We start from the raw sequence: 248,689 nt of genomic DNA, 5'->3' as shown, positions 1-248,689 counted from the left end.
TGATCCGCCCGTCTCGGCCTCCCAAAGTGCTGGGATTACAGGCTTGAGCCACCGAGCCCGGCCAACCCCTGGTAATTCTTTATATATCACCTTGAAATGTCTCTCTTCTCATCTCCTATCTCTACCTGGTGCAATCCTTCTGTGCCTCATGGCCCTCCCTGGTAGTTTTTTATTTTGTTGTTGTTGTTGTTTTATTTAATTGAGGCAGGGGCTTGCCCTGTAGCCCAGGAGAATGCAGTGGCATGATCACAGCTCACTGCTATCTCGACCTCCCTCAACCTTCCTGGTTCAAGCGATCCTCTCACCTCAGCCTCCTGAGTAACTGGGACTACAGGTGCCCCTCACTATGCCCAGCTAATTTTTGTATTTTCTGTATACACGGGGTTTCATCATGTTGTCCAGGCTGATCTTGAATTCCTGGGCTCAAGCAATCAGCCCACCTGTGCCTCCCAAAGCATTGAGATTATAAGCGTGAGCCACCATTCCTGGACGCTGGTAGTTTCTCTGGAGCCTCGTGATTTGATATGATCTTCCTACCCCTGATTCTTCACAGTATTGTCTTGTCACACCTCCAGAGGCACTGATCACATTCTACCTGGCATCATTTTATCTGAGTCCCTGTCTAGCCCTTCTGCCCATTAGACTGTAACCTTGTTTAGGGAAAGACCTGTGTCTTACTCATCTGGGTTTTGTTGTTGTTGTTGTTGTTGTTGTTGAGACAGGGTCTTGCCCTGTTGCCCAGGCTGGAGAGCAGTGGTGCAATCTCTGCTCACTGCAGCCTGGACCTATCGGGCTTAAGCCATCCTCCCACCTCAGCCTTCCAAGTAGCTGAGACTACAGGCGTGTGCCACCACACCCAGCTAGTTTTTTGTATTTTTAGTGGAGACGGGGTTTTGCCATGTTGCCCAGGCTTCTCTTGAATTCCTAAGCTCAAGGGATCTGCCTGCCTCGGCCTCGCAGAGTGCTGGGATTACAGGCATGAGCCACTGTGCATGACCCACTCACCCGTTATTGTAGTACTTAAGATACCTTGTTCATTTATTGTGCCTGTGCAAAATACACCTTGATTTGAGTTTACAAAGATTCTCAGCAGTTGGTGGTCATCCTCATCTCCTGGGCAGTGGCCTCCTGGCATGGCCAGTATCTGAATTAGTCTCATAATTCATGTTCACTTTTTAAAATCAGAGCTTCCCAGACCTCAGTTTTGTTTTGTTTTTTTCCATTATCTGCAGCTGTCTCCTTTCCCCTCTCTCACCTATACTCTACTGATCAGTGACTGCTGGCTCCTTTGTTACCATCCTTCTCTTTCTCCACATTTTTTCTCTTCTCATTCCTTTCAGTTTCCAACCCTTTCCTTCTTCCTCCCTGTCTTCCATTTAGTCATTCATTGAATGTACTTACTCAGCACCTATAGCACAATCAGGCTGTGTTGGATAAGCATCCCAAGATCTATGAGATAAGGAAAGAATGGAATATGATTACTAATTTTAAAAAGCATCTAAAACAACCTGTTATGTTTTAGCAAATTGCCCCCAAAGGACCCATTAGGAGGAAAATGTTCGTGTCTTTTTTGCATATTATCTCAAGCAGTACCCATGATGGCTGGGGGGGATTATGGGGATCCCAGAACCCACCTTTGAGAATGCTGCCATATTTGCGTGTGGTTGACAAGGTTGGACCAGACACTCAGGAAATGGGGTTGTAGCCCTACCTCCCCCACTAACTTCCTGTAAGAACTTCAGTCCCTCTCAGGACCTTTTTCTTTACCAATAAAATTCAGAAATTGGGCTCAATCACTAATTCCCAAAGTATTTTCCAAAGAACACAAATTTTGTGGAACTTTGATATCATGCAAAAAAAAAAAAAAATGTGGGAGGGATTGTTCCATGGTCAAATGCTCTTGGAAATAACTCGTTTAAACAAAGATAAAACTGTTTCTTTACCCACAACTCTTCTCAGTGTTTTGTTTGTTTGTTTTTTGAGATGGAATTTTGCTCTTGTCGCCCAGGCTGGAGTGCAATGGCACTATCTCGGCTCACTACAACCTCTGCCTCCCGGGTTCAAGTGATTCTCCTGCCTCAGCCTCCCCAGTAGCTGGGATTCTAGGCACCTGCCACCACGCCCGGCTAAGTTTTACATTTTTAGTAGAGATGGGGTTTCACCGTGTTGGCCAGGCTGGTCTCGAACTCCTGATCTCAAGTGATCTGCCTGCCTCGGCCTCCCAAAGTACTGGGATTACAGGCATGAGCCACCGTGCCCGGCCTTCTCAGTGTTTTTAATAAACTATGTGCCTTTAGCATCTTGGGACAGCAAGGTAGGAAGATTAGTAATGCTTCCTACCTTGTTTGAACACAGAACATTTTTTTCTCAAGATACCCCAGAAGCAGTGTTACTTAGAAACCAACTTGGGAAATATGGATGATAGCCACTATCACCAACATTCCTTCCAACTATGTTGAACACTAGTCACCTGTGCCTTTGCAGCTAAACATTTAAAAAAAAATGTTTTTAAGAATAAGCTGAAAATGGAAAAGTATCCAAGTGCCAAGAATTTTTGCCTACCAAATCAATCCAGAAATATTTTAGTGTGTGCCTGTTCTGTGAAAAGCACAGTTGATTCAGCTATGTTCTTGGTAAAAGGCATTGTACTACTTTAGGGTAGGTAATATCTGAAGCCTAGAGCTGCCCAGGCTTCTGGGCCACAATGTACATTTTCATTTCACGTTGTAATTGTCACAAACTAGGTTTCTGTTACCTGAATCCCTGTGCCTATGGGCTTATGTTAATTTAGCTATTTATGACAGAAAAGGAGAGAGTCCTTCCGCTGAACTCACTCTATACAGAATAATGGAATTGCAACTTCCATTTCCCTTGAGAATGATTCATTCCAAGAGTTTAGGAGAGGAAGGGAGATCACAGTTGCCCAGAACAAGACAGCTGTTCAGAGATGGCAACAGAAGCTCTGTGCTGTGTGAGCAGATAAACGTTATATACCTCATCTTCCCCGTACAACTCAGGCTTAAGCAATATTGAGATACTTGGAGGGGTGCAAGTGTTTGGTTTTATTAGGGGAGAGGGTGGGAGATAGTTTCTATTTTTTGCCTCTTAAGACAAGGTAGCGACCCTGTCCCTAACTAGCTGTGTTGCTTTGGGTGTTTCGCTTCCTCTCCCTGGGTGAATTGAATGCTTCGATTTTCTGTGCTGTAAAAGAAGGAGGTGCCCGCCACAGGGAGTTCATAAGCAGTCATTCAGTTCTAATACCGTGGGATGCTGAGCAAGGTACTGAGTTGGTACCATGGGAGTCCTGGGAATGGAGAACAAGAGATAAGAGTTTGCTGACTGGGTGCGGTGGCTCATGCCTATAATCCCAGCACTTCAGGAGGCTAAGGTGGGAGGGTCGTTTGAGGCCAGGAGTTCAAGACCAGCCTGACCAACACGATGAAACCCCATCTCTACTAAAAATACAAAAAAAAAAAATAGCTGGGCATGGTGGTGCATGCCTGTAGTCCCAGCTATTCGGGAGGCTGAGGCAGGAGAATCTCTTGAACCCAGGAGGCAAAGGTTGCAGTGAGCTGAGAGCACCATTGCACTCCAGCCTGGGCGACAGAGAGAGACTCCGCCTCAAAACAAACAAAGAAAGGAGTTTGCCACTGTTGGCAGGAGAGGATTCCACTGGGTGTGGACAGAGGGACTGTCAACCCAGGGGCTTTCTCCTAATGCACAGCTCAGATAATATCACCTCCCTCCATCCCAAAGGCAAAGTGATGACTGGTGTGGGTTTAGGAGCACTAATGAATTAATTTGGGTAAAGTACTTGAAAATGCACAGTTGAAGGCAAAAGATAAGCACCTAGATTTACTATTACTGCCTTTGGAACTCTCCGAGGCTTTTTCATTCTTTGGGTAAAGCCTTATTTGAGAGTTCTGTTTCTTAATAAGCAACATTCATGCCCCTAAGTGAAATTGAGAAGAATTTGTCTTTCTGGGGACTAAGAGTAGGTCTTAGCCCACTTGCTTCCTAAGAAATTTTAGATGCTGCTGCCATTTGCAGCAACTTCATCTACCTGAACTGACGTCTCGTTTCCTTTTGTCAAACCAAAGCCTGAATTTTGAGAATTCCTGTAAGGCGGAAATTGCACTTTAGCACAAATGGTAAAAGACATAAAACATGTTTTGAAGAGAGAGCTGCATAAAGAATACTTATAATACTGATGATAGCTGACACTTGTGTTGCCTTAAGGTTTACTGAGCACATTTGCATAGACTTTTACTACCTCCCTATGAAGTGGACAAGATTCTGTGCTTTAAACAGGAGGGAAATAATGAAACTTGAGCAGGTCACTGGTAATCATGGGACTTTTATCCTGAAAGGAAATTTGGGGATTCCATAGTCCAAATCTTTTATTTTACAAATGGAGAAACAGACCCAGAGAAGTTAAGTGAGTCACCTACAGCCACACAGCTAAGTTAGTAACTGAGCCAGAAGTGCATATGAGATCTCAGTGCCCAGTGTTGTAGGGAATGTGCAGACCGGGAATCCAGACCTTCTGGCACCTAGGCTGCGATGGACTTTCTCTCACATGCCTCTTGATTGAAAGCTAAATTTCTAAGCCCTAGAGGCTCCTGGTATCAGATGAATCCATCTGAGGGGCCTGAAAGTGGGGAGAGGGAAAGGGTAGTAAGGGTTGTACGATGTTTAGAAACCCTTCAGGGGCATTTCTAGCATGTCTTTCCTGGGGTAAAAAGCAAGCATAGAGTAATGTGAAGCATAGTTCAAAAAACAGATGCAATATTTTACTGTAGTATGTACCAAGAAAAACTGAAAGACTACTAAGATTTTATTTCCTCAATTCAGGTTTCGAAAGATTTTCTTAGTACATTTGTCTTTTGTAGGGTTTTCCCCCGCTCAAATCACTCCTACCACCTGAGATTTAGAAAAAAGCTCAATTAACGTTGAGGAACTCTAGCAAGAAATCTTTCCCCCACCATAACCCCCGTCAAAACACAAATTTTACCACATCTCCTATACTTGGCCTAAGGTCTAAGCCGTTGAAAACTCCAGCTCATTAGACTTTTGCAATCACAGACCATTCCACCCGATGCTTTTCAGCGTTTTTATAACTGCCACGCCCTGCATTTAATAGTGTTGAGTCAGGGTAGAGAAGTGCTCCTCCAGTTGTATCTCTGGGGGCTTTATTTGCATTCTTCTGGAACACTGGGTCCTGGGCTAGGCTTCACATGTCTCAGAATTAATCCTCTTTTCTCCAGCTGCCCTGAGTGCACATAGCTGCCATCGTGCCCTCCTCCCCTCTATGTCTGCAGTGTCGGCTTGCTTCCCAGACAAGGAGATAGAGCCCAGAGAGCCTGGTATAAAAATGAGGAACTTTTCATTCTGGAAAATAAATGAAATGAATGATCTGGGGTTGTGATTAAGACAGCCAGATCTACAAGGAAGTACAAACAGAGAAGGCTAGAGAAGGGCAGGGATAATGCAGGGTTGAGGGAGGGGGGTGGCTCAAGAGACAAATGCTGGGTAGAAGTTAATTAATGGAACTAATCGAACCTCTATTTATTTTGAGCAAAAATAAATAAATAAAAGTACTGGCAAGAGGAAAACAAGGGAAACCCAAGAAAGATGTTGCTTTTTGTTATTACATGTGTATAATAAAAATGAAGCTTAGCCCCGTGGAAGGTCAGAGAAAAGAAGAAAGTCCCAGGAGATGACCCGGTGAGGACAATTTGCTCGGTTAACAAATGAGCAAACCAAGGCCCAGACAGAAGTGGTGCGGCTCCCAGCAAGTCACAGACAGAACCATAGGCCCTCATTCCACTGCCAACAGCTGCCTTCCTTTTCCATATGGTTCTCTGCATCTATCTTGTCCTTCTGCCCTGTTTTTTTTTTTTTTTCTTTCCAAAAAGCTAGGAGGACAGCATCCAGAAAGAAAAACTAGGACTGGCATTTGTAAACAACAGCTCCAGGAAGTCCCCAAGTTCTGCAGTTGAAGTAACATGATTGACAGTCATTCAGCAGCACAATTGACAAAGCCAACATCGAAACAGGAACTAGCAAACAACAGGCCACCCTCCAAGAACCAAGAGTTCAAAAGAAAGAAAAAAAATAACTGCTCAGCGGACAACTGAGAGTCTAACTACCGTTTCTTGTGTTACACAGGTCTATGATACGTTTTGTTTTCAGAGAGCCCTCTTTGAGGACAGTAAATCTAGCCCAATGCTTTATTGGTTGGCTTCAGAGGGTGCAAGAACACCCTAAAATGTTATGCGAGTTTTATTATGAATATGCATTTGACGCCACAATGGGTCGATAACTTTTTCCCATAAGACCCCCAAAAGAATCATGTCCCAGAAAAGACCAAGAACATCTGGAGTATGTTACTACATTTATGTTATTACATCTTATTACGTTTGGGCCCATTTTCAGATTGGGTGTTTGTATGGTAAATGCATCTGATAGTAATAACTAAAGCATACCCTGAGAATGAACCTGTATGACAAATGCACCTGAATGTGTGTTCCGAGCTAGGGAATCTGGAAGTGGCCAACCAGGAGATTCGTTCCTTGTCTATTAGGAACATCTGAGCCCCCAGACCATCCTCTGAAACATGGGCTGTACAGCGGCTTGAGGTCCTGAGTTTTGGGTTGAGTGAAGGTTGCCAGGCGGAGGTTATTAGGGAAAGGATGCTAAGTGAAAATGATATATAAACTGCATGCCTTTTGCAAGCAGTTGTGGTTCTCCTGTCCAGCCAGCCATCACTGCACCATGCAGTTATCCTGTCCAGCCCACCACCACTAGACTCTGTCTCCTGTATGTAAGCCCCCAGCCAAACCCCATATCTCATTTGCTGGCTCTAGGTCTCTTCTTCCTCCTCTTGACCCTGGTGCCATCCCCATTGGAGTAGATAGGGGTTTGATACAACAGTGTTTCATCAAGAGAGACCACCAGACTTACCTTTCCTCTGTATGTCAAACAGGTGCAGTGTCAAAGTACTTCAAAGTAACAGTAGGAAAACAAAACAAAATTGGTTTTTAAGACAGCAGTGGTCCTGAAAAGAGATGGATTGTCATCTTGGAACACCCAATAGTAATTCTAGTCAGGCCTGGCACCTACCTCCCATTATGATGACTTCAGTGGGCCAAAAATATAAGCCGAACCTCCCAACATTTCCTAAACAAAAGTCAGCCCTGTTATCCATGAGTGTATCTTTAAAAAACTCTTGAACTTATTTAAGAGAGGAAGTATTACATGATGTCTCTCAAAATATGCTCCACAGATGTTCTACCACAAAAGGGTTTTAGGATGAAGTAAATTTAGGAAAACTGCTAATCATCTCTCCTCTTAGAAAATCACAATAAATAATGGTGTTTTAAAGGCTCTGAGAAGTTCTGTCATTAGTAACCCATTCAATTTTCTTTAACCCCATGTTTGCTGTTCTTATCTGACCATAACACTTTTTTGTACATGGTGTCTATTAACATCTTATGGAATACATATTGGAAAACACATTCAATGGACTGAGATCTGGACTAGAAGGCAAGAGGTTTGGATTCCGATCCTAGTTGTGCTACTAATCGGATGTATAACCTTGGGTAATTTGACTGCTCCAAGGGTGTAGAACTTAAAACGTTTCCCAGATTCTTTCTGGGGCTGTAATCTATCCAATATGATCTGTGAGTTGGCTGAGATCTGGTCTAAGATTCTGCTTATAGCCATTTTCCACGATTATGCATATTTTCTTCCAGGAGACTGCGTGGTGCAATGATTTCGCTTATAAGCAACCTTCTCTTAAGAACTCTTTGGAGAGATAAGGCAAATGTCAAGGCACCAGAACAGAATGTAACCAGTGCTGTAAAGCTGGGTCAGCTTTATTCACTGTGATGAATATCTGTGGTAGGTCCATAGCCATAGACCTCAGCAAACACAAAGGCAGCTGACTGGTGGCCATGTGCATTTGATGGGGCTGGTTTTTTGGAAACTACGCAACCTCTTTGAAGCCAGCAAGGTTTTAGCAACTGTGATCACATAACCTTAAAGAGAAAACTCCTCTTTTCAAAGAACCAAAGTTATTACCGCAGGTATTGTTACTCTGTGGGAGAACCCCCTATCTCAGAGAAAAGGAGTGCTGACTCCAGCTTACCTTCAAAGGCATTTGAGTCAGTAACAGCCCTGACAGCAAGCTTTCCCAGGGAATACTAGAGGCCTGGGAATACTTTAAGTACCACCTGTGAAGCGTCTTGTGCTCTTGCACAATTATTATATGTCGTCTTAATGCGTCACCCAGAGAGGTAGCCCGGGGTGACACATTAAGACTACACGTGCTTTCTGCATCCTAGGCACAGGAAGCTCTATAAAATTTCCACAGGCAGATCATGGGGAAGACATCTTAAAAAGCAGAGGCCGTGGGGCTGCAGGCAACAGGGCCAGAGATAAGTCGGAACTTGTTCCATGGAAGGGCTTTTCTCCAGCCACCACTGCGGCAGTACATCATGTCTTTGTATTGAGGTAGGGCTACATGTTTAGGCAGGCTGTGCTGCGTGCAGCTTCCTACCTAACATAAGGAATCTTCTAAAAATAAATCCGTATCATTACCCCTTTGCTCCTTGGTGCCTCATGAAATCTAGACAGTTTAGCAAAGCATGCCTGTATCTTTCCAGCTGAACTTTACCTTGTGTTTGAAAGCCTGGGCTCAGCAAACGGAGTTCTATACAACTGTATAAAAGAATAAGGAAGATTGCTCTATACTCCAATAAAAATCTCTCCAAGACTACATTAAGTACAAATCAGTGTTAATACATGCCACTTTTGGATAAGAAAGAGGGGTAAATAAGAATATTCAGACTCATTTATACTGACATAAACACTGAATAACATTTAAAAAATGAATGTAACTGTTTACATCTATAAGGGCAGTAGGCAGTTGGTGTATATGGGATGTACAGAGACCAGTAGGAGATGCCAGGAGGGGAACAAGACATATATCTGTTTATATTATTGTATTTTTTGAACATATTAAAAAGCATAAAAGCCTGGGCTGTGGAATCAGCAGAACTTGGTTTGACTACTTGCTCTTCTATTTCCTAGTTTTGAGTGAGTTATTTCACATTTTCTGATCCTGTTTCCTCACCTGTAAAATGGGGATACATACAGTATCTGTTGAATTAGGGATGTTATTCAAATTAAATGAAATTATGTTTGTAAAGTACTTAGTAGGATGCTTGATATATTGCAAGTATCTAATAAATAATAATAATACTTTAATTGCTATTGCTATTATTTTTACTTATTGAAATCTAACTGAACCTTCAGCCTTAGGTAAAGTAATGCTTCCCATGAGAAATTTTCCCCAGGCCAGGGCAGAGTGAATAGCCTCTTCCTCCGTTCCTGCCATGATATGCCTATGTGTTATCATGCTGCTCCCCAAGCTCAGCTGCTTGTTTTGACATCAATTCCCCACTGGACTGTGGCCCTCTCAAAGGCAAAAACCTTGCCGCTGCATGAGGCTTATTGTAGGTAGGTGGTTGTCAATACATGTTTGGTGAAAGACTAAAGGAACTAATAAGATTTCTGTTTTCTGTACAAAAGCCTGTCTGAGGCTGTCCATGGAGTTTTACTTCCTGGTTTAGCCTGGCAGATGCCTGCCTGTCATTTTCTAGGTGTGCGTGGAGCTGCTCAAGAGAATGAACTGCAATAAGCAGCCCTCAGCACTTGCAGCTCACACTTGAGTTTGCTGTGAATTTGCCAGGAGGTGAACTGTGGCCATCTGTAGAGGCCTCCCAGGAATGGCAGGAAGCTGAAGCTCTCCAGGGACTGCAGCCATGCTGGATCCCAGGCAGAACTTGCAGGCTGACACTCCAGCTGTCCCAGCCTGGGGCAGAACTGATGCTTCTACATCAGCCCCGGGGCTAGGCCCAATAGCCCCAGAGCTGTTCCTGCCCTCCCTGAGTCTGCTCCTCTGGGGTGAGGCCTGGTTCAGAGGAAGAGCTGACAAAAATAAAACCAGAGTGACAAGGTGCTGTGCAGGAAGTTGCAAGTCTGAGAGCCAGAACAGAACACAGGTACCTGGGTGACATACCACAATAAAAGTTGACTGAAGAGCAGACCATAGAACAAAACCCCGACTGTATTTGCGTTTGTGGCTTTCTTCTTTTAGAAGTCAAGCCAACAATGCCTACTGTTGCCAAGCAGATCTAAGCCCAGGATGGACCTCTGCCACTAACCAGCAGGTTGAGTTTAAACAAGAAGCCTCTCTGAGCCTCACTTTCCTTGTCTGAGAGCCATGGGAGAATTATAGAAAAAACTATATACTAAAGGATCAAGCATTTATAAAATAAATATGTGTCTGTCCTTCCTGTACTATTGAGCTCTGTTGAAGGTGAGAAAGACAAGGCTTCCACAATCTTACCATAGAGAAGCATGTACCCCACACATATATACACATAATACACATACACCACACACACAGATACACACATGCCGTACACCACACACATACACCCCCATACACACCACATAGATACACACACACCCCCATACATATGCTAAGTTTAGAACATTTATGAAGCAACAACTCTAGCAACAACTGAAGAATTTCACAGTTCTTCCATTGGCTGCTTCCTAACTAGAAACAGATTGCCTTACCCTCAGCTGTTTCTGGGCCAAAGTTCCTCTAAATGTGGGTCTACTCCTAGTAATTTCGTTTCCTTTTCTCAGTTAACAGTCATGCGACACCATTGCCTGGGTGTCCTCTGCAGCCCTGGCCTTTTATCAGTTCATAAATCCAGAAACAGAAGGAATGCTTACAAAAATGTATGTGGACTCCACCATTTATTGAGTGACTGCTGTGTGCCTGTATACTCCTTGGTCTCTGATCCTCATCACATCCAGTAAGATACTGCTATTATCCTCCTCACACAACAGATGAGGAAATTAAAGTTCAGAAAGGTCAAAAAAATTGCCCAAGGCCTCACAAGCAGTAAAGGGCAGGCTTGAGACTAAGTGATCTATTAGCCTGAGCCGTTTCAACACAAAACTCAATTCGAGCTCCTGAGGAGTTCTCAATCTACTGCCCTAAATACTGCCCAGGCCATTTCTCTCTCAAGTTTCCACGTGGATCCTTCTTGGCCCAAGCTCCCTCTCCTCCCCTTTTCCCTCTTGGAGCAGATTCCTGCTGGCAAAAGGCTGGTGGCCTCCACTTCCCTTGCCCCCTGCCAGTGTAGGCAATGCAAACTTCTCACTGGAAAACACCATGCCCTCTGGACAAAGGCTCTGTGTGATGTTCTAGGACCTGCCCAACAGGCCTTCTCTGAAAAGACCCAGCTGGAGTAGCTGTGCTGCCAGGCCTTGGATGGGCAGAGTCCATAAACAGCTTCTCCAGTCATGGAGCTCCAAATGCACCCAAGCCAGGTGCTGCCTACCTCAGTGCCCAACCGGCCCCAGGCCATGGCCAGCCAGAGCCCTGTTCTGGGAAACCAGCAGGGCAGCTGGATGTTCAGGGGCTGAGGCTGTGGGTGGGCTCCTTCACAACAGAAAATAAACTTCTGAGTCAGGCAGACCCTGCTTTAAATCCCAGCTCTACCACCTTCTACCTGCCTGACATTAGGAAAGTGGCTTCTACCAGGCATGGTGCCTCACGCCTGTAATCCCAGCACTTTGGGAGGCCGAGGTGGGTGGATCAGGAGTTCAAGACCAGTCTGGCCAACATGGTGAAACCTTGTCTCTACTAAAAATACAAAAATTAGCTGGGCATGGTGGCACACACCTGTAATCCCAGCTACTCAGGAGGCTGAGGAGGTAGGAGAATTGCTTGAACCTGGGAGGCGGAGGTTACAGGGAGCCGAGGTTACATTTCACTGTACTCCAGCTTGGGCAACAGAGCAAGAGTCCATCTCAAAAAAAAAAAAAAAGAAAGAAAGAAAGTGACTTCTGCTGCCAGAGCCTCAGCTCCCTCAGCTATAAATGAAACTTATAACATCTACTGTTCCTAGCCCAACACTTGGATCTCAGTTTCTGCATCTCCTGAAATAGAAGAGTTAGACCACATGACCTTGAGGTTACTATCTGAAACACTCCCTATGCAGGCTGGAGTGAAGGTGTCCTTCCTGCTCCTGGGTATAGTGAGGAATTTAGATGTCTTTCACAAGGTAAGTTCATCCCTGTGGGAGAGTCCCTGTTTTAATTCAATAAATTTTATTGGGCACCCGATAATGCATGCCATACTAAAGCTTCAACGTACAAAGATAAACAAACATAGGCCTTGCCCTTAAAAAACTGATAGACTAGGCCAGCAGGAATGATAAGACTCATAAAAACAAGTATTGTACATAGTGGAAAGTGATAAGCGCACTAGGAGGGGTACAGATAAAAGACTAGGAATGTTGAGAGCAGGCAGAGGGTGATTCTGGGCTGGGAGGGAACTAAAGATGTGGCCAGTCCATAAAGAATCTTGAATGAGTTTAGACTTTATAGGGCCAACTGTTGAAAGCTCTTAAAGGTTTCTGACCAGGCAGTGGGCTGATCAGAGCCATGGGGGCTGGAGCCTTTTGTTAGTCTTCTACCATCTGGAGTAGTCAGACCGTAGAATTTCTAAAAGGGAAAGGGCCCTTTTCCACCATTTTCAAAAGGGTTTTGTTCCCTGGATGAAATAGTTCAAGATTTGCATAAAATGTGCAGCTGTCAATGGCTGCCCTTTGTTCTGGCCCTGAATCTTCTGCAGCATGATGCCTTCTGTCTTTCTTCTCTGTGCCCTCTCATCCAGCTGTCTCCCTGCATGAAAGACAGGAGAATGAGGCACATGGGGCAGGAGGCAGGGACCCAGCTCAGGGAAACAGTCCTGCCTCAACAGAGTCCCCTGGGACCTTTGCTGCCCTACCGCCTTGCCTTGGCCCAGGTCCCAGCATTATGGGAGGGAGTTGGCCTGTTGAGGAAAGAATGTGTCAGTGAGTTGCAGTGGCTTGAGTCTCCTGAGAAGCGTGCGTGTGTGTGTGTTCAGGGCTAGGTGTTTTGCAGCTGATTTCAATCTGGGTCAGAATTGTGCAACCCTCAGCACGTTGCTATCTAGAGAAGATAAGCTTCAACAATCCCTTCCAGGACCCGCAGCGATAAACTAGGGCTCTGAATGTAAACACAGCTGTTTAGCAAGCTCTAATTTCTGGAAATGAAGGGGCCTGCTGCATTAGCAGAAGGGATCCAGGTGTATGATGGAGTTGTTTAAACCTCCCAGAGAGGTTACAGCTGACCCACTCTTCTGAAGAAAAATCCAGGAGAGGTGCTAGTGAGCTCTGCCCCAGCCACGCTTCCACCGCTTGACTCATCCAAGCCAAAACTGACAGGGCCATGGATGGAGAAAGACACCCACTCACTTGCCGTGTGGCCTTGACTGAGTCATCTTGTCTCATTGGCATCCATGTCCCCATCCGTAAAATAGGGCTAGTGCAGTAAAACCTCATCAGTGTGAAAACAAAGAAGAAAATCTCAAAAGACCTGTGAATGAGCAGAAGAAATGACTCTGTTTGTCAGTCTCTCCCTTTTACTCAGAGAAAAGTCCCTTAGAGTTCCTCCTGGAGCCTGTGTGTCCTTGGTTTACGTGTTGAGAATATGATTGGTTTTCTGGCTTCTAAGCCTATCGTACATGACAAACAATTCAAGAGCAGGAAGTTCAGTTGCTAGAGATAGGCACACTGATTGCTGACAGAAACATAAAAAACAGAGAGAGAGCAAGGAAATGGAAAGAAAAACTGTAGGGCAGAAGCAAGATTTTCCAAAGCAATGGGAACGGTTTAGTACTGGGGCAAACGCATTTACACGTGGCAGTATCTACAAAGCCATTTGCCTAGGAGACTAGTATGACGGTTGATACTTACAAAGGCTTTCCAAGGACATTTCAAATGATTGTACTCTGTAACTACTGTTTAACAAGGCAGGGCTTTTACCGAATGTTATTTTAGGAAAATTTTCTTACAAATGTTTCTAGTAAATAAAGTTTTGGTGCTTAAGTGAGAAACTTTTCAATATCTTGAAACTTCAGATATTGGAAAAGATGTAAATCTTTCACGAGTGCTCTGGAGGGCACAGTTATAGCTGTTCTCTGCATGCCAGAGTTTGATCCAGGATCAAATCAAATAATAGAGATGCTATTGTACTGAAAATGTATAAAACACTACCCAAATTAACCACTAGGACAGTGAGGAGCAATCACTTTGGTCTTGAATTCTTCTTCTTCTTTTTGTGTGTGTGTGGTTTTTTTTTTTTTTTTTTTTTTTGGAGACAAGAGTTTTGCTCTTGTCATCCAGCTAGAGTGCAGTGGTGCAATCTTGGCTCACTGCAACCTCTGCCTCCCGGGTTCAAGCTATTCTCCTCACTCAGCCTCCCAAATAGCTGGAATTACAGGCATGCACCAACATACCCGAAGAATGTTGTACTTTTAGTAGAGACAGGGTTTCACCATGTTGGCCATGGTTGGTCTCGAACTCCTGACCTCAGGTTATCCACTGGCCTTGGCCTCCCAAAGTGCTGGGATTACAGGTGTGAGCCACCATGCCCGGCTGGTCTTGAATTATTCTTGAAGACTTAGAAATGATACTAACAAACATATTTGTTGGTGAGTTGGCCTGGAATGTAAATTCATTTTGCCTTCACTTGAATTTAGAGTGTGAACTTTTCCCAACACAGATGCCACACCCACTGTGGGAGGCAATAAAAGGGGGAATCAGGAAATAAAATTTGCGACCAGAAGAAATATCTTTGTTCAGTGAGTAGAGCTGTTATCTTCACGTCAGGGTAGACACTGCGGGCTTGTAGAGAAATGCAACCCATTGAGTTACACACCTCTTTCTGGGACTCACTGTGCCCTAGGATAAGGAAAGGCACCCAAGAAGCATGGGGCTGCCCTCAAGAAGCTACGGTCTAGTGCTTTTCAGGGCCACCAAGGTGGCTGCCCAATATGAGATATTGACTGAATAACAGCCCTCCTGACACTTTTTTCTTTAAATACATTTGACTACACAGATCATAATTGTTTATGTAGAAAAAGAAAATATAGATGATAAGATGAAAAAATTGACATCTGCAACCCATCACATGGAAATAACCAGTATTAACATTCTAGTTAATAATCAATATTAACAAATTGTAGAATTGTTTATATAAGTGAGTACAATAATGGGATCATATTTGACATTGACCTCTTTCACTCAAAAATGAGCCCCCCCAGTGCATTTAGAGTGATGAGAGAAGACAACCTCAGAAACACATCCTGTATGCTGAGAATATAAATTCTTCATCTATTCCAAATATAAATTTCTGAAATATTAAAGATGCAATTATAAATATATGGAGCCACAAAAGTATTATAAGAAAACAGACGAAAATAATTACATAACATTAGAATGGGGAGACTGCTTATGCAAGACAGGAAACCCAGAAGCCGTGAAGAATATTACAGATTTGAATATTGAAACATCTTAAACTCCTACATGATAAAAGACAGCACAAAGTTAAAAAAAAATGATAGACCTAAGTAAAATATTTACAACACTTAAAACGTGAAAGTTTAACATTCCTAATATCAAACACAGAGCTCTGGCACCTCAGTACCTGCTTTAGATGCTGATACTCACCCCTGGGAGCTTCAAAACACAGTGTCTTCTCTCTCTGCCAACAGATGTCCGTGCTTAATGTACAAAAAGTGCCTGTAAGTAAGAACAACTCAAACATCCAAAGAGATTAATAGGAAAGAAATATAAACACAGAATTGACAGAAGAAAGGCAAACGGCCCATAAACATAAAAAGATGTTCTCTGTTGTCAGGGAAATGCAATAATTAAAAACTTGATAGTACAAAGTGCTTGCAAGGATATCTGAAGTTCTCTCAAGCACTGCTAATGCAAGTGTAGATTGGCACAACTTTGGGAGGAAGGTGATTTCATAGAATCTACTAAAATGTTAAATGTGTGTCCTTTTTGACCCAGCAATTCCATGTTCAGTACTCTGTCTTACAGAAATAATAACACAGATTCATAAACCTGCACATCCGTTGCAGCAAGATTTGTAATAGAAAAACATTTAAACCAACAAAAACATCCATCAGTAGGTTATGTTAATTATCACTTATCCATATTAGGGAATATTATACAGTCACTGAATAGTATGATATTTTATCTGTGTGGACTTGAAATGATATACACATATTGTTGAATAGAAACAAAGTGAGTGTCAGATCAATATGTACACTAATATTTAGTTAGTGAAAATATGCATGTGTATCTATATCTATATATATTTGTGGTGTCAGTATAAGCCTAGGGAAAATCTGGAGGCATTTGAAGCAAAGTATTATTGATACATGCCCGGGAAGGGTATTTGATTGGTGAGGAAGGAGACTCTTCTCTTTACACGTATTTTTTTTATAGGTGAAAGTATTCTCTCTGCTTTGTATGTAAGTTTACTGAGGCTTATAGAAGTTGTCATTGCCAAGGTCAAATAATGGAGCTACTGCGTAGCAGAACCAGGCTCTGGGTGAGGTTCATTTGGCCCCGAAGCCCATGTTCATTTCACATTGGTAGGCTGCTCCCGAGGTATGGGGTTAGGAAGAATAGCTTACAGGAATCTACCTGGGATCTTAAGGACCCAGGCAGACAAGATTAAGTCTATGACTAGCCCTGGAGGCATTGCTTGGATGTTTCTGGAAGCAGAGGAGAAAGGGTGAATTGCAGGGATATCCTGGGGACACACCCTGCTTCCAACCTTTGCCTCTGTTCCTGGAGGTGCTAGGCGGTGGTCACTGAGTGGCCTGGATTGCCTTTCTGGGATGCTTTTTTTCTTCCTCTCTGTACCGTTTCCTCAGTGGTGAACTGTGAGAAAGATGATGTGCCTGTTGTCTTATCCACAGATTTTCTGAGAGGACAAAAGGAGATTACTGTGGACTCCTCTAAAGGCTGCAGCCATAAGGAAAGAGAAATTTCTAATCTGAAGAAATGAAACAAAGTTACAAATGAAACAAAGTTAGAAAGAAGTACTTAGCCTACTGAGAGGGCCATCCCTGCACCCTTGCTGTGTTCAGGAGTTCTTAGAGGCTAAGGAGCTCTTAGAGTGAAAATGTGAAAAAGGCCTTAGCGGGCAGCTTTGCCCTGGGATGCCGCTTTCCACCTTGTTTTTCATGTGCTGGTGCTGCTTTTGGCTAACTCTCTGACCAACTGCCTGAATCAATATGACAGAGCAACCCTATCCTGGTTGACATTCCTGGGCTTGGCTTCTCCCCTGCCGTTCTCATGGTGCTCACCTGATCCTTCCTCCTGGACCGTTTCACACAGAGCACTTCTAGGTAGCCATGCCCTGGGCAATGTGACTCACTGACCAGCTGACACACTTCAAATTCCAAAGCTGTCAGGGTTCACTTTGACTCATCATCCTATTGACATGTACATGCAGGCTGATCAATTTCCAGTGACCTGCCCCTGAATAGTAAAGTCCCTGAGGACAGTGACCATGTCCATGTGTCCGCTTTGTTCACCAATTGCACACTCAAGACCATAGAAGACTCCTAGAAGAACCTGGTGACTAAATGAATATAGGAAGAATCCACTTAGACTCCCTTTTCCCCTGCCATATATAACAGCTTAAGTCATTGCAGATAATCCACTTGAGCAGGGATTGGCAGACATTTTCTGTAAGCAATCAGGTAGTAAGTCTGGGCAACATAGTGAGACCTCACCTCTACAAAATAAATTAAAAATCAGCTGGGCATGGTGGCAAGTACCTATAGCCCAGCTGTTTGGGAGGCAGAGGTGGGAGGATTGCTTGAGCCTGGTGGGATAAAGGCTGCAATAAGCCTGATGGCACCACTGCACTCCAACCGTGGCAACACAGTGAGACTCTGTCTCAAAAAAAATCTAGGATTCACAGGCAAGAGGCAAAATCAAGGCTATGATATAGGTACTTAAAAAGCAGAAGAGAAAACAAATTCCTATGATATTTTTATTAGTGAAATTCAAAATATAATAATGAGTACAGTTTTTAGATAGAACAGGTCTCCTAATAAGAAGATTAAAATTCTTTTTTCAGAAATAGCATTTTCCTTAGTTGGGGTTCAAAGTATTCTATCATTAAAATCAATTGCAAATGTTCATCTGTTAATACTGATGGGTAAAGAGATTTTATGTATTTCATATTTGAAAATGAAAGTTGATTTTCACATAATTCGCATATGTCATAAAATATTCTTTTAATTTTTTATTGATTCTTAGCTTGAGGGCAGCACAAAAATAGACAGTGGACTGGATTTGGCTTCAGGCTGTAGTTTGTCAACCCCTGCAATTGAGGATACTAAAGAGTAAAATATTCTCATTCTCTCTCTCTCTCTTTCTGGCCTCAACCTCCCAAGTCCTGCACTTTCTAAAACCTTGGGGTTTCCAAGACATTTTCACTCCTGTTCTTGGTGCCTCTTCCTTCTCAAAGAAGGAAACACAAGTCTGAGCCTGACAACTCCAGAGAAGAGGTCCCGGGGGCTTCGTTATTTCTCAACTGAGCAGAGTCAGAACTGCTGCAGGCCTTCCTTTTCCAAGGCTGGCATTAGCTCTTTGTCAACCACACAGAAACCGCTGGGAAGGGCTTGCCTGTGCTGCTTCTCCAGCTCAAACCACAGAAGAAGGGCGGCCTCAGAGAGGCTGGGTAATGGGAAACAGTTGTGCTTGCCCAGCTCTGCTCACAGGGGGAACATATTCAAATGCATAAAATCTCATTGCATCCTGAAAAACATATCATTTTGGGAAGACAGTTGACCACAGCACAGAGTTCAGTGTTGGCAAAATGACATAAATAATGCACTACGAGGACCTCACCTTTTGTAAATATAGAGAAGACTAAGGAGATCAGATACTTGTGAAAGCATCAATCATTCATGGACTCATTAATTTATTCAACAAATTTTTCAAGGGTCTCTCATGTGCCAGGCACCATATCAGGCCATGACCATACTGCATACTGCAGAAAAGAAGGCAGTCTCCGCTGTCATGAAGTTTGTAATAGTGTTCAAGAGCATTTGCTAAAGCCCAGTGTTCCGTGGTACATTATAAATATTCCTTGAATTAAAATGATTGCATGGTGAAATAGTCGGGGAAAACAGGTTACTTGGTTGTGAAACCTTTCTGTGCAGATTTCCATTGAGAGTCTCAAGAGAGAAGTATATAGAATGCAGCCTTCCCAAGCTTATTTAACTATGGCATTCTTTTGTGAGTTGCATTTTGTGGCACCAGAGTCACAGGCAACATAGTTTGGAGAGTAGAACTCTCAGGACCACTGGGCACACCCAGTGTGGGTTGTGCACTGAACAACTCTGGTGGGACCACTCTCATAGACTACCATATTCATGGTGCCCTGGAGATGTATGAGAGTGGTCATGATCTCTGTAACTACAGGGCAGAGCATGGGCAGCACAGGGTTCATAGGACTACTGCTCAGCTCCTAGCCTCTTGCTTTTTCCCACAGAACAGCAAAGGTGCTAGTAATTTTACCCAGCACTGTTTTTGCCCCATCAGTGTGAATGTCAACACAGTGAGAAAGGTAAATACAATCTCAATGTTGTTATAAAAATAGGTTTGACCTCATGCAGGGATCTGCAGACCACACTTCGAGAACCATTGACTTACAACTAGCAACCCCAGAATTAGACTGTGTCTTTTTGATGGTACTCACAAAATCACAGGGAAGATTTTGATTGGCCCATTTGGATCATGTTCCTCATCCTGAATCAGTTGCTGTGATGGGAGGATGAGGTTCTCTGATTAATCACACCTCTCTGAGAAGGACAGGACAGATGGGCCCATGCATATCACAGGCAATGGGTTCCTGCAAGAAGCAGTGGTTTTCTTGCAGGAACAAGAGGGAAGGGATATTGCACAGGCAAAAATAACTTATGTACAACATCAATTCAATAGGGTAAAAGAAGTTGGTGCCTAGACTAGTGGCTGGGCCTATTCCTGGGAGAGCCCGGGGCCGGCACCAGGCAGGAGAGTGAATTATAGGTGATGAGAAGATTCTTAGGCAGGAGCCTTGCCCCTGAGGGCACCAGGTCCTGCAGCCAGTTTAGCTCAGTCCAGCAGGCAGGATGAGGCAACCAGACCCAGGTTTGTTCAGGTTGTGTGTGTGGCTGCAGTGGTGGGTACTATGTGTGTTTGCAAGGGCAGATGCTTCTCTCTGTGGCTCCTATCAACAATGTTGGGGTATGACTGTTTGCATGTTTCCTATCTTAGCCAGACTTGATTCAGGAATTGGAATCCAGTGGGTCTTCAGGAGTGGCTGATAGAGCAAGGCAAAAGGGGTTCAGATATTAGAAGCTGGGGACGGAGAATGATTCTCTGGGCCATTCATAAGTTGATAGAAATTCGTTATGTCACACCAGCCATTGCAGTTTAAAAATGGCATTCATTCAAATACAATTTGACCTGTCTGAGCTTTTTCACTTTTGCTGTTTAACACTCTGAATCTTCTACTTACTTACTCTCAGAATTACTGGTGCACTGAACTAATACAACCGATCAGGAGCATTCAACTCTAGCAAACAAAACTCTTCGCTCCTGAAATATTCTCATTCTCACATGTCCTCAATGCCATACTTTCCCAGATTTCCTCCTAATTCTCTGGCTGCTGCTTCTCAGACTCTTTGCACATCCCTTAGATGAGGGAAGTCTTTAAGGGCTCTGCCATAAAACCTCCTTTCTTCCCTCCAGGCAATCTGATCTGTCCCCAGGCTCTCAATTACTAAAGACATTTCTTTCTTAGACCACTGCAAACCACACTGCCTTCTGCATGCACAAATACGTCCTTTGTGTACTAAGTCTCCATCAATACTCTCCTCAAGAGCCTGGAATAATCAGAGCAATCGGTACGCTATTGGCACCAACGCTATCATAAACCCAAACATACATGGGTGGGTGTGGGGGGTGGAGGGGTCAAGTCATTTGACCATCCAGATGTCCAGACTATGGTATGGGTATGGGGGATGTGTGGATGTGGTTCTGTGCATGTGCCTATTTTTCTTTTTCCTTTTTTGAGATGGAGGCTTGCTCTGTCACCGAGGCTGGAGTGCAGTGGTACAATCTCAGCTCAACGCAACCTCTGCCTCCCGGAATCAAGCTATTCCTCTGCCCCCCAGGTTCAAGCGATTCCCCTGCCTCAGCCTCCCAAGTAGCTGGGATTACAGGCACACACCACCATGCCCAGCTGTTTTGTATTTTAGTAGAGACAGGGTTTCACCATGTTGGCCAGTCTGGTCTTGAACTCCTGACATCAAGTGATCCACCTGCCTCGGCCTCCCAAAGTGCTGGGATTACAGGTGTGAGCCACTGTGCCTGCCCACATGTACCTATTTTTCTATCCATCTTTCAAGTTGTCATTAAAATGAAACAAAATCTATGAAGACTAGGAGAGGACTTGACTATAGCCCCTTGAGAATATGTGATTGCTCAACATTTAACTGTTTAAACGAGTTCGTCTTATGTGCAGGCACATGGAGGAGGTGCTATGAGGGCTACAGGGTGAAAACAGGGTGAGGAGGAGAGAACTGACCCAGATGCACGACTGTCAACAGAAGAAATTTAAGAGCCCCAAGCAGTCCAGTCCCAGCACGTTGTTGTGTACTAAAGAATCTAAAAGAACTTCCCCAACCCAGATGATTGAGCTGCTCTACTTAATAAGAAAAAGAGAGAGAGGAATAAATGCTTGGCAGTTAAAATTTTCTTTAGCAAGAAAAGGGAAAGAGATAGAGGCTTTGCATAGTCCCACAGGAATACTTGTTGAACCAGGAGCCAAGAGAAACAGGCAGATAGAGGGGTTGTAGCCCAGGGCCAGGATGGATGTGAGTGTTACCTATGACAGGGCATCCTAGGAAGGCTCAGATTTGAAACTGCCAACCGTGACTGCTCTCAGGAGCTTCATATGCACGCATGCACACTTGCACACATGCACGTGTGGACAGACACATGCACTTGCACACATGTGCTTAAATAATAGGTTGATGTCTTTCTCTGCTACTTCACACCAGGAGGGAAGGAGGCCACCAGGATAATGGTCTCATTTCCAGGGAGGAAAAGGCCTGGGAGTGAGGAGGGGAGGTAGGGGGAAAAGGAAGTGACCCAATGAAGTCACCCTGCCATTCAGTGGAAGAAGCAGGATGGGCAGCACAGGGTTCATATGGCTTTCCTGGGCTGGCTGGGCTGGCTCAGATGGGAAATCTGGGCTGTAGAGAGCTTGGGAGATTTGTCTTATCCCAAAGCAGAAGGGTTGCATTAGCCTAACTGGCTTGAGACCAATGCATCAGAGGGGCTGAAGTCATACTCCTACCCCCACACCTGAAGTAAAAACCAGCCACAAAAACTGGACAACATGCTGATGAGTGGCCTCCCCCAGATGAAGAGGCCCCATAGCTGGGGAAATGTGGAGCTGGAAGGAGGAAGGGGTGGCAGGAAGGCAGCCTACGGGGAGAAGATCATGCTTCCCCAGGACCTTAGAAAAAACAAGGGAAAAGCTGGGAGGATGAGTCTACAGAGAGAGGGAGGAAGGGAGCCCCACTTTGGCCACCCAGCTGCAACCTAGTATTTGGGTCCTCAGCCTCTATGGTGTCCAGCAACCAGCTGTGGAGTCTCAGTGTTCTCTTGGTTGGGGAAGACCCCTGGGAGAGCTTAGGAGACTCCTACTGATATGAGGGGGCTGCGCCCTGACTGGCCAGTTCCCACCTCTCTGAGCTGAATACTATTGCTGTGACAGGATCATGCAAGAAGCCAGTCCTGGGTATGCTGAGTGTGCCATGCCCTTTGCCCAGTGCTGAGCAGTGGGAGTATAAATAAGAAAAGGGAGAGGCTGTGCTCAGGAGGGGCTCAGGAGGAAATCATGTGTCAACACAGGTGCAGCTGAAGTCCAATCTGCTCTGCAAATCCCACCCTGGAGCAGAGCTGCCAAGGCTGCCTGCACCCTAGGAATTGCCAAAGGCCTGCTCTGAGCTCAGAGCCTGTGGAAAAAGTCAGTAAGGTTTTATTAGGAGGTGGATTTGTAGACCTGGGATAGGTAGGCAGGAACCCCAGAGACTAAGAGGCCTAGTTCCCTAGGGGCTTTCAGAGCTGGTCCCATGCCAAGCTTCAAAGCCTCCTTCTCAGGCCCTGCTCTCTGGTAATTCCTCACTGCAGGGTATATGTGTGGCTGGGAACAGGTCAAGTTTAATTATTAATCATCTGGCTGGCCTAATCAATCTAGACCAAGATCTCTGTCTTCCAGGGCTGTGAAATTCCCACTCACTGACCCAAGTCTCCCAGTGCTTTTTAGACATGAAGAGAGGAAGGTGCCAGGAGCCTCCCTGCAGCCCTTGGGTCTTTGGAGGCATTGATTAGGTGTGGGCATCAGGCATGCAGGCAGGCGTGGTTTGCAAAGTGCAGGGTGAACCAAGGCCATCCACCCAGTGTTGACAGAACTGTCATAAACCCTGCTTTGTTCTCAGCTTTGCCTGGGAAGGTCCTGGAGAACTGGGTGGGCCTGGCTAGGTGGAGGTGTAGCGTGAGGACAGACAGGTTTGGGGAGGAGATGCCCCTGGGGACAGAGAGAGATGCGGTCTACATAGGAGGCCTGGCTCTGTGGCTATAGAAGAAGCCAGCTGTTAAAAGGCCAAGCTTTGGGCAACGTAAGCAGGGCTCTGTTATCCACTGTCAGAGCCAACTGCCAGCCCTAGGAGAGGGGGACCAGGGAAGAGAAGGATGGCAGGGGAAGGGAAGGTGGTGGATGGGTAGGGTGCTCCCTGGCACTGCTCCAAGAACCCACCCTTCTCCTATGAGCCAGCCAGTTGTGCCAGTCCTCATGGTACCTGGGCAGAGTGTGACTGGGCAGAGACTCAGGACTCAGGTCTCTGTTGCTCCAGCAAGTCCCAGAGGTGAGCAAGGGATAACTTAGTCCTTCAACTAACATTCACTGGTTCTGTGGTGGGGATACCAGTGTGCACAGGGGAAGCAGGATACACTTCTTACCCTTGGAGACTCAATGACTACTGCAGAGGCAAATCTAGAAACAGATAACAAGGCAACATGATAAGGGCTATAAAAGAGGGGCCTCTTGGGAGGCCCAGATGGGTGGATCATGAGGTCAGGAGATTGAGACCATCCTGGCTAACATGGTGAAACCCCATCTCTACTAAAACTACAAAAAATTAGCCGGGCGTGGTGGCGGGTGCCTGTAGTCCCAGCTACTCGGGAGGCTGGGGCAGGAGAATGGCATGAACCCGGGAGGCGGAACTTGCAGTGAGCCGAGATCGCACCACCACACTCCAGCCTGGGCGACAGAGCGAGACTCCGTCTCAAAAAAAAAAAAAAAAAAAAAAAAAAAAGAGGGGCCTCTGTATGTATCTGGGCCAGGGGTACAAAGTGTTCTGGGACACAGTGGGGTCCAGTAATACCTGCAGGGATGTCAGAGAAGCCAAGGAAGGCTTCATAAAGAAGATAACGCCTAAGTAGAATGTTAAAAAAAAAAAAAAAAGTCATAGTTTCCAGGTAGACAGAAAGGGCCAAAAGGTATTCCCAGCAGTGGGAAAACCATGTGCAAAATCAAGGAGCTGGAAGGAGGCTATTTGGGAACCCCTGAGGCACTAAGCATGGCTGAACCACAAATGGAGGCTGTGGGGGTGAGGTGGGTGGAGGGGAGGCGGAGTTAAGTAGTGTCAGTAGAGGCCAAGCTAAGGCACATGAGGAGCACAGGAGGCAAAAACCACAGAGACCAGGCTGGCCGACCCCAAGCAAGCCTGCCTCATGGGTAGACTCCTCTGCTGGGGGTGGGAGGATGGTAACAAGGACCGTAGCTCCCCACAGGCCCATGTGGGACAGTTCGGGTAGAGAAGCAAGTCTCCACTCCTATCTTATTGTGATTGACAGCAAGTCTCCGCTCCTATCTTATTTTCTCCTTCAAAACCTGTGGCACGCACAAGGCACACATCAAATGCACAGACGGGAAAACTGAAGCAACAGAAGGTAAACATTTGTCTACATCTCAGAATCAATTCATTGAAGATTTGACCCAGGAACTCAAGGTCCTGATTCCCAGCATGGAAATCTGTCCCTGAGCCAACAAGCTCTCTTCTTCCTAGGCTTGTATACAGTGATGGTGAGAGATCTCATAGGCAAACGGGGCACACCTTTTGCACCCCTCCTCCCTAGGCCGCTCCTTATCAGACAGATATGAAGGGCAGTTCCCAAACTCTGCCAGAGGGAGTCAGCACTTCCCAGTCAGGCTGGGTTCCCTCCTGGCTGTGGTCATCCCTTTGGGGTAACCCTGAAGAATAAATGCTGGAGAGGTTTATTTCCCCCCAACAATCCAGACAGCAGGGGCCCCACCCTAGAGCTCTCTAATGTTGGGTGGGTGTGGCAGGGCAGTCAGGTAGTAGAGATGATGGTGACCTCCTCCTTGGCCTGTGAACACTGGTTCCTGGAAGTTCAGCCACTTAACAGAGATATTTGAAAAACAGAGCTTGAAAATAAGCCCAAACAAAAATTCATGAACTCCAGCCAGCATACTCACTCTCAGGTGGATTGGGCAGGTGTGAGCAAGGATCAGGCCTTCGGACACTGGGAGGTGTTGCCCTGACATGAGGAACTACTTCACACAGACCAGGAGCCATCCCAATGTCCCCTCCAAAGGGACTCCCACTATGCTCTTCTCTAATGTTGGGCTGTGAGCTCCCTAAGGATTTTTCCAACACCTCTCAGTACCTCTGTACTGTCCCTCAGGAGAATTATTCCAGAATATAGAGTCAGGTAGAACAATCTCCCCAAATAACCTGGAATGCTCTCTCCAGCCTAAGGACAGAGCATGTTTTGTTTTTGTGTTTTTTGTTTTCTTTCTGCCTTGGCTTCCAGGAGGCTTCCAGTCACATCTCTTGCTGTATGAGCCCTTACAGACCATATATTTGTTGCCTCCAACTTTCTTCAATCCTTGTTTATAATTTTTTTGTTGTCTTAATGAGTGCATCATCTCAACTCCATGTTGGAAACAGGTGTCAGGCAAATCAACAATTAAGTTTCACTCAGGAAGGAGAGGTCACAAGTGCGATGTGGCTAGCATTTTGGGGCTGTGGGAAATCCCCTTTTGATCACTCCTCTTTGTCCCCAAGTCCCCTGAGAGCAGAAAGCATGCTGTTTCTCTTTCTTCTCCTCCCTGAAACAGGAGGAACTTGAAGAGCTCCTGGGGCCCTCCTTCCTCTCTTGCCCTCAGACTCAGCTCCCCTGGCAAATTCTCCCAAGTGAGAAGAAGGAAGAAACAGTATTTATTTGGGTACAGTGCTGTGGGTGGAGGCCTTTCTTTATCTACTTTCTAGGGAGGAAAGGTACTGGAGAAATCAGTTTCTGGAATTTAACAATCAGGAATTCAGTCATAGGCAACTGAAGTATTGCTAAATTAGACTTTCTAATTCATCCAAGCAACTCTGTGCAGACCCAGAGTCTAGAGGCTTTAGGCAGATGCAGGAACAGGAGGTAGGCAGTGGAGAATAGTGGCTAAGAGTGTGGTTTGACAGTCATGTGGACCTGGGTTTGAATCCCAACTCTGCCACTTACTGGTCGTCTGACCCTTGACAAACCACTTTGTCTCTCAGAGCCTCATTTTCCATCTATGAAATGGGGAGAATAACAGCACCTGCTTCTCTAGTTGTGAAGAAGTCAAGAGACAGTGCCCCTATGGAGTACACTGAGTGTGCTATGCACGGGGACTCAGGAATCAGCAGGGCTGAGCTCACAGTAGTAGTGGCTCATGGAAGAGGGAGAGAAAGTGTGTGTGACCCCAGAGTTCCTCGCTGACAGTGACATGGCTCTGGGCAGTGGCCCTGTTCCTTGTCTCTCCTCTGAGAAAGGATTGCTGACTCCACACAGCTCTCTGTCCTCAGCCGCAGGAATTCCATCAGATCTCGAGGAGCCGTTTAATAACCACAACACTTCTAGCCATTAACAAAGATAAAGACAGCACTGGAAAATTGACTTGTGCCTAAGCACAGTAAGTACGAACCCAACTAAAAATCATAACACATGCTCCCAAACCCAGTTTGATGACTGTGACACGCTCCCACCCCCATCCTTCGCCGGCTCCCCCACCCACCAGCTGCCACCAGCCCCTTCTGCCATGGCCATGCTGGTCTCCTTTTCTCTGCCTCCTACTGTCAAGCCTTTTTCACACTAGAGCGTCCCTACCTTGAACCGTCTCCATTCATCTCTCTCCTGACCTACCACCCAGTAAAATAAATGCCGCTTCTATTCTAGGAGCTGCTGGGTGCTTCTATTCTAGGAGCTACTGGGGAAGTCCCTGGTTGACATCTAGGGCAGTGTTACTCTAAGTGTGATCAGTGATCTGCACCTGCATTGAATTACCCCCCAGGCTTGCTGATGCAAATGCCTGGGCCCTCCCCACGACCTGGTGAGTCAGAATCTCCATGGGAGGGGCCAGGAATCTGCATTTTTAGCAAGCTCACCAGGTGTGGCTGATGCACCCGAAGCATGAGAATCCATGATTTCTCTTGAGTCCCTTGCAGAATGCCAGAGTCCAGCTAGGACTAGACCTGGAAAATTCACAAGATGATGTAATTGAAATATTGTAATCTCTCCAAGTAGCCCCAGCAAAACTACTCAGGGGATCTGGATTCTAGTCTTGGCCCTATACCAATAAGCTGCGTTGCCTCAAACAAGTCATGTCTCTTCTCTGGGCCTGTTTTCTCACTTATAAAAGCAGAGACTTGGAGGTCTCTTGGGCCATCCTTCTCTAACATGCTTGGAATTTCACTCAGGATAGGCACCCTTGTAGGATCGTCATGGTGGGAAAAGAGAATGGGGAGTCTACAGGGTTGAGCCCAGATGTCCCACCACTGCCTAGAGGGCAGTTAACAGTTGCTGTTGCCAGGTTCGGTGGTTCATGCCTGTAATCCCCACATTTTGGGAGGCTGAGGTAGGCAGATTGCTTGAGCCCAGGAGTTTGAAACTAGCCTGGGCAACATGGTGAAACCCTATCGCTACAAAAAAATTAGCCAGATGTGGTGGCACATGCCTATAGTCCCAGCTACTAGGGAGGCTGAGGCAGGAGGATGGCTTGGGTCCAGGAAATAGAGGCCATAGCAAGCTGAGATCACGTGCCACTGCCCTCCATCCTGGGTGACAGAGTGAGAGCCTGTCTCAAATAAACAAACAAAGAAAAGCAAACGAGGTTAGTATCCAAGTGCCCTGACCTAGTAAGGCATTATGAGGAGTGAACCCAGTTTCTAGGCTGTGGCAGAGTCAGGCAGGGGCAGCCTGGAGTTGATCCCTGGGGATAGGTGTGATACAGGGAGTAGGTCTGAGTGGCAGTAGTCCAGCCCGGTGGACTGGCTCAGAATCAGGCTCTAGGGCCCACAGAGATATCAGAGAGCAAATGGGAACACCCGGGCTTGGGGGAACAACTGCAACTCGAGGGAAGGGAGTGTCCCTGGCTGGGTATCTGCATTGCACAACTCCAGGGGGTGCTATCCTAGAGGATATAATGTGGACGCCCTCTCTAGAGTTGTGCCACGTAGAACAACAAGCTAGGACTAGGTACCAGGGGTACCCCCAAGCATCCTGAATCCTGAACTTAGGGCAGCAGAACCAGTCTAAGCCCATTCACTGCTTTGACCATCTGGGACATAGATAGCAGTTGCAGAAAAGGAGGTTTCCTTACCCCTCCTGGTTGGAAATTGGAGGCCTGAGCTTGGTCCAAGGATGGCCACAGGAGGTGGGGGTGGGGTGCAGACAGCAACAGGTTCAGCAGGAACTTTCCTCAGACCTGCAATCTGCTCCCAGGAATTGCAGGCGGCCCCCTCACTTTGCCCTCTGGGTCCAGGCTGCCAGCCCCTCCCTGTTGACTCAGGAGCACTGCCAACAAAAGGGAAGGGCCCAGAGAAGGTTCCGGGCCATTCAAAGGACTGGCCAACCGGTCCCAGAAGACTGGCATTGTTTTGCTAGAATAAACGGTTGAAAAACAACTTAAGAACTCCTGAAATTTGGAGGGCTGCTGTCCAGATTGCAAAAACAAACAAGATTTGGTGACCTGCAGCACACCAAGTGCTTCCACCAGCAATTATCTTAACCCTGAAACAACCCTGGGAGGCGATTCACATTCTTTTTTGTTTTTTGAGACGGAAGTCTCGCTGTCACCCAGGCTAGAGTGCGGTGGCGCGATCCCGGCTCACTGCAACCTCCGCCTACTGGGTTCAAACCCTTCTCCTGCCTCAGCCTCCTGAGTAGCTGGGACTACAGGTGCACACCACCACGCCCAGCTAATGTTTGTATTTTTAGTAGAGACGGGTTTTCACCATGTTGGCCAGGATGGTCTCGATCTCCTGACTTCATGATCCACCCACCTCAGCCTCCCAAAGTGCTGGGAGCCACCGCACCCGGAGCGATTAATATTCTTATCTTCTTTTACACCCAAGGAAGCGGGCCTTAGGAAGTCATGGGCTAACAGGGGCAGGGCCAGGCCTCTGCTTGGGCCTGCTATTTCCACTGCAGCACTGACCACCAGATATTCATCTTCACAGGGGATGGAACTGCCAGAAATGGCCTAACCCTGGTGCAGGACACTGGGTAGCAAAGCTAGGAGTTTATAAGAGGCCAAGAAATGTTCATATCTGAGCCTCCAAAAGGACAGCAGCCCCCGCCTAGTCAGACTCATCCTCCAAGGATCACCCCTGAGAATCTCTATTTCTGTCTGGTAGCCTAACTGGAGCCCTAAGAAAACCTGTTTTGTCCTCTCTGTTTAATCCTTGAAAATAATTCATAATTCAAAGGGACCAAATGTCAGCCTTTCTGCTTGGTGAGCCTTCCCCAGCCAAATGCCAGGGACCCCTGCATGACACGGAGTCACTCACTCACAGCTTTCAAATTATCTTTATTAAAAATCTTTTCTTTTCTCTTTTGTAAAAACAAACACTTTGCAGTCAGTTATACAGATCAGGAAAAGTCGTGACAATTTATAGGACACTCAACGAATTTCAATACTTTACAAGTTCAAACTTAAATTAACTTAGTGTTTTTGTTTTTCTCATAAATTCAAAAAACAAACTCTGGTCCAGTTCAAGTATAATCTAATTATCTAACAGGTCACAGCCTCGGACTGTCCAAGAATGGGAAACCCTGATACTAATGGCTGCTGCTCACACCATCAAATTTTCCAAATTCTTTGGGGATACTGTCTAGATAGATGCTATTTTGGGTGTTAACAATGAAAAGAAAATTATACAGGCCTTTTGTTATATTAACCTGGAGTAAATAGGAATCTGTTGCTCAAGGTAGCAATTGCTCTTCAGCATCGTTTTCTGGGAGACACTTTGAAATGGCTGACAAAACACTGAAAAAAAGCTTTAAAAAACAAATCAATATTTTCCTGGTTGCCTTTAATACTGCATTGTGTGTGGCACACGTAGGAATAAAAAGTGCAAATCATAGGGTCGGTGAAGGACCATGCCAATGGAAATGTATAAAAATAAATAAAAATAAATACATATGTACACACAAGTATAGACTCTTAGATGATTTTAAACTGAAGGTTCTGATTGAATGCAGATAGTGCCTTATCTCTCTCCCTCCTGGGGCCCTCCCTAGCTTTCCAATATGAAGGCCAGTCTATCACATGGGAGCCATAACACTACACGACCATCTGGATTTCCATGGAAATGCTGCTGGGGATGGGGGTTGGGGGAAGGCAGGGGTGAAGCAGAATGAGCTGGTGAAGTCTGCTCCCACTTTGCTAGGGGATAAAGTGTCCAGTCTCTCCGATAATGTACAGTTCTAGCCTCTGATAAAAATTGTATGCTATTTCCAGCAACGTTCAGCAAGAAGGCCAAAGAACTGCCCCATAAAAATTGTACGCTATGTCCAGCAAAGTTCAGCAAGAAGGCCAAAGAACTGCCCCCAGAATTCCCTTCAGTGGCAAGAAAGACACACAAGATCAAAGGTTTTCTGAGAAATGGAGGAGGCAGAGCTGGTGTCCAGAATGCCAGGTTCAAACCTGTGGAGTTCCAGGGGAACAATCTGGGCTGAGCCACGATCTTCAGACTTTATTTGAGATACCAACTTTTCAGCAGCCCCCATATGGTCTTCTCAAAAGATAAAATTACAACAAATTTACTTTAAAGATCTTAGCTGGCTTTTATTTTTGATTCTAGAATTGGGCAACACGTCATTCTATAAAATAGAATGAGTGTTCCCAGGAGCTGAGCGGAGGAGGTTGGCTTTATAGACAGAAAAGGGCTGAGGAAAGCAGACACAAAGAACAAAAACCAGACTGGTCATCTCAAAGTTGCTTTCCTTATAAAGGTTAAAACCAAGGACACTTCTTCATCATGCTGGTTAAAACTGGCCTGTTTGGGGATTTGGCTATTCTCTTTCTCTCTCTCTCTCTCCTGATTTCTTGGAAGACAGAACTTTAACATGAGTGACTCCCTTTTGTTTTGGTCTGTTGGGCCTAGTGCAGGAGCTCAGTTCAAACCAACAGCCTCCTATAAATTTTATTTAATAGTCTGATGATGATGATGAGTTCAGGTTTCTTGCTTCTTCCAACGTCTCCGCATCACACCTGTTCAAGCTGGTCCGCTTTCACCTGGTGCTTGCCTTAACTGTTCTCTCTCACCAGCTCCCATGAGTATGTCCCTTGCCAATGACTGCATGCTTTCAGGTTTACACTGATCATTTTATGTTCTTCATTTGTTCCCTTTGTGTGCCTCAGTTACCTGATATAAAATGTCAGCCTTGAACTAATCTCTCTGCCCTTCCTCTATTAGTACAGAGGACAGAATGTGCAGTATGATCTCACATGCCATAAAAAGGAAAATGAAAACAAAACAAAACAAAACCCTACACAGTCCCTTCTCAATCTGCCTGCCCAAGGTCAGGAATGAAACAACAGGAACTGCCTAGGGGAGAGTGACCTGTCTTCCTTGTTTTATTTTTCCTGGGCTAAGCTATGAAGGGTGCTTTCAGGAGAGTATCTCAGCTTAGGAAAACAGCTCCAGGCCCCCTTCTTACCTGCCCGAGGGCCTCTCTATGGCTGTGGCCAAGCCTCATTTCCCCCAGCACCTTTATCCCATACCCTTTCAATGGAATATCAGACTACAGACCCCACAGCCTGAAGGTACCCACCCTCCAGTACCAGAAAGAGCAGTGGGAATCAGGACTTTTCATAACATTTTGGTATCAAAGTCTGCACAGGCAGTCAAACCCAAGGAACCCTCAACTATCTGCCCAGCTGGAAAGGGTCCACCTACAGACACCCAGCAAACTTCAATGCCACTCTTTGGCTCTGCAGCCTTCTCTTTCCTTAGCTTCTCCCCCAACTGGAGGGCCATTTAAAAACCATCCCATTGAGAGGAGGTTGTACCCCAGAGTGCAGGCACTACGGCTGAGTGAAGGACAGATGATGTTTCCTTGACTTAAATAAGCTCATTTAACCCCCAAAAACAACTCTGTTTTCCACAGCCTGGAACTGTGTCTCAAGCCAATGCTACACATTGCAGAAAGGCCAGCATTCCACCTAAACCCACGCCAACTGCTGCTTTAGCTGGAGGAAGATGCTTCTGTTTTTATTTTTAATTATAGTGAATTTGTACCAAATTCATTGTCCAGAATAGAACAAACCCTGACATCTCCTGAAATCAAGAGGAGGGAAGTAAGTTTGGAGGAAACTTATCAGAGCTTCCACAATGAAGGGCTCTTTTCATCTTCTCTAAAATTCATTTTATTTTACTTTAAGGCATAAGTCTGGCAGACTTCTAGAAGAACTGAGAGGATGAAAGAGTTATTAAAAACAGGGGCTTTTCAAAAGGGTGGCCCAGCTGGAGGAAGAGGTTAATGAAGTCCCTCCCAGCTCTGCCAACAGATTGTCCGTGATGTCCCCTCATCGGGACTGCAGACCCGACTCAGCTCCCCAACGCAGGGGATACACAGGACACCAGACAGAGATACTGCTGTAGACTCACTGCAGGGGTTCGCCTGACCCAGGAGTTTCCATTAAACCTTTTCCTTGCGTGACTCAGCCAGGCCTGACGTATTCGATCCTATCAAGAATTTAAACACTGTGAAAATCCCTGAGAAGTTGGGTTTTGTGAAAAGGAAATGATTCTTGGCACATAAGGAGAGAGGGAGAGAGAGAACAAGAGGAAAAGAGAGAAAAACAAATTGAAAGATGGTTTGAGAGAAACAAGAGTCAACAGGGAGAGAGTTGGTGGCCCTCAGTGGGCTGGACACACCTGGGTGACTTGGCTCCTGGAGACATTTCAGGGGCATTTCACTGAGTCTCTGGGAACAAACGCAAGCAATGTGCCCTGCTTGGTTTTCCTTCCTCTCAGGCTTTAGTCCTGTCCCCAGAATCAGGAAGGCGCCGCTTCGGCAAGCTCTCCTTTCCAACCTTGCAGCAGCAGTAGAAGCAGGAGCATCAGAGCTTTTTCCTTTCAAAGCGTGGCACGATTCCACTGTCCTCCGGCCTCGGGCTACCTGCCCCCTCCGTCTCCTTGAGGCCCTCCTCGGCCAGCTGGGACAAATATTTCTGTGGAAGGAGTAGGGGAAGTGGAGGAAGGGACACATTAGTAGGGACCTAGAAGGAGAGGAGAGGAGGGGACATGCCTCAATCATCCCTCTCCTGGCATCTGCGCCCGGCTGTGGGGTTTACCCTCTTCCTGGTTCATAGATCCCCCCTAGGGCTACAGAACTTATGCTAAGTACCTCATTATGTTAGCTTACAAGTAATACAAGTCTCCTGTAGAAAAAGGCCGGGCGCGGGTGGCTCACGCCTGTAATCCCAGCGCTTTGGGAGGCCGAGGCGGGTGGATCACCTGAGGTCGGGAGTTGAGACCAGTCTGACCAACATGGAGAAACCCCATCTCTACTAAAAATACAAAAAATTAGCTGGGTGTGGTGGCACATGCCTGTAATCCCAGTTACTCAGGAGGCTGAGGCAGGAGAATCGCTTGAACCTGGGAAGCGGAGGTTGCTGTGAACTGAGATCACGCCACTGCACTCCAGCCTGGGTAACTAGAGCGAAACTCTGTCTAAAAAAAAAAAAAAGAAAAGAAAAGAAAAGAAAGAAGAAAGAAAGAGAAAGAGAGTAGAAAGTAGAGCTATAATAGCAAACACTTCCAAAGCCCTTATCTAGTGTCAAGTGCTGTTCTAACTGCTTGACTTAAATAAGCTCATTTAACTCCCAAAACAACTCTGTTTTCCAGAAACAACCCAAGCTCTAGGCAACATATCTATGCCTAAAAGGCAGAGGGAGGGAAGCTGGAAGGCAGGGTAAATGAGCGCTGGCCTGTGGCAGCTGTGCAAAACAGCACCACGGCCTGACATTTGAGACTCTTAACAACCTGTTTCCTGTCAGGGCAGGCTAGTGGGTGGGGAGCCTTGGAGGTCTTTTGATGAATTTAAAAATGGGCCTGTCTGTTCCATCCTTGAGGGCTGCCTCTGCATGACCCCAGAACACTCACTGCTATGACTGGCCTCGGCCCAACACTGTGAGCCAGGTCGGGCCTTTCTTGGGCTATCTGGAGTCAACACAGTGAGGCAGACTAGGACAGGTTTGAGGCCCCAGCTGGGGTTCTCTGACAGGGCAGCAAGGAAAAGGCAAAGAGCACTGGATTAGGAGACCGAAGGGTGCAGACCAGTACAGTGGTCAAGTGTGTGCACTTTGAAGTCAGATGACCTGGGTTCAAATCCTAGCCCTCAGCAGGCAAGTTATCAAATATGTCTGACATCTGTGAAGGGAGGGGAATAACAGTAACTACCGCATAAGGTTGCTGTGAAGTTGAAGAAAGGCAACACAAGGTGTTCAGCGCAGTGTCTGACACAGAATAAACACTCAGTCATGTGGGCTTTTCTTATTAGCACAGCACCGGCCATATGAGTTGGAGAAAGCCACTCCTCTTCTCCCAGCCTCAGACTACTAATCTGCTAAATGGGAGGAACAGTGTTGTCCTCACCCTCCCTTCTGGGATGGTTTGAGGGTCGGTCAGATGACAGGGTGTGTGTGAGATGACCAGGTCTGCTTGCTCTCTCCATAGAAGAGACTGCAGTTGGCTTCCAGAGATGGGTGCAGCCTGACTGGGAGAAGAGCAAACGGTGGATGGCAGCAGGCAAAGCTGCTGAGGGAGAGCCTGGGTTCTCCTCTGCCTTGGCTCAGGGAGGGTAAACTGTGTGCTGAGGAAGACAAGTGAATGAGCGTCCAGTACATGGACACATTCTGCTCCAGGGCCTGAAGCCAAGCAGATATCTAGTTTTCCTATCGAGCGCTGGCTCCACCTGTTGTTCTGAATCACTCTGGGTGGGTTCTTGCAGAGCCGTGACCAGCCGTGGGGCACAGCACAGACTGCTCAGAGAGAACGGAGGCTCCTTCAACCTGCTTCCTACCTTTAGGAGCAATCTCTGGTCCTCAACTCAAGGCCTCTCAGTTGTGTTAAGTTTAAAAGTGACCTGATTTAAGTGTCAGTCATCACCTGCTGCTTGGGGTGGGGAAGACTGTGGACAGAGGCATTCTGTCAAAGCCACTGACAGAAATCCTACCTGGGAAGCCTGTGGTGGAAACTCCCAGCTCCCCAGCCGGTGCACCAGGTAAAGCTGCACTGCTGTTGGCTGGCACGAGGGGCTTAGTCAGTGTCTACCCCAATGCACCTGAGAACCACAAGAATGGCTCTCGCATGCTGCAGGGAGGGGAATCTGCCTGGGGGCGTGGCCCAGAGGCTCAAAACACAGTGCAGTCCACTGCCCTGGGAAACATACATGAATTAGAATTAGAGGCCCTGGCAAGTCTGAACTCTTCCTAACTTCCAAGGTGACCTTGAACTGTGTGGCCCCCTGAAGGGCTGCACAATACCACTGCAAATGCTGGATGAGAGAAAAGGTTCTCACGCCAACATAGCAGAGCCTGACATAAGGATGGTCTACAATACAGACTCTCAGGCCCAGCCCTAGAGAAAACAAGTGTAGGGTGAGATCCAGGAAGCTGCATTTCTTTTCTTTTTTTTTTTTTTTTTTGAGACAGAGTCTCGCCCTGTTGCCCAGGTTGGAGTGCAGTGGCGCGATCTCAGCTTACTGCAAGCTCCGCCTCCCAGGTTCAAGTGATTCTTCTGCCTCAGCCTCCTGAGTAGCTGGGATTACAGGCATGCACCACCACGCCCAGCTAATTTTTGTATTTTTAGTAGAGACGGGGTTTCACAATGTTAGTCAGGCTGGTCTCGAACTCCTGACCTCGTGATGCACCCACCTCGGCCTCCCAAAGTGCTGGGATTACAGGCATGAGCCACTGTGCCTGGCCCAGAAAGCTGTATTTCAAAAAGATGCCAGCTGGTACAAAGATGAAGGTTTGGGAAAATCAGGACCAGATGATTTCCAAGACCCCTTCCATCCTTGCCATTGTGTAGGTTTCATCTTGTCGGGAAAAGGGATGATTATGTCTTCAAGCTAGATGACTTCCCTCAGTTGGCTTTGTGGGACCCAGTCTGACCCTCCTGCTCTGGCCAAGTCAGGCCTTTCTTGCCTTGCCCCTGGAGAGGCCTAGCCCTGGGCCACAGGCCCTGTGGCTGCCTCAGTCACAGAGCAGCTGCTCTCCAGAGGGAAATCAAAAGGCTTAAATGACCTGAGTTTGGGCATAGCCTATGAGAGTCCTCTGCAGATGGTGACCCAGGCCATGACATCCTGGGTCTCAGTTTCCAAGACAAGTATAGTAGAGTGAAAAGACGAAAGTAATTCTGAATCAGGCGATTTGATCCTAGGCCCAGTAACTCACTAACTGCGTGGCCTTGGACAAATTACATAGCTTCTCTGGGCCTCAATTTTCTCAATCATTAAACAAGAAAGTTGGCCCATATCTGAGTTTTGTTGTTGTTTTTTGTTGTTTTTGTTGTTTTAACTAGGCATGCACATTTGAATCTTTTGGAGAACTTTCTTAAATTACATCTTCCTGCAACTTGCCTTCCACCCCCAAATTTTACTAAATATCTAACTCAGTACCTGTATTTTAGAAATACTGTTCAGATGAGTCTGGATCATGTCCCTGGTTAAGAACGGCTAAATCAGTCCCTTTTAAACAATTTAATGATAATAGTAATGCCTAGCCTGGGACTTGGGCACAGCCACTGTGAGGACTCCTTGAGTCAATGCCTTGTGGTTCAAATAACTAGTGTGATTCCTTGAGGTAAAGACAGCAGGTGTCCTGAGATACTTACCCCTGGCCATCTGATATACCATGTCTTCTGTTAAGCTATCAAAACCTAGCCCATGCCAGAAGTTAATCATGAAAATCACATTCTAATATATTACATATTAATTAGGTATATATTATAGAATATATTACCATATTTCATTGATCTTAAGACACATTTTTTTCACACATTAATATCTCTGAAATAAAAATGCATTTTACAGTTGGTGGAGTCTCATCACTTGATTTGCAACATTTTTTTTTCTAGTTGATATGAAAAAATAATGGTGCTTTACAAATGATGGCACCTTAGACTGGGTGAAATACGGTGTATACAGTATTTTTTATATGTTGTCTTTTAACATACTATACCATTTATTTTATTTATTGCTTGTCACCTGCATTAGGATGAAAACTCCATGAGAACAGGGATTTTGTCCACTTTACTGTTGTTACAGTATCCCCAGTCCCTAGAATAGTGTCTGGTACCTAGCGTGCCTGTGGTAAGTATTTGCTGTATGGATGAACAGCTAAAAAGAACAAAGCAGTGGTTTTTTATTCTAGGAAGCAGGGATACCTGCATAGGGGAACAGAAACAGAGAAAAACTGGAACATCCGAGTCTTGTGGGAACGGGTCAGCCCCAGTCACAGGCCGGAGGAACACTGGCCTAACTTCAGTTACTCACAGTATAGAGGGAGAGGCGGATATTGCCAAAGCCAATCCAAACAGGATGTTTTAAGTACTAAAGTAGAGACATGCGCTAGGAGCAACATGGGAGAGCCACCATGTGGAGAGCAGCCTGATGGAATCAAGTCTATGGGAAGATCAGGAGTTCTCTGAGTAGTGGAAGGAGACAGACACAGAAGCAGGAAACAGCTTGGTGTGCTTGGGGAATGGCAAGTAACCTGTGGCCTGGAGTAGGCCTTGCAGGTAGGAGCTAGACTCAGAGGCAAGCAAGGCCGAGGACCCCAGACACCTGGCCCGGTTATGGAGACTGGGGAGCCCCTGGCCTGCTGGGCAAGGAGGGTGGATGGTTACCTGTAAGTTCCTGTAGTGGACAGCACTGCGGCAGTGGCTCATCTTCGCTGTCTCCTCACTCGTGTAGAACAGCCCACACAGCTTGCAATAAAAGCCAGTCCTGGGAACCACGAACTCCACCCCTGGGGAAGGATGGGGGATAGACAGGCAGGGTTAGGATGGCGTGGGAGGCAGGCCCCTGTGTCCTGGCGGCCATCAGGTAGAAATGGGAGCCACGAGCTCCACCCATCACTTGCTGTTGACCTTGGCTGTTAACGAGCTTCTCCAAGCCTCAGTTTCCTCATCTGCAGAACAGTCACAAAGAGAATCACACCCACTCCATTCACAGGTGGTTGTGAATGTAAGGCATGGACCTGGCAGTGTCGTAAGCACTTAGCCATTCCACGGCCTGCCACTGGCCTGTTCTCGTACTATCAGCCTCCTTCTAAGAACAATGAAGGTGATTTCTGATATTTCCGATATTTCACTTGTTGGATTTCATTCTCCACACTGTACCTCTCTCTGCAGCTGCTGTGACCAGGACTCTCGGAGAATTCTCTCATTTTTGTTTGTTTATTTTAGAATTATGTTCTTTACAGAAAAAAAGTAAATAAACAGAAGGAAAAAATCACCCAGAGTCACTCCAATCCAAATATTTTCCTCCACATGATTAACCTATATGTAGGCCTCTTTTTGTGGGACCGTTTTAGTCATACCCTAATTACAATTCTCTGTCCTCTTTTTTTCATGCAATTGTATATCATTAACACTTTCCCACTTCCTCCAGCTTTACATCTGAACCATCAATTAGCATTTCATTTGTGATTTATTAAATATAGGTCCCAGAATTCTGGGAGGCCTTTTGATTCCAAGCAAAGGAAAAAAAGGGCACCACCACCACAGAGGGGTGACAATGTCACAGCCAGGGGACTCATCCTTGAAGGGATGGTGGCTGCTCCAGCCTCCACGAAGGTGTTCTGCAGGTCACAGTTCTCCTCTTGAAGACACAGTCAATCAGCGGAGTGGAGAGAGCCCAGCTCTGAGAGGGTTGAGGCCAGATGCTAAGAACCCATGTGACCTGGGGAGAGTTAGCCGAACTGCTCCTGGGACTCAGTTTCCTCACCTGAGAATGGAGGTAGGAACACATGCACTGTTTACCAGGCACCTGACTGTGCAGTGCCAGCCAAAGGGCAGGGTGTGAGGGCCGGGAGAAGCAGGACCCATCAGGGAACTAAGAAAGAGGGGTGATGCTTGGAACACCCAATCCCGCCTGCAGGTTTGGGGGCAAGCCTCTCTTTTCTGCGGCTGGGCAATGGTTTCAGGTCCGGCCATCCTGGGTAGAAGGGAGGAAGGGGCCTGGGAATGGCAGAGGCAGGGGAACAGCAATTTCTTGCAGGGGTGGGGACAGGAAAGGTCTCCACTTATGACAACTGCTCCAAGGCACAGCGTGGCCGACTGCAAGCCCAGCTGCTTGGGTGGCTTCACTTTCCTCCTCCCACCTCCCAGGACACTGAGCTAAGTGCCTAGGAGACCCTGTCAGAGGGAAGCAGCCTACACTTGTCATTAGAACTTTTTTTCCATTTCAAAATAGCCACTTATCAGTGTGAAGGGCAGCTCTGAGGGAGGGAGATGGGAGGGAAGGATGGAGCCCAGGAGGCCTGCCTGGACTGACAGTGAGGCTGCAGTCCGGCGCCTGAGGTGTCCTCCTCAGCCTGGCTTTCTCTAACTGCCACGTCGCAGGCTACATGCCATGCCCTCAGCAGTGGTCCCCAGAAGCGAGGGGGCCTCACTTAGGCCCAGGTGCCCGGAAGGAGGTTGAGCGTCCTTCCCCTCCTCTCTGCAAAGGATGGAAAAGTGGCCCCAGCTTGGGCTGTGGGGGCCAGTTCTCCCCTCCACCTCGCAAACAGGTCCTGGCTCCTGGCTGTTGGTGCTGGCAGAGGCGCATTCAGCAAGGTCTGCCTCCTTCCTCTGTTGTTACAAAATAGTTTTCCCTTTGCTGCTGCTCTGCAGGGAGCCGAGACCCCCACAACACAGGAGAGGGGCAGCGGGGAAAAAAGGAGGGCTTTGATCAGAGCCCCATGCTCAGTCCCGTCCCAGCCTCTGAGCCAGCTGCGTGGTACCAAGAAAGAAGTCCTGGGATTTTTGTTGAGTCCTCTGAGTCTCTGTCAGAGGGACCCCCAGAAGGGGTACAGCTGCCCTAGGAGCTACCACAGACCCTGAAGCAGGGATTGAGCTGGAGCCAAAGCCCCTGGCAGTGTAGCTAGAGTTATCCTCTGTAAGTTCTAGGAGAGATTTCACCTGAACAAAGACTTCTACTGTCAAAAAATTTAAAAAAATAAAAATTAAAAAAAAAACCCTTGGAAGCTACAGTGTCATGAAGAGAAAATAGAATGTAGAGTCAAACCCAACTCTTACTTATGCTGTGTGACCTCAGGCACACTGTTTACCCTCTCTGAGATTAGTTTCCTCATCAGTGAAATAGGAATAATAATGCTACAAGTGATGTTTAGGGGAAGCACCTATCATTTTGCCTGGTGCTCAGATAATACTGGTTGGGAGACACGTGTTAAATATTTCATCACAGAAGCTGTTAATAAGTGCCTAAATGTTGGCCTTCTCATCTGAACCCCAACCTCTCCCCAAGGCCACCTGGGGAACCCGGCTCCACAGTTTGGTGGCAACTTTCTGCCCTGGCCCCGGCTCCGCAGGTTCGGGCAGTACCAGGCAGCCACCAGGCAGAGAAGAGAAGCCTGGGTTGGGAGAAATCCCAACAGCTGCTAACTTGGACCAGAATAACGGGGTTGCTGCAGACACCACAAATCCCACTGCACAACTCAGGACACTTCTGGAATGTGAGGGGGACGTGAAGAGGCAGCATCAGGACACACTGCCCCGGCCCTGATGTGTTCTGGAGCCACTCAATCCTCCATTTTTCAGCCTCTACTAGGATCATGAAAGCTCCATTTGGCTTCTAATAATAGCTCATGGCACGGGTAATTATAACTCTGTCATCCTAGTAAAGCTGGGATGGATAGAGGAGGGAACTTGCACTTTGCAGGCAAAGCTGTTTGTTTCTACTGAGAGCAGGCCTTGGCAGGCTCGCACTGGCCAGGGTCATGCAGAGCTGGCCTGGATTTCAAGTGCAGTGTACCTCCCCAGCCATGCCCACCCCCAGTCCCTGAGCAACAGGACTGGCCTCCCTTTCCTCCCAACTGGAAGCCCAGTCCTTGACATCCCTTATTTCAACTCTATGCTTTCCACAGGGACAAAGCCAAAAAATTGTCTCTCACCTCCCTAGAAGTCTCCATGCCAGTAGTGACCAGCCCTGGAGGGTAAAGGGTTATGCAGCCCCAGTGAGAGGAGCCATAATAGGTCTTAAATATTTCATGAGTGAATAATAATAATAGACAACCCTTATTAAGTACCTCCCACTAGAAGCCACTCAGACCTTACCAGTATTTGTTCACTTAATCCTCAAAATAACTCTGCATAGTAGGCTCCTATTACTATGGCTGATTCACAGATGAAGAAATCCAAGCAGAGAGGTTAAATAAGTTGCTCTTTGTCATCCAGCCAGTAAGTAGTAGACAGGGGATTTAAACTCAGGGAATCAGATTCCACACACTGTGTTCGTAGTTTCTGTGCAAAAACTGCCTTTCCTACACTGTGCTGCTGCCTGAACTGGAAGAACCCAGAGAACAGAGTGATCTGAGATTAGAAATCCCGAGTTCTTTTTTTTTTTCTTTTCCTTTTCTTGAGACAGGGTCTAACTCTGCTGCCCAGGCTGGAGTGCAGTGGCACAATAATGGCTCACTGCACCCTGGATCTCCTCCCAGGCTCAAGCAATCCTCCTACCTCAGTCTCCCGAGTAGCTGGGACTGCAGATGTGCACCACCACTCCTGGCTAGTTTTTATTTTATTTTATTTTTTGTAGAGACGGGGTCTCCCTATGTTGCCCAGGCTGAGAAATCCTGAGTTCTAACCTGCATTTGCTAATGTCATCTTGGGTAAGTCTCTGAACTTCAGGTTCCTCACCTGTCAAATGCAGAACCTCATCCCATACTCTTCCTTGGGGGACCAATGAGATAATGAGTCTCAAAGCTAACTGAAGACTAGTAACAAGTACAATCTGTAAAAGCCCCGATCTGAAAACAACCCAAATATTTGTCGACAGATGAATAAATAATGTGATGTATCCATATCTGCAATGCAATACTCCTCAACAATAAAAAGAGACAGACTGGCCGGGTACCGTGGCTCACACCTGTAATCCTAGCACTTTGGGAGGCTGAGGCAGGTGGATCACCTGAGGTCAGGAGTTGAAGACACGCCTGGCCAATATGGTGAAACACCATCTCTACTAAAAAAGACAAAAAACTAGCCAGGTGTGGTGGCAGGTGCCTGTAATCCCAGCTACTCTGGAGGCTGAGGCAGGAGAATTGCTTGAACCTGGGAGGTGGAGGTTGCAGTGAGCCAAGATCACACCACTGTACTCCAGCCTGGGCAACAAGAACAAAACTTTGTCTCAAAAAAAAGAAAGAAAGAAAGAAAGAAACATACTACTGATCCACCCAACAGTACAGATGAATCTCAATGATGTTGAGCAAAAGAAGCCAAACTAGCACATACAATATGATTCCTTTATGTAAAACTCTAGAAAGTGCAAACTCATATTTAGTGACAGAAAGGAGATCCTTTACCTGGGGGTTGCACTGTGGGGAGAGAGGGGTTACATAGGAGACAGGAAATTTGGGATATGATGAACATTGTTCCCAGTCTTGACTGTGGTGATGGTCTCATGGGTATATTTATAGGTGAAAACTGATCAAACTATGCACTTTATGTGCACTTACTATATATCAATTATACCTCAATACAGCCAATTTAAAAAAGGCGAGATACTAGTTTCCTCCTAACTGGTTGGGAAAGATTAAAAACTGATAAAATCCAATGGGAGGTGGATATTGGGAACTCTCACTCAAGGTCACAGTGAAAACTGATACCATCTTTTTGGAGTGCAATTTAGTAGCAATTATGAAAATTTAAAATGCAAATACATACGACCCTACAACCCCCTGGCTAGGACGCTATCCCGCAGGAACACTGGCACACATATACCACTGAATAAGCACATCTGAAAGGCAGCAGAGAACAAAGGCTAAGAACATGGCTCTAGAGTCAGATGACTGGGGTTTGAACCTGACTCTGGTTTTTGCCTGTCCTTAGCTGTGTGACTCTGCATCTCAGATTTTTTATCTGTTAAATAAGGATAAAAACAGTATCTACCTCATAGGTGTTTTGAGAGGGTTAAATGTGATAATGCATGCAGATCACTAGGAATGGTGCCTGCATGGGGAATGTTAACAATAAAATCTTAGCTATTAAAACGGGAAAAAGAGCAGACAGCCTACGTGTTCACCAGCAGAGGAAAGATCAGTCATTTACAGCATAGCTTTTACGATGGAATATTTGCAGTGGTTAAAAAGAATGTGTTCTCTGTGTACCGACATGAAGAAATCTCTAAGACCTGCTACTAAGTGAACTTGTAGAACATTATGTGTGTAGTGTGATCCTATTTTTGTGAGAGAAAAACCGTGGGCATGACGGTAGTAGGCTACCTCTGGAGACTGGGGAGAGACTGCAGGGAAGAGATCAGACCTTTAATATTGACTTGATATGGTTCTTATTTTTTGAATTTGTTACAATAGTCTTTCACAGTTTCTGTAATGAAAAACAGTAATAAAAAGACACAAATTACAAGGTAGCAGAATTTATTCTTAATTTTTGCTAGTGTCAATTAGGTTCCAAGTTCTTGGATGACAAGAGACTTGCGTTCTATTTCTTGGTTACCCCAGAGTGTCTAGCACAGTACATGTTATCCAGTAAGTATCTGCTGACTGGCTGAATGTATGAAGGAGCCTCTCTTCTCCTGTAGGGTGGCCTTTGCAACTGTTTTCTAGAGCTAAAATACTGAGGGTCATCTCAGTTTATTCTAAGGTTAGTATTTCTTTTCCCTTCTTTCTTATATTTTTGTCTTGGGAGATGCTGTGTAGCAAATGTATCCCTTTAAAAAAAAAAGGAAGTTTGCTCTCCAGATCTGACTAAAAAAATGGTACATCTGGAGGGAAGAAATAGTAAGACTTTTTTTAAAAGGAGAAGGGAAAAAAAGAGCAAGGTGGATGGAAAGGATGAGCCTCCACACTGACCAGCCCCTCCCTGCATGATCAGACACGTGGTCATCAGGCATCAGATGACCCGTGCTTCTCATGCTTCTGTGTGACACTTTCCCAGATGACACTTTCCCGAGCTCTCCTTCTGAGCAGCTGCTACTACTGCTTTATCTAATTACTTTCCGACCTTTCAGAGCTAATGCGAGGACTCAAAGATGATATAGGCTGGAGTTGCTGGGTTAATAGTTACGTCAGAATCTCCCAGGGAATTATATTAAAGTGCCTTCACTCCCTCCCCGAGACTCTGCTGAACTCTCCTCTTTGAAAAGGGATTCACTCCTAGGTGATTCCATCAATAAACTCCCTCCCCACTTCATTCCCAACACTTCCACCATTGAAAAAATCACTGTCCAAATTACAGCGAGAAAACTAAGACTCAAGAAGGGGTATGACTTATCTAAGGACACACAGTCACCCTTAAGTAGGGAGGACAGAAACCCAGGTCTCTCTGCTCAATACCCTTTCTATGAACTAGGGGCAGTCTGTCCCAAACACAGTCTATTCAGCATCATTGCCTCAAAAAAGTTTGTCCTCTAAGAAGAAAAAAAATGTAGCATTGTTCTGGGAAGGGCTGGAGCAATGAACAATAGCAGAAGAAGTTCATTTCTATTGACTTTATGGAGGCTGCTGGGCATTTGCTTTCCTGCCTGAATAAGGGCTAGGCTTAAGGCCTCCATGTCATCAAGAATAAAGCATTCCCTGACAGGAAAGACAAGGCTTCTTAGCTCTGGGTCCCAGGGCAGTGCTATTCAAGGCGTGTGTTCATGGAGTATCTGGTCTACTATAGGAGACTGAAATTGCAAGAAGCTTTACAGCTGCCCCTTGCAAATCTAGGCTATTGCATCATACATTTAAAATAATGATAGGCTGGCCAGGTGAAGTGGCTCACGCCTGTAATCCCGGCACTTTGGGAAGCTGAGGCAGGAGGATCACTTAAGCCCAGGAGTTGAAGACCAGCCTGGGCCACATATGGAGACCCCATCTCTACAAAAAATAAAAATAAAAAAATTAGCTGGGCCTGGTGGTGTGCACCTGTGGTCCCAGTTACTCGGGAGGCTGCGGAGGAAGGATCACTTGAGCGCAGGAATTTGAGGCTGCAGTGAGCTAAGATCATGCCACTGCACTGCAACCTGGGTGACAGAGCAAGATCTTGTCTCAAAAGGACAAAAAACAATGACAACAACAAAATGACAAAAAGCCCTCTCAAGTTCTTAGAGGTGGCTATGGAACTGTTATTTCCTAGACCTGAATTTCAGTAAGGACTGTGTGTTTTGCTTACCTAGAGGAATGCTAAGTTCACTGAACACATCCTCTGGTTCCCAAGAAGGCAAAGAAAGGGGCTGTTTCAGTTCCACTTCAGTGTACTCTGGTGACCTCACCTCCAGAGATTTCATTTCCACATACCTGGAGTTTTCTGCAAAACATGAACCAAGGCAAAAAGAAAAGAAAAGAAATGAAATACAACACGCCTCAATGAGTCCCTGAAATTCTATCCCTGCATAGTATGATTGGGAATTGTCCGTTGGACTGCTTAATCACATAAGGCTAGGGCAACGGCTGCTAATTAGAACCAAAGCACTGTCATTAGGAGCTTTTTCCACTGCCAAAAGAATGCCACACACAATAAAACTTGGCAAATCTTTGCATTTGGCCCAGGGGGATGGGCTACTGATGGCTTCAGTTGAGAAGATCCACCCCCCATGCCTCCCATCTCAGTATCATTCCATCTCTGCAGGCAGAGGAATTACTGACGGGCAAAAATTGTGCTGACGTCCACCGAGGCTAGCAAAACAGGCAATACCATTCTCTCCCCAAGCTTGTCAAGCTGTTATTAAATATGAACCCTAAACACTGGGTCAGCTAATGAGCCTCTAACACTGGCACATGTTGAGACCTATACTGCAAAATAAAAGGGGTTTGACTGGAGTGAAGTGAAGATTTCACTGCTCCTTTATTCTTGCCTTCTCTAGACAGAGCCTGGGCCTCAGGGTTTCTCTAGCAACAAGAAGGCATTTCACGGCGGGGTTTCCATGGAAACTCAGATCCATGCAGGTAAAAAACAGCTCAGGTCATCTTGACATGGAAAAAATCCCAAGCCTCCCAGTTACCTAATAGTTCATGCTACCCACAGGGCTCTGGGTTGAAATGTTCATTTTTAAGCCTTTCCTCTGTATTTTCTGTCCCCGACTTTCACTTCAAAGCCTGGTGTGCTGCAGGCTTTCTGTAAAGCAAATCCCTAATTATTTTCACAGTGAGAATCTTAAAGGCTACTCTCCCTCCCTTCCCCCAAACCCCTTGATGGATCTGAGGTTCCACTTGGCAGAGAAGACAGGGCTTAGCCTATTTTAAACTCTCTCTTTCATGATGTCACAGTGCCGGGCATAGGCACAAAACGTCACCTCCAATGGAGTAAGAGAAGATCCTAAAACAAGTCTTGTATCACCATCAGACCCTAGCAAAAAATGGGTCTGAGGTAGTAAGAAGGGTAACAGCTGTACCCTTTAGGGATCCCCTGTTCCTTCCCCTTCCACTCCTTTCTTGCCTCCCCTATTCCTGCCCCCATCACACAAATAACAGCCTGGGTGGCCCTCTGCTGTGCAGGCATGAGGCTCCTCCTGATCTCCTTTTGCTGATAACTCAATCTAATTTTAGTTATCCAAGTCCATCTGGGCTCCTGTAAATGCAGAGAAGTCTGCCCTGAGTTTGCTTGTCAGAAAACATGCAGCCTCCTATCTGACTTCCTTTACACCACTTGCCTAAAATCGCTAACAGTTTAGCCAGGCTTTTAGAGGCTTGCCTCTGTTACTAAATCACTTTCTGCACCCACTTTAATGCTAGTTGAAACCTTACTTATGTTCATGCCAGCCTGCACATGCTCATACTTTATCAGGTGAGCAGGGGTCCAATCAACCCGACCACCCATGAGGAAAGGGAAGGTAGTTACCCGGGGTCAACACTCCTTGGCAAGCTTGGCTTTGGAGGTCGGTTTCGATGGGGGGGCTGGTTTTCTCCTCCAGAGGGCTGCCTTCGCAAGCCCCATCTTCAGGGGTCCCCCTGGTCTTGCAATCATCGACAAATGGGCTTGGCTGCCGGGCCCTCTCCTCTGCTGGCTTAGGGGAAGACATTTGCTGGACTGTAGGGGCTGGATGAACATCTGAGCTCTCCACTCCCTTTACCTCCTTCTCGTAGCAATCTGAATCCTCCAGGGAGAGGCCTGTCTCACTTTCAGCTGGCTTCCGCTCAGCATCCAGATTTAGGCCAGGCATTTCCACGTCCATGTCACTGGGACAGCTTGTGGAAGCACAGGGCAGTTCTCTGGGTGACTTGAGGCTGATTTCTGCAGCCCCATTCCCTACGGCCTTGACTCCCTCCTTGGGGAAATCCTGGGCCAGGTCTAGGTCTAAGGTGGTTGTCACACATGAACATGTTTCTGGGCAGATTTTGTCTTTCTGGTCAATGGGCACAATTTCTTCCAGCTCTGGGATGTCTGGTTCCATGATAAAATCTTCTTCTTCCCCAACCTCGTCCACTGTCACCAGCTCCTCCATGTTCGTGGGATACCAGCTCTCCCCCTCTGCCTCACTTCCACTCTCCCAATCTTGTTCCTGTACAAAAATGCAGAAGGAGGTCAGAGGGTGGTTGAGAGCACTCAACCGGAAGGCACAAGACTTGGCCATGAGGACCCCTCCAATCAGGAAGAACCTGAGCATTCTTACCTCTACCTGGTACAATTACTGCGAACCACTCAAGTCCAACAGCACCAACTCATCCTTAGGGTGATGCTCAAGGTTTGGAATAAGCCCTTAATGCTTAATCCACCGTATTTAAAGTGACACAAAGAATTTCAAGCCCTAGTAGATAACAGGTGCTCAATATACAGTTTTTGAATGCATGAATAATTAAGTTATAAACTCTAAATACTTACTGGAACATCTTTTTTGCATCTGGGTCACCACTAAATGTAACTGCAGCAAAGCCCCTCACAAAATTCCCCCAAGCACCCTCTCCCAGCAGGGGTACATACACTTCCACAGTCAAAGCTCCTACTTGGCCCCTTCTAGAACTTTCCCCTTGGCATCTACAGCAGCCCATGGACTCCTGACTCCACAGAAAGATTTAGGAGATCAGCTTTCCTGCCAGTGATACTCATCTCTCCTGCTTCTCCTGACTGGAAAGGCACGAAGATGGCCCCGTTCCAAGGACATTTCTTTTTGTTGTGGCAGCCCCAGCCCAGGAGAACTGTAACTGGATTTTTCATTTTAATTAAGTAAAACAATCTGTACAAGCACAGTAGATGTCTTGTTAATCCTAGGGTCTGGGCCTGCTGAAGTCAGGGCCCCAGCCTGAGTGCCCAAAGCAGCTTCTCACCCCATCCCCGCCAAAGGACTTGTCTATTTTGGGAGCCTGGCTCTGAAGCCTGAGTCTTTTTTTGGGCACATGTTTTCTCATGGGAACACAGCCAAGTTGCTGGAGAGTGAGCAGAGCTCAGACATGTGAGTAAAGATCGCTTCAACAAAAACTATCCGAAGATTCCAGGCACAGCCACTCCTCCAAAGTAGTGCTAGGAGCACTGGTTCATTCATGTAACTAATGGTGGGGTCTCAGCCATATTCCATCTAGCAGGACATCACCAGGCAACAGGGGGACTCCTGTGACTCAGTCCCTCATGGCAGAAGTGCAGAGTCTAAAATAAACTTTACCTTCTTTGTCCTTGTGTTTTCCGGATCAGAGAACTCTGCTTCTTTCTCTTGTCTGTCCACTGATTGAGGGCTTTCTTCCACGCCCTCCTGTTCCTCATTTCCAGCCTTACCAAAGGAAGGACAGAACAAACCAAATCAACAGTGAGCAGTGACAGGGAGAAGAAAAAAAGAATGATATTGAATGCAGGTCCCAGCTCTCAGAGGCGTTTCACATACAGCATTTTCTTTATCCTCCCGGAATCCCTCGGAGGCGGCTGTTATTAGCATCTTCATTTTATAGATCAGAAAACTGAGGTTCAGAGAGGTTAAGTCATTTGCTCACAGTCACACAGACAAATGGAGGCAGAGAAATGTCTTGAAGCCTGGCCCGATGTCTTTAGGGGGCAGAAATCCCTGGCAAACTTGGTATTTTTTGCAGAGTAGAAGCAGCCAAACTACTGGGCCGGCCAAGACCCTGGGGTTAAATCATTCAGGACACTTATAGGTAGAAAGGGCGTTGTCACCCAGTCAGAATGCCCTCGCACCTTTCTTTTGCTCTCTGTCCTAGAGTGACAGCCCAAACTAGCACTCCCTTTCTTCCTTCCTTGTATTCCTTTCCCCCAAATCAGGGCCCTCACAGTAATGCCCATGTCTGTGAAAGTAAACAATTGAAAGCAGGCGTTTGGTTTGAGAATTAGGGCCTCTAACTAACCTTTAAGACAGGGGATCAGCAAATCTGGCCTGCAGCCAGTTTTTGTATAGCGTGTGAGCTAAGAATGAATTGTACATGTTCACATAATTACATTTTAAGTGATTATAGAAGTGCCTACATAAAATCCGCAATTTTGCCTCTTGGCCCACATAGGCTAAAATATTTACCATCTGGTCCTTTGTAGAAAACTTTGCCAACCCCCACGTTAGAAGTTTCTGGGGGGATATTCTCCCATGACTTAAACTTTGTCCACCAAATCAATGACTACTCCTGGGTTTTCTGGGGGGCAAGTTGCAGTTCTAGGACATTCTTGGCTGAGGTTGGTTTGAAATAAACCACTCTAGTTCTGATTTCTTACAATCAGACATACCTCCTTGAGCTGACTAGGAGCCAGCTGGAGCGGAAGCTCAGGGCTGACTAGTTTCACCAGTTATTACCAGACAGGGACACATGGTTCAAATCCTCAAGTCCTTTCTGTTTCCAGTGTTTGCTGTGAAGATTCCACCAAAAGCTTTGCTGAAGTCTACTGCACTAACCTGAGTGTAAAGCAGCTACAAATACCTTTTTAGCTATTATAGCTTCTACCAACAGGTGACTTTATTTTTATCTCCCTAATCAACTATGCATGGCCCTCTCTTGTCAAAATGAATAATCCTTACCCTTCCCAAGCAGCTCCTGCAGCCGCACTCCCAGATCAACACAGTAAAGGAACCCCCTTCAGTTCAAGTTGGGAGAGGCAGGGACAGTCTTGCCAGCTGGGCTGAAAGCCCTCCACCAAGCAGACCCCTGCTCTTCCTCCCTGCAGGCAAAGGAAACAACCTTTCAGAGCTTCCCTTTGCTCTGGGATCACTTCCAGGACAAGGCAGCAGCTCAAGGGGAACAGATGGGTGCAACGGGTGCCCCCAGCTGCCCACATCAGCTCGCAGACTGAGACTGAAACGCCAACTCTTGCAAGCAGGGCTCTGCCACCACAGGGCCTGGGCTACTGAACCACTTCCAAACTGGTCTCCCACTTCTGCTCTGTACCCTCCCCCAAAATCTATTCTTGCCAAGGCAATCAAGAATGATCATTCCAAAATGCAAAAATGATCACATCCTCAACGTATTGTCTTTTCTTTTTTTTTTTTTTTTTTTTTTTGAGATGGAGTTTTCCTCTTGTTGCCCAGGCTGGAGTGCAATGGCATGACCTCGGCTCACTGCAACCTCCGCCTCCTGGGTTCAAGCAATTCTGATGCCTCAGCCTCCCGAGTAGCTGGGATTACAGGTCCCACCACCACGCCTGGCTAATTTTATTTTATTTTATTTTATTTTTACTTTTAGCAGAGACGGGGTTTCACCATGTTGGCAAGGCTAGTCTCGAACTCCTGACCTCAAGTGATCTGCCTGCCTTGGCCTCACAAAGTGCTGGGATTACAGGCATGAGCCACTGTGTCCAGCCTCCTCACTGTATTTTCTTGCTTAACTACTTCATTTGCTTCCCCTGGTACTTAGGATAAAGGCAAAAATCTTCAACCTGCCTACAAGGCCCTGCATAGTATAGGCCCTGTTAATAAGTCAGCCTCACCTCCCGTTACTCTAATGCCAGCTCTCTGCTACGGCAACGCCGGAGCCCTGGAGCTGCTGGAGGCCCTTGTGCGTGCTGCTCCCTCTGTCTTTTCACTTTCTTTTCATCCAGTCAATACTCACCATGCCTCCAAATCTCAATAGTCACAGCCTAACCCTGAGAAGGCTCGGATTTATCACAGGCCCTCAGCATTGTGTACCTTCATCTCCTTCGTAGCATTTAATAGTCAAGCTCTTCTGTTCATTTGTGAAATCACTGGATTAGCATTTCTCTCACTGGACTATGAGCTCCGCGAGCCCAGGGGTCATTTCAGTGTCACTAACTGTGGTCTCAGTGCCAGGTGCGCCACAAATATTGGTCAATAAAAGAATGAAATTGGTAGAAGGGGGTGGGGTGAATAACAAGTTCTCACCTGTCTTTCCACATGGTTGGGTCTTGTCTAGGCTCTGAAGCGAGCATAAGGGTTTTAAAAATCTTCTCCTGTTATGGATTGGTTATACCAGGGGTTACACTCTGGGGCTTCTAGAAGGCATCCAGCCCACAGCTATGTTTTGGTTGATACTAGGCATTTGTCTTGCTCTAAGAAAAGGGAGATTTGACAGCGTGGCATGCATTCCTGTATGGCAGCTGTAGAATGGAGCTGAGCAGTGGCTCCAGCCCCACAGATGACACCGCTTCCTCAGTCAACCATGGTCCCATCACGCTGGCCTGGCTCCAATTGTCATTAGCCTGGCTTCCCTTCCCTAGGCACCTGGGCTTGCCACTCTGAACCCCCCTCCCAGTAGGATGTAGCAGTGTTTCTTCCCCATGTTTTCCTTATCTGTGACTTGATTTATTTCCTCCTCTTTATGGTCCTGTGGCCAGGATTGGGTCTCAGGTACGGATGTGGCCACCCATCACCACGGAGCAGCACGCACACTGGCTTCTCAACCATGGGCACTTTCTCCAGAAAGCTCAGGATTTTTTAATGAGCGTGGGCTCTTTAAAGTAGTACAACAGCCTTGTGATCACACCCATTTTACAAACAAGAAAACTGAGGCAGAAGAAAACAGGGTGTGACCTGGTTCTCAGAAGCCAGGCCTTTGCCTCCAGAGTCTGGGTTCCATCCTTCATACCTTCAACAGATAACCCACCGGACACCCGCTCTGTGCTAAGCCCTCCTCTAGGGACTGGGAACACAGCAGTGAACACAACAGACAAAACTCCCTGCCTTGTGAAGGTTACACCTGGGAGCCGGGGGTGACAATAGACACTAAGTAAAATAAAGACATTAAGTGATAGGTTTAAAGGTGGTAAATGCCACCAAAAACAGGAAAGTAGGGAGGTAGAGGAGGGGGTTGGGGTGTTGAGATGGTCTGCAGTAGTGGGAGGGAGGGGAGCAGGTTGTCATGTTGAGATAGTCTGCAGCGGTGGGGAGGGAGAAGAGTAGGTTGGGGTGCTGAGATGGTCTGCAGTAGTGGGAGGAAGGGGAGCAGGTTGGGGTGTTGAGAAGGTCTGCAGTGGTGGGGAGGGAGAGGAATGGGTTGTGGTGTTGAGATGGTCTGCAGTGGTGGGGAGGGAGAGGAGCAGGTTGTGGTGTTGAGATGGTCTGCAGTGGTGGGAGGGAGAGGAATGGGTTGGGGTGTTGAGATGGTCTGCAGTGGTGGGGAGGGAGAGGAATGGGTTGGGGTGTTGAGATGGTCTGCAATGCTGGGGAGGGAGAAGAGTAGGTTGTGGTGTTGAGATGGTCTGCAGTGGTGTGGTGGGAGAGGAATGGGTTGAGGTGTTGAGATGGTCTGCAGTGGTGGGGTGGGAGAGGAATGGGTTGAGGTGTTGAGATGGTCTGCAGTGGTGGGAGGGAGAGCAGTGGGTTGGGGTGTTGAGATGGTCTGCAGTGGTGGGGAGGGAGAGGAATGGGTTGGGGTGTTGAATGGTCTGCAGTGGTGGGGAGGGAGGAGTGGGTTGAGGTGTTGAATGGTCTGCAGTGGTGGGGTAGGAGAGGAATGGGTTGGGGTGTTGAGATGGTCTGCAGTGGTGGGGAGGGAGAGGAATGGGTTGGGGTGTTGAGATGGTCTGCAATGGTGGGAGGGAAAAGAGTGGGTTGTGGTGTTGAGATGGTCTGCAGTGGTGGGGAGGGAGAGGAGGAGGTTGTGGTGTTGAGATGGTCTGCAGTGGTGGGGAGGGAGAGGAATGGGTTGGGGTGTTAAGATGGTCTGCAGTGGTGGGAGGGAGAAGAGTGGGTTGGGGTGTTGATATGGTCTGCAGTGGTGGGAGGGAGGGAAGCAGGTTGGGGTGTTGAGATGGTCTGCAGTGGTGGGGAGGGAGAGGAATGGGTTGTGGTGTTGACATGGTATGCAGTGGTGGGGTAGGAGAGGAATGGGTTGGGGTGTCGAAATGGTCTGCAGTGGTGGGATGGGAGAGGAATGGGTTGAGGTGTTGAGATGGTATGCAGTGGTGGGAGGGGGAGGAGCAGGTTGGGGTGTTGAAATCGTATGTAGTGGTCAGGGAGAATAGAGAATGTGGCCATGAGTAAAGACAAAGGAGGTGAGAAGCAAGCCAGGAAGACTTGTGACTCCTTGGCAGCAGCAACACCTGTAAAGGCGCTGAGGGCGGGAGGTGCCTGGTGCACTAGAAGAACAGCAAGCCCTGCTGCCTTCATTCCAAAGTTCAGTTGCCACCTGTTATCTGACTCCTGGGGCAGCCCTATGGGGTCTGGGCTTTTCTCAAGTTCATCATACAGAGTTTGAGGACAGTGCAAAATATTTTCTGTTCTGCTGTCATTCCAACACAGTGTTGGACTGCCTGGCTCCAAATCTAAAGAAACAATCTGTGAGGGGCCCCAGTAAGTCCCTACTGACTCCACCCCAAGGCTGTAAAAGGCAGAACCAACTTGAGGGCCAGAACTGTGGGGAAACTCTTGGGGCTTTCTGAGACTCTTTTTCCATCTGGGCTCTTTGGCTGACACATAGTGTCACCTTAAATGAGCAATGTTATACAAACCGATGAGAGCAGGGTGGTAAAACAGTAGGAGAAATGGGGTCGTCAGAGCAGAGTCTCAGGAGTGTGAGTAGAAGTGCAGGGAGCAGTTCTACCTCCCAGCGTAGGGGGAGAGAGGGTTGGCAGGCTGGTGGTACCCACATGAAGCCCAGGCTTTCCTTGAGCCCCTGCCAACTCTTGCTCTCTGCCCATCATCCATCACCAGCAACTGGGACCCTTCCAAGCAGATATACTTTTAAAAATATCCACTGGTTCACCAAGTCTTTGGGATGCAGTTCAAGTCCTTGGTGAGGCACACAATGTCTTCCATGAGTCCACCTCACCCTCCTCCCTAATCTCATCTCCTGTGCTTCCCCCTGCTATGCCAGTTAGGAAAAATTGTGGCAGACTTTGTAATGGGCAAAAAAAGACTACTGGGTGTCCTTTCACTGGAATGCTGGGCATTTGTCTAGCACATCCCTTCAGGGCATCTGATTCTATAGAAGTCTGCACCTTTCATTGTCTCGAACTGAGCTATTTTACAACCATATAAGTTGCAGAAATCAGATCCTAATACAAATGATTCTTGTTCCTAGAGATACACAAGAATTGTCTCTGCTGGAGATGCAACCGATTCCCTGCCCCTGTGGAAGGGGCCACTTTTACACCTATTAGCAAATTCATTTTAGCATTCCTGATTGCCTGTATATGTTGCCTGCTCTTTCGATTCTCTTTTGAGTTGGTTTTTGCATCTTATGATGCCCTCATTAATTAATGAGTTGGGTAAAACCTTTGACATGTATTCATTATATATTTGCATCAGAGTCACGATTTTACTCTTTAAAAACATTATCCCTACTCTGTCCTAAAGATGCAGCCATGCCGAGTATCTCCAGGTTTTTCAAAACAGTCTTTCTTTTTCACTTTTGCCCTTGCTTCTGCTTCTATCAAGAACCCCGGCGGGGCATGGTGGCTCATGCCTGTAATCCAGCACTTTGGGAGGCTGAGGCAGGAGGATCACGAGGTCAGGAGTTCGAGACCAGCCTGACCAACATGGTGAAACCCTGTCTCTACTAAAAATATAAAAATTAGCCAGGTGTGGTGGTGCATACCTGTAATCCCAAATACTAAGGAGGCCGAGGCAGGAGAATCGCTTGAACCTGGGAGGCAGAGGTTGCAGTGAGCTGAGATTACACCACTGCACTCCAGCCTGGGCAACAGAGCGAGACTCCATCTCAAAACAAAAACAAAAACAAAAACAAAAACCCAAACTGCTTTTTTCTACTTTTAATACTCAGCTCGAATATCACCCTCTCTGAGCAGCTGTTTTCCTGTTCCTGTGCAGAGTTAATAATTGCCCACAGAGCAGCTCATTCGCTGTAAATACTGGCATGAGTCCCATTGTATACAAATTATTTTTATATTAATAGGTCTGTTTCCACCATTGGACTTCAGTCTCTGCTATAACATGGACTATGTCCTATTCACCTTTGGCTCACCTATACCTAGCACACCACCTGGCAAAGTGGCACTCCATCTATACATGTGGGAACGAATGCTGAAGTAGCATCCAAAAGGGTGACTCTTCGGTGTTCATGGAGTTGAGATTTGGGCTTCTTATTTGCACTTAGTATTGTCACCAACTCCCAGGTCAGAATGACTAGAAGATATGTGTGGAGGATTTTAAAAATTAGGCTTCTTATGCATATTGCCAAACCTCACTTATCCTACCCCTACTTAAATATAGAAGGCTCTGGCAAGAAGGAAGTGTAAGCCAAGTTGGAATATAAACCTGGTAACCAGAACCCTCCTTGTGATGCCCCTGTGTGAACTGAAGCACTGCTGCAAGCCCTCAGACCTTTCAGATGCCGGAATGAAGGTGCCAGCCAATTGCCATGCATTTTTTTTTTTCTGAAACAGAGTTTTGTTCTTGTCATCCAGGCTGGAGTACAATGGCATCATCTCGGCTCACTGCAACCTCCGCCTCCCGGGTTAAAGTGATTCTCCTGCCTCAGCCTCCTGAGTAGCTGGGACTACAGGGGTGCATCACCTTGCCTGGACAATTTTTATACTTTAGTAGAGATGGGGTTTCACCATATTGGCCAGGCTGGTCTCAAACTCCTGACCTCAGGTGATCTGCCTGCCTCGGCCTCCCAAAGTGCTGGGATTACAGGTATGAGCCACTGTGCCCGGTCGCCGTGCATTTTTATTAGAGTGGAGGTAAAACACTGTGGACAGCTCTGGGCACCCAGTTTAATTTAGTGGGTGGTGGCGGCTTCTCTTTCACCACCTCTCATCAGAGTTCTAGGATTGGTAAATGCTTTTAGCAGGAGGGAGGACAGAATGAACCAAAGATCTAATCTCCCTTGGGAGGCTGTTTGGATATAAACACTTCAGGGCCACTCCCTACTGGACAAACAGGACTACAGGTTTTTCCATCATGTCCCGCCCTAACTTCTAGTAAAGGCAACAGGTGTCGTGGGATTTGGGGCCAGATCTCCTGGGTATAATTCCGGGTCTGCCATTTCCTCACTGTGTGTTCTTGGACAAATAACGTAAGTTCTCTGTGCCTCAGTTTCCTCATCTGCAGTAACAATAGTACCAAACTCAAAGGTTGGTACTCAAAACCTGTGAGGATTAAATGAGTTCATTGAGATAAAGTGTCTCGCACAGTGCCTAGCACATAGTAAATAGCCAGTAAATGTTCATTCATTCAATAAACATTCATCCTCATTACATTATTAGGATTATTCTCCTTCAGGGCCTGCCTCGCCTTACCTGGAGAAGAGATTGATCATTACCTCATTCTCTGCCACTGTGTTTTCTTTTCTATCATCAGCTCCTTCTTGGTCTCTATCAGGTCTCTTGGTTTTATTTTTCTCATTCTGCTTGGACTTGGCGCCCTCAGGGGCCCTAGTGACCTTTGGCCCCAGCCCATCTTCCTTGCCTGAGTCATCGGGATGGGGGTGTCTGCTTTCCCGCAGCCTGGCCTCGTCCTTCCTCCTGGACCTCCCAGGGCCATCCTGCTGCTGCTTCAGATACTTGTCCAACTTGACTTTGGGCTCTTTCCGGTAGTAGCCATCTTCGCGGCTTTTGTAGCTGGACACAGAGTGGGGCGGGTTGGGAGATCCAGACCTCAGGTACTTCTCTCGGTGGGACCTCCCTCCTTCCAGTCGCTCGTCCAACTCAGCCTTGTCCAGTTGCCGGGGGTGGTGTTTGCGGTCATGTGCCCAGGGGTCCATCCTGTCCCTTTTGTCATCCCCGTTCTCCCTCCAGGGAGCCGGGTCTCGCTCTTCCTCCCTCCTGGCATAGGGAGAGTGCTCCCAGGAGTCCCTGCTATTGCCCCAGTCAGCCCGGGAGGGGCCCGGAGGGCTGTGGGAAGAGCTGCAGGAGGTGAAGCTGGGAGTGTGGGATCTCGGGGAGAGTGACCGGCTCACCGGACTACGAGACCGTGGCCTTTCTGGGCCATATCTGTGAGGGAACCAAGGAGCAGGATTAGGAATCTTCACGCCTCCCATCCCACCCCATCCACACACAGATACAGTCTCTCTCTTAGATATACTGTGTACACTCTTAACTCCCAACTCTACACAACCATATGGAGTGGTTCGGGAGAAAGCCTTTTCCTCCCTTCTGGCTTCTGTGCAGAGGACTTCTCCTAAGCACAGCACTGGCCACTCTCTATCCCTTTACTCATCCTGCTCCTGGGAACTAGGAAGAAGAACTGGGTTGCTTTGGGTCGGCTCCAGCTTGCCTTCTCTTGGAAGGGAGCTATGCTCAGGGAGCAGACCTCTGACTCTCCTCCTGGGGGTTTGCAGGGGGGGCACTGGGGGGCAAGATTGCCCTAGTCCAGCCTAGTGGGTAAGGCTGCCTAACCCTGGGTGCTGTTAGCCGGCCTCTTAGCCAGAAGACTTGAAGCCACTTCTACATTTGGGCTGTATCAGAATAAAGCCAACCTCTTAGCCTCCACTTTTCTCATTTATTTCTTAGCTCAATTTATGCATGGAAAAGGGAAGCTAATTATTGGGGAGGGTAGGCTCAGAGGTTAAAAAAAAAAAAAGAATTAGGAATATATTTTAGGGTTGGAAGAGACTCTAGAACTCCGACCTACACATTTGAGATGAAGAAACTGAAACCCAGACAAGGACCCCAACCTGTGTAAGGTTCAGAGCAAGACTTCCTAAACTCCCTCCGCTCTGCTGCAGAATTGCAGGTGGCAGGATGGGACTTTACACGTCTTTTAAAAACCCAAATAATCATAATTTTTTTAAAAAACAGACAAACTAATAAACAAATGAAGATAGCAAGCCTGAACAGTTACATACAAAGATATACACACACATATACACATACACTTTGAAGACTGTTTGGTTATTAAGCAGGTCAACTGAGTCATATATCCGATACTCTAAAAGGATGAGCATTTTTCCATTAAGTTCCCAAATACAGGAAAACCACGCAGCCCTCATTGACCAGGGGACACCGAGGTGCATCTCGCTAGGACCAGGCTGCCTGACCATCATGGGGGAAACAGCCTGGGCTTGTGTCCTCTACTGGGAAGTGACAGCACCGCCTACGGCCACTGCAGCAAGAATCCCAGGATGTGCCAGCCACGTGCCTGCTCCTGCAGTTTTCTACCTCGGTTCTCTGCAGGAACTGTCTTTGTAAGGGAGTGACTGTGGTCAAATTGTAGCCCCAGCTTGGCCTGATCACAAACTTCGGTTGGAAGAAATGGGTTGGAAAACTGAATGTATTCAATGTTCAGAGAAAGTGACTGTTCAAAAACCATCTACATTCTACTTCCTACACCTACATTCAACTCATGAAAAACCAAGAGCTGGTTCTAAACAGAAGCCAGTTTAGACTTCTGGACTGGTGTTTTTCATAGGGAATATGGAAAGGTGGGACCCAGAAAAGCAGATGGATGGGGTAGGGGCAAGAGCAGGGCACAGCATGACTCAAATGCCCCTAAGAATGAGAAACAGGAGTGTGTTCCCACTGCCCAGAACCTGCCTGGAGACTTAGGGCTTGGGGCCTCACCTGTCTGCTTCCCGGAACATGTCCCTCTCCCTCTGGGAATGGATGTCCTGGATGATGGCAGCCACAGCCTTCCCGGGTTTCTAGCAAAGTCAGAGAGATCACCATCAGATCAGAGGTGGCCTTGCAAACACCAGAGGGAAGCAGCTCTGACCTGGGTCATTCACTGCCTGGTCCACCAAAATGGAAAAAGTGCCTTGTGTGGGGAAGACAAAAGGCATAATCCAATGGATGAATGTGAGTATAATGCTAAACTGGGTGGGGCCGAGTGGTCCAGAGAACACTGAGTGGTCCATCGAACTGGGGAAGGAAGGAGCCTGGTGTTCACATCCATGTGCTGGAGACAAGCAGCATTTGTTAATACCCACCTCTGCCCGAATTAAAAAAAATAAAATGTGTAAGAAAGAAAAGGAGAGAGGGATGGAAGGAGGGAAGGAAGGAAGGCAGGCATGCATTGTAAACTTGGAGAGACTTGAAGATCATTGACTGCAGCCTCCACCTTTAATATCTATGGAAACTTAGAGCCAGAGAGGTTGAGGCAGGGTCTCTGCTCTGCACAGCTCCAGGGTCACCGGCCACCTTGTGTTCCGTGCAGTTGGTGACTCTTGGAGTTGTGTTGGGTTAAGGAACACTTCAAGGTAACACAGATAGTGAAAAGAATCAGGACCTGACACCAGGTATTTTAACTCCAAGTTCCTTTCCATGCTTTCCATGCCCTGGGCCCCCTTCAACACCTCATGCACAGGCATCAGCTGACGCTCAAAGTACATCTGTGAGGAGGGTGGCGTAAGCTGGGAGTCAGGCTTCACAGCCGAGAACAGTAGGCAGCCAGGGCTCCATCCTTCCCTGAGATCATTAGACGGTGGCTATGCCAGGCCAGGACCAACCCCAGTCCCCCATTCCCAACCAAAGCCCTTTCCTAAACCCAGAATGGACACACGATAACCAAAATAAATAATAAACGATTTTTTAAAAAAAATTCACAAGCACAAAAGGCAAGTCAGGAACATCTTCCTAAAGACGATGCAAAATTCATCCTTTAAATAAAAATGTATCAAGCAGAACGAATTTTATGGAATGTGAGTTATATCTCAAAAAATAAAGCTGATTTTTTAAAGACCAAGGCTAAAAGCCCTCAGTCTATGTAAACTTTTGATAATGAGTTTTATTAAATTTAATCGCCTGCTTTTTATCCTTGATTTTTTCTATGCAATTTGCAAGGAATCATGCATCTTTTTTAAAAAATTTTTTAAAGAAACGAGGTCCTGCTCTGTCACTCAGGCTGGAATGCAGTGGCACAATCACAGCTCACTGAAAGCCTCAACCTCCCAGGCTCAAGTGATTCTCCCACTTCAGCCTCCCAAGCAGTTGGGACTACAGGGGCTCATCACCACATCAGGCTAATTTTTTCAGTTTTTATAAAAGACAAGGTCTAGCTATGTTGCCAGGACTGGTCTTGAACTCCTGGGCTCAAGCAATCCTCCTGCCTTGGCCTCTCAAAGTGCAGGGATTACAGGCATGAACCACCACGCCCAGCTAAATCATGCAATAAGAGCCATACAAATGTTAAAAAGCATCATGTATCTCATTTGACAGATGGGAAACTCAGGTCCAGAGATGTGATCTAGCTGGACTAGCACAGTATGAGTGCTCTAAGTGGCGTGGCTGATTATCTGTTATTGTTGAGATAGAGGGTTGGGCTGGGAAAAACACAGAGTAAAGGTGAGAATGAAGGAGGAGCTGCCTGCAGTTTCAGGGAGAGAGGTCAGGGCTAGTACACACAAAAGAGACATAAAATGTTCAAGTGAGGGAGGGACCTCACCTCTTGTCATACGGAGATGCAAAGTGAAAGAATGTCAAAGAGAAGGCAGTGACTCTTTCATCTGTGCTCGTGAATAAGTCAGAGGTTTTAGAAGTCAGCCAATCCCCCATTCAAGAAAAGGCCCAGAAACTCAGCACTGGGCAGGATGTCCACCAGAAAAGGCACCACAACTTTGGCAAATGGTCCCTTATGGCAAACTGAAGCTGCAGAGATCGACCCTTTATAAAGCACCTGAAAGTGCCACTTACAAATAACCAGATCACCCAAGACTCGCACTGGCCTCCAGCACCTCAGCTGCTTAAACTGGACCTTGTTCAGACCAAGGACAAACAAGGATAGAAGCCAAGGCTGTTGGCGTTGGCCAAGAAGAAAGTTGCTGTCCAGGATGTCTCCTCCCACCCCACCGTGTGGCTAGAGACCACTGGTCCTTCAGCCAGGGTCGGCTGTCACTTGGGGTAGAAGAAGAAGGCTCACTTGAAGCTGATAGAACGTAATGTGGATCCCACCAAGCGGGTCTTCTTCCTGCCCGCCCACCTTGGGCCACACAAGTGACTTCGGCTACTGTATCATCAAGAGAAAGCCAACTGGGATGGCTGGTCCCTGAAAGGACCTGTCACAGCACTGCCTTCACACAGGCACCAAGGGAGCAGCAGAGCTTGGGAAAGCTGGTGGGAGCCATCAGGACCAAGACCATGTCATGAGATCTGCCATCACCGGGGAAGCCACACCCCAGGTCCCTCCCAAATCTGTGGCTTGCACTGCCACATTAGAATGGACAAAGGCTAAAGAATGTGTCCCCAAACTGGGATAAATGTATCTGGCAACTCTTCAGAATATAAAAATAAAATTCCCCATGGGAATTGTATGGGGAGCTTTCTGTTGTAAAAAGAATCCCCAAGGTTCCAGTTTTCTTCTGCTCTTCTGGAACTTCATATCCTCCTGGTTATTCCTTCCAGCCCAGATCCAGGAAAGGCCGACGTGGGAGGAGGATGGTCTTGGCAGGGAGCGGCTGAGGTTTTGCAGATTACCCACGGCAGAGTGACTATGAGGGTGGGGCTCAGGCACATGGGGGCAGGAGCAGGTCAGGCCAATGTCAGAGCCAGAGGCATTCCACAAGCTCTCGGTCCCTTCTGCACCTTGGTTATCACAGATGGCACCCCCAGGCCCTTCCCCTCAGGGGTGCCCCCAGTGAGGGGCAGAACAGGCTGATCAGACACTGCAGATGAAAACATCCTCTAGTGGCCCGTGCAGTTTCCCAGGAGTCAAAGAGGTGCAGTTAGAGTGGACTTAGAAGAACGTCTCCTTGGCTTAAACCTTCCTCTGACCCTTATTTTCTTAATGACAGAACGTCCTCCTGGGGTCACTTTCAGCCCGTACCTCCTGGAGTTACTTCTATCCGGATCGCAGGTCCCCCGTGAGGGGCCTCCTGCGCTGACGGTCTTCACACAGCCAGCACCAGCACAGAGCCTGGCATGGAGCAGGTGCTGCCTAACACCCATCTCAAGATGCATGGCTAGAGAGATGGAAGGAGGTGGCTGCAGAGAATGAATATGAATCTGCAAATACTACATGCTGGGGCTAGTGGTCACAGGTATTGTGATCCCTCCCAAGGATCAGAGCATTGGTTCTGCTATTTTAGGTGGTAATTGCAAATTGTTTGGTGCTCTGTGGACCAGCTGTCAGCTGCCATCTGAAAAGGGGACAGAAGTAGCCAAAGATTTTCAAATAAGAGAGTTGACTTCTGAAAGCCCTAAGAAAATTCTCTCAACCTTCCTCTTTGACCAGCTTCTGTATCCTGTGGGTAAAGGCATAAAGAGGGCAGGTGAAACAAAGGTGATTACAGCTTTGTAATCAAAAAATGAAATGGGAGAGAAAAGAGTAGGTCTATGATAAAATTTTGGTTACCTTTTTATTATAGAAAATTTCAAACATACACAAAAGTAGAGAGAATGGTTTATTGAACCCCGAAGAATCCATTACCCATCTTCAGTCAATGATGCTGACCAGTCTTGTTGCATCTGGATATGGTTTGGTTCTGTGTTCCCACCCAAATCTCATATTCAATTGTAATCCCAGATGTTGAAGGTGGGGCCTAGTGGGAGGTGATTGGATCATGTGGGTGGTTTTTAGTGGTTTAGCACCATCCCCCTAGTACTACTCTCGTGATAGAGTTCTCACAAGATCTGGCTGCTTAAAAGTGTGTAGCACCTCCCTGCTTCCACTCTAACTCCTGCTCTGGCCACGAAAAACATGCCTGCTTCCTCTTTGCCTTCCGCCATGACCGTAAGTTTTCTGAGGCCTCCACAGCCATGTTTCCTGTACAGCCTGAGGAACCATGAGCCAATTAAAGCTCTTTTCTTTATAAATTATCCAGTCTCAGGTAGTTTTTTTTTTTTTTTTTGGAACGGAGTCTCACTCTGTGGGCCCAGGCTGGAGTGCAGTGGTGCAACCTTGGCTCACTGCAACCTCTGCCTTCTGGGTTCAAGCGATTCTTCTGCCTCAGCTTCCTGAGTATCTGGGATTACAGGTGCCTGCCACCATATCTGGCTAATTTTTGTATTTTTAGTTTAGGTTTCACCATGTTGGTCAGACTGGTCTTGAACTCCTGACCTCAAGTGATCCACCCACCTCGGCCTTCCAAAGTGCTGGGATTACAGGCATGAGCCACCCCGGCCTGGACTCAGGCAGTTCTTTATAGCAGTGTGAGAATGGACTAATATACATCCGTACTCACCACCTTCCTTCCCCACCTCCTATATTATTTTGAAACAAATGTCAGACATTGTTATCTTTACATCCATTCTGCAATGACAATGATCCCGCTCAACAGTCCCACGAGGGACCATCTACAGTGCTCAGAGTTAACCCAGCTTGCTGCTTTTAAGACATGGTTGAGATTCCAAGCCCCATGCAGTTCCAGAAAAGTGCTGGCATATTAAGAGGGAGGCACCACCACTTGGAACCTCAACCCAGGAGGAGTAGCCCCAGCTGTGCCCGCACCTGGCTGGGTCACCCTGGGTCAAGGCTTATTGCCTATGGGAAACTCACTTTCTCTACCTGTAAAGGTGGGTTAATGAGGCCCATCTGGCATCCACCAAAAGCCTCAGGGCATGGCAGGCTACACCCGTAAAAGTCACAGAGTGCTTGGCCAACATGAAGGGAGCTGCTGGAGAGTTTCATGCCCTCTGACAACTCCACAGCTATTTTACCCACTTCAAGAGTCCTAGGAAGATGCTGAAACCTTCCAGATGAGCCCAGAACTCACCTAAGCCAGATCCTGTCAAGGCAGCCCCGACTGTTTCAACATTACCAGGCTTTCTAGGCTCGACATTGTCACTCGCCTGACTCCTGCCTGGAAGCCCTGTCTCTCTTTAGCTAATTCTCCCCTTCTTCAAGGCCTTGTTTAGGAATCTCTTCCCTTTGTCACACCCCTCAGTTATACTGCCTTTTGCCATGGAACTTCTGGTCGCCCCTGTACTTATGCATTCATGTTTAAATCTTGTGTAATTTTGCACGAGAATAATTTGTCTCCCAGTTGGAGAGTGAACTCTTCCCTAAGTGAGAACCATGCCTTGTATGCTTTGTAACTATCAGTACATAGAGAAGACTCTCAATCATCTTCCCAACTGAGAGCACCATGGACCATTCACAAGACTGCTTCCCAGGGCCAGAAGCCCTCTCTGTAGTGAGGAGGCTGGCAAGACCAGTGGCTCTGAAACCAGGCCCTCTGCCCTCAAAAGCACCTTGGAGTCTCATTCCCACCCCAAGCCTACTAAAGAGAATCTCTGGGCAAGAGGACTCCTCTGACAAAAAATCCCCTGATGACTCTCTGATGAAGTGACTGGGAGACACTGGTTTACATTATTCCAAGTTCACTTCTGCATCAAAGAGATTATGATTCCATACTTATTGACAAAGTTTCTATAGAACAACCCAGAAAATATTCCAATCGTCTTGTCCAGGTCTGTAGGAAGAAGGTTACTCACTTTTTATTGTTCCTTCAGATTTTCTCTTTCTTATTCATTTTGCATATTTATTAAACATCTATCAAGTGAAAGGTTCTGCCTCAAATAAGCTGAGGAACAGAACCTTTGCCACAGGAAGTATATGGGGAGATAAGATATGTGCATGAGGAAATATTCAAGAGAGGAAATGAAAAATACCTTAAAATCTCTCCTTTCTCTCCCTATACTTTGCCTGGTGAGCAAAAGATAAAGTTAGAGGAGAAAGAGCAATCAGAATTTCTCTCCACCTCTGCAAACCCTGGTGGAACCTCACATGCAGCCCCTTTGGCCCAGAGATACACAGGGATACAGTGTTTGCCCTGTACCTTCCCAGTAGCCACTGTCCTTCCTCCTGATAGCAGCTGTTCCTCCCTCATCTTGCTCCAGAGCTCTGGGTGGGTCTCTGCCCCAGCTCTGAGGATGTAGCAGATGACACAGGTCCAGCAAATCACAGAATGACCTAGCCCTGGCCTGAGATCAATTTAGGAATGTGCCCCTGTGCTAAGCTAGTCCAGTCAGAGCTACTCTCTCAAAAGTCCCAGGACTTTTGTGGGAGCTTCTAGGAAAAAAACTCTGGCTTTTCTTGTTGAAGGAAATGGAAGGGGGAGTAAGAACTGCTGAGGTCACTGTAGCTATCATGCCACCTAGAGGAGAGAGCCTGGGCTGCAACGGCCCACCCCAGGGAGCCCCCAGTAAACAAGGCCAAAAGAGCAGAAGGCAGAGTGGAGAGAAACCAAGTCCTAATGAGGGTCTTTGGGTCCTGAATCCAGCCGTATCTGCAGCCAGAGCTACTCCTGGACTTTTCATTTACGTGAATCCGTAAATTCTTTCTTTTTTTTTTTTTTTTTACTTAAGCCAACAGGCTTAATGGAGATGATTTTCTGTTACTTGCAGAGAGAGATTCATATCAACATAGGGACCATAAAGCATGCATTACTATGTAGTTGAAACATACATTAAGTTGTTTTCACATCTATTATTCCATGCGGGCTTCACAATGACCTTAAGAGGGAATATGGCAGCTTGGGGAGCAGAAAAGCCCTACTAAAGATCAGAAAACAATGTGTTCTGGGCCCTTTCCATTCAAAGTGTGCTCCGAGGACCACCAGCAGCAGCATCTCTTGGGACCTCGTTAGAAATACGCAATAACAGCACTACCCTAGACACACTGAATCAAAGTGCATTTTAACAACATCACCAAGTGATTTGTAGCACACTGAAGCTCGAGAAGCTCTGTTATGATGCTATCTCTGCTGCTTCTTGGCTGGGTGACTATAAGCAAATTACCTGATTTCTCAGGGTTTTTTTCACGCAGACAACAGAGATCATAATAACACATTATAACAATGCAGCTTTAGTGCAAAACCAAAACAGTACTAAGTTTTAATCATAGCTCTTCCAGTAGCTAAATACAATCCTGGGCAACTTACTGAACTTCTATTAGCTTCAGATACCTCATCTGTAAAACTGAGATAATAATAGCTGTCTAACAGGACTGATGTCAGGATTAAATAACGTATGTAAAGTGCTTGGTACATTACTTGCTCCAGAGTACCAGGACTCAATTAAAGGTATATATTATTGTTATTGTTTTACTCTTACAATTACTGCTATTATCCACCCTACACACCTCACAGGGTACAGTGAATTATGAGACTCAAAAGATAATATATGAAAAAAAATGCTTAAAGCCAAATTACTCAAAGTATAGTCCTTTCCTGATCTGTAAACTGAGGTTCACAGAGGTTAAGCAACTTTTCTAAGCTCACCAAAGCAGGAAGTGGTAGAGCCCAGGCTGACATCACCATCTTCCAATCTGGGATAGGTCACATGGTTGTCAGTGGTTCTTTGTTTATTTGCTTTTACTCCCACCAGACTGAGCTCCTCACCAGCTTGCTACTTCTACCTCCATGGCACCTGGCCCAGTTCCACCCACGGTGAGCACTCAGTGCACATTTGCTGAAAGCAAAACTCGACCATCTGACCTCTTTAACCCACGTTTTTTGCACCACCCCAAACTATCTCCCTCAGGAAGGTATTACTATGCTTTGGTACTTTAATTTAAGAAGCCGATTACTGCCTTTAATCTTAATCAGAAACTTATGACAACATCTCATTTGGAGACCAAAGTTCCACTGGGAACTTAGTGTAGAAATTCAATTCTAGCCCCGAGGGGAGAATCCAGGAGAACAGGAACTTTGGCTGGATACAGAATGGGGTGGGATCCTTACTTGTCTGAAAGAAGCAATATACTTTCATTGGGGAGGGGGGGGAAGCCAAGTTCTGCCGGAAGGAAGAACTGTTAGCAAAGGAACTTCAGAGGCAATGATGCAAGCAAAGCAGATTCAGGACTCGGAAGCTGGTTGACACAGTACCCATCTACACATGGAGACTTGTCAGAATGCCAGTCCTAGCCACTGAGCCTTTGTCTTCTGAACCTTGAAGGTGGATTAAGGCCTGTGGGTCTTGGACAAAATGGATCCTAAGTCAATGTGGAACGAGCTAAAGTGAACAGGAAAATCCCTATTAAATGGAACAGTAGAAAGCACAAAATAAGAGGGTAGATTTAAACACAAATATAGCATTAATTACAAGAAATCCAAATAGAGTTGGTGCTCCAGTTAAGAGAACTCCTGCAAACCAATAAGAAGACACAATGCAAAAGAAAAGCATGGGCAGATGACTTGAAAAGAAACATCCCATCAAAGAAGATCCAGATGGAACAGCCAACAAACAGATGAAAAGGTGCTCAACCTCCATGCACAATTAGGAGGATAAAATATAAAACTGTGATAAACCGGCCAGGTGCAGTGGCTCACACCTGTAATCCCAGCACTTTGGGAGGCCGAGGTGGGTGGATCATGAGGTCAGGACATTGAGACCATCCTGGCCAACATGGTGAAACCCTGTCTCTATTAAAATACCAAAAAAAAAAAAAAAAAAAAAAAAAAAAAAAGCCATGTGTGGTGGTGTATGCCTGTAGTCCCAGCTACTCCAAGGTGAGGCAGGAGAATCACTTGACCCTGGGAGGTGGAGATTGCAGTGAGCGGAGATCACACCACTGCATTCCAGTCTGATAACAGAGCAAGACTCCATCTCAAAAACAAAACAAAACAAAACAAAACTCTGATAAACCATGATACTCTCCAAGACAGGCAAAAATTTAAAAGTTGGACAAGACAATGTGTTAGTAAGAATGTAGACCACTGAAAACTCTTTTTTTTTTTTTTTTGAGATAGAGTTTCACTCTTGTTGTCCAGGCTGGAGTGCAGCGGCACAATCTCAGCTCACTGCAACCTCCACCTCCCAGGTTCAAGCGATTCTCCTGCCTCAGCCTCCCGAGTAGCTGGGATTACAGGCGCCTGCCACCATGCCCGGCTAATTTTTGTATTTTTAGTAGAGATAGGGTTTCACCATGTTGGCCAGGCTGGTCTCCAACTCCTGACCTCATGATCTGCCCGCCTCAGCCTCCCAAAGTGCTGGGAATACAGGTGTAAGCCACCACACCCAGCCGAAAACTCTAATACACTACTAGTGGGAATATAAATGTGAGACAACTAATTTTGGAAAGAGCTTGCTGTCATCTAGGAAAGTTGAGGTAAGCATACCTTATGATGCAGCTATCTTAATCCTAGTTATGTATATACTTCTGGTTGTATGCTCAAGTGCATATATACCAGGATGACATGTTTGAGAAGGTTCAGGTTAGCCTTGTCCCTAAAACAATTCAAATGTCCATCAACAGTAGAATGGACAAACTGTATAGCCATACAATGGAAATGTATATAACAATGAAAATAAATAGACATGCCCAACAACATGGATGGCATCATGTTGAATGAAAGATGCAAGATCTGTAAGAACACAGCATGATTCCATTTATGTAAAGTTCAAAAACAGGCAAAACTAAACCATGATATTTAGGGAGGCATATACAGGTGATAGAACTACAAGGAAAAGCACAGATATGATTATTGTTGAAGTCAGGAGAGTAGACAGGGAGGGGTTGAACATGAGGAGGGACTCACAGGAGCTTCTGGGTGTGTCCATATTCTACTTCTTGACTTTGGTGGTGGTTTTATGGGGTTTATGAGATCTCACCCATTATTACTTTTTAAACCGTACAATGTATAATCAGCCATTTTTCTGTGTGTTCTGTTATACTTCACAATAAAACAAAAAAGAAGGGAAAGAAAAGAAAGAAATGTAGATCAGCTAAAACAAAAGCAAACCCTGGTTTGGAACTATCTGAATGCATTCCCGAGTTCTGACAGTAGCCAATTCAGCCAAGGGCTGCTTAGAAGGACTTCTATGAGGCTTAAGACGTAAATATGAAGGAGAGAGAAGAGAGCAAGAGATCAAGTGGGTGACACAGGAAGAAAAAGTTACTGAAGGTCTATATAGGTAGAGAAGGTTGTATTCAAGTGTTTATGCCTGGAACTCCCAGAACCTTTCCCTTCTGACTTAGTTCCCCTGTAAACATCTTCTTCTGGAAAACTTTCCTTGGCTCCCAGGTAGACTTAAGTGTCTCTTTGCACTTTGTATTTACCTCAAAAGCACTATTCTTGCCATGCTGCAATGGTTTGCCTCAAGATCCTCAAAGGCAGTGTATCATTTCTGAATCTTTTCCTATCCTCTCCTTTCCACCAGCATTTAGGTCAGTGCCTAACAAGGAGGAGAAACTCATCTGGTGCTTGTTGAATGACTGAATGAACAAGAGAATGCTTTACCTTGAGCTGCAATTCCTTGTATCTCTTGGACATCCGAATGAGCAACTTCTCACCATTGATCACAGCAGATTTTTCTTGATAATACTGGACCATGGCCTGCGCAGCTTCTGTGTAAGCCATCTCTAAAAAGGCCTAAGAAAGAAAGGAAGGACACTCATTGGACTTGAGTTTAATGGTCTTAAACAAGATTCAGTACAAGGCATGATTCCACATCTATGAAGTTCGAGAACAGACAAAACTAATCAATGGTGACAGGAGTTAGCACTGACCTTCTCTCTCAGGTGGGGATGGGGTACTGATAGAGAAGAAGCATGAGGAAACCTGACATTCTGGAAATGCTCTATATCTTTACCTGGGTGTTAACTATATGGGTGTACACACGTAACAAATTAATGGAATTGTACACATAGGATGAGTGTACATTACGCACTGTAGAGTATGTGTTTTATACCTCACTTAAAAGGAAAAAAAAAAGTCAGTATAAGGAAGAGATCTCTTTGATCCCATCTGTTCAAAGAGACCTTTTTATAAACATCACCAAAGGAGCTCATTATAAGATGGCCCTTTCCTGATCCCCAGGGTTACCAGACATTGTTCTTAATTATGTATGTCTGTCCTAGGCTACATCATGCCATAGAATCCCTCTGAGATGGGAGAGTTCACTAACCCACATTTCCCTGGAGGGGCAGTTGCATATGTGGCCTTGAGCTGATCCCTATAAAACTTGCTATTTGGTGGTGATGGTGACAGCAAGAGACACAAGCTTTGGTTATTTGAGCTCTTACTTTCCTTATAAAGACAGAAACATACTCAAAATTCAGGAACTCACAAACCCCTGGGCTTGAAGGAAGGCCATGTTATCATGAGTTACAGAAAAAGGAAAATTCCCCAATTATGTTTCCACAGCATCTTTCTTCTTTATTTAACTGCTCTGATAAAACACAGAGAAGTGGGCTTTTCCACTCAATCTGTGTCTACTGAGAGTTCCAAAGAGACTATCTTGACTGTGCATCAGTTTACCCCAGTAGCTGGTGTGGTGAATTTGTTGCTGCTATTGTTTCTTGGATTTGTTTGGTTTGTACTATACTGACAATATACTGATCCTGATTCCTCAGTGCTACAGGGGAAAAGGGGTCAGTGACAGGGAAGCCCTCACTGTGAGCCCCTAACTCTCTCATTTCCTTAAACTAAATGGTCTAAACAAGCTCATTCCCTTCCTTCTCTCATATTTATTTCTGAATTTGAGATGCACGGCTTTTCTCCATGCTGTCATAGTCTATGACATTAGCGTGGGCGACTAAGAAGTCAAGATTCTTTAGGGTTTTATTTCACATTCTGCCACCCAGCTTTCTAAGTGCCTCTTTCTTGATAAACATTTTAGCACCTCTAGCTCTCACTTGTCAAATGGGAATAATACTAATCTAAGGACTCTCACTACATCAATGTTACAAGCTGAATTCTGTGCATTTACCCAAAATAGAATTTCTGAGAAGTAGGAACAGAGACAAGTGAGTAGTCTCACTGCAGGTTGATGGAGAGAGATAGCTGATGACCTGATGTGGCTATGAGTCTCCAAAGTTCAGTCTTCTTTAAGAAAAGAATTTTTCCTATTCCTGTTCCTCTGATTAATAAAGTAAAAATATTCATTAAAAGATAAAATATTCTGATTTTTGACTGTTGGGAGTATAAACTCCCCACCTGACTTTAGAAATGAAGACAAAGGTACTCCATCCCAAAGGGCTCAGTCAACTCCTACAGGTTAAGGATTCTTAGTTCCTTAGATTTACTAAGCATCCATCCATTCTTACACTCCTACTCTCCTGCTGACATCAAGGACTAGGAAAAATACCTAGTCCCAGGTTCTTGGCTGGCTGCAAATCCAGGTCATAAGATAGGATAGGCTTAGAAGATAAGACTATAGCATTAGCTCAGGGGGTTGACAACACAGTGAAGAGATTAAAGTCCATAGATTTTTATTTTGGGTGTGCCAATTACCCTTTCTATGTGAATGAGCACCTCATTCCAAAGCACCTCCTCTCACCTCTAGGCAATTCACGAAGGCCTGTATCCATCACTAGAAGGATAGAGTGAAACTAGGGGAAACAAAAAAACATCAGCAGCAAAAACGTCTATGCTATGCCAACAGAAGGCCAGCTTTGCATCAGCTTTTTGTGTTAAGAATGGCTTCTTTCAAAAATTATGTTGTTCCCTTTCACTAATGTGTGGTATTACACTGGAGTGAAAATACCCAGACCTACCTGATTAGTCGACTTCATGAGGATGTAATTGGTGACCTTTCCGAAGGGCAGCCCCAGGTTAATGACGTCATTCTCAGTGCAGCTTCCTTCAGGGAGATTGCAGATGTGCACCACGCGGCCAGCCCCTTTCCGCTGTGCAAACTAATAGCAACAAGGATCAGTCGTGGTCTTCAGAAGACGGTTCCCTTTTCCCCTCTCTTCTAGACATTCCTAATGGCTATCTTTCCCCCAAACAATGATTGTAAAACTATAATTTACAAAATTAATGCAGAAAAAATCCATTCACAGACACACATAAAATATCAATTGTATTCTATCTCTTTACAAAAGGATTCATAATATATATATGTTTTTGAGATGGGGTCTAACTCCCCTCACCCAGGCTAGAGGGCAGTAGTGCAAACACGGTTTACTGCAGCCTTGACTTCTGGACTCAGGTGATTCTCCCATCTCAGCCTCCCAAGTAGCTGGGACCACAGACGTCCACCACCATGTCACAGTAATGTTTTTGTTTTGTTTTGTTTTGTTTTTTGAGACAGAGTCTCGCTCTGTCGGGCCCAGCCTGGAGTGAAGTGGCGCAATCTCAGCTCACTGCAAACTCCGCCTCCCGGGTTCACGCCATTCTCCTGCCTTAGCCTCCCCAGCAGCTGGGACTACAGGCGCCCACCACCCGGCTAATTTTTTTTGTATATTTAGTAGAGACGGGGTTTCACCGTGTTAGCCAGGATGATCTCGATCTCTTGACCTCGTGATCTGCCCACCTCGGCCTCCCATAGTGTTGGAATTACAGGCGTGAGCCCCGCACCTGGCAATAATGTTTTTTATAAGCAGTAACAACCAGGGCTGTGGAGGATATGAGGAAATGAGCATATCCGTGTGTTGCTAGTGGGAGGTTGAGTATCTATAAACTTTTGAGAATACACTTTAGCAATATTAAATAAAACAAAGTATACAGAGCCCATGATCCTGCCATTCCACTCTTAGAACGGTACCCTATAGAAATAATAGCACCCCAATATGTGATGGTTCATGTGCAAGAACATTTATTACAGTAATTTATTAGGTGGCAAAAAATTTTGGGAACAGCCTGAATGTCCAACAATAGGGAAATGTTTGAGTAAATGATGGTTCAATCATACAATGGAAAACTACAAACCGATGACAAGAAGGAGGTAAATGTGCTGATATAGGATAATTTTTTTAAGAAGTCAGAATCTTGCTGGACCACTCAGACTAGAATGCAGTGGCACAATCATAGCTTACTGCAGCCTTGAACTCCTAGACTCAAGCCATCCTCCTGACTCGGCCTTCCGAATAGCTGGGACTACTGATGGCTTGAGCCATCACACCCAGCTAATTTTTTTATTTTTATTTTTTGTATAAACAGGGTCTTGCTCTATTGCTTGGGCTAGTCTCGAAATCCTGACCTCAAGTGATTCTCTCACCTTAGTGATATGGAATACTTTTTAAGACAGATTGTTAAGTTAAAAGCAGGTTACCAAGTGGTATGTGTACCATGATGCCATTTTTGGAAAACAAAACAAAAATATATGAAAAAAGATGAAGCAAGTGTTGTAAAATTTTGATAATTACTGGAATTGGGTGATGGGTATAGAATGATTAATTATACTGGTCTCTACTGTTCTGTATGTTTAAAATTTTTTGCAATAAAAAATGCTTAAAGAATGTCAGCACAAACAGACAAAGATGTGGAGCATACATATCAACCTGTTGGTGCTGGTTATCTTCAGAGGAAGGCAGTAAGATGAGACAAGCTGAACCTTCTTCATATATACCTCATATTGTTTGACTTACAATTCCAATAAAGAAAAAAGAACATAGAAAAGTTTATGAGAATCTAATATATATGCATTGACATTCACAGCAACAACCTGTGGTTTAGGGCAGTGGTTTTCAAAATATTTTCAGCTTGGAATCCTTTCTTCAAATAAAACTGGTTTATACCAATGTATTCAACAAGTAAAAGAGCTATTCTGGTCAAACCTTGGGGTCTGGCACCCTGGCACCACCCCCACCTGGCACTCTCAAAGGCACCTCTAAGGAATACAGTTTGGAAACCACCATTTGGCCCTAATCAAAGCTCCTGGAGGGCGGAAGTGTGTCTGTCTGTTTTGTGCAAACCTTAATCAGCCTAGAATCTCTGGGAGGGTCAAGAATTAGTAACCATAAGCCAACCCAACGTGGAAGAGAAGGATATAATTTTCCAAACCTGAAACACATTCTAATAGCATAGTCTCCATTTGCATAATCACAATTTTCTATGTTAAACTGAACTTCAACATCTAATTACATTTGATGTGGGTCCGACTCTGCTAAGGTAATATAGGGGGAAAGTCTAAGATATCATCCCTAACAAGGGCTAATACTTGGGTAATTCTACCATGAAAAGCCCTCGTTTGTCTCATTTGAGCTGAAAACAATTACAGTCCATAAGAATTTCCTTTTATGGTTCAGCCCTGAATTGTAGAAGCCCAAGTGCCTCTTTCCGACCTCCCACTCTGCAATGTCCAGAGGTCAAGCTCTTTCCCAAAGGGGAGCAAGGATTCAGGCAGCTCCCAGAGCAGCTCCTCATCTCCCTAAAGTGCAAACGCACTCTCCATCAGCTAGGAGACTTTGAGTCTGAGCCTGGCTAGTGAGGACTGAACCCTTCTGCAGAGATGAAAGGAGGAGTGCTATTAAGAAGCAGAATCTTTGCCTCCCATTAGTGTGAGTGTTCACATAAAGATGCAGACACAGCTGAGCTTTCAAGCAGGGCAGAGTGGCTGGTCCTCTGAGCTTATCACAAGGAGGGCTGAGGCTGGGCGCTCTGCCTGGTCTCCTCTTAGCGAGGCACGTTTCTGCCCCATGTGACTTCGCTGTGCTTGGCCTGTGCTAATGCGTGCTTGGACAACGGAGCAGACACCCAAGGCAGTTCCGGGCCTATCCTGCTCCTGGCCCATCCAGTTGCCTAGTGAACAGGCATGAGGGCCAGTGCCTCTCTCATTGTCTCCTCCAGACTGAAAGGACAACTTGAGAGGCTTTTATTGGAACACAGCACAGCAACTGCGGCTGCTGGGTAGTAGAAAAAACAACCTCGCAGCTGCCGGTCACCAGAGAGAAGTATTCATGCTGTAGATGTCGTTACCAAAGGCACTAAAGATCGCAATTAAAATTTCCACTCAAATTTTAAAAAGACATCTGAGTTCTTTCTCTTCCAAGATTTTAATCAGAAATAGGAGCCGGATTTTACCAATTTCCTTGTCATTCATTAAGATACGAATGAGATTTTTAGTATTCTTCCAGATAATAGTAATATGGAGCTTTCCAATTATGAGCTACATCAACTGCAAATGGTCATGGGAGTGCCAAGATATTGATCCCTCAGGCTGAAGGCCAAGTTCCTCCAGTAACCATGAACAGCTTCTTCAGTTAAACCATTTACTTCAGCAGATTATTTTCTAAGTGAGCCATGAAATGAAAATCTTGAGAATCTCTGGGTTAATAGTTTGCTTTTGTGTGGTGTCTGGCTTCAGGGCATGTGGTAAATCCTATCCAGTTAGAAAGATAAATTAATTTTTATGTGTTCTATTCTTTTGCCAACATTTTATTTAGGATGCTTCATCAAGTTCTTTTCTGCCATTGATCTGAAATATCTTTTGGTTGTTGTTAAATTCCATTTAGGTTCAAAACCATCTATAATTGATACGAGATGTAGAATAATAAGTATTATCACTCTATTCTACTCTTATTACACTTTACATAAACATTGCTATTATTTGCCCTATGCCCTGTGGGAGATCTGAATGATGAGGGAAAAAGGGATGGAGCTAGGGAGGAAAGTGAGAAGGGAAACAGGGGGAGTGAGGTCCCTGAGTGGTACATCAAAAGTACAGTTTGTACATCAGAGGCACTGGCAAATCCTGAGTGCCCTTGAGCAAGCGTCACCATGCTGTGCAGTAATTCTCAACCTGGGCTCTCTTATAAGCCCTTAAAGGTCTTTGAAGGTAATAATACTACAGGAAGCAGGGGGCTAAACATTATTTTTGACATTGAAAAATGCGAGTTGAGATCATACTTTGAGTTTCTTTATCGATATGGTAATCTGGTGTTAAATTCAATTAGGCCTGAGGATGCCTCCATACTTTGAGTTCTTATGTAAGGAACTGCAGTTTAGCACATCAACTAGGTGAAAGCCTGAAGTAGTGTACTTTTGTAACAAATAGCTGAGTCTCAGCCAATCACAGCAGCCAAGCTTCAGTTAATCACAGGCAGCCGACTGATCAGACCATGTTCAAATTAGGCAAATACGGAGCTGTAACCAATCAAGCTGTTTCTGTACCTTGCTTCGGTTTTCTGTCCATAAATGCTGCCTGCCCACGTGGTGCAGCGGAGCTCTCTGAATCTCTTCTGGTTCTGAGGGCTGCCCAATTAAATTAAACTCTGTTAAATGTGATTCATTTAAAATTTGTCTTTTAACACTGGTTAGCTCTTAGGCTAATCAGAAAGTCTAATTGGTGTGTCTCTGTCTTTGATTAATAAAAATGGGTCACTAGTTACTTATTAATACAAGTACTTTGGCAGACAAAATCTTTCCAAATCTGAAAATGTGGGACAGTGGCTGCTTGGGGTGGAAGTAAATAATGAAAGGGGACTTGAGCTATAAAAAGCTTGGAACTTTCCAGTGGAAAGAACATCCTGCTAGAAAACAGAGGACCTGGGTTCAATCCCCAGCTCAGCTACTGATTAGGTGCATGAGAGAGACAAACTAATTTCCTTTTCTGAGCCTTAGTTTCCCCATGTCTGGAATGAGGGAGGTGACCTATAGGTCTAAAGTCCTTTCCAGATGTAAAAAATATATATGCTTATGTGGCTCTAAGTTCTAAAATTCTACTCCTCCCAGACGCCTTGACAAGCTAAACCCCAAGAACCAGGATAATGATAGCTTTCTCCAACTGTGCTCAGCATAAACAGGAAACCCATGTCTTTCCCACTCCCTGTCCCAATGAATGTAATGTTTGTCCTCTCTCTCCATGTAATCGGCTGTTTAACCATGCATCCATTCCCAAGCATGTTCATCTTTCAGACATGTTTGTCTGCGTTAGTAGTGGTCTCATCTTTATAGGACTGAAGATAAGCTCCAAGCAGTGAGCACCTTGTTTATGAACCCTGCAGCTCCCTGAATAATTGTGCTGCCACAGTGGCTAGAAAGAGTTGAGATGATACACAAATGAACTACAGACACCTGGGCCTGGGGCCTCTCTGAGAACAGACTCACGTCAAGTGTGAGTTTTATAGTCACCAAGTACCAGAGTCAGGGAAGTGGGAGAATCAGACAGACCTGAGTCTGTACTGAATTTCTCCATGCCCAAGTTGGCTTGTCTGTAAAACACAGGTAATAAAAACAGATTCCACAGGACTGCTGGGAAGATGAAATGCCACCGTGAATGTACGGTGCTTTGCTGCAATACCTGGCATTATGTAGGCTCCTGTAAATAATGTTTATCTCCTTCCTCCCCCTAACAGTTAAAGGATGTGTTACAATGATTCTGGATTGGGAAAAAATATTGGTGTGATTATGTAAGACAAGGTCTGTATTCTTAGGAAATTCAAGCTTAAAAAGAAGCGAAGAGATACAATGTCACCAACCTCCTCTAAAAATAATGATTTAGGGTATACCTGATCAGAGGATGGATAGATAGATAGATGGATGGATAGATAGAGGAAGATACAGAGAAAATGACAAAGCAAATGGGGCAAAATATAAAGGAGGAGTGAAGTTAATCTGGACAAAATTTATATGGGAGTTCCTTATACCTTTTTTTGTAACTTTTCTGTAAGTTTGAAATATATTAAAAGTTATCAAAAATAAATTTTAAAAGACATACTGTAGGGGAGAAGGGCAGGTCAAGGTGTTGCTGGGCTCTGTCTGCTGAGCGCCCAGGAGCCACACGTAAGACAGGTGCATTGAAAACTTTCTAGCAGAGGTCACATCTCTAAGACAGCTAAGTTGCAGGGGAGTGACCAAAGCCCTAATTACCACGCTAAAGGGACAATCATCCTTTTGCAGCCTCAGGGAGGCTTTAGCCTGCCTGCAAGCCAGCACTGACCTTGAGTACCCCCACATGGGATCAGGGGCCTGGGCTGTGCATTTTCACAAGCTGGGGCTGCACCTTTAAAACCAGACGGTGCTCCTGATGGTTCATATGGCTGGGCCCCAGACCTCTCAACTGACCCTCAACTCTTTTATAGCTGGGGAGAAATGCAAAAGAAGCAAACAGACTTGTATAGGAAGATTCTGAGACCTTTCGTTTCCCCTTGGTGCAGGTAGAAACAGTCTTCACAGATGAGTTCAAATAAGAGGCCCAACTTCAAATAACTTAGAGTTGCAATAAAAATATGGCTTACGGCAACAGGCCTGCAGGGTGAGAGGTCTCTCAAACTGCTTCCTAGAGCTGCGAAGTGTAGATTCCATCTTCAGTAAACGACTTCTGTGCTCCAGCCTGATCTCTCTTAGATGTGACCTAATTTTATCTGGCACAGAGTCTGTGGGTCTCTGCTGGTTTTGTTCTAAACACGCCTAAGAACAGACATGGCAAATATTTATCTCTCATGATGTTGATTTATTACCTGTTATGCAGAGAGCAAGATGTTGATTTTGAACCTATTATGCAGATAGCAAATGGCTGTGAATTCCATAGCTATGGATCTTGGCTTAACTTGGAGGGTAGACATAGTTGCCTTTACTGATACTTTCAAATATTTTATAGAGCATATTACCTTTGACTTAGAGTGAATTAACTCTTACTGGTAAATCCACAGGATTGCCTGCGGATCTTGGACGATTCACCTATTTAGCAACTTCAACATCCCTGGAAACTGTAGAGTCGCGAAACGTTAAAATTGGGAGGTCATCTGGTCCATGCTGTATATGAGGACACTGAAACCTGAGAGAAGTTAAGGATCTTAATCTGTGGTCAATTAAACAGTGGCAGATTTGTGATTAAAACTCAGATGTCACTGAAAAGACCTATCAATCGCAGACTTGATAAATTAAGGTAAATACAAAAGTGAAGTTACAAAATAAAATAGGAACTATTTATGTTCTGATGTGGAAAGATGTCTAGAAATCAATTTAAATATGTATTGAAAGCTTATGTTAAGTGAAAAAAAAACCAACAGATTTATGACATTATCTGATTTGTGCCCAAAAAATTACTTTTACTAATGAAACATGTACACATACACTAGCTAGAGAGATATATAGTTATAACAAAAGCATTTAGCTTCAGTTTTCTCTGCAAAGTTGACTTTTATATTTCTGTTACTGTTAAAGATTGTTTATACAATGTTCATATTGCTTTTCCAACAAGAAAAAGTAAGATTTGTAAAAAGAACAAATTCCAAAGCAAAACCTACCCAGGGCTCCTGTCTCCTCATCTTTGTTCTCTTTGAAAAAGCACAAGGTGGCCCCTGCTGGAGGGACAGGAGCAATGACAGAGCTGGAATAGTGGCTGAGGGGGCTGGTAGCATATGCCACATCAATTACTAGTCCTCATGCTCAAAGAAGTCAGGAGACCAGAGTGCTCCGAGCCATGCGTTCAGAGGGCCAGGGCAGACAGATGCATGTTCTAGAAACAGAAAGTAATCTGGGGTGCAGCCTGTGACTTACACCTCTGGCCTTCCACAGACATTCTATTTTCCTGAGCCTCCATTTCCTTATTTATACAAGTTCCCCAATGTGCAGGGTCTTGGCGAGAAAGAAATAGTAAAAACACAGTGTATCATCCCAGGTCAGGGTGGCCCATCTGTGACAGTGGCACTAAATAAACTCCAAGGTGGCTGTGAAAACCGCAGGGTGGCTTTACAGGGACAGTCACAGAGAAAGTGCACCTCAGGCAGGCACAAGAAAACTATTAACAGGCTGAGAAGGCCCCGAGCCCCTTCCAGAAACCTGATTACTCTGCTTATGTCAATTCAGGCAGCCAAGGGGAAAGTGCCTGGCCTCAAATGGCAGAAGCTTAAGTGAAAGTGAACACCCATCTCTGGGGACCCTGGAGTGGGATGGGAGGGGCGGGGGACAGACACAAATCACCCCACCACCAGCAAACACAGCGTACAACTGTCAGTGCAGTGTCCCATCTCTGTCAAAAATAAACACGCCAGCCTGGGCAACATGGCGACACCCTGTCTCTCCAAAAATTAGCTGAGCCTGGTGGCGCATGCCTGTAGTTCCAGTTACTTGGAGGCTAAAGTAGGAGGATCACTCTAGCCCAGGAGGTGGAGGTTGCAGTAAGCCATGATCACGCCACTGCACTCCAGCCTGGGTGACACGGCGAGACCCTATCTCAATAAATAAATACATACATAAATAACAATAAAAAGGAAAAGAAAATGAGAAAAAAACCCAAACAAAAATAATAAACAAACAAGGCAATGAAACACTCAGACTCCAACAGAGGTGGGAGAAGTTTAAATGCAGCCAAGTCTGTCCCCAGAAGGGCTTGGTGGCAGGGGCAGATGGTATTTGCGGTCCTTTTAGATTTTGTGGCAGTTCGGATATATTCTGAAGGCTCATTTCCAGAGCTCCGTGTCACTTTGATTTTCTCTTGCTTAAAAACAGGGAGCTTTAGAGGCAGTAACTGCTCTTTGCTCCATAGACATTAGTGATCTGATCAGATAGTGGCGGGGTCCTGGCTGTTCCTGGTTTCACTCAACAAAATGTGTTTCCGAAAAGATGTATGTAAATGGAATCAGACATAAAAAGTGCTGGCACAGGACCAGACCTCACTTGTGGAGGAAAATGGGATCTCTATGGGGGCTGAAAGGCAGATAACCGGGGAATTTCATTCCCCTCATTATTTCGTTTCTGTTTGCATTTTCACAATAAGCATAAGTGTTGTAAGCAGAAAAACAATAGAAATGTATATGCAAAAACAACTCACTGGGCACTCATTGGAACCTGGAAAAATATCCTTTGGCAACAGACTAATCACCCCTTATCTTTGGGGTAATATCTTTGGAGGTCAGTGTTTGTAGGCAGAAAGAAAATCAATAGTTTCTCTGAGAGACTCTCCTGCTACTTAAAGGAGCCTTGCAAAGTATTTTTCAAGAGTGGATTAATCATTTCTCCATTTCTGAGCTTGTCTTCAAATGTCAATGTTCTTGCATTTCAGGTTTTCCTCAAGACAGATACACCTGCATTCAATTCCATTTGCTGGCAATGGCAAACCGGGGGACCAGCATCTGACAGAAGGATGTGAATGAACATCAAGCCACTGACAGTGTAGGGATTGGCTGGGGCAGGCTTTGTCCTTGTCCCTCAGATAGCCTTGGGGAGGCTCATGTGACCAGCAAGATGTCACAGAAGTTATAATGATAAAACCAGACAAATGCTGATTCCCCCCTTCCACAGGGTCTGTAGAAAAAGCCTCCAAACATCTAAGTTCATCTTGGCAGATGCTGTCAGAGTGCAGAAGAAATGTGGATACCAGGTGTGGCTGGCCTCTTCATGTTGATCCTTGAGTGGCCAAGGCCAGAGAAGTCCCTGTCACCTCCAACGCAGCCTCCGAACCTCCCAAGCGGCTTGTGGGGCAGGGGGAGGAGGAGGTGAGAGGGGCTTACTAAAGAGAAGGATCACAGCAAGGAAGAGACCCCTCAGATCCTTGCAGAGAGGCTACAGGGCTTAGTGGTTACAAATGAGGCTTCCAGAACTAGGCCGCCTAGGTTTAAATCCCACCACCTCCAATTACCAGCTATGTGGCCTTAGATAAGGTGCTCAGCTTCTCTAGGCCTCAGTTTCCCAACTGTACAATAAGGATAATAATAGTATCCACCTCACAGGATTGTCTAGAGGATTATATGAGCTAATACAAAATAAAAATGCTAAGAACATATTGAGCACTACATAAATGTTGGCTATTGTTGTTATTATCATCCTACAATGTCTGGGGCTCTCTGTCCCCTCCTAGCTTCCAAAATGTTAGCTCTCTCTCCCCTCCTAGCTCTAGCAGAGAGCTGTCCCCTAGGTCTCTGTCACCTCCTAGCTCCTAGCAAAATGTTTCTTGTGTTGCTTCTCACCAGGCTCAAGTCAGATAAACTCCCCATCTCTAGGCGTTTGGAGGAAGTTGCACTCAGAGCTCCTAGGAATTAATTAGAATCAACACACAAATCATCAGATTGCTTGTGCTTGCCCACTGGTGCGTAATTTAAAAATACATTCATGGGAACCTCAAAACATCTCTAAGGTGGAGCAAGGGTGACCCTGGGTATTACTAGACAGATTTGTATAAGGGGAACACTGATACCAAGACTTGGACAAAATCCTATGGCCAGCAGACAGAGCCAGCCTTAGACAGGGTGAGTTTCCCCACCACTCTTCACAGCCAAAATCCTGTGGCCAGCAGACAGAGACAGCCTTAGACAGGGTGGGTTCCCCTCCACTCTTCACAGCCAAAATCCTACAGCCAGCAGACAGAGCCAGCCTTAAACAGGGTGGGTTCCCCTCCACTCTTCACAGCCAAAATGGGTTAAAAGTGCTCGTTACTCAACAACAGCCATGGTTACTTCATATGTACTTGACAGTTCCCAAATCATTGTCCCTTATATTATCTCATTTGATCCTCACAAGGGCAAGACAATACTGGGTCTATGCCAAGGCTTGCTCCCACTGTCTGGTGCTGGCCACTGACCCAGAAGCCTGGGCTGCAGGGCTGCATGGGATGTTCTGAGATTCGAGGAATAATCAAAACAATAAATTACACAAGCTGGATGAAAATCCAGTTGTTTACTTTATCTTCCAAAGGCATTATTGTTCCCACTTAAGGAAACAGAGCCTTGGAGAAGTAACGTGACTTGCCTGGAGACACACAGCAAGTGGCTCCAGAAGTAGGACTTGAATTTACGTCCCTAGAGCCAAGTCCATAGGAAAGGGTCTCTGGCTCAATGGGCAGCACTGGAGGGTGGGGAAGAGGCCTGGGACAGACTGCAGAATGTCCTGCCTGTGTCTCTTTCTCCCTATCCACCCCGGTTTACAGAGGGGCTCAGCTGATGCCATCTCTTCCCCGTACCCATATCCCAGGCTGGAGTCAATTTACAAGCCCTGGTCCCTGCCCACCTGACACCCGATCCAGCCTCCCCCATCGTGGTCACAGTCCCTCCCCTTCAGTGCCTGCAGTGGGGTCTCAGGGCAGGGTTGTGAGCACAGAAGTTCCTCCATGGCCCACACCTCCATCAGGACAAGAGGTCATGTCACCAGGAATCTGACCTCAGAGGACAGGCCTCACTGAATCTAGCCATTGCAGTCTCCTGGGACTGACCCGAAGCTGCCATTGGCCTGGGCGTGGCTCTGAGTGAGCAGAGTGCAGAGAAGGAAACCACAAAATTCTCTTTCACCAAAATGTGGGCTTCTAGACAGGGACTCTCTCAAAGCGCTTCTCCTATTCAACATTACAAATCAACGCACACGAATAAACAGAAGCCTGGGCTCAAGCAGGCCTCACATCTCATCACGAACCACCTCGCTTTTCCACTTACTCACTCCCCAGAGCCTGAGAGCTGCACTTCATGGCTTACTGGCCTGATGTTTTGCATGCCAACACATAGAGGGGACAAGACATGCTCTTGTGAGTTTGTGTTCACTCGCAGGACAAGAGAGAAAGGCTGCAGCAACTCACACCACAAAAACACAGGCACAGGCTAAGGCATACAAACAGGTGCCCTCCAGAGGGTTCAGACAAATGCATTTGTTCTACAGTCAGCTTTCCTCCCACTCCCCTTTCTCCTGCCCAGGGAAGAAGAAGAGAAGTCAGATGGGGGGTAGGGTGGTGGCACAAAACAACTGAAACCCCAGAGAGAAGAGGAGCTGTCACCATTGGTGAAAAAGGAGAGACGAAGCTTAGGAGCTTTGGAGGACTAAAGTGTATATTGTAGAGACAGCAAAACTAAAAACGAACAAACAAAAATAGTATACAGCACCAACTGGTTCCTCAAGGGGCCAACAAATGCTTCGGTGCATAGTCCTTATTTTCACACGCTTTCTGGTTCGAGCTTCAAAATTACCCTCTCCTAGGAAATAACCCACTTCAATAAAACATCAAATAGTCTTAAAAAAAACATAAAAAGCTCAAACTTATTTTCTTCTAAGCCAGCGCTGAATGCTAGAAAGTCCAGGAATGCCTTCAATTTTAAGGATTTATGTCAGCTTCTTAAGTCATGTGTTTCCATTACTGGATTAAACAGCTCTTAACTTCTGTCTGGGGATGTTTTTCTGAACGACACAAAGCCAGATCAGCACCTCTAGGCCCATACAAATGCTTGAGGACAACAATGACAATGGAGAAAATGGTTTTTTGTTTGTTTGTTTTGAGACGGAGTCCCGCTCTGTCACCTGGGCTGGAGTGCAGTGGCGAGTCCCGCTCTGTCACCTGGGCTGGAGTGCAGTGGCGTGATCTCGGCTCACTGCAACCTCTGCCTCCCAGGTTCAAGTGATTCTCCTGCCTCAGGCTCCCAAGTAGCTGAGACTACAGGCACACACCATTCATGAACCAATCTATGGCCAGAAAGTGTGACGATCTCCCTGGCTGCCTGAGTCACATGCTCGCCTCACTTCTGGTGATGTCATCTTGGAAACTAGAGAGTGTGATTCCCAGAGTGGAAAATTGAAGGGTACAAGGTATAAATGGGTCTAGACCTCAAAAGCCGGCCAACTCTCTATTCTTTAAGCGAAAAAGATGTTAACATCCTCCCAGTCTGTGGCATGTCAGGTGCATACCGAGCATGAAGAACACAGTGCCGGGAAAAGCAACAAGCATTTCAGGGTGACTGGCAGACAGAGAGGTATTTGAGGCAGGGCATCGTGGCTCACTTTGGGTGACCGAAGCAGGAAGATCACTTGGGGCCAGGAGTTCAAGGCTACAGTGACATACTATTGCACCACGACATTCCAGCCTGGCTGTCTCAAATAAATAAACAAACAAATAAATAAACTAATAATCATTTTCATTAATTTCTGGAGAAAATGTTTCTGTACTCACAGTTGTCCCCGCAGAAGCCAAAGGAAATGTGGGGCTTGACTGAGCAAATGACCTTGCTGGAATGGGCACGTATGATGTTCCAAGATTTGAGGCATAATCTAAATGACGAATTACATAAACTCGATGAAAACCCAGAACTTAACATCAGAAGTCATTATTAGGACATAAGCAGGCATAGAAAACCGAACCTTTCCCCTTCACATATTATTAGTGATCGACGTGACTATACCTCTGGACATGCTGATAATCAGCAAAGCTTTATGCCTAAAGTATCTCAGAGAATACTGATGGCTCCAGACAGCAGGCCCAGTGCATTTTAGTGTCTTGGGATCTGTTTGCTTTCTATATGCATAAGAAGGGGACATCAGGGAAGTCCTGGTTATTAAAGATGGGACATAATGTGCCTGTGGGAAGCCCATTTCTGCTTCAAGCTGCTGACCTGTAGGGCCTCGCTCACCTTCATTCCCAGCAGGGCTATAAACAGCTGTGCTGTTAGGAGAAGCACACAATGTTCCCTCTGCCGAACCAAGTATACACCGGATGCCAGCACTGGAGAGGGCGAGAAAGGGAAACCGGCTCCCCAATAAGTTAAACAAAGAATTAGCATGTGACCCAGAAATTCCACTCCTAGGTACAGACCCCCAAATAGTTGAAAACAGGTGTTCAAACAAAAACTGTACCCAAATGTTCCTAGCAGCACTATTCACAATAGTCAGAAGGTGGAAACAATCCAAATGTCCATCAAAAGATGAATAGATAAACAAGAATGTGATATATACATGTAATAGAATATTGTTCAGCCATAGAAAGGTTGTACATATTACAATATGGATGGATATACCTTGAAAATATTATGCTAAGTAAAAAAAAAAGCCAGTCACAAAAGGCCACATATTATATGATTCCATTTACAGAAATGTACAGAACAGGCAAATCCATAGAGACAGAAAGCAGATTGGTGGTTGCCAGGGGCTGGCTTAGAGAGAATAGGGAGTGATTGCTTAATGGGTATGAGGTTTCCTTTTGGAGTAATGAAAATACTCTGGAACTAGAGAGTGGTAACATTTGCACAATCTTGTGAATGTGCTAAATGCCACTGAATTGTATATTTCAAAATATTTAAAATAGTAAGTCCTATGTGAACTTGACTACAATGAAAAAATAGGAAAGCCAGAAAAGGGAGGCACACGCGCACACACACACACTTCCCGCCTCTACCCGGCGTTTTCTACTTAGCATTTACCACCAGGGATGCTGTAATTTTCTTGTTCATTTTGTTTATCATCTCTCTGGCCCCTGTGAAGCATAAGCTCCTTGAGGGCAGGAACTTTGCCTGTTCTGGTCTCTGCTATTGCCCCAGGACTCGAAACAGCGTGTGACACACAGTAAATGCTCAGTGAATATGTGTTGAGCCGATGCATGAGCCTGTCCTCCTGAACTGCACTTACTTTTCAGAGAAGACCAGGCATTTCTGAGCGTGCAGCTTCCCTTTCACATGCAGCTCCCAGTCCTAGGTCAGAAGGAAAAAAAAGTGACCAAAGTAGAACTGAGTCCATGGGAAGGCAAAGGATGAGCACAGAGTCACTGGCCAGGCAGGGAGCACAGAGCTCCCAGAGGCTGGACCACCCCTGCGGACACATGCCCCACCCTCCTGCTCTCCCTCCCAGGCTCCTCCCGCTGTTCCTGCCTCCCCATCCAGCCTTTGCTCCATCGGCTCCTCATCCACACATCTCATGCCCATCTTGAACAGGAGCCCGGACTCACAAGTTGGATTCCCTCTACCCCTCTCAATGGACCCTTGCACCCACAACCTACCTCCCACCTCCCACCCCTTCTCCTTTCCCCCAGGAAGACCCCATCTATTTCATATCCAGTTGGGAGACTCTGGCAGGTAGACTCACAGCGACTTACAAAGCCTTAGAAAAGGTTCATGAGAGACAAAATCCTTGAGGACCTCCCAGTGTCAGCTAACTCCCTCCCAAGGCTGGAGGTCAGAGGGCATGTCGCATCTGGGTCACAGGGATGCGTTTGGATGATGTGACCCCAATAGAGGTGAATGACATGCTGCAGTGTGACTCACACTCTGCAAGGACATTATTATGCTTTTGGACAGGATAAGAGATGGGAGGCGGGCAGCCCAGTGCTTAAATGGTGCAGGTTCTGGAAGGGTCAGGCCCACATTTGAATCTCCACTCTGCCACTTCCAAGCTGGGGAGGTGGCAGGGGGAAGGGGCTGAGAAAGCCATTTCATCTCTCTGGGCCTCAGTTTTCTCATCTGTAAAATGAAAATCATAATAACATCTGCCTCATAAGAGTTACTGCTGGCACACAAAAATGGTTTAATATATGGTAATTGTTATAATTTTTGTTGCTTCAAAATATTTCACTGCACCTGCAATACATTTTTTGGGGGGAAATTACACTATCATACACCTCTGTGTGCAGCAACTCAAGGCATTTTCCAACCACCAGGAAGGTGTCATGAGGCTCTATCTCCATTTTGCTGATGAGGAACCTGAGGCTCTCTACAATAACTTGTCTTGGTTCCAAGGGGGAATTAACCTGTTTCCTCTGATCCAAAATTCTGCTATATTTCCTTTCTAACTCACTACAGTATGGGTACTCAAGGGGCAGTAGCTTCTAGGTATACCACGGGGGAGAAGCGCTCCATAAGAAGGCAGGAAACTCGAGTTCCTGAGCCCGTCCTCTGCAACCCAGATGAGGTCCTTTGCTCCCCTACTCAGTCTCAGCTTTCTCATCTATAAAAAGTATGTAAGCATTTCTGACTCACCTTCAAGCAAGGGACTGGTCCTGATACATTTCTGAAATTCCTTTGGGTCCTAATACCTATGATTTTAGTCAAGAATACTGATGGCAAAATTCTGTTACCCCAATGCAAAAGTTCCTTGCCCACTGGCAGCGTGAGTTGGGTCGTGGGGAAAGGCCTGCCCAGGCTTCTAGCTGTGGCTCCCAGCCTGTCTTGGACAACTCACCTTCAAATCAAACACCTTCTTGTCACAGATGCTACAGATATGTGGCAAGTGGAGGGGGGCCACACCGTGAAAGTCGTTCAGCTCCTGAGCCTGCAGGGGCCGCACAGAGAGCAACGCCTGTTCCTCGTTGGCCCTCCGCCCAGCACCGATAAAACCCTGTTTGCTGTTGTTAAGCCGACCCCCGAAGGAAGGAGGTGTCCTGTCTGAGGTTGGTTCCTCGGGGTCATACAGCTCATAGGGCTGGTTGGGGGGTGGAGGCCACATGGGACCTGCTGTGAGATCAGGCTTGCTTTGGCCAGAGAATCCATGGGGGCTCTCCCATTGGCTGTTTGTGCCCTGTAGCAGTGGCCCGACCTCGCTTTTCAGGCCCCCAGCCTGTTCAGCTGGAAATCCGCCAGCCACATGTGAACCTTGGGAGTTGGGTCCGTAAAAATCTTTGGAAAAGGCAGCTTGACCATCCTGCCCTGTGTGGCTGTAGTGCCCTTCATAGGTCACGCTGCCCGAGGTTGAGGCCGAGGCTGCCAGGAAGCCGGGCTGACCATCTGTTTCAGGGCCATATGTCTGGCCAGAGCTGGCTTTGCCATACTCATAGAATCCTGTTGTAGCTGGAGCAGGCCCAGTCTTGCCAATGCCCAAGATGACTGCTGGCTGACCAGTGGTCTGAGGCATTACCCCAGTGAAAGGATGCATCACCATGGCATTGGGGGGCTGGTTGGGAAGGTTCATGGAGGGTCCAGGACCTCGTGTCTGGCTGGGGGGTGAAAAGGCAATTGCATTAGAGGGAAACCGGGTACTGGGTATGGTTGCAGCATGTTGGGGCACCCCAGCATGGCCGTGGGGGGCGCTGATCACAGACGGATGCCTCAGTTGATTGAAGAGAGGCTGGGACATGGCCACTTTGGAGAGGACTTGGTTCAGGACTGTGGCGGCCGCAGTGTTGTTGGTGACAGCTGTCTGTGCCAGCTTCAGCCGGTGGAGGGTGAGCTGGGCCTGCAGTTGAGCCAGTTGGAGACTGGCAGGTGAAGGAAGCAGAGGGTTCGGGTTACTGACCGAGAACGGGTTCTTGTCCAGGAGCTTGGCGGCACTGCGGGAAGACAGAGGTCTAGATGCACAGCTCGTTTTCAGTGAGGGGGGCAAGGGGCTGTTGTTTGTTATCTGTAGTCCACCCCCCGACATAAACAAGACCTTCCCACACAGGTCTCACATACAAGTGAATCTGCAAAAACCTGTGCTCACACATACTTATTTGAAAAAAACTCCAATGGAAAAATTATATGACAGAATGTTCAATTTCACTGGCAAGTAGAAACATAAACTAAAACCATTCAAAATAAATATTCGTCTAGCAAAATAGCAATTTTTTAAAAATGACACTGTGTTGGAGAGAGAGTAGAATAGGCACAATGTCAGTGATAATCAACGCATATAGCTTTGTTAAAAGATAGTCTAACAAAATGCATTTATTATAGACATATTCTTTGACCCTGGAATTCAATTATATAAATCTAAACTGAGAAAAGGAGCTCAAATGAAGACAAAATTTGATACCCAAAGATGCTTAATACTATATTATTTAAGAGTCCAAAGTTGAAAATTACAAATATCCAACAATAGGGAGATGGGATTTGAACTGAGAAAATTATGGTACACCAACATAATAAAATATTAAGTAACCATTAAACTTGGTGTTTAAATTTCTACTTTATTATGTAACATTTAGGACATTCAAAAAAGAGTACCCAGCACCAAGTTTAAGGCAGAGAACATTCCAACACGATAAATCTCCCTTAGTTACCTGCTTTCCCTACCTCACCCTTCCCCATCATTGCCAATGGTAAACATTATCTTGAATTTGCCAAAGTCTCTGTTACAAAAAACAAAAACAAAACCACTTTAATGACATGAGAAAATCTATATGCTCTAATGTTAAGTGAAAAAGGCAGGCTTCACAATTGCCTACAGAGTGGATCGTGTTTACATTTGTGCCAAACACTATTTCATCCTTGTCCTCATTTCACATCCAAAAGCAACACGAATTGTCTTCCTGTCTGAATACAGGCACAAACAAATTCAGCATCTCCTATACTCTCACAACACGAATCATTTCTGACACTAGATGTGTGGGAGGTTTTCTCCACACACCAAGCAAGCAACCAGTTCTGCTGTGGACCCCAGCTGGGTGTCCTCCAGTTCAATTCTGACACTACCTGGAGAAAGTGTCAGATCCCACAGGTTGATGGCTCAGCCCCACAAGACTGTCCCCCACTTTGGATGTCAATCGCAAGCCCCAGGTTGTTTTACTTGTACTTCTGACCAACTGGCTGTAAATCGGAGTTAGACTAACTTGCTAGAGAGGCTCCCAGAACTCAGGGACTTGCTTAGTTTTACTGGTTTATTAGAAAGGATAAATGACAAAGGATGCCAGTGAATACCAGATGGAAGAGGTACACGGGGCAAAGTGTGTGGGAAGGGGTGCAGAACTCCCATGACCTCTCAGGCACCCCCCTCTCCAGGAACCTCCACATGTCCCAGTCCTTTCTGAGTTTTTATGGAGGTTTCATTGCACAGGCATAATTGATTAAATCATTGGCCATTGGTGATCAACTCTACCTTCAGCGGCATTCACCTTCCCTGAGGTTGGGGGTGGGGCTGAAAGTCCCAATCCTTCCATGCTGCCGTGGTCTTTCCAGTAACCAGATCCCATCCTAACAATACCTAAGGGGCTGCTGGACATTTGTCAACTCATTAGCATACAAACAGATATTTATCTGATTCCAAAGACTTTTGGAGTTGTATGCTAGGTAACCTGATGAAGACCAAATCTCACGATATCACAGTTCCCTTCAACTGAGCTCTCAAACTCAACTAGCATAAGGAATAACCAAAAAATTACAAGTAAAAAAATCTGAATTTGAAGTAGTGGGCAATAGTAGACTCTCACCGAATCTTACTGCACAAAGGGTGTCTGTCTGACATGTGTCTTTCATGTGACCTATATTGGTTGGTTATAGTGGTTTCTGGACCAAAAATCAGTGTGCATGATCTGGAAACTGGAAAGACTTTCCCAGAACGTCTGGGATATGTGGTTACCACAGGCAGGCAGGGAATCTTTGGTTAAGACCATATTTTCCAGGTTTTAAATTCCCCTCTGAAAAGTGGGTGTCATCAGGAAATATGTTCAGGATGTTGATAAACTGGAATTCTAGGACATTTGAATGGGAAGAAGGGGACTGGAAAATTGGAAATTGGGGTTGCCATGGACAACGCATGCTGTACAATAAGCATGCTTAGGCAGTACAGGGTAGACACTGCATAACTGGGACACCTTAGTCTCTACTGTCACAGGTTCTGTACAGTAAAAATCCAACGATAATGAAACAAAAAGGAGATCTGTTCATCTGTTGTTGGACACTTAGACTGGGGACTAGCTCAGGTGAGGAGGAAAAGGGCAAGTGACATAAGCTGCTACACTGTCTTATTGGCAGAGAGTTCCCAGAACGTCAGGCACACCCACATTTAAATGTAAGTACAAAGCACATTTGAGAGCCAGATAAAATACCTTTTTTATTCTTTCTCATTTGCATGAAAAATCAAAAATTGCCTATAAGATGTTAAAAAGGCACCACCTTCCCCAGCCAGCAGCCCTGCTATGCTCCAAGGGCAGCACAAGCTAGCTGCATTTTAAAATATGGGGGAAGAGGGCGCTCAAAGCTAAAGGTAGTTACAGCCCTGTTCTCCTTTGGGGAGTCGAGCTGGTTGCAAACAAGCCTTGGGGGCCCTTTGGTGACCCACCACAAATTCAACAGCAGCAGAATGGGGAGGCACCGATATCTATGTAGGCACGAATACGGAAGGAAGAGGAGGATGGATGATCAAGAGTCTGACGATAAATTTCGACTTGTGTAATATTAAGTAGCTGAGCTTTAGAAGAGCAATTAAGCTTAACTGAAAACCCTGGTCACACTGGGCCAACTCTTCCTCCCAGGTTTGTCCATCATGCAGCCTGTTCTTGCTAACAAGGCGATAATGAGGTGCCAAGTTGGTTTCCATGACCAGAGTAAGACAAGGTTGGTTTTGTTTTTCCCAGAGAAGTCAGCTGTATTTTCTAAAATTGCATTCTGGGCAGGAGAGAGCTCTTAGTAGAGATTCCCCTTTGCCCCTAAAAGGACATGTGAGGAAGAGCTAGCTTTTCGACTAGGAAAGCCAGCCACGCTGGGTATTTGCAGGTCAGCCATGGGAAACCTGTCCTTTTCAGAGTATGACCCAGGTTACAGAAGTTAATCCATTCAGATTCTGCAAAAAATAAGAAAACTAACCAGGTTTTCTTCCTAACTTTTGCTTTGACTGGAAAATTTTCATCATTCTCAACTTTAGTCAACCTTGAGTAGAAGTGATTTCACATGAATCATCAGAGCTGAGCACCTGTTTTGATCCAAACACACTAGACAAAGAAGAAAAAACACATCATACTATTTTTTAAAGCCCTAAAATTCTTAGCCTGCAATAGTTAATAACCTGAAATTCAGGTGCATATAGTGATCATATTTCTGAACCAAGAATTGGGGGGCATGATCTGACACCCCTGGAAGCTGTAACTGATGTCTCCTGCTGTCTTCCCACTCCTTAGTTTGTCACTTTTATATCACTTAGCACATCCTGCGCCTTGGGTTAAAAATAATTGCGTGCGTGCCTTTCTACTCCATTAGACATAAGTTCCACAAGAGAAAGGAGTATGTCTTGGAGAATCTTGTACTTCCTCAGCACACTGCCTCCCACTTGATGGGCACAAAGTAATTGCCATGAACAAAATGAAGAAGGAAGATAATGGGTATGGCTCATCAGAACCTGAGAACCTGGTGGTTTTGAGGCAATATGGACACCTCTTTTATGAGTACACAATTCTGTGGAGAAAAACCCACAAAAAGCTCAAAAAGGACAATCTAAATACACCCAAGAAGCAAATAAATGTTGCTGTTGTGAATAACTAAACCTATAAGCAGGTACAAAGTCACCTTCCTAGAGGACTATCTACAATTCCCCACTCCAGTGCAGGAGCTTCAGTCCACTATTTCTCTGTCTAAGTCCAGGTTTTTAAATAGAGTGGATAATCCCTGCAGTAGGCTGAATAATGATGCCCTGAAAATGTCCACATTCTAACCCACAGAGGCTGTGAATATGTTATCTTACATGGTAAAGGGGGCTTTGGAGATGTGATTGAATTAAAGATCTTGATTATCTGAATTTCTCAATTTGGTATGCCCAATGTAATCACAAGAGTCCTTCTAAGATGGAAGCAGGAGGATCAGAGTCAGCGAGAAGATATAAGGATGGAAACAGAAGTCAGAGAGGAGAGAAGATGCTTTGCTCTTGGCTTTGAAGATGGAGGAAGGGGCCATGAGCCAAAGAAATGCAGGTAGCCTCTTAGAAACTAGAAAAGACAAGGAAACAGATTGTCCCTTTGAGCCTCCAGAAGGAACTAACACCTTGACTGTAGTCCAGTGAGGCTGGTTTTGGACTTCTGACCTCAAGAACTGTAAGATAATACATGTATGTTATTATAAGCCACTAAATTTGTGGCAATTTCTTACAGCAGCAAAAGAAAGCCAACACAGTTCCCAAGACAATTAGATGCAAAAGCAGCTTCCGCTAGAGAGGCGGTGGTAGGTGTAGCGGCTGATTGGATCTTGCTGGTATGAATTGATCCCCCCAGAGTATAGACCATCTAACCAAACATCCAAAGACCCTCTGGGAATGTAGTAAGGGGTGAATTCTGCACAAATAGGGGCCCATGCAATATGTCTCAGACCTGGCTAGTCCAAGAACCACATCCCTGTAGCTACAGTGATTGGCTCAAGGGGGAAGACTCTCTGATACTTTGCTGGAGCTATCAGGCATGATTCTCTGTCATGCCACGGTTGCTAAATTGTTGTTAAGCCATCACTTAATGACAGCCTGCTTGAGAATAAAGCCAAGTCAGAAGATGCTGGCCTGAAGACAGAGGTACAGGCAGCCCCTTGATGACCTCCTAGGAATGCCTTGAGCCAGCTTCTCCTGAATCCACCCTGGACTTTGCTGGACATGAAGCAATGCATTTCCTTTATTTGCTTAAAGAAAGCCAGTCTACATAAACCACCAGCATTTAACCAGCTTTTAAAGACGGTTTCTTTCTGTGGCCCACATTGACTTAAAGGTTCCTGGTCACCCTCCAGTTTCCTCTGCAGGAGTGGACTGACTGTGAGGACCCAGTAGTTGGAGCTACAGGGTCACTATCATCATCGTAGGGAGAAAAGAGGATTAGAAGATAAGGAGTGGACAACTGCTGAGAGAGGAGGGAGCAGGCATGGGGGTGGGGTTTGAGGGATCCAAGAGAGTCTTAACATCAGCTTGGTGAACCAGGACTTAAGGGGCTGTGGAATAACAAGGGCACAGCTGAAATGCAGTACAGTGAATGTGCACAGATGTATCAGCAGACTCTCTCCTGCTACTGTCCAGTCATCCAGAAGCAGGAACCAAGAACCACAGCCCAGAGCACGGTAGTGCCTAAACTCATGCAACCGGCCACATTTGCAATAAGCACAATATCTTCCAAGATAACCAGTGCAGGAATTTAAATTCACTTCCAGTGCAACTGGCTGAGTGGCAAATGTGCCATTTCTTCTTTTGTGCTAAAATATAGAAAATAATCGAGGTGAGAGGGCTCATGACCAGGCAAGAAAATGTTTTCTAGGTATGACCATACTACAGAGGTGTGGCCAAAAAAATGCAATGCTCACGGTCACATCTTTAGAGTAGAGTTGAGATTTTATGATCTTTCCATGCCTTTATGACACATTCCGCTAGTGTCAACACAGGAGAGACTTAAAGCAAAGAGAGGATTAATGTCAACTTAACTAACAAGACCTACATTATAGTTTTCCTTCCTACTGAACCATTTTTCTTTAAAATATTCCTCATTTATGGTATTGTAGGTGGGAATTTCCTTTTAATATTTATCTTTCCTAGATCAAAAATTCTCAACTCCGCTATAATGCTTTCAGAAGCTAGGCCAGGATATGAACTAGAGAGGGACGTCCCTGAATGCCAGGTTACAAAGGTGACAAAGATAACACAACAGTCATACTAGGGCTAAAGTTCAAACTCCAGCTAGTGATCACAAATTTGAAGAGCAAGGTGAGGCCTTAGAGACAATTTAGTTTAACTCACTCATTCTACAGACAAAAACAAAACAAAACAAAACAAAATATAAACACACAAAACAAACCCAAACAAAAAACCGCAAAAGCCAACGAAGTTGGCGTCCTCTGTGAATCAGCCCAAGTCACACACCGAGACAGAGAAGAGCTGGGACTAGAATGCAGGCTGCCTCTGTCCTCAGGACTGATGGAGTGGCAGTGGTGGGGTACATGCCTATCAACATATACCAGATGAATTTCCTCTTTGCAAGGAGAAGATGAGGCCACACACTTTTTGGATAGTGCTCTTTCTTGATAACAATAGGGCTGCTGGGTCTTCAGTAACTTGACCTCTGTGACTAATTTTGAGACTGCTGGGTCAATGCTGCTATTCTGTGTTTGGCCCTTAGCCATGACATTACCATATGATGATTCATATCACCATGACACCTCTTGGACTGATTCATAACAGCAATAATAATCCTATCATCTCTCTTTTGTTTTGTGTTTTTCAGTCGGTGTGTTAAGAAGTGTTCTCACTTCATTAGCTGTCTCATCTCCAGAACAGCCATATGGACAGCTAAGTCAAATATGACCATTTCCAGTCTATAGTAAGAATACTGAAACCAAGAAAGATCAGATGAACCGTGTGAGGTCATCCAGTGAATAAGGGACTTGACTGGGACTTGAAGGAGGGTTTTTAAACTGTAAGGTCAATATTGTATCCTCTGTTTACACATTCATTAAAGGGAGCTCCACAAACCACATTTCTGGGCCTACTTCCTTTGGGAATGAGTTTAACTAACATGTTTGGTACCAGATCCCTGGGCTTTCAGTCCATCGTGCTCTGTACGTTGCTTATCAGGCAGAGCATATTCTCACAGCCAGGGGACTATGCAGTCACAATGGGGCAGCTCATGGGTTTAGAACTGACATGAGAGGCCCGCCTTTCCTGCTGGACTTATTAGAAGGACTCAAAACCTGCCAAAAAGAACTGATCCTGCAGCAAATGCAGAGAAAATGATACACGTTCTGCTAGCGTCATCACAGGAAAGACTTAAAGCAAAGAGAGGATTAATGTCAACTTAACTAATGAGAACCATAGTATAGTTTTCTTTCCTTCCTTCTGAACCATTTTTCTTTCTTTAAAATATGCTTTATTTTTATAAAATAAGGGTATGGTATTGTAGGTGAGAATTTATTTTTAATATCCATATTTGGTTTTCTTTTGAAAATTGTAAAATACAGAAATATGAAGAGGAAAACAAACACCTATGAATTCAGTGCCCACTATCCAAAATGAACAAATGCTACTCTGATGGTATTTTGCTTCAAAATTTTTTAATAAAAGAATATTTGACAGACAAAGTTGAAGTCCCCTTTGAGACTCTGCTAAGTCCAATCCCACCCTCATCTCCCCAGTGACATCCACATGCGGTGTGTGTATCTGTCTGTATGTGTCCGTCTGTATCTACATATAGAAAAAAACAGGAAAATAAGGGACTTTTTCCACATGTGTGTGTTTATAAAATAGCGCATAGGACTGATATCAACAAGATTTCTCCTTAAGAACGAATGCAAAACCTACCAAGTTTCCTCTAACACACTGAAGATGGAGAACAGTATGATGGAGTGCAAAATCAGGGAGCTAGAAATCAGAAAACCCAGGCCTGGCCCAACAGCTCTTATTTACTCCCTGTGGGATCCTAGGTCAGTTCGTTTCCCTGGATCTCAGGGAGTTTTTTTTTTTGTAAAATGAGAAAGCTGGATGAAAGGATCTCCAAGGTCTCTTCACCTTTGAAATCTGATAGCTCTAAGGTTTAATTTCCTCATCTGTCAAATGGAGATCGTAGTGTCTGTTCCACTCACTGTGAAGATCAAACATGATGTGCAGGGGCTCTGGAAAGTATGATCATGATATTAGCTATCATTATCATTGCTCACAAATTAAGCTATTTCTGCGCCTGGCCGCTCCTGGGAATGCTTTTAAAGAAACCATCGTTATATATACAGTCATGTATATATAACAATGGAGATTATATATATCCATATATAACAATAGAGACATGTCTTGAGAAATGTGTTTTTAGGCAATTTGTCATGTGAACATCATAGAGTGTACATACACAAACCAAATGGTGTAGCCTACTACACACCCAAGCTATATGATATACCCTATTGCTCCTAGTCTACGAACTTGCACAGCATGTTCCTGTACTGAATACTGAAGGCAACTGGAACACAATGGTGAGTATTTGTGCATATCTAAATATGTTTAAACCTAGACAAGTACAGTAAAAATGCAGTATTATAATCTTATGGGACCACCATTGTATATGCTATCTGTTGTTGACCAGAACATCGTTATGCAGCCCATGACTGTATATGGCTTCATTCAGAGGCATGTGTTGCAGGCCAGCCAGCATGAAATAATTTCATTCCCTCTAACCTTATTCTGTTGGGCAGTCAGTTCAGCACAGAGGCTCTCTTACCTATATCCCTGAAGATTTAGTAAATGAAATACCAAAAATACCTTATTATAAAATTCTCTCCTCTACAAAGACATTTCCCAGATGGACTCACAACTTTCAGAGTGAAATGCGGCTCGAATCCACTTAGGACAGGAATTGGTTTGTCTGAGATATGATTATTAAGAAAATCCACACTGGGCAAAAATTAATTGGTTTTGTGCAGTCTCAAATTGAGGAAGCTGGTTTGACTTCTGGGGTTAGGGGAAATCTTTCCATTTTCTCGGTAACATAAGATCTGGTGACCGCTCAACTGAGAAACTTTTCTTGGAAACATCTGAGTCTTTTGTAATGGAAAAAATGAGCTTTTCAAAATGTGTATTTTAAAACTGCTATACAAAATTCTCTAAGAAACCAAATTGCTAATGTTTATACACACAAAGGAAATATATAGGGATTTATAGAGCAGTCCTGCCCCAGTGATCGACAATGTGCACATGAGCATTGATGTCTTGGCATATACTGGCCCCTCTCCCTGCACAACCTCCTCCCTACTCCCCTTCACCTAGACATCTACCATCCTTTGAAATGTAGCTCACAGGACACCTCCTCCAGGCAGCCTTCTCTGGTTTCTGCTCCCATCTAGTGTGCACTGATGTCCCTTTCATGATCTTCAGAATGCCCTTCTGCTCCATTAACCTCAATTGTACTCTCTTCCAACTCCACCACCTGCTCTCATAATTGTCTACTAAAGCACTTGCCTGACTTCCCCACTGTTCCATGATCATTCGAAGATCGGAACTATATGTGTCCCATACCATATCATAATACCTGGCACATGGTAGGTGTGTGGAACCAATAAACACTTCTATCCAATGAGCTAGGTATGGTGGCTCACACATGTAATCCCAGCACTTTGGGACGGTGAGGCAGGAGAATCACTTGAGGTCAGGAGTTCTAGAGCAGCCTGACCAACATGGCAAAACCTGGTCTCTATTGAAAAAAAATACAAAAATTAGCCAGGCATAGTGGTGCACGCCTGTAGTCCCACCTACTCGGGAGGCTGAGGCAGGAGAATCGCTGAGATCACACCACTGCACTCCAGCCTGGGCAACAGAGCCAGACTCCGTCTCAAAAAAATCCACAAAAAAACAAAAAAAAAATTATCCATGGACACGCCTGCTCCATGTATGTCTGCATGTAGATAATAGCTGTGCATTCTCTGTTCGTTTTCTTGGCTAAATGTTCCCTGTGTATTGCTACAATGTTTTGAAAGATGAAGCTCTGCAGAAAATGTGGATTAGATTCAGTCTTTGAACACTGACAAAATTACGTAAATATCACCAACTACATCAAGTATAAAATTTTAAAGTATTCAACAAACAGGCTTCTTGTCACATTTTTCCTTTTAACTAAATCTGAAGAAAATGTAATTTCAGTGTGTGCCTCTGAGGCACTGTTAGTGCCTAATCTACATGATGTTGGGATGAAACCTATGTTCCAGGAGTAGTCCCCATGTTCTGTGAATTTTCTTTTCAACAGTTTACACCACTGAGATTTTATTCTATTAAATGTACAAAGATGGTTATAAAATTCAAGCCAATTTGAAATTAAAGAATTTTGGAATAATTTTAAAGAATTAAAATTCTTAAATAGTTGGTCTTTTTCTAAAGTTACCTGTTGATTAACCTAGACATTTTAACTGATGTGATTTATGCCAAATACTAGAAGTCCACATGAAACTGGAGAGGCAATATGGGCCAGTGTGGGAGGAGGAGTGTTTGGTTATAAGTAGACCAAAAGCAATGTCACCAATTACTCTACATCTTATTGACTTCATGTCACCCTATTGACCTTAGTTTTCTCATCTGTGAAATGGGAGAGTCAGATGAGACAACATTTAAGGTTTCTTTATACCTTATGATTTTAGGATGGTGGGTGTTTTCTTAAGGCAGTTATTCATGACACATAGAAAAGTTAGAATGATCTGGCCATGATGCAGAGACAGATGCCAGGACTGAGGTATCTCAGTTTCTGAAAAAGGTGAAATAACAGCAGCAATTCAAATTTTGGTGGGCAGCCAGAGAGAAGAACTTCCTAAAACACAGATGCTGGGCCCGCCCCTCACTACCACCCACACCCTCATCTCTGTGTCTGACTCAGAAGATCTGGGGGTGGAGCTTGAACATGTACATTTCTAACAAGTCCAGGTGAGGCTGATGCTGCACTTTGAGAACCACGGCACTAGAATATTTTGAAAATACTTTCCAACTCTAAGAATCTATGGTGAGGTGACTGGGGACAGTGGCCTCACACCTGTAATCCTAGCGCTTTGGGAGGCCATGGCAGAAGGATCACTTGAGGCCAGGAGTTTGAGACCAGCCTGGGCAACATAGAGAGAGCCTGTCTCTAAAAAAAATCTTTAAAGTGGCCAGGCATGGTGGTGCACAACTGTAATCCCAGCTACTTGGGAGGCTCAGGTGGGAGGATCACTTGAGCCCTGGGTTTTGAGGTTACAGTGAGCTATGATAGCACCACTGCACTCCAGCCTGGGTGAGTGAGCAAGACCCTGTCTGAAAAAAAAAAAAAAAATCTATAGTGAGTTATCAGGAATTGAGTAACCCCTGTATTTTAATGAGCTACTTCTACTAGCTGCAAGTACACCAAGAATGGACTTCCTTTTCCATGGGGGTTTCAGACAATGTAAAAATAATTTCAAGAGGCACATGTAATTAATCGTATAACTACCTTCCCTTAAGAGACATAATCAAGATTTTCAGAACATTTGGCCTCCTGTAATAAAAACACTCAAGGTTCAGGAAACCTTAGGTAACGTAGATGGTTGAGTGATTGACTTGGCATCATATTACCAGGTTTGTGGGAAAGGGAGAAAGCATACCTCCATCCACACTGAGTTCACTAGTGCAGAGGACAGAGGGTGAGCTTCCAGAAGGCTGAAAGTTCTTTAGTCAACACCCACCCCCATCATTATAAAAAGCCCGTTCCAAAACTCACCCTAGAAGGCTTAGGCTAAAAAAAACAAATAAACAACCAAAAAAAGGTTGTTGATAAAGTCATTTCTATCACTAGATCTCAAACTTGGTGGCATTTAGGAATTACTTGGGAAGTTTTAAAAAGTACTGGGGCTTGAGTCCCACTTCCAGAGATTAACTCAACCGAGGCATTGGAATTTGTAATATTAATAGCTCCCCAGGAGAACAACTGTGCAGCGAAGTCTAAGAATTACCAACCTATAAAAGAATAGAATCAATCTGTTCTTTACTACGTTGGGTTCCACAAGCCATTTTTTGTCACTCCAAACAGCATGACCTTTTGTCTTAACTGACCCTGAAGAATAAACACTGACATTTTTACAAGTCCACAAAGGGTCACAAGTCCACAAATAGTCAAACACAATCGAGTTAAAAATATTTCTTAGCTCTATTGATGCACCTTTTCATGCAATTCAATAAATATTTTTTGCAACAAGATTTCCCCCAGAGAACACATACAGTTTCCGCTGCAGAAAGCCAGGTGAGGTTTGCCAGGGGAGGAGTTTTGCCTTCTAAATTATAAGCACCTTGAGGACATCATCCACATCCTAGACTCTTTCAAACTCCCAAGTGCCTATGTGGCTCAGCACTGGGCAAATTAGAGGCACTGAACAAATAGTCGTTCAACTGACTTGAAATTATGACTGTCTTAAGCTTGTGGGAATGTAGGTCTTACCCGAATACTCTGTTTCCTTGTGAAGGACGTGGTATATGTTTCCATGTGTGTTTTGGGAATGTGCACAGTTTCATTCCTTTACATTCCCTAGATTAAATGAGAACATTAAGATTGGGGCTTTGTAAATAAGCCATATAACTATTTATTGAGAAAAATATCCCTTTCCCAAAATGGATGGAAGTTTCTGGTACCTTAAGACACATACCTTTCTGACTACAGCCAACAAAACATAGATGTCGCCCAAGGCAGAGAATATTATATGTGCCTTACTTTTGGCTTTTGCCTCTATCTTACAAAGCTGTGGCCATAAGAAAGTTATTGCAGAGTAGAGGTAGAAGACAACCCCACAACGGTTAGATACACAGGCCCATCTTCGTCACATTTGCACGTGCCATTCTAGATATTTTCTTAGAACACCAGAAACTAAACCTGTGGTTAATTAAGATCCAAACAGATTGAAAACTGCCTTGGCTGAGGCCAGAAAGAATGGTTAAAGCTTGAAGACTGATTTTTTTTTTCCTTGAAACTGCTCTCCTGTGCTTTCCCCAGCTACCCCATCCATTGCTAATTAGAAGCAGCCAAGGCTTGACATGTACACTGTTCTCTATGGTAAAATTGATTATTATATTACTATGGAAAATAAGGAAGTCATTTCATTCGAAATATCAAATTCCACAAAAATCATACATGGCAGCTGTTAGCATAAGCACGTGGGGGAGGGGCAAGTGCGTGAACATATTAACCCTCTCCCCTTCAGTTTCCTCACATCTCAGAATTGCAAGAAAGAAAAGATTCCAATGCATATAAGGCAGAAACCAATGGCACCAATGGCAAAGCTACATAAAAGATATTTTTAAGGTTAAAAAAAAAACTCCGTGATATAAGATACCCTGTCCGTGCTGTTTTATGAGTGTGGATTTGCTTTTACACACTTGAAAGCAGAAAACTAGTATTCCTCTACCACGTGTGTTGAAGTTACTTGTAATTGCATCAGATAGAGAAATGAGGTGAGTCATGTTCGGTTGTGCTTGAGTCTGCTAACAGACCATCATGTCCATGTCCAAATGTGTGCCCTGAACCGCACGACAGAAGTTTATAGACTTGCTTGCTTGCTTGGCGACAATGAAATTAGTTTTGTTTAAACACTTAACTTTACTTAAAGATCCCTAAGAGGTGCTGAAATTCATATTCCAGCTACTTCAGGGGTGCTTAGAAGCCATTCTCAAGCCTTGTTTCTTGGCGAAATACCCCCTGCTCATGAATTTTAACACGGCACTCCCCTCCTGGTCCAGAATGAGTCAACACTCAACAGATACGAGATGTTTCAAACACCTTTAAGTTCATTTTCCATCACTGCCAAATTCCAGCAAGTAACACAAAACACCTCACCCTTAAAAGATGTCCATCATTTATAAAGTTTTGGGATTCTGAATGCATCCCCTTCCATTCTCCCAGATCTGGTGATAACGCAATCTGTTTTCCAGTAGCCTCGCGACTTTTCTTTATAGAAGAGTTTAGTAACCAGCGTAAAAAGAGCATCGAGACTTCCTGACATTAAGATCGCTGATTTCACTGGGGTCATGAGGAGCTGTTTTAGGTCACATGTTAAACCGCCGTTGTGAATCATTTGTTAATTTTTTTTTTAAACGGAGGGGGTGGGGACACAGACAAATCGCACACTCATGCACAAACGCTCAGCGCCGAGAACATGTTCAGAGGTACTGCCTGAACTGGAGAATTAAAAAAGAAACAAATAAACCTTGATTTCTCCCCTGTGCTGAGGAAAGGTAGGATGACGTCATGCAACCTTACCTTTCTGAAACAGACCAGGGTGCCTGGCACGACGCGCTGACCTGTGGCCACCAAAGCCGGGAGTCATTTTGCGTGTCGCGCATGTGCCTCCCTAGAAAATTCCAGTGACATTCTACCAGCTTTCTGCATGCCAATCATGACAAGCCTTCACTCAAACTCTCCCGAGTCTGGAAAGGGGCAGCGGAGGGGGTATGCAAGCAAGGGAGGGAGGGAGCGAAAGAGAAAGAGCAGTGCCTGAGCACGGCATACCCGCCTGGAAGGGCAGTCACATGCCACTGGGAGCCATTCCTGCCGCATTACACACGCTGAGTGTAAATGGCAATGGCAAACAATATCAGTCGATGTTTATGCCACGTGTTCTCAGCCTCTTCACGTATCAACACCCAAGCCAGCTCTATGCAGACAGGCCTCCTGAGAGCACTTCTGAAGGAGAGATCTAGGCTGATCCCGCTGACCATTTTTAATAAAATTCCAAAGTCTCACCTGGGTTACTTCTCTGTTTTTTGTTGTTGCTGCTGTGGGTGGTGGTCTGCTTGTTTGTTTGCTTGCTTTTTACTCTGGGTTTTCACGGGTGAAAATTTGGTCCTGAAGATACCCTAAAAATCCTTAGCAATACAGCTACATCAGACAACCCCAGCGAACTGACACCCAACCAGCAAAGCTCCAGAAACACTTGCCCTTCTTTATTTTTGTGGAACAGGAGATGAACGGAGATGACCCATCATCTCACCTACCCAGTAGTAACTGAAATTCCTTTCAGTAGGAAAGGTGAGTTCTCCTTTGCTCTAAGCAGTGGCTGGGGACGATTTTGGCCCCCAGGGTAATGCTGGAAACAGGCTGTTGTCAGAACTGAGGGGGGTGATGGGATGGAACTGGCATCTACTGGGCAGAGACCAGGGATGCTGCCAAAATCCTACAATGCTCAAGACAACCACCACAAAAGAGAATTCTTTGGCCCAAGATATCAATAGTGTTGCAGTTGAGAAACTGTGCACTCAGGCTAATGCCTTAAACCAGTCTTGCAGAAAGTACAATACAAAAAAAACAAAAAAACAAAAAAAACAAGAAGCCCTTCTCTGTGAGGAAGTGGCTAAAGGCCCTGGCTGGCCTCATTCAGAGTCTGATTACTTAGAAATGTAACTTTTCTTTTTAGGAGCCACCGTTCTCCTGCCAACTTTGTTTTTTGCTTTCCTCCTTCCAAATCTCACACTGCAATCCTTAAACACTCAAACCAAACTGAACCTTCTTGTGATTTTCTAAAATCAAAATCTGTAGTCACAGATTTTAGAAAGATGGATGCAAAGCAACCATCATTCCAATTTGTCCTGTCTGGGACAGGCTGATGTCCACCTGCGATGCCTGGTGTCCACTATAATCTCCTACCCAAAACAGTCAATAGGGTATATTCCTTTTAAAAGGTCACAACTCGCCAGTGAGCTTATAAATGACTTAGTGATTGAAGCTTACCAGATTCTCCTATTTTACTTAGCCCCTTGGAGGAAATGGGGCTTGGGGTACCCTGGCATCGGGGGGGCTTCCCTCCTGCTGGGACTGAACTCAGACCCAGTGTGTGACATCTCTACAGTTAAATTGAAAAATCAAAGTGAAAGTCAGTTTGACCAGTCTGTTTCTAGCTGCCTACCAGAGGCCCTTCCATGGCCCACCTGCCCCAGTGAGCTCCCAGGAGAGCCCAAGGGCTTTTTCTTCCTAATTTAGTCACAGCCCACAGGCTGCCTCAGGCTCCGTTGGCCTCAGCTGCTGACTCAGTCACAGACACCTAAAAACACCAGTCCCAGCTCCTGACCTGAGGGAACCAGCCAGCCTGGCCGCGGCTGCCTTTCTCTTCTGGCCTTGAGTGCTTCCCATGGTCTACTAGGTTTCCCCAAACTGCAAGGTTCTACTCCAGTGAGCAGGTTTGGCCCTTCCTCTCTCTGTCTTCTTTCATTATGACCAGAACTTTCTTAGACTAAGAGTTTACTGAAAAGTGCCCCACCACACACATCATTCCAAATCCACATAGAAGGCTCTGCTCCTGTCTGCCATTGAGGGAGAAGCAGTGATGTGCAGTGGTTAAGAACAAATGCCTGAAACCTGCCACCCACAGCCAGCCACAGGAAAGAAGGATGAGGACCACTCCTACCTTCAGGATTATGGTAGAAGCCATGTGCCATGTGGTGCAGCCAGAGCTGTGTATCTGCTATTGCGAGCTCCATAACATGACACACTGAATGTGAGCTTGATTATTAAAATAAAAGGAACCCTCAGACATGGCCTGGAATGCAACTCCCAGGAGAATAAATGTCGATACTTAGAATAAGCCCTTCTAATTGTATGGTCCTAGCTCCTACCCAGAGACCAGGACACAACTCCAGTTCCAATCTGGAAATGAAGAGGCACAAATTAAACATCCCAAATGAAAATTCAGTTCAACGTCATAGGATGTATTGAGTACCTACTGTATACTAGCACTGTGCCAGGCAAGGAAGGAGGGGTGAACATGGGGTAGGTAGTAAGTCTGGGTGCACAAGGCATTATGCTACCTGCTTCACACATTCTCTTGATCTTCACAAGTCTTAAGACAAATTAAGATCACTATCCCCATTTCACAGATGAGAACACTGAAGCTCCAAATGGCTGAGTACCTCACCTAAAGTGTCAAAGCCTAGTATGTGGTCATTTGAAACAATGTTTGTTGGATTCCAAAGACTTTGTATTTCCACTAATGCACTTCCCAATATGCAAGGTTTATTTCTAGTAGAGACGGGGTTTCACCATGTTGGTCAGTCAGTCTGGTCTCGAACTCCTGACCTCATGTGATCTGCCTGCCTCGACCTCCCAAAGTGTTGGGATGTTACAGGCACGAGCCAGTGTGCCAGGTCAGTTAATCCTTTCTTTTACTCCAAAACTAGTATTAAGGCAAGAGGTGGAAGTTGGGTTGGGAGAAGCACATGGCACACCTGGCCCCCATGAATACTGTTATTTATTAGGATACTATGGGTCTCTTCCGGTACCAGGATAGACAGGGATAATCTGACCTCCACACCGGGGACGTGTCCTGTAGCGGGTGGTATAGTGGTCCTCACTGGAGTAGACGAGGGCGTTAAAACACAATAATGTAAGGAGGCAACTGGCAGTGATATACATCCCGCGTGTGGGGACAAAGGCAGGGAAAGACTGAGATCCACTGAATATAATGAGAGTTCAGCTGGGAGGTGGGGTGGCTACGGCTGGCTGCATCACCCACTCACTGTGTGACATTCAGCCGCTACTGAGTCCTTGTGGTTCAAGTCGCCCAAGTGCCAAGTACACGGAACTTAAGGACATACTATGCTGCCATTAACAAGTGATATTTACTATCCATTTACTATTTAATGTTAAATCTAAAGCCAGTGCACAAAATTGGATGTATATGACAGTTACAGCCATGTAAAAGGCAAAATAACCCTTTGGTAGGAAAGAAATCCTATTAGAGAACATACCAAAATGTTAACAAGAGTTGCTGTGTTTAGATGGTAGAATCATAGGTAATTTTTTTCTCCTCTTTCTTCTTGTAAGTTTTCTAAATTTTCTCCCATGCAAGTACTAACCAGACCTGACGCTGCTTTGCTTCTGAGATCAGATGAGATCAGACATGTTCAAGGTAGTATGGCTGTAGGCTAATTTTTCTTTTCTTTTCTTTCTTTTTTTTTTTTGAGATGGAGTCTTACTCTTGTTGCCCAGGCTGGAGTGCAGTGGCATCATCTTGGCTCACTGCAACCTCCACCTTTCTGGGTTCAAGTGATTCTCCTGGCTCAGCCTCCTGAGTAGCTGGGGTTACAGGCGCCCACCACCATGCCCAGCTAATTTTTTTTTTTTTTTTTTTTTTTTGTATTTTTAGTAGAGATGAGTTTTCACCATATTATCCAGGCTGGTCTCAAACTCCTGACCTCATGATCTGCCCACCTCAGCCTCCCAAAGTGCTAGGATTACAGGCATGAGCCACTGCACCCAGCCAACTAATTTTTCTTTAATAAACACACCTATTTTTAAATTAAAAATAATTTTTATAAGACAAAGGAATTCCTGGCCAGGCTCAGTGGCTCACACCTGTAATTGCAGCACTTTGGGAGGCCAAGGCAGGCAGATCACAAGGTGAGGAGTTTGAGACCAGTCTGACCAACATGTTGAAACCCTGTCTCAAGAGCCCGCATCTCCAAGACAATCCTAAGTCAAAAGAACAAAGCTGGAGGCATCACGCTACCTGACTTCAAACTATACTACAAGGCTACAGTAACCAAAACAGCATGGTACTGGTACCAAAACAGAGATATAGACCAATGGAACAGAACAGAGTCCTCAGAAATAATACCACACATCTACAGCCATCTGATCTTTGACAAACCTGAGAGAAACAAGAAATGGGGAAAGGATTCCCTATTTAATAAATGGTGCTGGGAAAATTGGCTAGCCATAAGTAGAAAGCTGAAACTGGATCCTTTCCTTACTCCTTATACGAAAATTAATTCAAGATGGATTAGAGACTTAAATGTTAGACCTAATACCATAAAAATCCTAGAGGAAAACCTAGGTAGTACCATTCAGGACATAGGCATGGGCAAAGACTTCATGTCTAAAACACCAAAAGCAACGGCAGCAAAAGCCAAAATTGACAAATGGGATCTCATTAAACTAAAGAGCTTCTGCACAGCAAAAGAAACTACCATCAGAGTGAACAGGCAACCTACAGAATGGGAGAAAATTTTTGCAATCTACTCATCTGACAAAGGGCTAATATCCAGAACCTACAAAGAACTCAAACAAATTTACAAGAAAAAAACAAACAACCCCATCAAAAAGTGGGCAAAGGATATGAACAGACATTTCTCAAAAGAAGACATTCATACAGCCAACAGACACATGAAAAAATGCTCATCATCACTGGCCATCAGAGAAATGCAAATCAAAACCACAATGAGATACCATCTCACACCAGTTAGAATGGCGATCATTCAAAAGTCAGGAAACAACAGGTGCTGGAGAGGATGTGGAGAAATAGGAACACTTTTACACTGTTGGTGGGATTGTAAACTAGTTCAACCATTATGGAAAACAGTATGGCGATTCCTCAAGGATCTAGAACTAGATGTACCATATGACCCAGCCATCCCATTACTAGGTATATACCCAAAGGATTATAAATCATGCTGCTATAAAGACACATGCACACGTATGTTTATTGCAGCACTATTCACAATAGCAAAGACTTGGAATCAACCCAAATGTCCATCAGTGACAGATTGGATTAAGAAAATGTGGCACATATACACCATGGAATACTATGCAGCCATAAAAAAGGATGAGTTTGTGTCCTTTGTAGGGACATGGATGCAGCTGGAAACCATCATTCTTAGCAAACTATCACAAGAACAGAAAACCAAACACCGCATGTTCTCACTCATAGGCGGGAACTGAACAATGAGATCACTTGGACTCGGGAAGGGGAACATCACACACCGGGGCCTATCATGGGGAGGGGGGAGCGGGGAGGGATTGCATTGGGAGTTATACCTGATGTAAATGACGAGTTGATGGGTGCAGCACACCAACATGGCACAAGTATACATATGTAGCAAACCTGCACGTTGTGCACATGTACCCTACAACCTGAAGTTTAATAATAATAAATAAATTTAAAAAAAAATAAAAAAATAAAAAGAAACCCTGTCTCTACCAAAAATACAAAAATTAGCTGTGCATGGTGGCTAGTGTCTGTAATCCCAGTTACTTGAGAGGCTGAGGCAGGAGAATTGCTTGAACACAGGAGGCAGAGGTTGCAGTGAGCCGAGATCACACCACTGCACTCCAGCCTAGGCAACAGAGTGAGACCCTGTCTCTCACACACACACACACACACACACACACACACACACACAAAAGATGAAGGAATTCAACTGGGCTAATATTGACCCATGTAGCTTATAGAGTCTTCCAATGAACCCCTCAGATGAAGGTGTCTAACACAGCCCCTTTCCCAAGAAGGGATTTCTCTCCTGGAGAACCACATGCTAAAAGTAAGGGCAAGGCACATGTGCATGGGAGGGATCTTCGTGAAGCACTGCCGCATTTACACATGAAGCCAAAGCACCCAATTCAGGTGGGTTTTCACACTTATGTTCTGGGAAGGTTCTTTGCAAAACGAGATGGAACATGCCAGCACATTGTTGAGGCATCACAGGTACTCATTTTATGATCTCAAACTTCTCCATCAGAGGGATCAAGGTCATCAACATCAAGACAGCTTCTTGGTACATGCCACGGCATGAAGCTCACAGCCTTCCCCTGTGCCCCCCACCACCACTGAGCTAATTGCAGACAGTCAGGTAAGACCAAAGGAAGAAGGCAGAGTAACTGGTCAACCCATGGAGGTGGGCTTGGCTCTGTGGCCTCCAATTTAACATTTGGATCCTCTTCGCTTGGTTTCATATACCTTTCAGGGTGGTACTAGGTCATTGTTTTTTCTTGGGCTATGTAAGTACAAAGAGAGGAGTAGATTCATCGTTAAACCAATGACAAATCCAGGCTAGTCCAGGATTACAGACTCTGCAGCAGAGCCTCCTCTAATCCTCAGCACACTGAGCCAGCATTGGCTACCTCATCTCTATTTTCGCCTGGGAATCTCGCTGGAGCCGAATCTCCACCCATGCTGGATGGACAGAGCTGGTCCCTGCCCTTGCCCCTCCCTCTGCCCCTGCTGGGATTAATCAGTGGCTGCTTCGAATAGCCCAATTCTTGCCGAGGAGGTAGAGAGGCTTCCGTGGCCTGAGAGATCCCAATGCATGCATGGCATGTGAGAAAACCACTGGAAACACTCCTGGGGCCTTTCTTTTTCTCTTATTTCTTCTTTCCTTTTCTTTCTTAATCCTTTCAACATAAAGTGGCAATTCAAGGTGAAATCCTCTCTAAACACCAATTTCTCTTTAAAACCAGGGCTGACTACTCTATCATTGCAATGGAGGAAAATAGAAAAGCTATGCCAGAAAAGATGAGGTCTCAGCCCCATAGGATGAATGGAGGACTGTAGGTGGAATACAAAGCGACCCCTTGAAGGAGCCATGGTAGGGGTTCCAGCCTCTTGTTACCAGAAGATGCAAGTCCAGAACAAAGACAGGATTCGTTCCCAGAACGAACAAGTTCAGTGACGAAAAGGCTACATCCTGCACAGACAAAGGCCGGCCACAGCCATTAGCAGAGGAAACCAGTCAAGGGTTGTGAGTCAGCCAATGTAGGAATGAGTCCTTCCTAGGAAAGGAAATAGGTTCTTTGTTGAGCAGGGATTTTAACTCCTGTCTGGTTAACTGTTATTCCTTTGTAGGTTCTCCAGAGGCCCATAAAACAGAAGCAGGAAGCGTCATTAAATTTTCCAGATTTGCTCTTTAAAAACTGACCAGAGATTCCAGGCAGAGATCTCACGTTGGATCTGCAGGGTGACATATCCTCAGGACCTTCACACAAGCTGCCCTCCCTACCTGAAACGTCCTTCCCTCATCGGCACTGTCCAATAGGATAGTTATTTACCACATTTCTTTATTTAAATTTGAATTATTAATATTTCATTTAAAACACAGCTCCTCAGTTGCATTAGCCATATTCCAAGGGCTCAACAGCCACATGTGACCAGTGGTTACCATGCTGGACAGCACAGTACATGTCATCGGTGGCAGGTGGAGGGTTCTGCTAGGCAGCGTCACTTTATGTTTTCATGTGACTGAGTCTCAACCTCAGGTCCCAGTGCTACTGTCATCTTCTCAAAGAGGACACCTCACAGACAGTGAACCATATGTGATGCCTTAAACTTAGGATACCTCCCATCCTATTACTGGATTTTGTATGTGCATGTGGATTCCTCTAAAGCAGGACATATGGTTTACTCTCTGTCCTCCTCCCTTATCCTATCTTTACCACTATAAAATTACCTTATCTTGTGTTTTATTGCTTGTCCCTTCCCTGGAATATAGGGTGGATTGCTTAAGCCAGGAGTCTGAGACCAGCCTGAGCAACATGGTAAAACCCGTCTCTACAAAAATTAGCCAGGTGTGGTGATGCACACCTGTAGTCCCAGCTACTTGGGAGGCTGAGACAGGAGGATTGCTTAAGCCTGGAGGCCAGAGATTGCAGTGAGCTGAGATCACACCACTGCACTCTAGCCTGGGCAAGAGGTGATCCCTGTCTCAAAAACAAAACAAACAAACAAACAAAAAAAAAAACAAAGACAATCTTGTTGTCTTTTCTATTGCTGTATGCCCTATGCCTATGACAGCACCTGCCACAAGCAGAGTTCAATATCATGAATAAACAACTCACAGTAGACTCTATTCCATGACTCTGGGGTTAGAGGACACAATCCACCCAAAAGAGCTGCAGCTAATCTTCCCATGGGCCAGCATAACGTCTAAGCATGGGTCCCATGAGGAGCATCTGGGAGGCTGAGTGTTGAGAGAGTGCTGACGCAGTAGCAGAGTAGCCAAAGTCCAACTTTGTCCAATTCTCCTCTAAGAACACCAGTTGCCTTTTACCTCCCTACAGTCAACGCCCAGTGCTGTGTGTAGCACTTCGCACTGTCTTCATTCTCTACTTTTGCAAAAGAGCAAAACATAGCATTAGACAGTCTTCAACATGGTATCACTTTTAGTCCACATGCACATACAAAAACAAGTAATAGGATGGAATGTATCCTAAGTTTAAGAAGTTAGTATCTTAATACTTTGCATATTCTGTGAGTACTTTTGGATGCCTCCTCTGGGACAGGAGAAGGAGAAAGACCCACTCTACTCCAACTTTGCTTTACTATTTACTTCAATTAAAATTTGAATGGCAAGGATATTACACTCAGCAAAACATGATCCCCATGGCCAAACACCCGGGGAGTATAAAGATATAAAAGTTGGAAAACATATCGCATGTCACATATTACTGATCTCTCATAACAAGTTGAGTACAAAAGTAACCTTTGTTTAGGATCAAAATATTCAGCAACATAGAGGAGTAGAGCAAAGAAAAAGAGTGTGTGCTTGGGAGAATAATAAGCAATTAGAAAGCAAAATAAAAGCAGGTGGAATCTGTGCTCTGAACCAAACTAGGAAGGAATCTTCATAGTCAAGGAAGCTGGGGACTGGAAGCTAACAGTCCAATAGCTTGCCAAAGAAAAGAGGGGGCAGCTTGGAGAAACTCTGGCAGTATATCCACTAATTCTCGCTGAGGAAACAAATCTGATTGTAAGTTGTTTTCCCCTGAAAGAGCACACGGCAATTGTTTGCTGAGGCTTTAACTGATCTCTTAGTGACATTAATTAATAAGTGCACCAACCTCACTTGTGTAGGAACACTGCAGAACACTGAATTTTGAGAGAATTGGCAAGGAGATACCAAGTTTGGGTCCATCTAAGTTTTATTAATTCAAATTCCAGTATCCATTCTGAAATGATTTCCAGGAAATGGGGTCTACTCTGATGCATACATCATGACAACCATACGGTTGTATGAGACCTGGTGACAGCCAGAAAGATTAGCTCCCACCTTCAGGCTTTCTGCATTTTGTCTTTTGCTGAGTCTTAAATAGAGAAGCACAACCGCCTCCCTACCTTGACCAAATGATAGAACTCCTCTGGACAGAAAGGTCACATTCACTGCCATGAGCCCAGATGTGGGAGGAATGTGCATTGAGGTTTGAGGAGGGAAGAGATGCCAGCTAGGCGGATCAGCCACATCAAACCTCATGAGCAATGGGATGACAAATATCCTAGCCAGATCACTCTCACAGCCATCCTCAGTGGCTCCTCTAAATCTCAGTTTCTGTCTTAGGTGGGCACACTTGTGTTCTCTGCATAGGAAAAGAAAGACTAGAAGCGTTCTGAGGGCAAGGACTCCACAATACCCAGCATGGTGCTTTTCACAGAGGAGAAACCCATTAAGTGTTTTCTGAATCTGTAAATGATTTACAGGCTTTTCCTCATGTTGGTTATAACATCAGAGGTTTCCATCCAAATCTGGGATATGAGGACTGAACAGTCAAGAATTCATTCTTAACACTTGAGGTTTAAAGTTTTAAAAGCGTGATCCAACACCAACTGGCTAAAGCGTGATGTTGAGGGGAGCCCAAGGACTGGACTCACAAACCCGGCCCAAATTTATCCACTGAAGTATCCTGAGCCATGGCCACAGTCAGGAATCCGCAGTCATTGTCACAGACGCACGTTGGAGCATTAAAGATCCGGGCATGCATGGGAGAAGAGGCTGCTGACTAATGCTGTCTCCACAGCCTGAATCAAAGCCAGCCGCCCTAACTTGAACAGGCTGGATGGTGGCCACTCCAGGGCAGCTCAGGACCAGGCAGAGGTGATTGGGAAGCCAGCTAAGAGTAGTTTTCCCTTGGTGGCCATTTTTTAAAGGCAACGATGAAACTTATTGGCCAACAAATTAAAGTTACCCCCTGAGGACACACTAGATGGCATCCAGCAAGATGGATTTTTCCATTCCCCAGAGTTAATGTGCAACCAGTAAAAGTCTCTCACCTTTTTCCCCCAAGATGTCGACACCAGGTCAATCTCCCATGTGGCTACTAATATCTTAAAGCCAATACCACCTTGTGGCCCTACATTCCCTTGATTTTTTTCTGCACTGTAAATTTCTAAATTTCCTAAAGATACATAACACAGATATTAAACACAATTGCATAATTACACACAATAGAAATGTAATAGCTATTTCCTGCGAGGGAAGGTTAGGTGATTGAATTATTGGATGAGCCTTCAGCTAAAAACAACTCCGAGTAAGTAACCATAAAAACACTGAAGAGCTGAATGATACCACATCCCTACCAGGCTGATTTAGGGAGAAAGTTTGACCCTAAGGAGACTCGAGGATGATTCGAGTGCCAAAGCTGCTTTTGCCTTGCAGACATCAAAGGGGTAAGGATGACAGATGTCAGGGCCCAGAGGACATCTGATGTAGACTCTTATAGAAGACCTTTACCTACAGTAAGCTGGGTCCCAAAGGGCCACACCCTCAGGATTAGGATGAACCAGGACTAATCCGTCACTTCCTGTCCCCCCCCAAACCCATGGTCCCAGAGAGAAACCTGAGCAAAGCAAGACAGGAAGTAGGAAGGGGATAAATTTACCCCTGAGATGTGACCAGAGGCCTGCCGTCATCCAGATTTGCACTCCCGGGTTCTATATCATACATGGACAACGAATTTTGTCTGTAGTAACTCCAAAAGGCAACCAGAAGAAGGAGAGTACACTCATTCTAAATCTCAGGGAATCTCCACAAATAATTTCTTTAAGGGCAATAACTAGAGAAATTGTCAGGCATATCAGAAAATAGATAATCAGGCATAGAAGGAAATAAGGCAACATGAGTGAGAACCAGCATGAACGGCAGAGAGCAGGAACAGACCTGGACACGCTTCAGATGCAAACTCATTAAGTTTACATGTGCTAACCACATGAAAAAGTAAACAAGCTTGCAAATATCTGCAGGGCACCAAAAACTGTAAAAACTGACTTAGTAGATTTGGAAAAGAATCAAACAGAACTTCTAGAAAGGAAAAATTTAATAACAAATGAAAATCTTATTGAAATGTTTGGCAAAAGATTAAAAACAATAGAAGAGAGAATTAAGAACCAGAGGTTAGATCACAGGAAATTGTTCAAAATACAGCATCAAAAGCAAAAATATGGAAAGCACAGAAGAGCAGATTTAGACTAGGGGGATAAGTCAGAAGGCCCAACATATATTTGATTGGAGTCCCAAAAGAGGACAATGGGGATGGGAACGAGGTAATATGAAAAGATAAAAGCTGAGAATTTTCCAGGACTATTGAAAGACACTAAGGGGTCAAAAGACCAGAGAATCCCAAGCAAAGTAAATATAAAGGAATGTACACTTAGACCCATCATAGTTATCCATTATCACAGTGATTAAAACCAAGAGAAAAGCTTAGAGAAAAATAAATATACAGATTACCTTAAAAGGAATGATACTTAGACTAACAAATATTTCAACATCAGCCGGGCGCAGTGGCTGACGCCTGTAATCCCACCACTTTGGGAAGCCGAGGTGGGCGGATCACGAGGTCAGGAGATCGAGACCATCCTGGCTAACACAGTGAAACCGTGTCTCCACTAAAAATACAAAAAATTAGCTGGGCGTAGTGGTGGGCGCCTGTAGTCCCAGCTACTCGGGAGGCTGAGGCAGGAGAATGGCGTGAACCTGGGAGGCGGAGCTTGCAGCGAGCTGAGATTGTGTCACTGCACTCCAGCCTGGGCAACAGAGCGCAACTCTGTCTCAAAACAAAAACAAAAACAAAAACAAACTCAACATAAAAACTGGAAGCCAAAAGACAGTTGAATAATACCTTTAATACACTGAAATAAAATAATGACCAATCTATAATTCTGATGTGGAAAGATGAATGACCCCCAAAGATATTCAGGTCATAGTCCCTGGAAGCTGTGAGTGTTACCTCATACGGCAAAAAGACTCTGCAGGTGTGATTAAGTTGAGGATCTCAGAATTTATGTAAGGTAAAGAGGGATTTGACACAGAGAAGGTGATGTGACAGGAGAGAGATTTGGAGATGCTACAATAGCTGCTGGTTTAGAGAATGGAGAAGGGGGCCATGAATCAAGCAGTGCAAGGAATGCAGCATTGCAATGCTGGGAAAGGAAAAGATTTCCCTCTAGAACCTGCAGACGGAGTGCAGCTCTGCAGGCACTTCAACTTTAGCCCAGGGAAAAACTGATGATGGGCTTCTACCTTCCAGAATTAAAGGAAAATTAATTTGTGTCGTTCTGAGTCACCAGATTTGTAGTAATTTGTTACAGCAACCAGAGAAAACTAAGACAACTGCCACAAATACCCTGCCACAATGAAGTGAAATCCAGGAGTTTTCAGGCACACAAAGAGTTCATCACCAGCAAAGGAAATTCTAAAGGCTACATTTCAGGCAGAAAGGAAGTGATCCCAGATAGAAGACTGGAAACACAAAAAGGAATGAAGAGCAAAGAAAGTGACAGATGCATGATGAGTAAATCGAAATGAACTTCCACCATGTAGAACAATGTATTTTGTTTGTGTTCTTTAAAAATATAGAATTAAAATACAAAACAATGAGAGAAAATAAGTGGGGAGTGGTTAAACATTTTTAGAGTGTTCCAAGGACCTTGAGTTACTCTATGGGAAATGAAAGTTTTGATAAACTTTAGACTGTCAGTATAAATATTGTAATTTCGCCCCACACGGTGGCTGCCTGTAATCCCAAAACTTTGGGAGGTCAAGGCCGGTGGATCACGAGGTCAGGAGTTTGAGACCAGCCTGACCAACATGGCAAAACCCCGTCTCTACTAAAAATACAAAAATTAGCCAGGTGTGGTGGCACACGCCTACAATCCCAGCTGCTCGGGAGGATGAGGTAGGAGAATCGCTTGAACCCAGGAGGCAGAGGTTGCAGTGAGCCAAGATCTCGCTGCTGCACTCCAGCCTGGGCAACAGAGGGAGATTCCATTAAAAAAAAAAAAATACATATATATATATAATTTCTAGAATAGTGCATATAACTCTCAAACTAATAGAAACACAAGTGGTAAAATTATAGAAATTATAGAGAAAAGCAAGGAAATTACACAAAGGTATAAGTGAGGAAGGAGGCTGGGATGGCTGAGGGACCCTCAAGGGCTTCTGGATGCCAGGGGCATCCCATTTATTGACCCAGTGATAGATACATAGGTGTTTGCTTTATTTGTTAAACTTTGCATAGATGCCTTAAGTATTTTTTTGGTGTGCATGCAATATTTTACAATGAAAAATTATTGAAAAAAATAAGCACATACTATCCATTTCAACTACATTCTATACCTAGGAATCTTCTTAGTTCAGTGTTTAGCAGATCAAAAATCCATACACGTGTTCACACAAAAACCTGCACACTGATGTTTATAGCAGCTTTATTCAAAATTGCCAAAACGTGAAAGAAACCAAGATGTCTTCCAGCAGGTGAATGGCTAAATAAACTGTAGTACTTCCAGATAATGGGATATTATTCAGCGCTAAAAGGAAATGAACTAATAAGTCATGAAAACCCATGGAGTAAACTTAAATACACATTACTAGGTGAAAGAGGCCAGTCTGAAAAGGTCACATACTGTATGATTTTAACTATGTGACATTCTGGAAAAGGCAAAACTACAGAGACAGTAAAAAGGTCAGTGATCGCCAGGGGTTAGCGGGGAGAAGGGATGTATAGGAGAAGCACAGATAGTGTTTAGAGCAGTGAAACTATTCTGTATGGTGCAATAATGATGGATATATGTCATCATGCATTTGTCCAGACCCACAGAATGTACACCACTAAGAGTGAACCCCCGTGTAAAAGACAGACTTTGGGTCATTATGATGAGTCAATGTAGGGTAATCAATTGTAAAAAAAGTACCAGTGTGGTGGGGGATGTTGATCATAGGGGAGGCTGTGTATGTGTGGAGGCAGGGGGTATATGAGAAATCTCTGCACTTTCCTCTCAATTTTGCAGTGAATCTACTCTGAAAAAACAGTCTTTCAGGAAAAAAAAAAAAAAAAAAAAAAAAAGTGTGCCTGAGCAGAGGATCTGCTCTATCTCCCCCAAGTTCCTTCCCAAAACCCAACATCAATAGATTTTTTAAATTTCTATTTTACAATTTTGGTCCTTTACCAAATAAACTTTAATGTTATTTAACAAAAAACCCACAGACGGGTTCTCCAAAAACGGCTTCATCCAGTCCCTGTTTAAAGGCAAGTAAATTACTATTATACCTCATTTATGGATGATGCAATTGAAGTCTAATGAAGTTAAATGATTTATCCAAAGTGTGGTTGCCATGACGGTTTAGGTGCAAGAATGTATTTGGTTATAGATTATAGAGGCATAATTATGATTTTGTCAGACATTATTTTATGTGTAGGAAAGGCAAGGATTGGGGTCATTTTTCTTTTAGGAAATATAGTGACTTAGGCAAAAGACACGGTGGGGGCATGTTTTTATTTTCTTTTGTCTTTAAAGTATCTTTTTGGAGAGTTGTATGTCATCACAGAATTACAGGCTTTGTGAAATGATGCTGTGGAGATGAGTAAACATGGCTTTTTATGTTTGTCACTTTATCTCACAGCCTCTTAAAATTCATTTCTGTAGTCAAGAGGGGCCCTTAGAGAATGTCTTGCCTTTCATCTCTGACTTTCTTGTCATCTAGCACCCAGACAGGTTTTACAGAGATATCCTGTTAAGGTCTGAAGAATCTGTCCACACACACACAAAAATAATTTAAGATGATTGAGACATTGGTTACACTCCCTGCTTAGATTGATAGCAGTGATAGCTATAAGTACGCAGCCCCAGTGGAAAACCACGCTACCCTCCTCTTATCTTCAAAGCCCTCTCTCTGCTGGCAAAAACGAAAGCATGCCCTACGTCACTCTAGTCTAATTGCATCTGCCCCACTTCACAGATGAGAAAACTCAGGCAGAACAGGTCAGCAGGTCTGCAGGTAAAGCAGAATTCCACAACTCCCATTTTCAAATTACCAGCCCACAAATGACCACCTTGCTTAAAACACTGGTACCTCCCTAGGGACCCATCACACCCTTCCTTCACCCCACCATACCCGGGTATATTTCTTGGCTCCTGAAAGACCAATAATGAAGCCCAATTAAGCTGGTACAGTGATGTCAGCAGCATGCTGCTCCTTCTCAGTCCCAGAAAATTCAGAATCTCTGCCACTTGTCAGGGAACACACATTCCACTATAGAACACCCAGTTCCACCCTGTTAAGGAAAACAGCAAGGTCTAGAGCTTAAAAGAAATCAAGCAGGGCCTATGAATTAGGAGGTCAGGTAAGTAGGAAGTGAATGCAATGAAAACAATTTCCCTACGCTTGGATAGAACTTTATGCTTGTGACGGTGCTCTTCCCCACGCATTCTTCCTTCTCTGCTCCTCTAGCAGTTGTAACCTGCCCCACAGAGAGCAGAGAAAATGTGAGTGCTGGCAAGGGAGGAGGACCTAAGCTAGTAATCGGTCCAACCCTCTTGTTTTCCAGAGCGCACAGCCTCTGGGAGGAAGGTCCTCACCCACGGACGCAGCTTGCTGATGGCAGTGATAAGATCAATCAGGATTTTGGGTCTGGAAATTTCCACCTATGCAACGATAGCTTCCACCTTTCATGCTGAGGTTGGTAGTTGCTCTGTGTTTTCTTAAAATGTTTTTAAACATGGAACTATTTCTAAGTATAACAAGCCCTGTGTCCCCAAGGAATTAACCAATGTTAACATTTTTATCATTTTTCAAATGACGGATAAAGCTGATGTCCCCCGTCCCATCCTCTCCCCTCTCTGTCCAGAGGCAACATCTATATGTATACTTCTAGGTCATAATCTTATTACTATACATCTATAAATCATAATACTTTAACCTAGTCAAATGTATCATTTTTTTCACTTCAGAGTTGTGTTTTTTGGGTCTTTTCTAAGGAATTCTTTTTAACCTCTGAGGTCATAAAGATATTCTCCTGGGGTTGGCTTCTAACAGTGTTAATGTTCTGATTTTCACGTGCTGGTTTAGCTGAGATGTATCTTGGTGTGTGTTGGGAGATGCAGACCTAGTAATTTTTTTTATAGAAAGCTAGTTGTCTCAAGATGAGTCAATGATATGCTCAGCCTTTCCCACTGGTTCATCATGCACCGTTACCTCATGCTAAATTCACAGTGATTCTTAGGTCTGTTTCTCTGCTCTTTCATCTGCTTTCTTGACCCTTTTGTTCTTTTTTAGACGTATCAGACCTACGAATGTACCTTACTCTTCCAAATCATTTCAGAATTGGTTTCTGTACTTGCAAGAGAAATCCTGTTGGGATACTTATTGGAATTGTCTTCAATGAGACACTTTTACACAAATGAGCTATCCTATCTATGAACATATCACATTCTACTTATTATATACTTTATGTTTTATGATTTTTCTATTAAAGAACTAGGCACATTTTATTTAATTTATTTCTAGGTACCCTACTGTTTTATTGCTATTGTGAACTGTATCTTTTTTCTATAACATTTCCTATAGGTTATTGTAGTTTGGCAGAAATGCTATTGCTTTCTGTACATGGATGCTGAATTTTCAAAAGTATTACATGTAATAAAAGAGGTAAGCAACTCGTTGAAAGTACACAACCATACCATCTTCACATAACAAGAATTTGTCTCTTACTTTCCATCCTTGTGCTTCATTTATTTTTCTTGTCTTACTGCATTGGCTAGGTTCTTCAGCACAATGCTGAATCACAGTGGTGATATTTAGCATCTCTATCTTATTTCTGACTGTAATTGGGAATGCTTCTAAGGTTTTCCCAGCAAGCAAGATGTTGGTCATAGGATGTAACTGTCTTTTTCATGTTCTCAGATTACATCTTACCAATTAGTAAGCTCCTTGAGAGTAAGGCCTAAATCTCATACATTTTCCCATCCACCACAAAACACTGTGTGTCACACAGCAGGCAAATCCATAGAGACGAAAACCACATAAGTGGTTGCCAGGGAGAGAGTTACTGCTTAATGGGCACAGGGTCTCCTTTGTGGGTAATGAAAAAGTTCTGGAACTAAATAGTCATGATGATTGCACGGCATTGTAAATGTACTTAGTGGCACTGAACTGTATACCTTAAAATAATCAAAATGGTAAATTTTGTGGTATGAGTATTTTGTCACACACAGACACACACACACACACAGAGAGAGAGAGAGAGAGAGAGAGAGAGAGAGAAGGAGATAGAGAGAGAGAAGATATAACTAGTCCAGGGACACACAACTAGTAAATGTGATTATAAGAACCCAGTTTTTCACTGTAATTTTAGGAGTCAAAAGAGAGCTACCCCCTACATCTCTACATTGTGCCCAAGTCCAGTACATTCTCCCTGATGCCTCCTCTGAGTGATCCAGGCCTCAGTAGCCCTTGTTTCCAGACACACACATGGTACGCACCCTGGCATGAAATGCTATCTGCCCCATATCACTCTCTGGTTGTTTCATGCACACTGGTTTAGTTCCCCAGGTAGACATACTCTGAGCTCTTTGAGTCCAGGACCCAAGAGCCCTTCCCACAGGGCTCACTGGCTTGACGAAAAGCATACCAATTGCTTATTTATATGTTTCACAGTTTTAACTTGCATTTTAGCTAAAATGTTCCCACGTTCTTTTGGTTAGCAAAACATAACAGGCTCTCCTTTTGCCACTGATTCAATCTCAGGAAATGCCTTTTTGCCACAGAACTCCTAAACCCATTGCTGCCTATTGTTTTCTCATTAATGAAAAAAAAAGTTAACACTACTTTCTCCATTTACTCATAAAAGTTTCATTTCTCTACTTCACACACTGTGTGAACGTTAAAAGGTGCTATAGGTTGCATTTTAATAGAGCAAGACAGTAAATAAAAGCATATGTAATTACAGCTTAGGAGTTTAAACATGTAATGTTTCAAACAAGTTTTACTTCACTTGAAAAAGTTTTCTGTTTTAGAAAGAAAACTTTCTAAAAAGTTTTGTCTTTTTAGTGTATTTAGAAATTAGCAAGGAAAACCCAGATTAAAAAGTCATTTAATCTACCTTCTAGCCTTGGATGCAGCACTTACTTTTGGCCCCAGGCAAGCTCCTCAAACCCTGGGTGTTAGTTTTCTTATTCACAAAATGGAAATAAAAGTGCCTTCCTGTTAGTCTTAGAGGAGCACTGTAAGTTGCAATTAAGACAACAAACAAGAAAGTGAGTAGTAAAGGGCAGAGCCCTGTCTATAAGGGAGAAACTTGGGACAGAAGATCTCTGAGTCCAGAAAGGGAAGAAAGGAGGTGGCGATGACTGTCTCTCTCCATCCTTGGCTTTAGGTCTATGAACCACTGATCAGCTGGTATAGCAGGGGCTCTGAGCCTGGGCGGGGTCTGTGGAAGTCGCCAGTGGATCTGAAGGGGGTTGAGAAGCCAGTGCTACTCTGCCAGAATGATAAAAAAAAAAAAAAAAGTTTTTAAAATGAATGCTCAACTTTTCTCCCAAATGATAATGCAAATACCAGTAATACACAAGCAGGTGGTGGTTATTTTTAGTGAGGGTATTTTTAAACTTTCTATTCTGAAATACTTATAGACTTGCAAGAATTTGCAAAAATAGTACAGAAAGGTCTATGTCCTTATCACCTATCTTCCCCAATGATAACATCTTATATCACTATATTACATGATCAAAACCAGGAAATTGACATTGGCACAATACAATGGACTAGACTACAGACCTTAATCAAATGTTATCAGTTTTTGCAGACACTGTTAGACAAACAACTATAATGGTGCAGAGGGTAGAAAAAAAAAAAAAGAAGTGGTATAGAATTATTTACATCACTGGGATGAAATCAATACAATGTAATTTCAATAGGTAGTTCATGAGTATGCAAACAATATTTTTTATTACAAACAATGTTTTGCTTCATGATTGAGTCCATTGTGACGGGATGATATTTACAGCATCTTACTCCAGTCCCTCATCTGGGGAGGTGAAGAAATCTCCCACAACAGTTCTAGAAGAGTCAGGGAGAGACAGTTGGGCATCCAGTGCCCATTGCAGTCCTAATCCCAGACCCTCTCCATAGTTAGCACTGCCTGCTCCCAATCTAGTCATGCAAAATTATAGAATTCCCACAGCTTTAAGGGCATCTCCAGGTGGAATTTGGTGCCAGCCTTGAAATACTCCAGGTCGACTGAGCAATGCCACCATCTGGTGGTCAGACAAAGAACTAAGGAAAGCAGTGACAGCTCCCCGTTTGTGGGTCTTATCACTTGAGCCACCTTTTAAATCTACTCCAGGAGGCTCTACTTAAGGTACAGCCGTAATAATATTGTAATAAAGAATGTTTCGCAATGAGAATAACCACTCTACAGTGGATTTAATATGGCCACAAATTCCTGGAAGCCCCTCCCATTAAGAGGTGAGTCTATTTCCCCATCCTTTGAATCTGGGCTGGGCTCTTGACTTGCTTTGAAGCAGAATGCACAGGAGGTGATGCTGTGTAACTTCCAAGCCTGCACCTCAGTTGGCCTCAGCGCTTGCCCTTCACCCTCTTGGAAGACTGCCACTTTGTGAACAAGCCCGCGCCAGCCTCCTTCAGCATGAGATTCTAGTGGAGAGAGAATCTCCATTTCTTCTGAGGTCCCAAGCATATGAATTCCAGCCAAATTGCTACCAAACGTAGTGATGAGCAAGCCCAGGCAAGAACAGCTGAAGGCAACTCAAGTCATAACCCACAAATCATGAGAAATAATAAAGGGTTCTAAACCACTAAGTTCTGGGGTGGTTTATAATGGAGCAGTAGATTTCAGCATTCTCAAATTATTGTTTTAAAAATCTCTCCTGTGGACAAGCTTGAGGTTTATTATTACTATTTTAAGCTAGATTACTAGGCAGGGCATACATCACTATTTCCATATGGTAAACCTTGCTCGTTGCATGCATTTTGAATATATGGCATACTTTGATCTTCCTTTGCATTTTCAGCCCTTGTTACATGTTATCATGCATTCATTCATCAAACACCAAGCATGTTGAAAGTGATAGCTCCTGGAGTAGGCACTAAGGATGTGACATTGAATTGGATATGATGGCTACTCTTGAGAAGCTCATGGCTATTGGAGAAGATACGTGTGCAAATGCATCATCACAACTGAGTGACCACTCCCAGTGGAAGCAAGGCAAGGGGCTACATTAGTCAGGACCCAATTAAGAAGAGAGAAACCACTCCAAATCCCTTGGGGAATTTAATCCAGGGAATTTATCATACAGGCAAGAAGGTAAACAAAAACTAGTGGGGACAGGAGTAGCCATAGAGCCCTGGAAGATCCCCAGCCACTGTCGGACAGCCAGCCACAGAGGAGGGGGAGAAACACCCTGGCAGCCCCCTCCGGCCACCCTGCAGTCTCACCCCAGTGGCTTGCACTGTTCAAACCCAGCAGGCGCCTGGAAATGCAGCCTGCAGGGATCAGCCCCCTGGGATGTGAAGCACAGCAGGGGAAGAACAAGGCTTATGACTTGCCATGGTGGTATTCAGGCTGGAAAGTCTTTACGGCAGAGGCAGTGGCTGGGCCAAGCCTTGACACTTAGAAGAATCGAACTCTATTTGGAGATGTTTTGCAGTCACATTTGGGTTTGCCCAGGAGAAACAGGGATGAAAAAGCGGAGGGTTTGTATTCAAGCAATTGCTTACAACATTTACCCAAATAACAGTAACCACGAGGAGAGTGACTGTGCATAAGAAAGATGCCGGCACCCCCAGGAAGGAAGTGCTGGAGCTCCAGAGAGGCAGAGGTAACCTCTCACTCTTGGCTCCTTTTGGTGCTGGGAGGACATGAGATCAAGGCCTCAATCCATTCAGTTGTCCTGAACACAAGCCTCTTGAACCACATGGTGGTCGCTGTGTTTCACCATGTGCCAAGCAAAGGACCAGGATGTTCAAAATATAACTGAGTCTTCATATCAGCAGATTTCTTTCCTTCTCTTCTTGGTACAAGTGTACATATCTTTCGATTTCTTATTTCAGTAGCTAAATATACATCTAAACTCATTTGAAATGAAATAGGGACTGGCTCTTTAACATTCTAAAGTATGGTTCGCAAACTTCAGCAGGCCTCAGACACACCTGCAGGGCTTGTTCAAACACAATATCACCAGCGTCCACCCCCAGAGTTTCTGTTCAGTAAGTCTGGAGGAAGGTTCAAGAATCTGCATTTCCATCAAGTTGCCAGGTGGATATTGCTGCTGGTGCAGGACCACACTTTGGGAACCAATATTCAAAGGTATTAACTTTCCTTCAAGCTCTTTTATTTTATATATCTCCCCACCTTCCCCTTTTCATCACCTTGGTAGTGGTGTTTCCCAGCCACAAGCATCAGCCTGGTGCTGGTGAAACTACAGCTCCCAGTCACTCCCCTGGAGATTCTGAGGGCCTGGAATGCTACCTTCAAGGGCCCCAGGTGAGGCACATCAGGGCGAAAGAAACCACAGGCACCCTGCAAACCTACTGTGTGCCAGGCATTGTGCTTGACAGTGATTGACGGGTGCTATTTTGTGTGGATCTTCTTTACACTTCTACTTGCATTTCCTCTGTAGGGAGAGGTATCTGAGGCTCTGAGAGGTGAAGGAGTTTGCCCCTAAAGCCACACAGCCAGCAAGTGGAAGAGCTGAGGCTCAAACTCAGGAAATGTGACACCACCCTGTCCCTGTACTCCCAATCATTCTGCTCTATTTCTTCCTAATGAAAAGGGGCCTGGAGCCCCTGCCAGGATCACTGACAAATTTCTCGGGTTAAGAGAAGCTGATCTCTTCCAACAAGGAACACCAAATAAAAATAAAAGGACAGCTGGGCACTATGGCTCACGTCTGTAATCCCAGCACTCTGGGAGGCTGAGGTAGTCAGATCACCTGAGGTCAGGAGTTCTAGACCAGCCTGGCCAACATGGTGAAACCCCATCTCTACTAAAAATACAAAAATTAGCCGGGTGTGGTGGTGTGCGTCTGTGGTCCCAGCTACTCAGGAGACTGAGGCATGAGAGTCGCTTGAACCTGGGAGGCAGAGGTTGCAGTGAGCTGAGATTGTGCCACTGCACTCCAGCCTGGGCAACAGAGGAAAACACTGTCTCAAATAATAATAATAATAAAGGACAATGTGGGCATTGCATGCATCATGCGTGTACGTACCTCTATATGTTTGTGTGTGTATGTGTGTAAACTGAATCAGAAGGCTGTGAGAAGTTGAGAAGAGGGATAAGCTTTGGGCTAAAGTTGACCATTAAAACGCAGTAATTAACAAATAAAAGTGTACATATTTATCACGTACAACATAAAATAAGACATATCATGTTAAACTTATCATTTGAATGAACTGTGAAAAAAATAACCCCAATTAGTCCATGAATACTCTTACCCTTTTCGCAAGCCACTTAATCTCTCTGTGCCTTGGTTTAATGATCTGCAAAATAGAAATTTATTTACCCCATTGGAGGTTTAGAGAATTAAGTGAAATAATGAATGTGAAAACCTCTATTTGGGCTCATAAACCTTTTTCTTCATTGTTGGTAAAATATACATTTCATAAAATTACCACTTTATATAAACCTTTCAAAAATAATTTGTAAAATACACTGTGTCTGAGTTCCTTAAACACGGGAGTGATTAAAGCCTGAGGTTCTCAGAACCCTGCCAGGCTTGAGGTACTGTGAGAGTGATGGCTTATGCCACAGTGAGAAGGCTTCACACAGTTCCTTTGCAACTAACTTGGTGACAGCCCAGGCCGCCTTCCAGGGAACACATCTTTCCCAGGTCCATGCTCAGCAGAAAGCAGATCTTTCATAGTGAGAGGTGGAGGTGAAGCACACTGTTGAAGAAGATGCAGATGAATCTCTTCACGTTTCTAGCATCAGCCCTCTACTCAAGAACCCGAGCCTCTGCTTTTTGCAGCTTTGGGGGGTTTGAAATATTAACCAAGCCTCCCAACTACTGCCTAGATGCTTTTGAAATAGATGAGATACTAAAATATAGACCAGCTGCCTGAATAGTAGCAGTAGTGGTTGGATTTGTGTGTCAAGTTTGGGTTCTGTTTTATTTTGTCTTTTGTAAAAGAAAGAAATCACGTTATGAGAAAGTGAAATTTCTGTACAAAGAAGTTTGGGGGTAAAGAAAAAAATCTTGGGCTTAACCGGGTTTCTTGCCTTTAGTAGCTCCAGAAAAAGTCCAGGATGAGCACACTGCCAGGGGACTGTCCCAGGCCCCACACTCAAGACCAAGGTCCATGGGTGCATGTTGCTAAGGTTCCAGAGACTTCTGTGGCTCATGCAGCAAAACTGTCCAAGTCCAAGTCCTGTGTCTTCTTCTCTTAAGTCACGCGTGGAAAGTTTGTCCATTAGAGATCTGGGAAAGGCCTCCAGCCTGGGAGCTAAGAAAGAAATGGCTCAGGAAGCTACTGAAAAGTGAAATTCTTCCTTGTCCCCAGCCCCTGACTTGGGAGAGGGCAGTAGTGCAGAAGGCTCCTCTGATGAGGCAGTGCAGATAGAAAAGTTAGGCTGGAGACAGCAGATTCCTCTGGCAGAATCGCAGAACATCAGGGCAGGAAGGGACTTTGAGGCTTCTAGGTTTCTTTATTGACTTGTTTTTTATAGGAACTACATAATAAACTAGCTCCTAGGTTCATTTAGTCTACAAAAAAGGGTGGAGAACTAATTGGGGTCAGGCAGAACCTGGTGTCTCAACTCTTAGTCCACTACATTTCCCTCCCTCTGTCAAATTGGGCAGAGATAATTTCAGCAGCTTTTGGGTTCTGCCCTAGAGAAGTATATACCCATGGGGAGACAGGCATGTAGACTGATCATCCTCACACTAGATAGGAAGTAGGCATTCTAGAGGGGCAGGACCCTAGAAGAGGTACTGCAGGGCTCTCCTGGGGAGGGAGGTGGGTCATGTACTCTGGTCCTGGAGGGTTTCCTGGAGGAGGTGAGGTCTGAGCTCAGCCTTGGTGAAAGAGTAGGACAAAGCCAGGTGATAGCGGGGCAGGGGGCAGCCTTCAGGTACATAGCTACTGGGAATTGAAAACAATTTCAGGCTGCCACAGAGTTGTGAATTGACAAATGGCAGAAGGCTTGGTGGGGCAGTCTTGGAGAGAATATAGAGATTCAGGAAAAATTCAGGACTGAAAGCTGGAAGAACTTGGTGAGTGGACATGGAGGGGCTAGGGTAGAGGTGAGGGAAAGGAAGGAGTCAAGGATGACCTGTGGGTCTCTTTGGCTTTCTGAGTTGATGGAGGAGTCATGTGGAAGACAAGGGCTGAGTTTGCATGAGCTCAAGTTCAGACACATGAAGTTGTTGGTGCCAGAAGGTATAATGTGGAAACACCTGCAGTTCCCTAAATACCGACATGTGGGGCTCAGGAAAGATGACAGGTGCAGACACCTGTTATTTCTCTATTATCTGTGCTTTCTATGTTACTTCTATAGGTGATTTCTTATTTTACCTGTATCCACCCTAACATATATTGAATACCTGTGCTTATTCATAGGAGCTTCTTGTCTGGGAAGGAGTAGAAGAGGTCCTAGGTACAGAAGGGTATGGAAGGGAAGGTCAAAGGATGTGCTGGTGGGAATGGGAGAAAACTGAGAAGGTGAGACAAGCTGGAGGAAATGTCAGGAGCTGCTGAGAGAAGCTCAGCCTGATGAGAGAAGAGAGTTGACATCTTGAATGGTCAGGAAGTGAAGGAAAGCCCAGTTGAATGCCACCCAATAAAAAAGAAAAGACAAATGCAGATAGTAAAGTAGAGAAGGCTCCAAAACCCAGGTAATGAGAGCCACGTCACCCTGGACAGAAGCATCCAACACCACATATCTCCAAGGATATTTCCCCCCACGCTGGATCCAGCTGACTTCTGCATCCTCTCTCTGCACTCACAAGAGCTAACATGGACATCCACGCATCTGCTGGACAATGTCCCCTAGAGCGAATGTCTTTATATGTTTTCACATACATAATGATGTTATATCTGCTGCCATCCTACTGAGTAAGGGGATGAATAAAGGTAAGAAAAAAAACAAGTCACTTTAACTCAAAAAGGAGTCCTCAGGCCACTCAGTGAATGTCAAGGTGGCCATAAACTTGCTTTCTCCACCCCTATCCAGCCCTGGTGGGAGAGGGTGACATGGGGGGTGGGAAGGAGAGAAAGGGCTCCATCTCTCCGGTGGATCCATAACCCAGCTCTGTGAAAGGCAGTTCCCCACACCTGGCTCCCACTAGCTCCCCTGCCCCTCCCTCTGCAGCAGGGCCTTGCGCAAGCTTCTCTTCTCAGCCCCTACCCTTGCCCATGAACACTCAGACCAAGCTGGTACTACCCCAGGCGCCAGTTCTGCCCAGTCCATTAAGGTGTGGCTGATTCAAAAACACCCAACTTTAAAAAAAATGTTTTCTGTCTACGACACAGTCCTTTTGACCTACACTAGATGGTCTCATCAGAAACAAAAGCATCCTAACCTTCCAAGGTCAACATTACTCCACCTCAACCCACAGCCACAGCCATCAAACACACACCCAAGCCAACAGATGTTTACAAAATTCTAAACAGCGCTGTTTCAGAACTCTGGGGCGAACTACCCTGGGGCCTCCAACTAGACTTCCTGCCCTGGCCTTGGCCTTGACAATGAACCTGTTTCATCTCAGCAGTTGGCCTGGAAATGCCAAGCTTGCCTTAGTGCCCACGTTTCCAGACAAGTCTGCATTGCTGAGGATCAGGGGCAGCTGGAGCAGGTCTGGGCACTTGGAGAAGGAGGGAGAGGGAGAGAGCACAGGGGGGCTGGGAACACCCAGTGAGGGCAGGAGGACCCAGACGGGCAGGGCCGCTGGGAGTGGCTTCTTCACTGCTTGTGGGCTGTGTTAGTCACCCAGGTTACACAGAAGCCTCATGCCTTCATGGCCACAACAGCCACCCAGTACTCAGGCCAGGGGTTTGACCTGCTGGATCTCAGTGCACTTCCGCAGTTCAGTCCTGCATGTGCTGGATCTCAGTGCATTTTCACAGTTCAGTCCTGCAGGTGGGAATTGTTAACACCCATTTAGAAGATCAAAGTTGCCCCAAGTTGAACCACGAGGAAGCGTCCCAGCCAGAATGTTCGCACTGATGCTGGTGCTCTTTCCCCTGCCACTCTGCCTTCCACCACCACGTCAGTCCTCGAGTTCTTTCTAGAAGGCGGTAGAAAACTGGTTTCCAACTTTCCAATCCTAGACTTTCTTTCTTTCTTAAGCCTACACACAAGCACTTTCCCCTAATGTAAAATTCTCTGAAGGGTCAAGAGATCCAACAGCTCATCAAAACAATACTATTTTGAGAGAACATTTTGGATGAATATAAACATTATGAGGTTGGGGAATTTTGTCTATTTTTGTTCACTGCTGAATCCCTAGTGTCCAGGACAGTGCCAGACACACACTAACCCAGAGTGGACACCCAATCAATGTATATTGAATCAACACTCTTCCAGATTGCAGATTCTTGCAAAATTTTCATGATCTCCTGCTCAAATCACTTCCTAAAGACACAGCATGACTTCAAGAGCCGTCAACTATACTAAAGTAGTTACATACATATAGCATAACTCAGACTATGCAGGCCTTGGTCCTCAGGAGACCACGCTCCACTCAACAGACAGAAAGACATCCATCGGATCCTGTGCCCAGTCAGAAAATGCCACCTGTGACAGTCACTTCCTGACTGTCCAGACACCTCCCCATACTCTCTCAGTTATACATAAACTCCCTGAAGGGTTGTGAGCAGTTGTGGACCATTTCAAACACTTCCTACTATTCCTGTAGCTGAATGGGCCCTTCCTGCTCTCCTGCGACATGAAGTGGCAAGGAATGCGAGGTCTGGAGAGTTCTCAGACCCACACACCTCATGGCTGTAGGTCTGGGCTCCCATCACAGGCATAAAGGCTGCAGCCCCCACACCAATCTCAGCCTCACCACCTCCCCATCCTCAATCCCGCCTCCATGCTCGGGCACCTTGGCACTCCTTCAGCTCAGGAGCATGCCCCACATGCTCTTCCAGCTTCTTGGAAAGCTTCTCCCTCACCATACCCTGATATACTCTCCTCATCCCTCCAATCTCAGCTGTGTCACTGTTTCAGGAAAGCCCCCCTTCCATGCCACCCTCTCCCCCAGCCCAGATCCACTTCCTATGTCATAAGTGTTAATCCAAACTGCACCATTTTGTAAGCTCCCTGTCATTTCGCAGACCTTGGTCAAAGTGAAACATTCCACGGGGGGTTCAGGCTGTGAGAAACAGCCTGACCAACTGCCTGACTTTGTCACATTTTGCTGGGAGAAACAGCAAGGAACATCACATTCCGCCGGAACAAGGGCCAAACCACCTCATCGTGGGAACACATTATCAACATTTTCCCAGGCAGTAGGCCATGCCCCCCCAGACCCCTCCTGCTCAGGCCTATAATTGCCCCAGCCTATAAGCAGTGGTGGGCACTGGCGTTAAGCTGATCCCCCACCTCTGGAGGTTTTATGTTGGACAAAAAGCCTACGTTTTGCTGTAGGGCCGCCAACTCTCTCTCCGTTTTTCTTTAACCCTCACCTTCCCTTTAAAAAACCTAACAGCAAGCTGTCCTGGGATCCTGTCTCTTTCCTCTTTAGCACTTACCTCCATGGCAATCATACCACCGCACCTTGGTGTTTGCTTAATTAATGTCGGCACAAAAGCAGAAACCACATCTGCTTCTGCTCCTTACTATTCCCAATGCCTTGCACAGTGCCTGGCATATGAATGATGATTAATGATGACAAGAATCTAGCAGTAGGCAAGAACCAGTCCTATAACCCTGCTAAGGCAATTTAACAACCCAGTAATTCTACCCCAGGTGTATACCTGACAGAAATGTGTACATATGTACACAAAAATGTTGACAGCAACATTCTTTGCAATAGCCAGAAACTAGAAACAACCTATATCCATCAAGAGTAGAATGAATAAATAGTGGTGTATTCCTGTAATGGAATACTACACAGCAGTGAACACTAACCAGGTACAATTACTTGCTACAACATGGATGAATGTTACAAACATAAAACTACGTAAAAGGAAGTTAGATACAAAAGAGTATATGCCATATCATTCCAGTTATGTTAAACTCAAAAAAACACAAACTAATCTATGTTCAGAGAGGTCAACATTGTTAAAGATTGTCAAATGCTGGAGAGTGACTCAAAAGGTAGCCACTTGTTTCTGGGGTGCTGGTAGTGTTCTGTTTCTTGATCTGGATGCAGGATTTTAAGGATATGTTAACTGTATAAAAATTTATCAAGCTGTTCACACATTATTTCTATACATTATACTTTAGCGCCTTAGTCATTTCAGATTGCTATAACAAAAAAACCTTAGACCGGGTAACTTAAAAGCAATAGAAATTTATTGCTCAAAGTTCTGGAGGCTAGGAAGTCCACAATCAAGGCAGCAGCAGATTTGGTGCCTGGTGAGGACCCACTTCCTCATAGATGGTGTCTTCTTGCTGCCTCCACTCATGTGGTGGAAGGGGTGAACAAGCTCTGTTGTGTTTTTGTCTGTGGTGTTTTGGGTTTTTTTGTTTTGTTTTGTTTTGTTTTGTTTTTGAGGCAGAGTTTCACTCTTCTTGCCCAGACTGGAGTGTAATGGCATGATCTCAGCTCACTGCAACTTCTGCCTCTCAGGTACAAGTTATTCTCCTGCCTCAGCCTCCTGAGTAGCTGGGATTACAGGCGTGCGATACCACGCCCAGCTAATTTTTTGTATTTTTAGTAGAGACGGGGTTTCACCATGTTGGCCGGGCTGGTATTGAATTCCTGACCTCAGGAGATCTGCTCACCTCGGCCTCCCAAAGTGCTGGGATTACAGGCGTGAGCCACTGTGCCCAGCCGCGTCTTTTTTATAAAAGCACTAATCCCACTCATGCCTGTATGACTTAATTGCTTCCCAAAGGCTCCACCTCTTAATACCATCATCTTGGGGATCAGGTTTCAAAATATGCATTTTGGAGGGATACAAACATTCAAACCATAGCATTCAATAAAGATTTGCTGAAAAAAGGAAAGAAGGCAATTCCTCCATTAGGTGGTAGTGGATCTCAATAGGCCCACAGGGTGTTTCAGCAGAGCCAGAGCACAGCCTTCACTGCTCCAGGCATGTTTCTGCATTCCCAGCACACGTGGACACCTGCAACCACCACGTCCCTCTCAGTTTCTGTCATCTGGGTGGGTTTCTTTCTTTCTTTTTTTTTTTTTTAAAGATGAAGGTAAATATTTAAACTTCCTCTCCCAAGAAACTTCAGATGAAAACAGGATCAGTATTCAAAGACCTAATCCCAAAAGTGTATAAAATTTAAAGCAAAGACAAAACAAAATAAAATACCTTGTTCTATGCAGAAGTTCTATATGACAGTGTGTTGACATGCACAGATAGTGTGTGATTGAGAAGGAAGAAAGAAGCAAGGAATGGAATTCAGTGAAAACTGGGTATATTGTGTGCAAACGGCATTTGTAGAGAAGTAAACGTGATGGAATATAATTTGGGAAGATGGAGTTTATATTTTAATTTTTGTAAAAACTGCATTGCAATTTTCTTGCTTTAAGCAACTCCTTCGCAAGCCCACTGGTTCCAAAACTGTGACTTTGTAATCCTAAATATATGTTATTTGGGATTTGCTGCCCAAAAATTATGTTTCACCTTCTCCAGGTCTGAAAGTGTGAATGTTCTCAGCAAATGCACTTGTGCTCTCTGAGGAAGACAGGCTGGTGTGTGGAAAGGTCGGTTCTGCCCACTGCCTGGTTAATTTGCCATCAGAGGGAGATGGATGGGAGATACCATTTCCTCAAATCCTAAGCTTGTGGTTAAATTCCAGAGCCTTTCACTCTTGGGGTGAATGTTCACTAATCTAGCCATGAGACCAGCAGTCCTGAACAAATACCCCAAACTCCTGCTAAGATGCATGTTAATTAGCAACTTTGACTTAGGTACCTTTTGTGCGTGAGTCAGTGTCCTGAGCTCTACATGTAGTAGCTGATGCTTAACTAGAAGGCATAAAACCTTGAGATGATGGCAAACTGGTGGGGCAAACAGGCATGCTCATGCCCTAGGTGACTGTTTTTCATCAAAATAAAAGCAAATATACCTTTCACCCAGCAATCTTATTTACAGAAATGTATCCTTCCGATGGATTCATACATACATGCCAAGATGGGTGTGCAAGGATCCTCACTGCAGCACTGTCAGTAATAGTAACCTATCAGAAACAACCTAGATTAACAGGGGGCTGGGAAAACACATTATAATAATTTATACAATGGAATACTATTCAATCAGGACGAAGGCACAAGGTACAGGCTTGTGTGCAAACAGGCTACAATCTCTTCAGAGATATATTGTCAAAACAAAGTTAAGTATGGTGGCTATAAGGTATGTATGACATATTCCTTTCCACATAAAAAAGATATACATGCAGATACATGTTTATGGTAGTTCTCCCTTTATCTGCAATGGGGGATATGTTCCAAGACCCCTACTGGATGCCAGAAACCTTGGATAGTACCAAACTCTATATATACTATGTTTTTTTTCTATATACACCTGTAATAAACATTCACCTTTTCACTTAAAGGAAGCACTTTATGGCTCCTCTTGGGCATATCTGAATCACCGGCATCACTACTCTTGTGCTTTGGGATTGTTATTAAGGAAAATAACAGTTACTTGAACACAAGCCCTGTGATACCTCAACCCAGTGGACCTGCTCACTAAGATGGCTCCTAAGTGATGCTAGGGTGGGTGGTGTATACACTGTGGATACACTGGCAAAAGGATGATTAATGTCATGGGAAGAACAGAGTGGAACAGTAGGAGATTTCATCATGCCACTCAGAACAGCTCACAAATTAAAATTTGGGAATTGTTTATTTCTGGAATTTCCCATTTAATGTTTTCAGATTGCAGTTGACCAAGAGTCACTAAAACTGTGGAAAGTAAAGTCGCAGATTCAGGGGACATGGGTGGGGAGCTACTGTGTATAGGTAAAGAATATTTCTGGGAAGACACCCAAGAAACTGAGTCAGGAGCCCTATTTTACAAATGAGAAAATATCTACTCTTAAGATTAAAATTACTGATCTCAGTGGGTTGGGGGGTCTGGTTATATTAAGGACACTCGAAAAAAAAAGTTAGAGGGAATTTTTATATTGGTTCCTTGATAGAAAAAAAAAAGACAGCATCTTGGCTTATAGAATAAAATGAGTTCACCCACAGGATTTAATAGGGTAGGTAACAACATGAAATTCAACACAGATGCAAATCCATATTGAGCAGAGGGAATCATTCCCAGTGACAGCTGTAGTTCAAAGAATACTCAAAACCATATCTGAAAGTAAATGACTCATGAATGCATATGAGTGCCCAGAGCCAATCTTGAGAGGCCATTTCTCTACTGACATAGCAGTATTTGTGGACCTGACTTTCCATGTTCTAGTCTCTTCTCCATCCCTCTTTCTGCTCCTACAATCTCACCATCCTTTTGCTCAACATCTCATCCAAGGAAGCACAAATCATTTTCTCCCAGGACACAAACGAGACCCTCTTATCACACGCTATGACATTCTAAAAACCAGATTTAATCAAGAAGATATGTTGGAATTAGAATGCTTCTTTCAAGCTCTTGCCCAAAGACAAATAATTCAAGACAGAATGTCGACCTTCAGTGAATGATGATAATTATCTCCTCATCCAATGGAAGGGAAGAGTTGATTTATTTTTACAAAAAAAAAAAAAGAGAAGAAATGCATCCAGTGAATGTGGTTAACAGACATTCGCAGGTATAATGAAGAGACAAGAAAAAGACAGGCATGATTAAACATCACACCCACACAAGCTGGTGAGCTGAAGTCATGTGTCAGCATCTCTGAGGCTGTTCTTTTGAGAAGCACCCCAGATGAGCAAACCGAATTGTTGGGGATAAAGCATGTCCATTACCTTGCTTTAGAGATGATTATCTTTAGAGCGAGAGTGAAAGTAGCTGAGCGAGCAGTTCCTGGGCATTCTGCAAAGTCACAGGCATCAGGATGTCAAAGGCAGCCAGAAAGCGCCGAGCCACGCCAGTGTGGGAAATGCGTGGCCAAAGTGAAGCCAATATTTCTCCAGCTAAACAAAAATGCCAGGCAAGATCCCCAGGGATTATGAAAGAGAATGCACCCCTGATCAACCGTCACCTCAATCAGGGTGCAGAACCCCAAGGAGCTAGCCCTGCATGGGCAATTCTATTCATAGTAACCACAAATCACTGCATGCCTCCTCTGTGTACCCGGAGATCATTTATCCAGAGGGAGCGTCGTCCTCCAAAAGACATTTGTTTGGGTAGGTATTTGGAAGCCACGTCGTCAATTCTCCCCGCCATACATCGGCTCTGTACCGTGTGGTTTCACCTCATCCTCCCTCTCAACATTACACATCCCCAGTCAGGGGTGAAGGCAGGGAAGGGGTCACTGATTCTGCCCTAGAAGAAATATCAGGGTTGGGGACAGGGATGAACTGAATTGAGACACCATGAACCAGCTCTGGAGCAAGAAGGGCAGAAAGAGATCCCAAGAACAACTTCAAGTAAGTAGTAAAGCAACTCCATTTTCTGAAAGAGCATTGTTTGTTGCTGGCTGTAGGGATCCTTCCAGAGCCTTACAAGCTTCCCTCCTGCAATACAGTGGTGACAGTGCTGAGAGACAGAAAGGGAAGGAAGCAAAAAATCCTGACAGAAGTAGGATGTCCAGCCGGGATCCCGGTACTTATAAGAATTGATTCCATATGGAAAATAGAAGAACAAAAGGAGATTTTCTGAGCCTGGTGAGTAGCCCTGATGATATGCGTCACTGAGAGTAGTCATTCTTATTTCCAGGTTCTGCAGCCTGGGAAGATTTCCTAGGGTTTCATGGGGTCTGTTATGGGGAACGAGGAGGGATACTGATGGTTCCAGAGGTCAACACAGTCAATGATTTCCAGTGAGCTCTTCAAAACTTCTAGACTCAGGGGACCAAGTTCTCACCCTTGACATGATCTCAGTCTTCTCAGAGTAGGAGAAAGAGCGAGGCTCCCTGAAGAGTTTTTACTCTAGAACCCAACGATGGGTGTGCATGGCCAGCAAGGGCAGAATTTATGTGGCGGTGACTCACATTCAGCCCAGAATGACCCTGTACCCCAGAAAGGCAAAATTTGAGTTTGAGAAAGAAAAGAAGTTTAGGGAATGATTTCAGAACCTAAGAATGAACCCTAACTGCTGGAGACAGAGCAGTGAATTGAATTTGCCCTTGGAAACCTGGTTTTGCCTCTGTCAGAGTCAGGATAGGTAGGCAACTGAAATCATCTGATGGAGAAAGGAAACATTTCCCCTAAATCTTTAAAAGGAATCTGAGAGGAAGCTGGAGAGGGGATGCCCATCTTCGTAAAAATTAATTCTCGTAGAAAAGAGCACGGAGGAATTGGGAAATAACCATGACTGACAGCGCCTCAGAGAAAGAAAATCAATGCCAAGCTCTCCACAGAAACAGCAGGGGCGAGGGGACAGGAGAACAGGAAACAGTGGAGATGACCACGAAACAGATAAACCAACGAGAACTGCAACATGAGGATACTGAAGGATGCTGTGTATAAGAAATGCTCTGGAGAAAAGGCAAAAAGCAGGGGAGGGAAAAACGTCACTATCAGAAGTATGGTTATTAAGATAAAAAGTGGCACTGTTTGAGATGCACAGTCCTTTTAGAAAAACATAGGTGAGAAGATTGAGGAGACAAGAAAGAGCTCTAGATGTGCTGAGAAGACGGACCTGAAGGTCCGTGAATGTGAGACGAAGAGGTATCTAATGCCAAATGCAAGAGTAAGGACTTTAAAAGACCAGATTTATACCTCGAATCTTACTACAACGGTAAACTTAGTACAAAAAAGGACATTTTGCAAACTAAGCTGAAAAGAACACTCTCAGCATACAACTAAGGAAAACGCCTGAAGAAGCCTAAACCTGAAGTGGACAAAGAAATGCAGCTTTTGCCTTTGGGAGCCATTCTAACATAAGAATGTCTATTTTCATTAGCACACTCTCAGAAAATTCTAAGGTGAATCAGCCTAAATAACAAGACAGGGAGAAATGATAATTTCTACAAATTATAATATAAAAGGCTTCTGAAAAATTATTTTTTAAAGATCAAGATAAAGATGGCAGCACACGTAGAAAATGATAGAATTGTAACTTATGAATTCAGCTGAAAGGGGTGGATTCCTGAGTTTTTCAAAAAGAAATGGGATATGGCAGAGGGAACTTGTGACCCAGGGTACAGGCATAAGACCCTATGGATAGCACATTACTGAACTCATGGAAATCCAAAACACAATTTTAGCTTCTCTCTTCATTGAGTCCATTCTTTTATTGTTTACCAAGGAAGCGAATGAATTGCCATCTTCCTTGATTCATTCTCTCAAGGAAAGGAATAAAGCAGGGAAATTAGCAGCTTCTTTGCTTCCTTGTTTTTTGTTTGAATTTGTGGGCAGACATGGAGGAGGTGAGAGGAAATAAGAAAGCAGGGAGGAATCTGATGTTTTCCCAACATGGGTAACAACCAGCCCCCAAATATCGAGAACTGGCCCCATGCAGAGTACCTAGAGCAAAGACTGCCTTTCATACCGAGAAAAGATAAAACAGTTTCATACCTCACACTCACTCTGGCCAGTGAATGAACCACTGGAAATACTTATCAGATGGAGTTCTAGACAAAGCATGTAAGTTACACGAGGCTAAAGAGCTCTAGCCCACTGGTTTCTAACGGGGCCAGTGTGAAGCCACTGGTGCAGTGTGCATGCTCTAAGCAGGATGGGGGGCGGCTTGGCACTTCACGGAGGAGGGTGGGAAGGTAGAAAAAACCAGGAAGGTTGCCTCCCTCCTCCTTCTTCCTGATTCCCTGCCTGCTGGCCTCTCCCACATGACTTTGCTCGTGCAGTGATTTGATTGGGAAACACAGAGGAAGGAGGAGCTGGGCATGGGGTCTCAGAGCTTCTCGTCCTCACTCAGGAATCCAAGAGAGATTGTAAAGGAAGCACTCAATCCCACCGCAATGAGCTCTGGAGAGGAGGACACGCTGGCATGGTCTGAGGGCCATTTTACAGATGAAGTTCCTAGCAACTTAAAGCTTGTTCAAGGCCACAATGTCAACAGCACAACCAGGAGGAGAACCCCACCCTGTCTGACTCCAGAGTCTGCACAATGCTGCCTCCTTCTTCTAGGCTAGAGGAATCCTCGGGCCGGGAGCTGTGTTCATTTCTGCTGGAGGACCTGTGACAGGTGGGAGGAGCATTCTGGAGTGGGACACCCAAGAAAGGAGGTTGGGGGATCTCCAAGCCAGGATTAATGAGGTTAAAATCAGGCACATTCAATTTGCATGTTCTTAAACCTTTGCCATGGAAACTTTGCCCTGGCATTGCTATGTTAACGCACAGTCAGGAGAACAGAAGTCCGAGGAAACCATCTCGAATGTGTTCTAAGCAACCAATTAGCTGCTGTCATTTATCCAGGGGTCTGCTTCTCCCAGGAAGCATGCAGAGCTAACAAGGCAGATGAGCACCTGGTGCTTGGGACCAGTCTTAAAAAGAAGGGCTGAGTGCGGTGGCTCACGCCTGTAATCCCAGCACTTTGGGAGGCCAAGGCAGGCAGATCACCTGAGGTTGGGAGTTTGAGACCAGTCTGAGAAACATGGAGAAACCCCATCTCTATTAAAAATACAAAATTAGCCGGGCATGGTTGCGCATGCCTGTAGTCCCAGCTACTCAGGAGGCTGAGGCAGGAGAATCACTTGAACCTGGGAGGCGGAGGTTGCAGTGAGCTGAGGTCGCACTCCAGCCTGGCTATCAACAACAGCAAGACTCTGTCTCAATAAATAAATAAATAAATAGGGAAGAAATGACATTAATGTTCCTGACAAAGGGGGTCAGGAGAGGGCCTCTCCAGCATTCCAACATCCTATCTAGGGCGCAGGTGGATGCGGTCCCCCTCAGGCCTGTCTGCACTGCAGTCAGGGTACAAGGGCCAGTGTTCTCTACAGTGATAAGGGACGGCTAGGAATCACCCCTGGAGCCTCTAAGTTATCACACCTGACTTTTAGGTTTGCATCTGCCAAATCTGGGAGATACGATCTCAGCTTCTGCCCTCCTGGGGCTCATAGCCTAGCAGAAGAGATAGATATTAATCAAACTGTCAAATAATTGTGAAACTGTGGGTTGATCAGTGCATCAAAGGAAAGGGTAAATCAGAGGGTGCGAACCTCACCTGGAGAAGGAAAGTTGTTGGGATTTGAAAAAAGCGTAAGGTTTACTAGGTGAGAAAAGAGAGGCCCAGGCACCAGGACCTGAAGGAAGAGACAACCCCTCGCAGGAGAGAGCTTTGGGAACAACACACATTATTTTATCGACTATTTAAATAATTACCTGGTAGTTACGTGAAAAGGATTATTGAGGTTAAAATTGGGAGGCTTTAATTTGCATGTTCTTAAATCTTGTGCCATAAATTGCCTTCTCTGTATCCGAGATACTTTCTCATGCTGAATTTCTTATACACCTAGCAAAACACTTGAAGAAATTATTGCGGCAACAGTAACCAATGGTTGCAGCAACAGTAACCAATATTCTGTCTCAGCAAACAGTATTAAAAGCCCATACTTTACATGCTTCAGTGCACATGATTCTGAAAACAACCCTATGGGCAGGGGAGCAGTGAAGAAATTCTGCCCAAGATCACACAGCCTGGGTGTGACAGGGACCAGATCTGAACCCAGGCCCAACCAGTTCAAGGCTGTGTGCATAAACAGAGCAGTATCGCTCAGGGGGTCAGCAGAGGAGGCGGAAAGATACGCAGGGACAGCCTGCTGTCAGTCCTGAGCCTGGCGACTCAGCAAGCCTCCTATGACATCACCTGCCTCACCTGTAAAACTGGGATAATGACACCTGCCCACCCACCTCCTTGGGTTGTTGTGAGGCTTAACCAAGTACATGTGAGCCTGACAGGTTGAGAGCACTACACAAACGAGAAGCATTATGATTGGGCAAAAACACGCCCTGATAATAACTTCAAGTAGGCACAATGAATGACACCCTCCCAAGACCACAGACATAATTACAGAGAAAGGAGAAAGAGAGAAAATTGAAGTCACTCCCCCTCACCTTAACCTCAGGCATAAAAATGAGCACTAACAGCAATTTACCAAAGTCTACCTGTCTAGTAAAGAATCAACCTTATCCAAAAAGAAGTCTGGCTTTTCCCCTTCCCTGGACTCTGAGAGGTAACCTCTATACCCTTAGATTGGACTGCCTGAGAAGAGTGGGGACCTTGGGCTACCCAGATAGTCTAATAACATGATTTATGGCAGGGGCTCTGGGTCATGCAGCATCAACTCAATCTCCAGAGAGGTTGGAGACCTGGGCCAGCCACACAGCTGTCAGCTACATGAGTGAGCCCCAGTAAAAACCAGGCTCAAGAAATCACATTTCACCCAGCAATCCCATTACTGGGTATATACCTAAAGGATTACAAATCATTCTACTATAAGGACACATGCACAGGTATGTTTATTGCGGCACTATTCACAATAGCAAAGACTTGGAATCAACCCAAATGCCCATCAATGATAGACTGGATAAAGAAAATGTGGCACATATACACCATGAAATACTATGCAGCCATAAAAAAGAACGAGCTCATGTCCTTTGCAGGGACATGGATGAAGTTGGAAACCATCATCCTTAGCAAACTAACACAGGAACAGAAAACCAAACACCGCATGTTCTCACTCATAAGTGGGAGTTAAACAATGAGAACACATGGACACAGGGAGGGGAACATCACACACTGGGGCCTGTTGGGGGATGGGGGAAAGAGGAAAGAAAGCATTAGGACAAATACCTAATGCATGTGGGGTTTAAAACCTAGATGATGGGTTGATGAGTGCAGCAAACCACCACGGCACATGTATACCTATGTAACAAACCTGCACATTCAGCACACGTATCCTAGAACTTAAAGTAAAATTTAAAAAAAGAAAAATATACAAAATTAACTGATAAGCCCCTTATAAATAAGAGCCAAGAGGGAAGTGATTTGGTCTTCTCTATATCAAAATGTTGCATATGAGTAAACAACCAGACAACTAAAACAGAATAGAAAGTTTAAAGGTAAACCCAACCACATACAAAAATTTAATTGAGATAGTGTCTCACATCTGTGAGAACAGGATGGACTTTTTAATAAATAGTATTGTGACAACTGGACAGTCGTTTGGAAAAAGATACAATTGCAGCCCACATCTGACACCAAACACCAGAATAAACCGTGCGTGAATCAGAAACCCAAAAACTGAAAAAATGAATTAGGTACACATATTGAAATACGATGCTATATCCCAGAAATACATACATTATGTGTTAGCTAAAGATAAAAGGGGGAATTTCTTATTATAAAAAAAAAAAAAAAGGCTGGGCACAGTGACTCACACGTGTAATTCCAACACTTTGGGAGGCCAAGGCAGGCAGATCACTTGAGGTCAGGAATTTGAGACCAGCCTGGCCAACATGGCAAAACCCTGTCTCTACTAAAAACACAAAAAATTAGCTGGGCAGGGTGGCAGGCACCTGTGATCCCAGCTACTTAGGAGGCTGAGGCAGGAGAATCACTTGAACCTGTGAGCTGGAGGTTGCAATGAGCCAAGGTCATGCCATTGCACTCCAGCCTGGGCAATAAGAGCGAAACACCGTCTCAAAAAAAAAAAAAAAAAAAAACCGGCTGAGGTGAGCTTTCCTGTGCACCTCTGCCCTCAGCTTATTTTAATTTGTATCTTTTTGCTGCAATAAACCATAACTTTGATTATAACTACTTTCAGTAAGTGCTGTAGGACTTTCTAACAAATTATTGCACCTGAATGTGGTCTTGGAGACCCTTGAACCTGCAACTGGTATCAGAAGTGAAAGTGGTTTTGAGGACCCCAAACTTTGTAGTTTTTCTCCAGTGTCATTTAATCCTCAAAAACCAAAGAGGTGAGTGTTGGTCCCACCTCACAGACAATGACACTAAGTAGTTTAGAGGGCCGTGAGTCGTTCATGATCCCATATCCAGTGGGTGGAGGAACTGGGGTTAATCACCAAGCGATGCACCAGTGAAACTCTCATTGGGTGCAGAGTAATCCTGCCTCCATCTGCTACCTGAGAGTGACAGGCAAGTGAATAGAGGGCGTCGCCCATTGCTGATGCTTGGAACAGTAACCCATGCCATGAGAGGATAGGGAAGACCTTAGAAAGTGCTCTAGTAGGGAAAAATATGATGCTGTAGAGATGCTGGGTGCTATCATGACCTTACCATCTCCAACTGTGAGACAGGCCACCTAGGACAGAGACACCCACAGCAGCCCTGAAACCCAAACCTGAGCCCTTTCATGGTCAGAGCCAAACCAGTCATCAGGAGCAAGAGGCTGGTCAGCAGTGATGTAATGCCTCCTGGGACAGAACATTCCACTGAGAGGGAGAGGCCGGCAGAGGGGCTGCGTCAGGGGAGCAGGGAGGCGGGTGCCCAGAGAGAGGGAGAGTCAAAGCAGGAGTGGGCAGATGGGGCAGCCAGTAGCACATCTGCCCCCAAGATGAGGATGGGGTCCATCTGCCCAGCACCACTGCCTGCCAGGATGGGGTGGCTGGGGGAAGGAAGGAGGCTGCACACGCAGCAGATTCCACCCCCAGCACAGAGACCAAGCTGTGGCTGTCAATCCTGCCTCCCGTCTCAGGGAACCTGGCGTGACTAATACTCTCAGCTTCCTATACACACGCCACCCCAGCTATATGCCATACAATTAGTTTTACAAGAGCAGCAGATTTAACGCTGCCTCCCTGCAATAGCTCTGAGGGCTCTGCAGCCCTTGAAATGCACAACCAAGCAAGATATCATATCGAAAATCCAGGTTGATATGCTCTGTTTCTGTATTTTTTTTTTAAAGCCTGCACCTCTGCAATTGTTTTCCATTTTATGTTATACATGTACACAAAACAGAAGACAAATCTGGCCAATCAGATTGTCTCATTGTCTTGCTTTTGCTTTATCCTTAAAGTTCATCAATCTAAATAATACCTAGTTATAAGAAATATTTAGCAAATAATTGTTTAGGAGAAAGATTTTTAACATAGAAGTAACTGAGAAACATAAGATTCTTAATAATAGTAATGTGAATTTACCTGGGACTTTAAAAACACCCCTCAGGGAATAAGCACTGAAACAGGTGTTATTGACCTATGGGTCCTCACAGGGGTCCATGAATGGGTTTCAGGATGTTCATAAAAACCATGAAATTGAAATTGTTTGCAAAGTCATCTAAGTGCACGCTCCAGAGTAATTTTTCTGAGGTGAAAGTCCAAAGCTTTCATCAGCCCTTGAAAGGGATCTCTGATTCCAAAATGTTAGCACTACTAGTACACTCAACTCTGGCACATTCTTGGTCTCATTTACTCCCAAGTCATTCTTGTGAATTACACAGGGTGAGAATGATTAACCTGCCATGCAGATGGGAAAGAGCTATGATCATCCAAGTTCATGGAATGGTGTCATTTGCTCAGTAGAGTTCAGTGAGAGGGTTTATCACAGTCTACCTTGCAGTAACTGCGATCCACACATGTTTCTCTACCCAAAACTTTAAACTTCTTGGGGACTGGGCCTCCTCCTCGAAGTCCCAGCACATGCTAGGCATGCAGTCAGAGCCCAAGCAGTCAAGTTCCTGAGGGGGATGCAGGCAGATCAGGATCAAGGTTTCCAGGCACTGCCTTAGGAAACCCGGTGCACTTACAGTAGGTGCCAAATAAAGCATTTCCTGTGATAATGGTGATCTTGCCTTCCTTGCCTACTGTTCTCATTCCCCAGATGATTCACATGAAGTGAAAACATCTGCTTTGGCTTCAGAGAAAGACTGTCTCCTCCCTGAGTCTTGTGCCAGACCTCTACAGGTCAATGATGTGACCCAGCACATCCACAGCTACAGGGATGTTACTGGGCCTGTCAAGGTGACTCTTTATGGGGAGAAGCCAGGGAGTCAATGCTTCTCCCCACTCACAGTGCTAACGTGATTCGAGTCAATGGTTCTTGCTCTGTCTCCAGAAACAGAACTGAGAAAATCTTGATGAAGCACTCTCAGGAAATAGCAGGTAAGAGGTGAGGCCCCAGGAAACATCTTCAGACTTCCTCTCTCAACAAGTAAGTTGTAATTTTGCTGAAAGGCTACTTCAGTTCTGCAGCTCCCAGCTTGGAGCAATTTCAACCTGAGCAGCCTGCAACCTATCGGAGCAGATGTTTTACAGGTAGTTTGGTGTGGTGTATTCTGAAGCATCACTAGCTTGAAGGCCCAGCATCACAGCATCAGTTTTGTTTGTTCATTTGTTTTACCACTGCCACAGAGACAAACGGGTTCTGCACACACACTGGCAGATGGCATTTGTTTGTCTCTTTTGATGGCTAACTATTGACTTCAGAATACAAACCCTGAAGTCAATAGACCTGACTTGGACCCTGGCTTGGTCTCTTACCTGGTAACTTTCGGCTAGTAATGTAACCTTTCTGAGCCTCAGTTTCTGCAGAGCTGTTTAGAATAGTAGAGTGTTTAGAATACAGTGTCCGTCATGTACTAACAAATGAATACTATTATTATTTATACGTGGAAGAAAAGATAAGCCTATAATTGAAGTAAAACTCAGCCCAACACTTAAGAAATTCCATTATGAACTGAGAATCACAATAATTCTGCCTTCCCTGTGCACCGCCACAGAGGAAGGGCCGTGCTCATCTGTACAACAGTTTTAAAAAACCTCAACAATAAAGACACATAAGCCAATTAAAAATGGGTGAAGGATTTGAATGTGTCTCCAAAGAAGATATGCAAATGGCCATTAAGCACAAGAGAAGATGTTCAACATCGTTAGTCACAAAGGAAATGCAAATCAAAACCACAATAAGTTTCCCCTTCATACCCACCAGAATGGCTAATATCAAAAAGACGATAATAAGCATTGCAAGAATGTGGAAAAATTGGAATCCTCCTTCATTGTTAGTGGCATTGGTGTCAAATGGTATAGCCACATTGAAAAACAGTTTGTATGCTCCTCAAAATGTTACACCGGAAGTTACCATATGATCCAGCAACTCCACTCCTACATTATCCCATGTATATGAAATGTCCAGATGAGGCAAATCCACGGAGACAGGAAGTAGATTAGTGGTTGCCAGAGGATGAGGGAAGGCGAGAGGGAAGGGGAAAGGAAAGGAATGGGGAGTGATTGCTAATTGGCATGCAGTTTCTTTTGGGGGTATAAAAATATTCTGGAATTAGTGGTGATGAATTACAGCTCTGTGAATATATAACCACTTACTTGTATATTTTTAAATGGTGAATTTTATGGTATGTGACTTACATCTCAACAAAGCTGTTATTAACAAAACAGTACCCACCTCCTACCTTATAGGGTTGCTGAAAGGAAATTTTTTTTTTTTTTTAAGATGGAATCTCACTCTGGCACCCAGGATGGAGTGCAGTGAGGCAATCTCGGCTCACTGCAACCTCTGCCTCCTGGGTTCAAGCAATTCTCCTGCCTCAGCCTCCCGAATAGCTGGGATTACAAGCGCATGCCAAAACTCCCAGCTAATTTTTATATTTTTAGTAGAGACAGGGTGTTGCCTTGTTGGCCAGACTGATCTCAAACTCCTGACCTCAAGTGATCTGCCCGCCTCGGCCTCTCAAAGTGCTGGGATTACAGGCATGAGCCACCGCACTCGGCCGGCTGGGAGAATTATATGAAGTCCCCTGTACACGTCCCAGCTCTCGAGCTCCTTTGCCAATGGTATCAGAGATGTCATTAGTATTATCACTCTATCCTCCAAGGTTACCTGGGGCACAAATAGAAGCATACAAACCAGCTGATAACAGTGATTAATTCTGGGGCAAGATCTGAGATGAGAGTGGTGGAAAAAAGAGACTTTAGCTTTATATGTAATGTTTTAATATTTTAAAGTAGCATGCATTCATCTATTATTTGTGTGATTAAATTTTAATTTTCACTTAGGGTAGTGAAACTACTCTGTAGGATATTATAATGGTAGACAAATGTCATTACACATTTGTTCGAACCCACAGAATACACAACGCCAAGGATGCTCCCCACTGTAAACTATGGACTCGGAGTGATCACAATGCTTCATGCAGGTTCATCAACTGTAATAACTGTACCACTCTGCTGGGGGATGCTGATAATGGGGGAGGCTGTGCATGTGTGAGGGAGGGGGTAGATGGGAAATCTCTGCACCTTCCTCTCAACTTCGTTGTGAACTTAAAACTTCTCTAAAAAATAAAGTCTATTTAAAAATTATTTTTAAAATGCCTGCCGTTGTTCTTGAAATGCATCTTCCCATTAATCATTTCAAATCATCTTGCCTGACAACCATAATTAAACACTGACAGCAACTAAGAGCCAGGAAGTCTCTGTAGAGGAAACAATGCACCAAAAGAAATCATGATTTCTAAGACAATTAACTTAATTGCTCTAAACTACATCATCCCCTCCAAAAAATTAATCAAAGGCAGAGAAAAGGCAGGGGCAGAGAGAGGGAGAAGGAGTAGGTGCCTAAGGAGGGAGCCCTCCCCTCCACAACTGGTAGAGGAGATAAATCTCTGCACCCCGACACCCCAGTATGCCTCGTTCTAACACCCAAAGTCCTGGATGCATCTCCCCGGAGACTGGCTCTGCCCGCACATGCTCAGGGCTGTAGGTGAAGTGAGGAGGAAGACCCTGCAATAAATGGCCTTAATCTGCTTATCACACCTATTTTTAGGCCTTCATTTTATAGCTTGGTAAAATGAGAAGGTGCAGAGAGATCCGAGTACCCAGCTACATTAAGATGTTCCATGAGAAATAGGGAGACACTTTCACAAGCAAAACCAGAGTCGGAAGCCACAGGTTGTTTTTGAAGATGACACCAATTAGGGAGGCTGCAGAAGAGCGTGCTGATTTGCCCTTTGGTCATGTGAAAAGGCACAGTCAGTGCTGTGATGATTTACCGCTGGGAGGACGATGCCTGGACAGACCCAAATATGGACAGACATGCGCACACTCACCAGTCCTGTCCCTCCAGGGCAGAACTTATCAAGGCCCATGGGAAATGGAATTCACAAGAGCAAATGTTCACACTGCCCACTCTGAGGCCCACTACAGGGAAGGTAGCCAAGGTTCTAACAGCAGGCAGGGCCCTCATTAGAAACAGTCCAGGTTCGACATTTCTATATTCATTCAACAAACAGGTGAGGGGCTGCAATATGGCAGGCATTGCTCTAGGGGCTGGAGATTCACTCAGCAGGGAACAAGACAAAGTCTCTCTTCTCATGGAAATGACATTCCAGTAGAGGACAAGTAAATGTATAATGTGTCAGGCAATGCTTAGTGCTAAGAGGAAGACTGAGGAAGGAAAGGGGGACAGAGAGTGAAGGGGGATTAGGGGGTCCTTGAGATAGGGCCAGGGAAGGCCTCTCCATGTGGCAGCAACTGAGCAGGTGCCTGCAGGAAATAAGGAAGCCAGTCCTGTAGAATCTGGAAGGAGAGGGTTCCAGGCAGCAGGGAGCGAAGGCCATACCTGAGGAAGAGCAAGGTAGCCAGTGAGAGAAATGTCAGGGAGAGCATGGGAAATGAAGTGAGGGGAAATGAAGTGAGAGAAAATGAAGGTGAAGGCCATGGAGGGCCTGCCAGGCCACAGTGGGACCTCTGGCTTTTATTCTGATAATGTGGAAAGGGTCTGGAGCGTTTTGAGTACGGGAGGGAAATGACTGGACTTGCATTTTAAACAGTCACTCCAGCTGCTGTGGGAGAGCAGGCTGCACAGGCAGGGTAGGACGGGCACCACAGGGATGCAGGTTAGGAGAGCAGGCTGCAAGGGCAGGGCGGGACAGGCACCGCAGGGATCCAAGTGGGAGGTCACGTGGCCTGGCCCAGGTGGTAGCAGAGGAGGGGTGGAGAAGTGATTCTGACTGTGTCTTAAGGTAGAGCTGAGAGGATCTGCTGATGGACTGGATGTGGGGAGAAAAGAAAGATGAGAGTCCAAGATGACGCCAAGGCTTCTGGCCCAAGGCTGTGTTCCAGTCCTGTGGTTGCACAGCAAAATGTGGACTAGAAAGTAGATAGGAAAAGAATGTCACTTTCCAGGAGAGCAAAGGTGGTGTGAGGGCCTGAGCACTCCCAGGAAGCAGCTACAGGTGCCCACCTCCTTGGCATCAAAGAAACAGCCCTGAGGACTCCACCAGGAATGAGGCAGGCTTGTCAGTGCAGTGACTGGAAAGGTGGGAGGGTGGACCGAACACTGGAGTTCTCCCAAAACCCGTATGTTGGCATCTCACCTCTACTGTGATGGTATCAGGAAGTGGGGGCTTCAGGAGGGGATTAGGTCATGAGGACAGAGCCCTCATAAATGGGATTAGTGCCCTTATAAAAGAGATCACCGCCAGGGTGCTCCTTTCCCCTCTTGCCATAGGAGGGTACAGCAAGAAGGCATCTCCAAGAACCAGGAAGCTGTCTCTCACCAGACATCAAATTTGCTGGTGCCTTGATCTTGGAAGCCCCAGCCTCCAGAGCCATGAGAAAGAAATGTTTATTTAAGCTGCCCAATATAACAGCCCAAACAGAATAAGACAGGGGTGGGGGAGGGAGGAGGAACCCTTTACACACATTATCTCGTTGAATCCTTAAGAGGCACATATTACAATCCTTGTTTACAGATGAAGAAACTAAGACAAAGACGACAACACTGGATGAAATCTCCAACTTTAGTAAAAAATACACATAGGAGAGATTCTTTGTAATCTGGGATGGGAAAGGCCTTCCCAAGAAAGACACAAAACTCAGAAGCCACAAAGAAAAAGATGAACAGGTTCAAAGTCATAAAAATTGAAAGTGTTGGCCTGATTAAAGAAAAACAAAAGCAAAACCTAAAACTATACATACATATACCCGCGAGACAAAAACAAAATAAAACCCATTTATAAACAAAACAAAAAGCAATATTTACAACATCAATAGCATGGCAGTGAGATCTGTTAGGAATTAGGAATTTGTCAAGTCAATAAGAAAGACACACAATCATGTGTTTAGAAAGTGAAAACGATGAGTATCAATTAACAGAAGGGGAAATGCAAGAGACCAAGACCTCCGTGAAGGGTGCCCACCCTGCCAGTGTTCAGAAGAATGAACAGGAACAACCACCTCATGTGTTTTCATTTTCAGGACTAGGAAAACTGAAACTGGCTCACCTTCAGTGTTGGTGAGGATGTGGGAAAACAAATATTTCCTGCTCTGCAGGTGGGAGTCTGAATCCAAACAGCCTTTTTGGAACACCATTCAGCAGAATCTACCAAAATGTGTCACATATATGCCCTGCAACTCAGCCATTCTATTAGAAGACTCTACCTACAGATATGCCTCCAAATGTATGTACAAAAACAAACACAAACTTTCCCTCTACAGAAAAAGACAGGACAATAATAACTTGACATCCATCAACAGGATATTATTTAAGCAGATTATGCTATCAAATCTATGAAGTTTTTAATAAGAATGAAGCAGAATTAGGACGGGTATGGTAGCTCATGCCTGTAATCCCAACATTTTGGGAGGCCGAGATGAGCAGATAACTTGAAGTCAGGAGTTCAAGACCAGCCTGGCCAACATGGTGAAACCCTGCCTCTACTAAAAAAAAAATTCAAAAATTAGCCAGGCATGGTGGCAGGTGCCTGTAATCCCAGCTATTCGGGAAGCTGAGGCAGAATAGCTTGAACATGGGAGGTGGATCTTATAGTGAGTAGAGATCACATCACTGCATTCCAGCCTGGGCAACAGAGTGAGACTAAAAAAAAAAAAAAAAAAAAAAAAAGGAGTAGAACTATATGTATTAATATCAAAGATCTCAAAAAAAAACCAAACTTAAAAAAAGTTACAGAACAATACATGTGATAACCTACTGTATATGCTAAAAAATAAAACAAACTATGCATGTACACAAACATACAGATAGAAATACTAAAAAAGGGGCTGGAAGTTTGTACCCCAAACAGCTCTCAGTGGTGACACTTTTTTTGCAAAGGAGAGTCCAACTGGGCAGAGGTGGGGAAGCATGGGGCCCTCCTCTAAGTACTTGGTCTTCTAAGGAAAAACTAAAATGTCTGAATGTCTGTCATTATGAATTTATATATTGCTTATAAAATAGAATACGTTTTAAAAACTAGAGGATGATAATGGTATTTGTATTCAAACTCTTTTAAGTGCATGTAACAGAAACCCAACCCAAAGTTGCTGAAACAAAAAGGGGAAGGGCTGGCTTCTGTCCTTGGGAAGTCAGGGGTGGTGCTCACTCCAGGCCCACTGCATGCAAGGGAGGAGGCCATGTGGCCAAGCCTCTGTCCCTTGCCCTAGCTCTCAGGCTGCTTGTCTGTTTTTCTTCATTCTCAGAGGATATTGCCACATGTCACACAAAACAGATGCCTGAAGCCCCAGACTCACATTCTTTCTGAGCAGCCTGTGTGCAAAAGGGATTGTTTCTCTCCATTCACTAGTCCCAGGGGAAATGCTAACTGGGGTTGCTTGAGAATGAGGCTCCTCCCTTGCACAGTGAGTGGGGCCAGTGCAATGGAGTGCTTTGGGTCACCTGCCCACTCCAGTGAGTGAGGAAGACCCCTTTGTGATTCCATGACTGACAGCCACAGTAGGACCACGTGGGACGGATGAGGAGTTCCCCTCAAGGAATTAAAACCAGAGGAAGAGGGATGGGAAACTGGGGCAGGCAGATGGAGCAACAGACACCATGATCTACTACAGATCACAAGTGAACAAGATCTGAAGTGAGACCCAATGTCACACAGCCAGTCAACGACAGGTGTGGGATTCAAATCAGGTGGGAGAGACTTCAAAGCCCACACTCTCTCCGCTTCACACTCAGTTCACTCCAGATGGCCAGGGACATCGATGTCATCTCTACAGTAAGCCCTGCAGAAGTGAAGGGGATTCTTGGGGGTCTGTCACCCAGGAACTCCAGTAAACCCATCACATTCCATAAGTTTCCCTGAAGATTATCATCCTTGGAACAAAATGGGATTTGCACAGACGGCATTTTTCTGGAGAGGAGGGAGATGGAGGGGGAGGAGGGCAGTAGAATATTTACGAGACTTGAAGGTCCCAACAGTACTTCTAAAGAATAGGAAAGAATGAGGGTGTAGTGAATTAAATATGAAGGCTGTCCCTGTAGACCACCTTCACCAACCTCATCATCTATTAAACACCTTATTTTGCATTGCAGAAGGAGCTTGGAGAGAGAATGAAGCAGGCAGCACACAGTAGTGTCCTCAGAAGCCTGCAGCTGAGCATTGCCACACTAGTGCAGGGGCCTATCGCAGGAAACACAGATAAGACAAATGTGACATTAAACATTTCTTTATGCAAAAACCAAACAAACAATGAAAAAAACTCAATCAACCATGTTTAAAAACACAATTACAGGAAGGATAACATGCACAGTTGTAAATTCAAAATTTCCATGTTTTAATCTTTTTTTTTTTGAGATGGAGTCTCACTCTGTTACCCAGGCTGGAGTACAATGGCACAATCTCAGTTCACTGCAAGTTCCACCTCCCGGGTTCACGCCATTCTTCTGCCTCAGCCTCCCGAGTAGCTGGGACTACAGGCACCCGCTACCACGCCCGTCTAATTTTTTTTTTTTTTTTGTATTTTTAGTAGAGATAGGGTTTCACTGTGTTAGCCAGGATGATCTCGATCTCCTGACCTTCTGATCTGCATGCCTCGGCCTCTCAAAGTCCTGGGATTACAGGCATGAGCCACCGCGCCTGGCCTTAATTCTTTTACTCTATACTCCAGTCATTTATTCCCCATGAATATGCATACTGAAATACCCACTGTCTTCTGAACTCTGATCACCATTTCTTGTACTCTCACTCCAAGTTAGGACATAATAACTTGCAATATTAGATCACCCAGATTACCCCAATCCCAAATCCTACTCTTTCAAAGACAACTGCGTGAATAAAGGTAAACAGTACATTTTTAATTGTGCCAGATGTTACATAATTGAGACCTGGTCAATGGGCCTCCATCTAGGCCCACAGAGCAGGAGAAGCAAGATGCCCTGGCACTCTGGGGTGAGGGTAGTATGCAGTTGTAGGACTTGTTCCATGGCAGGAAATGAGGCTAAGCCTTGCCCTGGAGGGAAGCATCTGGGGCCTTCTAAGGGGACTGCTTCTGCCCCTAATCACGCACCCACCATTCTACCTCCCCATTATTAGGAAAGAGAAAAGACCAAGACCTTCACAGAAAGGATGCCTAAATTATTGATTAGTCTTTTCCAAACTGGAAAATTGGCAATACAGACTTCACTTTTCATCACTTACATTATCCCCTTTTTACAAATGAAGAATGTGATACTTTCCGAGACAACTTTGCTGCAAGTGAGTTAGAGAGTCAAGAACATAATCAAAAGCTGTGGAGAGACTTCTAGTGCTCACCTTCATCTAGTTCTTTTCTTCTGGGCACACAGGAAGATTATACTTTCAGCCTCCCTTGTAGTTAAGTGAGGACCATGCCATTAGTTCTGGCCAATGGGCTGTGAGTAGATGTGATGCTATCTCCAGGCTGGGGTGCTACCCTTCAGTACTGTTAATTGTGATTGTAATGTAATTGCCGGGGTGAGACCCTTCCGTACTCTCTTCCCTGTCTCAGTGATCAAGGCCACGCGTTCCAGTTAGCTCAGCTGTAAGATGGTAGAACTCCAGTCATCCTGAGCCCCTGAGGAATCATATGGAGCAGCCCCTCAATATTCACCCAACCAAATCATGTACGATTTGTGAATGAGTGAGAAATAAAATTTTTGTTGTGTTAAACCTCTGGGGTTTTGTGGCTATGGCATAAACCTAACCTACCATGACTTAACAAAAAAGCCTTTAGTCTAGCGGAGGGCTAAGATATGTACATAAGTAAGTACAATGCAGCAAAGGAAAACTGACATTTGATGGCCTGAACCATCTACAGTACTCAACCAATGTCTGATGAAGGAGTGTACGCATGGCTTACATGAAAGTGCTGCAGACAGTGGGATGACACGAGATGGAAACATTCACTTCCACTTGGAGTTAATCAGTAAAGAGTAATGGAGTATAGAAATACAAATATTAACAAATTACAGGTTTTTTGTTTGTTGTTGTTGTTGTTGTTGTTTTTGGACAGAGTCTCACTGTGTCACACAGGCTGGAGTGCAGTGGCACGATCTTGGCTCACAGTGGCACGATCTCGGCTCACTGCAGCCTCTGCCTCCCCGGTTCAAGCGATTCTCCCACCTCAGCCTCCCAAGTAGCTGGGATTACAGGAGTCTGCCACCATGCCCAGCTAATTTTTGTATTTTTAGTAGAGTTGGGGTTTCACCATGTTGACCAGGCTGGTCTCGAACTCCTGATCTCAAGTGATCCGCCCACCTCAACCTCCCAAAGTGCTGGGATCACAGGCTTGAACCACTGCTCCCAGCCAATAAATTACATTTTAAAAACCTGTTGGATTACTGTTATTATTTTCACCAACATCATTTGGGAAGGCAATCCTTTTTCCCTGGGACACCCCTCCAACAAGTGACTTGAAGACCAGGTGACAATTCAAGCCAGCTGGAGCCTCTACCCTGAGCTGCTGGGTCTCCAACCAGATCAACCACTAGAGAAGGATTATTCTTGGAAGGTGGACCATGTTGCCCCTTCTCAAGAATTCTAAGGGGCTGAGGACAACGAGGAAGGACTGCCTCACCTGGCATTCTATCTGCTACTCCTACTGGTGACTTCTGTTGGACATTGGCCACCCACAGCTCCCAGAGGCTGTTCCTGCCCTCTTGGGGCAGTAGCTCCTCCTGATAGCTGACAGCAGCTGCTCTCATCAGCAGGTCTCTCGGCAAGTCCTGGAAGCAGAAGTTGCTGTTGTCAAGTAATAGGATCTTCTAGGAGTACCTTGGGTTGGAAGCTCTTGGGTCCTCCTTGTCTGGCCCCTCTAGCAGTTCCTAGGAGCCTAGATGGCCACATGGTCAGCTCAGTATGACTACAACCACTGCAGAGCACAGCTTCAGACAGGCCAGTGCTAGGCCAGCTTTATTTGTTGCAGCAATGGTACTAAAGACATCTGCCAAAGAATACTCCTTTACACAACCTTTTCATTGCCCTCCAAGAACTGCACATATGGTTATATTTCTAGCTACCCAGCATGGGCAAGACCCAGGTTCATGAGCTCTTGAGTCAGGGAACACTCTCTTCTTTCTCAAGAGGGTCTCCTACCATTCCCTAATCCCGACTATGCCAAGGCTCAAGTGTCTACTCAGTAGGCTTTGCATGTCCTAAAGTCCTCTTCCCATAGCCCATCTTCAGAATTAGGAGCACTGTCTTGACTGTAACTCCAGGCACAGATCTGCTTAGCCAGGTCCTCACAGTAGATCGGTAAGTTTCATTCTAATAACATTCCTGGGTGATGATCCTTTGGGCCATGTATCTTCTAGGGATTAATATGTTTGAGTATTATCAGTCTTCACAATGAAGTATTTCTTACTGTTCCAAACTAGCCCAAAAAGGTAGTCCTTAGTGGGCCGGAAAACACACTGGCACAGGGATAAGGAGCCTGGGATTGTGGTTCCAGACTTGCCACTTACTAGCTGGGAAACCTGAAAAAATAATCCCCTCCCTAAGCTTCCATTTCTTTATCCACAAATTGAGGTCAGACCTGCTCTACCTACTTTAGGGAATGGTTGCAAGACTGACATTAAACTGATGAATGTGAGTCTCTTTCAAAACACTATACAAATGCTGAGTAGAATTTGTCCATTTATTCTTTAATTTGCCAGTAATGCATATATTTAGATAATAAAAAATTCCTCAGCAATGCCGTAAATGCCCAGTAGTAGTATTGAATTATTAAATGACTACTCTGCCCCTTTAGCATGCAAAGTGTCACAAGGGACACAGGAGATTTAGGGCCTCATATTTGTTCCCTAGTGATTTACCCTAGTCAGGGTTATAATTTTATTGCACCTAAAATGAGAGTTGAGGGGACTCAGGATATCATCCAAGCCATGTTCCTTACTTAACAGTAACGAAACTGAGGCCAGGAAAGATTATCTAATAACCAGCAACAGTTATAATACTAGCTAGGCCTAGTGCACGGTACTCTCTGTAGGAGACTTCTTTAAGACCACACAGCAGATCTGTGGCCAAGCCAGGCCTGGAATCCTAGTGTTGGCTCTTTGGCCAGGGCTCTTTCCATATATTTTCCATATAAATCCCCTTCTCTGCATCTGCCCTGTTAGTCAAACCTGTATGTCAACTACTTATCTTCTGTGATTCTCACACTAAAAGCCCTAAAGAGCAGGGAGAATAGAGCAAGCACTGAGAGAGTGGACAGAACAAAAGAAGCATCACAAGAGGTATCCTGGGGGAAAATGAGGTACTCAAAGAGGAAGGAAAAGACACTTTAAAAATATGGAAGCCAAAGTGAGAGGTGACCTAGGATGACAGCAACCATTTTAAGATACTCTATAGAGGGTGTAATAGATGTGCCAGGGAATTACAGAAAAGACCAAAAACAGTTTATGCCAAACAGAATTATATAGTGGAGTCCAGGTGATGAAGTACACACTCATGACATAACTGAAAGGTAATTATTGGGGTATCTAGGTCAGGTTTTGGGGGGTGGGGTATAGAATCTTGTTCTGTCACCCAGGCTGGAGTGCAGTGTGCGATCTCAGTTCACCAAAATCTCCGCTTCCCAGGTTCAAGCGATTCTCCTGCCTCAGCCTCCCGAGTAGCTGGGATTAAAGGCGGGCACCGCCACGCCCCACTAATTTTTGTATTTTCAGTAGAGACGGGGTTTCACCATTTTGGCCAGGCTGGTCTCAAACTCCTGACCTCAAGTGATCCACCCGCCTTGGCCTCCCAAAATGCTAGGATTACAAGGGTGAGCCACAGTGCCCAGCCTCTAGATCAGCTTTTATTGGCCTCAATCAATAAAGATTGAAATATTCTAGCGAACCTCTTCCCGTCAAGCCCAGACTATGGCAGTAGCTACTAAATTGCAGTAGCTTTTAATTTTAAGACTCATCTCTGTTCACAATGATTACTACTACTACCACCACTATTATTGCTACTGCTATACACAACCACACATACAAACATACACAATATCTTAGGGATGACAAAAATGAGGACCAGAGCTGGCATATGACTTACCTGCGAACCATACATGAACTCACAATTAACTAACTGCAACTGAGCACCTTGTTTGGTTTGATGCATCATTTCCTACTGAAGAATGACACAAAATAATATAAAATGTGATCTTAATTAAAACATATAATTCAATTGGAGAAAAAAGAAAATAAAATGCTACTTCTATACTTGGATCCTATCACTTATTACTATTACTGATACTAATAAGAGATTACCATTACTAATGTTAATAAGCTTCCTGAATCTGAAACAATGCTAGCACTTTCCCACTACAGATCAACAACATATTACTTTACAATATTAAATGAGTAACAACAATAAACAGAGGTGAGGGACAGAGGAATAAAAGGGATACAATCCCTGTAGGAATTCAGAATCCTAGTAGGTAGGAAGAGAGCACATTTGTAAAACTCTGAAGTCCTGTTTTCCTAGTACCTAGCATTGTATGCAGGTGATACTAAGCATCGTGGGATAAATGCATGAATAAATCAATAATCCTTCTGGATCAGACTGATAGATAAAGGAGGCTGGCTTATGCGGGAGTCTCAGTTCACAAGGTACAAACATATAATGCCTTCATTTTTTACATAACTACCCCATCTGGGCAATGTCAATCCCTTCTCTGTCTTTCCCCATGAGTGGGGACTTCCTTAAAGTCATCTTAACCTTAAAGTCATCCCTTGACTTTTCAGTCACTTGCAATTATCCAGTCTCATTTAGATTTCTAAGACTCAGCTCAGTTCATTTCAAAACTTCAATCTCACAGCTGATTCCACATTCTTTTCGTCCCCTCCTCCCAGCCAGGCAAGAGCTATTGCAGTGGTGGTAGCTTGGAGTAAAGGTGGCGGTGGCCTGCCCTTCCCACAGCTCCCCTCTCCTGGACTCTTCTCTTTTATTTTGTTTTCTTTTTTCTTTTTTTTTTTTTTTTTTTGAGATGGAGTCTCACTCTGTCTCCCAGGCTGGAGTGAAGTGGCATAGTCTTGGCTCACTGCGGCCTCCACCTACCGGGTTCAAGCAATTCTCCTATCTCAGCCTCCCGAGCAGCTGGGATTACAGGTACCTGCCACCACGTCCGGCTAATTTTTGTATTTTTAGTAGAGACGGGGTTTCACCATGTTGGCCAGGCTGGTTTTCCTGGCCTCTTTCCTGCACTACTGGATAGGGGTGGCCACGATCGCCTGGCTGGAGTCTAATCACACACGCACCCCACAAGTCCTCCATGGTCTTGGGCTGGGGGACAGTAACAAGAGCCTCCTCCTAAACCATTCCTCTAGATGACCCTGGAGAAATCTGGATTCCCCTATAAGAGTGCGTCTCATGACAACCTCCACATGTAGGAGCCTTCTGGTTCCCCAAGCAAAAGCAGTCCCAGCCAACCGTGGCCTTCACATCACCTGCCTGGCTCCACAAGTCCAGAGCCAGGGGCTCACATGAAGCCTGTCTTTGGGATAAGGGTTCCTGACCTCACTTCTCCTTCTCCTGTGCCAGGAGCCCAGGGCAGGCAGCAGTTCCTGATGACACACGTGTTTAGCTGGAAAACTGGATGCCAGGGTGCCCTATCTTCATAAGAAACTTTGGAAAAAGGAAGCCCCATGATTCATCCCCCAAAGGGGAAGGTGGAGGGAAGGACCAGCTTCTCTCCAAGAAAACTGCATTCTCCAAAATGTGAGCTCCTTCTCCCACCTCAGTCCTTCCTACTGGTGCTGGGAGTTTAACTGGGAGGCAGAGAACTGAAGATGGAAAAGCGGCTCTCTGAGGAGGCCCAGTGAGGCAGCCCCAATATTCAGTTGTTCTCCAACCTTAGAACCGGAGGCACCATGAGACGGGGTCGGCAGCAGGACCTACCTCCTGGCTGTTGAGAGGATTAAATAGCAAGCACATGGGAAGTGCTCAGGCAAGTGGGAGCACACAGTATACGCTACAGAAGTGTCTGATTCTTGTCATCATAATCTGGAGTCCTGGCTACATTTCCAGAGTATTGGGAAATATCCAGTTCAGCATGACCACCAGCTTATTGCACTAAAATCCATCTCAAATACAAAGGAAACTGCTCAATATGGTCATAGTCCAACTATCGGTATCTGTTTTCACTCATCAGCACTAAAGAGACCTTGGACACCAAGGATCAAATAGCGTGATAAAAAAGTTGATCGAATTCAGTGGTTTTCACACTTACTGCTTTCTAGAAATGAACTCTTTCTTCATATGAAATACTAGGTGAAAGCCTAAAACAGAATGCTGATGTGAGCAAAGCTGGTCTGGAAGATGTGTAGGAGGGCACACGTCTTGGAGTCCCTGGGGCTCCAAGGGACAAAGGTTTAAAAAAAAATTTCTGTTAATCTCTAATGGGTTTTGACTTCTTTATTTGAGCTTTATGATTTTTGAAATCATAATGGAGGCTGGGTACCAGAGTTCATGCCTGTAATCCCAACTTTGGGAGGCCAAGGTGGGAAGATTGCTTGAGTCCAGGAGTTTGAGACCAGCCTGGCAACAAAATGAAACCCCCATCTCTACAAAATTAAAAAAAAAATGCCAGGCACAGTGGCACATGCCTGTAGTCTCAGCTATTCAGGAGGCTGAGAGGGGAGGATCACCTGAGCACAGGAGTTCGAGGCTGCAGTGAGCTATGATCATAACACTGCACTCGAGCCTGGGCAACAGAGCAAGATCCCATCCCAATTAAACAAAAAAAAGGAAAACAAAATAAATTATGATTGATCTTTAAAATCATGTTTAAGATGTGCCAGGGCCTTTAGTGAAAACATTTCTGCCCACAAACAGAAAAGTAAGAGATGGTCCCTCCTCCCAGGGTCAGGGCAGACACTCCCTCTAGCAGAGGGGCAGCAATGCCGGCCAGTGTGGGCTGCTCCCAGAACGGCCTGCTGTCTACTCCAGTGTTCCCAGCACGCCTGCGGGGTTGCCCTCTCCTAGGCAAGTGTCCAGCATCAAAATGCCAGGGTCATCCCCTGGTTCTTTGACTCTTGATCCCAGCATTTAAATCCTGGCCATTTCACAAGCAGTAGGAGGGTATTAGCCATGCCACATTGTACAGCGGGGATGAGATGTCAACAGGGGTTTAGAATCCAAAGCTGTTTAGCTCACATTGAACCTGACCCTGCATCAGAAGGACAGCTCCGTCCTGGTTCAAAGGCGAGATGCAGCTTTGTTAACAGCAACACGTCTGACCTGCTATTGAGGGATGAGGTGAGGAGAACATTAAAAAAGAAAAAGAAATGAGAAACAAAGACACACTACAACTAAGAGCCAAGGACTCAACATAAAATAAAATTCCATCACTGCCTCATGTGAAATTGGATGCCAGGCCCAGATTATTCCTAAGTTTACAAACTCCCACTGGACGTTTCTGCCACAAACAGTCCCGCCACGCCAGCCACATTCTCAATCACTCTGAGCCATTTCTTGAACTTCACTAAATTTTCTGTGGTTTCCCTCAGGAATAGGAACCCCAGGATCCTCAACGCCCCAACAGCGCCTTCCAGAATGGGAAACAATTAACAGACTTTCAAAAAATTGTTTCCCCTGAAATACAAAAATAATTCCTCCTTGTTGTAAAAACTTGAACTCAGAGCTATAAAACTTAGAAAGTGAAAATCATTTGAAATCCCAGCTTCCAGCAATAGCCACTATTAATAATTTATTAATAATTTGAGGAACAAGGTTTTATTTCACCTGTTTTTATCTAGCAAAAATATATATGAACCTACATATTTTACTGAAAACTAGTAAATAAATGGGATTTAGTTTTATACTGTATGAAACAAGATAAAAATGTTTTAAAACACCACTTCTCTAATACTTAGCACTTTGAAAATAGTTGAAAAAAAATTATCTACATGAAAGTTCATCAGGCTGGTCCTCACAAATTCACATACGGAAAAAAATAATCTGATAAATGTTAGTTAAGATTAGGATTAAAGTTCAAAAGTCCAGCGCTAGTTTGAGCTGAACTATTGGGTAGCTGATGCATAGGACCAGCTTCATAATTGGCAGGGCACGCTGCAAAATGAACATGTGGGGCCCTTGTTCAGAAATTAGCAAGAATTTCAAAATGATGTTTACCAGAGCGTCACACAAAGCACAGAGCCCCTTAAAGCCTGGGGCCCTATGTGACTGCACAGATCACCTGCCAGTGAAGCTGGCCCTGCCAACGCTCATTCATTCAACCATTTTATAACCAAGCGTTGAATTCATATGTTTTCTTTAATTTTTTATTGTTATAGGTACATAATAGGTGTATCTCTTTGTGGGGTATATGTGGTGTCTTGACACAGAGGTACAAAGTATAATAATCATATCAGGCAACTCAAGCATTTATCATTTATTTGTGTTAGGAACATTACAATTCCACTCTTCTGGTTATTTTTAAATATACAATAAGTTGGCCAGGCGCGGTGGCTCAAGCCTGTAATCCCAGCACTTTGGGAGGGCGAGACGGGTGGATCACAAGGTCAGGAGATCGAGACCATCCTGGCTAACATGGTGAAACGCCGTCTCTACTAAAAAAATACAAAAGAACTAGCCAGGCAAGGTGATAGGCGCCTGTAGTCCCAGCTACTCAGGAGTCTGAGGCAGGAGAATGGCGTAAACCCGGGAGGCGGAGCTTGCAGTGAGCTGAGATCCGGCCACTGCACTCCAGCTTGGGCGACAGAGCGAGACTCCATCTCAAAAAAAAAAAAAAAAAAAAAAAAAATATATATATATATATATATATATACACACACACATATACACATACACACACACACACACACACACACACACAGAGTAAGTTATTGTTGACTGTCGTCATTCCGCTGTACTATCCAGTACTGGGTCCTATTCATTCTATCTTACTATATTTTGTACCCATTAATCATCCCCTCTTTCCGCCCTCTCTTCCCAGCCTCTGGTAACTATCATTTTACTCTCTATCTCTATGAGTTCACTTGTTTTAATTTTTAGCTCCCACATATGAGCGAAAACATGCAAAATTTGTCTTTCTGTGCCAGCTTATTTCACTTAACATAAATGTCTTCCAGTTTCATCCACGTTATTGCAAATGGCAGGATTTCACTCCTTTTTATGGCTGAGTAATATTTTTAAGGCTTCAGATCTATCCTGTTAGCCTTTTAAAACCATTCATTCTGTGTTTTAAAAATGTTTAACTTTCTCTAGGAAATAAATCAGCAGAATGGCAGGCAATAAAACCAGGAAAAACATTTTTTTTAAAGTGTATTTTAGCTTGATCTTGATTAACTTATATGTTTTTTGATGTATTTTCCGTTGAAATGAATTGGCTATGCAGCTAATATTGTAAAAATACAATATACATTCTGGAATATCAGGTTAGCAAAAACAAAATCTTAAGCTCCATTTTATATCCAACAATCTACATCTGAGATTATTTACAACACGAGATGTTTTTCTAGGATAGACTTTCTAATACGCTTCTAATTGTTTAAATTAAAAATATGAGCTTCCTTCCCAATATTCTCTGTAGCCGTCACTAAATAGATTTCCCTTAAAAAGGGGAAAAGAAAGCCTTATCACTTGGCAGATTAAACTGTACAAAATTAAGAATTCTCTTTAGCCCCTTTAAAATGCAACAGGTTCATTTTACAACACACAATTGCTATGTAAAGTAGCCATCCTAGAGCCTCCCTGGGTCATTTAAGTGTTTTTCCACGTTCAACATGAGCTATGTCATGCATAAGAATAGCTTGATCTTTTATACACGATGAGAATACCGAGAATTCCTTCTTACTGCTATAAAAGGCTCACAAAAGCCACAGAAAGGTCCGGACCACATTCTTTGGCAATTATCAGTATGAGGAGAAGGCAAGACAAAGGCAGAGAAAGAGAAGGAAAGTGATTTGTAAATGGCCTGACTACAACCAACCCTCTTTGATTAGGAGAAACAGCTGCAGAGCCTCTTTACCCTCAAGCCAAGGAGAAACACTGTTGGTTTTGAGGTTCACCCTCCAGACAGACAGCCCAACACACTGTCCTGAAATTTCCCACCCTTTCATCCCAAGGGAGACCAGAATAGCTCTCCCATCCAAGCTTGCATGGACACAGCTCAGAACTTCTAGAATTTATTCAAACTTCCTTTGGAGTTCAATGTAGTCACTCAATGAATGCTGCTTAAACAGAACCATTGCATTTCCTGGTGGACATCAGAAAGAGAAAAGGGAGGCAGCTCTGTGACTGGTCACCCTGAGCTCCATCCTTAAGGTCCAGGGCTGTCCCAGAGACACACAGATGTTGCCCATTCCAGATGGAGAAGGGAAGACAACTCACATTTCTTAAGAACCTACTGTATGCCAGTGCCACTCCAGACACTTTGTGTGGATCATATTATTAACGCACACAAAGCTCTACCATTTTGCAGATAAGGAAGATGACTTTAGCTATGAAGGTGACTTGCTCAAAGTCACACAGCTACACAGTGGCAACCAAACTGCTACTCCAGTGCAGGAAATAAGGTAGGACGTTGTCGCTAGAGATTTTTACAACAGAAATAAAACCACTAAAGTCATCTGCTTTTTCTTATTACTAAGCATCAGCAGTTTTGTTTTGTTTTGTTTTGTTTTTGTTTTTGTTTTTGAGATGGAGTCTCACTCTGTCACCTAGGCTGGAGTACACTGGTGTGATTTTGGCTCACTGCAAACTCCACCTCCCAGGTTCAAGTGATTCTCCTTTCAAGTAGCTGGGATTACAAGACTCCACCATCATATCCTGCTAATTTTTGTATTTTTAGTGGAGATAGGGTTTCACCATGTTGGCCAGGATGGTCTAGAACTCCTGACCTCAAGTGATCCACCCACCTTGGCTTCCCAAAGTGCTGGGATTACAAGCATGAGCCACTGCATGCGGCCAAGCATCAGTAGTTCTAAACAATGTCAGTAAGAAGCTACTCCTTCACAAAAACAATTATTTTGTTGGTTTAGGTTCTAAACAATTATTGCAACTACTGTTGAGATTAATATATATGTAAGTTTCAAATTAGCACATGTCTATTACTTATGCTTTCATAAGCATGGTATTTACATGAAATTTATTTGGGGAACTCTCAGATTTGTAGCTGCTCATGCAAATCCAGACTCACCTACACACATAGATTTAGAAAATAAATTCATACTAGTTTAGAATCAATTCATTTTCAATTCCATTTCCAACACAGTTTGTATCTCCAATCCCTGCAGTATTACTGATTCTCTGGTTAAAACAGATTTGGTATAAACGGTGATAGCACAGTGATTATAAAAATGAAAAATCAGATATTAATTCAGATGTGAAATATTTTATTGAATCTGAGTAGTATATTTAAAACTTACATTCATTCTTCTTCAACCATTCATTGTTTACAAACTAAAGAAAAAAATCAAGAAAATTACTGCTGACTGCATGATTTTTACTGAAAATAATGTTGTCATATAGAGGACAGTAATGTGAAAAATTATCTGTTCCAGGTGTCAAACATACTCTGTGAATTTTCACTGCACTCCATCAAAATGACCCAATCCACAGAAAGAACCAGCGTCCTGCTGGAGTCTGGGAAAACCACTGTGTGACTTGGCCAACAATCGAACTTTTTGTTCACAATGGTGAATCACTAAAACCAGCCATTTTCCAGCAATGCCATGCTTCTGTTTTCTTCTTGTAAGAAAAGTATACCCTTTCTAAGGGATTTATCACTACAATAATCCTTATCTTTAACTAAAAACATAATATTCCATGCAAAATCGATAGCTTTTCTTCAAATTCAAATATTTCCAATTTTTTGTCAAATACAAAAGACCATCAAATTCCCAATCTCAGGTGTCGGTGGCACCAACATTGACAAGCCTTTCCCAAACCTCCAGTCTGTCCTCATCTCCCACCTCCCACATGGCTGCCCCCTGGGCTTTTTCAGGCCTGCTGTAATTTGCCTGCACACAATCTAATGGCTCTTCTTTCCAGTCACTCAATTCCCAGAGCTAAGATTCGACACATCTTGAAGACAAGAAGACAAGAACTGTCACCTTACCATCTGAATCCCCCCCTCTCTCTTTTCTCTTACTCAGTCCTGGATACATTATAAAAGCCAGTGGCCTGTTTTAATTTATTTAACAAATACTAACACAATGCTAGCTGCAAGTCAAAAAGTGAAACATTCATTTACTGTTGGGAGGTACAAATTTAAATAATAAAGTGTTCTTTTATAATTATTAAAGTAGTAAACCTAAACATGTAATTACCATATAACCCAGCAATTGCACTGTTAGGCATTTTAGGCATTTTTCCCAGAGAAATGAAAACTTACGTTCACACAAAAACCTGTACACAAATGTTCATAGCAGGTTTCCTTGTAATAGCCAAAAACTGGAAAGATGCCAGATATCCTTCAATAAGTGAATGGTGAAACAAACTGTGGTACATACATACCCTGGAATAGTATTCAGCAAGGAAAAACAATGCACCACTGATATGCTCGACAATTTGGACAAATCTCCAGGAAATTATGCCAAGTGAAAAGGCTCGTCCCAAAAGGTTACACACTGTATTAGTGCTTTTATTTTATTTTATTTTATTTTATTTTATTTTATTTTATTTTATTTTTTGAGACAGAGTCTTGCTCTGTCGCCCAGGCTGGAGTGTGGTAGTGTGATCTCAGCTTACTGCAACCTCCACCTCACCAGTTCAAGTGGTTCTCCTGCCTCAGCCTCCTGAGGAGCTGGGACTACAGGTGCACACCACCATACCTGGCTAATTTTTGTATTTTCAGTAGAGATGGGGTTTTGCCATACTGGTCAAGCTAGTCTCGAACTCCTGGCCTCAAGTGATCCGCCCGTCTTGGCCTCCCAAAGTGCTGGGATTATAGGCGTGAGCCACTATACCTGGCCTGATTCCATTTATATAACATATTTGAAATGACAAAATTTTAGAAATAGAGAACAGATTAGTCCTTGCCAGGTGTTTCGTCAAAGGGAGGAAGGTGGATGTGGTTGTAAAAGGCAAAACGAGATCCTTGTGATGGAACTGTTTAGTATCCCAACTGTAGTGCTGTAAACATGAACCTACATGTGTGATAAAATTGTATAGGGCTAAACACATGCACACATACAAATGAGTAGAAGTAAAATGGGAAATCTTATTAAGAGAAGTAGATTGTAACAATGTTAATATCCCAGCTGTAATACTGTTCTACGGTTTTGCAAATTGTTATCACTAGATAAATGGTACATGGGAACTCTCATCATTATTTCCTTTTTTAAGTTTTATTTTTAATTGATAAATTCTAAATTCTTTCTTTTCTTTTACTTTTTTTTTTTTTTTTTTGAGACGGAGTTTCGCTGTTGTCGCCCAGGCTGGAGTGCAGTGGGGTGATCTCGGCTCACCACAACTTCCGCCTCTTGGGTTCAAGCGATTCTCCTGCCTCAGCCTCCCGAGTAGCTGGGATTACAGGTGCCTGCCACCATGCCTGGCTAATTTTTTGTATTTTTAGTAGAGATGGTGTTTCACTATGTTGACCAGGCTGGTCTCAAACTCCTGAGCTCAGGTGATCCACCCGCTTCAGCCTCCCAAAGTGAGGCCTTATTGCAGGCATGAGCCACCGTGCCTGGCCTAAATTATTTCTTACAACTACATCTGAATCTACAATTATCTCAACAAAATTTCAGTTAGAAAAGTATTAAGTCAACCAGAAAAAAAAAAACCCATCCCAAATTCTTAATATTTATTAAGCAAACACTTACATGGTGCTAATTGCCAGATACCATTTTAAGCACTTAATGGTTAACTCACTGACTCCTCCTAACAATGACATGTGGTATGTACCATCATAACTCCCATTTTACAGATGAAGAAACTGAGATGCAGAGCGGTTAAACAGCTGTCCAAAGGGCATACAGTGAGTAAGTGGGTGGAAGCTGATTCCAACACAAGCAGTCTGGATCCAGAGCTCTCCCTTCTGAGATCTCTGCATTACACCCATGAGGGCTCATGGGTGGACAGGCACAGAAGACCCTGAATCCCGACAGCAGTTATTTTAGAAGATTCCCAACACCCAGGGGAAAGCATGGCACATCCTTCCAATCATAAAGCCAATCATAAACTTCACATGCTTTCAACTTCATTTATGAATTTTTTAGAGACAGGGCCTCACTGTGTCACCCGGGCTGTAGTGCACGGTCGTCATCCTAGCCCATTACAGCCTTAAACTCCTGGGCTCAAGCGATCTTCCTGCCTCAGGCTAGCTGGGACTACAGGCGTGCACCGTCTCACTCAGCAAATTAGTGTGTTTGTTTGTTTGGTAGAGATATGGGTCTCACTTTTGAACTCCTGCCCTCAAGCGATCCTCCCACCTAGGCCTAGCAAAATGTTGGGATTACAGGTGTGAGCCACCACACTCAGCTGATACGCTCTCACTTTGAAGAAAGTAAACAGAATGATTGAATTCTAATGTAAAATCTTCCACTTGGTGGGAGTGAACACGTTTAACACTTGAGAGCAACTTCCCACTTTTGCCCAGCAGAGATTGGCAAACTGAAAGAAGAGGTGGGCACATTGGGGAGCACATTTCAGAGGGAAGGTGAGGAGGCCTAAAAAGCACAGTGCATTTGGGGGCAGATAAAAGGGGAAGGCTGAGGCTGGCTGAAAGAGACTGTGCAATCACATCCTGCCTCACACAATTGTCCCAGCCCTCAAAGTCTTGCTGCTCTATCCCCAGAGGAATGCACCTTGTCTGGCACTCTCTCTCTGATAATCCCCCATTAGCTCTCTTCCTTATCAGCATCAAGCCCACAGCCTCTTACAGATGTTAGCCAGTGCAGACCCTGGGGACTGAAACTCAGAACCTATGCAGCATTCCAGGTTGCAGGCCTATAGCAAGGCAATGTGGCTTGGGAGATTTTCAGATTATCAAGTGGGAAAGGCAGGAATGTCACGGCCTCTGTGGGTGGACACAGGGACATTCATCAAAATGACAGCTACCATGAAATCCCCGTCTCCCTTTCCCACTGGATGGTGTGGAGCTGGGGTGTGTTTGTGGGCATGCATATGTACAAACCAAAATTATTTTAGCAGAAAGTCATTTCCCAAGATAAGGCAAAGGAGGGCTAGACCTGAACTTTTCAAAAGGCAAGCTCCCAACCAATAAGGCACTGTAGCTGAACACTAATAGTGAGATCTCCGGCTCATACATGGGGTAAATGATGGGAACAGCATGTTCCCTGTGGTCCAGGCTGATGTGAGTACCATTCAGAAAAAAAAGGAGAATCAGTACCACGGAGTAGGACCAGACTTTATGGGTTTCTAAAGACAGGAACTCTTGGAGATTTTCAGTTAAGTTTTGGTTGACCAGGTGAAAAGTAAGCCCCACAGGCTGGAAGAAACTAGGAGGAAAAAAAACAAAAAAGTTATTTACACTCTGTAATTTTGAGAAAGAACCACTGGGAACGGAGCTGAGAAGGGTCACCAGGAAAATGGAACCCCTGGCTCACACAGGTATCCCAAAATGACTCAGCTCTGTGCATCAGTTTTCACATCTAAATGACATTTCCTTTGCAATGAGTCTGAAAATCTCCCCTCCCAGATAAGGCAGAAGCAAAGAGGGGTGTTTGTTTGTTTGTTTGTTTTGTTTTCTTGAGACGGAGTCTCTCTCAGCCACCCAGGCTGGAATGCAATGGCACGATCTCGGCTCACTGCAACCTCTGTCTCCCAGGTTCAAGTGATCCTCCCATCTCAGCCTCCCAAGTAGCTGGGACTACAGGCACCCGCCATCATGCCCAGCTAATTTTTATATTTTAGTAGAGACGGGGTTTCACCATGTTGGCCAGGCTGGTCTTGAACTCCTGACCTCAGGTGATCCGCCCGCTTCAGCCTCCCAAAGTGCTAGGATTACATGGGTGAGCCACAGCGCCTGGCCCAAAGAGGGTTTTTATTTGTTGCCCATCCCATTTCCTGCTTTGGTTGCTGGCATGTAAGTAGGTAATCCTGGGGCCTCTGTCACTGTCCTGTGAAGAGGAGGCCACAGACATAAGAACAAAACGTCATGGAACTTGGCAAGGTAGGGGATAGAAAGACCTTGGGTCCCTAAAAACCCTGTTGAACCACCAAATCAAACCTAGGCCTCTGCCTCCAGGTTTCATGTTGAGAAGAGAAATGTCCTTCCGGTTTAAGCCACTGTTGGGGTTCCTGTTGGCAGCCAAGCAGTTCTTAATTGGTAAGCTCCTCTGCAAAGATTTTGCTTAACAATCATAAAAGGTTGCCAATTCCACACTCCCTAACTGGCCCAAGGCTGAAACTTGGATGAAACCTCTAGGTCTCTTTATCCTATTATCTAAATCTGAAGTGCCCAAGTGAAAAAATGTAGCACCTATAAACCCAGCCAACCTTGTCACCTGGAAGTCTGGTGTTCATGCCAAAGGTGCAACAGATAAACACAAACACACAGAAAAGGCAGGGACTAGGGGAAGGCATGGGAGAGGGGAAAAATAGGAAGGAGGAGTACAGCAGTGCCCCCTTACCCACCGTTTTGCTTTACCCACAGTCAAACGTAGTCCAAAAATATTAAATGGAAAATTCCAGAAATAAATAATTAGTAAGTTTCAAATTACACACTGATCTGAGTAGTGTGACGAAGTCTTGGGCCATCTCGCTCTGTCCACCCGGGACGTGAATCACCCTTTTATCCAGCATATACATGCTGTGTATACTTCCCACCCTCGAGTCATTTAGTAGCTGTCTCAATGATCGGATAAATGGTGACGATACGGCAGTTCTTGTGGTCAAGTCATCCTTATTTCGCTTCATAATGGCCCCAACGCACAAGAGTACTGTGCCTGATTTATAAATTAAACCTTATCATAGTCATGTTATGTATAGGGAAAAAATAGTACATATATACAGGGTTCAAGTACTATTTGCATTTTCAGGTATCCACTGAGGGTCTTGGAACATATCCCCCATGGATAAGGGAGGACCACTGTGTAAGGGAAAAAAGAGAGACAGGAAACAAGTGCCCTTTAAGAATGTTGGTTTTTGGTTTTTGGTTTTTTTTAATGGCTCTGTGCGGTGACTTACACCTGTAATCTCAGTACTTTTTGTGACTGAGACAGGCAGATCATCTGAGGTCAGGAGTTGAGAATCAGCCTGGCCAACATGGTGAAACTCCGTCTCTACTAAAAATACAAAAATTAGCCAGGCATGGTGGTGGGCACCTGTAATCCCAGCTATTTGGGAGTCTGAGGCATGAGAATCACTTGAACCTAGGAGGCAGAGGTTGCAGTGAGCCAAGATTGCGCCACTGCACTCCAGCCTGGGAGACAGAGCAAGGGCAAGACTCTGTCTCAGAAAAAAAAAAAAAAAAAAAAAAAAGAATGTGTTGTTTTTTTTTAAAGGTGCCCTCATGCTTTTCAAAATCAGCATGCCCTGAGTAAGAAGCCACTGCCTGCCGGATCTCCATCATCACGTGGATCTGGAAAGGTTAAGTCCATCAGTGGAGCCCCGTCTCACATGGCACAGATGTGTGAACAACCAATGACTTCTTGCATTGCCTGTGCATGACTTGGCTGGCCAAAGCATATTTTACATTAGCTTAGGTCCTGACATTCTATCATGTTCCCTGTCAAGAAGCCAAGTAGTTCTTGGAACCTTGCACACCAAGTGACATATAACAGAACCCTAGCAAATGAGACTGCCCTTTGCCAAGTGCCCTTACGTTAAAGGCTCTTCTTGCCTCTCCCACCTCTGTGGCAGTGGTCTGGCTGGCTGGGCTGAGAGCAGGCATACACCACTGAAAGGTCACCATCCTCTGCCAGCATCTGAGGTACTTTTCAAGGAGCCAGTGTCACACGGTGTGGGGCTATTTGCAATTGAGTTGTCTTTAGCAATCTGTATCACTGAGTCAGGAACTAAAAGTAGGACAGAGAGGGGTGCCCTAGGCTGTCTACGGAGCATGGCATAAAGCTGAGGGACTGGCCATCAAAATGACACCTTTTCTTTCCAGTTCCATGCTGTCTTCAACAAACCTGCCACCCCAAGGGACATTCTGTCAGGATGTAAGGGGAGAAGCTCCAATGCCACCTCACATGACACTGCCTGGAATGTCTGTGGCCCTGCGGCTGGAGTTTCTGAACCCTCCTCACAGGGTGTCAACACTCTTGCAAGGAAGATGGACCCTCAAGGACAGGCAGGGTTCCTGCCAGGCTCCTGCCAGTGAGGGCAACTCCTGGTGTTCTCCTTCTGGCCTTCTCAGGGGCCACCATCGCAGCCTTTTTTTCTGGTGCTTCCCTGCTCTTCCCAGCCCACCTCCTGTGTGTCCTGGGTGTCTGTCGTAAGCTCAGAACTGTGCAGGGCATGCTGCAGCAATGCTGAGAAGTATAGGGGAAGTCTTTGCCCATAGGGCCTATGATAACTAATATGAGAAATAAGGCCCCTATTTCTTCAATGTGAGGGAATCAATAATTGAGAGGAATTGATGGGATCGTGGTGTGGGGAACGCGCTGATAAAATCAGGGGAGCGAGGTATTACAAGAGAAAGGGCTGGTTAGTGAAGACTTCTTGGAAGAGGTGAGACTTGAGCAAAGGCTTGAGGGAGGGATGAGGGCCAGACAAGGAGGAAATGAAAGGATAGTGACGGCAGATGTGTGATTATAAGACAAGGTGGGCTCAGGGGCCAGGAAACAACCAACAGGGGTGGCATCCAAGGAGGTGGTGAGACATGAACTCATGAAGGCAGGACTGTGCCACCTTTCTGGCTGCCTGCATGGCAAGCAACAAACAATGCCTCAGTCCTTCTGCCTGAGCACACCTCTGTATCCCAGAGCTTGGCATGGGCCTGGCTCATAGTTAGTGCTCAATACACACTGATGAATGAACCAAGGAAATTACTCAGTCATGCAGGAGGCCCCAAACCAAAACACAAAACCATATTTAAAGGTGAGGAATGAAAACTCAATGCCCACATGGGCCAGGCAAGTAACAAAAGTACAGCTGGCTAGGAGTGAGCAGTGGGGAACACCAGGGATACTGACGCGTGGACACCCATCTTCAGGGGGACGGTTTCCACCTGACAGCAGCCCAGCGCTGCTGCTAAGGTTCACAAGCCCAGTGTTGTTGGGCTTTTGTTATGTGAAATCTCCCAACTTTTAAATCTGAGCAATGAACTTAAAAAAAAATTTTGCATAGACCAAACAAAACACATAACCCAAAGTCATATCCAGCCTGGGAGCCATCTTTGGCTATACAGGATCAGTTTTTTTTTTTTGCTTAAGAAGTGGATAGTCTAAAAAAGTCCCCAAAAAAACTAATCTATGATGATAGAGGTAAGAATGGGAGTTGCCTTTGGTGGCAGGGGGCTGTGGACTGGCTCCCTTTTGGGAGGCTGGAAATCGCCTGTCTTTTGGTCTGCGTGGTGGTAACAGGGATGAGCGCACATCTGAGAATTCATCAAGCTGTAAACGTAAGAGTTGTACACTTTACTATATCTAGTAAAGCAAAAAGCAAAAAGAGTCCCCCAGAGTTGGATGAAACCCTCTCCAGAGTGTGCTTTAAGCTGTGCTGCTCCTTTGGTCTCAAACCCCCTTTGGCCCTCCCTCTCTTTACCCCGCTGCCACTCACTTGCCCTGTCAGCCATGGCCCAGGCAGTACTTCCTCCAGGAAGCCCTCCTACTCCACCCTGGCCCATAACTGTGCTTGGCCCATCCGGGTGCTCCCAGATCCAGCCCAGTGAGTGCCACCTTCACCCCCACCTTCATCACTTCCCAGGTCTGCCACCCTTGGAGTTTCTGAGGTCCCGGGGATGAGGACTGTGCACCGCCCACTGTGGTGCAGGCCTCGCAAACAGTGGGCATTCAGCAGCGGTCTGACGTGACAGCTTAATCTCCTCCAGCAATCAGCAAAGGGGAGGATGCCTCCCTCCCCAGCCCCATCTCTACTTCCTGAGAAGTGACTGAGCACAGAATCTGGAAACATGAGATCTGAAGAGAAAAAAAAAAAGCCAGGGGACTAGCTGAGTCCTGGATAAGAAGTCCTGGGGGAGCAGGGTTGGAGACATATGCATCTAAAGATGTAAAATGTGATTCTCTTGCAACCAGCTATGGTGACTTCTTACTGAGGAGAGGAAATAAGGATGCGTACAATTCTTAAATCACCTCCCTGGCCAAAGAAACTCTTAGGCCAGTGCGGCTCACACTTCCGCAGGCATCAGAATCACCAGAGGTTTTGTTAAAAACAGATTCCTGGGCCCACCCAGGAGATTGACTGGCTCTGGAACAGGGCCTGAGAATTTGCATTCCTAAGTAGATGCTGATGCTGCTGGTCCAGGGACCCCCGTTGTGAGTGGCACTGGCTCAGGCAAGACCACTATTAGGAAGAACAAAATATCACAATGCATCAGTGGTCTTTCATTGACTCGTTGAACAAATTTTTATTACATTTGTACTGTGTGCAAAGCCATGTAAATGATGCAGACATAATTAGAACTAGTACTTGAACCCTTGCCCTTGGTCACCAGAAAATGGATTGCTACCTCTCAGTGCCTATCACAAGTTTTGCTGTTAAAGCAGAAAATGACACCCACTTTCAGCCACACCCCAATGCTCAAATGGTCTCAGGTTCAAACTCATGACTCGAGAACAAAGTGTTTGAAGTCCACTCCCATCAGTGAACTCATCTGTTTCTCCAAACGTTTCTGATGAAATGAATCATTTCTCTTGGGCCTCTCTTCAATACATCACCTCCTTTGTTTAACCAGAAGAGGAGTTGGTTGTAGATTTTGTACTCTGGGCTGGACAGGGGGCGGATACATTTCCCCTGCAGTCCAAGCCAGCAAAGGGTCTCCAGAAGAGTCTGAGGGTGGAGGCAGCTTTCCAGCAGACAGACAAACACACTGCTCTGAAATAGCACCCGTTCCCGTCCCAGGCAGGGGCCGCCTTCTGACATATTCAGTTACAAGTGACTGCCTGGGCATTAAATCTAAATGGCCCATGCTATGGAATGCCTGGGCAGCATGCAGTTAGATTATTTATGCCCTCTGCACCTGTGGAAGTGAGGTTGAATTATTTATTTCATGTTAAATTTCCAATCCTTGGCTTCCAGTCTGCAGATGAATAAACACCTCAGTTAAACTGCAGGAGACTTTGGGTCACCACTCATCAGGGGTCAGAAAACTGAAGGATTTCAGCACCCCAGAATGTCATCTCACTCACTGCCTGAGGATATCCTAATAAAAATCAATCCTGTGGAAAAGTTTTAAGAATCCTTTGAAGTGACAATATCTGAAAAATTCAGTTCTGCCCTCTCAATCAAAATGTAACTCAAGAAGTAAGGGCACAACCTTTGAACCACAGACATGATACTATACTCTGCTAGTATATCTTTCCTGACTTGCTGTAGGAGGCAACTGTTGAATTCAACAATTCAAAATTGTTAGAACTCTGGAGTTAAATGTCAGTCAGCTCCTTGTGGTGTCTGATTAAAATGTAATACTAAGGTATGTTCTAACTGAACTAGTTGCCTTCTTATGGTATAATCCAGTTTGCTGTTATCAACAGGGCTGTGGTTTGGAAATTGTTATCTTAACCCAAACCATCATCAACTCTGCACCTCAAGCAGAGCTGCTTAGAATTCAAACCTCAACCCTTCTCTACTTGCCTTTTCCTGCATTAGTAACTTGAGTCTAATCTCTTGTTCCAATGAAATGATTAGATTCTCATTTTGCTATATTTTCTTCTGTGGAGAGAATATCAGCTTTCACATATAATTCTGGAAGGTTTTCAAGGCCATGCACAAATTTACTGACTGCATCATCACTGCTCAAGCTTTTGGCATAAGAGCTAGCCCAGTCCCAACAAAGATGGCAGTGCCTGAGAATGGGTTCACTTCTTTAATAGGACCAGGATAAAAAGGCTCTAAACTTTACAATTTGGATTACAGAATCAATTTCTTTTGGGGGATCAAGGCTGCCTTTTGGCTTTGGTTTCATTCGGTTCATTGGATTCATTGGTTCTCCCAAAACACAGGGAACTGTCTGCTTTGTGCGCTTCTGTGTTCTGCATGGTTGGAATACCTATGGTTACAACGGTGCTTGGCAGAGGGCAGGTACACAGCAAACACTTGTTGCATGAATGTCTACCAGGAAACACGCACCCTGAAGACCAGGTAGAAGCACACAGGAAAGTCACAAAGCTCTTGTGCCCCACTGATGCTGGTTGCTTCTCTTAGCTCTGTCTGACCCAGTGTCTAATAAGAAAATGGAGAAATTTAAACTTGAGCCAAGGATAACACTGGTTTATCCTGCTATACAAATTAAATAGACTAAGAACCATAAAAAAGCAGTCAGTTTACCAAGAGTGAAGATAATTGTGAGTCAATAATGATATTTTACCAAAAACTCCACAGAGGCCCTATAATCTAAACTATGTCACTGGTATATTGGAATCATTTTTATATAGCCTGATAATCTTATATACAAATGAGATTTCCCACTTCTAACGAGTCACAAGACACACAGTAAAATATTTTATTAAATATTTGGCAAAAATTGAATACACATTAATAATAATATATACAAGCAAAAGCCTCATGTTCCTTGGTACTTTACCTTGGAAGGAAATACCATGTCATTTAAAATGAGAGTTTCACTCTAAGACAAGAAAGTAATTCAATAAAACAGACAGTAGTAACAAATTTGCCAACAGTTTAGTTTAGAATGGTCATGTTTGAAATGAACGAATGCCTAGAAAGATACAATCTACCAAAACTGACCCATGAAGAAGTAGAAAATATGAAAAGACCTATAACAAGTAAGGAGACTGAATCAGTAATTAAAAACCTCCTAACAAAGAAAATTCCTGGACCAGATGGCTTCACTGGCAAATTCTACCAAACATTTAAAGAAGAATTAACACCAATCTTTCTCAAACTCTTCCAAAAATTTGATGAGAAGAAAACATTTCCTACATATTCTATGAGGCCAATATAATCCTGATACCAAAGCAAGACAAAAACAGTACAAGAAAATAAAATCATAGAACAACATCCACTATGAATATGATGCAAAAATCCTCAACAAAATACTTGCAAACCAAATTCAGCAGCATATTTAAAGAATTATACACTATGACCAAGTAGGATTCATTCACAGAATGCAAAGATAGTTCAACATAAAAAAATTAGTCAACGTAACATACCACATTAACAAAATAAAAAGGAAAACCTCATGAGCATCTAATTGATGTCAAAAAAGCATTTGACAAAATTCAACACCTTTTTATGACAATAACACTCAGTAAACTAGGAATGGAAAAAAAAACTTCCTCAGCATGATAAAGGTTAGATACAACAAACCCACAGCTAACATCATACTCAATGGTAAAACAAAAGAAAACAAAAAACTGCAAGTTTTCTCCTAATACTAGAAGCAAGACAAGAATGCTTGCTTTCTCCACTTCTATTCAACATAATACTACAGGTTCGAACCAGGGCAATTAGGCAAGACAAAGAAATGAAAAGCATTCAAATTGAGAAGGAAGAAGTAAAACTATTTCTGTTTGCAGATGACATGATTTTATATGTAGAAAACCCTCAAGTCACACAAACACAAACATGGTTATAGCTCATAAACAAATAGCAAAGATGCAGGATACAAAATCAACTCATAAAATCAGTTGCATTTTTACACACTAGTAATTAACAATCCATAAAGAAAATTATGAAAACAATTTCATTTATAATAGCATCAAAAAGAATAAACTAGGAATAAAGCAAGGAGATGAAAGGCTTGTACACTGAAAACTACAAAGCATTGTTGAATAAAATCAAAGAAGATACAAATAAGTGGAAAGACATTCCATTTTCATGGATTGGTAGACTTAATATTGTTAAGTGACCTACAAATTGAATGTAATTCCTATCAAAATCCCAATAACATTATTTTCAGAAATAGAAAAATTTATCCTAAACTTCACATGGAATCTTAAGGCACAAATCCCAAATAGTCAAAGAAATCTTGAAAAAGAGGAATAAAGTTGGGGAATGTATCCTGATTTCAAAACTAACTACAAAGCTACAGTAATCAAAATAGTGTGGTACTGGCATAAGGACAGACATATAGAGCAGTAGAATACAATAGAGAATCCAGAAAAAAAAATTTACGTATATGATCACTTGATATTCAACAGGTGTACCAAGGCCATTAAATGGGGAAAGCATAGTCTTTTCAACAAATGGTGCTGGGAAAACTGGGTATCCACATGCAAAATAATGAAGTTGGACCCTTACACAATATGCAGAAAGGAACCAAAGACCGGAACTTGAGATTATAAACTATAGTTTACACTATAAAACTCTTAGAAGAAAACATGGGGAATGCTTCGTAACATTGGATTTGGCAATGACTTCTTGGGTGTGACACAAAAAGCACAAGCAATGAAAGAAAAAAGAAATAAATTGAAGTTCATAAAAATTAAAAACTTTCATGCATTAAGGGACACTATCAAGAGAGTAAAAAGACAACACACAGAATGGAAGAAAATACATGCAAATCATATGCCTGGTAAAAGATTATATTCTGAATGCATAAAGAAATTCTACAGTTCAACAACAACAAAAAATTCAATTCAAAAACACGTAAAGGACTTGAACAGATATTTCTCTAAAGAAGATATACAAGTGTCCAATAAGCACATGAAAAGATACTCAATCTCATTAGTCATTAGAGCAATGCAAATCAAAACCACAATGAGATACCACTTCACACCTACTAGGATAGCCACAATAAAAACAAACAAAATAATAAGTGTGTTTGAGAATGTAGAGATATTAGAATCCTCTTGCATTGCTGGTGGGAACATAAAATGGTTCAGCCACTGTTGGAAACAGTTTGGCAGTTCCTCAAAAAGCTAAACACAGAATTATCATATTTTCTTTGTCAATTTGAGGTGCTATAACAAATTGCCATAGACCAGGTTGCTTGAACATGCACATTTACTTCTCACAGTTCTGAAGGCTGGGAAGTCCAAGATCAGGGCACTGGCAGACCTGGTGTCTGGTGAAAGCACTCCTTCTAGCTTGGGACTGTATTCTCCTACTATCCTCACATGGTATGGATAGAGAGCAAGCGCAAGCTCTTTCATGTCTCTTCTCATAAGGATACTAATCCTATTCAAGAGGGCTCCGCAGCCTCCCAAAGACCTTATCTCCTAATACCATCACATGGGGGGTTAGCATCTCAACATATGAATTTTGAGGGGACACAAACATTCAGTCCATAACACATAAGATCTAGCAATTCTGTTCGTAGGTATATACACAAAAGAATTGACTCAGGTCTTTCAAGTCCAGCAAGGACTCAAATATTTGTACACCAATATTCATGGAAGCATTATTCACAACAGCCAAAAGGTGAAAACAATGCTTCTGGCCATCAACAGATGAATGGATAAGTAAAATGTGATATATACATGTATTGTACTTACAAAGTACATTTTATTCAGCCATGAAAAGGAATACAATTTTGATACATGCTACAGTATGAATGATCCTTGAAAACATGATGCTAAGTGAAATAAGCCAGACAAAAAGGACAAATATTGTATGGTTTTACTTATATGAGATACCTAAAATAGGTAAATTCATAGAGACAGAAAGTAGCCTAGAGGTTAGCAGGAGCTGGGGGAAGAGGTACATGGGGAGTTTTGTTTAATGGGTAGAGAGTTTCTGTTTGGGTGATGAAAAAGTTCAGGAAATAGTGTGGGTGGTTAAACAACTTTGTGAATCTATTTAATGTCAATGAATTGTACAATTTTTTTTTGAGACAGGGTCTTGTTCTGTCACACAAACTGGAATGCAGTGGCACTATCACAGCTCACTGCAACCTCAAATTTCTAGGCTCAAGTGATCCTTCTGCCTCAGCCTCTCAAGTACCTGGAACTACAGGCACACACCATACACCCAGCTAATTTTAATTTTAAATGTTTTGGTAGATAGGAGGGCTCACTGTGTTGCCCAGGCTGGTCTCAAATTCCCAGCCTCAAGCAATCCTCCAGCCTCAGCTTCCCAAAGTACTGCGATTGCAGGCGTGAGCCACCATGCCTAGCCAAATTGTACAATTGGAAATAGGCTATATATCTATTTAACTATAATAAAAAAATGGCCATAGTTGTTTATTTTAAATCTCTCATTTCCAGGATTTTAAGATAACTCATACCATTCCATATATTGGTCTGAAGGCCCTATTTAAGCATTGTTTCATTCCCATTTTCTGGAAGCATTTAAAATTAAGAAATCTCTTTTATGAGTGACACAAATTGACAATCAGAAGAAAAGCCCATCTAAATATATGCAATCCAGAATCTTCCCTGGCCTCTACCTCTCTGATTTTGTCACAGCTTCTTGATGATATGAAGAATACCAAGAAATAGAAACACTGCTACTTTAGACTTGTAAAAGGCTTTATACTCTATGTCCATTGTCATTAAATGAAAAACATGCCACCAACAGGAGGGACTCTACACTGTGGGACTAGAAGCAATGGAAACAAGGCTTTCCATGGAATTTCCCAACAAACAAACTCCCTAGATTTTTAAAGACCCACACTACCAGCACAGAACAACCCTGTGGATTTCGAACAAAGATATAAAATAGTTATACATGATGGAACTGTAAAACACCGATTAAACTGTTACTGATATTTTCTCCCATCAAAAGCAAGCACCTGCCCCTGAGCTTCGGCCAACAGAGCTGAAAGGGAAGGCTGGCCCATGGATTTCCAACTTTCTCTGAGTCCTTAGTCTGATTGATTTTTCTTCATAGCACTTATTAGCTGACATTATACTGTTTGTGCAGGTGTTTACTTGCTATGTCTGTTTCCTAGAAGCTAAGCTCCGTAAGGACAGGTTTTGTCTCCCACTCACTCCTGTCTTCCCAGGCCTCCAGCAGAGACTGACTCATGGGAAGCCTCAATCAGCATGTGCTGAACCAAGGGAGTGCAAGAGTTGAGATGGTTGGAGGATCTACTGACCTTGATTCTATCAATGTCAATATCCTGGTTATGATATCAGGTGATAGTTTTCAAGATGTTGCCACTGCGGGAAACTGAATAAAGGTTACACAGGTTATGTACCCTCTGGTTTGACTTCTGTATTATTTCATACAACAGCATGTGAATCTAGAATTTCTTCTGTATTATTTCATACAACAGCATGTGAATCTAGAATTATTTCAAAATACAAAGTTTAATTTTTAAAAACTTTAAAATACATGCAAACAAACAAAAAATGCCTAAAAGCCATTCTATAAGATACCTATTATTCTTCAAAACTGTAAAGGTGATTTAAAAAATAAAAAACAAGGAAAGACTGAGAAGCTATTATAGGCTGGGGAAGACTAAGAAGAAATGATAACTAAATGCCATGTTGGATCCTGGGTAGGATCATGAAACAGAAAAAGGACATTGGTGGGAAAACTGAAGAAATCTGAACAATGTCTATAGTTTATTAATAGTATTGTACCAACATTAATAATGTCTTAGTTTTGACAAATGTACCATGGTTATGTAAGGTATTAACATTAGGGGAAGTTAGGGAAACTCTATATACTTGATTTGTAGCTTTTTTAGTAAATCTAAAATTGCAAAGTAACAGTATTTTTTTTTTTTTTTAAGCAGGATTGAAAGAAGGATGTTTGATAATGACCAAGTAGTTAACTAGAACTATATCTACTTTACTTTTCAGATAAAAATCATACAAATCGAAGCAGTAAAAATGTTGGGACATCAACACATAAACAATTATGTTGTGGTATGAATCCAAAATCCTTGGGGCCAAATTTGGTAAAATCTAGAATCTCTTTTATTTCGAAAAACAAGTATGATGCATGTGCTAGCCTTTGAACCCAGTACAGTCCAGGCCAGAACCATATCATCAAACACATGAGTATTTCTTGAGCAAAATGCATAAAGTCACACTATGTGAGATTAAAAATAAAGACTGCAAATAGCCTCTCATTCTATCAAGTCAGATTTTGCTGCCAAATACTTTTGCTCAAAACTTTAAGAAAAACCTTTCTGTTTTCAGAGCTATTTGGATTTCAAAATTGCAGATAAGGAATTGTGGACTGGATTATTAGGATTCCAAATGAAAAATATTTGATTTTTAATTTGTTAAATCACCAAATTTCTAAAAATTATCACCTCAATATTTCTCTCTCTCTCCTTTTAAACACACACACACACACACAGCATTTAGGAGTAGCACTCATGACCCAGAGGAAGGACAAGGGGCACTTCTAGGATGTTGATGTTTTATTTCTTAATCTAGGAGCTGGTTAGAAGGGTAAATATTCAATGAGCTATGCACTTAAAATTTGTGTAACTTTTTTATATGCATCTTAAATGTTGATGTAACATTTTTTAAAAAGCAGCAATGACACAATTGATTTAAAGTCACAACATGTTAACACGGGAAGAAGTCTTTTCTCATTTGAGATACGTAGTCACATCCCCTGTATTTCACAGGTAGACAGTGGTCAAGTGATTTGCCCAAGGTCACACAGCAATGCAGTGGGAGAACAGAGACTTCCAGTTCAACTCCTGGTCTGTCATGCAAAATCATGAGATTTCTGTTTCAAACATTTGTTCTATAATATGTGTTACTAATTAACTGGGAAAACTTGTAATACCATCAGACTGGAGTTAATACCCAAACATTTTTTGCTCGTTTAGATTTACTTTTTCCCATGAAATTACAGAACTGATGTCTGGATCAGATGTCTACATTTAATTGGGTGTAACTATGCTTCTCTCTAATAATGCGTAAAACCATCAATGACCATAAATACAATTTAAGTGTTTTGTCACATCATCCAACTTAATCATTCAGCTATGAATATATCATGGATGATTTAAATCACACTGATTGGACTCATCACTTAAAAAATGTTAACCCTCTAGTTAGCTACGACATTTTAAGGATGGAAAGGAAAACATAATTTGTGCCTCTTTGACTTACATACTTTTAGTATCTTACTACTTTTCTAGACATTACCATATAACTCAGCTTTTCATTGTGTTTAATTTATATTCTTTCTTTTCATAGTTTATAATCTTGCCATAGGCAGCTGAACTGGGACAGTACTAGAAAAGCACTGTGCTTTTACAAGGAACACAATATTTTCCTTTTTTTTTCTTCTTTTTGAGTCTCGCTCTGTCACCCAGGCTGGAGTGCAGCGGCATGATCTCGGCTCCCTGCAACCTCCGCCTCCCGGGTTCAAGCAATTCTCCTGCCTCAGCCTCCCGAGTAGCTGGGACTACAGGCATGCACCACCATGCCCGGCTAATTTTTATATTTTTAGTAGAGACGTGGTTTCACCATGCTGGTCAAGCTGGTCTCAAACTCCTGACGTCAAATGATCTGCCCACCTCGGCCTCCCAAAGTGCTGGGATTACAGGCATGAGCCACCGCGCCTGGCCTATTTCTTTTACTGTAAAAATAAATGATGGATAAAAATGCCTACAAGCAGAAATTTCCAAATTCCAGACATTTGTAAAAATATCTTTCTTAAATAAAATTGTAATTTCCATTCATATTTTATTTATTATTCTTTTTTAGAGACAGCATCTGGCTCCATCACCCAGGCTGGATCCAGTGGTGCGATCCTAGCTCACTGCAGCCTTTGAACTCCTGGGCTCAAGCAATCTTCCCGTCTCAGCCTCCCAAGTAGCTGGGACTACAGGCGTGTGCTACCATGGGTAATTTCCATTTTTACCAAGCACTTTAAAATCAGAGGCTTTAAATTGGGCTTCAGACTGAATTATTGGCATTCTGTGCCAAATTGTGTGGGGATGGGATCGGTGGAAGGAGGCTCATACTTCCATCAGATTCTTGAAGGAAGCCATGACCTTAACTATAGGAGGGCCAAGGGAACGAATCATGCATCATTAGTGACTAGCTACAATAAATAAATAGCAATAATAAATAAAGAGTAAGGAAAGTAAGATCTGGGAGTGAGAGCGCAAGCTTCTATCACAGGTTTGATAGGATATTTAAAGAGTCATGATGACATTGTCATGTAGCGCTGTATCTTGGGCCCTCGCAAGAGCCTTGTGAAGCAGGAATGGACTGGGCTCCATTTTGCAGATGAGAAAAGTAAGGCCCGTGAGATTAAAGAACTTGTCAAAGCTCCACAGCTATTCAATGTGGATGCAAGATGCTGGGAATACATACAGCATTTAAACTGATCCCCATCCGAGCTATACGCTCAGGCTTACGTTAAATATCTGTGAGAATTTAAACGGTCTCTTAAAAGTTCTCCTATCATGTCAGCCTGCGTCATTGTGCTTTTAAAACAAATATCCCACATTACGTAAAAGCATTATAGAAATGCAATTTTCAGTGTGTTAGTTTCCATTTTTTTCACAAAGCATACGGAAAAAAGAAGTCCTGCCCTGATCTTGTTAGTCACGTTAGCCCAAACCCACCTCCGGACTCTCCTGCCCAAGGCTACCTCAATTCCAACCTTTATTATTCATGTTCCTTCCAGCCATTTCCCTTCTACGCATTAAAAATACCAATACCGAATACCAATGGTAGAACTTCCTCTGAGCCTTCCAAACCTGAAGTTGGACATCTTTTCCTGCCCGCCCTCCCAATGATCTCTCTGCTTCTTCCCCTCTTAGTATGGACTACTAGGGACTTGCTAACCAAAATAGCAAAGAAAAATACATTCCGTCGTCTCCTTCCTATCTAGGTGTTTAAATGCCAGAGCTATCTTCCAGCTACCCCATGACCATTCTGAACATAGGCACAGCTGTCAACAGAGGAACAGAAAACAAGAAAGTCCCTGCGAGTCTGACCTGACAGAAGACAGCTTTGTCACCAGTCTCCGAGTCGAAAATAGATCACCCACCACTCAGAAGGGCACAGGGCACTTTTCCAGTCTTATCTCAGAGGCCTCCAGGAGTTACATGAAATGCGCTGAGCACGTAAGGAATAAAATGTGCAATCAGCGATACGCTTTCAAAATAACTTCTTTTTGACAGGCCCGCCAAGGACAAGATGACAAGGAATGCGTAAGGTCGCGTGTAAAAGTGCTGATCCTCTGCGGTGACCACAAACCCCAGAAAGGACAGCAAAGGCCCCTACGGCCAACAGCTGGGTCATTCGCCTCGTTTTACAAATGCGCAAACCCACTCGCTACCGCGATTCAGGCAGATCGCTCTCCGCTCTCCCCGTGCTAAAGCTTTTGCAAACAGATTCACTTCTCAAGATGTTAGGATCCACCACAATCACCCAGCTGTTTCACCAGCAGTTCTCTTTACTCGTCTCCTTCACATTTTGTGTATGCGTGGTGGTAGGGCAGGGGAGGGGGAGTGCTCCTAAGCTTCAAGAGGTCTACGTCTGACTCATGTATGTGACTTTATTTAGGGTGCATCCCAGATAGTGAAATAAACACATGGTGACAAAGTCTAAGATTTTCTATTGTAAAATTTTTTTAAAGTATTAATGTCCTCACTTTTCACCCAATGTTGCAATGGAGCAAGATGAACAAGTTAAGCAGAAACAGCATGCCTGAATTTTGCATGCAATTTCTCATTACCAGTGGAAACTGGCCTGAACTTCTACAGGGTTTTGTAGCACACACTTCTTTTGAATTCTGTACCAAGACAAATCAGAAGCTCCCCAAATTATTTTTTGGTTGTTGTTTTTTGTGCTGTTTTATTTTGGTTTGGTTTTGTTCTAACAATATCTTGGGCAAATGACAATTTCTTTCTTTCTTTCTTTCTATCTTTCTTTCTTTGTTTTCTTTTTCTTTCTTTCTTTTCTTTTTTTTTTTTTTTTTTTTTTTTTTGACAAGAGTCTTGCTCTGTCACCCAGGCTGGAATGCAATGGCACAATCTCGGCTCACTGCAACCTTTGCCCGGGTTCAAACGATTCTCCTGCCTCAGCCTCCTGAGTAGTGGGACTACAGGTGTGCACCACCACACCCGGCTAATTTTTGTATTTTTAGTAGAGAAGGAGTTTCATCATGCTGACCAGGCTGGTCTCAAACTCCTGACCTCAGGTGATCCACTTGCCTCAGCCTCCCAAAGTGCTGGGATTACAGGCATGAGCCACTGCGCCCGTCCCAAATGGCAATTCTTGTCTGTCAATGTTTTCCTTGACACTGTAGAAAAATTATTTCCATGACTTTCTTTAAGAGCTGAATGAATTTACTCATCTCCCCCACCCCCTGCAAAAATATAATTAATTAAAAATATTTCAAAGTGAGGCATACAACTCTGTTCTTAGTCACAGGATATAACTTGATTTTTCTTTTTCTTCCATTCTTCCACCAAAGAGCCATAAGTTTCTGAAATCATCTAAAGAACCCACAAAAACATAAAAGCCACATTTACCAATCATTTCACTAATCTTTCATATGGTTGCCTTAAGAATAATTTCAACCGTAGGCAGAAATAGGAGTTTCTCCTATTTTAAAAAACTGACTCAACATATTCATTTTGTTTTAACAAACAGGTCAAATAGCTTTTGAAAGTTGAACTGGAAGTCTTGATTGACTCTCCAATTGAGGCAAAATCATTTAGACATTTTAATTTAATCTAAAAATGAGTATGTAAAAGCTACAAAACTCGACTTGCTTTAAGTCTTCGCTGAAACAAGGTTTTTAACTCTTAAATAACCCTCCCCAACAAATAACAGAACAAAAAGGAAGCTCTTAAGGAATAAGAGAGGGAGAGCTTAATATCTGGAACCACACTCACAATGCCAACCCAACCTAGCATTTACAAGACAATATTACCAAACTCCTCTTGCACACAAAATTAATGAAAACCAATGACCAGCTCCAATCGCCCTAATGCGGACACTCTTACTGCAACTCAACCAGCACCAGCTGTGTTGCAGATTGAAATTGTAAATCTGACCAGTGTTTGGAGCCAAAAAATAAAACTGCCTTCTGCCATTAACAAGTTCATTAAATTCAGACCTATTAGGTCTGAGGGCACCAGATGCCCACAAAGTTGTAATTGGAATAAAGCTGACTATGAAATCAAGAAGGTGGTCAGGTATTTGATGAGACAGAAAAGCCCAAAAGGGGTGACACTTAGCGACCACTTTTGGACTCTTTTTGCTCTCATCTAATTATTGATTACAAGAATTAGACACAATCAAAAATTGTGATCAATGACACAATCAAAAATTGTGATCATCATAACCCAAAAAGTAAAAGAAATATCTGACTCCATACTGACATAAATACTTGATAAATAAATAAATGAGGAAGAAGGAACAACAGCTCTTCCTTACAGAAGAATTCCAAATAATAAATGGAGAGGGAATGAGTGAAATGGAAAATCACTGTTAGAATATAACAATGATAACGATCATAGGCAAGCTCCACATATGAATGCCAAAATTAGCAGGAGAAAGTCTGAAAAGAAACAGGATATTTGCATAATCCTACAGTAGCTCCCCTGAAATATTCTTAATTACAAAGAAAAAATAGCAACTTTTAACTTTACAGTTAACAACACTTAAGCAAGCAATTAAGTGATGCTCTGAGAAGGGCACGCCCCCTCTTTGGGAATCTTCTTGCAGCATGCATAACCTCATCAGGACATGGCAGGCAAACTCAAATCCAGGAAACTTTCACAACGGGAGTTGGCAAATTACAGCCCAAGGACCAAATCTGAACCTTTGCCCATTTCCATAAATGAAGTCATAGAGAGACCCAGCCATGCTCATTTATTTACATATTGTCTGAGGCTGATCTGTGCCACAACAGTAAAGGTGAGTAGTTGCCACAGAGAACATGTGGCCTGCAAAGTCAACACTATTTACTATCTGGCCCTAGATAGAAAAAGTTGGCTCGATCTGTGTTCTACAAAATAAGTGACCAATACTTTTCAAAAATGTCAAGGTCATGAAAAACAAGTAAAAGCTGAGGTAATGTCATATTCTGGAGGAGGCTATGAAGACACAACAACAAATGCCAGGTGGGATCCTGGATTGCATCCTGAAATAGTAAACACATCAGTGAAGCCCAGGCGCGATGGCTCACACCTGTAATCCCAGCACTTTGGGAGGCCGAGGCAGGTGGATCACCTGAGGTCAGGAGTTCGAGACCAGTCTCGCCAGTATGGTGAAACCCCATCCCTACTAAAAATACAAAAAAAATTAGCTAGGCATGGTGGTGGGCACCTGTCATCCCAGCTACTCAGGAAGCTGAGGAAGGAGAATCATTTGAACCCGGGAGGTAGAGGCTGCAGTGAGCCGACCTCAAGCCACTGCACTCCAGCCTGAGCAACAAGAGCAAAACTGCCTCAAAAAAAAAAAAAGAGAAAAGAAAAGAAAAGAAAAAGAAAAAAGAGGCATTAATGAAAAGACTGTTGAAATCTGAAAAATGCCTATAGTGTGGTTATTAATATTGTGACTATATTCCTTTCTCGGTTTTGATAAATGTATCATGGTTTATCCAAGATGTTAACACTAGGTGCAGCTGGGTAAAAAGCATGCAGGAACTCTCTGCACTATTTTTGCAAATTTTCTGTAGGTCTAAAATCATTTTAAAATAAAAAGTTAAACAATAATTGTGATGAACTCCTCACCTGACCTCAGGCTAACGGGGAGCAGCAGCAGCTGCCATTTCTAGGCCAGCCTCCAGCCTCAGCCTTCCAACGTGTGTCTTTATGGGACTTAAAAGCAACTGCAAAAATAATTCCAAGGTCACTGACACTTCAAGCCAATGCCCTGAAGGCAGACAAGATTAGCAGAGAGCATGCCTCAACCAATACTGCCTTTAAAAATGCCTTACAGTTTAGGGATCCCTGTACCTAAATATAAAGTACTAAACAAGAGTATGAAATTAGACATCTAAATCTCTCTTATGCCATTTCTCAAAGCTTAAACTAACCCTAAAAGATAGGTGGATGTGAAGATTTTCTTGGAAGTGTCAGCAGGAGGAAGTTTGGTGCAGACCCTACTGCAGAGGAGACGTGGTCTAACAGCAGGGGGAGACAGTGTGCCCTTGGGATTCGGGGCCAATTCTGTCACCAGCTTCTCGCACAGCCCTGACAAGGGAGTGAAATGCCTTCTGCAGAGGTCTCTTCCTCGTTTGTTCAAAGGCTGTCCCTGCATGGTCAGCGAGGAATGTGTGAGAAGAAGGTGCCCTCGTCCCTCTTCTATCAAGCAAGTGGCCCCTAGACAGAAACCTTCCACGCAGACTTAAGATTTTTCATGAATGATAGCAAGTTATGTCTGTAATTACGCAAAAATAGAAAGAGAATAAGAGACAGATTGCAAGAAAGAAGTGGAAAGGAAAGAGAAGTGAAGGGAAATGGGTGGGGAGACGGGAGCACACAAGAGAAACAGGAAGGAAGTGTGGGGGTGCAGCTCTCCCCAGCAAGAAGCAGTTGAGCAAACGGACCCTCGAGAAGCACCTGTCCTCCTCCAACCTTACTAATCACCCCTGGTATAGGTGCATCAAAGCGAGGGTGAAGGAGAAGGTCCTGCCAAGCCCCACTGTGAAAGGTGGGTCACAGCCTCCCCCAAGCATGCACCCTCTCAGCCCCCAGGTGACAAGCATTGCGTGACAGTGCACCACAGCCCAGGCTAGTTAGCCACATGTGTCAGTCCCCGAGCTGGCCAAACACCCTTGGCAAATCCTGGCTCGCCACTGAACACACGACCCAGCAGCCTGAGGCCATCCATCATGCCAGCCCAGGAGGGCAGATGAGACTTGGAGAAGGTGGCTGCTACCACCTTTTTAGCTGACCGAGCTCCTCCTCCCTCAGCTTTGAGAGAACCGAACCCCCGAGATGGGGGAAACTAGGCAGTGGCCAGTGCCATCTGGAGAAGAAAGAGGAGGTGTTTTATGAATGGACCATTCAGACAGGAAAACAGCCCTGTCGGCCTCCCCGGCCGGTGCCACCCCTCCCCACTCGGAAAATTCTTTCGACTCCATCTGCTCGGAAGGAGGAAACACACCCAAGGAGCAAACCCACCACCCACTCCCAACTTGAACTTCCGCCCCCACCAAGAACATTCCAGTGGTTCTGCCAAACAAACTAATTGCTCTCCCCCAGGACAGCCTGCGTGACAACAGGTGCCCGGCTCTAATGCCACCACTCACATTTTCTGGGTTTCGTTGTTTTTAATTAGCCTAAATAATTGTTTTTAAAGTCATTTAGAAACAGTGCTGTCCCACTATGCCCTTCCCTCAAAATGTCAGAAGAGCAGGTTAAAAGGGGCAGTATCAGTCCGGGGATGAAACTGAGATCGAGGTGCCCGCCGACTGTCTCTGGCACGAGATGGCATGAGCTGTGAATGACAATCACCAAGTGAACGCCGCTGTGGCCATCTGTGTGCTGGGCCTGTCTGCCTGGCTGGGAAGTGCGTCTGCATGTGCCCCAGTCCGTCAGGGCTAGAGGAAGGCGGACCTGCCTCCCAGCCCTCAGCCAAGCCTTCTCTCAGGAAACAGCCACGCTGCAGACACACAGACCTCCAGCCTGTGGCTTTGCCTGCCCAGCCCTTCAGAGAGGATCCAGGGACTCACAAAGCACTTGCACAAAGTCACACTTGATTTTCAAAACAACCCCGTGAGGCAGGAACCATAAGAAAGAAACCAAAATACGATGCTCCCGGCTGAAGAACTGCAATAACAGGAGCTATAATAATTATTAACAAGAAGAGGCTGGGCATGGTGGCTCATGCCTTTAATCCCAGTGGTTCAGGAGGCTGAGGCAGGAGGATTGCTTGAGGCCAATAGTTCGAGATCAGCCTGGGCGACACAGTGAGACCCTGTCTCTACAAAAAATAAAAATTAGCTGGGCATGGTGGCACGTGCCTATTGTCCCAGCTACTCATGAGGCTGAGGAAAGAGGATCACTTGAGCTGAGGAGTTCAAGGCTGCAGTGAGCTATGATCACACCACTGCATTCCAACTTGGGCAACAGAGCAAGACTCTATATCTAAAAAAATTAAAAATAAAAAAAAAAAAACAAGAAGAAAAAGGACAATGACCATTCATTGGTTACTCACTACGTGCCAGATACGGCGCTAATCACTTCACATAGCCTTCATCCTAGTGCCAACCTTGGGAGGAAGAGAGGAGTATTTATAAATAAGAAGCAGAGGCTCCATTTCATATATTCAAGCCTGAGGCTCCAGGAGGCCAAGTTTCCTGCCCAGGTCTCCATGACTCCTCAGCAGAGTATCCTGGATTTGAACCCAGAACCTGCATGTTAAACCACTGCAGAGCTTCTTTATCTTCAAGTGTGGGTTGCAGCAAAGCATGAACCCATCTGTGCTCCAGGCCTGAATGAACATAAACCAAGTCATTCCAAAAGTCTCTGTATTGCTGAGCTTGAACTTTCAGACTCCTGGACCAGTGCTCCCTCTACTGCATCATATCATGAAAAAGTCACATCTTCATTAGATATGAAGTGAATCTACCCCCCAAACATTCTCTTATTGCCCATTGCTTCTGTAATAAAATTTAGACCTAGAAAAATCCTTTAAGGTCATCAGGCTCAATTCCTTTCTATTCCAGATGTGGAAACCAAATCTCCAAGTCTCAGAGAAGCCAAGTTCATTGATCAAGGGAGTGGGTGGCAGGATGAATAGTAGACCCCAGACTCCTCCCACCTTGCATACTCAAGAGTGCTTTCCAAAACCAAACTGTACCTTACTAGAAATGAACAATGAGGGAGAAATCACACAATAGGATGCTTTCCATGGGTGTCCTTAACTCAGGAGATCCTTTCTCAGATGATGCTGCAGTGGGCATGATGCTGCTTTAATCAAAGTGAACCAAATTATAAGAAGATGATGGTCGCAACATGCTATGAGCTCAAGTATGTCTTGAAACAGAATTCTATTTAGTGACACCCTCATAGCCACTAAACAGCAAAGTAATGTATTTAAATGCCTTGACACCTAAACATTTTTTGCATAATTACATTTAATCTTTGCTCTTTGGTTAGGTTTTTATAGGGATCTGTTTTGTGTGGATAAACTTTTGAGTACTCCCATAGTTCTATTTCCCCACCTTGTCTATAAGAAAGATAAGGTTGAAAGAAATCCTTTCTTTCCTTAATATTATTTAGCTCAGTTTATGTTTTATAGTTACCTATGTTTTTTGGTTTATGTTAGTTTTCCTCACTAGACAGGAAGCTCCATCCATACAAATTACCTGATCCATTCATCACTCAGCACCTACCACATAATAGGTGTTCAGTAAATACTTCCTTCAGTTGAATGAATAAAAAATAAAGTGCCCCGGGGCTTAGGCTATGAAGGAGCAACCTCTAGAGGGTGCAAATTCCTCTGACTCAAGTAAAACATTCAGAAAGCCATTTTACCAGCCTGATTGATACCATTATTTTTAGAGAGATGTCTATAACATGAAGTAACATGAGATACATGCGCATCAAACACACCAACTATTTAAGATCCTCCACTTTATCAGAAATTTGGAAAAATTAAACAATATGTAACACTCCAGTTTTCCCAAAATACCATTTAGCACCAAATAGTTCTGTGCTATGGTTTAATATTTGTCCCCTTTAAAATAGGGCCTTCGGCCGGGCGCAGTGGCTCACGCCTGTAATCCCAGCACTTTGGGAGGCCGAGGCAGGCAGATCACAAGGTCAGGAGATCGAGACCATCCTGGCTAACACGGTGAAACCCCGTCTCTACTAAAAATACAAAAAATTAGCCAGGTGTTGCGGCAGGCGCCTGTAGTCCCAGCTACTCGGGAGGCTGAGGCAGGAGAATGGTGTGAACCCAGGAGGCAGAGCTTGCAGTGAGCCGAGATGGCGCCACTGCACTCTAGCCTGGGCAACAGAGTGAGACTCTGTCTCAAAAAAAAAAAGGGGGGGAGGCATTTACGAGGTGACTGGATCATGAAAAAAGATGGGGCCTTTAAGAGGTGACTGGATCATGAGGGCTCTGGATTAATCCATTCATGGGTTAACATATTCATGGTTAATGGATCAATGGGTTATTATGGGAGCAGGACTGGTAGCTTTATAAGAAGAGGAGACAGGCCTGAGCTAGCACGCTTAGCCTCCTCCACCATGTGATGCCCTATGCCACCTCAGGATTCTACAGAGTTCCCACCAGCAAGAAGGCCCTCACCAGATGCAACCCCTTGACCTTGGACTTCTCAGCCCCCATAACTATAATGAATAAATTTTGGTTTTTTAATAAATTATCCTGCTTAAGGAATTCTGTTAAAAGCAACAGAAAACAGCCTAAGACAGTCTGCAAGTATCAATCTGATTATAGCCTTATTTGAAAATTTTAAAACTCTAAAGTGACTCTGAGATTTTAAAAAAACATTAATATTTTCAAGCTACATATTTTTAAAACCTCTTTATAACCTCTTGCATTCACAAATTTAAAAACCAATATTGGATTTGAAGCAAAAAAATAGCATTTGTTGCTTCCAAAGAAGCCAAGTTGGATTATATGAAGGATACAGGGACAAGAACAAATAGGTTTGTCACAATCAAGGAGGTTGCAAATCAGAAAAGGACAAGAAGTTGTTCTTCCTAATTGATAGACACTTTGTGGATTTTGAAATTTGTGAATGAAGTAATATAAAGAAAAACTCTACAATCACAGAATGTCATATAGAAGAAAAACTACCGTATGAACAGTTTGAAGTGTGCAGGAACGCGAGTGTAAGAAGTACTAAGTGATGTTGCCCCATAAATTCTGAGAGCGACAGTTAGAATTAGCATTTCATCTTAGAGCAAAATTTCTCTTCCACTGTTTTTTTCCTTTTATGCATTTTGTCTAAACGCCTCTGCCTTGGTTGTAATTGTTTCGTGCATTGTTTAACTTTATAGGCAATTAAAGATATCACTTTCAAATATCTATTTTTCCCTCTGTGAGATGCAGGGCACTTATCTGTCAGCGCCATCAGGAAGTGGGAACCAGCAAAGCGAGGACACCGAGAATTTCAGCATATCCTGATTTCAGCCCCTGGAATGTACAATTGGCACCAGATTTTGTGCCAAATTTCAGTACAATGGAAATGTCCTGGTTTCACCCTCTGGGTTTTAGAAGACAAAAGGAAATACAGTCAGTTCTTGGAGCAAAGCAGAACCACATCTGGAATTCATAGTCCATTCCTGGGATGCTCGAGAAGAAATCCAGCACCCGTTCTCCATTAGCTAATTATCATTGCAAGTGTCTACCAAGTAAACTGTACCTGAATCATGTCCACCCTCATTGCTTCTCATTCTCAGAGACTGCATTATAACCCTACATATATCTGTGAAATATAAGCCATAGCAGCTATCATTTCCTGCTTGCTTACTCTCTGCTAGGCATTCTGCTAAGTGATTACATATATTATCACATTTAATGCTCCCAACAACCTGAGGTAAGTATTCTTCTTTTTTCATAAATGAGCAAATCAAGGCTCAGAAAAGTAATTTCCAAGGTCACAGCCAGTAAGTGGTAGAGCCAGAATGTGAGCCCAGGTCTGTCTGACTTGAAAGGCAGGGCTCCCTTAGAACTTGAGGGCGACTATGTTAATCTCAACAGAGGCTCTCAACTAGCACTAAGAGATAGTATTATACAGTGGTGAAGAACAGACTCTGAGAGCAAGCTGCCTGATTGAGTTCGTCTGAACCCCTGCTTGCCCACATACCATACCAGCTGGAAATTGATTGACTTCTTTATATACCAGTTCCTCTGCTATGAAGTGGACGTAACAGTTGTTATCTGTTCCACACGGTTGTTTGGGGATTAAATAAGATACTACATGTAAAGTCCTCAGAACCACACTGTAAGAACGCAAGACACATCAGCTGCTCATAATGATGATGGTGCTGGTTGTGGTGAAGGCCATGATCTCAAGTATAAGCCTCGCTTCTTAACTTTGGACCCTCCTCCCAAACCTAGCCCATCATCCTATCTATTTTTTGACTATCACAATTCAATATTAAATTTATTTGCCAAAACAGGCTCTCTTTCCCTTTATTCTCATCCTGCTCTTTTCTGGGTATAGCCAGTAAGTTCACTTCCACCTATCCAAAACTTGCTCACTTCTTCAACGCTCCCCCAAATCCCACCTCCATGAAGTGTCCCCCAACACAGATGTTCCATTGTTCCTCTCCTTCCAGACAGACTGCAGTCCACCATGTCAGCATTTAGAGCATCATCAGCAATCAGCAATGTACCATGGATACAGAATTGCATCCTGCCTTGGAACATGTATTAGATATTTTGACTTTGTTTGCCTTATCCCCAAGACTTGGTTGCAAGCTCCTTGAGGACAGTATGTGATATACTTCTATGTCCTCCGCAGGCAATAATACAGAGCTAGAGTGTACACACACACAGACACACAATCACTTCAAATAGGCATATCCTCTGGTGGGAGAATTCTGAAGTTACTGATTTAAACTATTTTAAATGTCAAGAGTGCAGAATAAAATCAAGGAAGAGTCTAAAAAATATAGTCCATCGACAGCCTCAAAAACACCAGACCTTCTATGTGATCTCGAAGACTTAAGCAGTGATCAATCTTAATGCCTGCACTTATTTCCAGCTTGTTAATATGCAGGCTTCCTGATGCAATTCAAATTATTTGGATTAAACAGATTCAACACCATTAATCCAGTGAGCTTCAAAGTGATCTACGAGGCTTGGGAGACATTATTGAGTTTGTGTGGTCACGACAAAAATGTGTAGCTACAGGTTATGTAATTCAAGTCTGTTCATCATCTGGAAATGGGCTTGGAATTGGGAATGATTCTCAGAGGATGCTCGGAATGTGTTTAAACTTCAGGACACTGGAATCCTGCTCTAACCTGAAAGTAGTGGGACAAAAACAGCAGTCTTAGTTTTAAGAGTTCCCTGTTATAAGCAATGTCCCGTGAACAGGAGAGCCAGGTGCTGAATATGTGAACTGATATGGGTACAGGTTTTCTAACGGATTTTACAGAACATAACAATTGACTATAATTCAAAAATGACTTCCATCCTACACAGATATTAAAGCCCAGCCCTTCCTTCCAATATGTTTGCAGACTGAGTAGCTATAAATGACTTTTACATTACTTTCCACCCTCCTGACACACAAAGGGACTGAAATGCACCCTTAAAGAGATATCGTATCTCTCCAGGCAGCAAGTTCAGCCAGAAATTGCAATATAAAAATGCAAGAGGGAGGATTAGAATATCCTCAGGTCTGGCCCTGCCTCAGGAAGATACACCCTCAGACTGCCAAAGGAAAGCTTCTCTGCTGGTAGACTCATTCTCCCCAAAATGTTTAGGAAGCCAACCCTAAAAAGCTGTGCCACCCACAGTAAAGGATATTCCATTTTTATGTGACTCAAGCTTATAGATTACCAAGCCATGACAATTTCTGATGGCTCTCTGAACTCACCAATCCAACACAACCTCTAGTACCACTTCAATCCCTGAAACACGAGTAAACCTCATTCCTCCAGTTTCAATATAGGCCACTGTCCTCAGAATATGGGGAGTTGGAAACAAGCAGATTGCAGAATATAGATCTAGGTTTCAAATCACACAGGCTTCAGCAGGCAGTACCTTCTAAGCTCTCCTCACCTGTGGCCTTAGTGACATTATTTTAAAAGTATTCTCATAATTCCTGGTGCTGGTGAGGCTGGCCTGAAATAAACACTTAAGCACAGCTAGCAGGAGTAAACATTTATACAAACTTTTTGAAAAGCCATTTGGAGGCCAGGCGTGGTGGCTCATGCCTGTGATCCCAGCACTTTGGGAGGCCGAGGTAGGTGGATCACGAGGTCAGGAGTTCGAGACCAGCCTGGCCAACATGGTGAAACCCTGTCTCTACTAAAAATAAAAAAATTAGCCAGGCATGGTGGTGTGCACCGCCTGTAATCCCAGCTACCCGGGAAGCTGAGGCAGGAGAATTGCTTGAGCCCGGGAGGCAGAGGTTGCAGTGAGCTGAGATTGCACCATGGTACTCCAGCCTGGGCAACAGAGCAAGACTCTGTCTCAGAAAAAAAGGAAAAAAAAAAAAAGAAAAAAAAAGAAAAGCCATTCAGGAATATGTATCAAGGACCTTAAAAACATTCTCACTCTGCCTTACAATAATGAGACTATAACCTAATACGGAAACAAGTTTTAGCCAGAAAGATGCTTACTGCAGAATTTTTTAATGAAAATTAAAAAAAAACCTAAATATCCAAAAGTAGAGTGGCTGTATATGGCATGATAGAATATTATGCAGCCAGTATGTATGTTTGTAAAATAATAATAAGGGGAAAAAAGCAAAATTCAAAGTTGAGCTTCACAGTACAAGTAAAAACTAGAAAAAAATAAATCTAATGTATGTATAGACAAAAAAGCAAAGGAACTATTCCAGATAGCAGTTGATTTTAGATAGTGGGCCCAGGACGAGTTTTTCCTCTCAGCTTTCTACTGCTCTACACTAAGTACGTGTCAAGCTTTATTTCAAAAACCCAAGTACCAGTCCATGCTACAACCTAGCATTCTGGGGGCATTGGCACTCCAAAAGAAAGTCGCCTTCCCACTCCAGGAGAAAAGACCATCTCTCCGGGGACCGCTGTGCCCCCCCAGGTCTGAAATGTCCCCAATCCGCGGACGGAAGCATCTTCGGGGGACGCTGGAGAACCGTGCGGGCGCGAGCGCGCCGCTTCCGCGAACACCTGGGGAGACCGCCCGCGCGGCGCACGGGTCCGGGGGCTCTGGCCGATGATCCCGAAAGCTCCGCTGGGCTAGGGAGGACGGCAGCAGCCCGGAGAGGAGGTCTTCGCAGAGCGGGGACGCAGGGTCCCGGGTGACACTCAGCGAGAGGAGCCTCCCCTTCAACTGGCTCGCTGAGAACTCTCAGGCTTCTAGTTTTCAAACACGAGGGTTGTATTATTCGGAGAGCAAAGCAGAAAGCGGATTAAGGAGGGAAAGCCGAGGGAGCCATAAACTGACAAGTGCTGCCACCTCTCCGGCCACCAGGGGCTGAAGTCTCACCACTGCCCCCACCCACAGCGCCAGGTATTGCCTCCCTCGTGGCAGAACCCAGTCCACGTGCGCGGAGAAATGCAAAGCGCAGCCGGGACGGTTCCCTGAAGCCCACCGGGTAAAAGCAATGCCAGACTTCAAAACCAGGATCCTCCGAGAGCCGTCATCGGACAAGAGAGGAAGAAGAGTCCCAAATAGGGCCCTAAAATACCCCACAGGTTTATCCCTCTGGGATGAATTTGAAGTCTTCAGAGCTAAGTGGCTGATTATCAGCCTCAGCACCTCGGGTCCCAGGTGATATTTTGATCATGAGACTCTACCCTAAAGGGACAGCAACTCTTTTTAAAAGCTGAAAAAGAATTCCTAAATAATATCAGTAATCACACCAGAATGGATCTGCTCTGTAAATTAACATTTTAAAAGATACCTTTTCCAATAAAAAGATTTAAAGGGAGTGTTTCTTGTAAATATGGTTAATAAGCATGTCTATATATATATATATATATATATATCAGTGTCATTTTACTTCTATTAAATTAGTTTTTTAAAAAATGTTGAGCTCGAGAGGTGTTTGTTTCACAAGCGCACAATGCATAATACTTTGGTAGACACTGTTCTGAGCAATATACAAATATTTATTCCCAATAATAGACCTATGAGGTGGGTACTGTGTCACCCCCACTTTAAAGAGGCAGTAACTGAGGCACAGGGAGATTAAATACCTTGCTGAGGTTCATACAGCTGGTAAATGCCAAGTGTCAAGCTGGAATTCAAAGCCGGGCAGAGCGGTTCCGCTTAGTTATTGTGAGACCAGCATCCTCCTATGTTACTGCTAACTTTTTAAACAGGTACAACTTTATTGTAAAGCACTGTGGCTAACACATCAAAAGCAATAAAAATATTCATACCTTTAGACCTAATAATCCCATTCTGAGAAAATATTCCAAAATGATATGCATGAAGAAAGCCATTACTATAGTATGGATAAGACAGAAAAACTAGAACCATCATTGTCCATCAGTAGGCGAATAATAACTTTGGGTGAGTCAGCTCAGTCAGGAGGTATGTGTACATGCCCACGTGGTTCTCCAGGGATCCCTGAAGGTGCTCCACTGGTGGCTTCTGTTTCTTGGCTGGAGATGTTTCTAGGCCCGGGGGCTTCTAGGCAGCCACAGAAGAGACGATCTTTTCTTGTGGCATGGGAAAGTGAATTTCTTTTGCAGCGTCAATGCCATCATGAAAAATTAAATTATGAAGATGATGCAACTGCAAGAAAAATCCTTTTGCATCATAATGTGAACAGGAAAAATAGAATGTAAAACCATGTGTGATACTTTAAAATATATGCACATGACCAAAAATAAAAGGAATGAGCACAAAATAGAAAAATAAGACAAAGAGATTATTGCTAACATTTTTCTTTCAAGAATTTCCCTTTTTGTTGTTGTGATAGTCGTGTTGTTATGCATAAAGTTTGGAGAAAGTGAAGTACATCTCAAAGTATGTATGAGAATAAGCCGTATTTCCTGTGCCAAGGGCATCCCGAAGGAAACCTGTAACAGGGATGGTTCTACAGTATTTAAGTGTTCTCTGAGTGGGGCTCCCTCTTGCCAGGGAAGGAGGATCACGCTGGCAGCTGGAATTAGCACGGTTCTCAGCCGCTGTGTTAGAGAACCCCAGCAGAGATGAATGTTGCAGGGATTCCAGGCCTAGCGTCAGTCCCCACAAATCATAAGGATGGTGAAAGAAGCAGAAGCCAATGCCTAAGGCTTTTCACACCGAGCAGCTAAAGAAATACAGTCCAGTCATGAGAAATTTAGGTTCAGATCTCACCAACGGGCAGTCTAAGGATGTGCCACATTCTTCACTTCCTATCTATCTGTGCCAGATATCAACCAACAGTCCCTGGGAAAGAGATAAGAGTGATCTAGATTGTTTCCTGAATCCACGCTAAAACTCCAAGGTGTGAAATATTTAGACTCCCTAGGAAGTCAAGTTGAAGCAAGGAAAAATCAAGACAAAAATTCTCAACTCAAGACAACATGCATTGAATACACATTCATGTAAACGTGCAAAGAGAGATGATACCACTTTAACAAACTGTAAATATTATTTCACATAAAAATCACCATTTACAAAAATCACTTTTCAAAAAAAAAAAAAAACAAGGTGGAAACTAAAAAGTTTCAAAGACATGACTCATTAGACTTACTAAATAAAGTTGGGCAAAAACCAAAGCAAACATTTCTGGAACAACTAAATAGGGTGAAATCGAATGGTTTCAAAGAAATGTCATATTATTTTTAATTCAGCAACTCTTTAATCAGGAGTTTGTCAACTGACCAAGTTCTAAGCCTTCTCCAAAAGCCAGTAGAGTACATTTTAGTACTCTTAGTTCTTTAGTTTGGTTAAGAACCGTGGCAATGTACAACTCTTGCCACCCCAATCCCTACCTTTTACGAACTGGACAGACGCAGAAATCTCAGTTTGGCTGGGAAAGCCAGTCCCTTGAAATGTACTACAACCAGGTCAGATACAGTGGCTCATGCCTGTAATCCCAACACTTCGGGAGGCCAAAGCTGGAGGACCGCTTGAGCCCAGGGGTTGGACACCAGTCTGAGCAACACAGCAAGACCCCATCTCCATTTTTTAAAAAGTACTGTAACCAAGTGAAGGTGCAAAGTTTTCAGATTTGAAAGCAATCTTCTGATCCTACAAGTGTTGTAATTGATCCAAAGTTTTGTTGAAAGGCACATTCAGTCATGTAAGTGGTTTGTTGAATGGCAGGCAAAAAACCATAAGAGATTTTTCAGACAGATTGTAGTGGCCTATAAACATGTCACACTTCATTTTTATTGCTTTTAACAGAAAATTCAAATAATACATGGAAGGAGCTGGTTGTTTAAATACCATTCCTATTCCCCAAAAGACAACCCTGTCCCCTCTACCCCTCACACGCATACAGACTTGCCACACTCCTTCCCAGTGCTTCCCTCTCAGGCTATCTAGAAATACTTTCATAGTTCTCCAGCCATAAGCAACCTCACCATCAGTGGATTGGCAAAAGTAGCCTGTATTTTAAATTAATCTTCTGCTTATTCTTCAGCATGGCTTTGCTGCCATTCCAAAAAACAGAAGGTTTTCCTCTGCTTAAAAACCACAACACCCTTATGAGGTTCAAGACAACATAAGTTAAATACGCATTCACGTAAATGTGCAAAGAAAAATGACACAACTTTAACAAACTGTAAATATGTTTTCCATAAAAATCACCATTTTAAAAGCCACTTTTCAAACAAAACAAAGCAAGGGCCAGGACTTAAAATGATCAGTAGATTCTTTTTCAGTATTATTATTATTGTTATACTAAAAATGTATCCACAGGGAACTGTCCTAAGAAGTTCAAAAAAGAACTTTGTCTCTGCCTTCAAGTGAAACATTAGGCCAAAGAATCTTAAGAGTTGGGATCAACTCTGCCTCTACCCTCCCCTCTCTTCACAGTCCTCAAAGAGCAGACATGAAAAAGATTTCAAAGAGGGAATTTAAGAGGGTTTCTAAAAGGTTTCTCTGGCACTCTCATCACTCATCGCAAACTCTCTGGGCAGGAACGACATTTGTTCAGTTCTTTTTTTCCTCTTCCTCCCTCCACCTGTTGTCCCAAGTCTCCCTTGGTATGTTGGGGCCATTCACGCTTTCTGCTTGAATGACAAGGTCTCCCCTATAATCCAGCATCTCCCCTTCAACCCAAGTTGCTGCTTCTAAATTGGAGCCCCCTAGAAAAATTTGTGCCAGTTAGGGGATACTTTGTATCTACGCATGACAAAATGACTATAGGTTGGTTTGTTTGGTTAGTTTTTCCCTTGTTTTATTTTTTGCAGTATTATAACTGGCTTCACCTTAACCTTCCAGAGTAAGTGAAGCTGGGATGGGTGAAGACGCACAAAGTCAGATAGCAGGGGGCCAGGCCAGAGGTCCCTAACTTCCCTTTGGGCCTTCCGACCCAAGGTAGCCCCAGCCACAGCTCTGGAATTCCAGGCGGGATGCTTGGCATATGTCAGTAATTGAGTTAGGGGGATCTAAAGAAAGACTTCACGTTCACATTCATATGCTAAACTTAGTTAAAAATAGATGCAAGAAGGGCCTGACTTCACTTTTAATTTTAGCCTGGTGATGAACATGCCCTAAAGACAGAAAGTCACCAGGCATTTTCCTGAGTGCAGTGATCTTCATATTTTTATAAAAAGGAAATGCAGCATGTTCTATTAATAAAAGTGCTGTAGCCTCAGTTAAATCTGGACAGTTCGTAAATCAGGGCTCTCTCTGGCTTAGCTTCCCTGCACCACTCACTCACACCCAAGCCCCAGAAAGTAGACAGGTCACATACATGGGGGTAAAGTGAGCAGGACACCAGGGGCCCAGGAATCAAAGGCCACATTGGATGGCTTTGTGATCGGGGAGGCACTCCAAGGCATGGCTCCCAGACACTTCCCAGGTGACCAGATGACTCAAACAAGTGCATTTGCCAGTCATTCTTAAAGGGCTCATGAAAAGCTCGACGTTGCCAGGATGGAGCCCTGTATATTATGAGATTACTGATGAAAAGGGGGCTGGGTTCTGGTTGTAAGAGGCAAACAAGGTAGAAAGAAGAGAAAACGTGGTGCTTGCTTCAGGAAGAACAGGCAATTTCACCTTTTCCTTCCAATCTCAAAGCTGGCAAAGTTCAAGTTGCTTCTAGTCATCTAGCTACTTACCTTTCATTCACCCACCGAGGCAGGATCTTCCCCACTGTCCATACCCACCAAGCCCCGTGACAAAATAAAATGGGGCCAGGTAGAAAAACTGCCACCCTTAGAGCACTGAGCCTCCGCATTCAGGCTAAATGATCATCCCAGACTTAGGCAAGGGGGCCCCAGGTCCCCAAGAAAGTGCTGGAGAATATCATGGGGTTCAGTGGGGGTGCCCACGTCATAAGGATATACAAACACATAAGCTCCGGCCCAGCCTTGGGATTCTTAGGATCCTGGTGAATGCACTGCAGTCTTCTTTTCTAAATGAACATCAGAGACCTCACCTCTTTCCGGGCACTGTGGTAAGCATCATATGGACAATCTCATGTTATCCTCCTAACAGCCAAATGAGGTTGGTTGAAGCAACTGTGGCACAGAACAGTAAGACCACACACATCCTAAGTAACAGGCCGTGCTACCTAACCCGGATCTCTCTCAATCCGAAGCCCAGGATGGTGGCAACAGAAAGGGCCCAATAAGGCCACGGTGGGAGGAATGTGGTCTATTTCCATTTTCTTGCCTTATCCTTGGATAAATTTCCCTCCCTCAAAGCAAGACCGACTCTGATGTTTTGGTGGTAGTTTTTGTTCTTGATTTGCCTTGCCCCCATTTTCCCATGTTTATATTACAGCTGCTTGTAAAACCCTATAATCCTCAATCTAAACAATCCTACAATAGTTTGAGCCCCAAGAGAGACATAAATTCTGTAGGGTAAGATGGAAAGACTGTGAGCTTTGGAGCCAGACAGATGTGAGTTAGGATCTCAGCCTTCTACTTGCTGGCCAGGTGATTTTTATTTTTTATTTTTTTCTGAGACAGGGTCTCTCTCTGTCACCCAGGCTGGAGTGCAGTGGTATAATCATAGCTCACTGTAGCCTCAAACTCCTGGGCTCAAATGATCCTCCTACATCAGCCTCCTGAGTAGCTGGGGCTACAGGCATGTACCACCATACCGAGCTACTTTTTAAAACACTTTTTGTAGACATGGGGTCTTGCTATATTGCCCAGGCTAGTCTCAAACTCTTGGCCTCAAGCGATCCTCCTGTCTCAGCCTCCCAAAGTGCTGAAATTACAGGCATGAGCCACCACACCCAGCCCCCAGGTGATTTTTAAGAAGGGTCTGTCTACTTCACAGCGCAATATTAAATTTAAGGACATCTGAAAACAGAACTGGCCAAGTGGCTGAGCTGATGTCTTGTTCTGTTTATTTTAACTTTTTATTATGGAAATTTTCCTGCACGTTGTGCACATGTACCCTACAACTTGAAGTTTAATAATAATAAATAAATTTAAAAAAAAAAAAGGAAATTTTCAAATTATACAAAGGCAGAGAGAATAGTATAATAATTTCCATGTAGTCACCACCCAGCTTTAAAAATTATCAATCTATGGCCAACCTTGTTTATTTTGTACCCCCCCTTTCATTATTTTGAAGCTAATCCCAGACGTATTATATTTCATCTATACCTTAGTATACAGTCCTAGAGTATAACTTCTCTTTCTTCTTTCTTTTTCTTTTCTTTCCTTTCTTTTTCTTTTTCTTTCTTTCTTTCTCTCTCTCTCTCGCTCTCCCTCCCTCCCTCCCTCCTTCCCTCCCTTTCTCTCCCTCTGTCTCTCTCTCTCTCTCTTTTTTAGAGACAGGTTCTCACTCTGTCACCCAGGCTGGAGTACAGCGGCATGATCAGAGCTCACTGCAGCCTCAACCTCCCAGGCTCAGGCGATCCTGGGACTACAGGTGTGTGCCACCACACTGGGCTAATTATTTGTATTTTTTGTAGAGACAGTTTCACCATGTTGCCCAGGCTCGTCTCCAACCCCCTGGATTCAAGTGATCTGCCCATCTCGGCCTCCCAAAGTGCTGGATTACAGACATGAGCCACAATACCTGGCCAATTGCTGTATTTTAACGTAATGAAAATACCATTACCACAACTATAAATAAGTAACTAATAAATAATAAAGTAACTATTCTTTTTAATGTTCAAATAATGAAATAAATAATACATGAATAAATAACTCTTTAACCTCACTATTCAAATATAATATATTAGGTTATCATATATATGTATATGTATGCATGTATATGAGTTACAGTTGATTTGTTTTGAGCTAGGACCCAAACAAGAATTATATACTACATTTTGCTGATAAGTATTTTAAGTCCATTTTAATCTACAGATAACCCCTCCTGCTATTTTGATTCTTAAAATTTGTTTAAGAAATCACGCCTTAGCATGCCCCATTTTCTGATTACTTGATTTCATCTGCCCGATATCATTTGTACATGTTCCTGCATCCCTTGTATTTTCTATAAACTGGTAGTTAAATCTCAAGCCCGGCAGGACATTAAGATTGACCAGTGGGTTTGAATATTACCAGCCTGATCCCCCCATTATAAGATCCCCATCAGATGCACCTAATAGCTTAGTAGCCATGAACAACCACATTGTCTAAACTCATTATTCACTAGGGGTTGCAAAATGCTAATGTTCACTCCTTCTGTGTTTATTAGATGGCATTCTTCTATGAAGAATTTTCTGACTGGTCATGGTGACTCATGCCTGTAATCCAACACTTTGCGAGGCTGAGGCGGGAAGATCACTGAAGCCAGGAGCTTGAGACCAGCTTGGGAAATATAGGAAGACCCTATCTCTACAAAAGAAAAAAAAATTAGCCAGGCGTGGTAACATGTGTCTGTAGTCCCAGATACTCAGGAGGCTGAGGTGAGAGGATGGCTAGAGCCCAGGGGGTCAAGGTTACAGTAAGGTATGATGGTGCCACTGCACTCCAGCCTGGGTAACAGAGCAAGACCCTGTCTCTAAAGAGAGAGAGAGAGAGAGAATGAAGAAGGAGGAGAAGGAGGAGAGGAGGAGGAGGAGGAGGAGAGGAGGGAGAGAAGGGGGATGAAAGTTGGTTACCCTGCATCCTCTAGTGGAAACTACTGAATTTTTATTTTTTTATTTTTATTTATTTTCTTTTTTATATATATATTTTTTGAGACAGTCTCACTGTCGCCCAGGCTAAAGTGCAGTGGCACCATCTTGGCTTACTGCAACCTCCACCTCCCAGGTTCAAGCAATTCTTGTGCCTCAACCTCCAGAGTACTGGGATTACAGGGGTGAGTCACCACGCCCAGCGAATTTTTGTATTTTCAGTAGAGACAGGTTTTCGCCACGCTGGTCAGGCTGGTCTCAAACTCCTGACCTCAGGTGATTTCCCCCCTCAGCCTCCCAAAGTGCTGGGATTACAGGCATGAGTCACCACCCCCAGCCAAAACTACTGAATTTTTTTAACTCATAGATTTTGCATATGTTAACATATTTGATCTATGTAAATCCATTATAGTTATTACTTTTAATGCCCAAATTGTTCAATATTTGGACAGGGGGATCCCCTTCAATTAGCTTCTGAGTACTTCTCACAAGACACACTGGTCTTTGATAGTTTCTTTGCTTTCTGATACAACAAGATACTCCAACTCATCTTGTAGACTTTCTGCCCCAGGCCTGGAATCAACCATTTTTCTAAGGATTCTCAGTTTCTTTTTAGCAGAAAAAATGTACTTAGAGGCCATAATCTGGATGTTACAGGTGCTTATTGCTACTAGGTTAGTCATTATTTCTAGGCTGTTCAGTAGACAAGGTTAGAAATCTTTTTTTTATATGTTTAACAGAAAATACATCATGAGTTCTTATTAGTATTTCCCGTTCAAATTTAGAATTACATGATTTTCATTTAACATCTTGATGGTAAAATTGGTGTCACTTTTTTTGTACACTGAAAATTTTGGTTTCTAATGATTGTAACATAATTACTTTTATGTATATTCATATGTTTATGTGGGTGTGTGTGGATATATATTAGTGTCAGTACAGTTCTATCAACATTTTTACTTACAATATTACTGAAAACAGCTCAAGATTAATTTGGCATTCACTTTGACTGTAATATATTCCAGTAGGATGGATAATTAAATTAATTGTATTTTCAAATTGTGTGGTTAAACCACCAACTTGATACATAAGTTTGTTTCACTTTACTCTTGATTTTTTTGGGATTACTTTTGTCCATTTCGATTTAATTTTTTTATAATTAAGACAAACATCTATAAGGTTCCAAAGTCAAATCTACAAAACAAAACACATTCAGAGAAGTCCAGCTTCTACCTCTGACCCACTCACCCATTTCCTCCCTACCCATACGGGTAAATATTTTTATTGGTTTATTCTTCCATTTTAAAAAAATTAGGCCAGGCGCGGTGGCTCAAGCCTGTAATCCCAGCACTTTGGGAGGCCGAGACGGGTGGATCACGAGGTCAGGAGATCGAGACCATCCTGGCTAACACGGTGAAATCCCCGTCTCTACTAAAAAAAAAAAAAAAGTACAAAAAAACTAGCCGGTCGAGGTGGCGGACGCCTGTAGTCCCAGCTACTCGGGAGGCTGAGGCAGGAGAATGGTGTAAACCCAGGAGGCGGAGCTTGCAGTGAGCTGAGATCCAGCCACTGCACTCCGACCTGGGTGACAGAGCGAGACTCCGTCTCAAAAAAAAAAATATATATATATAAGCAAGTACATGTATATTTCATAAATAATAGATAGCATGCCATCCACTTTTTCTGCACTCTGCTTTTTCATTTAATAGTACGCTCTGGAGATCATTCCATAGCAGAGATCACCCCGCTTCCCTGTCATTGATACATAGAATACTGTGTTCTATGTATCAGGGTGTGGAATGCGTATACAACTGGCTCTCTTCTCTGTAAGAAAGCAGGGTGATGGCTGGGCGAAGTGGCTCACGCCTGTAATCCTAGCACTTTGGGAGGCTGAAGCGGGTAGATTGCCTGAGCTCAGGAGGTCGAGACCAGCCTGGGCAACACCCTGTCTCTACTAAAATACAAAAAATTAGCTGGGTGTGGCGGTATGCACCAGTAATCCCAGTTACTTGGGAGGCTGAGGCAGGAGAATTGTTTGAACCCGAGAGGCGGAGGTTGCAGTAAGCCAAGATCACACCACTGCACTCCAGCCTGGGCGACAGTGCAAGACTCCGTCTCAAAAACAAAACAAAACAAAACAGAAGGCCGGGAGCGGTGCCTCAAGCCTGTAATCCCAGCACTTTGGGAGGCCAAGACGGGCGGATCACGAGGTCAGGAGATCAAAACCATCCTGGCTAACACGGTGAAACCCCGTCTCTACTAAAAAATACAAAAAACTAGCCGGGCGAGGTGGCGGGAGCCTGTAGTCCCAGCTGCTCGGGAGGCTGAGGCAGGAGAATGGCGGGAACCCGGGAGGCGGAGCTTGCAGTGAGCTGAGATCCAGCCACTGCACTCCAGCCCGGGCGACAGAGCGAGATTCCGTCTCAAAAAAAAAAAACAGAAAGCAGAATGAGAGGAAGGTGAATATATATTCATATTTGCTTCAGTGACCACAGGGGACAGATTTGAGGGATGTCCAATGTAGGGATGAACAGGAAGATCAGAGTCTACAGGCTGCCTAATCTCAAACACTGTTCTACCCATCAGTATAAAGGAAGGAGGATGATCGTTTACTCAACCCATTCCCTGTTGATGGATATCTGAGTTGTCTCCAGTCTTTTGCTATTGCAAATAGTGTCATGATGGAGAAGCTTGTGCCTATGTCTTTTTAAACATTTTTTGTGTGTGTATCTTGGGATAGATCCTATAATAGGATTGATTGGTCAAAAGGTAACTCACATATACTTTTGCTAGATATTGCCAACTTCTCCATAAAGGTTGTATCATTTCACGTTCCCTACCATAAAGTGATATGTTTTACATGCTGACAAGTTTTCTTTAATTTTTCCAAAATCTTGGGAGCTTTAATTAAAAACCTCTAAGAGAACTGTTAATGAAAGCCATCTGATTCAATTCTCTACGTTTTAGACCGAGGAAATTTCTTTTGAGAAAGGGCAGTGATGTACTCAAGGAACTGCCTGACCCAGTTTTGCACTTTACACATAATCTCTCTCTCCCCTAATGATGTCAGAGAAGTCAGCACAGTGTTAAATATTCAGTTTGAAAATATGATCGATTAGTTTAGGTCTTTGTGAACTGCAAGTGGCTTCCTGAATTGGAAATGGAAGTTCACTGGGAAAGGAGAGCTTCTCGGTGCTTTCTCCTTTCCTCATCCCTTCACAGCCCTTCTAACAAAGCACAGATCTATTTGGAATTTAACAGTACCAGTCAAGTGCTGGCTCCTATCCACACCAACACTGCTGAAGATCATCTTCCTTGAGCATCCTCCCAGCAACTGAGATTAGCAGCATATAGACTCTGCCACTCAACTCTACTATCTTTTCTTTGTTTTTCTTTGACACTAGTCTTGCTCTGTCACCCAGGCTAGAGTGCAATGACATGATCTCGGCTCACTGCAACCTGCACCTCCTGGGTTCAAGCGATTCTCCTGCCTCAGCCTCCCATGTAGCTTGGATTACAAGTGCCCGCCACGATGCCTGGCTAACTTTTTGTATTTTCAGTAGAGATGGGGTTTTGGCATGTTGGTCAGGCTGATCTTAAACTCCTGACCTCAGGTGATCCGCCCACCTCAGCCTCCCAAAATGCTGGGATTACAGGCGTGAGCCACCATGCCTGGCCCCTACTTTCAACATCTCTCAAATTTCACCCTCTGATCACTGAAGCAAATATGAATACATATTCACCTTCCTCTCACCCTGCTTTCTTACAGAGAAGGCAGCCAACTGTATACGCTTTCCACACCCTGATTTTTGCCCTTAGTAAAATATTCTTGAGACTTCTCTGTATCAGTACCCAGAGATGGTCCGAATAGTATTGGGAGGACATAGCCAAGTGTTATTCACGAATTCCCTATTGCTGGACACATGGTTGTTCCAATGTTTTTTGGCCTCTATGTCTAGGGACTGAGCCCAGGCCTGCTGCTCTCCCTCCACCATTAAGATCCCACCAAATACACAAGTCAGATCCCAGCCTAAGGGTTCTGGCTACACTGGCAACTGCTGGAGCTGGGCCATGAGAAGAGCACTGAGTCACGGGTGCCCAGGGAGAGTTTTACTTCCAAGAATCCCACAGGAGCGGAGGCTACAATCTTCTAACACCTTCCCCTTTCAGTTTCCTGAATCACAAAACTCAGAACCTGAAGCCCATATAGTTCATATCCTAGGTGGGCTCAGAGAGGGAACAAAGGCCACAACGTGACAATCACTAAAGTCAGTATTTTTACTTATAGTTCACTTAGTCATTTAACAAATATTTAGTGAGCTTCTTCCAGGTGTCAGGAATTGCTCTTAGGCCCTGAGGGATAAATCACTGAGTACAACTCCCCTGCCACTGGGGAGCTTATGTGGTGGGGGCAGGGTGAAAGGAACCATACATAATAGACAATAAGAACATAATAAATGAGTAAATTATATAATTTGTCGGAACGGCGGTCCCCAACCTTTTTGGCACCAGGGACCAGGTTTGTGAAAGACAATTTTTCCACGGACTGTGGTGGCAGGGGATGGTTTTGGGATGATTCCGGCATATTACATTTATTATGCACTTTATTTCTATTATTACATTGTAATATATAATGAAATAATTATACAACTCACCGTAATATAGAATCAGTGGGAGCCCTGAGCTTGTTTCCTGCAACTAGATGGTCCTATCTGGGGGTGAGTGAGACAGTGACAGATCATCAGGCATTAGATTCTCATAAGGAGTGTGCAACCTACATCCCTCATATGTGCAATTCACAATAGAATTTGCCCTCCTATGAGAATCTAATGCCACCACTGATCTGACAGGAGGCGGAGATCGGGTGGTAAGTGTGGTGGGGAGCAGCTGTGAATACAGAGGATGCTTCGCTTGCTCGCCCACCACTCACCTCCTGCTGTGTGGCCTCATTCCTAACAGGCCACAGCCTGGTACTGGTCCACGGCCTGGGGCTTGGGGATCCTTGTGCTAGAAGACGACAAGCGGAAAAAATAAAGCAAAATAAGACAGCCTGGATGGGAAGAGATGGCTTCAAGATGCAATTTAAATAGGGTGGTTGGAGTAAGTCTCATTGAGGAATCGTGAGCACTTATTTTCCAGGCAACTTCTTTTTTTTTTTTAAGCTGCCACAAGTCGACCGGAGTGTCATTATTAATGCCACAGTTAAACTGTCATTATTGCAAATGTCAAGGCAATAATAAAGCAGTATCTTGGTGTTGCTGTTGTCTCGATTTGTGTTATTTTAGAAATTCTTGAGGCCGAGCACAGTCACTCATATTTGTAGTCTCAGCACATGGGGAGGCTGAGGCAGAATGACCACTTGAACCCAGGAGTTTGAGACCAGCCTAAGCAACATGGTGAAACCCTGACTCTAAAAAACAAAATACAAAAAAAATGTAGCAAGGCATGGTGGTGCACACCTGTAGTCCCAGCTCCTTGGGAGGTTGAGGTGGCAGGATCACTTTGCACTGCAGCCTGGGTAAGATTAAGACCCTGTCTTAAAAAAAAGAAAAGAAAAGAGAACAGAAATTGCTTGAAATAGGCAGATGCTAGCTTAGGGCTTAGAAACTTTTTTTTGTGATGCAGAAATGTATCGTTGAAAGCATTGACGCAAGCAGGTTTTAAGGAGTGTTCCCAGTGGTCATTTCCACCATGTATCCTATTTGGATCAAATCTCTCAGAAGAAATTCAGCCTGGAATTGCCTGCACACAATCTGGCGTCTGGCTGGAGATGACAGCGTCATGAGACAAAAAGCTGGTTTACATGAGGACACATGTATTCAGTACTGCTTTCCTACCAAGGCATGTTCACCTGTCATCTCATTGACTGTTTGAACAAGCCCCCATACCCCGGTCCCCCTTTACCCATGTAGACTCTAAGAAGCTAAGTGCTACCTCTGGTCACACAATGGCTTGACAGTGGAGCCCAGAGCAGAGCTGAAGTTTATGACTTTCCACATTTTTATTCCTCTTATATGGCCTCTCCAAACATAAATGTCTGTCTAGCCCTTTCAGAGAAGCAGTCCAAATAAAACAAACGATGGAGAAAACCAAGCTTTGGCGTCACGTCAGGTCTCACCCATGAGATCATCCTGACTAGTATTTCTCATCACCAAGTCAGTTAGATTGAAAGTTGAGTTGCAGTTAAGTTCCTCATTCCCAGATATTGAACACACTATGTGCCAGGGGCCCTGCTAGGTGATAGGGATACCAAAGATGAATGGCAGTGGCCTTGCCTACAAGGACTTTGCATGGTCTTTAGGGGAGACAAGCAAGAGGAGAGCATGGACAAATGCTACAATGGGAGCCACAGACGATTACAGGAAGAGGGACACTCAGCCCTCCTTCCTGCTTAAGGTTGGGGAAAGCTCCCTGGAAGAGGTGAGGTCTAAGCAGAATTCAGAATATTCTAGTTGAGAAGAAGGAAAGAGGGCAGCCAAGATAGGACAGCAAGTTCTGGAGCTGGAGAACTGAGTGGGGCAGATCTGGAAGGGCCTTCCACAGTCTGAACCTTAACCTAAAGACCAGGAGAAGCCACAGCAGGGCTTCCAGCAAGCAGAGGACAAGATCAAGATTGTGCTGCTGCAGAGAAAAGAAGGAGCGGAACCCAACCCAGCAGGAGGCTAGGGGAGAGCTGGAAGGCCTGAACTAAGGGGACGGCAGTGGGTAGGGACAAGGAGGAGGGAACCCAAACGAAAAAGAGGAGGGCGCGCAACTTGGAAGGAGTCAGAAGACCTGGCTCTGAGCCCAGACTCTCCAATCATTGGCTAGGTGACCCTGAGCTACTCCTAGCTACTTAATCCCTACCTACTTCACAAGGTTGTTGGAGGATTAACTGGGATAACCTAGAAGGAAACAAAGTGCCCTGTGAATGCTACAGACTGCAAAACACAGCGCCATTCACTCATCCCCCAGCACTGTTGCATCATGGCTAGGAGACGTCAAATTACCCTCACAGGTGCGTAAGTTTCCCCTGCTCCACTGAACTGCTCTAATACTTAGCTGGCCTTTGGTACATCCAGTCTCCTTTCTGGACCTCATCACCTTTTCTGTAAAATAAAAGAGCTGACTCAGGTGATTTTTAGGGTTTCTTTCAGTTTGAAAGTTCTGCGGTTTTGTCGTCTTATTCATCTTGTGTCCCAACTTCCATGGTCATAATTACTTGCCAAATGAAAAACTATTGAAGGAAGATTCATCAACAGAAGAAAAAAAAAACTAAACTAATGAGTGATTGACTCTGAAGACAAAGAGGAAAAAGTGTGTATTATTTAAACACCTTGAAGGGTTACATTAACATGCTCCGTTCAATTACATAGTAATAAAAATTTGAAGAGGTTTCACCCAAACAATGATTCTTATGTACAATATTTGTGATCCCAAAAAGTTAAATTATCATTGGCCTAGAAATTTACCCAAGAGAAGCTAAAAGATATGTCCAGATAAAGACTTGCAAAGGAATGTTCATACCAGCTTCCTTTGTAATAGCCAAAACCTGGAAACAACCTAAATGTCCATCAATGGATGAATAAACAGTTTACACTATATCTACAAAACAGAATACCACTCAGCAAAGTAAAAGCCCAAAGTTTTGATACAAGAAACAACATATATGAACCTCAAAATCATTATGCTAAAAAAACCCATAAAATAGAAGAACATATTTGCAAATTATATACCTAATAAGGGCCTACTCTCCAGAATTTTCAAAGAACTCTTACCATTCCAAAACAAGAATGCAAAAACCCCAATTTTAAAATGGATGATAGATTTGAGTAGATATTTCTCAAAAGAAGATATTTAAACAGCCAAAAAGCCAACATGAAAAGAAGCTCAATATCATTAGTCATTACTGAAATACAAATCTAAACCACATTGAGATACTACTTCGTACCCACTAGGATGGCCATTAAAAACAACAATAACAACAACAGGCCGGGCACAGTGGCTCATGCCTGTAATCCCAGCACTTTGGGAGGTCAAGGCAGGCAGATCATGAGGTCAGGAGATTAAGACAATCCTGGTTAACATGGTGAAATCCCATCTCTACTAAAAATACAAAAAATTAGCCGGGCATGGTGGCATGTGCCTGTAGTCCCAGCTACTCGGGAGGCTGAGACAGGAGAATCACTTGAACCTGGGAGGCAGAGGTTACAGTGAGTTGAGAACACGCCAATGCACTCCAGCCTGGGTGACAGAGTGAGACTCCATCTCGAAAAACAAACAAACAAAACCAGAAAATAACAAGTGCTGGCAAGGATGTGAAGAAATTGGAACCTTCATTCATTGCTGGAGGGAATGTAAAATGGTGCAGGGCTTTGGAAAGCTGTCTGGAGGTTCCTCGATAAGTTAATCATAGAATTACTATATGACCGGCCAGGTGTGGTTGCTCATGTCTGTAGTTCCAGCACTTTGGGAGGTCGAGGCTGGTGGATGACCTGAGGTCAGGAGTTTGAGACCTGACTGGCCAACATGGTGCAACCCCATCTCTACTAAAAATATGAAAATTAGCTGGGTGTGGTGGCGGGTGCCTGTAATCCCAGCTATTTGGGAGGCTGAGGCACAAGAATCACTTGAGCCTGGGAGGCTGAGATTGCAGTGAGCTGAGATCATGCCACTGCACTCCAGCCTGGGCGACAGAGCGAGACTCCATGTCAAAAAAAAAAAAAAAAGAATTACCATATGACCCACCAATTCCACTCCAAGATATATACCCAAAAGAACCAAAAACAGATGTTCAAACAAAAACTTGTACAAAAATGTTCATAGTAGCACTATTCATAATAGTAAAAAGGTAGAAAAAACCAAATGTCTATCAGTAGATGAATGGACAAAGAAAATGTTATCTCTACCTATACAATGGAATATTATTCAGCAGTAAAAAGGCATAAAGTGCTGACACATGACACAATATGGATGAACCTTGAAAGCATGATGCCATGTAAAAGAAGCCAGACACAAAAAGCCACATATGTGATCCCATTTATATGAAACCTCCAGAACAGGCAAATCCATAGGGATGGAAAGTAGATTGGCTTCCAGTGACTGGGGAGAGGCAGGAATGGGAAGTAACTGCTTAGTAGGCATGGTTTCCTTTTGAGGCAATGCAAACGTTTTGGTACTAGAGACTGGTGATGGTTGCACAACACTGTGAACATACTTGATGTCACTAAATTATGCACTTTAAAATAGTGAAAGAAGACACACACGCACACGCACACACACAGAGTACATACTTGGATTTCATTTGTATAAAATTCTAGAAAACGCAAACAAAGAAAGCAAATCAGTGGTACCCTGAATGTGAGGAGGATAAGGAGAAGAGGGAAAGATAAATTATAAGAAGTATGAAGAAACATCGTGGGGTGATAATTTTTTTTTTTTTTGAGATGGAGTTTTGCTCTTGTTGCCTAGGCTGGAGTGCAATGGCGCGATCTCCTCGGCTCACTGTAACCTCTGCCTCCCAGGTTCAAACAATTATCCTGCCTCAGCCTCCAGAGTAGATGGGATTTCAGGCACCCGCCACCACGCCCAGCAATTTTTTTGTATTTTTAGTAGAGACGGAGTTTCACCATGTTGGCCAGGCTGGTCTCGAACTCCTGACCACAGGTGATCCACGTGCCTCGGCCTCCCAAAGTGCTGGGATTACAGGAGTGAGCCACCGCACCCAGCCAACAATGTTTATTATTATCTCAATTGTTTAATGGTTTAATGGATCCTGATGGATGCTTTAAACATGTGCAGCTTAATATACTTCAATTATACCTCTTAAAATTGAAAAAAAAAACCAAAGTTTTAAATTTTATTATTAGATCTCTGAATTGTTAGCATTATTGAATTGCTACTTGAAACACACTGAGAAACTCACGGTTTAAAGGATTTTTACCATAAACCCTGTCGCAGGTCAAAAGTCACAATCCTTCCCTGATTTATGGATTCTATTCAGTCTGGTTGTTACAGACCATGGTTTCTTAAAGCAGAAGAACACCTGTAACAATGTCTGCGAAGATGATTCAAAAAGTATGTCTGGCAGAGACTACCTGAGCTTGATGTGTCCTTGTTTCAAGCCAGGAATTCCTTTTGCTATGAATAGGAGCCTTGGACACTTTAATCATTGCAGAATCCTGGTTTTCTGAATTGGTTCAAAAATGGTCTGGTGGAAGTTGGCAGACACTTTGCAAATCAAACTATTGAATCTGTTATTATTTTAGCACATGCTGAGAGGATTCTAAGTGTTTATGTACTCTCTGTGAGCATCAAATTTAGGTCTTGCCTAACGTGCATAACAAGCAGAATAAGACAGTGAATCAAATGCCAGAGTCGGATTTGTTTGAGGAAGTTAAATTGGGATATACATTTCACTTTAATCCAAAGCTGAACTTACAGTTATAAGGGAAAAAAAGGGCAGGAGCAGGGGACAGAAACAGGAAAAAATGTTTTAATTGGATTGCTTAGTTTGTCTTAAATTTGACCTACTTTCAGATTTATTTCAGCCATTTTTTTATAATATTTTCTTGTGAGTGATGGATTTTCTATAAATTAAGAATATAGATATTTACACAGAGAAGACAGGATTGCTTGAATTAGTATAACATTCTTTATTCCAAGCCCCATTCCACCTGTTTTCACAAATACTATTTTTCTTAGCTTTCCTGGGTCCTAATAAGGTTGTGCCTCAGTTTCTTCATCTGCATGATGGGGAGAATAACAACACTTACCTCACAGGATTATTGTTGAAGTAAATGGATTGAAAATACTTAAACTATTTAGAATAGTTCTGGCACACAGAAAGCACTCTTTATAAAAGTTAGTTGTTATTCACTTTATTATTACTGCTCCCTTTAACAGATAAGAACACTGAGGCTCAGGGTTAGTAGTGGCAAAGCTGAATCCAGAACATAGATCATGCCTGCTCCTGCTCGTTTTCACTACTCCACACCACCTTTTTCACTCATACATATTTTGTGTATGAAAACAGGAGTACCAAAGTGGAATAGGCAAAAATAGCTGTGTAACTTAAATCTAAAATATATGAACAAACTGCTAGTCACTGACCAGCCCTACAACTCACCCAGTTTAGGCATCAGAGCAAGTCATCAGTCATTTTTAAAGCCTGCTTCATACAGTGATTTTGAAAATGGAGTTAAAAGGCTTCTGCAAAGAACCAACATAACTTCAAGAGGATGCCCAAAAAAATCTCATGAGTAGTACAAATTACATCAGTATCCATTTATTTCCATTAGCATTAAAATGGCCATTAAAAGGCACTGCAACTCAAGAGATGGAATGCCTCCTATAGAATTACATGGGAAGTAGCTGAGCCATGGATCAAGTCCTGTTACGTCAGGACTAGAAAAATCCAGAGGCTCTAGATAATATCAATGGGCTGATACAATGCAATCATATTTGCAAGGTTGTTTGATATAAACTGTGTGTCCAAACTCATACATTCTAAAGTGATCCACATATTTCATTACAATTGCTTCTTAAATATTTAATCAAATTAAAAGACAAAGCCACTAGATGAAAGTCTGTTGGAACATAGGATATTCAGAGGGTCTCATGGTAGCACCTCTGCAGACAACTTACTAGTTATCACAAACAGAAAAATGTCTGTCTACAATGGAGCAATCTGGTGGCTGCCGTGTTAAACAAGGGATCAAACTTTTAGCTTATCTTTGCCAAAATGTTTAACCTGGATCTGGTCATGAAGAAACAATGGCCACAGACATATCATGGTTCATTCTTCAAGACAACTAGCCTGTAATCTTCAGTCATGGAAAGGAGAAAGAGTTGGGTATACTTGGTAGATTAAAAAGAAGAGATGGCCGGTGCAGTGGCTCATGCCTGTAATCCCAGCACTTTGGGAGGCTGAGGCAGGAGGATCGCTCAAGTCCAGGAGTTCAAGACCAACCTGGGCAACATCGTGAAACCCCATCTCTACAAAAAATAAAAAAATTAGCAGAGCGTGGTGATGCACGTCTGTAGTCCCAGCTACTTGGAAGGCTGAGGTGGCAGATTGCTTGAGCCAGGGAGGTCAAGGCTGCAGTGAGCCAAGATCACACCACTGCACCCCAGCCTGAGTGACAGAGTGAGACCCTGTCTCAAAAAAAAAAACAAAAAAAAAAAAAGAGGGAGAAAGACATTATAAACAAATGCAAAAAACAAACAAAAAAAAAAAAACCCAGCTATATGAGGCATTATCTGACAAATGAAAAAGTTAAAAATCTAGTGTTTATTAGAAAAAAATTAAATAAGACCAATTTCCTGAGCTATGATAACAAAATTATAGTTACACAAATTACTCTTCAGGGAAAGAAAAAGCAAGAGAGAGCACACTCAAGGGCAAGCAAGAATGCAAATATAGTCCCCCCAAAGCAGGTTTACTTTTTAAAAATACAGTCCAAATTACATCCTTGGTTGAAACAAATTTAAAGCAGAGTGAGAATTGAGGGTGACAGAAATAATAACAGGCATTCCTATAATTGGCTTGGGAGTAAGAAGTAAAATGTGTTTTGCTTCCTTTAATATAAAAATATTAGTTATGCTTTTACATCTCAAAAGGTTCATCTTTAAACCACAGCTGGAAGGGTATCAAGAGGACGTTTCTGGGTATGAAAGAAAGATAGGTATTGGGTTTTTCCTCTATTAAGGATCTGGAAAAAAAAGTAACCTTGAACCAAGAAGAGCAGAGAAGAGAATGTGATGGCTTGGCAGGAAGGAACAGAGCATGAGATGCCCAGGAGAGACCCAGTCTACTGCCATTCCCAGAAAAGTCCTGTGTGGGTGGGTGGGCAGGATGGGGTGGGAGGAGATAACACAACCAAGGATGTTTTCTCAAGCCTCACAGGGGATGTGAGTAGACTAAGGCCAGTACATACATGGTTAATTTATGAATGCCTCCATTTCTCTCTCCTCCATTCCCAGGATGACAAAAGGGTGGCCTAGCAGAAAATATAAGAGACAGAAATAAGGGGATTCTCATCCCAGCCTGAGGACTCCCTCACTGTGTGACCTTCAACAATTCGCTTGACTTCTCTGATGCTCATTTGCCCTACCTAGAAAAACAGGAAAGCTGGGCTAAAACAGCTCTCAGCTACCTTTCAGGACTAAAATCCAAGATGCTAAAGGGCAGCTCAGTCTTCAAGATAGTGCAATACCAATGTGAAATGTCTACTTCTTCTGTGGCTGTTTGTAAAAATGAAATACTCAAAGGTACAGACGGTTAGGAAAAGAAAGAGATAAAGAAAAAATAGTTTTGTTTTATTTTACTGTAAAAGTGATATATGCTCACTGAATTTAAAAAAATAGACAATATTAAAAAGGAAGAAAAAAAGACAAACCATTCTAATTGCCCCATCCAGAGTTAGAACTACTCTTAATGTTCTTTGCATTTGTTCTTCAGATATTTTTTAAGGCTGGCAGGCACCAGCACACACTCATATACGTCTTTTCAAAAACAAATATGAGATCTTTGCACACATGCTGTTTGTAGTTTTCTTTTTTTTTTTTTTTTAGTTAATATTATATGGTCCTCCTTCCACATCAACCAATGTAAAATAACAGCATCATTCTAATGGCTGAGGAGTACATGACCTTATACCTCCACATGGTTTATTTTTCCAACTGAGAAACATTTCAGTGGTTTCCAATTTTCACTCTTCTAGACAGTGTTGCAATAAATATTCTTATGTTCATCCTCATTTATGTACATATTTGAAGACTTTAAATCAAGATTTAATCACAGACTCATCTCCCTTTTTATGCAGAAGGTTAAAATAGTGATCATTTCAAATATCAAATAAAGTTTCTCCACAACTCTGCTATTGCCAGCGCGGGAGGACACAGCATTGGCCCCACGGCGCCCACATCCTGGCTGTGGAAACACTCGGTCTCCTGATTCAGCGAGGCTACACGGAAGCGTGAGGCCCAGCTTTGGGACAACTATGACATCTGCAAGGCTGCGAAGAGGTTTCAGGGCGAGCTCCAGGCTGGTCTCTGCGGCCGACTGACTGTGCGTCACGGTTCAGGAGTCCCTGCAGCAACCGCAGCCATGCTCCTGTAAAACGTTTGTGTGTCCTATGTTTACGTTCTCTGCCTCTGAAACCAACGACGTCACCAAACACACTCCCACCGGCCTGTGTTTAACACAATCCAATTCACACACATGAAATTATTGTCTCTGTCTCCCAAGCTGAAAGTGCTGCTTTCAGTTTGTTAAAGTAAATGTTAAAGTACTTACTTTAACATTCCAAAAAATTATTCTTATACCAAAGACATTTTTAGAGATTGAAGAACAGTATAAAACTTCTTCCTGTTCACTGACATTAGTGTTTATTTTTCTGACTTTTAAAATTATGTCACTGATCCAAATATTCTTTGTGAATGCTGCAGAAAGCATTTCATTCTCTTTTTGTGGTTATTGTTGCTTTCATGGGTGATCAATGTCACAAATATGTACCTATGTCCATGGCTAAATTTAATTGATGTGGGACAGATTCTGTATCAGGTGATGGAGGAAGTAGATGGGGGAGGCATTCTACATTGGTGATCACTCCACAAGTTTGCTAAGATTTGCACAAGAGCCACCTAATTTTATTGTTGGAAGAAACTGCAATTGATCATTTCCAGTCCCTGGAGAGGATAGATTAATTGGCTCGTCCAGGTCACTGACTCCTAGTCCAGAGTTTTTTCCTCTCTGGCATTCCTTGACAGAAGCCCAGTAATTAATTTAGAACAAAGATGCTCATTTTACACCTGAAAACATCAGACTGATCTTAAATCATTCTCTTCAATAATTAATTCAAAATAAACCAAAGGAAGAGATTTAATGAAACCAAAGCATCTTTAAAATATATATTATCTAGTCTACTCCTAGACTACTCCTGGAGGGCAGGTTGAAGGGCAGGCCTAACAAAGCTTAAAAACATATTTGGGAAAGAGTCTACAGACAAGTTGCAAAACCAAAAAGTATTTAAGATGTCCCGACAGCAGCAATTGGAGGTTTCCAGGTGTGGGCCAGAGTGGGAAGTGGTAACTGAGAACCGATGGGTCATTAGTGTGATCAGGAGAAAGCAGGTGCAAAGAAAAGGCAGAAGCAGGTGGCCCTGATACAGCCTTAAAGCAAATACCACATTAAAGGAGGCAAAAGTGGCGTGGAAACTATCTTCATGGGGTGATAACCACTCCCAAACACATGCATGACCCCCTGCCTTTTGTTTCTGAACACATGGAAAGATTGATTTGTCCAACTGAGCTTGAGTTATCAATACATCCTCATGCAAGTTGCTTAACTGCTCCCTTTTTGCTCATAAAGTACATTAGCACCAATATGTGCCATCTCCCCTGCAGATCTGCTGTCAGCAAGTTGGAAAAGTCACCTTAGAAACCATCAGGGACTTACTTATCTTATAAAATCCATCAGGAGTTGCAGGGAAGAGGGAGATCAATCAACTTGACTGTAACTTCCACCGCGGTCAAGAGTTTGTCATATTAGACAGATATATGCAACATATCCAAAACACACACAAATTATTTGGAGGGGGGTCCTCCTCGCTTTCACCTCCTCCCCCAACAGCTGGCAGTGATAACTTGTCCCCACACTAGCTGTGTGTAAACTTCAAAGACTAAAATCTTGTACAGCTCCTTAGTTGGGTGGAATTTAAAGAGTGACCACCCACGGAGCCAGTCAAACTATCAGCTCACCAGCAATACCCCCGTGGTGGTGTTGGAAACCAAATGCACATTCCTGATTCAAAAATATACCTTCTTAATTAGGATCCGAATCCGCCAGTCTACTCACTGGTAGGAACAAGCAGTATGAGGCATCCAGGAGAACACATATATTCTCAAGATCCAGCCAGGTTCTTTAAACAGAAAGGGAACTGCCGTGCGCTCCTTTCTGCAAACCACTAATTGCCATCCTTGCCATGATTCTGGAATATGGATCATTTTACTTAATGCAAAGCTTTTCAACACTCTATTCTAAACACAGCTACCAGTCACTCACACCAGCTGCAGAGCCACAGCAATTTTCCCTGTTAAAATACACAAAATAATATCAGTTAGACCATCCCCAATTAAATAATCACTGTGGCAGGAAATAAAAATCAGATTAAGTAGGATTTTGTAGTATAGGAGACCATTCAAACTTTTGTCTGGCAAGGAGACCAGGACAGATGAAGGGAGACGGGAGTCCTGCTTCTGAACTTCCCTTTTGGGTTTTAACTCTAATATCTCAAGCTTCTTCCATTCTTACTTTCTCTATTTAGTTCAGTCCATTTTAATTTCTATCCCTTGATTAAACCCCAGTTCCCAACATTTTGTGTATTCTTGTTTATCAAACCTGTGAATTAAACTGTATCAATCTGTTCACTTGAGGACCGGTTCTTGTGGGTAGGGAAGAATACTAGTTTAAACTGGAGTCAAGAACCTAAAGCCACAGTAAATAAATAAATAAATAAATAAATAAATCAGAAGAGAAAGAACCTGGATAATGTGGGATCATTTCACTGTGAGTCAATCCTGGTTGGGTTTTTTCCGCCCCCTGGTGACTATTAGGACAGGCCAAGAGATCTTAGCAGATCAGAGTTCACTTTCCAGTGGACAGACTTGGGTTTTTTAAATTATTAATTAGATAAACTGCTAAGGAGGTAGCGAAAGAAAACATGGATAGAAAAATAAAAGGGGTGATCAAATTCTTCTTCTTTTCCCCCCTACAGCACTGGCATGAGAACGGCTCTGTGTGCACCATATGCATAGTCCTTTACTGTGACTAATAGGAATACTGTACTACATTTCATAATACTGATTTCTTCGGCAATTTGAGAAAAACTCACAACTAAATGACAGTACATACTATCTAAAAATACTTATCACAACAAACCCTCAAGCAAAATTTCTTTTTCTGATAAAACTTTGGAAAACTTTCTAGACAAGCAAAAGAATGGTTCAGGCTGCTAAGAAAATAGCCCCCCCTCTTTTCTTCCCTGTTGGGGTAAAGGCTTAATCCCCTCAGATGGTTTCCCTGCTGAATGCTTGTCTTATGTGCAGTTTAAGATGGTATTTAAAATTTTCAAAATTCCTTCTACAAGTGTATTCCTATTTCCCCTAAAAGTGGGCTCACACTGATGTTAACCGGCACAGATGTTAGAAATTCCATCCTCTTTCCAGAAAGGACCAAGTATGAATGCAAGGCAATGTCCCTTTTTAGCCAATTCTTATTTCTTCTCTCTGATTCTGGATGTAATTGTCAGCATACCCATCAAAGTGGGTGAACATCACGCACAACCTCCCTGCACATGACTCCCTAATGGTTACGTGGGGATCCTTCTGCAGAATGTCTGTAAAATTAGAGTCTGTAAATCGGAGCTGCTACTTATAACGTTTTCTATTCTGAGTGAGGGGAGCACTTTGCTCTGAAAATATAGACAGCCAGTGTTCTAATGCTATACAGAAGACTATAAACTTTAGAGAGCAAAGCTGGATTCATGTTTTCATTCACTACAAACACACGCAGGTAACACTAGCTACGGAAAAAATATATATTTGTTAAGTTCTCAAATTATTCTGATTTCCTAACTTATCCCAAATCTCCTCTTAGGGTATTATTTATAGTTCTTGTTTTAGGCTTCTAATAATGCCTCCAAGCCAATTTGGAGAATGCACATTTAAAACTAAAATCTTATAAAATATTAATTATCTGTGTCTATACATGGCTGATAATCTTTACAGTAAGAAGAGTAGAAAAGGTATGGATGATTCTTAATGGAAGCTAAAAATACAATGATAAGGAAATGAAATCATTGTAGTCCAGAGAAATTAACTCTAGATGCAATCTTCATAAGTGCTAAGACTGGCTTCCATAAAACAAACAAAATCAGTTTCATCATTAGTCATCACACTTCATGTGTTTATCTTTGTAAATATAGTACACAGCAGTTCTCTAAAGACCAAATATAACACGTGAACGGGAACTGATTTTTGTTATAATTGTTACTATGGTTTATCCAAAGTCACTGACTTTTATCTAAAATAAAAACCATTACTAATAAAAATCAGTCAACATAGACATTAAATGGAAAAATGTTTGTAATTTTCAAACACACTATGCAACATGAAGAAGATTGATGTCGCCATCATTTTGAAAGCAATCAAAACTTCTCCTCTTATGAGTTACATAACAACCTCGCTAAAATAACTAGAAAAAAATAGAGGTTCTCTAATAATATTTAATATATGTTCCACCAGAGGAGAATTTCATCCAAAGCTGTAGCTCACAAAATTCTCCGAATCAACAGGCAGATAACTCATTTTGCAGCCGAGCGCAGTAGCTCCACTATATTTTCTCAAAGATGGCTGATGTAAACCACACCTCATAACTACATAAAAATGGTTGCTCAGATGGAATTATGCAAATGCAGTTTCAAAACAACCTGCTCAAATTTCGGCACATTGAAGATGGACCTATGAAGCGTTTGCGACATTGTGTCTGGTTCCAGTGGAATTTCAGTGGGTACTAAGGAGAGCACAAACTCCAAATCATCCTTACAAAGAAAGACTGAAACGTCAGTATGCAAACATCCAATCCTATGGGCATATTCACAGCCCTGGGTCCTGGTCCCTGAACACTGATCCGTCACCAATGTAAAGCAAGGAGAGCGATGAGGTGCTTCTTGAGGTCTACATCCTGCCCTTCAAGTAGAAGGGGCCATCTTTGAAAAGCCGAGTCTTTTCTTTTAAAATTAGCTATTCCAAAGATGGGATTTTCAAAATGGGGGATGAATTTAGAGGGTAAATTATTTATTATATGAGGCAAATAAAATATACTTTAAATGATCCATTTCCATAAAATGATATTTATTTTCAACCTGGCAGTATTTCATAATCAGAAAACCTTCTACAAAGACCTTTCTGTGAATATAAAGTTCCCAGTTTTCTTCTACTTAAAAGTAAATAATAGAAAAGTGCAAGGTGATTACAATACCTAAGCAATTTCAATAAACTTCATATGCAGCCTGATTTCAAGCCACAAGGCACTGGCTCCATACGAAGTACATCAGATGTTTCCAAATTAATAATTGGCCAAATTGGATTTTTCACTAAGTAAACTTTAAATTTTAAATAGTTTTTCTCTGTTGCTTTATATTTATATTAAGGAATAAAGATAAATTTTAAGTATTGATGTACATAAATTGTCAATCATATTTAGTATTGGCTGAATAATTTGCAAAACAATAGAAAAGAATAATAATATGAAATATTTTCATTTTGGAATAGTTGGAAACTGTTTGTAGTTGAAAGTTATATAAAATATCCAATTAAAGCAAAAAGTTATCACAAGTGGAGATTCAGTATTCCACCAGTCAAAAAGAGGGAACCATTTTGTTCTGAAATATGATACCAGCGTTTTCTAACATTAAACTTGAATTTGCGCAATTCTTTCTATTAGACAAACCAGTCTTCAAAACAATAAATACTTAACTGCTATTGACTTCCATTTACACCCATCACTGATTCTTTCTGTTACTAAGTTTTATTAAATTTACAGGACTCAAAGCATCAGCAGAGCAGCGGAAAACCTCTGCTCTGTTCCATGAGGGTATATTTTGCTGTACTTACGTGTATTCATCTAGTGTCGTCAGTTTCGCAGAGGTGCTCATCATTCACTTTCCTACACTTCTTAAACTAGTTTTGAAGACTTCATTACAAACTGAGTAAACCCTTAGGAGAGGAGAGATCCTTCAAATAAACCAACATTCTAGGCCTTAAACCGTCACACGCAATCTCAAAAGAACAAACAACACAAAGCATCACTGTTTTTACTTCTATGTCCCTCAAATGGGCTGAAAGAGCCTCTCGGGGCTTATTAACCACCCCCAAGCTTCTCAAGCATTGGGAAGGCCGACCTGAGAATTCACGACCCAAGTCGCACGGGTCACCCGAGTCACAAGATGGTAACATTAATGGAAAACGGTTGCGTAGCTAAACTCTTCGAAAGGGCCTTCTTGAAACGTGGCTACACTTTCAGGGTAAAGCAAAATATGTTGTTTACAAATTCTCACCTCCATTTTCACCCCAATGTCACTGGTTGGTTTCAGGGGCACCATGAAGGGTGGTTTAATTTTTGGCATTTTACTTACACACCCTCACACGCGCACACACACTCACGCACGACTCTCCATTCCAGCGTCCTCTTGGGACCAGAAAGATGACACACAGTCGTTGGGCCATTTCCCCCCAATCTGAGCTATTTTAGTTCAAAATATCTAGTACCATCCCTGAAGGGACGAGAAAGGAGATAAGGAAATACAAAATAATTTTCCCTAAAGAACTTGGCTCCCCTCTTTCCAGCCTAACAGCCAGAAGGACACCGACTCTGCCCAGAGGGGGGACGAGAAAACTTCAAACCCAAGGGGGGCGAGCGAAGTTCAGCAGGGACGGGAGATGAAACCACAAAGGGGGCTCTCGGGGTGCGTCCCCAGGCGCACCCCTCATCCCTGTTCCCTTCTCCCCCTCTTACTTTTGGATGATCTGGGGCAGGCCGGCTTGGGGCGGGGGCGGTGGCAGGGGCGGCGGCGGCGGCGGCGGCTGCTGCATCCCTCGCGGGCCAGAGGGTGCCGGGGACGCCCGGGCACCAGGCACACTGCAGGCAACTCTGTCCGGCTGCTCCGGACCGCTGGGGTCCGCGTCCTGGCTCATGGCTGCTGCCAGCACCATGCGGGGCGAGACCCGCCCGGGATCGCGGCGAGAGAGCTCACGGGAGGGGCGGTCCTGGGCCACGAGCGCTCACTGGCCGGGGTCCCCGTGCCCAGTCCCCTTGTCCTTCCCGGTGGCGCGGGGAGGAGACGCGAGGGGCGGGGAGGAGGCAGTCCCGGCGGCACCGCCTCCTCCTCCTGCTGCTCCAGCTCCTCCGGGCCGGCCACGCGGGGGCGGGGGCCAGGGGGCGTCTCCCGACCGGCTGGAGCTGCTCTGCGGCCGGGGGTTGCTCAGCACCAAGCTGGACCCAGGAACTCTGCCCGCCGACCCTGGGCGCAGGAAGCGGGGAGGGAGCGCGGTGTACCCCACCCGCCACAGTGCACCCCCAAGGTCCGGAGCCCAGCGTTTCACGGCGCAGCACACCGCGTGAGGAAGGAGACACAAGCAGCCCGCGGCCCGCCGCCGCGCTCTCGCTCCAGCCGGGAACCCTGAGGCCTCCGGCTGTCCCCGGGGACCGTGCGCGCGGCCTCTCGCAGCTCCTGCCAAGCCGGGCGGACCGAGAGCGCCCAGGACGTCCGCGCGCATCGCCCAGGCAAAGTGTGCCGGGCCTGACATCTGCCCGCGGCTGGAACCCGGCCAGCGCCACTCGCGCCTGAGGCACCCGACCCCGAGGGGAAGAAAGCCTGGAGTCGCCCCGAGGTGGGACTTGTATTGTAACCCAGGTCTCAGATGACCATCCCCGGGGCTTACCAAATTGTCAGTTCTAGCTGCTGATTTCAGGTGTCCCCGGAAGCAGCCGGTGGGGCCACCGTGGGTTTCTGGTTTCTTTTTCTCTTCACTTAAAAGACCCCGCCACGACCCTACGAGCGCAAAGACAAAACCATGCGTACATTTTATTCTTGTTATTTATTGGCCAAATCTCGGCGGAAATGTAAAGGATGAAAAGAGAGTTTGCCGACATCGTGCGTCACCGTCACGCCCTCTGGAGCCCTGTTAATTACCCTTGCTCCCGCGTGCGCCCGTCCACCTGCACTCACCGGTTCACAGCTGTGGACGCGGACATCCTGAGGCCTTTCAAGGCTGAGAGCCACTCCGCAAGGTGCAGCTTAATGTCCTGGCACGTGGGTGCGAATATGCGAGGCACCTGACGCAGAAATGTCTGCGGAGCAGAGCAAAGACCGGAGAACGCGGCCGCCCAGTACACCTCACCGGCTGTCCGGCATACAGGAGTTCTAAGTCCTGACGCCAACATCCCCGGGAAGTAGAGAAAAGCGTGCCTTGGGTGCCTGGGAAACCAGAGCCCAGCATGCCCCATGGCCTGGAGAGGAGTTTGCTCAGGGTCTCCACCCAGCTCACCTTCCTCCCGCAACCACGCGGAGGAAAATTCTGAAGATGGATTCCCTGAGACCTGGCAACTACTTGAATTCCTTAAAAGATGCTTTCATTTCTCCCCAGACTGAATTTCCAGCCTCAGGAAACTAAGCCTCCGCCTCCGTTGATTTCTGCCATCATTCTCTCTCCTTCCTTCCCTCTCCCTTTTTTATCTTCCTTTCTTCCTCCTCTAATATAAAATGACACTACCAATTCCTTGTGTTCATAAAGATCAGTTTGCCACAATTCGCAAAATTGAGTCTCACGAAAACAAAAACAAAACAAAAACGTGAAACAGGTAGGCTGGTCCGAAGGTATGTAGGTAGCTGAATTGATTGTTCTGTTCGTTACAGATAGAACTTGTTCTACTCTTTCTCCCTTCTCCTTAATGTAGTTGAGGAGAAAACAAACAAACAAACAAACCCTAGTAAAGAGGTGTTGATTGTTTTTCCCATTTCACAAACGAGGAGGCATTAGCGTGATTTGTCGGGAGGATCCACAGCTAGTAAGAGGCTGTAAGAACCAGAGTTTTGTCCACTCTCTGAATAGTTAGCTTATCATCTTCAGTTTCCATCACTAAATTCCTAACCGTGGTTTCCTTAAATCTCCATCCTCCACCCCATATTCCCACCCCCAGGCTTCCTTAGCGAAAGGAAATTACTTAAAATTAACATTGCAGCTCTCCCAGAAATAAAAGTAAAACTTTTTCTGTGTTTGCACGGAAATCTTTTTCTCAGAATCCTCCAAAACCTTGATGGAAAGAGCTTGGCGGTCAAAAGGACCTGTTTTCGAGTCCAGACTCTGCAGTTTACCAGTGGAATAGTTCAACTTCTCTGAGTGTCAGTTACCAAATACGTAAATCGGAGCTGATGAGATCCTGTCTTGAAGAGTCTCTCTTAGGGTTAGGGATAATGTGTCTTGCATACTTTATGCATAAGATGTTCAATCTGGCACTTACTACAAACAATTCTTTATATTCCAATCTTATAGCCAAATATTAATACAACAGATCTCAAACCCCAGAAAGCTGACAGCCTGGAAGTCACAACATCGATATAAGTGAGTCTATTCCCATTACATTTTTATTGGCAAAAAAAGAGGACCATGTTATATGAATGCAGCTGTCTGAGTCTCAAAAATAATATCCTAGCATATGTGATAAAATAAGAAACAATGGATAAATCTAGGTATTCACTGGGCTTTTTTTTTTTTTTTTTGCATCCTTTCTGTAAGTTGGAAATTTTCAAAATTAAAAACATGGAAAAAAATGAATGATTCACAGGTGTTTTTCAGAATGCCATCTCCATGATTGTAGCTTAGTATTTGCAATCCACATGTTACATAATAACTGAACTTAGAACAGATTTGAAGGGAGAGGGCAACACAACAGCAAAAACCTAGAGGTAGTTCACGTCCTTCCTCAGATCCCACAGAATGTTTTCCAGGATGACATTGAACAAGCCTTCCATTTTGCAAGTCAAACATAAAGTATATTCAAGAGTTGCAATGGTAAATATTTCTAAATGTTTCTCACTTCTCTCCTGGAGGAATGAAAAAGCATAAAGAACCCTAGCTGAGGCTGCAGCGCTTGCTTTGATCTGCCCCTGGTCTCTCACCACTCCCCTCCCCCAAGCATGCACTTCACAGTGACAGAAGCCAGACAAGTGTGAGTCACCTGACTTGACAAATGGGAGCGTGACTGAGAGGTGAAGACTGGTAACACCTCTCTTTGTTCCTCTCTGCAGAAGCATCCTGTCCCTCCTTGACCTACAAGTGAACGAGGCTATTGCTGTTTGTGCATACGTTTAATATTTAACAAGCTGCTAAGTATTTTCATAGTTTATCTTACTTTATATTCACAGTAACCCTATGAGCAGCAACTGTTAACTCTGTTTTATAATTAAGAAAACTGAAGCTCAGATGGCTACAAGAATTTGCTGAAGGTCACCCAGCTTTTAAGAGCCAGAAGCAAGACTGCAGGTAGGTTGGTCTGTCCCCAAAGCTCACCCACTCTCTACACTACCTCAGTGACAGAAGTGGAACTGAGATCTTACCTGTCTTCTGCTGTGATGTTGCTGTGAATATAAAATGCCACCTGCATTGTGATGCAACTCTGCTACTCATATCTATTCAGATCATTCAATCAATAGGAAATATCTAAACTGACCCTTACAAATAAGAAAATTCAAAGAAATGACGCAACCTGCTGGGAGGTGGTAGAAAGGCGTGGAAATACAACCCAGGTCGCTATTATACTAGGGTCATTCTCAAACTTATGGGGGACTCTGGCACTCTGGCTTGTCCCATGATGTTAATAAATAATCCAGGCATTGGCTCTAGGAGCTTTCTCACACCTTATTTCATTTAATATCACCATTTTGGAGAAACTTGAAGAACCTGCCCAAAGTCACTGGAATAATAAACAGCAGAGCTGAGATTCAGACCCTGGCCTGAATCGCTGTGACCCTCTGTACCCTCTTCAAAGGGGAAATATAATAGCTTCCTCTCAGTTGATTGTGAGCATTCATCTCTGCAGATGAGCTGATGTGTACGTGCCTGCGGCTGTTCAGCATATGTATACTATCACTGTTATTTTTTAACAACAGTTTACTTTGTAAAGTTTGATGACATAGACATTCTCATACACTATAGGTGTCAGTTGCAGCAACTCTTTGGAAGTGAATTGGACTTTTTATTTATTTATTTATTTATTTATTTATTTATTTATTTATTATTTTGAGACAGAGTTTCACTCTTGTTGCCCAGGCTGGAGTGTAATGGCGCGATCTCGGCTCACCGCAGCCTCTGTCTCCTCGGTTCAAGCGATCCTCCTACCCCAGTCTCCCGGGTAGCTAGGATTACAGGCATGCACCACCACGCCTGGCTAATTTTGTGTTTTTAGTAGAGACAGGGTTTCTCCATGTTGGTCAGGCTGGTCTTGAACTCCCGAGCTCAGGTGATTCGCCCACCTCGGCCTCCCAAAGTGCTGGGATTACAGGCGTGAGCCACCGTGCCCAGCCAGAATTGGAACTATTAAAATTGCAACAAGGGAAACTGACTCAGCAATTATCCTCCTAGGAATTTATCCTATGGGTTTATTTGTAGCAATAATCAAAGCTACATGGACAAGGGGGTTTATTGTGGCGTTGTTCATAATAGCAAAAACTAGAAACAACCAAAGTGCTGCACAGAAGGGTGGCCTTACAAAAGATGGTCTCTATTACAAAACAGTACAATGTAGCCCTTAAAAAGAAGGAGGTAGGTCTGTATGCACTGCTAGGGAAAGAGACCCGAGGTGTATCATTAAGGGGAAAATGCAAGTTTCTCAACAGTATTGCAGTATGACTAAATGTCTGTAAAATCAAAGAGCAGAGAACATTTCTGGAAAAGTTATACAAGTAATTTTTTTTTTTTTTTTTTTTTTTTTTTTTGAGATGGAGTCTCGCTCTGTCGTCCAGGCTGGAGTGCGGTGGTATGATCTCGGCTCACTGCAAGCTCCACCTCCCGGGTTCACGCCATTCTCTGGCCTCAGCCTCCCGAGTAGCTGGGGCTACAGGCACCTGCCACCACGCCTGGCTATTTCTGTATTTTTAATAGAGACGGGGTTTCACTGTGTTAGCCAGGATGGTCTCAATCTCCTGACCTCGTGATCTGCCTGCCTCGGCCTCCCAAAGTGCTGGGATTACAAGCGTGAGCCACCACGTTCAGCCAACAAGTACTTTTTAACAGTAAGTACCTCTGGAAATTAGGATAGGGCAGGAACCTTTTCCTTGTATGACCTTTTATATTGTTTGACTACTTGAAATAAAATTTTATTGAAGTACATATGCTATTAGGGTTTTTGCTATGAACTTAAAATTTTGTTTTTTCAACTAGTAATCATTAACAACACTTAGTACATCAATAAGAGTTTTGCTTATGTATTTATTTTTTGGGACGGAGTCTCACTCTGTTGCCCAGGTTGGAGTGCAGTGGCGCCATCTTGGCTCACTGCAACCTCCGCTTCCCCGGTTTAAGCAATTCTCCTGCCTCAGCCTCCCGAATAGCTGGGATTACAGGTGCCTGCCACCACACCCAGCCAATTTTTGTATTTTTAATAGAGATGGGGCTTCACCATGTTGGCCAGGCTGGTCTCAAACTTCTGACCTCAAGTGATCTGCCTGCCTTAGACTCCCAAAGTGCTGGGATTACAGGCATGAGCCACCACACCCGGCCAAGATGTTTAATTTTAAAGCAAAAATTCATGTGATGGAATGAAGGAGAAATACACTGGATAATATATTGTCCAGTCTTAAACACTGTCCTTTTATCCTAGCAACTCCATTAGAGACAAATAAGTAAATCATTAAGTTGCTAGCAGTCACATTGATACAGTTATAAGCTACTAATCTGACAATTATGAATACATATGAAGCAGTCTATCATAGATCATCTTAGCCATAAGATATTAACTGTTATCTGGATGTTAATAATAACAGTTGTCATTTCTTGCTTTAGAGACAGAGTCTCACTCTGTTACCCAGGCTGTCATCCAGGGTGGAATGCAGTGGCACGATCATGGCTCACTGCAATCTTGAACTCCTGGGCTTAAGCGATCCTCCTGCCTCAGCCTCCCAAGGAGTAGCTGGGACTCCAGACATGTACCACCACGCCTGCCCAGCTAATTTTTTTGTTTTCTAGAGACAGGGTTTTGCCATGTTGCTCAGGCTGGTCAAACTCTTGGCCTCAAGTAATCTCACCCCTGCCTCGCAAAGTGCTGGGAATACAGGGGAGCCACCACACCCAGCCAACAGTTCTGTTTCTTGAGTATTAATCTGCCAGGCTGTCTTGAGCACATATTTCTCATTTAGTCCTCACAGTCACCTTAGTGGGTGCTTGGTTTTTTATACCCATTTTACAGATAAGGAAACAAAGGCTCATGAAGTCCAGCCACCTGGCCAGCTAGTAAGTAGGGGAGCTGCGGATCTCACCCTAGTCTCTATTACTCCTAGCGTTGAGCTTTTAACTACTTTGTGTGGTATTTCTTGATATAATGGGGCTTTGAGACTGGATACTCCTCTGCTAAATCCCCGGGGTTTGGACCTCTCTGCTGTCTCCAGTATCCCATCCCTTGGTTTTCCATCTCTCCATACTTCTCAGCTTCTCTTTTCTACCCCTCTGAGGTAGAAATACTTACCTCAGCTTGACCTATTGGCTGGTGCCTCGACCAGAGTATGATTTTTGTTTAACTTGAAGTCCGTGGAATCTCTGCAGATGTTTGAAAACAATCAGAAAATAAAATCCTGTCCTGGCTTCACAAAGGGTCACCGCTCTCTGAAAACCCAGGAGAGACAGTGGCTGAAGGATGCTGTTTAAAAATAATGTGGTTACTCATGGAACTGGATGCACATCTGAATTTGAAGGAGACAGTCAGGGAACTTTAGCTGAGGAAAAGTGAGGACATGACCCAGGAGGCTCTTTTCTGCCCGACAACTCACTGGGAACTTCCCTCATTGGCTGCAGGGAAAAGCTTAGCCTCCATCCCTCTGGTCAGGAATTTATCAGCCAGGACTCTTGTCCTCTAATAAGCCCTGCAGGTGTTGTATCGCGCTCAAAGTAGCAGTTGGTTGGGAGTCAGGAAACTGCAGTTCTAGAGCTTTAGGTATATATCCAATGTCCCTGAACAGGAAAGCAGTTATCCCAACCACAAGTGACATCAGCATCTTTGCCTCTCCTAAAAGCATCACTGCTCCGAGCCCCGGGTGGCTAGAGTTCTTTCCTGCCACTGCTTGTTCAGTACCTGGTGACAAACCAACAACTGCAGATTGCGTCCAGAATCCCAGGGGCCCAGAGCAGCAAGGGGCATGGTTAACCAGGACATGGCTTCCTGGAAAAGAGGAGTTTTGAGCTATGCTTCCAAAGAGCCAGAGAATGACTTTCTGTCATTTGCTGTTTCCAGGACACATAATACAACAATCTTACTGTGTATTGTAAAGCAAGTTGCAGCTGAATGTTCTTGGAAGGGGGATGGGAAGTGATGGAGGTACGAAATGAATGTGGGAGAAATGTTAGAGGTAGCTAATTGCATGACTTAAGTTCCGTGGGGCTCTGCACCCCCTGTGGAGACCCAGCTTCCACAAGTCGTGCTTAATCCCTGGGGAATGTCACTGTCATTCAGAGGCCAGTGGTGTGACTTTAGGCCCCAGCCAAGCAAAACAGCACTTCTCAGAGGCGGAGGACTCCTTTATCCAGCCCATCCCCCAGTTGCCTCCTCTGTCTCTCTTATCACCCCGCCTGTCTGTCAGGCCAGTTGGTCATCAGAGAATAAACATCTCAGGCTGTTTGCCCACCAACTCCAGGATCAGGTGACCATTATGGAAGGCAACACCGGAGGCCTCTGCATGCCAGAGTGACGCCAGGAACAGTGAGAGCCTGCAATGTGCTGACCTCACTGAGTGGGCACCCATGCAGCTGGCTGGGAGTAGACTAATGCCACTCCCTGGTGTGGCCCATTTGGTCATCCCAGGGCCACCCCATGCAGGAGACCCTGCCCTGCTTCCTCTCAGCACAGACTCTGGGGTCAGAATAACTCCATTAGAAATCCAGCCCCAAGGTCTGCTAGTCACATGACGTTATGCAAGTTACTCTACCTCCCTGAGCCTCAGTGTTCCCATCTGAGAAATGGGAATAATAGTGTCCACATCATGAGGTTACTGGGAGGATTATATGTAAAGCACTTAAGCCAGTGTCATCTAGCATATGATTGGGGCTCAGTAAATTGTCATTGGCTGTTTTTATGGTGATTACTGGACTGTCCATTGGGAATATTCAGTAATCATAATACACAGTCCCTTAAAAGAGCTTGCTGTGGGTCAGGAGGTTAGCCACTTTCAGCACATATAAATCCCAGGGGGAAAAGAACGTTCCCATTAGGGAACGCTCAGTAATGATAATACACAGTCCCTTAAAAGAGCTTACTCTGGGTCAGGAGGTCAGTCACCTTCTGCACGTATAAATCCCAGGGGGTAAGATACCTGCCTCGGCCTCCAAAAAGTGCTGGGATTACAGGCCTGAGTCACCCAGTCTGGCCAATAGTCCTCTATTTTGGTAACACCATCTTAATACAAGATGAGCAAGAATTATATTGGAGGTCTGTACTCCAGAGGGTGAGAACTTAAACCTCACAAAGATTCAGGGGCTTGCACATTAGTGGATTGGTAAGGACCCAGTGGTCCTAACCAATCCACCTACCTCAGCCTCCCAAAATGCTGGGATTATAGGCGTGAGCCACCATGCCTCGTCCATTGTATATCTTTAAACTGTCTCTTTTGCCCATCTTTATATAGTTTTTATCTTTTTCCCCTCAATTTTTAGAGCTCTTTATAAATTAGGGAGATTAGACCTTTGTCTCTGATAAAGATGGTTTATTATTTGTCTTTTCTTATTGTTTTGTCTTTTCTTTTTGTATTTGCCATGGTTTATTATTCATCTTTTCTTATTGTTTTTGCCATGCCAATGTTATTTTATTTTTATGTAGTAAAATGTATCAGTTGTTTCTTCTGTTGCACCTGCATTTTGAATCGGAATTAGAAAAAGCTTTTAAACACTGAGATTATTTTTTAAATTCTCATGTTTTTTCTAGCATCTGTATGATTTAATTTTTTTACACTTAGATGTCTGATTCATTTGGAGTTCATTCTGGTGCACAGTGTGAGGCATGGAGCCAGTTTTATCTTCTCCAAATGGCCATCCAGTTGTCCCAACACCACTTATTGAAAGGGCTCGCTTTTCTTCCAAGATATAAGATACCATCTTTATCATATGCTAAATTTCCATATATAGTTATGTCTAATTCTGGACTTTCTATTTTTTCCTAATAGTCTTCCTGCTCACTTATCAGTTTTAATTAAACATCTTTTATAGTAATATTTGTTATTTGACAAGAATTCTCTCTTCTCACAGTTCTTCTTTTTAGGGTTTTCATAAGTGTTCTTGCATTTTTATTTTTCCATATGAGCTCTGCAATCAATTTTCTAGAAAAAAAAAAAATGTGGTATTAAAAAAAATAGCCAGGTGTGGTGGCACATGCCTGTAATCCCAGCTTCTCAGGAAGCTGAGGCACAAGAATCATTTGAACCCGGAAGGCAGAGGTTGCAGTGAGCCAAGATCGCACCACTGCACTCCAGCCCAGGTGACAGAGCGAGACTCAGTCTCAAATAAATAAGTGGTATTTTTATTAGGGTATTGTTAAAATTATATATTGTCTTGAGGAGAATTAGACCTTTACAATGTTGAGTTAGTCCCATCACAGAACAAGGGATGTCTTTTGCTTTGTTCAAGTCTATTTTTATGCCTTTAGGGAGTATTTTAAAGTTTTCCTCAGAGAAGTTTTGGTGGTTTTAGTGGTATCAGATAAAACACTTGACACTTCAGCAGATCAAAGCAAAAGCTTTATTACAGAAAAAGTAATACTAGGAGGGAGGACAGAGCCAAGCAAATCATCACACTGACACCAGCTGCCAGACTCACAGCCCAGAGGGACAAGAGATATGGAGCCAGATGGGCAACTAGCCAAGTCGGAAGGTGGCACCCATAGCACCTCCCCCAGAACTAAGCACCACCCTCATAGTACCTGGGCTTGTAAGACCCTAGGGATTGTAAGGTCGTTCTATGGGTGGTTATGTTGAGAGCCAAGTTTGTCTATTACATACCATGTTTTCTTATTTATAACTATCTAACTCATTTATTCCATGCTTAGTGCCACAATATTGGATCAACAACTCCCTAAGGGATTACGTTGGCGTTCCCACATAATTCACACTTTTCTTCTTAGTTTGTTCCTCAATATTTTAAGCTCTTTAGTTTGTATAAAAATAGGGCTTTCTCTTTTATTATCTTCTCTAACTGGTTATTGTTTATATAAATATAAATGTTTATTTGCATATTTATATTTCTATATTATTTAATCTGTAGATAAAATAATGCATGTATACCCACAGAATTATTTTGCTTGTTTTAGTTTTATCATTACAACTCTTGAGTTTTCCAGATATTCTATCATGTCATCTACAAATAGAGCTTTACTTTTTTCCCTGTCAATTTTTATTCCTCTAATAGTTTTCTCTTGTCTCGTTGTATTGATTAATATCTCGATTATGTTAAATAGTAGTGTATATATGGGCTTCTTTGCCTTGTTTCTGATCTCATGTGTTTATCTATTAAGATGCTGACTTTCCTAATATGTACATTTAATATATATATTCACATCTTTATATATATATTTATTGTATTAAAATGAATTCTTACATTGGCATTGTGTGGAAAGTTAAAAAGACATGGAAAACGCCTGGTGCGGTGGCTCACGCCTGTAATCCCAGCAGTTTGGGAGGCCAAGGCGGGCAGATCACGAGGTCAGGAGTTTGAGACCAGCCTGGTCAACATGGTGAAACCCTGTCTCTACTAAAAATACAAAAATTAGCCAGGCATGGTGGGTGCCTGTAATGGCAGCTACTAAGGAGGCTGAGGCAGGAGAATCACTTGAACCCAGGAAGCTAAATTTTGTATTTTTAGTAGAAATAGGGTTTCGCCATGTTGGCCAGGCTGGTCTCGAGCTCCTGACCTCAGATGATCCACCTGCCTCAGCCTCCCAAAGTGCTGGGATTACAGGCCTGAGCCACTGTGCCCAGCCAATTGTCCTCTATTTTTATAACACCATGTTAATACTGGATGAGCAAGAATTATATTGGAAGTCTGTACTCCAGAAGGTGAGAACTTAAAACTCAAGAGGATTCAGGAACTTGCACATTAGTAGATTGGTAAGGACCCAGGGGTCTAGGGTCTGTCATCCCCTCCAGAGTAAAAGGTAAATCCTTTGCAGTGGCCTTATCAACCTCTTTCCACTTTCAAACTTCAACTTTCCCCTCTGAATAGCTGGTACAATGTCTTATAAGTGTCTGATGTAAACTAGGTGAGGATCAGGATCAATCTATATGTGAAATATTACCAAAACTTTGAAAAATTTTTGATAACATGGATAAAAGAAAACCAAAAGCTCTAGTATTTTCTTCTTGCATTCCAATAGATTGACTTTTGAGCCTCATTTTTGGAAGTCAATTGAATAAATTATTACTTATTTTATTTTATTTATTTATTTTGAGAGGGAGTTTTGCTCTGTCACCCAGGCTGGACTGCAGTGATGCAACCTCAGTTCACTGCATCTTGTACCATCCATCATCCAAAAGGAAACATAGAGAGACTGCCTTGGTCCATCTATCCAGTGATAGGAAATGCTGTCAGCTTTCTTGGAATGAGGCATTGCCTGGGAAAAGATTCTGCAGAAAGTACAGGCTGGGCACGAGTAACTCTGCTACCTGGGCCATGTGACACAGAGAATCCTATGGCATGAGAGGCGTTTATGGAAGGAAAGACATATTGAATCTATTACAAGCCCTAGTAGGGGGATCACAATGTAGACACCTAGAGTTCTGGAGCAAGTCATGACATGTGCAGCAGAAATTTACAGCATTTGGAAACTAGTTCCTAGTGGGTGATTTGGCCCTGGTAGAGACAGAGCCTCTGATCTTGCCGACCACGGAACATCAAGTGACTATGTGACAAGAGCTGCTACATTACATTTCTACTGTTGTGTAACAGATTATCATAAACGTAAGGGCTTAAAAGGGCACACATTTATTTTTTTCACAGTTATGCAGGTCAGAAGTCCAGAATGGCTCAACTGGGTTCTCTGCTCAGGATGTTACAAGGCCAAAATCAAGATATTGGCCAGGTTGGGCTCTTATCTGGAGGCTCTAGGTGAGAATCTGATCCCAACTTCATTCAAGTTGTTGACCAAGTTCAGTTTCTTGTGGTTGTAGGACTGGAGTCCTCATTTTCTAGCTGACTATCAACGGAGGGCCTCTCTCAGCTCTTAAGGCCACTACACTCCCTCTCAAGTGGCTCCACCATCTTCAAGCAAACAACAATGCATCAAATTCCCCTTATACTTGAAAAAGACGTGAACCCACCACTAGAACCTTTAGAGTAAATCCAGCACACTCACTGTTCCTCACAATCTAAATTATATAACTCCTATGCTTAGAGAATTGGCTCCTTCTCTGTTTATTAGCAGGCTGTGCTTCAGCTAGTCAAGTTATCTAATCTCTGGTTTAGTTCCTGATCTAAAAAAAATAAACATATAACACCTTATAGGGCTGTTGTGAACATCAATGAAATAACACTTATAAAGTACCTGACACATGCAGATGCTCAGTTAATGAAAGTAGTCAAAACCAGCACCTTCACCACCACCACCATCATCATCATCAGAACAATGAAGACATGAACAATGCTGTTTTAGGCCTCTTTGGCCTAGAGAATGACAAGCCTTTGGAAAAGTAACCATGGAATGAAAATAGTTTGGGGCTCCAAATCCTAATGTATCTGAATTCCTGGGATCCCTGGAGTCCCAAGTTCCATTAAAGCATCATGGGTGGTATGTGTTTGGTGGCCCTCTGTCTTAGTTGGTTTGTTGTTGCTTATAGCAGAACACTGAAACTGGGGAATTTATAAAGAAAGAGAATGTATTTCTTACAGTTATGGAGACTGAGAAGTCCAAGGTCAAGGGGCTGCATCTTGCAAGGACCTTCTTGCTGATGAGGACTCTCTGAAGAGCCCCTGAGCAGTGCAGGACATCACTTGGCAAGGGGGCTGAGTGTGCTAGCTCAGGTCTCTCTGCTTCTTCTTATAAAGCTACCAGTTCCACTCTCATGATAACCCATTAATTCATTAACCTGTTCATAAGGCCCAATCACCTCTTAAAGGCTCACCTCTCTAAATAATGCCACATTTAGGATTAAACTTCAACATGAGTTTTGGAGGGGACAAACATTCAAACCACAGCACCATCATTGGTTTTGCATGTGGAAAATTAATGGCCATTCAAATCATTCTACTTTTCTGGTCTTAATTGACAGTTGTTCTTCTGACATTGTTGGGATGAGGTAGGCTCCCTGCTTTGTGCTACCACAGCAACAAGAACTGCCCTCATCACCACCCTGTCTTCTAATCGCCTCTTGCTGGCTACATATTCCATGAGACTGTGAGTGCTCTGTAAAGGTGAGTGTTTTTGTCCTACTCAGCATTGTATTCCCTGGATATAACACAGCATATGATAGCATAGCAAGTGCTAATTAAATACTTGTTCAATACATGAATGAATGAATGTCCCCCAGCTCTTTTAATCATTATACCTAACAAGGCAGAAGGAATTAAGTGAATTAGGGACATTATTAGTACATAGTAATTAAAAATTATAATTATAACCATTATGTAGAAACTTAAGAAAACAATTATGTAAGAATGCCAAATGATAGAAAAGTTACTTAAACTCCTTTTGGCCACATCCAGAAAATGAGGCTATCAACATCTGCAATATTGGTTTGTTGTGATAATGAAAAGAGAGAAAACAGGTAAAACATTTAGCATGGTGTCCAATATGAACATGTGTTTCATAAATGGTAGTCATTTTGTTTTTGTTTACAATAATAGTAGGTGAAAGAAAAAAACAGAATGAAAATAGTTAGTCTACAGCTTATAAAATGATAGTTCTATAATTCTATAACTTCAAAGTTTCTATAATTTCAAATTCTATTTCTCTAAAAATAACTATCACAAATATTTCTATTTCATCATTAAAGTCAAAGTGACGTGGGTTTATTACCAATTCTCTGAGCCCCATTAATAAAGTAAAAATAAGTATTATATCCTACCTGCTTTATAGATCTTCAGTCAATCAAATACATTTCTAAATGTAAAAGTGACTTGAAAGTAGTCACCTACTTTTCTCCAGTTCTGTCCTGCCTTAGTTTTCCCCTCCTGTGTCCTTGTGATGGATGTACTGGCCACAAGGGAGATTCTATACAAAAAGGGAGTCAGTAATTGGAGTGAAAATCAGTATGGGGTGCCCATGACTTCAGAGAGTCAGAGTGGCCAGCCCTAGAGAGGATCTAGGGAGCAACCCCAGGGAGTGAGTTCCCACAAAGAGAACCTGGAGATGACTGGGAAGTGGAGACAAATCTTCTATGCTGGATTCTGGGTTTGGAAGGGCTCAAGAAAATGACATGAAGACCCAGGAATGTAAAATATATATACCCAAGGACAGCATCCTCAGACCACCAGGGCTCAACTGAGGCATGTTTTTGCTCAAAACTAGCTCTAGCTTCCCACTTCCCATACCTAAGCCACCCACAGGCCCCAGCCTATTATTAGTATTGGCTGTTTGGTTCTGAATGACGTGAGCCTTTGACTCTATCCCCAGGCTAAGAAAAACATAGGTCTTGGCTGGTTAAATTCTGCATCTACAGAGTCATAGCAACTGATCAGGACCACGAAGGTTATTCCTGCTGCTGGATGTGCTGCTTTCTGGCTCCAGAAATAGCACGCATTCCTTGCCTCTGTGGGTTCTACCCACTCCCTCTGAGAATACACAGACAGAAGCTGGATCAGGGACCACTCATGCTAAATGTAAACAGTTGGGTGTATTTGGAGTCCTTTTGTTTTAAAAGTCCAGCAGCTTCCTTTGCACCTGTTGGCAGAGTGTCAACTTTCTCTGTTTCATTCATGTTGCATGGGAGAGTCAATCATAGCTTCAATTACAAAGTCAACAACATTTGGGAAACTCTTCCAGGCAATTTCTCTTAATCCTCGTAAAAACTCTACATAATACAAGGTAGGTATTATGCCCATATTAGGAACGAGAGAACTGAATTTCAATGAAGTTCAAAAACTTGAACAGGAGCACACGGCAGAGCCTGGATTCAAAGCTAGGGCTTTGGCCTACTGAAAGCCTGAACCTTTCTACAACACCAGATTATAAACAGAGAATGTTGGGACTTTAAAGATTGCTTTGTAAGTTTATACTTTGAGGCATTACTGCTGCTCCAAGGACATAAGAATAATAAATAAAATATGGAAAAAAAGGTAATCTTTGCTCAAAAGCACAATGAACATCTCCATGGACTACTCAAAATGAACCTGAAAAACAATATTTTTAAGCAGATGAAAGAATCTAACCCTAAGAAAAAAGCCAACAAAATCAAACAACAGGAAGAAATATTTAATACAGATAAAATTAAAATAATATTACCTGACAGATACTTTAAAATACATTTAGGGTGCTCAAACTAAGAAATAATATGCATTTAAGAACAAAATAAAGGCCAAAACAGGCAGAAAAAAGGAGAACAGGTGAGTAATGAAAAAGAACCAAGTAGGAATCTTGGCAAAAAAATAAATAAACAAAAAAGAGTGTTCCACTTTTGGCCTCGATGGATTAACAGACCGGATTTACCTTCTTGCCAGAAACAACAAGAAAAACAGAAAAACATGACACAATGGTTTTCAAGACACTTGACATTAGGAAACAAAGAACGTGATCCCTGAACAATGGGAGGCAAACAAGGTGAGCCCTGTTATTACTACAGCTTACTGCCTTGAGAAGGGTTCCAGGACACAGTCCAGGGATAGCAGGTGGGGGGTGGTGGGGTGAGGGGGTGGTAGGGTGTAGGGAACTAAAAAGCCCAGTAGCATTTCTGATTTGAGGAGACAGAGCTGAGAATCTAGTAAGACCAAGATGCAAGTGTTCATAGGACAGAGTACCAGAGGGGAGAGAACTGCACAGAGACTGAAACCCAGAGATCTCCAGAGCGTCCCTCTCAAATATCCAGCAGAGTACTAATCAGTGCACATGTGTGAGGTCAGGAGAAGAATCATCTGAAAGGATCTGACAGAACAGTGTTCAGCGCTCACACAGGACTGGCAATAATATCTGTTCCTACCAGAGAGAATGGAAAAACTCCGAATTCACAGGGCACTGGGTAGCATATTCAAGAAGATCTTGCCTTAGTCATGAGGAATAATTAGCCTAAGACTGAGTACTTCTCTGGGTTCACCTTAAAAATCATAAAAGCAAGATCTAAAAGCATCAAACTGTTTCCAAGTAATAGTTGGAACAAAGTTCCATAAAGTTTAAGATTTACAGGGATACAAAAATATCTAGCACCTAATAGGGTAAAATTCACAATGTCTGGCATCCAGTCAAAGATTACTCAGCATGCAAAGAGGCAGGAAAACACAATCCATTATGGGGATAATAATCGTTCAATTAAAACCAACCCAGAAATGGCACAGATGTTAGAATTAGTAGAAGGCATTAAAACAATGATTATAACTGTGTTCCATATGTTTAAAAAGTTAAGTAGAAACATGAAAGATATATAAAAGAATCCAAATAGAACTTGTAGTGATAAAAATTACAATGATTGAGGAAAATAATAAACATGAATGTAGTTTCATCAACTCTAACAAATGTACCACTGTAGTGAAGAATGTTCACCAGATAATGGGGGAGGCTATTCATGTGTTGGGACAGGGAGTATGTGAGAAATCTCTGTACTTTCCTTTCAATTTTGCTGTGAATCTAAAACTTCTCTAAAAACAACATCTTTAAAAAACATATTATGTACAGAGGAACAAAGAAAAAGATGACAGCAGGTTTCTTGATTTCTCTTCAGAAACAATGCAAGCGAGACGACTTGGAGTAACATCTTTAAAATACTGAAAAAATATTGTTGACCTATAATCCCATATCTAGCAAAAATAACTTCTGAAACAAAGATTTAAAAAAGTCATTTTGAGACACAAAAGTTGAAATAGTTTATCACCACCAGACCCATACTATAGAAGATGTTAAAGCAAGTTCTTCTAAGGTCACTCAACCAATTAGGAGCACAGCCAGGATTTGAAAACAATAAAATTAACCACAGCAAGCATTCAACAAACGTTGGCTTATGGAATAATTAAGGACACTCACTCAACCCTCACAACATCCATATAAGGTATGCATGACTTGGCCTCTCTTTATAGATGAAGATATTGAGACCTGAGAAGGTGAAGAAACTTAGCCTAGTGCACACACATGCCAAGGTTCAAATTCAGGCTTCTCTGAATTTGGAGCGTGTGATCTTTTCCTCGTATGTCAGTCTCTTGGGGGCTCCAGCAGAAAGTGGCCCAGAGGGTCCAGCCTCTCTCTGGGAAGGTACTGGCAGCTAGAGATCTCTGTCTGGCCAGCTAAGAGCCCAGATCCTTAGATGGTCAACCTGACTTCTCAGGCTGAGGGATTCAGTGAAGGAGAAAGTGAAAAGTCGAGACCACTCTCCAACAGGTCTGGGGCATGCAAGTGAGCCCAGGCCCCACAAGCTGGAACCATGGAGGAGTTCGTAAAAGGTTACTCCCATCCTGCAAAAGCAGTTCATCCCACTGGTCTCAGCTCTACCTCTCTAACACCCCCCAAAAAGGAGAAGCCAACTCCAACAACCCCTTAGTGTCCCTGGAGATAGTGCTTCCTGCATTCCACATCCCACTGACAGATTTTTGGCTTCCTTTGATAACCCTAATAAAATGTGCCAGTAATAATTTATTTTTCCTTGGGAGTGCAAAAGGGTTATTGGGGGAAAAAAAGAAAACAAACAAAAAAATAATTTGTTTTGCCTTAATTAAGAACTCTTGCTTGGAGGCAGTAAAAGAATGACCCTCCACGGCCTAATGATCAAACTCAGGGTTAAAGCTCTTGGCTCTCCACCCACACTTAGTCTCCATGCCTCTGAACTCTCCATGACACCTTCTCTCTATTAGGTGCTGGGCAAGACCTCCCTCACTGCCTTCTGAGGTTTGTTTTTACAACAGTAAGAGCTTCCATTTACTGAAAGCCACTCTGGGCCAGGCCCCATACAAGCAAACGACCTGCGATCTCACTGATTCCTCATGGCCACCCGGAAGAGTGCCAGAGATGGCGGCTTTCCCAAAGTCACACAGCAAGTAAGTGGCAAAGACTCAAATTGTGTATACTTGCTTCTGAGCCACACTGCCTTAGTCAGCTGAAAGTGAGCCAGGAGACCCCCAAAAGCCAGACAAGGACCCTGCCTTGAGTCAGATATTCCTGGGATGAGATGGGAATTGAAAGTCAGAGTCAACTGCCTTCCCTCTGCACCCTCTGGCACAGTGATTACCCTCATAAGTCTGGAGTCCAAAAGGCACGGGGTCAAATCCAGGCTGCTTCCATGCTGTGTGGCCTTGGGCAAGGTACTCAAGTTCTCCAACTCTCCGTTTTCTCATTTGTGAAATGAAATAACACCTGTTGTACAGCTTACACTCATAGGGCTGGAACTGAGTCAACTCAGGCAGCAGGGGTGTCAAGGGCGCCCTTATGAACAGGCCACAGCACAGCAGGTCTGAGCAGGAACTCTGGAGACTGGCTTCTTGGGCTCAAATTCTATGTCTACCACTTATTAACTGCGACTTCAGGCTGGTAACGTGGCCTATCTAAGCCTCGGTTTCTTCGTTTACTAAAAAAAAAGAAAATGGATAACTGCTTCTTCTCCTTCCCTCTCCTTTCCTTGCTGAACAATTCATGGGCGGGTGGGGGGACTGGGGAGGAGAACACTGCAGTGACCCAGAGTGAGGGTGTCGGAGTCTGTGGAGGGTGAGGAGGACATCCATTTGGGAGGTGGCATGTCACGGGAATCAGAAAGGGAAGAGGGCAAAGCAGTTGCCCCAATGGAGGGGCAGCCCAGCATGAAAGGTAAGAGACCAAGTTGTGTGAGAAGGGAGTCTGCTGGTGCGGGGAAGTGGTGGCCCAATATGGAGAGTCATAGAACAGGTGGGGCAAGGAGAACATTCACTGCGAAGGGCAGAGGCCCAGCCTGGCATGGGTGTCAGAGTCCAAGTGGAGTGTAGAGGGCATCCACATGTGGGGAGGCTGAGTTCCTGCGCTGATGAGAGCATCTATGCATAGGTGACAGGTGGCCTGGAATGGGGGATTTGGGGCCCAAGCAGAGAGGAGAGTGTCTGATGAGGGAAGGATTAGTGGAGGACATGGACACTGGTCACCTACAGGGGGATTAATCAAAGAAGGCAACAGATTCAGGATAATGAAACCAGAATTCTTGCCACTGGAGAAATGGGTTGCAAAGATGTAAAGGGAGAAAATGAGAATGAATTATATGGTGTGAAATTGGAACTGGAAGTTTCAGCGTGAATGTATTTCTGTATGTATTTTATCTGTATTTATTTCTTATATAGAGAATATAAATAAATCTAGAAGTAAATGTGTATCATTTATGTGTACCTTTTTGAAAACTTTTGAAATAAGCACAAACTTACAGAAAATTTGGAAGTACAAGTAACTTATTTTCTTCTATTTGAGAGTAAGAAACTGACCTGATGCCTCATTATTCCTGAACACTTTACTGACTTTTGTTTTTGTTTTTGTTTTTTTGAGGTTGGCGGGGTATGAGGACAGTGGGGGAGCATTAAGACAAAGCCTTTCTGTCAGCCGGGCTGGAATACAGGGGTATGATCACAGCTCACTGCAGCCACAAGCCCCTGGGCTCAAGTGATCCTCCCAACTCAGTCTCCTGAGTAGCTGGCACCACAGATGTGCACAACCATGCCCAGCTAATTTTTTTTTTATTTTTTGTAGAGACAGGGGTCTCCCTATGTTGCCCAGGTTGGTCTCTAGTGTGTAATTTATCCTGCATAACCTCAATACAAAGCAGGGATTTGACATAGTTGCATTACTCTCTTGTAACCCTCATCCGAGTTTTGCCAGTTGTCCCAATCATTTTCTTTATAGCAAAACGATCCAGCTCCAAATCATACAGTGCATTTAGTTGTCATGTTTGTTCAGCTTCCTTAAATCCTGAAAGATGGAATAGTTCCTTGATCTTTCCTTGACTTTCATGATCTTGACACTTTTAAAGATAACAGGTCAGCCGGGCATGGTGGCTCATACCTATAATCCCAGCACTTTGGGAGGCTGAGGTGGGTGGATCACCTGAGGTCAGGAGTTCGAGACCAGCCTGGCCAACATGGTGAAACCCCATCTGTACTAAACATGCAAAAAAAAAAAAAAAAAATTGCCAGGTGTAGTGGCGTGCACCCAAGCTACCCAGGTGTAATCCCAGCTACCTGGGAGGCTGAGGCAAGAGAATCACTTGAACCCAGCAGGCAGAGGTTGCAGTGAGCCGAGATCGCGCCACTGCACTCCAGCCTGAGCAACAGAGTGAGACTCCATCTCAAAAAAAAAAAAAAAGAGAAAAAGGCGGGGATGGTGGCTCACGCCTGTAATCCTAGCACTTTGGAAGGCCGAGGCGGACGGATCACGAGGTCAGGAGATCGAGACCATCCTAGCTTAACACTGTGAAACCCTGTCTCTACTAAAAATACAAAAGCAAGGCCGGCCATGGTGGCAGGTGGCTATAATCCCAGCTACTCAGGAGACTGAGGCAGGAGAATGGCTTGAACCCAAGAGATGGAGCTTACAGTGAGCCGAGATTGCACCACTGCACTCCAGCCTGCGTGACAGAGCGAGACTCCGTCTCAAAAAAAAGAGGTAACAGGTCAGTTATTTTGTAGAATGTCCCCTAAGTGTCCCTTAAGTCTCCTCCATACTTGGATTCAGGTTATGCATCTTTGGCAGGAGTATCACAGACGTGATTTTTCTCATTGCATCTTATCAAGGGGTCCCCGGTTTCAATTTGTCCCATTAACAATGATGTTCATTTTGATCTGTTGACTAAGATGGTGTCTGCTCATCTTCTCCACTCTTTTGTAATCAGTAACTCCTTTGTAATCAGTAAGAATTCTGTGAAAAACCATTAGGATACTGCTGCATTTGTGCAAACTAGAGTCAGTGGTGGCTTTCACTGAGTTAATGGCAAAGTAGTGGAGAGGCAGGGACATGTTTCATAAAATTCAGGAAATAAAACCCACAGGTCATGGTAGCTATTTGGATATGAGGAATGGGAGAAAGGGAGAAACTAACAACGATGCTAATAGAGTTCCCATCTGGGTTGCTGGGTGCTGCAAATGCACTTGGTAGATGTGTAAATTGGTTCAACCATTGTGGAAAGTGGTGTGGTGATTCCTTAAAAAGCTAAAAACAGAACTACTATTCAATCCAGCAATCCCATTATTGGGTATACCCAAAGAAATATAAATCATTCCACCATAAAGACACATTCACATGTATGTTCATTGCAGCACTATTCACAATAGCAAAGACATGGAATAGACCTAAATGCCCATCAATGATAGACTGGATAAAGAAAATGTGGTATATATACACCATGGAATACTATGCAGCCATAAAAAAGAACGAGCTCATGTCCTTCACAGGAACATGGATAGAGCTGGAGGCTATCATCCTCTGCAAACTAATGCAGGACAGAAAATCAAATACCACATGTTCTCACTTATAAGTGGGAAATAAATGATGAGAACATGTGGACACAAAGAGGAAAACAACAGACTATTTAAGGAAGTCTATTTAAGGACAGAGTGTAGGAGGAAGGAGAGGATCAGAAAAAAAAATAACTGTTGGGTACTAGGTTTAGTACCTGGGTAATAAAATAATCTGTACAACAAATCCCCACTACACAAGTTTACCTATAACAAACCTGCACATATACCCCTGAACCTAAAAGTTAAAAAAATTTAAAAATGATATTCTGATTGTAAAATATAAATGGAGAGTAAAAAAAAAAAAAAAAAAAAAAAAAAAAAAAAAAAAACCTTAAAATAGCTAAAAACAGTTTTGATAAAGGAAGAAATCCAGAGGACCTACACTACTAAATTTGATAATTACCATTAAGTTACAGTCATCAAGACTGTATGGAATGACAGATATAGAGATCAATAGATGAGAATAGAGTGAGAAATAGGCCTATACATATATAGTCAATTGATTTTCAGTGGTGCCAGGATAATTCAATGGGAGAAATACAATCTTTTTAACAAATGGTATTGGATCCAATGGACAGCTTCATGAAAAATACTTAAACCTTGGGTTGGGCACAGTGGCTCATGCCTGTAATCCCAACAATTTGGGAGGCCAAGGTGGGTAGATTACGTGAAGCCAGGAGTTCAAGACCCACCTGGCCAACATGGTGAAACCCCGTCTCTACTAAAAATACAAAACTTAGCCAGGTGTAGTGGCGCACGCCTGTAATTCCAGCTACTCAGGAGGCTGAGGCAGGAGAATCACTTGAACCTGGGAGGCGGAAATTGTGACATTGCACTCTAGACACAGTGAGACTCCATCTCAATAAAATAAATTTTGACTCTCACTTCACACCATACACAAAAATTAACTCAAAATGAATCATAGACCTGAATGTAAATGCTGATTATAAAATTTCAAATAAAAATAGAAAAAAAATCTTTGCACAAACTTTAAAGATTAATAAATTAGATTTCATTAAAAGTAGAACTTCTGCTCTTCAAAAGCCACCATTAAGAAAATGAAAAGGTAAGGCACAAACGAAGAAAATGTTCACAGCACATATATCTAACAAATAGCTGGAATCCAGAATATAGGAGGAACTTTACAACTCTGTATTAAAAATGCAAATCAGGAGATTTTTTATGATGAACAAAGATTTAAAACATAAAAGAAGATAAGCAAATGGC

The 248,689-nt window shown here is 43.9% G+C and overlaps 1 protein-coding gene across 2 annotated transcripts; it reads right to left on the bottom strand.

Annotated features, from left to right (window-relative positions):
* Window positions 1-29,927: 29,927 nt before the first annotated feature.
* Window positions 29,928-225,893, bottom strand: RBM20 (RNA binding motif protein 20). 2 transcript variants are annotated; one of them, XR_012094048.1, is made up of 15 exons: window positions 225,639-225,893; window positions 88,243-89,326; window positions 86,698-86,759; window positions 85,707-85,798; window positions 85,250-85,347; window positions 72,219-72,359; window positions 69,961-70,092; window positions 59,408-59,487; window positions 57,169-57,838; window positions 49,158-49,262; window positions 47,402-48,062; window positions 45,737-45,871; window positions 38,249-38,370; window positions 33,272-33,567; window positions 29,928-33,079 (listed from the first exon to the last, which is right to left on the bottom strand). XR_012094048.1 is itself a non-coding variant. In XM_007964079.3 (14 exons), exons 1-14 carry the CDS (start codon window positions 225,833-225,835, stop codon window positions 33,457-33,459), a joined length of 3,690 nt encoding a protein of 1,229 aa, XP_007962270.3. In that variant the 5' UTR covers window positions 225,836-225,893; the 3' UTR covers window positions 29,929-33,456. The 2 variants fall into 2 exon arrangements, 1 of the variants encoding a protein (XP_007962270.3); XM_007964079.3 differs by having other exon boundaries at window positions 29,929-33,567.
* Window positions 225,894-248,689: the final 22,796 nt, after the last annotated feature.

This window comes from Chlorocebus sabaeus, chromosome 9 (assembly GCF_047675955.1).
Source record: "Chlorocebus sabaeus isolate Y175 chromosome 9, mChlSab1.0.hap1, whole genome shotgun sequence".
In the NCBI taxonomy this organism is placed as follows: domain Eukaryota; kingdom Metazoa; phylum Chordata; class Mammalia; order Primates; family Cercopithecidae; genus Chlorocebus; species Chlorocebus sabaeus.
Note: the sequence above shows the minus strand (reverse complement) of the source record. Positions and strands in the feature narration are given on the sequence as shown.

What these genes read in the sequence shown, in the direction of transcription:
- RBM20 (XM_007964079.3), bottom strand. Translation starts at nt 225,835, where the DNA reads ATGGTGCTGGCAGCAGCCATGAGCCAGGACGCGGACCCCAGCGGTCCG. An exon ending in TGGCTTCTGCGGGGACAACT is followed by an intron (nt 72,360 to 85,249) that starts GTGAGTACAGAA and finishes TGTTGCTATTAG; the next exon opens with TTTGCACAGCGGAAAGGGGC. An exon ending in CCAAGGAGTGTTGACCCCGG is followed by an intron (nt 45,872 to 47,401) that starts GTAACTACCTTC and finishes CATGTTTTGCAG; the next exon opens with AAAACTCCAGGTATGTGGAA.